At 41.6% G+C, this 250,807-nt stretch overlaps 18 protein-coding genes across 29 annotated transcripts; 10 read left to right on the forward strand and 8 right to left on the reverse strand.

Annotated features, from left to right (window-relative positions):
* Positions 1-6,384: 6,384 nt before the first annotated feature.
* LOC136695415 (myelin regulatory factor-like protein) lies at positions 6,385-31,944 on the reverse strand. The gene is made up of 26 exons (XM_066669479.1): positions 31,864-31,944; positions 30,610-30,695; positions 26,371-26,458; positions 25,932-25,993; positions 23,959-24,376; positions 23,764-23,873; positions 23,217-23,367; positions 22,518-22,713; positions 22,362-22,438; positions 19,227-19,337; positions 18,886-18,976; positions 17,738-17,938; positions 17,480-17,588; positions 15,608-15,717; positions 15,360-15,520; positions 14,548-14,614; positions 14,079-14,167; positions 13,022-13,084; positions 12,856-12,911; positions 12,386-12,547; positions 12,239-12,277; positions 11,932-12,016; positions 11,737-11,811; positions 9,918-10,026; positions 8,108-8,182; positions 6,385-7,173 (listed from the first exon to the last, which is right to left on the reverse strand). The coding sequence occupies exons 2-26, from the start codon at positions 30,653-30,655 to the stop codon at positions 7,087-7,089; spliced, it is 2,838 nt and encodes a 945-aa protein (XP_066525576.1). The 5' UTR covers positions 30,656-30,695; positions 31,864-31,944; the 3' UTR covers positions 6,385-7,086.
* A 3,011-nt stretch (positions 31,945-34,955) lies between these two features.
* On the reverse strand, positions 34,956-63,732 carry rab3ip (RAB3A interacting protein (rabin3)). 5 transcript variants are annotated; one of them, XM_066669558.1, is made up of 12 exons: positions 63,578-63,732; positions 56,757-56,860; positions 56,222-56,491; positions 55,233-55,419; positions 47,409-47,504; positions 46,516-46,593; positions 43,594-43,797; positions 41,318-41,446; positions 38,915-39,027; positions 37,105-37,204; positions 36,805-36,874; positions 34,956-35,636 (listed from the first exon to the last, which is right to left on the reverse strand). In XM_066669558.1, exons 3-12 carry the CDS (start codon positions 56,464-56,466, stop codon positions 35,554-35,556), a joined length of 1,305 nt encoding a protein of 434 aa, XP_066525655.1. In that variant the 5' UTR covers positions 56,467-56,491; positions 56,757-56,860; positions 63,578-63,732; the 3' UTR covers positions 34,956-35,553. The 5 variants fall into 5 exon arrangements, with proteins under 5 accessions (XP_066525655.1, XP_066525654.1, XP_066525656.1 ...); XM_066669557.1 differs by having other exon boundaries at positions 63,571-63,732; XM_066669559.1 differs by having other exon boundaries at positions 63,655-63,675.
* Positions 63,733-65,339: 1,607 nt separating this feature from the next.
* LOC136695077 (bestrophin-3-like) lies at positions 65,340-81,318 on the forward strand. The gene is made up of 9 exons (XM_066668887.1): positions 65,340-65,491; positions 66,259-66,353; positions 69,443-69,676; positions 73,141-73,295; positions 74,421-74,498; positions 76,028-76,180; positions 76,772-76,852; positions 79,088-79,239; positions 80,547-81,318. The coding sequence occupies exons 1-9, from the start codon at positions 65,340-65,342 to the stop codon at positions 81,316-81,318; spliced, it is 1,872 nt and encodes a 623-aa protein (XP_066524984.1).
* Positions 81,319-91,231: 9,913 nt separating this feature from the next.
* Positions 91,232-111,607, forward strand: mapk11 (mitogen-activated protein kinase 11). 2 transcript variants are annotated; one of them, XR_010802186.1, is made up of 12 exons: positions 91,232-91,463; positions 98,246-98,375; positions 99,427-99,485; positions 100,400-100,511; positions 100,665-100,694; positions 101,977-102,024; positions 102,159-102,273; positions 103,456-103,527; positions 105,830-105,909; positions 106,227-106,349; positions 106,519-106,597; positions 106,821-106,848. XR_010802186.1 is itself a non-coding variant. In XM_066667814.1 (12 exons), the coding sequence occupies exons 1-12, from the start codon at positions 91,351-91,353 to the stop codon at positions 108,727-108,729; spliced, it is 1,086 nt and encodes a 361-aa protein (XP_066523911.1). In that variant the 5' UTR covers positions 91,232-91,350; the 3' UTR covers positions 108,730-111,607. The 2 variants fall into 2 exon arrangements, 1 of the variants encoding a protein (XP_066523911.1); XM_066667814.1 differs by lacking the exon at positions 106,227-106,349 and adding an exon at positions 108,656-111,607 and having other exon boundaries at positions 106,821-106,994.
* Positions 111,608-113,576: 1,969 nt separating this feature from the next.
* On the forward strand, positions 113,577-119,970 carry mapk12b (mitogen-activated protein kinase 12b). Of its 2 annotated transcripts, none has more exons than XM_066667065.1 (12): positions 113,577-114,145; positions 115,532-115,661; positions 115,756-115,814; positions 115,912-116,023; positions 116,130-116,159; positions 116,437-116,484; positions 116,677-116,791; positions 117,047-117,118; positions 117,675-117,754; positions 118,659-118,737; positions 118,849-119,022; positions 119,216-119,968. In XM_066667065.1, the coding sequence occupies exons 1-12, from the start codon at positions 114,027-114,029 to the stop codon at positions 119,290-119,292; spliced, it is 1,095 nt and encodes a 364-aa protein (XP_066523162.1). In that variant the 5' UTR covers positions 113,577-114,026; the 3' UTR covers positions 119,293-119,968. The 2 variants fall into 2 exon arrangements, with proteins under 2 accessions (XP_066523162.1, XP_066523163.1); XM_066667066.1 differs by lacking the exon at positions 113,577-114,145 and adding an exon at positions 114,311-114,321 and having other exon boundaries at positions 119,216-119,970.
* A 733-nt stretch (positions 119,971-120,703) lies between these two features.
* Positions 120,704-135,579, forward strand: slc26a5 (solute carrier family 26 member 5). Of its 2 annotated transcripts, XM_066666956.1 has the most exons (20): positions 120,704-120,789; positions 122,086-122,311; positions 122,494-122,633; positions 122,766-122,876; positions 125,611-125,783; positions 126,032-126,196; positions 126,546-126,698; positions 126,921-127,003; positions 127,101-127,248; positions 127,445-127,558; positions 128,814-128,891; positions 129,629-129,724; positions 130,002-130,108; positions 130,493-130,562; positions 130,923-131,015; positions 131,176-131,301; positions 131,592-131,801; positions 133,328-133,382; positions 133,474-133,665; positions 134,501-135,579. In XM_066666956.1, the coding sequence occupies exons 2-19, from the start codon at positions 122,157-122,159 to the stop codon at positions 133,611-133,613; spliced, it is 2,217 nt and encodes a 738-aa protein (XP_066523053.1). In that variant the 5' UTR covers positions 120,704-120,789; positions 122,086-122,156; the 3' UTR covers positions 133,614-133,665; positions 134,501-135,579. The 2 variants fall into 2 exon arrangements, with proteins under 2 accessions (XP_066523053.1, XP_066523054.1); XM_066666957.1 differs by lacking the exon at positions 120,704-120,789 and having other exon boundaries at positions 122,282-122,349; positions 134,501-135,577.
* Positions 135,580-135,704: 125 nt separating this feature from the next.
* psmc2 (proteasome 26S subunit, ATPase 2) lies at positions 135,705-143,709 on the reverse strand. Its single transcript, XM_066666958.1, has 12 exons — positions 143,532-143,709; positions 142,639-142,676; positions 142,008-142,089; positions 141,810-141,909; positions 138,768-138,899; positions 138,598-138,670; positions 138,412-138,507; positions 138,158-138,322; positions 137,978-138,065; positions 137,600-137,802; positions 136,135-136,231; positions 135,705-135,988 (listed from the first exon to the last, which is right to left on the reverse strand). Exons 1-12 carry the CDS (start codon positions 143,599-143,601, stop codon positions 135,831-135,833), a joined length of 1,302 nt encoding a protein of 433 aa, XP_066523055.1. The 5' UTR covers positions 143,602-143,709; the 3' UTR covers positions 135,705-135,830.
* Positions 143,710-145,004: 1,295 nt separating this feature from the next.
* prdm4 (PR domain containing 4) lies at positions 145,005-152,558 on the forward strand. The gene is made up of 12 exons (XM_066668794.1): positions 145,005-145,120; positions 146,057-146,105; positions 146,795-146,910; positions 147,003-147,191; positions 147,468-148,232; positions 148,321-148,470; positions 148,695-148,813; positions 148,968-149,053; positions 149,150-149,277; positions 149,613-150,038; positions 150,143-150,311; positions 151,764-152,558. Exons 3-12 carry the CDS (start codon positions 146,796-146,798, stop codon positions 152,098-152,100), a joined length of 2,484 nt encoding a protein of 827 aa, XP_066524891.1. The 5' UTR covers positions 145,005-145,120; positions 146,057-146,105; position 146,795; the 3' UTR covers positions 152,101-152,558.
* A 125-nt stretch (positions 152,559-152,683) lies between these two features.
* akr1b1.2 (aldo-keto reductase family 1, member B1 (aldose reductase), tandem duplicate 2) lies at positions 152,684-163,777 on the forward strand. Of its 2 annotated transcripts, none has more exons than XM_066669892.1 (10): positions 152,684-152,798; positions 154,430-154,597; positions 154,747-154,863; positions 156,159-156,236; positions 156,377-156,499; positions 157,002-157,108; positions 159,648-159,729; positions 160,344-160,427; positions 160,530-160,612; positions 162,264-163,774. In XM_066669892.1, the coding sequence occupies exons 2-10, from the start codon at positions 154,547-154,549 to the stop codon at positions 162,304-162,306; spliced, it is 768 nt and encodes a 255-aa protein (XP_066525989.1). In that variant the 5' UTR covers positions 152,684-152,798; positions 154,430-154,546; the 3' UTR covers positions 162,307-163,774. The 2 variants fall into 2 exon arrangements, with proteins under 2 accessions (XP_066525989.1, XP_066525988.1); XM_066669891.1 differs by lacking the exon at positions 152,684-152,798 and adding an exon at positions 153,031-153,296 and having other exon boundaries at positions 162,264-163,777.
* A 191-nt stretch (positions 163,778-163,968) lies between these two features.
* Positions 163,969-169,652, reverse strand: LOC136695671 (aldo-keto reductase family 1 member B1-like). Its single transcript, XM_066669893.1, has 10 exons — positions 169,574-169,652; positions 168,355-168,522; positions 168,140-168,256; positions 167,984-168,061; positions 167,194-167,316; positions 167,010-167,116; positions 166,808-166,889; positions 166,252-166,335; positions 166,087-166,169; positions 163,969-166,002 (listed from the first exon to the last, which is right to left on the reverse strand). The coding sequence occupies exons 1-10, from the start codon at positions 169,637-169,639 to the stop codon at positions 165,960-165,962; spliced, it is 951 nt and encodes a 316-aa protein (XP_066525990.1). The 5' UTR covers positions 169,640-169,652; the 3' UTR covers positions 163,969-165,959.
* Positions 169,653-173,496: 3,844 nt separating this feature from the next.
* Positions 173,497-181,298, reverse strand: LOC136694067 (aldo-keto reductase family 1 member B1-like). 2 transcript variants are annotated; one of them, XM_066667421.1, is made up of 11 exons: positions 181,065-181,298; positions 179,044-179,205; positions 178,374-178,541; positions 176,798-176,914; positions 176,631-176,708; positions 176,362-176,484; positions 175,946-176,052; positions 175,755-175,836; positions 174,971-175,054; positions 174,786-174,868; positions 173,497-174,699 (listed from the first exon to the last, which is right to left on the reverse strand). In XM_066667421.1, the coding sequence occupies exons 2-11, from the start codon at positions 179,107-179,109 to the stop codon at positions 174,657-174,659; spliced, it is 951 nt and encodes a 316-aa protein (XP_066523518.1). In that variant the 5' UTR covers positions 179,110-179,205; positions 181,065-181,298; the 3' UTR covers positions 173,497-174,656. The 2 variants fall into 2 exon arrangements, with proteins under 2 accessions (XP_066523518.1, XP_066523519.1); XM_066667422.1 differs by lacking the exon at positions 181,065-181,298 and adding an exon at positions 179,389-180,083.
* A 6,358-nt stretch (positions 181,299-187,656) lies between these two features.
* On the forward strand, positions 187,657-189,768 carry stmp1 (short transmembrane mitochondrial protein 1). Its single transcript, XM_066669776.1, has 3 exons — positions 187,657-187,806; positions 188,160-188,213; positions 188,895-189,768. Exons 1-3 carry the CDS (start codon positions 187,792-187,794, stop codon positions 188,964-188,966), a joined length of 141 nt encoding a protein of 46 aa, XP_066525873.1. The 5' UTR covers positions 187,657-187,791; the 3' UTR covers positions 188,967-189,768.
* Positions 189,769-191,552: 1,784 nt separating this feature from the next.
* golt1ba (golgi transport 1Ba) lies at positions 191,553-196,683 on the forward strand. 2 transcript variants are annotated; one of them, XR_010802201.1, is made up of 6 exons: positions 191,553-191,680; positions 193,207-193,298; positions 193,827-194,005; positions 194,171-194,252; positions 195,503-195,565; positions 195,821-196,683. XR_010802201.1 is itself a non-coding variant. In XM_066667964.1 (5 exons), exons 1-5 carry the CDS (start codon positions 191,656-191,658, stop codon positions 195,857-195,859), a joined length of 417 nt encoding a protein of 138 aa, XP_066524061.1. In that variant the 5' UTR covers positions 191,553-191,655; the 3' UTR covers positions 195,860-196,677. The 2 variants fall into 2 exon arrangements, 1 of the variants encoding a protein (XP_066524061.1); XM_066667964.1 differs by lacking the exon at positions 195,503-195,565 and having other exon boundaries at positions 195,821-196,677.
* Positions 196,684-198,146: 1,463 nt separating this feature from the next.
* On the forward strand, positions 198,147-200,391 carry spx (spexin hormone). The gene is made up of 6 exons (XM_066668383.1): positions 198,147-198,330; positions 199,053-199,133; positions 199,230-199,287; positions 199,380-199,442; positions 199,702-199,788; positions 200,255-200,391. Exons 1-6 carry the CDS (start codon positions 198,325-198,327, stop codon positions 200,311-200,313), a joined length of 354 nt encoding a protein of 117 aa, XP_066524480.1. The 5' UTR covers positions 198,147-198,324; the 3' UTR covers positions 200,314-200,391.
* Positions 200,392-200,777: 386 nt separating this feature from the next.
* Positions 200,778-219,538, reverse strand: gys2 (glycogen synthase 2). The gene is made up of 16 exons (XM_066668382.1): positions 219,275-219,538; positions 217,244-217,425; positions 213,527-213,718; positions 213,256-213,441; positions 211,545-211,689; positions 209,772-209,889; positions 209,505-209,625; positions 208,598-208,704; positions 208,240-208,299; positions 207,819-207,897; positions 205,295-205,408; positions 204,936-205,062; positions 204,549-204,644; positions 202,751-202,914; positions 202,155-202,235; positions 200,778-201,020 (listed from the first exon to the last, which is right to left on the reverse strand). The coding sequence occupies exons 1-16, from the start codon at positions 219,393-219,395 to the stop codon at positions 200,793-200,795; spliced, it is 2,121 nt and encodes a 706-aa protein (XP_066524479.1). The 5' UTR covers positions 219,396-219,538; the 3' UTR covers positions 200,778-200,792.
* kiss2 (kisspeptin 2) lies at positions 212,990-228,074 on the forward strand. 2 transcript variants are annotated; one of them, XM_066668385.1, is made up of 2 exons: positions 212,990-213,063; positions 226,975-228,074. In XM_066668385.1, exons 1-2 carry the CDS (start codon positions 213,006-213,008, stop codon positions 227,259-227,261), a joined length of 345 nt encoding a protein of 114 aa, XP_066524482.1. In that variant the 5' UTR covers positions 212,990-213,005; the 3' UTR covers positions 227,262-228,074. The 2 variants fall into 2 exon arrangements, with proteins under 2 accessions (XP_066524482.1, XP_066524481.1); XM_066668384.1 differs by lacking the exon at positions 212,990-213,063 and adding an exon at positions 226,701-226,881.
* A 459-nt stretch (positions 228,075-228,533) lies between these two features.
* Positions 228,534-234,269, reverse strand: ldhba (lactate dehydrogenase Ba). Its single transcript, XM_066667848.1, has 8 exons — positions 234,112-234,269; positions 231,935-232,063; positions 231,702-231,819; positions 231,402-231,575; positions 231,087-231,260; positions 230,867-230,984; positions 229,319-229,442; positions 228,534-229,027 (listed from the first exon to the last, which is right to left on the reverse strand). Exons 2-8 carry the CDS (start codon positions 232,058-232,060, stop codon positions 228,860-228,862), a joined length of 1,002 nt encoding a protein of 333 aa, XP_066523945.1. The 5' UTR covers positions 232,061-232,063; positions 234,112-234,269; the 3' UTR covers positions 228,534-228,859.
* Positions 234,270-244,689: 10,420 nt separating this feature from the next.
* On the reverse strand, positions 244,690-249,468 carry slc25a3a (solute carrier family 25 member 3a). The gene is made up of 8 exons (XM_066666892.1): positions 249,328-249,468; positions 248,536-248,699; positions 246,959-247,086; positions 246,698-246,877; positions 246,427-246,608; positions 246,160-246,332; positions 245,893-246,003; positions 244,690-245,250 (listed from the first exon to the last, which is right to left on the reverse strand). Exons 2-8 carry the CDS (start codon positions 248,678-248,680, stop codon positions 245,087-245,089), a joined length of 1,083 nt encoding a protein of 360 aa, XP_066522989.1. The 5' UTR covers positions 248,681-248,699; positions 249,328-249,468; the 3' UTR covers positions 244,690-245,086.
* Positions 249,469-250,807: the final 1,339 nt, after the last annotated feature.

Below are 250,807 nucleotides of genomic sequence, written 5' to 3' on the forward strand. Positions count from 1 at the left end.
CGGTTCTCTTCCTGCCTTATTTGCTCCAGCTCATGCTGCCTCTCTTCCTCTCTGCATACACTCTCCCTCAGCTCCTGCTCAATACGTGCCAACTGCCCATCAGCAAAACACACAGACATGCACAAAATGAACATTCACAACACATATATACATGAGATTTCAGAGTTCATGGAGCTCCTCTCCAGAAGTGATAAATCTGGAGCTACTCTGGTGTATAGCGAAAAGTAGTAGCCAATTGAAACTTGCATTTTGTCTGTGCTTCAGGGTTTAGTATTACAACACACTGGCAAAAAAGTAATCAAATTTATTTGTTCATTTATAATCTATGGCTGCGTAATCCTATTCTTTGTTGTTGGGGACATAACACAATCAATCACTCACACCTATGGACACTTATGAATAGTCAGTTCAAGCAACATGTTTCGGGGTTGTATGAGGAAACTGGAGCACAGCGGAGGAAACCCACGGCGACACAGGGAGAACACATTACTACGTTGCTTTTTTCATAAGCCTTAGATGGACTATGCCCATTTTATACAAGGAACACTTTGGATTCATAGTTTCAGCAGTGGAAAGATCCTCCTCACTGGAAACATGTAAGAATGCATTATATCTATCTTTCCTTCCATACTGTCCTCTTTGCAGTTCATATGCAGAAGCTGTGTTGCTTTTTTTCCCTAAAATAACCAACTGAAACACAGCAGTGTGAGCTAATCCTTATAATAATACATTCTGTATCTGTGAATCTGCAAATCTTCAAGCATGAATGCTTCCTTTCTTTTATGTTTGAGGTTTTACAAAAAAAAAACTATACTTTAAAAGGCTCAGATCCCTTCAACTGAATCCTCATTTGGCTAAATACCTTCTATTTCCCTTTCATTTACTCACACACACACACACACACACACAAACATACTATCTGTGATCTGAGAGCTCCACGGCTTTGTGAGCACGGGGGAAAGGTCTGCGTATGTAATAACACTCTTCAGTCAAGCGTATGATGTTCTGTTCATTCCCTTTTCAAACACGCACACACTTTCTGGCTCAACTGGGAGATTTTTTTTTTCTTTTTAATTTTTGCACTACCTCTGCCAGTAGACTTTTGTTGTCCTCTAGCGTCCTGTGCTGTTGGTGTAATATAGTCATGGTTGGATCCTCTCTGACTGACATCTGGGTAGCAGCAGGACCAATTGGTGGAAATAAACATGAGCTGAAGGGAATAAAAATACACCATCTGTTGAATTCTTTGTCTGTGTTTACCAGACACTTCATCAAGTTGAAATCAAGAGTCTTTGACTACTTTCTACTTTTGATCCCCGCCGATGCCTCTGCCAGCTCTCAGTGAGCAAAACTGGCGTAGCTCCCTGGTACCACAACACTCTTTCAGAAAATAAAGTCAATGGATGTCTTAAAGCATGTCTTTAATGTGATTCTGTTAGTCGTCTTCTCATCTTTCATTTTCAACCTTAAAAAAATGGTTGATTAGACAGAAGTCAGTATGTTATTTCAATGTTGAATTAACCGCTAAAAAGATGGTGGCTAGCTTCATGGCTCTTAGTGTGCCTTTACACACCCAGGTTTGAGTTGTGTGTAAAAAGGTAGTACAGGGTGAGTGTGTGAAATTGTTCAATCTATGTTTGCTGTTTACTGACCACCACTTATCTCCTTGTAATCTAGGGTGCTGCCTCCAATATTTTGGCCTTGACCTTAGCTCACACAAAAGAAAATGTCACCCCAAATCACTCACCACTACTTTTAATAGAAGCCACTACATTAGTTCCATGTTTCTGATGAGATTTGTAAAAGATCTTCTGGCCGTAGGACCACTGATAACCAGATTTTTAGGTGGTGGATAACTCTAAACCTGATAGTTTTGTGCTTGACACATATTACATTTTTAGAAACTGGTAACTGGAGTTACCAGAGTCTTGCCATGGGACTCTTATTGACTTAGCATAGTGTTATTACCCAAACAAGGAATCTAGCCTTTGACTTTTATTTTGACAGCAGTAGTGCTGTCCCACTACGCACACCAACCACTGGTACCACTGCAGCTCAGTGTCAGTGTGACTGCTGTGCTGGTTTCCACAGCATAAAATATATAGTTGGTCTGTTGTTAAGACCTAATCAATGATGAATAGGGTAAAGGGCAGCTAATCAGCTGCCACAGATCGGCTACAGTCTGTTATTGGACACCAGTGTGGTGACCTGTATAGTCAATGACTGGCGATACAATTGTGATGTCTCTAGAAAAAGTGGATAGTGATTATTTCTTTCCACAAATCTAATGTGTTTCCTTGTTGTTCTGAGACTGAGGTTTAATAAAACTAGAACAAACCGCCTAACAGGTCTCAAGGTTTTGACTTATCGCATTCAGCTGAAGATTCAAACAAAAGAGGGGGTTCAGTCTACAATCTGAGACAGATGGTCCATCTGTGAGTGCAGTTGGATGAGTAATTGACAGACTGGGACTGAGACACAGTGGAACCTATCCAACCTCAAATCCTTCCGCTGGGCCTCATTCATCAGCTTGACTGTTTGAGCGAGGGTTGGTTCCACATGATCCTTCAGATGTACCTGTTAGAACAGAACAAAATAAGTAAATGTGTGTGTGTGTTACAGTGTGTTCCAGTTTCACTCAAGTTGTGGGGACCTAGGTCTGTTTACACACTCACATTGTGGGGATTTGCCTTCCTTGTGGGGACCATAAGCTGATCCCACAACTAAAGTAAGACATGGTAAGATTAGGATAGGTTTACGATTAGGGTAAATCTCAGCAAATGAATGGAATCCTTTGTCCCCACAATGCATGTAAACAAACTGTGTGTCTGCCGTGTTTTTATTTTTTTGTTTCTGTTTTGTCAGCTGTAATCAAGCCAGTTGTCCCTCTGATGAGCGCTGCCATGAGGGAATATGAGCTCCACTGCAGCTGACTGCAGCTTACTTACCTCAGCCTCCTGCTCAGTTACAGCCCTCACACACACACACACACCCTCAAAATCACATGGCCTCAAAGTTTCAGAGCAATTCTTCTTACTGCCTTTGATTAATAGATGCTGGGCAACATCAGCCTTTGGCCATGTTATAGATTTAAGTTACAAAAGTGCTATTGTTTCCAGAATGTTATCTTTCCCATTCTTAATGATAAACAATTTGACTTGTTTGTGAAAGAAAAGTCCTAGACAAACACCTAAGCAAAAACCTAGATAGTAGTAATACTTAGTCTTGGTTCCAGCCAGGGATACATGAGCATAATATTTGTAAAATGATACTTTAGAGCCTCTGATGAATCTAGAGTGACCTTCCTTGGCAATGCTGATTGGCTGCTGCTGGAGAGAATATGATATTGCCTTCACAGTAATGTCATCTTCATGGTACTGTAGGCTCAAAGATGAGATGTATATTGCTGAATCTGTCCTTTCTTCAAATTATTCATTCATTATCTGTAACCACTTTATCCAGTTCAGGGTCGCGGTGGGTCCAGAGCCTACCTGGAATCATTGGGTGCAAGGCAGGAATACATCCTGGAGGGGGCGCCAGTCCTTCACAGGGCAACACAGACACACACACATTCACAGACACTTTTGAGTCACCAATCCACCTACCAACGTGTGTTTCTGGTAGGAGCACCCGGACGAAACTCACACGGACACGGGGAGAACACACCAACTCCTCACAGACAGTCACCCGGAGCGGGAATCGAACCCACAACCTCCAGGTCCCTGGAGCTGTGTGACTGTGACACTACCTGCTGCGCCACCTTCAAATTATGAAATGGTTATTATACTGATTCCTACATAAGTGCTGGCCCTATCAGCCGGAGATTTCAGGGTCAAATCCAGTTGATGCCTAAGTGGTCCAAGGCTGGGAATCTTTGATGGTAGAATTGCCTGGACACTTCTCTACAAACACACCACTGTTAAATGGCATTTTGAAATATGTGGACTAGCCTCATGCCTTGGAGGATGCATGTATTCGATCCACCCTCCCGATGTTCATAGCTTGCCTTCTATGTTGCTTTTCTTGAGAGCAGCGAGGGCTTCTCCACACATGAAGCCAGTTAGCTTTTCTTTAACATCAGTGAAAAAGCAAGCCACTCTTCATCAAGACAGTCTTGCAAACTAGATCTTATTGACACCAGGGAGACAGCTAATGTATGAAGCTTTGATCACGGTTCTTGTGGTTAACTGGATCGAGTGAAAAGTGCTCATTGTGTTTATATAACAAGCAATGTACAAGCCAGAACATAGGCAATAAAAATGTAGGATACATCTGGCAGACCGGAGGTTCCCCCACCATGCTTTAAACAGATGAAGTACTTGTAACATTATGAAATTAACCTACATGGATATCCTACGGTTTGATATAAAAGGAGATCTCACACAACTTTGCCCTTATTGACCCTTAATAGCTATTTAGCCTAGCTCTGAAAGATACTTACCTGAATGTGTGTGTCCATCTTCCTTGGCCTGCTCATTTGCGTGAAGTGTAGAAAGTGCAGAGTGCTCCCAAGGTCATCTCACGCAAGCGGGAGCAGTGCTCCTCACTGGAGCATTGCCACTCTTCTCAGTCCTACTCCACTCACCATCATTCTTCAATAATGCAGCGCTTCTATGGTTTCTCCTTCCATGACTTCAAGTTTCCTGCTGTCTGTCCTCGCATGCAATTAGTATCTGTGAGTGATGCAGTCTTTTCACTTGAATAAGTCATAGTGTGCACATAAATGTGTTGTGATCCTCCATGTTTTGGGCTGTCAGGAGCCTTCATTTCAAGTGACCATCATTTTTTTTTCTTCCAAACAGTCAAGCATTAGCTAGAGCCATGGTTCCCAAATTTTTATGCAGTGCTTCTTTTGTAGTTAAGAACATTTTTGAACTGACACACACTGCTAGCAGTGTTCAATCATGCTTCATTCATTTGCCTCGCTGAGACCCCCTGCAATAGCTGCAATAGAACGGTGTCACAGTGGAACAGTGTTCGATGGAGTAACAGAGGCCTCTCCAGTACCTTTGGGATGTGTTGGAGAGTAATGAATATTGAGTTGAATGCAATAACACCGTTACAGTTTCATACACTCACTTTTTGAGTGGAATAGTTTCTGTCTGGCTGTGATACTGACTGGTTCAAAAACTCTAATAGCACCTGCTGTGTCTGATCCATTTGCACCAGCCCCACTCCCACTAACATGTCACCACCAGTGCTGAATTGCTTACAATGATCCACCATGCAAATAATACTTGCTCTTTTGGTGTCATGACCAATGAAGTATAGTGTGAAACGGGGGCAAACAAAATATGCAGATCAGCAGATGCACTACAGTCTGTAATTGTAGAACTACACAGTGCACCTGTCTGGTCAGCTGAGCTATAGAGTTATACAGCTACACAGTGCAACTCCCTGAAGTTGAAGAATCAAATTGCTGTAGTTCTTGTGTTCCCTGAATGAATCAGTTTATCCTCCATAGATAGGGTCCCCCCTATGAAGTCAGCCATGTTTAAAATAGGTTTTGTAAATAATCCCTGACACATCCTGAACACCACGTGTCACAGACAGTACATAACAGCCATTTACTAATATATCATTGATGTTAACATACTATATTTTAATTTATATTTAAATGACCAGTTTATTGACCACAAAAATGCAAGGTTTTTGACCCTGTAGATTCATAGGTATTTTTGGACTGTGGGAGGAAACCCACACAGACACAGGGAGAACACACCAACTCCTCACAGACAGTCACCCGGAGGAAACCCATGCAGACACAGGGAGAACACACCAACTCCTCACAGACAGTCACCCGGAGGAAACCCACGCAGACACAGGGAGAACACACCACACTCCTCACAGACAGTCACCCGGAGGAAACCCACGCAGACACAGGGAGAACACACCAACTCCTCACAGACAGTCACCCGGAGGAAACCCACGCAGACACAGGGAGAACACACCACACTCCTCACAGACAGTCACCTGGAGGAAACCCACGCAGACACAGGGAGAACACACCACACTCCTCACAGACAGTCACCCGGAGCGGGAATCGAACCCCTGGAGCTGTGTGACTGCGACAACTACCTGCTGCGCCACCGTGCCGCCCCCAATTCATAGGTTTATATGCAAAAATACACATATAATTACAAACCTGTCTTTGCCTTCTCAAACTGATGGTCACATAGCATTGTGTCTTTCGCCTCTGCTTTATTAGTAAGGAAATGAAACATCAAACTGTACATCATCTTTGGAATCACAATGGATATAAATGAGGTGCAAAAGCACAGACAGTATGAAATGTGTGCAGTTTAATACAGAAATATATCACTCAGATATAGATTCAAATGATATTTTTGACAGTTGTCAGTATTTTGTGTAAAACACAATGTTCTGCGTTCCACTTCTGGGAAAAATATGAAGAAAAATCAGTGTTTGTTTCTTTAATTTTAAGCTAATTTACAAAAAAAAACAAGTGGTTGTGGTCTGGGCTCCCAGAGATGGGACAGTGGGGACTCACTAAAGCCTCGCCTCTGGCCCTGCACTGGGAAAAAAGCCAGAGATCCCACCTGGGTGGCAGAGTTTGGAGCCATAGCCTGCACCACACAGACTGAGGTGGGATGACTCTCCTCGATTGTTTCTGGCCCCGAGTACCTACTGACATAAGCTAGGGCAAAGGCACGCTGGTGGGAATAAAGGGCTGGGGAGAGTTGTGGAAAGAGAGAGGGACGAGAGAATATTTTTGTTTGTTGTTTTAAGACCAAGTGCTTGTTTTAATAAAAAGCCTGAGAGCCAAAATGTTCCTGCCTCCAGTGTCCTCCTCCAGGCGTGGCCAATGGCTTGCCACAGGGGCTAATCATCACAATAAACAGTGGCATCAAAACTATTTCAGTATGTATTGTATAAGGAAGATATATAAGGAAGTGTATTGGCTGTGTTTTATTAAATGTGTGGTTACTTCTACACAGCAATTTTTGGCACAATTAGAACCCAATGAAGAAACAAAGTCTTTAAACCCACACAGCTGTCTTTCATACACACACACACACACTACATTGTGCAACATACTTAATTTAAGAAACTGATCTTTATGCATCACTGGCAGCGGCGGTAGAAATGGAAGTGATAATCAGTAAACAGCATTTCCACATAGTTGGGGTCTGTGTCACAGTCAGCTTGACCCTGAGGAAGACAAAAGGACAGCTAGTGTTACATTTATTTCCATACCGTACACAAGATAAGGGACTGGACTGCTTTGTAGCGCCACAGTAAACCAGTTTATGCTCTGGTAGTTTATTCTGGCACCGATGGCAACTTGTTTTGAGAGTGTGATTCTTTTTCAGGACTGGAGCAAAATTACTGTAATGAGCTAATAATTGTGGAACGAGTGTGGACTGAGAGCATTCTACATCACATGAGAACAGCCACTTTTTGGCAGTTGCTCCCACGTGGTGCAAGGCCATATAGGTTCTTGGCGGCTTCATGTTCGTAGCCAAGGAAGATCATGATGTAAACGGACACTAAACCTACTTTCTGACTTCTGCGTGCAGAAACGTGATGTTTGGAATTACGCAAAAGTTCCACAGTTAAGATCAAGTTTGTGAGCAAACGATTTCTGGTTCAGTCCCCTGGTTCCGCAGGAAAAAGGGGGCATATTGTGAGTGAAGGTTTCTCCTGCTTCGGCTTTCTTGGCTGAAGTGGATCTGAGCAAGGCTCCAAACCCCCAACTGCTGTCTTTTTCTTTTTCTGCTTTTTCTTAACTGACTTGAAGTTAACTGACTTGTTAATTTTGTTGTACTATGATGATAAAAGCATGTTTCACGTTTCTGTGTGAAAGCAAACCCCCAGTAATTAGCCCCACCACAAATAAGCCCATAATTGTTCTTGTGTCTGGACTAAATTATTCATGTGAATGTGTGTACGCTCTTAGTCTTTCTCTTAATCTCTGAGTGAAATATAAGCAGACAGTACATTCTCTTAGTAGACAATTATTAAGCACCATGAGTACTTACTAGAAAAATTATCATGCTCTTCTACTAATACGTAGTTAATCTCTTATTGTGTGGGAGCCAGGCCTAAACTGAAAGATAGGAAACTAAATGAAATGAATCCTTACTGCGACGGAGGCACGGAAGTGGTAAGATGATCGAAAATGTCGAGCAACTGGCAGCGGCCATTCGTGGACATATCCCTGCAAAACAGACCCAGATACAGAGCGAAATTAAACATTTATTCATGTGATGCACTTCAAAATATGTTTTCAAATGTACTGCATTAAATGTCAATGAGCATTAGGACCACCTGGCGCCAGTCCTTCACAGGGCAACACACACACACATTCACTCACACACTCACACCTACGGATACTTTTGAGTCGCCAATCCACCTACCAACGTGTGTTTTTGGACTGTGGGAGGAAACCGGAGCACCCGGAGGAAACCCACGCAGACACAGGGAGAACACACCACACTCCTCACAGACAGTCACCTGGAGGAAACCCACGCAGACACAGGGAGAACACACCACACTCCTCACAGACAGTCACCCGGAGGAAACCCACGCAGACACAAGGAGAACACACCAACTCCTCACAGTCACCCGGAGGAAACCCATGCAGACACAGGGAGAACACACCACACTCCTCACAGACAGTCACCCGGAGGAAACCCACACAGACACAAGGAGAACACACCAACTCCTCACAGACAGTCACCCAGAGGAAACCCACACAGACACAAGGAGAACACACCAACTCCTCACAGACAGTCACCAGGAGCGGGAATGGAACCCACAACCTCCAGGCCCCTGGAGCTGTGTGACTGCGACACTACCTGCTGCACCACCATGCCGCCATGATTAGTCTTTGCACACATAAAAATGACAACTCTTTCCAATGTGGGGAAGGGTGTAGAGCTGTCATTCCTGAGAACATGGTTCCCTTTTCCTCAGCCCAACATTGGTGGGCTTTATATCCTCATCTGTTTAGAGATTGTGGCGCAAGCTGTAAAATCTGTCAGTTTTAATTGACCTTAAAGCATTGGAATTCACTGATTAAAAGGGGTGTATTGTGTATGGATATCATCACCATCAGAAAAAAAACTTTTCATGAAAGCATTTTTTATTTATTTTACAGGAGTTGCATCCTCCAAATCTTAATCTAAACCATTTCTACTGCTCTCTTTGTTATCAAAAATTAGAACACACTCTAAACACTAACTGGTATCCTCGCATGCTCTCACAAAATGGTGAAACAAGATTTAGTTGCGAGAGCAGTGATATGCTCTGACGTACTAAAACAAACCTGGAGGTCAAGTTGGAAAGACAGTCTGACAGTTTCCCTGCTCTAATATGGTCAATTCAGATCAGATGGGGCTTGTTATTGCGCCGAGGAGCTGCATCATGTCTATCCATCCATCCATTATCTGTAACCGCTTATCCAATTCAGGGTCGCGGGGGGTCCAGAGCCTACCTGGAATCATCGGGCGCAAGGCGGGAATACACCCTGGAGGGGACGCCAGTCCTTCACAGGGCAACACAGACACACACACATTCACTCACACACTCACACCTACGGACACTTTCGAGTCGCCAATCCACCTGCAACGTGTGTTTTTGGACTGTGGGAGGAAACAGGAGCACCCGGAGGAAACCCACGCAGACACGGGGAGAACACACCACACTCCTCACAGACAGTCACCCGGAGGAAACCCACACAGACACAGGGAGAACACACCACACTCCTCACAGACAGTCACCCGGAGGAAACCCACACAGACACAAGGAGAACACACCAACTCCTCACAGACAGTCACCCGGAGCTGGAATCGAACCCACAACCTCCAGGCCCCTGGAGCTGTGTGACTGCGACACTAACCTGCTGCCATCATGTCTATCGTTTTAGAAAAAAAAAAATAAAAAAGTCTAACCTGTGTGTTGGGAATGGTGCAGAATTCCGAGCTGCTGTAGTCGAGCACTGCCGCACACTCTTCTCTCAGGTCGTAGCCGCACAAGTGCAGCACCAACAGCTCAGTAGTGCTGCTCACAAGAGACACCCAGTGGTCACACAGTGGAACAGCAGAGTTGTACATTTGTACTCAACGGACTGAGAATAAAGAGCACGATGCGTATACCAAGTCTCAAGACGTCAGTTTCCGAAGACTGAAATGTTAATTCATTTATGAACCATTTAGAAATCTACCACATGCCTTTATAATTCTACAGCCAATCCCCACGAATGACTGAATTATCTGAGGTTGCCATGACAGCAAGGAGACGGCGGACCACTGTTTATGGAGAGAGATTAGTCTCAAAATAGTTTACAAATGCGTAAATGTTAATCCACAAATTAAACACAAGTCACAAATATGTTTCACTGTTCACAAATGAATAAATCTGTCTCACGGTCTGCAGTTTGTACAAATACAGTTACATTCGTTAATATATGTTTTTGTTTTTCATTGATATATTATATTTTATGCGAAAATAAATACGTTTGTTTACATTTACACTACAAATATTTGTAAAGTCGAAGTCTCGAATTTATTTGTAGATTGTTGAATCTGCGTTTGTGAATCGAGTCACTCGCGAGTTTTCCGTGACGTACATTTGTTCATTTCCTCACATTTGTGGATCAGGCTGCATTTATATTTGGAGCGGGTGAAATGCTAGAGGAAAGTCTCAATATCCAAAAACCCGCGAGAGGAAATGAACCAATGCACGTCACGGAAAACTCGTGAGTGACTCGATTCACAAACGCAGATTCAACAATTTACAAATAAATTTTAAATTCGAGTCTTTGACTTTACAAATATTTGCAATGTAAATGTAAACAAATGTATTTATTTTTGCATAAAAGTATCCCAGTAAACAATTAGCCGTTGATTCAACGTTGAAATAACGTAATGACTGCCGTCTAATCAACGTTCTCTTAAGGTTGAAAATGAAAGTTGAAAAGACGTCCAAACACAGACATTGAAAAGACGACTATTAGACGAATTTTGCACGTCCATTGACGTTATTAATTGGTCCCGAAATAAATTACTTGTATAAAACGCATTTTGGACGTCCGCTGACGTTATCGATTGGTCACCACTTAACTAACTTATTAAGTTGGATTTTGGACGTCCATTGGACGTTTAAAATATGTCCTTGACGGACAGACTACTTGTAGACCTATTTTGAACGTCCAGAGACGTTCCTTGTTTACTGGGATGATATATCGATGAAAAACAAAAACATGTATTTATGAATGTAACTGTATTTGTACAAATTGCAGTCCGTGAGACAGAGTGTGATGTATTCATTTCAAGTCAATAGTGAAACATATTTGTGACTTGTGTTTAATTCTTTGGATTAACATTTAATCCAGACTAATCCCTCTCCATAACTGTTGTCCCACTGAGGTCAAGTTGGAGGTCCACTAGTGTTTTACACAGCGTTTTCTGGGTGGACCGCTGGTGATTAAACAGAATTTTAGACAACTCTGGGAACTCTGCTGCCAGTATTTTACTGTAAATCGCAGTATTTACAGTAAATATTGTATTACTCAATTACGGTAATATGCTGTAAATATGAAATACAGTAGTGTTCCTGTAAAAATACGGTAAATGACTGGGAACTCTGCTGCCAGTATTTTACTGTAAAATTCACAAGAAAGAACAGTGCACATCTTGATTTGTCGTGATCCAGTAAAATAGCAGGCACCTATTCATGTAAATGTCCATATTTTAGCCCAATTCTACTCACTTCATCTGCAGGGTAATTGGCATGTTGGTGGGAATATATTTATTGACAGGGATTAGATAGCTGTAGTTTCCATTTCTGCAAAACAGAGGCAATGATGATGATGATGATGATGATGATGATGATGAATACAGGTCACCACAGGGAATGAATTACATCATGAAAATTTCACTAAACATGATAATAAACCATGCCTACCCACTGTTATCCTTGTCTATGTAATACTGGTCTATAACCTGCTGGTTCTGTGTGATAAGGATCGACTGAATGGTCGTGTTTGTCCCTGCAGGGAAAGCACAAACAGTGGCCTGGTTATGAAATACACACTGTCAAATACATTTTACGTTCCTGCCATTTGGCACACACTCTTAATCCCATTACAGAAGAAGGCCATTACAAATCTACTGTTATAACAAGAGGTTCCTGCCTAAGCTGGCCAGTGCAGGGCAGTGTTTTTATCAGCTGCACTAAACTAAAATGTGTTTAGATGTGACTCTTAACTTACAGTCGCTGTAATGTCGGAGCTGATCTCGCTGTCTCTTATCTGAAAAGACAGGCCTAGTTAGTTAAAAGTTGACTTATTAATAATAAGTTAATAATAAGAACGCCATTACTACAATGTAAAGTAAGCAGTAGCTCAGACCTGCTGGACTTGGGCTGGTGTCTGAAGGTGGATTCAGGGGGCTTGCTTTAACTGTTGGGCTTGTTGTGACAGAAACATTGTTGCTGGGTGTAGGAAGGTGGCAGCAGTAAATTTCCTCAGAGTAAAACACGGTGGAGAAATCCACGTCTGGAGGCCAAGGGCCAGTTGGAGCTGTAGAAAACACTGTCAGTGCTATAACATTCAGGGTCTGTATTTCAGTATATTTTCGTGCAGTTAAGAGACCCCCCCCCCCTCACACACACACCCCACCCCACACACACACATGAACAGCACCTGAACTAAAGTCTGTAATTGTAGGACTACAAAGTGCACCTATATGGTCAGCAGATCTGAAAATAGACAGTGAGTGTAGATATAATGAGGTCATTTCAAGATTTATCTCTGTATGTTGTCAGTATTTAGATAACTGGACTAGCTTTCTTACTGCCATGAGATTACACAAAATAGTATTCCCATACCTGTGGTCAATGTCTCTGTGGTAGTGTGGGCTGGAAACACAGTGGAGTTACTTGTGCTACTGGACATTCACAAGAGAAAGTCAAATGGATGAATATTCATGGCCTTACAGTTCTGCAGTGTAATATACATTGTAGACCTCTGTTTTTATGATGACTGATTTTTTACCTGGAACCAATATCTGGGTCTTCTCTTAAAGTAAGCATGTAGAGTGCAGTAATGCAGATGGCACTGAAACACAGCCGTACAGAGAGTCAAACATTCAAAATCCCAGCACTATACAATATCAATGTACAGTTAACAGACATGCTGTGTTCCACCTACATTTATTCTCTTTTATTTTCTTTTACCATCGTTTACTTTCTTTAATTTCCTTTTCATTCATTCATTCATTCATTCATTCATTCATTCATTATCTGTAACCCTTATCCAGTTCAGGGTCGCGGTGGGTCCAGAGCCTACCTGGAATCATTGGGCGCAAGGCAGGAATACACCCTGGAGGGGGCGCCAGTCCTTCACAGGGCAACACACACACTCACACACACACACATTCACTCACACACTCACACCTACGGACACTTTTGAGTTGCCAATCCACCAAATGTGGGAGTAAACCAGAGTACCCGGAGGAAACCAGAGTACCCGGAGGAAACCCACGCGGACACGGGGAGAACACACCACACTCCTCACAGACAGTCACCCAGAGCAGGAATCGAACCCACAACCTCCAGGCCCCTGGAGCTGTGTGACTGCGACACTACCTGCTGCCCTAATTTCCTTTTCCTTTAATGAAATTTTCTTTAACAACTTATGAATATATTGAATCTAGATGGTGACCCAGACAAGGAATGCAACACTGCAGTTATCCCTATGCAGTTAAACATGAGAAAGATGCTGTCCTCAACCACTGTGACAGATACAGAATATGAAGGGAAGACCACTTAAAACCCAGGCTGTTAAATGCAGAGTCTGATCTTATGAAAACAGGTCATGACAGAAAAACAAGATGATGTGTTAAGTGTTTTAATAATCTGCTGCTTTATGTAAGATATTTTTCCATGTTTCCATCATTTAAGTTCGGTTTATGAATACACTGAACATCGAACACAGTATTATACCATTTTATTCATAGCAGACTAGTTCAATGTACAAATGAAGGTATACTGTATGTATAATATTTATAATATAATAATATTTTAAAAAAAAAGAAAAGAAAATGACTCACCAAAAAGCCATAGTTGCCACCAGCAGAAAGATACTCGCTTGGAATATTCTGTGCTGAAGGCAGTACTGGTATTTCTCACATATGTACGCCTGAGCCAGAGAACAGATTTTCAGAATTGGGTTTGGGTTTACAAGGACATGCTACAATGTGAAGTATTAAAAACTACTTCATTCTGAGAAGAGTGGTGGTGAGTCCGGAGCCTACCCGGTAATCATTGGGCACAAGGCAGGAACACACCCTGGATGGGGCAGCCAATCCATAGCAGGGAATCACACCCTTAAAACTATGGGCGATTACACACACTCAGCCACTCACTCAAACCCTCACAACTGTGGGTAATTTGTAATAACAGCCTATTTACAAACCAGTGTGTGTTTTTGGAACTGTGGGGGGAAACCACAGCTTCCGGAGGAAACTCGAGAGGACAGATTAGGAAAGATTATTTTTTAATTATTTATTTTTTACTTACTTTGCCAGCCTTCAGAGGAGACGGCTTGTTTGGGGGCGCTGTTGTCTGAGTTTTGCTGCTGTTTTTTCTGTAACACGTTTAATTACAGACAATCAGACGCTGAGCAAATGTATGGGAATAGAAAAAAAATATTTGATTGAAAACACATCAATGTGTCAACATACATCCTCTGGAACCAAAGGAACACTCAGGACTCACTCAGCACCTGAAACTATGGATACTGGAAGCCTGTGCTAGCATTTCTCCTGTGGTGTTGCTATCAGTGTGTGAAGAGTGGGAGAAGAGGGTTGCATTGACAATCCAACACAATGGGCATCACTTTGAACACATTTTATAAGTGGTCAGAAACTTGTAAATAACTAATGAAAGAATAAACTTATGTTATGGTTTTCTTGTGAAATTCCCAATAGATTTGATGTGTCACATGACCCTCTTCCCATTGAAAAAACGAAAGTTGGATCCAAAATGGCCGACTTAAAAATGGCCACCATGGTCACCACCCATCTTGAAAAGTTTCCCCCCTCCCATATACTAATGTGCCACAAACAGGAAGTTAATATCACCAACCAATCCCATTTTATTAAGGTGTATCCATATAAATGGTTCTCCAACTTTGCACACATTAAAATGTTCACAACCAACTTGTAAAATTTCAGTAGGAAAGAAGCTGCATGTGAGCTTTTGTTAAATATGCTCAGTGCCAAGAGCTGGCTGGAGGCTCCAAGCGCTGGACAGTGGTGCAGTGAAATTATATTTTCTGGAGTGATGGAGCCCTAAAAGCCCATGGATCAGCGAGTGTTTGTTTGTCTTACACTTTTTCAGCCGCAGCGTTTTTGGAGCGCATGCTCCCCAGGTTCTTCAGCTTGGCCAGGCGAGTGTTCCACACCTCCAGCTCCTGGATGCGTGTCTCCAGGTTGTCTGTGAGTTTGCAAAGCTGCTTCACAGCTCCTACATTTTCCATAAAGATCTGCTCCTGTTTTAGAAATGAGTTTGAGCTTGAGGGTCTGAACAGATACAGCTGTTCACTCTCTGTGTACTGATGGAAATATGTGTTACTCACTTTGTCCACCATCAGGAAGTTGTGGATTTTCTCTCCATCCGTGCATGTGATATCCCCTACTTCTCTAACAGCTGTGGGGAGTAGCTCCCTCACCTCCTGGGCAATGATGCCTGACCCCAGAAACAGAAAAGAATACAACACTCAGAACAATTTTGACAGAGAACTTATTGTGAAAAAATATTCAAACTGCAAAGCAGCCTTTGTAAAAAAAATCCCATATGCTAAACTTCATAATTACAATAAACAGAATGTGAATACAAAATGTACCCTGAGGCAAAATTTGTGGAAATTGTTAATTTATTTTGTAAATCGGTCACATTTACTCGCACTTTTGAATGTGATTATTGCAACAGCACGGTGCACCTACACTGACTTTCAGGACACTAAATAATAACATGCATTGCATAAGATTGCAGAGACTGCGGGGGCTAAGGCAGAACATAACATACAGTTTAGACAGCCAAAACACTCTGCACCCTGAAAGGTTGGTAATTAGTGTTTAATGGTAATTAATATTCATGTAGGGCGGCACGGTGGTGCAGCAGGTCGTGTCACAGTCACACAGCTCCAGAGACCCGCTCCGGGTGACTGCCTGTGAGGAGTGTGGTGTGTTCTCCCTGTGTCTGCGTGGGTTTCCTCCGGGTGACTGTCTGTGAAGTGTGTGGTGTGTTCTCCCTGTGTCTGCGTGGGTTTCCTCCGGTTGACTGTCTGTGAGGAGTGTGGTGTGTTCTCCCTGTGTCTGCGTGGGTTTCCTCCAGGTGACTGTCTGTGAGGAGTGTGGTGTGTTCTCCCTGTGTCTGCATGGGTTTCCTTCGGCTGCTCCGGTTTCCTCCCACGGTCCAAAAACACACATTGGTAGGTGGATTGGTAACTCAAAAGTGTCCGTAAGTGTGAGTGAATGTGTGTGTATTGCACTGTGAAGGACTGGCATCCCCTCCAGGGAGTGTACCCGCCTTGCGCCCAATGATTCCAGGTAGGCTCTGGACCCACCGTGACCCTGAACTGGATAAACGCTTACAGATAATGAATGAATAAATAATATTCATGTATGATTATCCTCTGAAACCTTGTATGTATTTTGCATTTGAACTTGCACAGAACATAACCAGCAAGAAGTGATTTCAAAAAATCAATTTTCTGTGTGTTTACAAACTACCAACCCCCAAATCGATAAAGAAGGCCACCCAGTTTGTTGTGGGCTGCCTGAATCAGAAAACAACACATAAAATGAGCCAAGATTTGATTTCACTACTGATGTCAGGAGGAGAGTCATTGGATTGCACTGCCCCCTAATCAGAATATCTCCAATCACAGGAGTGGGGTTCAACAATACGACAGATACAGCGAGAGATGAGAAATTAGAGAGCTGGGCAAGAACTAGAGCAGAGAAGAAAGAAAACAGAGCAAAATGAGAGTGGAGAGATTAAAAAAAAAAAAGGAAAAAAAGCATAGAAGCAAGAGAACAGACCAAAGAGAGACCAAGTGAGAAATTAAGTGAATCCAACAAAAAGACAGCTGAAAATGTAGAAATACGTGCAAAAATGAGACTGAAGAAATTTGAGAACTAGAAAATGAGAGCTGAGAATTTAAAGAGGTGAGAAAAAAGACAATCTGTGTGCTTTTTCTCATTTAAAGGAACTGAAACTGATCATTCTGAACAGGGCTGTTTAGACAGGGGAAGAAGAGTGCTGTCTTGTTTGGTCCTTGTGGTATTTTGATCAAAGCATGTCACAGACATTTCATTAAGACCCCAGAGCTTGAGTAATACTGAATTTATCACCTTTAAATATTCAGTATGACCCTAAACTATATCCTACTGAAGATATATATGTAAATAATGTCTGGCAATATTCAAAATGATAAATCACACACCTGTTTCATGCACCTGGTCAATTCCCATCTTTTTTGCAAACTCTGGCTTGTAGTTATACTCCACAATCCTCATCTGAGCTATTCTCTTCAGCTGCTCCGTTGAGTCCACCTGGGAATCAGAACCGATCAGAACCAACATCAGAAAACATTCATCCCATTCCCTGCAAACAAGCAGACTGATCCCCACCAGGTGCAGACTGGCCCAGCCAGGGCTGACCTTGTAAAGTCTGTTAATGAATGCTGAACCTGAGACCTCACCTCTTGGATGTTGTCCTTGACTCTCCAGTCTGACGGGTGCATGACCGTGCCCATTATTTTGGCGTTCCCGCACACCACCAGGGCCTCGTCTGGGGCGTCTGTGTTGACCCCAACCCTTCCTTGACACACCACATCACATGACGACTGCCCTCTCTGCCAGAGTACCTCACTGTCATTCTCAAACTGCCCCGGATTGGATGCCTTTCAAAGACAGAGGGTGTGGAAATCCCAGAATTCAGCACTTTATTTTGGAAAGGGTTTAATTTATTGATAAAGGAAAACGTTAATGCTCAAATGGTGTCATTTTATTATAGTCTACTATTCCACAGGAGAAGTAGACTAAAAAAAGACACAAGATGCTTCTGATAACTGTTATTTACAGCTTCAAAACTGAGATGGCTCTTAATCTAAAGTGTTTACATTAGATGTCTTCAGCCGCCAGTATATATGAGTGTTATTATCTCAGTAAATCTGAGCCCAGTGTGAGTATTTACTGAGAGATCTCCTATTCTAGAGGACACACGTGTGAAATTCCTGGCCTCTGTTTCTCAGGAGAAACATCTGCGCCGCAGGAGACCACAAATAAAATCTTGATTGATTCTCCTTTCATCTGGACTTGCTGTTGTCTGTAAGACCTACAGAGATATCTCTACAGTGGATATCCATCCATCCATCCATTATCTGTAACTGCTTATCCAATTTAGGGTCGCGGGGGGTCCAGAGCCTACCTGGAATCATTGGGCGCAGGGCGGGAATACACCCTGGAGGGGACGCCAGTCCTTCACAGGGCAACACAGACACACACTCACACATTCACACCTACGGACACTTTCGAGTCGCCAATCTACCTGCAACGTGTGTTTTTGGACTGTGGGAGGAAACCGTAGCACCCAGAGGAAACCCACGCGGACACACCAACTCCTCACAGACAGTCACCCGGAGCGGGAATCGAACCCACAACCTCTAGGCCCCTGGAGCTGTGTGACTGCGACACTCCCTGCTGCGCCACCGTGCCGCCCTACAGTGGATATCTATTTTGATTTTTCTTTTCTATGAAAAGATCAGCTGGATGTGTTACTGGAGCGGGAGCTTGTGATTCTCCTTCTAATTTGTGCATGGATCTATTCGAATGACACAGTGAGACTTACCCTGACAATGATTCTCTCTGATATGTTTGCAACCAGCAGGTAACTTTTTCCTCTGAGCAATGCATAGAGCCCCACAACCATGAGGAAGTACCTGAAAAATAGGAAACATCAGCTCAGTAACAGTCAGTTAGTTTTAACATTATACAGCCATTTCCTTAGGAGTGTAGGACCAGACGTCCAGAGTCTTCTAGTCGCTCTGTGTCTATTTCAAAAACAGGCTTTGAGTGAAGTTGGTGGAGGAATGTCAGTCTACTAATAGCTCCCATCTTAGGTTAAGGGCTGTATTTATGTGTCTGCTTCTTTAAAAAGTATGTGTCTCTGACAGTGAATTGGTCGCTCACCTCTGGTCAGGATTGGGCTTGCCCTTCTTCCTCATGTTATTAGCAGTGGTCTCACTGAAGTGTAATCGGCCAAGTGTAACCTTGGTAATTTTGTTTCCTGGCAAATTCACTCTGAAAAAGACGTCAGGCTCGTTTTACAGTCGCAGGCGAAAGACAGATTACATATTTATTGGTTTTCTTTGAAAATAAGAGCACATTCTTTACAGGGGACAAGATGAAATACATACCCTTAACGATTTCTTGGAAATAAATGTATTTGAACCATTTATGTCATTTCTGCTGTAGTTTATATAGTGGATCAAAGTATCTAGGAACCTTTAATTAGTAATTCATCACTTCCTGTTTCCCTGGGGTGTAAATATGGCATTACACAGAGGCCTATTTCTCTTATTCACTCTTAAACATGGGAAAGACAAGAGAACACACTATTCAAGTAAAGCAGATGTGTGTCGACCTTCATGAATCTAAATCTCTAAACATGTGGCCAAATCTACACAAAAATGGATCACCAGGGACAAAATCAAGCTCCTCCCATGGCCATCTCAGTCCCCAGACCCCATCCCAATTGAAAACCTGTGGGGTGAGCTGAAGAGGAGAGTGCATAGGAGAGGACCCAGGACTCTGGATGATTTAGAGAGGTTGTGCTAAGAGAAATGGTCGAAGATCCCTCTTTCTGTATTCTCCCATCTTGTGAAGAGTTATGTGAGAAGATTAAGTGCTGGCTTGTTGGCAAAAGGAGGTTGTACAATGTACTAACACCAGGGGTTTATTAGAAGCCCAAGAAGACTTCTTAACCAGGGGTGCCAATGATTATGGAGGGTGCTGTACATTCATATTCACTCACTCACTTGCTCATACACAAACATATTCACTCACTCGTCTGCTTATGTACTCACTCATATGTGTTCAGTCACTCACTCACACACCCACATATATAAATACTCTCATACCTGCTCACTTCATCTTTCTCCTATATGTACTCACTCACTTATCCACTCACATATTCACATACTCACTCACTCACAAACATACAAACTTATTTGTAAGTTACATGTATACTCACTCACATACACACTGACATGCTTATATATTCACTCGCACACATTCTCAATCACACACACACTCTCCATCTTATACATACTAATTGATTCACATACACACAAACTCATTCACTCACTCACATACAAACTCATTCACTCACTCACATACAAACTCATTCACTCACTCACACACAAACTCATTCACTCACACACAAACTCATTCACTCACTCACATACAAACTCATTCACTCACTCACATACACACAAACTCATTCACTCACTCACTCACATACACACAAACTCACTCACTCACTCACATACACACAAACTCATTCACTCACTCACATACACACAAACTCATTCACTCACTCACATACATACAAACTCATTCACTCACGCACTCACATACACACAAACTCATTCACTTACTCACATACACACAAACTCATTCACTCACTCACATACAAACTCATTCACTCACTCACATACAAACTCATTCACTCACTCATACACACAAACTCATTCACTCACTCACACACACAAACTCATTCACTCACTCACATACAAACTCATTCACTCACTCACTCACTCACACACAAACTCATTCACTCACATACATACAAACTCATTCACTCACTCACATACAAACTCATTCACTCACATACACACAAACTCATTCACTCACTCACACACAAACTCATTCACTCACTCACATACACACAAACTCATTCACTCACTCACATACAAACTCATTCACTCACATACACACAAACTCATTCACTCACTCACATACACACAAACTCATTCACTCACTCACATACACACAAACTCATTCACTCACTCACACACAAACTCATTCACTCACTCACATACAAACTCATTCACTCACATACACACAAACTCATTCACTCACTCACATACACACAAACTCATTCACTCACTCACATACAAACTCATTCACTCACTCACATACACACAAACTCATTCACTCACTCACACACACAAACTCATTCACTCACTCACATACACACAAACTCATTCACTCACTCACACACACAAACTCATTCACTCACTCACATACACACAAACTCATTCACTCACTCACATACACACAAACTCATTCACTCACTCACATACAGACAAACTCATTCACTCACTCACTCACATACACACAAACTCACTCACTCACATACACACAAACTCATTCACTCACTCATTCACTCACTCACATACACACAAACTCATTCACTCACTCACATACACACAAACTCATTCACTCTTTCACATACACACAAACTCATTCACTCACTCACATACAAACTCATTCACTCACTCACATACACACAAACTCATTCACTCTTTCACATACACACAAACTCATTCACTCACTCACACACACAAAATCATTCACTCACTCACACACACAAAATCATTCACTCACTCACATACACACAAAATCATTCACTCACTCACATACACACAAACTCATTCACTCACTCACATACAGACAAACTCATTCACTCACTCACTCACATACACACAAACTCATTCACTCACTCACATACACACAAACTCATTCACTCACTCACATACAAACTCATTCACTCACTCACTCACATACACACAAACTCACTCACTCACTCACTCACATACACACAAACTCATTCACTCACTCACATACAAACTCATTCACTCACTCACATACATACAAACTCATTCACTCACGCACTCACATACACACAAACTCATTCACTTACTCACATACACACAAACTCATTCACTCACTCACTCACATACACACAAACTCATTCACTCACTCACTCACTCACTCACACACAAACTCATTCACTCACTCACATACACACAAACTCATTCATAAGGGTTGCAGCTTATGGTGCATTGTATTTTATTCTATTCCTTCCTGTTCAGGCATGGCTCCACAGGGGGGTGCTATGGTGACTTGCCTCTATGACACTGCGTCCACACTGGTGTAGACACCAGGAAAGACATTTTAAGAAACATCAGTTTGAAACTATGAAACGTGTTTAGAGCATAGCAGAGTGTGTGTGTGGAGACTCATAATAAGCAGACTCACTGAACGGGCAGGAAGGGCTTTTTGCTGCGATCAGCCTGGGACTGCTCTATGGTGATATGATGATTCTGGGCTTCAAACTGAAGAACAAAACAAAGTGTCAGTTGCGCAAGCTGTGCAGACATACCCATGATTAGTGGCTTAATGTAGAACACACACCTTGAGTCCAAAGACGTTCACTTGGAAGCCTTCCACGGGCATAGGGCCTGCCGGGGTCTCCACATATTTAGGGTCTCCCACCATCCCGATGTGGACTGTGACTTGGAAGTGGTTCTTCTTCTGACACACGAAGGCTTCATCAGATGTTGAGTAGCTGAACCCTTTATCTGTGTCCACGTGGTATCCTGGGGGTGGGCTATGAAGGGCAGTACAGCGGTGGAAGAGAGCGGTAACATTTAAGGAACCGGTTTGAAAAATGGGGGATTTTTTGGTGCAGGCTGTGACTGATTTGAACAGTTGTTTCCCAGGTTTTCAGTAGTGTCTCATGGTGATGTGGTGGTGAGGCAATGTTTAAAGCAACACTAGGTAGAGTTATTTCTTTAAGTAATAGTTTAAAAATCATTGTAATACTCCAGGCTCTGTCTGTCATTTCTGGGGAGAGTAGGATTTTATTTAAGGACAGTGCTGTAAATGTGAATTACACTCTTCACCTGCAGGGGGAGCCCAGGAGCAAATATACCTTACCTAATGTTGCTTTAAACGCACAAGCTACCAAAAACGCAATCATGTGTGACTTACATTTGACTCATAACATTGTGTCTTACTTGTATTTGTACGTACAGATAACCCATAAAAACTGATGTCTGACATTGTGTAGTTGCTCACAACAATAACGGAGTTGACCCTGATGCTTCTTACAGAGTTTGATAGCTGCTGTTGTAGAGGGTGCTCCACTGGTTGGGCTGGTAGCTGTCCCATGTTAGTAGATGGTATGCCCCCATCGCTGGACTTGCCCCATGAGAATCGCCATCATAACAGGGCATCTCACAGCTCCCATCCTCAGGACTTACTACAAGAAGAGAAGGAGACAAGGGACGATATTAGAACAGTGAGGATCTGCCTCTTTCATGGGGGGTCTTTCATGTTCTGCCCTGTTTCTAACTGCTATAACCTGTTCAGGGCTGTGGCAGATCTGGAGCCTATCTCAAAACACTGGGCTCAAGGGAGTTAGTAAGTTACCAAGCAAAACAGGAGGAGACTGGAGCATCCAGAGGGAACTCACGCAGACACAGGGAGGACACACTGAACGCCTTACAGAGAATGACCTAAGGCTTGTATTGACCCCACTGTCCCAGGGGCCTGGAGCTGTGTGGCAATGACACTACCTGCAGCCCACTGTACACATTTCACACCTGATCCCTGCTTCCTGTAACAGCATCATTGGTGCTGCCTGTTTAACACTCACAGAATGATGGCTTAGCTTGACTGCAGACTGATTCCCCCCACTGGCATTGGTCTATGTTTCCTTCAAAAGAGTCTGAGCGCCTTCTTTTCTTCCGCTCGGGTACAACATGCCTGAGAAAACAAATGTCGACCAAGAGGATGTCAGAGAATCTGCACAAAGCCTTAAAAAACCAAATTGTATAGAATCATATCTTACCCTGTGCTGAGGCCTAGCTTTGGAGTGCTGTATGGATTCGGACATGAAGCATGGGGCAGGAGGCATGGGGAGGCAGTGGACGTGATGGCTTCTATGTAGCCCCCTACTGGAGGATGTTGGGAGTCCTGGGCAGCCTTTTGCCCTGGTGGTGTTGGTTGCTTACTGCCTTGTATGTAGTCCTCAGATGGGCTTCTGTATTGTATAGCAGTTTCACATACAACCTGAGTTAATGCAGGTGAGCAGGTCTTTACATGGTTCGTGGCACTGCCATGATAGTTTTGAAGGGGTGCCTGAGCTCCATAGTGCCCTTGTACACCTTCCTTAAGGCGGCAGGAAGAAGCAGTGATGGACCGTCCGGCTGGAGCATTACTTTCATGACTAATCTGTTCAGTGGACCAGTGAGAACACAATTGGACATCTGGAGAATGAAGGGAATGGTAGATTGGTTAATGGTTACTTCTTAAATAATCACATGAAAGAGGGGTTTGTTGTTATGCGTTCCATGTACTGTGAAAATGGAAAGGGTCGCGGTGGGTCCAGTGCCTACCTGGAATCATTGGGCACAAGGCGGGAATACACCCTGGAGGGGGCACCAGTCCTTCACAGAGCAACACACACTCACACTCACACCTATGGACACTTTTGAGTCGCCAATTCACCTACCAACGTGTGTTTTTGGACTGTGGGAGGAAACCGGAGCACCCGGAGGAAACCCACACAGACACAGGGAGAACACACCAACTCCTTACTGACCGGAGCGAGAACCCACAACCTCCAGGCCCCTGGAGCTGTGTGACTGCGACACTACCTGCTGCGCCACCGTGCCGCAGGTCATTTAATATTCAGGAAAATCAAAATATCTAAAGAGATCATTGCAGCATATTTCATCAGTTAAGAACAACACCGTAATGGCTTGAGGCTGCTTGTCTTGAGTTTGAGCAGTCTGCAAGATAGATATTCATTGTAATGATAAGTTCTCGATATGAAGATAATTGGCCACAACACCTGCCCACCTCTGTTAGAAAGTTCAAGATGAAAAGACATTTCCCTCCTCAGAGGATCATGATCTAAACCTCAAAGTCAACCAAGCAATAGTCTCCAAAGTAAGATCTACAGTGGTTTCAACAGTGAACTCAGGCCCGTAACATTCCTTTAAAGTGAATCCACTAGAATTAGAGGAGGAGCTCGTCTGGCAAATTTTACTGCTAAGGTTTTAAGATTTTTTCATTTAAATATATATAAGAAACCTTCATGAGAAGGAAAAAAGGTGCTTCAAGCAGGTAATGATGTTTTTTAAATTGTAGAAATAGTTACAAGCTTATTTGAGACATTTATAATTATCTGACCTTGAAATATAATGATATATATATAACATGCCATTTCTATAAGGGTATGTTTACTTTTTAAAATCTGATATAAATTAAATGAGAACTTTCATTCTTTCATTCATTGAATGAATGAATGAATTCCAAGTTGCGGTGGGTCCAGAGCCTACCCGGAATCACCAGGCACAAGGCAGGAACACATCCTGGAGGGGGCGCCAGTCCTTCACAGGGCGACACACATTCATACCTACGGACACTTTATTTTTGAGTCACCAATCCACCTACGAATGTGTGCTTTTGGATCGTGGGAGGAAACCGGAGCACCCGGAGGAAACCCACACAGACACAGGGAGAACACACCACACTCCTCACAGACAGTCACCCGGAGGAAACCCACGCAGACACAGGGAGAACACACCACACTCCTCACAGACAGTCACCCGGAGGAAACCCACACAGACACAGGGAGAACACACCACACTCCTCACAGACAGTCACCCGGAGTGGGAATCGAACCCACAACCTCCAGGTCCCTGGAACTGTGTGACTGCAACCCTAACTGCTGCACCACCATGCTACCCATATATATATATATTAGTAAACAAAATGGAAAATGCTTTATACAAAAAACAGATTGTTATACATTACCCTTTATTTGTGGAGGAGAACAGGGCTCTGAACCTGAATCTGGAGGTGATTCAGGTAACATGCTGAAAAGAGCAAGGAATCATTTCAGCAAAAGCCAAGAAACAAACAAACATCATACAAGGGGAAAGAAATCCTATATTATAATATTCCACTCAGCGTAAAGCCAACACTGGTGTGTGTTATTTTCATATGAATGTTTATAGACCAGTTCCAACTATGTCACAATTCCTCCATAAACTGCAGATTACACTCTAATATGTGCTGAGCTGGACTTGCATTACTGGAACAAATGCCCTTGACATAAAACCCTCTCAGAAATCCATTCTGTGTCACAGCACTTGCGTTTTAGAGCATTTAAGAATGAATTTTTGAGGTATTTTCTGGGTCATACAGGAGGTAGGGTTTTAATAGAAAGAGGAGGAAGAGAAGGAGGACTCACAAAGTGGGGTCAATGTCACTGCTCAGATACTGCTCAAGAATGCTGGTGTCCACTGCCGCACTCTCCAAAACACCACTGACGTCTTGCCCTAGAAGTCAAAACAAGGTAAGCATGGACTCTACTCTATACACTTTCTAATGAGTGATGTCCAGAGACTCATAGTGTAACCTTTCAGCTGTGTACACAGACAGTTTGTATAAACGTCATAGAAATGCACTTCCAAAACTGGGCGATGCTGTGGAGCATGAAGACACCATGCCTAATGCCAAGCATCCACTAGAGGGGTATAAAGACCACTAGCAGTGGAGGGATGAAGGTTCACACAACACCACTGAGATTAAAGGGACTGATTTCGGTATCCAGATCAAATTCACCCCTCAATAAACATAATCAATCCCCCCTGCAGTGTTCCATTATCTAAGTCTTTCTGGAGAAGTAGAGGCTGCTTCTGCAGCAAAAGGTGGGATCTGCTTCCAAATAAACTTTAGAATACACTTTTATATGAAAAGGCCTCTGTACACACCGTATGTTTCTGCAGCAGATGTAACTCTACCATTTTTGAGACTTGTCTGAGTTAAATGAACTGTTTATTAGCTCTGAATTTAATAGTTTTGGTTTCTCAGTCTCGGGTCAAAGTCTGAGCCTTGTGACTGTGCACAATTTAGTGTTCTGTCTCATCGAGCAAGAGTCAACTCCCTGAGTCAACTCCAGATTCAGCAACTTGGGATTTGAGTGGCTTGTATCTTCATTTTGGACATTTTTAATGCAAGTTATTGTTAGTTACGTTATAAAAATATAAAGGGCCCAAAAAGTCTGAAAGTTGAGGAAGTGTTTTCTTTTCCTACTGTTTTAAAGTCTCAGAAATAATAAGATTTCTCTTTATACTTTTTATTTTCAAAGTATTTGTTTCTTAAGTCTTTGGACAACATCGTTTTCCTGCATGTGAACTGTGGCAAAGGTTCATAGCAATATGTCCTTGATGTAGTAACGCTGTGATTTTCCCAAGACCTTGGGAAATGACCTTGACCTCATGGTGACATAGTGCACCTACTCAGAGATTACAGTATAAGCAGCTATCTGCCTCAGTTAGTCATCAGAACAGAAAACCTACTGCATGGAGTCTTCCTTCTGAGGTTTATGGAGCTCATAAAAATGACAGGGAATATATAATAAATGGATTCCAGCCTTTCCTGTTAAAAGGGGCCTATAGCAAAAAATGCTTTGTAGTCACCTTCACTTTGGTCTGTTTCTTCTCTCTTCTTGTTTTCACATTATTTAATCTGTACACATTTCTCTGTTTGGTTTGTGCCATGTAACCTTGGCTTTGCACTCTGACACATGCGAGTCCAGCACTGTGGTTGGAGAGGCTCAAGCGAGAAGACTGAAAAACTCTGAAGTCCCTGCAATCTGCATAAGAGGAAGGACAAAATGATTCGTTCAGAATGATTCATTCTGGTGTTGATTCATTCTGGTGTCCTCAGACTTCGGCAGATCACAGAAAATGACCGGGATGTTTTAATTCACAGTTTAAGGGTTGAACTCCAGATCTCCAATTTAGTGTTTGCAAAAACACTCAAAAAGTGATTTTTTTTCCCATTAAAATGTTCCCTGTAAATAGCCATCAGGTCACATTTGCATCTGGAGTCAGCTTCACAATGTGCACAAAGACTCTGAAAGGAAGCATCTCTTTTATGCACTGGTGCTATTTTCTGATTTGCTGCTGTGGCACAGGGGTGGCACGGTGGTGCAGCAGGTAGTGTCGCAGTCACACAGCTCCAGGGACCTGGAGGTTGGGGGTTCGATTCCCGCTCCGGGGGACTGTCTGTGAGGAGTGTGGTGTGTTCTCCCTGTGTCTGTGTGGGTTTCCTCCGGGTGACTGTCTGTGAGGAGTGTGGTGTGTTCTCCCTGTGTCTGCGTGGTCCACGGTCCAAAAATACACGGTGAATCAAAAGTGTCCATAGGTGTGAATGTGTGAGTGTGTGTTGCCCTGTAAAGAACTGGCGCCCCCTCCAGGATGTGCCCCAGTGATTCCGGGTAGGCTCCGCACCTACCACGACCCTGAACTGGATGAGCGGTTTCAGACAAGGCAAAACAGGCAACACAGAAATTTCTCCAATTAAACCAGTGTCTCACCCGTGGCTTTACTATCAATTACTCCCAAGAACATGAAGCTACTGACTCTACAGAACATGTCCAATACACTCTCTACACCCTCTTCTTTATTTACAATAATATTCAATAAATGTATATGTCTAGATTTGGTATATTCATTATTTTTATCTGATTTTAACTTTTGGATTTAACTCAGTGTATTATATGTTTCTGTTTTTTGAACAAATGAATTACCCTCCAGTGATTTGTAAAATCCCTCTTTATCTTTATCTCAATCTTTATCTTATCTTATAAACTTATAGGACAAATGTGACAGGGACAAGTTTTTCCAGTACCACGTATTTGTTGATAGAAACTTTTAGTGTTCTTGAGAATTTGTATGAGATTTTTGGGGTGTATTGTCACTTTTTTTTTTTCTTTTTTTTTTTCTTTTTTTTAGAAAATTATAATTGAATTGTGTACTTCATAATTAATTACCTTCAAATACATTTTTACAAATCTCTAAACCAAGTTACTGTCTTTCTGTTTTGATATTTTGCCTTTTGCTTGAGTTTCTGCTGCTTTTAAGTTATTTTTAATTTTAACATTTAACAGTCATGTTTATATCAGAAGAAAAAGCTGAGTAATGGCTCAAAACTCTATTCATTAATATATTTGCTAGATGATTAGTTAAGGGAAAAAAAACACAAGAAACTGACTTTAAATTAAGTTTATATAAATTGTGTAATTACAAATTAATAACATGTGTAACCACAATGTAACTACTAGTAATATAAGTTATCTTTAGCTATAGATTATAGTGACACAGCTTATGTAAATAAACATGTGCATTAACTTGGTTAATAACTGCAACTGAAATATTGTATTTTCATATTACTTTTTCATTTTATCCCATTTTTCTCTCTTGTCATTAGTAGCGACAAATCTTACTTTGACTCCCGCAGTCCCACACAATACCATTTACCTGGGAGGGTGAAGGCAAAAACAACGGAAGCCATTCATCTGGATGTTCAAATGGCAAACAACCTCAAAATCACTGGACAGCTCAGGGCACTGGAGGAGAATGCCTGCCCAAATCTGCATTAGCCAACAGGCGCCCCCACTGGCCAGCACAGTGCAGTGTGATGGGGAGAGTGGAGGACATTCCCACTATCCAAACACCAAGGACAATTCTGTTGTCAGTGTGTCCTAGCCTCGGAAGCTAGGTCCAGGGATCAAAACACTGATCTTCTGATAATAAAGTCAACGATTAGACCACTGCAACACTTCAGAGCCCAGTTGTATGTCTCCTAATGTTAAGTATTTTGGACGTTCTCTCAGGCTTATATTTTTCCCTCTAGAACTAGAAGTAAGACAACATTAGAGATCTAAAATTAATGCCATAACTTATAATGACTGATGCCAATATACACATGTGGAAAAACCACATAAATCCAAACTCTGCAAGGCTCCAGAGTGGTGCAGCAAGCGTTGGTTCTATCATCTGGAGATCATTGATTTGATCCATGGATGTGCCAAAGTTAACCGAGGCCAGGAGTCCAAGACAGAACGGTTAGCCTCTCTAAACTCTGGAAGCTAGTCCATGTCAGCTACTGATGTAGAGTCCAGTTCAGTGAGTCTGCTGCAAAAACACCCTTTACATTTCTACCAAGGATTTACAAAAAATGCCAGAACATATCTGTGAGGACTGGAACACTGTTCCACTGCTACACCGTGTTTTATATCCATAATGTGACTGTTGATTAATGTGTGGATCTGTTTAGGTCCTCAGTTCTGTTGACGATGCATTTGAACGTTGATACTGAGCATCAGTGTCAGCAGAGGAGGGTACAATGGATACCATGGAGATTGTCATTACAAGGAGAGTCCTACAAATGCAGTGTACAAATGTACTACCAATGCACTACCACAAACGACAGGGATACATTTTAGCACAGGAGTCCACTCTTTAAATACTGAGCACATCTGACCCTGACCATCTCATCATCCAATCATTTATTATCAGTGTAAGTCTGATACTACTGTGCGTCTCTAAACAATGAGCCTCAAACCAAGGCAGGAGGGTCTCTGGACATACCTGGAAGAAAATACAAGTTTTGAGCAGAGGTGTTTACAGACGTTTCTTACCATTAAAAAATTGTTGGAGGGCCTCATTTTCTCCGAGCACATCCATTGGACCGTCTCCAGAGCTTCTGTGCTCCACTATGCTCCACCTGTTTGAATGAGGATGCATATTCTCACTTAAATGAGATTAAAACGTGAGATTACTGTGGTTGGTGTGTAGTTTAGAGTGTGGTTGTTTAGTTTAGTTTGTAGTGTTGTCTGTGTGAGAGGCTTTTTCTCAGAATTGCTCAATACAAAGAACATCGCTACCTTTAGCGTTGTCTTCTGCTAACCCCCTGAAGCAGGAGGTGGATGCGGACACTAGAGTATGTATGAGTATCAGTCTTAGGTCATAACTAGACTAGGATGACAAACTACAAACTACAGGAAGTGGACTACACTCCTCCAGGCCCATTTTTAGTCCTCTATCCACAAAATCAAAACAGTGTGGCAGTAAAGCCACAGGACTGTATTCTGTATTCAGTTGTATTTCATTCAGGTTTCCTGTTACTTTATAAAAGACGCTAGACGCTTTCTTTATATTTGTGTAGGCCATGTTTCCTGTCACATTGTAAACGAAGCACAAGACTTTCCTTAAATTCAGAAATCCTCAGGGTTTTTTGAATAAAAGACTGACAGAGGTTTGGAGGATTTCTAAAATGTCTGATTATTTTTTTCTTTACTAAGGTTGTATGTTAATGCGTTTAGAAACTGCCTCCTGCCAGCAATTACCGTTTTAGCAGCAATCCCAGCTACTTATTTACAACTGCTGTTCTGGAAATGTTGGGACATTTTGTAAAACACAACAAGAACCTTTGATTTAATAATGATATTAATTACTTTATTTAAACTAAACAAAATCCCAAATACAAAAAGCTTCCCAATGTTTTCACGTTGTTTTTTTGTAAACATACGGAACTATGTTTGTAGGTTTAAAGATGACAACATATAAAATGACCATTTTTGGTCATAAAATGCTCTACTAGTGCATTTTATATTTTATACATCTATAGGCACAACACCCTTAAGGAAGTGTGCCTTTTTGAGTGCCATATTTGTTTGCCTCTTCTAGTGCCAACCAGTATATGGCACTGTTATAGGCCAGAGTTCCTCAGAAAAATCCATACAAACAGATGTCAATAAAGAAAATAAGAACCATTAATATGTAGTGTGTAACTGAAGAGTAAAGTTCATGTAAAAGAGAGAACAGTGGACAGTGGACAGTGAGGACCTACCACAGCTTAACAATTAATATCAAATGTCAAAGACGGGCTTTACCTTTTCCTCAAGATGTAGTCGCCAGGTTCGCTTTTAGTCTCGGTTCAGTAACAAAATCAATGTTTCACTCAAGTGCAGTCCATTAGTTGGTATTCCATGTAATTCCACAAGTGGTGGAATACCATGGGTGGTATTCCATTGATCTTCTTAAAAATTCCCAAATATATAGTTCCTTATTTAATGCAAATGGCGGCTGTTGTGCGTCCTGGATCAAACATGTACTTTGTTCACTGATCTCCGAGGCAAAATCCATCCACTTGTCCTGCGCAGGCGTACACCTGTTTGCATGGAGAGGAGGGGCTGGTGGCCTTGCTCAAGGCCATAAATGACACATTCTTTATGGCCTTGTGGAGATGCAGTTGCAGCTAAGGTCTTCACAAACACAGAGGAATGAGTGGCTTCCTTATCTACGCCTACTCAGTAAGAACAAATGGAGCAATGATGTGTCAGTGATGCAGTGTCTCATGCTGATGCAACAAAATGGCTGCTTTGGTCCACTTCTTTTCTTTCTGGCCAAATTGTGCATAATGTCCTTTAGACATTTTATAAAGAACTACAGGACCATGGTCTTCAGGTTACAACCCCATTTCACCTTGGGATGCCCACGCAGACACAGGGAGAACACACCACACTCCTCACGGACAGTCACCCGGAGGAAACCCACGCAAGCACAGGGAGAACACACCACACTCCTCACAGACAGTCACCCGGAGGACACCCACACAGACACAGGGAGAACACACCACACTCCTCACAGACAGTCACCCGGAGTGGGACTCAAACCCACAACCTCCAGGAGCTGTGTGACTGTGACGTTAACACAGTACAGTACAGTAACTGCTGCGCCACTTTGCCACCCCAGTTAGTGCATTATGAAATGAAAAACACTGTAATTCATTCATTCATTCATTATCTGTAACCGCTTATCCAATTGAGGGTCGCGGTGGCTCCAGAGCCTACCTGGAATCATTGGGCGCAAGGTGGGAATACACCCTGGAGGGGGCGCCAGTCCTTCATAGGGCAAAACACTGTAACGGAGACCTCGAATTGTTGAGCAGAAGAAACCCTATAACAAGCAAGAATCCGAAAAAAGTTTACTTCCAGAAATATAGTGACTGGTCTCTATAATTTAAAAAAATAGTTAAAAAATGTAACTCGAGTTAAAATACAATTTTTTTATCCCTGACAAAGATTTTATTATTTTTCATAAAATGACCTGTTCCACGATTATTGGCACCCCAACAATTTGGGGAAAAACATGTAACTCAAGGCTTTCTGTCATTTTGACTGTAGTTTATAATGTTGATCAGTATCTAAGAACCTTTCATTAGTAATTCTATCACTTCTTTTTTCCCTAAGGTATAAATATGATGGGACACATTTCTCTTATCCACCTCTCAATAGGGGAAAGATAAGAGAACACACCATTTAAGTAAGTCAGATGTGTGTCAACCTTCATAAGTCAGGGAATGGCTCATGAAAATAGCCAATCGGCTACACCTGTCAATAAGTTGTTAGGGAGGCATGTACGTAAAAAGCCTTTTTGTTACTTACCATCATAAATGTAAACATCTGGAGATTGCTAAGTGGCACTGGGACTTCAACTGGAACTCTGTGCTTTGATCAGATGATGACAAACACTCTAAGTGGGTCTGGTGTAACACAAAAGCACCTCATGCCCAATGTAAAGTATGGGGGAGGATCAGTGATGCTTTGGGCCTGTTTGTCTTCCAAAGTGCCTTGGGAACCTGCCCTGGAAGCATCATGAACTCTTTGAAATACCAGGCCAAAATCTGGTGGCCTCTGCCTGAAAGCTGAAGATGGGTCGTCACTGGGTCTTTCAGCAAGATAATGACCCTAAACATGTGGCCAAATCTACACAAAAATGGTTCAGCAGGCACAAAATCAAGCTCCTCCCATGGCCATCTCAGTCCCCAGACCTCATTCCAGTTGAAACCTGTGGGGTGAGCTGAAGAGGAGAGCGCAGAGGAGAGGACCCAGGACTCTAAACGATTTAGAGAGATTGTGCAAAGAATAATGGTCGAAGATCACACTCTCTGTATTCTCCCATTTTACAGGAGAAGATTAAGTGCTGTCTTGTTGACAAAAGGGGGTTGTACAAAGTAACACCAGGGGTGCCAATAATTGTGGAGGGTGCTGTACAGAGATTTTAAAAGAAGTGGTGATTTAACACAGTGGTAAACATACCCCTGTCCAACTATTTTGAAACGTGTTGCTGACGTCAAATACAAAATGGGCAAATACTCTCTACATTTTGCAAAATGTCTCATCTTATTTAGAAATGGGGCTGGTGGATTCTCAACCCTGCAGTGACAGTAAATGCTTATTGATTTGGTATAAAATATTCTTCAGGACAATACTGAGGCAAGCTTTAAAAAGCAACAGAAGCATATCTATTTTCTCAGGAAGCTGAAATGTTTTCATGTTAATGTTAATGCAACATAAGGTAAATGGTTGTGTATACAAGCCTAAGCACAGCCCAGCGATGGGGTTTATTTTACAAATTTAACCCACTCTGGGGGCCATACGTGCATGTGCAGCTGCTCCAGCTACTTTTCTATGAAGATCATACAAGCTTTGTACACAACTCACCACCTTTTACGTCAATACAATGCCATTTGCTAAAACATAGTTCTATTCATTCAGTCATTCATTATCTGTAACCCTTATCCAATTCAGTGTCACGGTGGGTCCAGAGCCTATGTGGAATCATTGGGCGCAAGGTGGGAATACACCCTGGAGGGGGTGCCAGTCCTTCACAGGGCAACACAGACACACACACACACTCACACCTACGGACACTTTTGAGTCGCCAATCCACCTACCAACGTGTGTTTTTTGGACTGTGGAAGGAAAACGGAGCACCCGGAGGAAACCCACGCAGACACAGGGAGAACACAACATAGTTCTGATATTGATCAAATTTGATTGGACCTTTACAAGTGCAGTACACAGAGCAATGCTTAGGCATATCTTACGAAGTCCCTCAACAGGTTGCATCTATAACGAAGACCGAGGAATGTGTAATGTTTTTATATCTGAATAAAGACCAGAAAATATATTCAGAGGTATACAATTTTATTCAGTGTTCCAGAAAGGCACTAAAATCAAAATGGGGGAAGCATGATGAGATTTGAGAAAGCAAACAAACAACCGATGAGACAGTTCGAGAAAACTATGTACGGCACATTCCACACAAACACACATAACATCACAGCAACACACTGCTAGCTAAATTCAGGATTAACTGAGAGAGCTCAAGAGAAACTTGTTGGTGTTGAATAAAATCTTCCTTTATAAAATGTACAGATTTCATCAATGTCCTCTTGAATGCAAATCCAAAACCAGACTAGACAACTTCACTTGTGTTTTTCACTTTCTCCTTCAACTGATACATGGAATGGAACCAGGTCTACTTCAGCAGCATGTTGTTTTTTTTTTTTTTTTGTACTTTAAATAGTTAGGGGACTCAATGTATCGTAGGCTGATCTCACATACTGAGCACAGGACACACACACACTGGGCATGTCCACTGGAATGAGATATGCTGGAGTGTTAACGGGTAAGGAAGAGGTGGTCCCTGTAAAGCCTCTTTTGAGTTGAATGCAAAACTCCCAATGCTTGTGTACTTCATTAGCGCGAGACCGCCTTCCTCTCCTCAAAGACTGGTCACAGTTCGTCTCTGTAGTAGCCGAGTTTGGCGTAAGACATCTCTTTCCGTAGCTGCATGACCTCCCAGAACATCTGTTCAGCTGAAAGAGACATACAACCAACATCACACTTTTGATTGGTGATTTATGCTCTATGTATTTTGAGATAATGATCCCTTTGAAAATAGTGTAGTTCATAGATGAATGGAAAAAAACAGACTCCATATCATTTAAGGTACAGTAACATTAGAAATATTATTTTTGCAGCTGTGCTGTGTGTGTGTGTGTGTGTGTGGCTTTCTTTCTCAACCTCAATTCCTTCTCCAAATACATGTGATACATTATAGGGTCACAGTTGCCAGAAGGTGACCAAAACCCCAGGTGTTTTCAGGCCAGCTGGGAGGTATAATCCCTTCAGCAAGCCCTGGGTCTACCCCGGGGCCTCCCCCCAGATGGTGATGCCTTGTAATCCTTCATTAACATAGAAACAGTGCGCTATAGTGTGAGGTGGACATTTTCTAGCGTTGTTCGTATACTCAAAGATAAATCTGACAAATACAGCACAATATATCCCATAGTTCAGTGCTCTTGGTTAACTGTTTGTGTGACAGAAAGAACATCCGACATTGTTTTGAAGTAAACGTGTTTAATATAACGTCTGAAACGTCCTTCAGTTGTTTTACGCTTGTTCCATACTGATACGTCTACGTAGCAAATGCAAAGTTGTGAATATTGAATAAAGAGAAGTGTTCAAATCTGGACGTTGGATCCAGGTTCCACGCCGGGGTTTTAAAATTACCAGCTGGTATGAGGCTAAACCTGGTCGGTCGGGTGCGTTAGCAGTTGCAGTTACAGGGTTATCCTTGCTGGACGTTTTACATTCCCGGACTGAATCTTGGATCCCTGTGCGGATTTGAAGACCTTTGAGATTAGTGTTTACTAAAGCAGGCTTCTCTCTGGCTCATTTGTTATTTTGCAAAAGGTGTCTCAGTAACAGCAGGTGTACGGAACGTACTGGAGATGCTACGAGTTGAATTCTGAAAGGCATGGCTTCAGTAAATTTTAATTGCCTACTTGCCTTTGAAGAGATCGTAAACAATGGTCTAGTAGCACACTGGTCAGGACTGCAGCAGTGCTGCTGTGTTAATGATTCAAATGTGCTGACTTTTCACTTATTACTTACTTCCACAGCCAGATTTATGAGGCTACTGCAGGTATGGGGAACTATGTGTGTGTGTGTGTCTGTTTGCAATCTTTGAAAGTGGCTCACCATCCTGCTGCTTCACCAGTCCTTGGTGGATATAGCGAATATAGGTGAAGAAGTTGCAGACAGAGGTGATCTAGGACAGGAAGGAAAGATTTAACACAAAGCACTAACTACAGGAAACAGATGCATACACACAGTTCATTCATACTTCAAAGCCTCGAAGGACATTGTGAGATTTTAAAACCCATTCTGAATAACTCTCAATTGGACAAGTCGCGTGAGAACTTAATAGTGGTTGTGTATGAAAGCACTCCAGGCTGAACAGAGTCTTATCAGGACAGTACGAGGTCTGGAAGTACTCACCCGGTATCGACAGAAAGGGGAGACGTAGTAGTAGTTGCTGGAGTCCCCAAACTTGATTCTGTGCTTGCATGTTTTAGTCTGGCCGCTGAGGGCACATTTTCTGTAGACAGAACAGCAAGGGTTTTTTTTTTTTCTTCAAATATACATTACTTCTGAATTTCTCAAAAGCAGCTACAACAGACACAGTGTGAAAATCAAGCAGGTTCATGGGCACTATCTTTACCTTATCCACATTCTACCAACACACGCGAACCAGTTAAGCAGCACTGCTGCTTAAATGTCTACTCCAGATACTGAGGGGAAAACGAGAAGCAGAAAAAGCTAACAGAGAAACGGGACTGCATGGGGAAAGATGAAAGGATAGAAGAAAACAGCAAGCAAAAGAGAAAGAGAGAGAGAGAGAGAGCGGGAGGGAGAACACTGGCCACTTACGTGACTATTTCAGACCTCCTGCCACTAGAGGGTGCCCATTCGAATGTACAGAACATAATAGAAGAAAGGAACAAAGAAAACAGAAATATGGAAATAAATGCTGACAGAGGCAGTGCAGCAGTCACTTCAAAGAAGGGGACGTCACGAGTTGTGATGCAATGAATGTGTGAGAGGGCAGGTAAAAGCCTGAGAGTGACTTGAGTGGTATGATTCAGTGGTCTACATTGACATACATCACAACGGTGTTCGTGGCTTTGTCTAAAGACAAATGGTTGCATTTTTTTTGAATATCCCACACATTTTGCTTCAAGCTGTCACCAACTTTTCAGCTCACCTCATTAAATGCGTAGAGTATACAGTGTACACAACACTACACTCCTATTAATAGACTGACTCAGGATTCAGAGCTGCACAGATGACAGCACTGTCTTGCTTTACTAATTTAAGTCTATTTAAAGACTTACAGGGCTCCAGGGCCCTTCTTTGCAATACTTTGTACGGAAAAGCAAGAACTGTACCCTTTTTTAAAAAAAATGTATAATAAGAAACAAGCAGATTTAGCTTTAGCTTGATTCTAGGTGCGCCAGTAAGGATCTAATATCCCTCAGAACAGTATTTTTTAACTAAACTGATATATTAGCAAGTGAAATCATCTTAAATCTAGTGAATATATCTAGTATTTCTCATTTAAATATCGTTGTTTGCTGTAACGAGGCTCTGGATCCTCTGGAGCGGCCGGGGGGCTAATCCAGCTAGCCCCCGGCCGCTCCAGAGGATCCAGAGCCTCGTTACATTAGCATATTAGTTATTTACCCTATTTCTTAGATGTTTTACATAGTGTATTCACAGAAAGTGTCTTGTTCCAGCCCCAGACTATACTTATTATGAGAAATAATTCTTAAAACAAACAAACTGATCTGCCAGTGGAATCCAGATAAAATCACTTCAATCACGTCAATAAAACGCTAGAAATAATTTCAATAATATTCTTTTCAATAATCCATAACGAGACTTTAGATATATACACAACATGTGTGATGTTTTAACTTAATATATTTTTGTAGTAAAATATAGGCATTGCCTTTGCATCAGAGTTCACAAATAATATAAGGTTATTACATTCAGAAATTCAGCCCAACTCCTATGTATTTGCTGGTGTTTGATAAATAACTACATGAATCTAGACTGTGGTGTGAAAATTGCTCAAAAGAGCTCACACCAATTACAAAGAAATACAGTTAAGCAGTGAAATTTCTTTCATAATTAAAAACACTCAACCTCTGCTGAGATGTGTTGTGAATTCAGGAGCAGAAACAGCTTTAAGTGTAGAGTTATTAATGTTTGTCTAAAACCTCCACGGGTGATTGGCAGTACTCACTTGGGCCCCCCACACTCCACAGCTGAAGCTTTAACTACAGGCAGTGGCTGAAATCCCACTGGCTCCACACTCAGCGTGTTCTGCTCTACTGCCTCTAGGATTGCTGACCCCAACTATGGACAGAGCAAATAACAAAAAGTGTAATTAATTACAGCAGGTTTCTCCAGTAAGTGCTTTGTGTCAGATTTGCTCACTGAAGCTCATTTCTATGTTTATCTTCTTATTGAATTAAGTCAAAAGTATAGTTTCAAGCTGTTTGCTTGTATTTAAAAATTATATTAATAATTCCCGAAGTTTCCCTTTCCCGAACTGTCTCTTTTAAGATATTATAAATGTTTGTTACAAATTAGGTTAGGTATAAATTAACACAAATACACTGTAAACGTAAACTACGCTATTGAACTATTCTGCAGCTGATTTTTAAAGGCTAAGCAGCAGCGATATGAAAGTGTCAAACAAATAAATACAGTGGAATTTGAGTTCCTAACTTGTGTTTATTGATAGTCAAAAAACATGTTATTTCTCACTAATTCAAGGAATAAGGTTTAAAAGACCGTCCCCCCCCCCAACGGTGTTGGGAAACTCTAATAGGCGTCTTGCCTGTGACGTAGATGGTGGACAACACTCTAGAAGCTGCACTTAATTTAATGCAAAATGAGGAAAAGGTGTGTTGTTTGTGGCTGCAATCATTCAATGTACAGTGGGACATCTGTGCACAAATGACCCAAAGATCCCAAAATATCCAGAAAATGGACTAAATTTGTCAACTTTAAACGGGCACTTTGGAAAGGACCATCCGCTCACTCCGTTATCTGTAGCTCACTTCACTGGCGCTTTTCCAACAATATGGGCATGTAAGGACACAAACGAAAGGTGTTCAAGAGCCTCTGTAACATGGAGGTAAACAGGGTAAGGACACTCACTTCGCCTGTTTTAGTTGGTGTTAGTTAACGTTAGCTTGACTCGCTAAACTCGGTGGCTCAGATTATACTCGGCTACGTAGCTGCATTACAGAGGTTTATAGTGTCGGATGAATTCGAGTTCGACTTCGATCACATTTACAAGAATAACGGTGCCTCTAAATTTGAGTTTAGCTTATTGCTAGGCTATTGTCATGAATAATGTTGGTTATTTAGCTAGATACTGTCATAACAGTCAGTCATAACGGTGTTTTACCGCGGCGTTGTTCAGCTGTTGTCCACCAGTGACGTCACGGTTGCGTTCAAGAATTTCCGTAGCGAGTTTCGGGTTTTTCCATCCATTTAATAAAATTGTCAGTTTTAAAGCAAGTTAAGCTGCTATTTTCATTTTAATTCAGACTTATATATGTTAGTAACTAAAATAATGTGAAATATTCATGGAAGTCCATTAAGTGTTGTTTAGCCTTTAATGCATTCGTACAATTTCATCACATTTAGTGCAGGTGTGAAAGAAAAGAAATATAAATTGTTATATAATTGTAATCGGATCCATCTAAATACTATTTAAGCACCTGCTGAGAAGCTGGTTAATCACTGAGTAAAATGAAAAGAAATTTAAAGCTGCATTAAATTCATAAGCTTGTCAACAAGAAAATAAAGATCAACATTTAACAGATGTGTTGTGATACACACAGAACAAATGACACACAAGGGCACATAGTTTAGTGTGCGATACACTAACAAATATCAAAACGGAGGGCGTGACGTTAAGTGAATACTCAAACTAAACTAACCAAGATGATTATTTCTGTAGGTTAATTTGTGTGAAACATCAGTAATTAATCCACCTCATTTTCCCCTTCCCCCTCACATTCTGAGCACAGTTTTCAATTATTTCTGCTTAATTATAATTGAATTCCATTACATTTCAGTGTAATAAAAGGAGTATTCAGAGTTATAAAATGATGAAGCAGCGTGTTTGTTTGCCATTCTTTCTGTATGACGCTATTCTGCTGATTCTAGGGCGGCTACCATCAATTAAAGATTTAGCTGAAGAATCAGTTCTGGGATCACAGTCATTTCTAGATATGAACAGTGAACTATAAGCTTATAAAATATAAACTAATATAGGACATCCAGTTGCATAAGCAACAACAAAATACAATAGCACATTCATGCCAAATTATACCAACATAAATTTATGGAAAGGTGGAGGACAACCAGGAACTGGACAAGTGGTTACAGACAATGAAGAAATGAATGAATGTATGAGTTCTGAATAAATGCAATGGTCAGATCTTGGTGTGGCTTCTGGTGTAAAAACCAACATGACATTTACCTACGAAATATGTGCAAACAGCCAACGTTCTCGACTGGACAGGTTCGATACGACAGCACGTTGCCAACCACAAGAGTGCAGTCTTTGTACATTACTCAATGGTCTTGCACATTACAGAGCACACACACACACACACAGACACACCTCGCTCTTGCAGAAGGTGAGGCATGGATAAATGTCCTCTCTATAAATCCGGTCAAGGAAAGAGCAGCTCCTCTCCAGAGTGGGCTCCTCCTTCCATGCCTTAAACTCGTTGAACAGAAGGGAGTCCACCTACACACACACACACACACACAACATAACAGATTAAGATGAACAGCACAAAATAAAGGGCAAAATGAGCATCCTATTAAATAGGAATAAAAAATGTAATTAAATATAATATTATATTTAATAAGCAGCCTATTAAAAGTATACAACAAAATGAACTACACATATGTTTCATTAACAATGTTAGAAACCACTATTTAAAAAAATTACTTAAAACGTGCTCCCATTCAAATACGGAACTATTTTAAATTGTTGAGTAGTTTTATACTGAACAGAAGAGCACTCGATTTTGTTTTATATTATAGCCCTGGAGTCCTAAACATGCTGTTCCTTTAGCAGTGTTATTAGGGTAGACAGCAGTGCTGGTTCCCTCTTAACAAGGGCTGTTCTGACACAGTGTTGGCAAGCCTAGTAATCACAATCCTGACAAGGAAGACCAGTGAATCTGACATAGATAAAAGGAGAGTGAGTTCTTCCTACTGCACACGTGTGGGATACACATACACATACTACAGCTTTATACCTGAACTGATATCATATCGTGCATCATGGCAAAGATGATTTTGCCTGCATATGCCATATGTATTATGTATATGCAATAACGTCCACCCTTATGCTTATATCTGGAATTCTTTAACACTTATTCTGTGGAAGTGCCTAAACGATACACTAACACTGCATTAAGAAATAACACTGTTATTGCTGATGAATTCCTTCTACAAAAATTGTTGGTGCACGTCTTCCTGGCGCATCTGTGACCAAGGCAGCAAGTCTTTGTGATGTATCAAGAGCCATGGTATCCAGGGAAATGTCAGCAGAAGGACGTAACACATCCAACAGGATTAACTGTGGACACAAGAGGAAGCTGTCTGAAAAGAATGTTCGGGTGCTAACAAGGATTGTATCCAAAAAACATCACGGCAGAATTAAATGTGCACCTCAACTCTCCTGTTTCCACCAGAACTGTCCGTCGGGAGCTCCACAGGGTCAATACACACGGCCGGGCTGCTATAGCCAAACCTTTGGTCACTCATGCCAATGACAAACGTCGGTTTCAATGGTGCAAGGAGCGCAAATCTTGGGCTGTGGACAATGTAAAACATGTATTGTTCTCTGATGAGTCCATCTTTACTGTTTTCCCCACATCCGGGAGAGTTACGGTGTGGAAAAGCCCCAAAGAAGCGTACCACACAGACTGTTGCATGCCCAGAGAGAAGCATGGGGGTGGATCAGTGATGGTTTGGGCTGCCGTATCATGGCATTCCCTTGGCCCAATACTTGTGCTAGATGGGCGCGTCACTGCCAAGGACTACTGAACCATTCTGGAGGATCCATGTGCATCCAATGGTTCAAACATTGTGTCCTGAAGGTGGTGCCGTGTATCAGGACGACAATGCACCAATACACACAGCAAGACTGGTGAAAGACTGGTTTGATGAACATGAAAGTGAAGTTGAACATCTCCCATGGCCTGCACAGTCACCAGATCTAAATATTATTGAGCCACTTTGGGGAGTTTTGGAGGAGCGAGTCAGGAAACGTTTTCCTCCACCAGCATCACGTAGTGACCTGGCCACTATCCTGCAAGAAGAATGGCTTAAAATCGCTCTGACCACTGTGCAGGACTTGTATATGTCATTCCCAAGATGAACTGACGCTGTACTGGCCGCAAAAGGAGGCCCTACACCATACTAATAAATCATTGTGGTCTAAAACCAGGTGTTTCAGTTTCATTGTCCAACTCCTCTACATGCCCCTTCCCATTTAATTATTTGGAAGTAATATTTTAAATATTTTAATAATTTCACTCACACAAACTCTACCAAAGTTGTGTACCGCTAATGTTCATGAACTAAAACACATTGCCACACCTCCCCAAGGAGTCAAAGTGGTAACTGTCCAGTTACAACCCCCTAAGACTTGAAATAAAAGGTAATGACATGCAGCTGTTGTACCCAACACAAAGCCCTCAAATTAAGGCAGAAATTATTCAACAAAACGTCATGAACTTTGTTTCTTTTTAAACAGAAACTGCTGAATACATTGCACTATAAAGGGAGCACATGCACCATGACTTATGGCCTGCACTATCCGTGTGATAAATGTTTCTGTCAAGCCTGGAGAGAGCAAAGTGAATAGATTTTTCCTGCCTCTTTGCAGTCGCGTACTATGGGCTGAGGCAGGCTGAGCTCCTGCTGGCTGCCGAGGATGGCGCTGCTGGTGCTCTTGTTGCGTGCATGCCCTTTCTTGAATGGGGCCTTAGAACCAGACGGGAGTTCCTTGCACGGTGAAGTGGGAGAGGTGGACAGAACCAGGGTCTTCAAAGCGGCCACTTCGGCCTGAAGAACATCAATCTGCATGCAGGGAGGCAAATAGTGGAAAAAAGAAAGATAGAGATGGTTACAATTTTTTATTGCTGCGTTCATAGGTTGCTTATTCATAGCTGTTATTTAGGTTATTCAAAGTGATGCGCATTTGTTGATGTTCAAAATGTAAAAATATACACCCACAATTTATATAATAAGCTAATATTATAGGCATTGGAGCTGTGGATATGCATTCTCTGGATGGACAGGGCATCACTGAATATGTTTGGGATGACATGGAGTGCCATTTGTGATCCAGAACATCAGTATCTGAGGTTTCCACTAACAGTGGGAAATACTGCACATATGGTGAAAGTTCAATCTGAGTAGATGTGATCTGCAGCATTAATTATTAATCAGCGAGAGAGTTTTAGCAACAGCAGAGTGTTAACATGTAGGATACCATAGCCCCGGCAGTGCTTAAGAACCACAAAAGAAATCAACAAACATTATACAACAAAATTAATCATATTCCGGTTGAATAATCACACAAATGTGAAAGAACATACATTTGAATACTGTGCCTTTAATGTGAACATCAGGACACACGTGCTTATGTTTAATTAAATATAATCAATTTATTCCTGCCATATTAAACTTACAGAGCCCACTGCCAAAACTATGTGGGAACTCAGCTGCAGCAGTTGTTTGAAATATCTGAACATCCACATTACCCATACCCAAAGGCACAACAGCTGTTCTCAAAATATGACAAACACAAAACAAACACACCATTACTCATGCCATTTTTACACTGAAAAAACAATCCGCCAGTCCTTCCAAATGTGTTAACTTCAGAACTTGGCCTTTCAGTGTGTGCCCAGGCATCCAGCAAAATAAATAAATAAATATAAAATTGGCAGAAAACTGCAAGATGGAGGTCTGTCACTTCAAATAAATGGTGGATATTAGCAGCATATTCTGTGGTCTGAGGAAAGTAAGACAATCTTTCATTGGCTGAATAAATAAATGAGGTTCAGCAATTTTGGAGTGGCCCTGACCAAAAGTGTCATAGTTATTGCACAGTGACAACCCTGAGAAATGGGTCAGTACTGAGCTGTACAAATTCAGCAGGAGCGATGACTTTTCCTGGCATCGTTACTACAAGGGTGTGCATCAACATCCTGAATGAGAAGATGATTCTCACAAGTTACATGTCAAAAAAAGGAACAGCATGGATTCTGAACATAGAAACAACAAAACATTATCAATGAATGTGGAAACCATAACATGTTCAGGTCTGCCGCCACCTTTACTGAATTGTATAGAACACCTTTAGAGAACCTTAAGGCAGTCACTGAGTAAAACCAATCCAGCACAAACATACATTATTCATTCATTATCTGTAACGCTTATCCAGTTCAGGGTCGCGGTGGGTCCAGAGCCTACCTGGAATCATTGGGCGCAAGGCGGGAACACACCCTGGAGGGGGCGCCAGTCCTTCACAGGGCCACACACACACATTCACACATTCACTCACACACTGACATCTATGGACACTTTTGAGTCATCAATCCACCTACCAATGTGTGTTTTTGGACTGTGGGAGGAAACCGGAGCACCCGGAGGAAACCCACGCAGACACAGGGAGAACACACCAACTCCTCACAGACAGTCACCCGGAGGAAACCCACGCAGACACAGGGAGAATACACCACACTCCTCACAGACAGTCACCCGGAGGAAACCCATGCAGACACAGGGAGAACACACCAACTCCTCACAGACAGTCACCCGGAGGAAACCCACGCAGACACAGGGAGAACACACCAACTCCTCACAGATAGTCACTCGGAGGAAACCCACGCAGACACAGGGAAAACACAGCACGCTCTTCACAGACAGTCACCCGGAGCGGGAATCGAACCCAGGTAGGCTCCTCCAGGCCCCTGGAGTTGTGTGACTGCGACACTACCTGCTGCGCCACCGTGCCGCCCCCCAGCACAAACAATAGGAATAAAATCATTTGTAGAGAATAGCTCTACTTGAATATAGATATGGAAAAGGGAGGGGTAGAATAGGACACAGAATTAAATTCAGAAAAGAAAGGACAACAAAATTAACCAGAGGATTTAATATGAAAAACGTCATAAAACAGAACAATCCCTCATGGACATTTAAATGCCATCGAAGGCTAGAGAATACAAGCAGGTTTTAAGCTGGGGTTTAAAAGCTGATATGGATGATGCAGACCATAAACCTTTAACATTGGGATAAACATTTAATGGGTGAAATTTCACTTCTGATTAACTCTAAACATGAAAAATCCAGACTAACTCCTAACTAGGGGCAGCCTTGGCCTAATGGTTAGAGTACCGTGCTTGGTACCAGAGGGTTGCCAGCTCCAGGATCAGCAGGAACATCCATGGCTGAAGTGCCCTTGAGCAAGGCACTGAACTCCCAAATGCTCCCCGGGCGCCAGGGATGGCTGCCCGCTGCTCTGGGTATATGTTCACAACCCCTAGTGCACTAGTGTGTGTGTGTTCACTGCCACAGATGGGTTAAATGGGTTAAATTTCATTGCACATTGGAATATGATGAATAATTGCACATAATCATTATTATGTTTATAATCTAATAACACAGACTATGGCATCCTTCATGGTAACATTAAGAAAATTCAGTTACTACACACATTAACTGTACATCAATACAAAGAACAGTCTAGGATCACCCAAGTTAACAGTTTGCCGCCATTTTTCTCACCTTCCCATGGGCTTCCTTCAGTTGCTTCTCTGCAGTGGCCTGTTTGACATTCGCTTCTCGCACCATCTTATGAGCCTCCTGTCAAGACAACATTTCCATTAGACTTGGACCAGTCCTACAATGCTTTTCAGTATGTTCTCATCACTTCGCACAATTCCCTACACCAAAAGCCACCTTAAATCACAGCAAGTCTGCAGCAGAGCACACTGTAAAAGAAGCATGTTTGTTGAAGTGTCTACAAACAAAAGCTTAAATGCAGGAAAATTAGGGAGCAATGGAGAATGCAGAGAGAGAAGTACAATAGGGGGAAATGTACATGAAGCCACCCACCATGAAAAATTCAAGAAAGAAACACTCAAGAAAGAAAAGAGAGAATTACTTGAGCAGCTGCTCAGCACATCGACGCTAAGGACCGCTGTATTATCTTGTAACTAGGCATCTAAGGTCTCTGCATGCAGACTTTGGAATTACATGCTGTCACCACCTTCTGTTATCAAAACACGCCTTTGATCAAACTAACTTGACTGTAATTGCCTGCGCGCTAGCCGTTCTTTACCGCCACCCATTAGTCAGACAAGTGTTTTCTGCATCACATCTCAAGACAGCATTTGTGCCATATCCATTTAGATCTCACATCTCAAAATACAATGTGGAGAGGAAAATGGGCATCAGTTAACTGAAATACTTAGCAACTTGTGATCAGAAAAGGAACTACAAAGAAAGCAAGCTGTAGATGTGCCGTGCAGCTGACAAGAAGCTCTAGATTGAGTATGACAGAACCAAGATGCCCAAATGCCCACTGAAGCATTCAAAATATGCCAGGGGCTGTAAGATTTTTTTTGAAGTTGGGTTGGGAGGTGGGAGGAGAAGAAACTAAACAAACAAAAACAAACCTCAAACAGGCTAGCAGTGAGTTCCTCCAGCTCCTGCCCCAGCTGATCCCTGACTTTAGAAAGTCTCTCACACTCCTCGTCTTTTAATTTAAGTTCCTTCAGGCAACATACCATGAAATGAACAAAAAGAAAATGGAAAAAAAATGAATGAATGAATGAACAGAAAAGGGGGCAGGAACACATGTTTGCTTTTTTCCTGTTCAGTGGCTTAAATAATAAAATGACAAAAAAAAGGTTGGACTATGTGACCAAGCTTTTTAAGGAGCATTGGATATTGCAAGGAAATATAAGGTAAATATGCTAAAGAATTCCTAAGTCTAGGATTCCCTAAAGAGTCCCTAAAGTCGCAAATCACGTCATATAACTGGTAAACTACAGTGTGCTTTACTATGTCCAGACAGAACAACTGACTGAATACAAATGGCAAGGAATGAGGAAAGACTAGAGACATGTTTCATAAAGAAATAGTTCATGTTTATCCAGCTATCTTTAAGCTGATATTATGTAACCTTAGATTTTCTGTCTCGAGGCAGATCACTTTTTTCAGGCTACATTTTTATTCTGCAAATCTAACTTGCCTCAGGACAGGTTTAGTTTCAGTTTTTAGATCACGAACAGCTCTTTCATCATGAGGAACAGTTGTCACCAAATGCCAAAAAACCAGTTGTAGGTACATCATTGTATATACTTCATAAATATACATAGTATGAGTTCTACACCTGTGTTTGAAAAATAAGCCTCTTGACTCATGGGTATTCATCAAACATGTCACGCTCTCATGTGCACAGATGTATTTGTTAGGTTTTGTGAAGCTGAAACTTTGTGATTCAGTAAACAACAACAACAATAAACTACACACTGAAAGTCTGACATTCATTCTGTGCCTGTCTTCGCACGCCAAGACAGTCTGGAAATCACTGGCTGCACAGATAGGATAATTAAGTTAGGATAATATAGGGTGACCAGACGTCCTCTTTTACCCGGTCATGTTCTCTTTTTTAGACTTAAAAAATGTCCGGGCGGAATTTCACAAACGTCCGGGATTTTGTTTTTCTAGAGCTTACATAGAACTTCGAGAAGCGTTTCGTTCACAAACAAGTCCCGCCCTCCCCTACTCCGATTGGTTCGCTTGAGTGAGAAGAGGGAGTGGTGAAGTAGCCTAAAATCTTCAGATTGGACGGTCTGACTGTAGAGCTACCGTTATTGGTCGATAACCTTCTCTGTAAACATTAAATTGGTCAGTGAGTCGTGTCCTCTTTTTCACCATCTCAGATCTGGTCACCCTAGATAATATATTCAGACACTCACACACACTCATCTTGTCCTGCTCTCAGTTTTACAAACTTACAATGACCACAACATAAGCTGTGTCCGAAACTGTTCCCAATGCACTACATAGTGCACTATTTTGGTGTTCCACCATTTTCTAGTAGTGTCCGAAAAATGGACAGTTTACAGTGCACTCAACAACCCCACAATTCACCACAAATGGTAGGGTTCAACCCAAGTACACTAGCTCACCCTAGTGAACAGCAGATACCCACAAGGCACTGCGCTTTTTGGTAAAAACCCACAAGAGTTAGTGTCCAAAACTGTTTAGTACCCTCCTGAATTCAGTTCCGTATAATAGTGTACTGTATAGTGAGTAGTATAGGGAATAGTCAATAGGGAGACATTTCGTACACAGCGCTACTCAGAGCAAAATGTCCCATTACATAGAATGCAATTTCTTTATATCCTACAATTTTAGGCAATTTATAAGTTTATTTACAGTCCAAATTAAAGATAAGAATAAATGCATCCTTTTTATGTATTTCATATATTTACACAGTATTAATTCTCTACCTGTTTTTGAAAAATAAGCCACTGGACTCATTTTTAAAACTATGGATATTCACAAACATCACTCATAAACATCATGTGGCATATACATATACAGTACTGTGCAAATGTTTAGGCACATGCAAAAAATGTTGGAAAGTAAAGATGACTTCAAAAATAATGGAATTAATTCTTTATTACTTGAAAGAAAAAGACAACAACGGGCAGTAAACATTAATAAACGAAAGAATGTCAGCATTATATGTGAGGACCATGGATGTCATTAGACCAGTTTCTATAGCAACCCAAAAATCTTTCATTTCAACTACAGTTCTCTCGGTCTCCATATTAATAATGAAATGAAACTTGGGCACACTAGGACCTGGGGTATGGAGAGAGATTAGTCTCAAAATACTTTGCAAATGCGCAAATGTTAATCCACAAATTAAACACAAGTCACAAATATGTTTCACTGTTTCACAAATGAATAAATCTGTCTCACGGTCTGCAGTTTGTACAAATACAGTTACATTCATAAATACGTGTTTTTGTTTTTCATCGATATATTATACGTTTATGCAAAAATAAATACATTTGTTTACATTTACATTGCAAATACTTTTAAAATCAAAGTCTCGAATTTAAAATGTATTTGTAAATGATTGAATCTGCGTTTGTCGATCAAGTCGCTCACATGTTTTTGATGACGTGCATTTGTTCATTTCCTCTCGTGGGTTTTTGAGACTTTCCTTTCGCATTTCACCCGATCCACATACAAATGCATCCTGATCCACAAATGTGGCCAGCAGGCGAACAAGCCACTGCTATAAACTTAGACAAATAAGATTTACTTTCACTTCAAATCTTATTGTAATTAATTAACTATTTAAAATAAAAGTTATTTTAAACTCGTAATAGAGTAGTTGCAAAATCCATGGACAGGTTATGCTTTGAAATTGTTCGAAAAGGCTCCTGAAAATGTTCATGCATTAAACACTGCAGTATTTAGGGCAGACTGAAATGATGTTTATGTTCTTTCCTGGTGTTATGACTTGTGTATTTTACAGATACCTGTTTTTTATATTATTTATTTTTACCTATAGAAGGATATTCGAGTTTTTAGTTTTTGTACGCAGCACCTTGAGGCTTTGTTAAAATATGTACTTCATCAAACTAATTTGCTGCTATGAGGCAATTACCCCAGACCCCCCTGGATAAAGCTTAGCTCCTCTAATCATTAATCTCTAGTGATGGGTCTGGTGTCGACCATTTGGGTTTTTTGTCTTTCTTAAATATTACTCCTAGGTACAGTTTAAACAGATTTTTAAAGAAATACGATGGTAGTTTTACTCAGTGTCTTTGAGAATCTGCCACTTCTTTTAAGAAGCTGGATTGTCACACTTCTTTTTTCATGCAAAAACTCAGGAGCCTTTATTATGACTTTTTTATTGAATGTAAACTCTTTTTAAATAAGTTGCTTTCTTTACAGACTCACGATTAATATATTTTTGTAACATTATTATTATCAAAGTAAATCCAAAAATGTTTTTGTACTGATTCAATAATGCAGAATTCTTAAAAATAAATATCTATAACTGAATTTGTACTAAAAAAATAGGTTCCCAAAAACCTTTGCACAGTATTGTATATAATTATGTTTGCATTGTTAAACCATTGTTTCTGGGAGACCTTGTCTTGATTGTCTGCGCTGTAAAGAAGATTACAGACCTCTCCTCCATATCCTTATGGCTCCCATATTCAACCCTCTCCATTTTTTCCTTTCAATCCCTCTTTATTTTATGTCTACAAGCAACTATTTGTAATTAAACTATTTGTTAGGCAACAATGTCATTATTCTAGCAAAATTCTGTTGAAAACACCTGAACGATTTAAGTAGGTGCAGTAGCTCAGCTGTTTGTCTAAATTAGCAGAGGGGGTTGGGGATATGGCAGAGAAGGCCGGCATTCTGTCTTTACTGAATAGATCTTTCTTTTGCTGCTGGTCAGGGACAACAGCTTGAGTCTTTATCATGTGCAGTTCCCATCTGCTCATTACTGTAATGGACACTTGAAACTGGACACTAGTGCTTATATAGCCAACTGGGAGAAGCTGTTTTCCTCTGCAGACACTGACTGGGCAGAAATGCATGTCGAAGTAAATCTACATAGAATGCAAAAATGCCCCTTGTGTACAAAATAGTATGAAATGTAAAGAAATATGTGAGCAGTACTGTATTTTCTCGCATCTTTCCAAATTTTATAAATAGGTTGCAGGGTATTTTAAACCCTTTTACAAAACACAACATTTCTAGGCTCTTGGTGCAACTAAATACAAATTTACATTATCACCATATGCTCACGTTATGATGGCTCACTGTGAACCATGGTTGTTGGAATTTGTAAAATTGGTTATATAGATGTAGACATTCAACCAGAGGGGCTTGAACGTTATCATGTAACAACAGCAGGCAAATGTAGAGCTAGTTTTTAATCGCTAAGGAGGACAGTAATATACTAAAAAGAATTCCTGCAGCTATAGTGGGGTGTATAAAACCTCAGTCTACTCTGTGCACTATAGTGGTGTTACCTACACACTGATCACAACTACTACAGCAAAGAAGAACAATAAGGGGCTGGTTATGAACTAGTAGTGAACCAAGTAGTGTCATATCAATATCATCCACAATAATATTTAATGTTATTATGTGCTAGTGTCAGTATCAGAGAATAAAGAATATTAATGCCATAAAGAGAATATAATAATATTAATTATTTCAAGTGACATTTATCTGTGTATGATCATTTTATTACTTGTAGGAAAAATGAGGGTGGACAAGACCAGCAATGATGTCTATAAATAAGCTTTAATTAAGCAAAGCGACTACTTTTAGCACTAAATCAATTCAATGTGAACATATCCGAGTCTTTCTGGCACACTACTTTTACCAAAGTGAAAAATAGATGCCGGTGTATTGCTTTTAGAAAATGAACATATGAGATTTGCAGAGAAACTGAAACTGCAATTTCAGCTTAAGTACAGCGTAACTTGTTAAGTTCATTTGGGCCAGTGGACCCACTGACATGCTGGGTAGGAATAAATTAGAAGTCTCTGGACCATTCAATGACTATATTTATTCTTGCATTGTTTTTAAAGTAATGTAAAACATTCCAAAAGCCAATTCCATTCCAAAAATTACAGCTTTTGTAGTCATGCTGTTGGTTCTCCACATTATTGTTCATGGTGTGCACTCTCACATTCATTACTGCTTTGCGAAAGGCCTAAACCATTTCTACCGCTGGGTGTGAAATTGTTAGCAGGGTTTGCCCACTGACTACTGGCTCAACAAGTTCAGTTCTGTTTACATTTACCACAGCTGTAACACGTGCTGGAGGCTAGGCTGTTTGGGTACACTGGTTTATTACTCAGCAATTGCAGTCAGCATTAAAGGCGACGTTCACGATTTTAATGAAAAACTAAAATTAACATTTTTTTCAAAATTCTGAGAATAATCCCTAACCATTTGCTAGCTCTCCAGTCGAGCTTGAACTTGATCTGACATATTTATGAAGCCAAAGTGTCTGTAAATGGTTAAAAAAAATCCAAAGTATCTCAGTCCGGTATTATCTTTCTTTGCCCTCTGCAGTAAAGCAACATTTCACAGATTTAAGTGCTAAAAAACTAAAGAACTCGAGGACCAAATGAGTTTCTGTGGTAATTTAAAGAGTGAATAAAAACTTATTTTTCAGCCACGTACAAACAACAGTCGTCTTTTCCCCGTAATCATACTGTTCCACCTTAAAAAGCAGCTTCTGAACGTAAACAAACCTGAGAAGAGCATTTCCCCACAACTGTAGAGTTCCCCTTTAATCATGCAGTCAAATATATCTGAAAACAAACAATGATTTTTACCCCCAAGTAGCAGGCCAACATAATTTATATCTCCTGCAAGTTAAGGCAGGCAGTTTCAGTTACATGTTTTATTTACTGAAAGACTGTATCTTAAGGAATGTGTATTTTCAAATGGACAGATTTGCAAAAAAATGAAAATAGCTAAAAATCTGAAAAAATGTGTATATTTGGCTAAAACAGGATCATTTTACATTGACTGCTTGCTCCAAAAATGTGACAAATGTGACAGTCTGAGCAACATGGAAACAGTCAGCCATTTAGCCACATAATTTAAGCTTAAATAGTAATAATAAAGTGAATCTTCTTATTTATTGTTTGCCAATAGGACATCAGTGAGGATTTGACAAGTTCCAGCATAGATGATTTTAGATGGAAATTATAGATGGAAAAGTTTTATACTTATAAAACAATTAACAAAAGTAAATGACCCTTCAACATAAAATGTGTTTGTCACTAAACGTCTTTTTGATTGAAACAAGCTGCTGGGCAAAATTTTATCATCTAAAATTTATGAAGAAAGTAGATGTAAATAAAAATAGTAACTGTTTTGGGCAGAAAAGTTGATCTTCCTGTGGCTTGTCCGTTTAATCACATATTGGGTATGTCTTGAAGTTTGCAACTTAATTAATTATTTCTGAAAGACATACAGGTGCATCTCAGTGAATCAGAATATAATCAAATGGTTAATTTATTTCAGTAATTCAGTTCAAAAAGTGAAACTCCTATATTATACAGATTCATTACAAACAGAGTGATATATATCAAGTGTTAATTTCTTTCTTTTAATGTTGAAAAATATGGCTTACAGCCAATGAAAACCCAAATGTCATTATCCGAAAAGATCAATTAAAAAAGAATTTTTAATACAGAAATGTTGGCCTACTTAAAATTATGTACAGTGTATGCATTCAATACCTGGTTGGGGCATGAATTACTGCATCATGGAGGCGATCAGCCTGTGGCACTGCTGAGGTGTTATGGAAGCCAAGGTTACTTTGATAGCGGCCTTCAGCTCGTCAGCATTTTTGGGTCTGGTGTCTCTCATCTTTCTCTTGACAATACCCCATAGATTCTCTGTGGGGTTTAGGTCAGGTGAGTTTGCTGACCCATCAAGCACAGTGATACTGTGGTTATTAAACCAGGTATTAGTATTTTTGTCAGTGAGGACAGGTGCCAAGTCCTGCTGGTAAATGAAACCCTCATCTTCATAAAGCAGCAGAGGGAAGCATGAAGTGCTCTAAAATTTCATGGTAGACGGCTGCGCTAACTTTGGACTTGATGTTACACAGAGGACCAACACCAGCAGATGACAAGGCTCCCCAAACCATCACTGATTTTGGAAACTTCACACTAGACCACAAGCAGCTTGGATTGTGTACCTCTCCACTTTTCCTCCAGACTCTGGGACCTTGATTTCCAAACAAAATACACATTTTACTTTCATCTGAAAACAAGACTTTGGACACTGAGCAACATTCCAGCCCTTTTTCTCCTTGGCCCAGGTGAGACACTTCTGGCATCGTCTCTGGGTCATGAGTGGCTTGCCACAAGGAATGCGACAGTTGTAGAGCGTGTCCTGGATACGTCCGTGTGTGGTGGCTCTTGAAGAACTGACACCAGCAGCAGTCCACTCCTTGTGAATCTCCTCCAAATTTTTGACAGTCCTTTCAAGACTAAGGTTTTCCTTGTTGCTTTCTCAACCACACATTTTCCTTCCACTCAACTTTCCATTAATATGCTTGGATACAGCAGGAGGGTGTCAATGACTGCCTTCTGGACATCTGTCAAGTCAGCAGTCTTCCCCATGACTGTGTAGCCTACTGAACCAGACTAATGGACTATTTTAAAGGCTTAAGAAATAAACACTTGAAAAACTGTTTATAAATCACTCCATTTATAATGAATCTATATAATATATGAGTTTCACTTTTTGAATTGAATCACGGAAATAAATTAACTTTTTGATGATATTCTGATTTATTGAGATGCACCGGCATATGGAACGAAATGTGAGACTGTGACTTCAGAAGAAAAGCTATAAAACTGCAGGCCACTACTAGAAAGATAACAGAAAAGGATCTCCTAAGCTCATACCCGCTGTGCTTTGGCAAGCTCCTCCTTCAGCCTCTCATAACCTTTTTCTCTTACTTCCATCACAGAAGGGCTTCTGAGCCGTGATAAGCTGTCTGTGCTCAGGCTCAAAGGATCCTCCCCCTCTTCACCCAATAAGGCACCTCCCTCAACTGACCCCACTTCTTGGGAGGCCTCCAGTCCAGGCACACTGTGAAATGAAGCGCAAGTACACAGTCAATATCCGTCAACCTTACAGTAGAAATCGTTCAAATATATTTTGCCTGTTCGTTCACACTACAATTCACATTTCTGATCTTGGGGCCTCCTGCACAAAGCAGGATTTATGGATTAGTGTGCTTAGCTCAATCCAAACCTGGCCAGTTTAGTTCAGTCTAAAGCTAGAATTTCTCAAGGTGGTGGTTCAGTTTTTACCGTGTTAAAACATGGGATCTATTGCTACAAACATTACCTACTCTTGGATCATAAACAGTTCTGCAGGGCAAATATGATTCCTATCAGGGACAACTTCTGGTCCTGTTTTGCTCACTGTTTTTACCTGTGCCTCTTATGGCAGCAAGCACATAAACATAGTCTCTAGTAGCAGCGAATCGTAAATATGAGGAATTTAAAGCAGCAACTTTTTCTTTCCACTGACAATTAAGATGTTTGAATTATCATGTGTCATGTGATTGTTCACCATAATGTCACATTTTCTGTCACACTTTTTGGTGTGAAGCCTAAACCTCATCAGAAACCATGTCTAAGTTGAAAGTGCTTTGTGAGACAGGCCCTTGCATATATTGGTAATGTCCCTGACATGTCTTATCTAAATAATTAATAATTTGGTAATGAGCTAAATAGGGTGTACTCAAGTTAAGGTATTAGAGGACAGAACTGAGAAACATTTGCCTAAATACATGAGAAAGGACACTATTTCTTCCATCAACATTAATACAAAATAAAAACTTTTCTGTGAGCCTCAAAAAATGCTCAAGTTTTTGTGATTTTACCTGCCATTGTGAGGCTCGTCGTTGCCCAGGTTTCGGGGGGCCGGATAAACTGGCTGTGTAGGTAACTGATCAACATAGAGAGCATTGGGGGGACAGGGAGCAGAGGTCAAGGAATGGGTACGGTACAAGGTGCTTGGTGGCACGCTTGGCTTTGGAGGGCGGGGGTCAGCGATGCCATGTAGGTCCGGGGTGGTGGGCGATGCCAGGTTCACTTCATGGAAACCTTCAAGGGGTTCGTTGGCCATAGCCTCAGAGTCATAATACACTTATCTGATCAGAGAAAAGGAGATGTTATTTAGAAGACTATTAAAGAAACTCATTTTTTGCTGAAAAACCAACTCCTAAAAAAACACTTGTTTGCCACAATGCTCACGAGGAATGCTGAAGTAGGTCAATATCTTAAACTTAAAGCTTAGAGCACAATCCGTGGCATCTTATACTTTATTAAACTAGAGGAAAGTAGGATTTTTCTGGAGCCCCCTCACCCTTCCCCCCACAAACACAAGATGTAATAGAGAAACAAGAGATGGCATACCATTCTGATGAATGTGTGTGTAGTTTCGAAGACATGGTTCTTTGGTACAGCAGGAGGAACTATGGTGATGCCTCGGTAATGTCTGCTCCTGGCTTTGATACAATCTACACACAATAGAACAACAAAAGATAAGAAATAACTTAACACAGAGACTCAATTTATAACTACAATAACTATGGAACAAATTTTACGATGTGTTCCAGGTCTAAAGATTACACAAATCATGAACTGAACAACAACAACATTCAGTATAGGTTAATAGACAAACAAAAGATTCTTAATAATGTATACCTCTGTCAGTTTAACAGTGAATGAAACCTCACCACTGACCCAAAGACCACAGAAAAGACATGACTTAAACACTCCAACTAGTGTTCAGCAATACAGCAGCGAGTGGGAGTACTGTAGAAGTTGTCTGTAGACACACATTCCTCACAGTCACACCCAATCTCTTTTTCTAAAGGTTAAACTGTTAAACGCCAGCTAAGAGCTTTTATTGTTGCATAAACGAAGATCCAGCTGGTAAGCCTGCTTTTGAGAATGGCTCAAAAGGCCCAGCTCCTTGTCTGTCAAAATGGCTGCTATAGAAACAGGCCGGGCATTGGATAGGGGCCAGTTTCACCCTCTGACAGTGCAGCCTTATCTGTCAACAAATAGGATGGTTTACTGCCATATCAGCTCTAAAGGCATTTGTGTTTTGAAATTGCATTAAAAATGATATTAGAGCCCATACTCTGAATTCACCAACTGGGTGCATTGGTTAAGCTCACCCATATGAAAAGGTGTAATAAATAGCAGAGATGCTGAACCATCTCCCAAATCTGAAGTCAGTTTTAAGAGCTCTAAGAATATAAACCAAATCTCACTATCTGCAGCAGGGTTTAAAACAGTGAGGGTGCAATCGAACCAAACTGAAGGAGACACTGAAATGCAGAGATGGCTGGAGAGATAGCAGGTGAATGAGGGTTACCGAGCTCTGTCAGAGTGGGCCAGGATATTGCTCGCTATGGCAAGGCAAGCCATAGCCACCTGTCATGTGAAAATGTCAGAGCTCTGCCAATGCAGCGCAGCATGAGGCAAAAGAGGGCAGTGTGTGGAATACTAAATCACCAGCAGTATACACCAGTTTAACTGTGAACACAGCCCAGGTATATCAGGTTACCAACAGCACAGAGATTAAATCAAAACAGGCCCTACAAGCTGCTTCCAGATATGGAATCACATGATGGGCAGGAGTCTTATATAAATATATAAAGACATTTTAGAAAATAAATCAGATCTCACTGTGAAAGACGGGCCAAAAACAACAGCAAAATTGTATTTTGTGAGCGTACAATACCCCTGTCAACATTGTCACACCAGCGTTTCCGCTAGTACCATTTCCCTGTGGCATGCTGCCATGCCTAAAATATAAATCCAAACAATTATTTATTTATTCCAAAGCCCTTGGTGATGTGCCTGGGAAACCCAATTCCCAGATCCCTGTGCACATATTATGGAATTCTGTTGATAAATATGGCTTTATTACATTGTCATTGAGTATCACGCATATAAAGTGGTAATAAAATTTGCTTGCTTAATAATTTTCCAAGAAGTAAAATAGAACCCACACGAGTTAGGTAAACAGAGCAGGCCTTTATTCAAGTGGGGCTGGCTATGCATTTCCCCTCACTAGCTGTTTAGCTTAGCTTATATACTGGCTCGCTACTCTTTCTGTAACAGCCTTTCAGGGACATAGGCTGTATATTTACAGAGTGTCTGTAAACTTTATGGCTGGCCACAGAAACATGACTAGTGATTAGTATTTTCCTCTTATTGTTTGGAATCAGTAGGCGGCACGGTGGTGCGGCAGGTAGTGTCGCAGTCACACAGCTCCAGGGGTTGGGTGACTGTCTGTGAGGAGTGTGGTGTGTTCTCTCTGTGTCTGCGTGGGTTTCCTCTGGATGACTGTCTGTGAGGAGTGTGGTGTGATCTCCCTGTGTCTGCGTGGGTTTCCTCTGGGTGACTGTCTGTGAGGAGTGTGGTGTGTTCTCCCTGTGTCTGCGTGGGTTTCCTCCGGGTGACTGTCTGTGAGGAGTGTGGTGTGTTTCCCCTGTGCCTGCGTGGGTTTCCTCCGGGTGACTGTCTGTGAGGAGTGTGGTGTGTTTCCCCTGTGCCTGCGTGGGTTTCCTCTGGGTGACTGTCTGTGAGGAGTTGGTGTGTTCTACCTGTGTCCGCGTGGATTTCCTCCGGGTGACTGTCTGTGAGGAGTGTGGTGTGTTCTCTCTGTGTCTGCGTGGGTTTCCTCCGGGTGCTCCGGTTTCCTCCCACAGTCCAAAAATGCACTTTGGTAGGTGGATTGGCGACTCAAAAGTGACTTGTAGGTGTGAGTGTGTGAGTGAATGTGTGGGTGTGTGTGTTGCCCTGTGAAGGACTGGTGCCCCCTCCAGGGTGTATTCCCGCCTTGCGCCCAATGATTCCACATAGGCTCTGGACCCCCCGCGACCCTGAACTGGATAAGCGGTTACAAATAATGAATGAATGAATGACTGTTTGGAATCAAATTTTGGACATTTTTATTTTCTTTAACAAGAATGCTGTTCATATTTCCTATAGAAAGATCGCTGTCCCATTCTGAGCTGGCAGAATGTAAGTAAACAGCCCAGATCAGACAGCAGAGAAAAATGCTAAACCAACCACCTGTCAGCTTACCTGAGACACCATATAGGGACCACTAGAAGACAGTTCTATTTAGAAGCCACACTCTATCACTTCTTGTTGTGTCCCATCACCGAGAAACAAATATCAAAACCAGCTATTTGTACCTGCCTTTGCCGAGCTGAATAACCTACCTTAATCTGACCTGATGCTAGTGAAAGATTTTTCATGTCTCACCCACCCTCCAGATGATGAGAGCCATGCTGATGTAAACCTCATAGTTTGGTGGTCCATTCACACCTGCCATGGAGCCATCTGCATGTGCCGGGCTCTTTCACATTCACCGCAAACTGACTGACTTGTGAAATCAGACTTTTACTAGTACTCTAACTAGAACTTCTCATGCACCTGCCTCACACAATACTTTCACAGCTCTTAACATTCTCACATTGCATGTTGTGAGAAGATTTCAAATCTCACATGGACATACTTTCACTTCTCATGCTACCAGTGTTCTAACAATTCCCAACGGTTTTCAATTGGCTAATTAATTTACTTCTGTGCAAGCTCATACCATTTCTAGTGGTGTCACTTCATTCGTATTGGTGTTGTTCTGCTCTGGTGTCGACCAGGGGAGGATGGGTTCCCCATTTGATTCTTTCTTAAGGTCTTAAAGGTTCTTTCCTCATTTCCTGAAGGACTTTTTTCTTTCCCACAGTTGACTCGGCTCCCTCACTTGGAGCTATGACCTGGATTTCAGTAAAGCTGCTTTATGAAAACTCCAGTTGAGCAAAGCATTCTATAAATAAATCTGAGTTGAACTGAATAGTTATTCTAACACAAAATAGCCTCACAATGCACTAAACAGTGAAAAGTTAATTTGGGCTATAACAATATTTACCTTCCGAGTCAATGCCGATGTACATTATTTTTCATTTATCTGTATACCGATGTCACTACATAAAGATTTATGAGATGTAGAAACTGGGTCCAATTGGATTAGTGTTACACAGAGACAATCCCAAAGCTCCAACCACAGTTGAGTGAGAGCGCGGCACCAGATTCACTGAAGCACAGACAAAGGAAGGCTTGTGCTCCCTGTTGGGGCACCACCAAAACTCCTCATTTCCTTCTGACAATGAATAATTTGCTTATCAGCAGCACTCGTGGGCAGCAGTAACATTAAGCCCCTCCACATCCAAAGACATTCTGCTGTGCAGCACACAGCTGCTCACTGCTGTACTTCAACATTGCAGACTAACCTCCTAACAGCACTGCACCAAAACAGGGCACGCTTTTATCTTGCCACACTGTCTTTATTATAGCATTGCTATAATCCATATATATATCTTTAATGGGTCTATTCCTGCATGCTATAAAACCAATTCCATATTGCCTCCCAACTCCTGCATGAACCTTACTGAAAGTGGGCACCCATGTCAGCGGGTACTGATCAAAATTACTAAGCCAGTATGTTCTGGCATGTCCTGTTACAAAGAAAATGGATGATATTTAAATTAAATGTAATTAAACACAGAGGAAAGATTCCTTAACTGATGCTAAACTAGTTACAAAACCAACAAAAAGATACCTTCATACCAAAAAGAGACATGTTTACCAGTGTGGCAACGGAAACAACGCCTCCTGGAACAAATCACTACTGCTAATACCTATAACACCTATACGTATATTGTGTTGTGACATCCTGAACAAGTTGCCAAATCCAAAAAGGCACATATCCAGGAACAAACATTAAAAATGGCACAAGTTCATTTGCAAGTACAAAGCTGCAGTTATCTGTGTTGGCATGGGCTGTGGTAGCTACAATTGTAGAAGCAGTTAAATGCAGTGAGTCCTGGAAGCTGAGATGAAACAGCATGTGTGGTGATGCCTGGGACGTGTCCACCCCCGACACATTAAAAGTAACATTAGAAAGAACACTCCAAGGTAGCTGTACACTTGTAGATCAGGTGTCCGCCTGCTCCAGGGCCCTGCTGACACCACAAACCCAGAAAGGGCCTTTCAACAACGTTAGGCCAAGGCATGAAGATCTGACTTCTTCCTACCTTGGTACTTGGTTTATTTTTCAATCTACTTGCAAAGTAAATAGAATTGTATGATTATTATTTATTAAGAAGTTACATTCCTATTAGCAAATTAAATATGGGTATTAGAAACCATAAGAGGGTAATGCTGTATATCTGTGCTTGTTTTAAACCGTTTATGTTTCCAGTCATATTTAAACAACTTAATTCATTCATTCATTCATTATCTATAAGCGCTTATCCAGTTCAGGGTCAGGCAGACACAGGGAGAACACACCACACACCTCACAGACAGTCACCCGGAGGAAACCCACGCGGACACAGGGAGAACACACCACACACCTCACAGACCGTCACCCGGAGGAAATCCACGCAGACACAGGGAGAACACACCACTCCTCACAGACAGTCACCCGGAGGAAACCCACGCAGACACAGGGAGAACACACCACTCCTCACAGACAGTCACCCGGAGGAAACCCACGCGGACACAGGGAGAACACACCACACACCTCACAGACAGTCACACGGAGGAAACCCACGCAGACACAGGGAGAACACACCACACACCTCACAGACAGTCACCCGGAGGAAACCCACGCGGACACAGGGAGAACACACCACACACCTCACAGACCGTCACCCGGAGGAAATCCACGCAGACACAGGGAGAACACACCACTCCTCACAGACAGTCACCCGGAGGAAACCCACGCGGACACAGGGAGAACACACCACACACCTCACAGACAGTCACACGGAGGAAATCCACGTAGACACAGGGAGAACACACCACTCCTCACAGACAGTCACCCGGAGGAAACCCACCCAGACACAGGGAGAACACACCAACTCCTCACAGACAGTCACCCGGAGGAAACCCACCCAGACACAGGGAGAACACACCAACTCCTCACAGACAGTCACCCAGAGGAAACCCACGCAGACACAGAGAGAACACACCACACTCCTCACAGACAGTCACCCGGAGGAAACCCACGCAGACACAGGGAGAACACACCACACTCCTCACAGACAGTCACCCGGACCAGGAATCGAACCCTCAACCTCCAGGTCCCTGGAGCTGTGTGACTGCGACACTAACCTGCTGCACCACCGTGCTGCCCTTAAACAACATAATATATAACTTAAATTTCTAATTAGGTGTTAGATTAATTTCAACGTCATCTAATCTGTATATTATATTACATATCCTCACTGTCCAAAGAAAAATAGCAACTTTACTGAGGAAGGAAAAGCCTTCATTGGTCTGAACATACATAAATAATACATAGTAAGTCTAACGTCTGACTGCAGAAAGCCATGTACAGAGCAGTCACCATGACTGCATCTCCTGAAGGAGGGGGTGGGAAACACCAGGCTATGTTAATCATACAGGGAGGTTCCCAATCAATAGTCCACCTCAGAAATTCATGGAGGTAAAACACACAGGGAGGTACAGGGGCCTGTGGAGATCCTCAGTGGTGGAGGAGTGCTGATCTAGTATTAGATTACTGCAACTCGGTTATTTATTAAAGAGGATACATACACTTGAGAGAGCCGGGACAGTCACAACGTCTCTCGGACGTAAAGGCTATGTGTTATGTACTGGACCGGGGCTCTTTGAAGCAGGAGTTGTTTTGCTCCGGGGCACACAGCAGGGAGAGAGCCATGACTGAGGAGAAGCGGGTAAAGCAGCTCTTGGCTGAACCGTTGGCAGCTAAGAAATGTCCCTCCTAGTGTTTTAGCCTGCTGTTATTCAAACAGCTGAGTTGTGTGTTTATTCGTACAACGAGATGAAGGGAAACCCACCCACACACATCTCAATTCGTCTGAAACCGTCACTCGAACGAAGCTGGATACAAGGAAAAGCTGACAACACAATAACACACAAATAGCAACAATATTCAAAGCAGTCGGTCACTGAGAGAGAGAGAGAGAGAGAGAGAGAGAGAGAGAGAGAGAGAGAGAGAGTCTATAAGGCTAGAGTCGCTTCTCATTCCAATTGGCCGTTCCACCTTAAATGGTGCAGCGCCAGAATGGATAAGCTGCACCTATTAAGGTGGAACGGACAATTCAAAGAGAGACTCAGCGTCAGCTTCATGTGACCGTTAACACATCAACACACACACCTCCTACCGGACTTAAGGCGCCAGTGAGAATCCAGATATAAAAATAATTCCCAAACTCGAGCTGTACACGAACACCACAGTTACCCTCAGAGCTCTCGGTCGTGCTCGGCTCTGCGCGTCCCCGTGCTGTCGGCGAAGCGCATCCTCGCTCTCGCGCACGCGCACAGAGCCTCACGCGCCCACACACGCGCGTTTGTTTCCATGCGTTGTGGGGCCAACTATGTGAGTCATGGTCCAGGTCTTGGTCCCCACAAGGTGATAGAGGTGATATGTCATACACACACACACACGGAGGGAGGGATGCGAGAGAGAATGAATGAAGGAGAGAGTGAGAGTGTGAGAGAAAGAGAGAAACAGAGAGTGTGTAAGAGTGAGTGTGTGTGTGTGTGTGTGTGTGTGTGTGAGAGAGAGAGAGAGAGAGACCGGCTGCTTGCGTCGCGCGCACCTGTGCTTTTCTTCTGTCTCCGTGCACGCGCGCTCTCTCTTTCACCTCCCTCCTTCACTTCATCTCTCCCCACCCCACCATTTTTTTTAAATATAATAAAACAACATTGAAATGACATAAAATAAAGTCAAATATCCGAAAACACCTTTATTAAGGTCTTAGTAAATGTTTAATTAGGCCAACTTTATATTAATATGCAAATATAAGCAGAAATAAAACAGGGCAACACTCCCAGTAAACAAGGAACGTCCCTGGACGTTCAAAGTAGGTCTAAAAGTAGTCTGTCCGTCAAGGACATATTTTAAACGTCAATGGACGTCCAAAATCCATCTTAATAAGTTAGTTAAGTGGTGACCAATCGATAACGTCAGTGGACGTCCAAAACGCGTTTTATACAAGTAATTTATTTCGGGACCAATTAATAACGTCAATGGACGTCCAAAATACGTCTAATAGTCGTCTTTTCAATGTCTGTGTTTGGACGTGTTTTCAACTTTCATTTTCAACCTTAAGAGAACGTTGATTCGACGGCAGTCATTACGTTATTTCAACGTTGAATCAACGGCTAAATGTTTACTGGGCTGACTACTCGAATTACAAATACAGTTAAGGCATTTGATACACTTTAACTCGTTTTAAACTGTCCTTAGCCCTTTGCCTTATTTATTGCCAAATAAAGTCAAACTGAACATTAGAAGTAGTAGTAGTAGTAGGAGAAGTCTTATAGTAGTAGTACAGTATTTGGACAATCTGGTGGATCCGCCTCCTGGTGGACGAGTTCTGCACTGCAGTTTAAAGCATGATACAGAGTGGAAAAATCAAGTAGCTCCATCACAGCTTTCCACTGTTCAGCATTCCAGAGCGTCACTGCTGCTCCTACTGCTCCAAACAGGAGCGAAATGAACAAACAAATTAAGTTATTAAAGAATGCGTTTGATGCACACACACACACACACGCGCGCGCAGACACAGACAGAGACAGACAGGTCAGGAATTCCTGAAGCTGCAAGCCAATGAGCTTCTAGAAATGCATCTGGCATCGAATGAGCTTATGAATACGAGTGAGCACAGAGATAAATTTAGTCGTGCCAACACGAGCAACACACAGTGGCCACGCAGCTTTCCTGTAAAGGGCTCTAAATTTGGTGACAGACTCAGTCCTCGCTTCCCAGTGAGAAGGAACATGGCAGCAGACCGGCGCGTGGAAGCGGCTGTGTTTTTACTAACTTAAAGGACGTCCAGCCTGAAGATAATGTCGGCTCCCAGCAGCGCACAGTAAACAGCTGAGAGGAAGAAGGCTCCCTCAAGACCTCCTCGGGAGACAATGACCGTCACTTACACCAGTAAAGTGGCCAACGCCACCTTCTTTGGGTTCCACAGGCTTCTGCTGCGCTGGAGGGGTAGCATCTACAAACTGCTTTACCGAGAGTTCCTCGTCTTTGCTCTTCTCTACACCATCCTCAGTGTGGTGTACAGGTAATCCACTTTCCTTACTTTCAGTGGCAATAGTTCACTCTGCTAATATCAACTTATTATGTGGTTATGTGGTGAACATAATGGACAAATTCAGAGGTTCCAGAGCTTGCATGATGGGGCTTTAGAGCTTCAGGAGTTTGGCTGGAGATGGATTCATAGATCTGTGCATACTAAAGAAGTGTAGAGTTACACCTAGGACACGTCTAAAGTGATCTACTTCTTGGATTAACTTCTTGGAGACAACTTCTCAAGAAGTTTAATCAGTGCCCGAGGGAATTTTAAATGTCTATATACATTTATTTCTGTGTTGATGTTTTCTGCATGCTCCCTCACATCTTATTCTCAATATAAATATGCTGGAATGCTATTTGCATTAGATTTCTGCATTGTACTGTATTTTAATGCCCACTTTTTAGAAATCACACAATACTACAAGCTTTCTAAGCGATTAAGGAATCTTCTACAGATCTGTTCATCATTCTGGGGACGTCTTACATCTTTTTTCACGCCCCAAGTGTCCATCATAACCGAATCATTTAACAACTTCTATATCTTTGTGCAAAGATGAAATCTTCAGCATTTTAATCCTGCGTACTGCATTAAAGACTGACTAATTGTAGTATCTGAGCTTTGCACATTGGCCCTGACTGCACTAACTGTAATATAGCTTTAAAAATCCTGTGCTTAAATGGAATTAAATATGAAAGAATGCCTTCTCCCTGCATGAACACACATTCGAACTCACATTAGATTTCCTCTGCCTTTAGATGGATTCTTACTGATCCTCAGAAGCGTCTCTTCGAAAAAATATCCATATACTGTGACCGTTATGCAGAACAGATCCCCGTCACCTTTGTACTTGGTAAGTGTTGTTTGGTTAAAACCTTTACTATGGAACCACCTCTGATCTCTGCTCTTGTTTGAGTTGGATGGAGGAGCAGAGATGGTCGGTGCTGTTGAGAAGATTTCTTAAACCACTTAGAAAAAGACTACGTTGTGTTTACACCAATCAGCCATAATAATATTATTCCATTAAATTGACTACCCTATTTCTAAGTGGACTTAGTGGTTCTACAATAACAGACTTTCACTTTGTTATTCAATGGTCAAGGACCCCATGAGTCCAGGAGCAGGTGTCATTTGAGTGGTGGATCATTCTCAGTTCTGCAGTGACACTGACGTTGTGGTATACCAGTGTGTGTTGTGCTATTATGGGTGGATCAGACACAGCAGTGCTGTTAGGAGTTATAAACACTGTGCCAATTACTGGCCGCTGATTTAGCCGTCAGAGACTGTTCCTGCACACTTTGTGTGGACACAGGAGGCTGCCTATAGGGCGCTGTTGGCTGAATATAAGTGACTGAAGCAGAGGCGATTGCTCTAAAAGTGGAAGGGAAGCTTAGCTTCCCCTAAAATGTCAAAAAATAAGTGATCAAATATATACTGTTGTGTGTACATGTCATTGAATAAATATGCTCTACATCGCGCTCAACTTTTGTTCAGAATCAGCTTCTTATCACTGGTAAAGACGCAGCTTTCCTCTCAATCATTCCCGCAGCTTCACGGTGCTTTAAGCGTCCACAGAGTTCAATAGCGAAGCAGCGAAGTGCAGCGAAACGAGACGAGTCATTGGATCAATGCTGGGCTTTGTCCCGCCCATCGGACGCTCAGCGTCTCTGGGGGTCTATGGGGCAGTGGGCTGGCCTCGGCTGGCCCGGACACTCAGCTTCTGCATGATGATTGGATGATCTGTCTGAGGCTGAATCCCTTTTTGATTGACAGCGAAATGAGCAAATCAGCGATCCTTTGGTGTAAAAATCCATGGGAGCATTACATTTTCATTCTGTTCTGAGTTGAACCAGAGACTTTCTTAAACCTCTTAGCGGCATTTTCTTTGTTAAAAACGACTAGCCACAAATCGAGTTTCTATTTCTGGTGGAGTTTTTTTTGTAGCTGCTTGTGTTTGGAGACTGACTTCTATCACTCTTTCTGACTTCTATCGCAGTTTCTGTCCAGCGGGTGCTGCTGAGCCCCTCCACCGTCACAAAGCACTCACAGGCGGACACACTTCACATGGGCCAAGGCCGTTTAAGCAGCCTAGCTCTGCTGGCCATTGAGAGGACACTAGTCAAGTCCCTGGAAAAGACGCCTTGTTGGTACGACAGGGTCATAGATCATTTTCTTGAAAAGAAACGGAGGGTAGAATTTACGTATAAATAAACCGACACATTTTATGATGTAGGCCGAAATTGAGCTTCCCCTCCTTGAAAGACCAGCATCCGCCACTGGACTGAAGTGAGTGACATGTTAAGTTATATTTCATTTTGAGTGTATCATGGTTAGCACTGGTACCTCTAAACTTCTGGACATCCACAGGCATCGGATTTAGCTCAGTTATGAGGAGTCATGCTGGAGAAATTGCATAGTAGCATGTAGCTAGTTAGATAGTAAGATAATTCTGTTTAAATTTAGCACTACAGTTATTCTGGTACTTCACTGTCCGTTCCAATTAACCTCAAATATATCGTCACATGCAACGTAATGGGTTATCTTTTGCCATCTTACATAGCCTTCCATTCTAGAGTTAAACTCATAAGAGTGGATAGGCAAAGCCAGTAAGAGCGTCATACGTAGACACTAATAATGTAAACGCTGTTGGACTGGTCACTGTGTCTCCTATGTGTAAATAGGCCTTTATATACTAATTGTAACAGATTACTATTTTCTTTCATCAGAACTTCATTGTCAGCTGTTAAGCAAACAAAGGTGAATGTGTTGTCTGTGGACTAATTGATCTAGTGGTTGTAGTATGCACAGAGGACAGACTGTCCATTATATGGTACCTTCAGTGCAAATGTGTAAGCAGATTTAAATGCCAACTACTGGGGAAAAACAAACACATCATACATAATCACTTAAACCCATGAAACTGAAACACCTGGTTTTAGACCACGGTAATTTATTAGTATGGTGTAGGGCCTCCTTTTGCGGCCGATACAGCGTCGATTCGTCTTGGGAATGACATATACAAGTCCTGCACAGTGGTCAGAGGGATTTGAAGCCATTCTTCTTGCAGGATAGTGGCCCGGTCTCTACGTGATGCTGGTGGAGGAAAACATTTCCTGACTCGCTCCTCCAAAACACCCCAAAGTGGCTCAATAATATTTAGATCTGGTGACTGTGCAGGCCATGGGAGATGTTCAACTTCACTTTCATGTTCATCAAACCAATCTTTCACCAGTCTTGCTGTGTGTATTGGTGCATTGTCGTCCTGATACACCGCACCGCCTTCAGGACACAATGTTTGAACCATTGGATGCACATGGTCCTCCAGAAAGGTTCGGTAGTCCTTGGCAGTGACGCACCCGCACAAGTATTGGGCCAAGGGAATGTCATGATATGTCAGCCCAAACCATCACTGATCCACCCCCATGCTTCACTCTTGGCATGCAACTTCGTCCTTCTTTGTGGTATGCTGACATTACCCTGGATACCGTGGCTCTTGATACATCACAAAGACTTGCTGTCTTGGTCACAGATGCGCCAGCAAGACGTCCTCTTTTGAACTCTGGTATGTCGCCCATAATGTTGTGTGCATTGCAATATTTTGAACAAAACTGTGCTCTTACCCTCTGCTAATTAACCCTTCACACTCTGCTCTTACTGGTGCAATGTGCAATTAATGAAGATTGGCCACCAGGCTGCTCCAATTTAGCCATGAAACCTCCCACACTAAAATGACAGGTGTTTCAGTTTCATTGTCTAACCCCTGTATATAAACTCCAGTGACTCCTTTACCAGCATCACAAACATTGCCATGTCAGTGTCTTTGCTTTGCTAAGGATGGCCATCACACTTAGTGAGAAACTGTCCTATAGTGATCCACTTTCCATGATATTTGAAATAGGCTGGACTGATTAAATAGATGTGTGAACTTGTCTCCCACTATAGGCTTCTATGTGACACTGGTGGTGAATCGCTGGTGGCACCAGTTCCAGAACCTGCCATGGCCGGACAGAGTCATGATCCTCATCTCTAGCTGTGTCCAGGGCCGGGATGAACAGGGCCGGCTGCTGCGGCGCACACTCATACGCTACGTCAACCTCACATCAGTGCTTATCTTCCGCTCAGTTAGTACTGCCGTCTGCAAACGCTTTCCTACAATTGACCATGTAGTGGAAGCAGGTAAGCATAAAAAAGACATGCACTAATAACATAAGTGTTACTATTGATATCAGAGTGTTTAAACGTTAATGGCATATTTAATTACACCCTGAATAAATGGTGAACTAGACTGTAATCTGTTGAGCTACATACTTTGTTAGCCCCCTTTTACCCTGTTTACCAGCACAGACAATAGATATTATTTGGGTAATAGATCGTTCTCGGTGCTGCAGTGACACTGACAGGGTGGTGGTGGTGATACAGTGTGTGTTGCACTGGTATAAGTGGATCAGACACAGCAGTGCGGCTGGAATTTTTAAACACAGTTCCAACCTACTGGCACAGTATTAGACACTCATACCTTTTTTGTAAACCCGAAAATTCAGAGGCAGTAGTTCATCTGCTGCTGCACATGTTCACCACCCTCTGGGGTTTCATTAGTGGTCACAGGATGCTGCCACCTGGATGTTGTTGGCTGTATATTTTGGGTTGGTTGGCTATTCTCTGTCCAGCAGTGACACTGAGGGTTTTAAAAACTCCAGCAGCACTGCTGTGTCATACCAACAAAATAACAACACGCCACCAACAAGCCAGTGTCACTGAAGCACTGAAAAAGATCCACCACTCAAATCATACCTGTTTTATTGTGGTGGTCCTTTGGGGGTCCTAACCATTGAGGAACAGAATGGGAAAACAATATATGAAGAGCAACAGATGGACTACAGTCTGTGGTTATAGAGCTTCAGAGTTCTCCTGTATGGTCAGTGGAGCTGATAACATGGATAATGCGTGTAGACACAATGAGGTTGCTTTTTTGTTGTTGTTGTTGTGGGCGATCAGTGTATTTTCTTGATTAAATGACCTCTGCTCTGTGCTCACTTATATTCATTACAGTTTAACACACAAGTCCTCAGTATAACCTCTATTCTTCGGAAGAGCATTGATTGCTAATTCTCTGATTCCACAAACAGACCACACCAATTATCTGATTTAACATCAATTAGTCCAGAGGTCATCCGCAGTGAAAAGCCAACTTGTGTGGGGTAAAAAACCCTAGAGCAGGAGCAGCCTTTACGTAACAAATGACCAAAGACTATTTAAGGCTATAGCTAATAAAATAGGTGTATTTGCATTAGCATAGCATTTCTGGAAAAGGGAATTCCTAAAGATGGCATCAAAAGAATGGGTGAATCCAGTCTAATGTAAGCAATGGAAAGTCTCAGCTCCAGTTCAGCCAAGCCAATAAAATATTTCCCTGTGAGTTTAGAGTGTATCACTAGATTCCTTCCACATAAACAACATGGAGTCCTCTTCATACAGAACAGAGGATAAGACAGAATAAGCACCCGGAAGAAAATACAATGAGGAAAAAAGAAAACAGATATTTTTTACTCTGGTTTGATTTCATTGCACTTGCCCTAATTGTCAGTGTGATGGTATTTTCTGGAGACCTGTGTTTATGAGATTTCCCTTTATAAACAGTTTAGCCATAATTTGTACACATGCAATAAAAGGAGAAAACAAACTCATAAAAAGTGAAGAAGTCATTCACCTGGTTTCTATCCATCTCTCGATTTGACTCCAGACTTGAATGTTCAACAAAAATAATCACCAGACATGCTGAAATGTCATTTAAATACACTGTAATACAACTATAATCATTGATATATTCAGCCACCCACTACTTTCTTTCACTGCTACGATATCATATACTAACCTATTAATATGGCTTTATTCTAGTGCTGTCGATTGATTAAAAAATAACTAATTAGTGTTTAATCGCATAGTCCCTTAAGACTGAAGCTGTTAATAATGGACTCTTAAATGTAACATAAACTAATCAATGTAAGATCAACACAATGGTATTATATTTATTAGTAGTGTCTATAGGTTTAAAAAAGAATAATTACAACAATAAATTTAAAAGGCTAGTACTTCCTTGTATGTGTGAGATAAATGTGTCGTGTCATGCATGACAACGTGGCATGAGAAAACTATTCTTTTTGACATTATTATCATATCTCAATGTAGTTTTGATGAATTTTTAATTAGAATCAATTTACTGAGTAATGAGAGAGAGAGAGAGATGATTTTTAATACAAATTTCAACCTAAATAAATCATAATCTACCTTCTGAACTCAATAGTAGCTACGCTGTGTTTACATCGCTACACAAAAATGCTAATATATTCTGTAAAAAGCATGAATTTTGGGAGGAAGTTGTCTTTTGGTAAAATGGTTCATTTCTGTAAAAAAACTCAGAACTACTTTATTCACATGTTCACTTTACTGTTTATATGTCAGATGGATGTGTCATAATTTACCACATTTCTTTTTAGTGAGCACAAAAATGAATATGACTTTGTTTCCACTGAATTAAAATACAGAAATAATACCTACACTGTAAAAAATCTCTTGTAAATTTTACAGTAAAATACTGGCAGCACAGTTCCCAGCCGTTTACCGTATTTTTACAGGAACACTACTGTATTTCAAATTTACAGCATATTACTGTAATTGAATAATACAATAATTGACTGTAAATACATTTATATTATATATAATTTGTATAATTTATGTTTATTTTTAAATTTTATATTTACTATAAATAAACCTATTTACTGTAAGTAAATTTATTTGTTAAATAAATGATTTACAGTAAAACACTGTAGCAGACTCGCTGTAAATTTACAGCAATTTTTTACAGTGTAAATATATCATCAGTATCAACATTTGCTGACATTAACATTTGAAATAATGTAATCATAATTTGTAGCAATGGTCCTCTCTAATTTTCAATATTACATCAAATTTATACAGTGTTACTTTTACCTGATAAAAGCACTGTACCGACGGAACTGAGCCTCACATGTGGATGGAGAACTTTGAAGTTTGAAGTTTGAGTTGAGTTCTCACAGCCAGTTAATTCATTTGAAATTAAACCCCTGGGTGGCAAGGTAGCGTTGCACATGCTGTTAATGTCTTTGCTTCAGGACACACTCTGTGAGGTTTGGTGTGTTCTTCCTGTGTCTGCTTGGGTTTCCTCTGGGTGCTCTGATTTCTTCCCCAATACCTAAAAGATATATTGGTGGGTTTACTGGCTGTGCAAAACCTGTGTGAGTGTATGGGCAATGGGTGTATCTTAAAAGGTGAAATCCCATGCTAGGAAAAGTCTATAGCTTTTCTGACATCATATCTATGTGAAAAATGGAGGCAGGGATGGGCAACTGGGATAAAAATGAGGGTTAATTATCTTTTATAAAAATAGGAAGTATTATAAGTGGGAATACTATAAACCTTTTATAGAGGTGACATTAAAACTGTATAAAAATATTAGTGAGGAGTAAAGAAGATAATAATTAAGATGGATAAATGAAAATCATCCATTTGACACAGTCAGTGTCTCAAATTTCAGCCAAGCTAAGTGGAGGAAGAAGAAATAATACGGCTCATTTATTTCTGTCACAATGTCCCTGTTTTTTTAGGTTTCATGACTCCAGAGGAACGGAAGATCTTTGACAATCTCAAGTCTCCACATCTCAAATACTGGATCCCAGTTGTGTGGTTCACAAATTTGGCATGCAAAGCAAGGAAAGAAGGCCGGATCCAAGACAGCGTGGATCTTCAGACGATCCTCTATGTAAGATCATTTATATATTCTTCTGATCACAGGCTGATCGTGATATTCTGGTCATCTTGCAGAATATTCAAGTCATCCTTCACCATTCAAGTCATTCATTCATCCATTATCTGTAAGTGCTTATCCAGTTCAGGATCGCGGTGGGTCCAGAGCCTACCTGGAATCATTGGGCGCAAGGCAGGAATACACCCTGGAGTGGGCGCCAGTCCTTCACCGGGCAACACACACATTCACTCCCACACACACACAGACACTTCTGAGTCGCCAATCCACCTATCGAGGAAACCGAAGCACCCGGAGGAAACCCAGACGGACACAGGGAGAACACACCACACTCCTCACAGACAGTCACCCGGAGCGGGACTTGAACCCACAACCTCCAGGTCCCTGGAGCTGTGTGACTGCAACACTACCTGCTGCGCCACCGTGCCGCCCCCATTCAAGTCACGTGTCTCCCAAAATGGCCAGGGAACATCCTTCTTAACTTTCAATGGAAGTCAATGTAAAAAGATTTTATTCCAAACAATTTTAGAGCATTTCTATTAGTTCATTCATCATGAAATTTTCACATGATGTGAAGGACATCTGCTGTGCTCAAATGTGCTAAACTAAAGAGCGACAAAAATGTAGATACATGTTTTTAATCAGAGATTGCATAGCATAATATAATTTTATAATTAATCGAGCTGGCAAATGTTCTGTTTGAAAGTGCCACCATGCCACTTTTATTTGGTGATAGCCATACTCAATGAGACAAATATAGACTTTGATGTTGCTAAGCACGTACTACTGGACACTTTCCCAGAGTATGGAAGTCATATTCAGGCTGTGACCTTGTGCAAAGTTCAAATGCTGGCTCATACATGTATGGAAGGGATTAAATAGTCCTACATGTGAGACACTTCTAAGAATGTCTCTGCAAGTCATCCCGTGGAACAAGTAGGTATAATCAGGTTACTGAGACATCATGTTTGGAGGTTGGAGTCTGAGGGAGTTTGTTGACCTTTAACAAGGAGCTAAAGTCAGAAGATGACAATTAAACTGCTTTATTATGGATATGTAAGAGCTTTGAGATTAGAGTAGCACACAAATATCTGCAAGGGCTTGATTGTGTTGGTTTTTCAGGAGGTGAACAGATTCAGGACCTGGTGCTCTACTTTGTTTGGATACGACTGGGTTGGGGTTCCCTTAGTCTACACACAGGTAAGGATTTTTCCTTACAATTCCCCATGCACACTAACCACAAAACCAAAAACCAGTCGCCTCCAAGCCCAGAAGTTTCCACCTGTTTCAAATGTCCCTGATGCATGTGCTCTGAATATGAGCTATCCAGAGACAACTTATCCCTCTGTCTCTGCAAAGACATAAACTTTCCCTCTGGGACCTCTCAGCCAGATCAAAACAAGTCACAAATATGTTGCCTTTAAAACACTAACTCACTGTTCTTCATTTTCGGTTTGTTGTTTTGTTGTTGTTCTTATTCTCAATATTCTACAAGAGAACTTTAGATGCTAACTCCTACAGCTTTTAACATGCCACAGCAACTATATTTTATGTATTTTATTTCCTATACCAAATATTGTTATTATATTGTTATAGTGTACATTTTTTGTAAAAACTTTGTTCAATATTTTTTTCTTTTTTTCCCCACATAAGATCACATTTTAATTGCTATGTTACACATTAAAATATTTTAAAGGGTGAGTCAAAAGTCTCAGGACACACTTTTATTTCTTTAATAAGCTACATGATCAACTTCCTATTGGAAAAACTTGCCCTTGATCCAATATGGCTTTCAAGATGGCGGCCATGTTCCGGACATAATCTCCTCACCCATTAATTACTGGGGTATTTAGATAAAAGGGTGTCCTGCCGTTTGACTCACACTGTAGTATGCGATTAATATGAATAATTTTACAAAATTTGACTACAACTTCCTAATATAATAAGGTGTCTCATTTTACAGAACCTTGTTACGCATTAGTGGTGTTATTTAGCTATGTAAACACAGTATCACCACTCAACATAGGGTGACCAGATCTGAGATGGTGAAAAAGAGGACACGTCTCTGGTGGGGGGTGTGTGTGATGAGGCCACGCCCCTCGCTCCCGTTGTATGATTAGCTGAACCTATGTGTGCTTTTAGGCCCTTTACACCTTTATTTGCTACACAAAACATGGGAATTTCTTTTTTAATTCATCCGAGAACTTACATTTACGTTTCGGCATAGCTGCTCGAGATGAGGGTAGGTACATGAGCTTTGCCTGACGTAAACGAGGACTACTGACGTGCAGACTGACCAATTAAATGTTTACAGAGAAGGTTATCGACCAATAACGGTAGCTCTACAGTCAGACCGTCCAATCAGAAAATTTTAGGCTACTTCACCAAGCCCCCTTCTCACTCAAGCGAACCAATCGGAGTAGGGGAGGGCGGGACTAGTTTCTATGTAAGTTCTATGTAAACTCTAGAAAAACAAAATCCCGGACGTTTGTGAAATTCCCCCCCGGACATTTTTTTAAGTCTAAAAAAGAAGATATGTCCGGGTAAACGAGGACGTCTGGTCACCGTAACTCAACAAACTCCCACTCAGTTCAAACCTGTGCAGATGACGTTTGCTGTAAATGTTGACCATTTCAGTTAAAGAGCTAAACTTGCTATTTAAATTTCTAATAATTTGAAAGCCTTAACGTGATAATAAAGTAATGAAGAACTCTCCTTCCTACCAATAGGTTGTAACCTTGGCTGTGTACACATTCTTCTCAACCTGCATCATAGGCCGGCAATTTCTTGACCCCAAACAGGGCTATCAGGGTCATGATGTTGACCTCTATGTGCCAGTCTTCACCCTGCTCCAGTTCTTCTTCTATTCTGGGTGGCTTAAGGTAAAAGATATTGCGCCTACATTTTCTGTTCATTTTATTTGTGGCTTTCCTGGCACAACAGGTTTTTTTTCTTTTTTGTTGTTTGTTTGTTTGAATAGAAATTAAAGTACCAATATGATAAGTGTTGTTGTGAGGAAAAATGGCAACATTTTTGCTGCTTGCACTAAGATAATGTAACCTAATGTAAATAAAAGCATTACAAGATTAGTCAAGTTGGCCACAGCGGTACATATAAGCAGCTGCTTTTATGCATTTACTTTCTTTGCCTCAGTCGAGCATATTTTGCTTGTAATTAGATTTGCTCATAAGAGGATGGCAACAAATAAATTAGACTAAACATTTCCTCCACATCCTGGAAAGGCCCTGTTCAGTTATTACAGATGAGGAGTCTGCAACCAGAAATTATCATCAAGGAGGGAGAGACAGAAGCACAAATTTACAGATTCAATTGCCACATGGGATGTACATCTAGCAAGTACTGAACCGGAACAATACACATTTAGAAACCATAAATATAATGTGCAGCTGCGCCACATCAATTCAAAGTGTTATACAAAAATGTTCAGTTGATGTTTATATCCATTCCTGCAGGTGGCTGAGCAGCTCATAAACCCGTTTGGAGAAGATGATGATGACTTTGAGCCCAATTGGTGCATTGACAGAAACCTGCAGGTTTGTTTTAATGAACAAACACGTTGGATGGATGGCAGTGCACTACATCTCCTAAGGTGTTTCAGTTTTGAAGAGCTGATATTTGTGGCATCAAGGGTTTATAGAGTCATTTTGTGTTTCCTGAGTAGTTTAACTCTCTCAGTTACTTTGACACATGTTTGGTGTTAAGGGGAATACAATATAGCGATTTTTTTTTTTCATAAGTCAGCGAACTGGTGCGTTAATGAGTATTTTTTATATCTTTTTATAAGTGCAAAATAATTATTAATCAGAAAACAGGTTCTTTGTGTACTCTCTAGTTATTTAAAGTGCTTATATTAATAATTCATTCATTCATTCATTCATTCATTATCTGTAAGCGCTTATCCAGTTCAGGGTTGTGGTGGGTCCAGAGCCTACCTGGAATCATTGGGCGCAAGGCAGTAATACACCCTGGAGGGGGCGCCAGTCCTTCACAGGGCAATTCACACATTCACTCATACACTCACACCTACTGACACTTTTGAGTCACCAGTTACCCGGAGGAAACCCACGCAGACACAGGGAGAACACACTAAACTCCTCCCAGACAGTCACCCAGAGGAAACCCACACAGACACAGGGAGAATACACCACACTCGTCACAGACAGTCACCCAGAGGAACCTACGCGGACACAGGGAGAACACACCACACTCCTCACAGACAGTCACCCGGAGGAACCTACGCGGACACAGGGAGAACACACCACACTCCTCACAGACAGTCACCTGGAGGAACCTACGCGGACACAGGGAGAACACACCACACTCCTCACAGACAGTCACCCGGAGGAAACCCACACAGACACAGAGAGAACACACCACACTCCTCACAGACAGTCACCTGGAGGAACCTACGCGGACACAGGGAGAACACACCACACTCCTCACAGACAGTCACCCGGAGGAAACCCACACAGACACAGAGAGAACACACCACACTCCTCACAGACAGTCACCCGGAGGAAACCCACACAGACACAGGAAAAACACACCACACTCTTCACAGACATTCACCCGGAGAAAACCTACACAGACACAGGAAAAACACACCACACTCCTCACAGACAGTCACCCAGAGGAAACCCACACAGACACAGGAAAAACACACCACACTCCTCACAGACAGTCACCCGGAGGAAACCCACGCAGACACAGGGAGAACACACCACACTCCTCACAGACAGTCACCCGGAGGAAACCCACGCAGACACAGGGAGAACACACCACACTCCTCACAGACAGTCACCCGGAGGAAACCCACGCAGACACAGGAAAAACACACCACACTCCTCACAGACAGTCACCCGGAGCGGGACTTGAACCCACAACCTCCAGGTCCCTGGAGATGTGTGACTGTGACACCTACCTGCTGCACCTCCATGCCAACCTATAATAATAATAAAAATAATACATTACATTTATACAGTGCTTTTCAAGAACACAAAGATGCATACAAGTTACAGGTAATGTAGCAACAGACAGACAACATAACAAGGAAAAAAAAACAAACATTTATGGCCCTAGGAGGTTGAATGCACAAAAGAATAGGTGAGTTTTAAGCTGGGACCTAAAAGAAGACAGAGAGTTTGACTGCTGGATTTGTGATGGAAGAGAGTTTCAGAGACGGGGAGTGACTCTGGAGAAAGCCCGGTCTCTAAGGCTGCGAAGATTAGAAGAGGGAATTGATAATCGGCCAGTGGTTGAAGATCTAAGGGTGTGGGAGGGTCTATAGGGCGGAAGAAGGTCTGAGAGGTAGGAAGGGGCAAGTTTTTTTAAGGCTTTTTACGTGAGCAACAGGAATTTAAACTGAATACAGTATTTAATAGGGAGCCAGAGGCAGACTGAGAGATGGATGACCTGATTTTTCTGTTTCGTAAGTGTATCTCAAAAGTGTCATAAAACAATACATCAGACATCGCACAGCACATCAATAACAATGCATTTATTCATCATTCATCCACCGCTTCATCCTGATCAGGGTTGCTGTGGGTCTGGAAAACTGGTAGAGTCACTGGGTGCAAGGCAGGAACACACACTAGACAGGGCATCACACACCTACTCACATCTGTGAACAATTGTGCACAGCCAGTCCACTTATTGAACAGTGGGAGGAAACCAGTGCACACAGGAAGAACCCCATGATTGAATATTAATGAATGAATTATTGAATCTTGTTTATAAAGGAGTGCCTGATTTTGGTGGCATCATTACAGGTCTCACTAATGGCTGTGGATGAGATGCACATGAATATTCCTCACATGACTAAAGATATCTACTGGAATGAACCTGATGTACGGCCTCCGTACACACTTGCTGCTGCCGATTACTGCATCCCATCTTTCCTGGGCTCTACTACTGACATGGGGTGAGCAGGAGACCTCTCACACACTCACAGAAATAAGTCCTAAAGCAATGCTTCTAAACCTTGTCCTCAAAGACCACCACCACTGAGTTGTCACCAGTGTTCTCAGTGGCTTGGTTTCGATGGTTTGGAGCTTGGATGAAGCAAAAATATTAAAAATGTCATAGGCACTGCTGTTTTAAAGCAACACTAGGTGGTATTTTTACCTTAAATTACAACTTAAAAATTGTTGTGATGTTTCACAGATCTGTAATTTGGAGAACAGAGTCTATTTCATTGCAACTACTGGCACAGCAATGCAGAAACTGCACTATGTAAATTTTGGAGGAGGGTAGGATATATAGAGTACTGGGAAAGAGTTTTAGACACCAGAGGTTATGAGATTTAAAAAGCTATTTATCTGAGCAGTAAGTATTTATTTGCTAAAAACAAACAAACAAACAACAAACAATGCCCAACATTAGAATAAAACCCAATAGCATTATTCCAGTGAGTGTGATATTCTGTGGGTGAATGTTAACTTTTTACAAATCTCTCCTTGTGGAGTCCGTATTATTTGAGGTTATCATCCAATACCTGAAATGAAACTGAAACACCTGTCATTGTAGTGTGGGAGGTGTCAGGGCTAAATTGGAGCAGCCTGGTCACCAATCTTCATTAACTGCACATTGCACCAGTAAGACCATGTGCATCCAATGGTTCAAACATTGTGTCCTGAAGGCGGTGCCGTGTATCAGGACGACAACGCACCAATACACACAGCAAGACTGGTGAAAGATTGGTTTGATGAACATGAAAGTGAAGTTGAACATCTCCCATGGCCTGCACAGTCACCACATCTAAATATTATTGAGACACTTTGGGGTGTTTTGGAGGAGCGAGTCAGGAAACGTTTTCCTCCACCAGCATCACGTAGAGACCTGGCCACTATCCTGCAAGAAGAATGGCTTCAAATCCCTCTGACCACTGTGCAGGACTTGTGTATGTCATTCCCAAGACGAATTGACGCTGTATCGGCCGCAAAAGGAGGCCCTACACCACACTAATAAATTATTGCGGTCTAAAACCAGGTGTTTCAGTTTCATTGTCCAACCCCTGTAGTTTTAGAGGTTAACTAATAATGATTTTAAATAATGTGTGCTGTTAATTTAACAAATTAATACAAATCAAGGAGAATCTGAACAAAACATTGTTCTTCAAACTCAGTCACCTACCACTTACTAGAGAAAAAAAATCTTATATTTCTTATTTTCTGCTATATTTCATATAGTTTGTATGCTTTAACTATTTTTCTGCTGTTTTTCTTCTAGGCTGTCTGACATACTGCAGGGTGAGGACATCGATATCCAACTGCCTCGGCGGCAGAGCTCTGTTCTAGGCCGAATGCGTCGCTTGCTGAGTGTCCAGGAGCCACCCGAACTGAACATCCGTCCGTCTTTCAAGCGCCACAGTAGTGACATTGCCAGCTTCTTCCCTTTTGTCCCTGAACACAGCATCCACCCTGGACCAGAGGAGAGTATGGCAGGCCAGCACAGGCCGAACTTTCACCTACATCCCCACCCCATGGTGGACACCCTCAGCACCCTCAGGGAGGTGAACAGCACACCTTCTTCACCTGACATGCCAATGCGCTCACCTTCTCACAGCAGTATACCTCCAGAAGTGGTCAGCGAAAGCCATGACAGCAATGATGCTCAGGTACCATCAGTGGAAACCACATGTTCTCTAGGATCCCAGGAGTTTCCATTTGAAACAGATAAGACCCAGAAGACAGAGGCTGGACTAGAGAAGCTTTCTGGTGAAGAACTGGACCAAGCAGAATGCCCTAAAGATCCAGAGCCCAGGAAATTTTCCAGCAGGTTGTTGGGTGACAGGGCAAAAAAGAGGCAGCTGTCATTTCAGTTCTCACGACAGGACACTAGAGGCTCCATGAAGAGCCTGCCCAAACCCAAAGGTATATTGAGAAGGAAAAGTTCCACCATGGCTCCGCCCAGAAGTACCCAGCTAGAGAGGCCACAAGCCACAGATTCTGTTGAAGCAAGCAGCCAGGAGAAAGAGCAGAAGAGTGATCCTGAAAGCTGAAAAAAGCTCCTAAAATCAGAGCACACAGATACAGTCCCGTTCAATTCAAATGTATTCATGGAGTCGTTTATACAAATGAACTTAAACAGCTTTGCAGAATTTCAGGTCTTAATGAGCATCACGGACGCTCCCTGAGGAGGAGACTTTAAAGGAACCAAAAATGCTATTCTCTGCACAAATACAGAATGGAGTAGTATTTTTATTTACATTGGGATTTTGACTGTGGATGTACAGAATAGAAATGACCCTGTGATTGGATGAAAGTGTATAGATTAGCCAATGAAAAGGAAAACACCCAAGAAATAATCATACAGCAATGAAAACTTGTGGACACCTGTCAAATATGGAATGAGAAGTAAGTCAATGCAACTATTGTCAGAAGTCTTACCACAATGTGTGATGTGTGTGTGTGTGTGTGTGTGTGTGTGTGTGATAAAGTGCAATGCCATGGAAATCTTTTTTAATGTAATTTTTTATGACTGTTGATGTGAGAAATGTGTTTATGTGTTTAGACTTTGTTAGAGTCATGTGACTTGGCATCAATGGGTCCTGGTTGCATGGAAAACATGGAGCTCTGCATTTTACCTATTTGTAGCAGTGAACACACACACACACACACATACACCAGGGAGAGCAAAATGCCTTTTTATATGAAGCTTCTGATTCATATTTCACACACAAACATGCAAAAGGTCAAGACGCTACCTGAGAGTGTTATATTGGGTGCCAGGGACAAAATATGTGCCTTTTTTCTTTCCCCAAATACATTACCTCCATCACCATTGTCTGATTTTACATCAGAATGACAAGCAGAACTGAATTGAGACTCTTAAAAATGTGCAGGGGGAGAGCACTCCATCACACACTCACACCTATGGACAATATTGAGCAGCCAATCCACCAACATGTGTTTTTGGACTGTGTGAGGAAACAAGAGATGTGCTTGAACTCCCCGCCCCCTCTTCACACAGCTTAAGACCTTTCTCCCTCTCTCTCAGTGTGCTGTGAATCTAATGGGGTTTAAATGCAGAGCTGGTTCATTGCTATGATCCTTGAAATTTCAGATCATCAATGTAAACAGACTCTTCTAGAAAACTGCCATTAAGGTTAATGAGTATTTGCTTTACTGCCTTGAACCCTGTTTTGTGCACAGGTTGCAGGTTGTGTTCTTTAAGTGATGTGTGTTTATCAGCTTTGCAAATTTGAAAATCTGAATCTGTTTCCAAATCTTTCATTGCACTTGAAGACATCTGTTTTTGCAAAGTATTTAGCTGAAAGCTTTTTCATTCATCCATTCACTGTCTTTAACTGCTTATCCAGTTTCCTACCCTCCACCAAAAGATACATAGTACTGTTTCTGTAGTGCTGAGCCCAGAGTAGCAATAAAACAGAGGCTCTATTACAGGTCAGTGGAGCATCAAAAATCATTTTGAAGCTGCAGTTTCAAGGTGAAATATTTTATTTAATTTATTTCCCATTGAGTACTTAAGTAAATATTAATATTATTGACTTAAAGGAGCAGGCCTAGGGTTTATTTACTCATTCATTCATTCATTATCTGTAACCCTTATCCAGTTTAGGGTCACGGTGGGTCCAGAGCCTACCTGGAATCACTGGGCGCAAACCTACCTGGAATACACCCAGTCCTTCACAGGGCAACACACACTCACACACTCACAACTACTGACACTTTTGGAGTCGCCAATCCACCTACCAATGTGTGTTTTTGGACTGTGGGAGGAAACCGGAGCACCCGGAGGAAACCCACGCAGACACAGGGAGAACACAACACACTCCTCACAGACAGTCACCCGGAGGAAACCCACGCAGACACAGGGAGAACATACCACACTCCTCACAGACAGTCACCCGGAGGAAACCCACGCAGACACAGGGAGAACACACCACACTCCTCACAGACAGTCACCCGGAGGAAACCCACACAGACACAGGGAGAACACACCAAACTCCTCACAGACAGTCACCCGGAGCGGGAATGGAACCCACAACCTCCAGGTCCCTGGAGCTGAGTGACTGCGACACCTACCTGCTGCGCCACCGTGTATCACAGTAAATGTCAAATGTGTAAAATTATCATTATTTATGAACATTCGTTTGCATTGAAGTGAGAATGAACTTTGTTTCCTATTTTCTTGAAAAAAACTAAGCCATGAGCTATGTTTTGTTTAAATGTCTCTGAATGTTATAGTAAATGTGTAGAGTGAAAGACTGCTTATAAACACACTGCTGAAGGAAAGAGTGTTGGCCTATGTCATGTCTGCATGTGTGTCATGAGTTCTGGAGAATTTCATGTTTATAGTGGTGAGGGTATGCACTCCATGTTAAGTGTGCATAAAGCTGTATTATCAAAACAGTCGTATGCATGGTGGGACTGCCTTCCCGTCATGCTCATTCTACAAAGAGCTCAGGAGGCTGCTTAAGGATTCTCCATGAAAAAAATAAATTAAGTTTTTTTTCTGCACAATCGGCACAACAGTGGAATGGGAACATACTGCAAGACACTTAAAACTTTTTCAAACAAATGCTTCCTGTCCAGTTCTTGAGAACGGAGCTTTTTCATAGTGGAAGCGGCCTGGCCAGCTGTGATAATGTTACTTTGAAGGTTATCATGATTTTGGTTCAAAAATATCTCATGCCAGTACCATTCATTATTTTGTTCCCAATTCATCCATTCATTCATTATCTGTAAGTGCTTATCCAGTTCAGGGTCACGGTGGGTCCAGAGCCTACCTGGAATCATTGGGTGCAAGGCGGGAATACACCCTGGAGGGGGCGCCAGTCCTTCATAGGACAACACAGACACACACACACACACATTCACTCACACACTCACACCTACGGACACTTTTGAGTCACCAATCCACCTACGAACGTGTGTTTTTGGACTGTGGGAGGAAACCGGAGCACCCGGAGGAAACCCACGCAGACACAGGGAGAACACAACACACTCCTCACAGACAGTCACCCGGAGGAAACCCACGCAGACACAGGGAGAACACAACACACTCCTCACAGACAGTCACCCGGAGGAAACCCACGCAGACACAGGGAGAACACAACACACTCCTCACAGACAGTCACCCGGAGGAAACCCACGCAGACACAGGGAGAACACAACACACTCCTCACAGACAGTAACCTGGAGGAAACCCACGCAGACACAGAGAGAACACACCACACTCCTCACAGACAGTCACACGGAGCAGGAATCAAACCCACAACCTACAGCTGTAGTGACCTGGAGCTGTGTGACTACGACACTACCTGCTGCGCCACTGTGCCGCCCTTGTTCCCAATTATTATTTTTCAATATCATAAATTATGCTCTTTAATAGAACTTAAATTAATTGTACATTAATTCACATATATATTCATATATTCATTCATTCATTATCTTTAAGCACTTATCCAGTTCAGGGTCGCGGTGGGTCCAGAGCCTACCTGGAATCACTGAGCACAAGGCAGGAACACACCCTGGAGGGGGCGCCAGTCCTTCACAGAGCGACATTCACTCACACCTACGGACACTTTTGAGTCGCCAATCCACTTACCAACGTGTGTTTTTTGAGACAGTATAAAATATATATTAAAAATGAACAACAAAAACAGAAAGCAGTGATTTGTAAATCCACACTAATATGTATTTAATCAAACGTATTACCAACACCAGGTATTTAGTGCTTTACTGCATCTTCTTCAGTGTTTTGTAAATGTATGCACATACTGGAAGTGATGCTTGCAGCCTTTTTGAAAAAAGTTTGGACAGGAGCAATTTATGACTGGCAATGTTGTGAAATGTTCAAAACAACGGATGACACAGTCATGCCTGTGAAAAAAGAGCATCCAGGTTTGCCACCAGGCCAAGGATGCATAAATAAATAAATGAAGCCTTTAGAAACAATGTGCGTCAATGAGTGATTCTGTTTATTTGCACAGAATTCACTGTGTGTTAAGGGGCAAAGCCGAAAAATATATATCAACACCAGTGACCTTTAGTCCCTAAGACAGCACTGCATTAAAACCTTAAATCTGTTGAATCCTAGCCCTGGGAATAGTTTGATGAACAGTTGTCTATTAACACCATCTGTCACTGCATTCCCAAGGGTTAGTTAAACACAAGAACAAGGTAAAAGGCAGATCCTGTTTTTGTACTCGCTATCTTTTTAATATATTTTTTTTCATATAGGCATGCCCCCCTTGGTATTAGGCAATGCACACACGTTTCCTTTGTGCCTGCATTGAAATGGCTCCTGACATTTGAAGAAGACAAAAATAGCACAGCTGAAAATGCTAATTCAGATCTTAATCTGTGAAACTAACATTTTTATTGATCGCAGTTTGATGAGTTTAAATATAGTCTGTTTTTCAAAAGTTATATAAAGCCCTGACCAAATTAAAACCTCAACTCTGAGCTGTTAGTATGTGAACTCTCAAGTCACTGGTCCTTAGATGAGCTCAGACATTATTATTATAAGACGTTTTGAACAGATCTCATGGCAAACACCAAGTCTCTGGGAAAAGAGAAAATAAACATGACTGAGATGGTAGACATGAACCACAAGGATTAACAATAAATAAATAAACCAGATTTTTTTAACATACTCCAGTTGTCTGTAAAACTTTCCTTGTACAATTAATAATAATAATAATAATAATAATAATAATAATAATAATAATAATAATAATAATTCATTCATTCATTATCTGTAAGCGCTTATCCAGTTCAGGGTTACGGTGGGTCCAGAGCCTACCTGAAATCATTGGGCGCAAGGTGGGAATACACCCTGGAGGGGGCGCCAGTCCTTCACAGGGCAACACACACACACACATTCACTCACACCTACAGACACTTTTGAGTCGCCAATCAACCTACTAACGTGTTTTTGGACTGTGGGAAGAAACCGGAGCACCCAGAGGAAACCCATACAGACACAGGGAGAACACACCACACTCTTTACAGACAGTCACCCGGAGGAAACCCACATGGACACAGGGAGTACACACCACACTCTTCACAGACAGTCACCCGGAGGAAACCCATACAGACACAGGGAGAACACACCACACTCTTCACAGACAGTCACCTGGAGGAAACCTACGCAGACACAGGGAGAACACACCACACTCTTCACAGACAGTCACCCGGAGAAAACCCATGCGGACACAGGGAGAACACACAACACTCCTCACAGACAGTCACCCGGAGCAGGAATCGAACCCACAACCTCCAGGTCCCTGGAGCTGTGTGACTGGGACACTACCTGCTGCACCACCGTTCTGCTTAATAATAACAAATATTATTATTATTATTATTATTATTGTTGTTGTTGTTGTTGTTGTTGCACTATTAATAATGATTCAGACTCATGAATGTTTTTACATAATTTGAAGAAAAACATAAACAAAATAAATATAGCCCCCCCCCAAAGAGACAATCTCTCTCTCTCTCTCTCTCCCTCTCTCACCCGCTTGCCCTTTGCGTTTGTATATGCTCTTGCCAGTTGTGTCCTTGCTGCCTTTAAACTTCCAAAAAGATAAACATTTATGCTCTAGTATAAACAGTATCTGTCCCAGATTAAGACAGGAACTACACCCTAGAGAGACCAAACAACAGGAAAAGTTCAAGAGCAGTGTAGAGCCCACAACTGGATACAAGATCATCAGGTTGCATTTGTACTAGAGAGACTTCATTCATTCGTTTTCTGAAACCGCTTCATCCTAATCAGGGTCACAGTGGGTAAAGAAACCAAGGCTGGTACACCCCGGACAGGGCCCCAGTCCATCACAGAGCATCACACACTCACACCTGTGGGCAATTTCACACACTCACCCAGTCGCTGTCACACACTAACACACACCTGTGGACAGTTTCACACAGCCAGTCCACCTACCAACATGTTTTTTTTTTTTTTTTGACTGTGGGAGGAACCCAGGGCACCCGGAAGAAGCTCATGCAGACAAACGTAGAACACTCCAAACTCCTCAAAGGCAGCCCCCGAGATGGGAACTGAACCCTGAGATTCTGGACTCCTGGAGCTCTGTGGCAGTGACAAAAATGAAAAAAATTCTATATATATTTGTAGTGAAAAAATTGTATTTATATATTGAGAAGAAGAAACAGAAGAGACACTTTATTAATCCCCTCAGGGAAGTTGCTTCTCTTCCTTTAACTCATCCGTGGAAGTGAACACACAAAGACACACTGTTGAGTAATTCTTCAAACACACTAGGTGTAGTGAACACACACAACCAGAGCAGCAGGCTGCCAACCACCTTGACTTCTAAGAGCTGTTTGGGGGTTAGGCGCCTTGCTCCAGGGCACTTCAGTCATGGATGATATTTTCTTGAACGGTTCTGGGAATATAACTGGCAACCCAATGCTGTTCATTGGAACTCACCTCAGTTACAGAAAGGGTTTTTCTGTCCAAGAAGTAACCTCTGGTTCTTTAAATGACCATCACAGGGAACCAAGGAGGACATTTAGGTGCATTGTCACTTTTTCATAAAATATTAGCAATGTTACTGATCTCTTGCTAACACCTTGTGGCAAACTTTGGTAACTACATAAATGACTGCACTGTTTCAGTTTTGTTGTAGAGTGGAGAAGTAAAAACATCCTGCCAGAATTAAAATTGAAAATCGAAACAGTATAATGAAAATGCAAATAGAGTTTTACCATTTTTTTTCCAAACATGTGCATAAATTGAACAAAATTGAAAATGAAATGAAATAACCCCATTTGCAATTTCACTTTTCACTCGAGCATGTGTCAGCACTGAGAAAATTAAAAGCTTTTTGTCATTTCATTTTCAAAACAATGCTGGTATTTCATGGTCAAATTTAAAATGAAAAGTTTAACGAGAAAAAGAGCGAGAAATATTCTTCATGGACTGGATAAAAAGAGTCAAAATGAAAATGAAAATGAAATAAGTATTTAACTTTTCATTTTCAATTGCAGTCTTCAACAAATAGGACAAAATTAAAATTAAAATGAGAAGCTAAATACTTATTTTATTTTCATTTTGACTCTTTTTATCCAGTCCACGAAGAATTTTTGAATTTTCTTTTCCTCGTTAAATTTTTCATTCTAAATTTGACCATGAAATACCAGCATAGTTTTGAAAATGAAATGATAAAAAGCTTTTTATTTTTTATTTTTAATTTTGTCAGTGCTGACACATGCTCAAGTGAAAAATTAAATTGCAAATGAAGTTATTTCATTTCATTTTCAATTTTGTTATGACATTTGCACACATTTATTCATTGTCTGTAACCTCTTATCCAGTTCCCACGCAGACAGAGGGAGAACACACCACACTCCTCACAGACAGTCACCCGGAGGAAACCCACGCAGACACGGGGAGAACACACCACACTCCTCACAGACAGTCACCCGGAGGAAACCCACGCAGACACGGGGAGAACACACCACACTCCTCACAGACAGTCACCCGGAGGAAACCCACGCAGACACGGGGAGAACACACCACACTCCTCACAGACAGTCACCCGGAGGAAACCCACACAGACACAGGGAGAACACACCACACTCCTCACAGACAGTCACCCGGAGGAAACCCATACAAACACAGAGAGAACACATCACACTCCTCAAAGACAGTCACCAGGAGGAAACCCACAGGGAGAACACACCACACTCCTCACAGACAGTCACCCGGAGGAAACCCATGCAGACACAGAGAGAACACACCACACTCCTCAAAGACAGTCACCCGTAGGAAACCCACGCGGACACAAGGAGAACACACCACACTTCTCAAAGACAGTCACCCGGAGGATTCTGGGCCTTATGCACAAGCAGTGCCCAAGGGTGTGGGTGCCTGTCCTCAGACACTATTTGTAGGCTCGGACACACCCAAAACATTACATTTACATTAGTTAGGAACATTTATTGTGATATTTAAATTATATTAATATTTAAAGGAAAATAAAATTCCTCAAGGGTCCCCCTCCCACTTGGAGCCCTGGTAACTCAGTCCCACTTTTCACCCCACTATAACGCCCCCACATATATGACTTCTGCTCATCCCAGAGGTATTAGATGCAGCTCTTATTTAGTGAGTGTTAAGGCAAGGAGGAAACCCACGCAGACACAGGGAGAACACACCACACTCCTCACAGACAGTCACCCGGAGGAAACCCATGCAGACACAGGGAGAACACACCACGCTCCTCACAGACAGTCACCCGGAGGAAACCCACGCAGACACAGAGAGAACACACCACACTCCTCACAGACAGTCACCCGGAGGAAACCCATGCAGACACAGGGAGAACACACCACACTCCTCACAGACAGTCACCCGGAGGAAACCCATGCAGACACAGGGAGAACACACCACGCTCCTCACAGACAGTCACCCGGAGGAAACCCATGCAGACACAGGGAGAACACACCACGCTCCTCACAGACAGTCACCTGGAGGAAACCCATGCAGACACAGGGAGAACACACCACACTCCTCACAGACAGTCAGCCGGAGCAGGACTTTCAGGTCCCTCGAGCTGTGTGACTGCGACACCTGCTGCGGCACTGTGCCACCCCTAAGCAATTAATAAATTAATTAATTATTTCATTCATTCATTCAGCTTCTGAAATTCTTTCATCTTGATTAGGGTGACAGTAGGTCGAGAACCTACCCAAGATCATTTGCTGCAAGGCCAGGACAGCCCCTGGACAGGGCCCCAGTCACCTGTTATTGGACTGTGCAAGGATCCCAGAGAACCCAGTTCGGGATTCTTAAAACCATGGTGTCGCTGGGATTGCACTTGTTATGTTGGGAACCAGTGCCTGTCTCACTTAACATCGTTGCCATCTGTTTTAACCAAAACAGTGCTAGAGCTGGAGATAAAAGATTAGAGCCAGAACAGCTTCATGGTTTATCCACATTTTGAGCACAGCCCCAGAAAACATTTTCCCGTTTTTATTTCCTTTATTTCTGTTTTCAAATCATACCGCACATAACAGACCAGCTACACCATAACTCTTTAGAAGAAATACATAAATAAACGTTTCATGTTTTGGGCTTTGGAACCTATTTCTGTTGGTGGAAATGTGCAGAACATTTCAAAATAAGGTGTAAGAACTTCAACTGAACCCATTTCACGTTGGTGGAAAAGGGATAACAGACAGTGCCCCAATGCAAGGAGTGAACCCAGGACCCCAAGACCCTCCCAGTAAAGATTTAGCCGTTGATTCAACGTTGAAATAACGTAATGACTGCCGTCTAATCAACGTTCTCTTAAGGTTGAAAATGAAAGTTGAAAAGACTTCCAAACAGACATTGAAAAGACGACTATTAGACTATTATTAACGTCCATTGACGTTATTTATTGGTCCCGAAATTAATCACTTGTATAAAACGCATTTTGGACGTCCACTGACGTTATCGATTGGTCACCACTTAACTAACTTATTAAGATGGATTTTGGACGTCCATTAACGTTTAAAATATGTCATTGACGGACAGACTACTTTTAGACGTATTTTGAACGTCCAGGGACGTTCCTTGTTTACTGGAATTGAGCTGTTTGGTGGCAACACTGTGTATAATGTCAATGTGCAAATTTATTAATCATTTAATAAATTTCATTGTCTTGACAATAAAGTTGACACTTTTTATTACATTTTAATTGTTTATGATGTAGCATACTTGGAAAGACAACACAGAGGTGGCACTAGGTGTCTCTGTCTCACTGCCACTCACTCTCTCTCTCTCTCTCTCTCTCTCTCTCTCTCTCTCTCTCTCTCTCTCTCTCTCTCTCTCTCTCTCTCTCTCTCTCTCTCTCTCTCTCCTCCCCCCACAGACGGTCAGGCGACGCCTCCCATTCTTGTAAATTGTGAAGAGCAGAGGAGAGTGCTGAGGGGAGACCGGGGTTTGCGGAGATAAACCGGGGGGCTAGTCGGAGAGCTGACGGGCGGTTCTCTGAGGTGCTGCTGTGGTGTGACGACAAATAGCGGTTCCGGTTTCGGTGCTGTTGGAGATAATAATGTCAGCCAGACCCGGCTTTTATCGTCAGGAGCTGAATAAGACCGTATGGGAGGTGCCGGAGAGATATCAGAACCTCACGCCGGTGGGCTCGGGGGCATACGGCTCCGTGTGGTAAGTTCAGGTTTAGGACTGAGGGTGAGGCACGTAACACAACACGGTTCACTTCCAAACACTCTGTGCACCTCTGTCAGGCGCTGTGTGTGTGTGTTTTTTTCTCAGGAATGAGCTACAGGCTCCTGGCTCTCTCTGGGAGAGGCACTGCGTTGTAGCGCTAACCGTGTAGCATTTAGAAATACGAAGAACAGTGATTTTTGGCTTATTTTAAACGATATAACCGTCTTCTAGTTAACCCAAGTAATTGACCTCAACGCCACTTCCCTGGACGCTGTTTGTTGACGATTGCTACAAACTGGACATCGCCTCAGACGCTCTGCCTGGTCATCATCCTCATCACCGACGACGTGCCAGGCTTCCCTTCATTGCCCTTCAGTCTAGCCTTCAGTTTCTATTCCCTGGCAAAGAAATTAAAATTTTAGCTTTTAAACTTGCCATAACTTTTGCATATTTCCCCTCAATAGATTCAATTCAGAAAATGATACATATTTGTGTTAAAAATATGCACCCAGTAAACAAGGAACGTCCCTGGACGTTCAAAACAGGTCTAAAAGTAGTCTGTCCGTCAAGGACATATTTTAAACGTCAATGGACGTCCAAAATCCATCTTAATAAGTTAGTTAAGTGGTGACCAATCGATAACGTCAGTGGACGTCCAAAACGCGTTTTATACAAGTAATTTATTTCGGGACCAATTAATAACGTCAATGGACGTCTAATAGTCGTCTTTTCAATGTCTGTGTTTGGACGTCTTTTCAACTTTCATTTTCAACCTTAAGAGATTACGTTATTTCAACGTTGAATCAACGGCTAATTGTTTACTGGGACATACTGTAAAATGTGTTGGTCGACCAAGGGAAGTCATGTTTATGTATACAACTGGAACCTAACTTTATTATTTTTATGAGCATATCCCACTGTTTGGGTTTACAGGATTGTAATTCCAATAATGTACATCTAAACAACGACAACTATAAATGCTAATCATCAGGCTTTAATATCTAACACTGAATAGACTGTCCAGCTGTGATTGGTTGTTGATGTTTTCATGGACACAGCACGTGGCTTGGCTACCTCTGTTTGGTCTGTAATTCATCATCATCATCACCTTCGTTTCCGCTTGTCCATTTCAGGGTCGCGGTGAATTATAATTCAGCTCTCGTTATTTTAAAACTACTCTTTCAAACTGTGATTTTGATATAAAATGATAAACTGTTGAGCCCCAAATGCACAGCGATACTGTAATCACATTGGTATTGGCCAGTATTTGCTCAGAAACTACATTTTTGGCATCAAAGAGAGAGAGAGAGTTTTAAATTTCACATTTTTATATTTTCATTTCAATATTTATTGAGGGATTTATTGAATCCTGAAAGAATGAAGGGCAGCACGGTAGTGTCGCAGTCACACAGCTCCAGGGACCTGGAGGTTGTGGGTTCGCTTCCCGCTCTGGGTGACTGTCTGTGAGGAGTGCGGTGTGTTCTCCCTGTGTCTGCGTGGGTTTCCTCCGGGTGACTGTCTGTGAGGAGTTTGGTGTGTTCTCCTTGTGTCCGCATGGGTTTCCTCCGGGTGACTGTCTGTGAGAAGTGTGGTGTGTTCTCCCTGTGTCTGCATGGGTTTCCTCCGGGTGACTGTCTGTGAGAAGTGTGGTGTGTTCTCCCTGTGTCTGCGTGGGTTTCCTCCGGGTGACTGTCTGTGAGGAGTGTGATGTGTTCTCCCTGTGTCTGCGTGGGTTTCCTCCGGATGACTGTCTGTGAGGAGTGCGGTGTGTTCTCCCTGTGTCTGCGTGGGTTTCCTCCGGGTGACTGTCTGTGAGGAGTTTGGTGTGTTCTCCTTGTGTCCGCATGGTTTTCCTCCATGGTGCTCCGTGGGGTGCTCCGGTTTCATCCCACGGTCCAAAAACACATGTTGGTAGGTGGATTGTGTGACTGTGTGTGTGTCTGTGTTGCCCTGTGAAGGACTGGCGCCCCCCCCCAGGGTGTATTCCCGCCTTGTGCCCAATGATTCCAGGTAGGCTCTGGACCCACTGTGACCCTGAATTGGATAAACTTACAGATAATGAATGAATGAATGAATGAAATGTTTAGCCAACACTGTGCTACACAAATTACATTGCATTGCATTCTATTAATTTCACTGCATTCAGAACTTACTACCACTACCAAATGTTACATTTCTCTGTTACACATTTCTGTGTAAGATGAATCTAATCCCACTAAGTACATTTTAAGTATTTCTATACATTTTCAGATTATGGCAGATGCTTCAGCCCACAAACCCCATATAGGTGCATTCCTACAAAGGAAAATACTTCATGATAACAATGGTCCATTATATGTTGAATAATACTTACAGTGAAACTTGTTCAATTCAAATATGTATGACTTGTTTAACTAAATAGAGCTGAAATTTCTTGTTGCAACATTGCTTGTTAGCATCTCACCCTTCAATACCTGAGTGTTTCAGCTGTAAAAACTATGCAAGCCAATTTGGAATGTGTGATGAACAGGGGATTAGATGGTGCTAGGGATTCACTGATATACACACATCCTTTTGTACACTTTAAATCATCTTCAGAATACTCGAATGATCTCTAATAATGACTATAAATAAATGTAGTCAAATAAATAAAAGGCAGATAATTTAACATAGCCTAGTTGACCAGCAACTATCTTTCAGAGTACCATAAATACACCAAACATTGATTTGAAATATTGGCCAAATCTGTTTATCTGGGCTTTCTAGACAAAATAACAGCATCCATAGGATATGTGATGCATAATAGTTAAGCTAATTGTGCTCCAGAATCTGCAGGAAAAAAGTGTAGCCTTGCTACTGCTTTTCAGTGGACATTGTGTGCCAGGTTAGGTGCTCAAACAACAGAACAAAAGAGCTTTCACTCAATGCAAATGCTAAAATGCACAATGAACTTGCCCCATATTGCCTGCTGGCTTTGACTCTTGTAGCACTGACTCCTGACTGGGAATTTCAAAATTCAGCTTGCCATCATTACCATTCAACTGACATATGCACCAAGAACACACACTTCTGCAGAACTCAATTATTGTCTTCCTTTAAGAAAAGTTTCCTAGCTTCCTGCAGAAGTCTCCTAGCTTTACCATCAGACGCCCCCCTGTTGTGAGTCATATGGTTGCCATGGTAAATTGTATCCTGCATCACATTACAGTGTCCAACCTGGCACAGTCTGAGGATCTGATAGTGATTCAGACAGTGCTAAATATTTTACAGACTCTTAAAAATACATATGTATTTATATTTCATCACTGTCATGGGAAAACCTAGGGTAGCATTTTTGATTAAAAAAAAAGATTTTGCTATGAAAGTGCCAGTGTTGAAGTGTGCGTGTGTGTTGTGTAATGGTTAGATGTTGGCACATGCCAGAGATGCACCGATATGGGGTTTTGGAGCTGATGCTTATGTTCAATCATTTTTATTTGTGTTTCTGTTGATACAGATACAGGAGAATGTATAAAATGTAGAAGCATACCTGGATTATTATTATTTTTTATTACTGGAGCATACTATTACAGCTAAATGAAGGAAATTCAGATGTTTGATGCTAAGGCACTGATTCATGAGACAGCTTGGGTATCAAGGGTTCCACCATCTGTTTCAGGCACAACAAGAGTGTTATAGAGTCCTTCAGTCACTGCAGGTGTGAGTAGTTGCCAGGATGGACCCCAAGTGGAAAAGACCAATGGGGGAATCTGTGACACTGCACCACCTTTGTACATTTTTTATAGAAAGATGATACAGATAGCCCTGTGTGAAACAGATTTTAATATAATTTGTAAGGGAAATATGAAACATTTATTGATTACTCTTTTATAATTTTTCCTGTTTCAAAGCATATAGACTGATTTATTTAAAATAAAATAACAATATTGGGCGGCACGGTGGCGCAGCAGGTAGGTGTTGCAGTCACACAGCTCCAGGGACCTGTAGGTTGTGGTTCGATTCCCGCTCTGGGTGACTGTCTGTGAGGAGTGTGGTGTGTTCTCCCTGTGTCTGCGTGGGTTTCCTCCGGGTGACTGTCTGTGAGGCGTTTGGTGTGTTCTCCCTGTGTCTGCGTGGGTTTCCTCGGGTGACTGTCTGTGAGGAGTGTGGTGTGTTCTCCCTCTGTCTGCGTGGGTTTCCTCCGGGTGACTGTCTGTGAGGCGTTTGGTGTGTTCTCCCTGTGTCTGCGTGGGTTTTCTCTGGGTGACTGTCTGTGAGGCGTTTGGTGTGTTCTCCCTGTGTCTGCATGGGTTTCCTCCAGGTGACTGTCTGTGAGGCATTTGGTGTGTTCTCCCTGTGTCTGCGTGGGTTTCCTCCGGGTGACTGTCTGTGAGGCGTTTGGTGTGTTCTCCCTGTGTCTGCATGGGTTTCCTCCAGGTGACTGTCTGTGAGGAGTGTGGTGTGTTCTCCCTGTGTCTGCGTGGGTTTCCTCCGGGTGACTGTCTGTGAGGCGTTTGGTGTGTTCTCCCTGTGTCTGCGTGGGTTTCCTCCGGGTGATCCGGTCTCCTCCCACGCTCCAAAAACACACGTTGGTAGGTGGATTGGTGACTCAAAAGTGTCCGTAGGTGTGAGTGAATGTGTGTGTTGCCCTGTGAAGGACTGGCGCCCCCTCCAGGGTGTATTCCTGCCTTGCCCCCAATGATTCCAGGTAGGCTCTGGACCCACCGCGACCCTGAACTGGATAAGGGTTACAGATAATGAATGAATGAATTAATGGAAATAACAATATACAAATATGTCAAGCTTTTAAAGGGCTTTTAATAAAAAGTGAAAACTAAAACACAGCAATTAATATGCCTTTGCTGCTCTGGAGTTTACTGCTGTGTCTCTGAACTGTAGCCATGTTAGTGGACAAGGAAATACATTTATTGCAGTGCTGCTAAATACTTTTATTAGTGATTTGGCTGTTACTTGAACCTACTGGTTACAACATCTACTCCAGCTGTTTATTTAGTTGGAGATTAGATTAGTTTGATTGATTCGTTTGTATAGCTGATTGGTTAATTTTATTGCTCTATAATGTTATATATTTTGAAATTATCAAAAACTGTTGGATAGTTGTTGAAATAGAAAGCATGATTTGTGTGTTTTGGGGATATATATTTAGGATGTGTGCTCAGATACAAACTGATACTGTAGCGGTCTGATGCTGTCATTCGTTCCTGGTTTTGCTTCTTATATTCTGATGAGAGCAGGTTCTATTAGTGCAATACAAAGTAATGGCATCCAAATGAATAATTAATAATGAGCAGCATTTACGAACCAGCTGGCCTTGCTGAATCATAAAACCTTTAAAGTGGAAAGATAATTTAAATCCCTAGATATTACAGCGTAATCTGAGGGTTTGTTTTTACATATTTTAAACAAGTTGCATGACCTAACTTACAAATGTGTTACAGCAAATGTATCATTTAAAGTCTAAAGGAATGGCCAAAAACGGTTAGGCAGCTAAACAGAAGACACAGTGTAAAACCACTGTCAAACTAACTGGCCCTATCATCAGCTAACACTACTGTCATGTGTGGGCAGAAAGGCCCTGCCATCATTCTGTTAGCAAACATAATACAATCCGTCACTTTGAATGCTGTTGATCCGACAAATGACTTGTTCGCAGCTGTTCAAAAAGAAGCAGAGGCTGGCTTTACATATCCCAAAGGAAACATTTGTTGGGGTTCATGCTTCCAGACTAGCAGCATTGTGTGATTGCTGTGAAATTGGCAAAAAAAGACGAGTTAAAAATTGGGAAAACCCCAAAAGCTACTTATACATGGGCATGTGTGAAATCCTCTATATGTGGTTGACTTCTCAGATTTTCTGTTTCTGCCTTCCTGGAATTTACCAACACTGTTGCAGGAAATCAATGCGTGGGAGTGGAAATCTCTTTGGTTTCTCCTCTGTAAGTGATGTGCAAACCGATCTAGGCTTCTGATAAAGCACAAAATTGAGCCATTCACTTTCTGTCAGGAGTAGCCAGACGGTTTCCATTTGAGCTGGAGCATTATCGCAGTTCAGATTCTTTATATAGGATCCAAGCCTGAATATAACTGTACACTATCTGTCCATAAAAACTCAAATGTGTGTAACTTTTGACCACAAAGGCCACGTTTTATGTGTCTGTGTAATTGTCATTGCACGTGAATGCTCCATGGTCCTGGGGACCTTTTGGTTTCTGGGTTCTCAGGACCGCTGCTCAGTTCAGGGTGTTTTTCTGTCTTTCACCCAACGGTTCTGGGTTGGCTTCAGACCCACCTGGAACCAGAGGAAGAGGAGGTTACAGAAGATGAATCAATATATAAATACATGCATGATGCTTGTATTTGATTGGCTTCTGTTATTCAAAGATCAATGCAACTTGAAATGTATACATCACACTTAATTTATGGCCTCAGTAGAAATTAGAGCCGGGCACAGTGCACCTCTTAGCAGTGTTGAGGAGAGCCATGTAAGGAAGACCAAAGTGTTGGGGAATGTGCACATGACCAGGGGCTGCTTTTTGTCAAGAGAGTGACAAAAGCAGGCAGGAGTGAGTCGGGCTTGGCCAGTCTCAGAGTTTACACGTTCCTCAAGGTTGCATCAAAGCAGTATTGTGCTACGTGTATATTTGACAGAAAGTCCCCATACTTTTAGACTTAATAAGCTTTAAAATACCCTTCAGTATTTTTTATAGATTAGTATATTGTTGTTTCTTATATGTTCTTCTCTTCCCTACTCTCCTCACTTCTCCTCTCCTCTCATTTCCTTTCTTCTCTACTTTTCCCCAGTTCGGCGTATGATGTGCGGTTGAGGCAGAAGGTCGCCGTTAAGAAGCTCTCTCGGCCGTTCCAGTCTCTCATCCACAGCAGGCGCTCTTATAGAGAACTGCGACTCCTCAAGCACATGAAGCATGAGAATGTGAGTTAGCCACACTCACAATCACTCAAAGATATGGTCAATCAAATTTCATCTCTTGCCCTGTGGGGGTGTCGGGATGCTCGTGCTGAATCAGAATCAGATCTGCTCAGCTGCAGTTATAACATTGGAAATGACTCAACAACTAACAACTGCAGGTTACTGAAGCAAACCTGCTTCTTGAGATGTACCTCCCTGATGTGTTGATTTCTGACCCTGATTAAACATCTGTACTATAGATTATCAGATGGACCAGAGGCGTTAGGTCTGGATTAGTGCTGAAATGTTTAGGAAGGTACATCTCTAGGAGAAGCTCGCTATGGGATGTGTAATGTGACGTATTTTAATAATATGGTTTGAGTTTAGTCTTTAATAGTGTCGCAGTCACACAGCTCCAGGGACCTGGAGGTTGTGGGTTCGATTCCCGCTCCGGGTGACTGTCTGTGAGGAGTGTGGTGTGTTCTCTCTGTGTCTGCGTGGGTTTCCTCCGGGTGACTGTCCGTGAGGAGTGTGGTGTGTTCTCCTTGTGTCTGCATGGGTTTCCTCCGGGGGAGTGTCTGTGAGGAGTGTGGTGTGTTCTCTCTGTGTCTGCGTGGGTTTCCTCCGGGTGACTGTCTGTGAGGAGTGTGGTGTGTTCTCTCTGTGTCTGCGTGGGTTTCCTCCGGGTGCTCCGGTTTCCTCCCACAGTCCAAAAACACACGTTGGTAGGTGGATTGGCGACTCAAAAGTGTCTGTATGTGTGAGTGTGTGTGTTGCCCTGTGAAGGACTGGCGCCCCCTCCAGGGTATATTCCTGCTTTGCGCCCAATGATTCCAGGTAGGCTCTGGACCCACCACGACCCTGAACTGGATAAGCGCTTACAGATAATGAATGAATGGCTATGTTGAATCCCTTTGATAGCATTCCCATGTTTAAATACTGCTACCTTAATACCCTTTAAATCTTTTAATCCAGGTTAATCATTCTTGAACTATTACACATCCTTTAATTTTTATGTAATTTCTTAATTTGAGTGCTATATATTTAATTGTGTATGTGTTTATTGTTTTCATAGGTTATTGGGCTGCTAGATGTTTTCTCACCTGCTGCATCTCTTGAAGAATTCAATGAGGTGTAAGTATCTACTTAAATCTCTGGGCCTTGTATTTTGAAACTATTTTCATTGGCCTCCACCAGTAATTATGGCAGCTTTAAGCTTTTAAACAAGTGTGTTTACTTGTTGGGCAGCAGGTGGTGTCACAGTCACACAGGTCCAGAGACCTTTTGGTTGTGGGTTCAATTCCCGCTCCGGGTGACTGTCTGTGAGGAGTGTGGTGTGTTCTCCCTGTGTCTGCGTGGGTTTCCTCCGGGTGACTGTGAGGAGTGTGGTGTGTTCTCCCTGTGTCTGTGTGGGTTTCCTCCGGGTGACTGTCTGTGAGGAGTGTGGGGTGTTCTCCCTGTGTCTGCGTGGGTTTCCTCCGGGTGACTGTCTGTGAGGAGTGTGGTGTGTTCTCCCTGTGTCTGCGTGGGTTTCCTCCGGGTGACTGTCTGTGAGGAGTGTGGGGTTGTTCTCCCTGTGTCTGCGTGGGTTTCCTCCGGGTGACTGTCTGTGAGGAGTGTGGTGTGTTCTCCCTGTGTCTGCGTGGGTTTCCTCCGGGTGACTGTCTGTGAGTAGTGTGGTGTATTCTCCCTGTGTGGGTTTCCTCCAGGTGCTCTGGTTTCCTCCCACGGTCCAAAAACAGACGTTGGTAGGTGGATTGGCGACTCAAAAAAAAAGTGTCTGTAGGTGTGAGTGTGTGTGTGTGTGTGTTGCCCTGTGAAGGATTGGCGCTACCTCCAGAGTGCATTCCTGCCTTGCCCCAATGATTCCAGGTAGGCTCTGGCCCCTCTGGGAGCTAGATAAGGGGTTACAGACAATGATAGAATGAATGTTTACTCGTTTACAGTGGGGTTAATAAGGAATCCCGAGTGCCTCTAAAAAAGTTATTTCACTAAACAGTTTTATGATAATTGTGAAATAAAACGTACTACCTCTCTGTTCATTCCAGTTACCTTGTCACTAATCTGATGGGAGCGGACCTAAATAACATCGTCAAGTTTCAGCGCCTTTCAGACGAGCATGTGCAGTTCCTCATTTATCAGCTGCTCCGGGGCCTTAAGGTTATTCACAAGACACGATTCCACTGAATCTTAAGGACAGACAAAAGCTTGACTCTGGACAGATCCTTATTTTTTCTGTTGTTTGTTCTCTGTATTTTGATTTTGTCTATATTTTCTAACCACAATCTTACATTCCTCTTTTTCCTGAAACAGTATATTCATTCAGCTGGACTGATACACAGAGTGAGTGTCAGTTTTCTCTCTTACTCTTCTCATTTAAAGAGGTCTGTAATTAGTCGTAGCTGTAGCATTGTGGATAACTCCCTCTAGGATTCAGTTTCTTTTATTGAACAACAGTCAAGGCTCCTGATGTGGCCTGAAGGACCTGATTAACTAAACTTATTGCCATGTAATTTTTCCAGGACAAGTAAAATATTCAGCAACTGGGCAATCTGTAATTTATAAATAATAATTTATTGGTAATGCTGGTAATGCTATTTATTATTACAAGTAATACTTTAACTATTAGGCCACAGTAAAGCAATATAAATAGTTAGTAAAGTAAGATTATAATTGTTATACACAACAGCATGTTGTTAACATTAGGATATTCATTTGATCCAGTTTCCACCGACTGTGAATGAGCTCTTACATTGTGATGAATGAGGAGGTACAACAAGATCAATAATCGTCAAAGGGAGTTGATGCAGTCTGGAGAATGGAAAACCAATCTGGTTACAGCCATGTTCTAATAAGCTTGTCCATTACAACTTTACAGATTTAAAATTAAAAGTAGGACACTAAAAAGCTGTGACATTAAATGAAATGTCGTGGGCCAGAACAATCAACACAGCTGTAGATTATTCTGAAATGGCCCAGATAGCTGTAAAACCTAAAAATTAAGTTATAATAAATTAATATCCCAAACTAATCATATTTTAATGTCAAAATCTAATCACAAGGCACATTGCTTGAAAAGCAAAATGAAATGTATACAGGGGGTCCTCGACTTACACCAAATATCGGTTTACGACACGAAGTAGGAACGGATCAACGTCGTAAGTCGGAACCTACGTACATATTGTACGTAAATAACATACTGTAAGCACTTATCCTATCACCTATCCTCCTCGGCCCTGAGCCGCGTAACCGTGTATTCTTCCGCCGCACACACCACACACGAAGTTCACGTTACGACGTTTACGACGCAAAACCACTTAAGTCGAAACAAGGCTTTATGCAGTAAATGGGAGATGTGACGTAACCCGAGGACCTCCTGTATAGATAATTGCAGTATATTTATTATATTTCAGTTAATTATTGTTCACAAACCTCATGAAATATTGAATAAGGCAGTAAACCTAAAAAGTAGCTTTAGGTGAATAATTTATTGAATAAAATTGATCACTTTATGAAATATGCCACAGAGGCATGTCATTGCAAGCTTTGGACAGTAGAGTATCTTTTTTTCTTTCTATGTATGGATGTGCTATAATGTTGTTTTTTATTCTTATCTGCTTTTCAGGACCTTAAGCCAAGCAATGTAGCTGTGAATGAAGACTGTGAGCTGAGAGTAAGAAATTACACAGTCATAAAAAAGTTATTGTTATTGTTCAGTGATTTTGTTTAAATATTTGAGGATAATTTTGCGTTAAGCCCCTGAGCCACTGTCTAATCTAATCAGTCAGTTGTTTATATGATGATTAGATCCTGGACTTTGGCCTGGCCAGACAGACAGATGATGAGATGACAGGGTATGTGGCGACTCGCTGGTACAGAGCGCCTGAAATCATGCTGAACTGGATGCACTACAATCAAACAGGTGAGAAAGCACTTATCCCAGCACAGTCAGTAATGCTCAGTGGTCTTTTGACATCAGAGATGTGTTTCTACACTTATCTGCAAAAGGTCAGTGTAGCTACATATTTTTTTTCTGCATGAAAGATCCATTTATAAAAGACTCAAAACTCAAAAAAATATATTAATATATTTATTAATTGATTGCCGACTAATTGATTAAACTAAGGGTGTGCTTCCGCATCGTTGGAATGAATACCTGCAGTCACACAGGTCCTTTATGGACATCGGACATCCTGGTCTTTCACTTGCTAATATTTCAGGTTACAGACTCGTACATATGATTGTTGCCCTGTCCCTTTAAACCACGTCTGGTTCCACTCATTACAATGAATATAGCTAGAAGCTTAAGTAGTAAATAAAAGCTTCAATTATGAATTCCTTAAAATGCAAGCCATATAAATTATGATTAAAATGCATTCATATATTATTTCCTTTTTTCCCTGTTTTTTTTCTTTATCACTTATGACAGTGCAATTTTCTTATAAAAATAGTAAAAAGAGTAGAGTATCATCATTTTGTTCCCACTTTTCCCAAGCCGTAAATCAGCCTTGTTCTTGTTTGTATTCTAATAATAGCTATATAGTCATAAAACTGATTTTAAAGGAACATTAGGTAAGATTTGTTATTTTTGCTCCTGGGATTCCCCTTCTGTTGCAGAGTGTAATTCACTTTTACAGCACTGTCCTGAAATCAATAGGCTGCATAGTGCAGTTTCTTCAGTGTTGAGCCCCAAGTAGCAATGGCCGAGCTCAGAGGCTCTGTGAAGCGTCACAATGATTCTGAAGCTGTAATTTTATTTAAAACATTCTACCTAGTGATGCTTTAATTAATTTTTAATGGACATTTTAAAATAAAATAAAATTGATCTAATTTTATCTGAGGAAATTAATAGTTGAATGTAAAAATAATTCATTTTATTTATTATTGATTATACTTATTAGGAGTTTTAAGTTAAAATACTCTTTTAATTCAGTGTGGTGAGTTTGGCAACAAAATTATGTATTATCAGTACTGACATATAAAAATAATTATCACCAGAATACTAATGATTTAAAAAGGTATAATGTGAATTCATTTGTGAGTGTTTGAGAAATATGTTCCCAAGATGGGTGATGATGATTGATTGTTTTTGTCTATATTTCAGTGGATATCTGGTCTGTTGGGTGCATTATGGGTGAACTTCTCAAAGGGAAGGTCTTGTTTCCAGGCAACGATTGTATCCTTTGTCTTTGTAAAACTAGACACACATCATAGTGTTGTCTGTGAAAGAGCCAGAAGAAGAGTGCTCTGTAAGTGGTTTAATTAGATTACAGATCCTAATGGCAGGAAGCAACATGTATAATCATATCTCACAGTAAGTTCACATAGGGCACAGTCAATTCACTTTTTGTAGTAATGCAGCACTATAATCAATATCAAATGAAGATTCACCCAAACCGGTTCTTTTAGGAAGTAATGGTTTCGTGGTGGGTTCTGCAGTTATGAAACGATGATTGGTTCATTTCCTATTCACAACTGGTTGCTGCAAAATCAGCAGTTCACATTTTAGAAATCCCTGAAAGCCCTGTAATACAAATGGCTGTAATACGGTTGGCTAAAAACTTATTTTAATTTCAGCCATGATGAGACTGGAAATCATAGTTGCATTTAAAAGTTCTTCAAAATGGAAAAAGATTAGAGTTATAGTGAGCTGGTGTTCTATAAATATGTAAATGGGTTTTGTCTAACACTGCTCATATCATGTCTGAAAATAGATGTTTTGCTGTTTAAGCGATGTTTTTACTCCACCAAAACTGACACCCCACCACAGTGTGTGATGAAATAAATGAAGTATTTGGTGTTCTCTTATGTGTAGGTGGGTAGCACTCTTCCAAATGGTCATGCCCCCAACTGTGGTAGCAGGTGCTTTGCTCTAAGCACAGTATAAACACAGACAGTCCTCTATTTTGCCAGCTCTTTGTTTTCTTCTCAATCCTGGCTTCTTTACAAAACTGTTATAGAGAAATAAGAGCATTCTCATTTCTTACCTGCGTTTTCTTGCCCATAGTAATGCACATTTGCCCATTTGTATTTATCTTGTTCTAGATATACTATTTAGATTATATGTTTGCTTGTTAGTTTTAAAACTGTTCAACATTTGTACTTTTTACATTACTACATTAGTAATTTTTCTTTTCATGTGACACAATATGATGTGATTGTCATCATATTCCATTGTTTTGTGATTAGCATTATTTGAACTATTATAATTTATGGATGCTTTGCTAAATATTTATTCATTCATTTTAATTATTATCTGCAACCACTTATCCAGTTCAGGGTCGTGGTGGGTCCTGAGCCTTCCAGGTATCACTGAGCACAAGGCCACCCTAGGAGCTAACACACCCTGAAGGGGACGCCACTACTTAACAAGGCAACACACTCACATATTCACTTACACTTATGAAACCCTTTGAGCTGCCAATCCACTACCAACGTGTGCTTTTGGACCGTGGGAAGAAACCGGAGCACCCGGAGGAAACCCACGCAGTCACAGGGAGAACACCCCACACTCCTCACAGACAGTCACCCGGAGGAAACCCACGCAGACACAGGGAGAACACACCACACTCCTCACAGACACTCACCCGGAGGAAACCCACGCTGACACAGGGAGAACACACCACACTCCTCACAGACAGTCACTCGCAGGAAACCCACGCAGACACAGGGAGAACACACCACACTCCTCACAGACAGTCACCCGGAGGAAACCCACGCAGACACAGGGAGAACACACCACACTCCTCACAGACAGTCACCCGGAGGAAACCCACGCAGACACAGGGAGAACACACCACACTCCTCACAGACACTCACCCGGAGGAAACCCACACAGACACAGGGAGAACACACCACACTCCTCACAGACACTCACCCGGAGGAAACCCACGCAGACACAGGGAGAACACACCACACTCCTCACAGACAGTCACTCGGAGGAAACCCACACAGACACAGGGAGAACACACCACACTCCTCACAGACAGTCACCCGGAGGAAACCCACGCAGACACAGGGAGAACACACCACATTCCTCACAGACACTCACCCGGAGGAAACCCACGCAGACACAGGGAGAACACACCACACTCCTCACAGACACTCACCCGGAGGAAACCCACGCAGACACAGGGAGAACACACCACACTCCTCACAGACAGTCACTCGGAGGAAACCCACACAGACACAGGGAGAACACACCACACTCCTCACAGACAGTCACCCGGAGGAAACCCACGCAGACACAGGGAGAACACACCACATTCCTCACAGACAGTCACCCGGAAGGACCCTGGAGCTTTGTGACAGCGACACTACCTGTTTCACTTTACTAATTATCTAGGGCTACATTGTAGACACTGCTGAACATCCATCAATCTTCCCACTGTTCTACCATTGTCACAACCTACACCTGGTCATTACACAGACTTGAAAGCAGCAGAACTTAGGTGTTCTCTTTAACACCTGTTCCGCAGACATAGATCAGCTAAAGAGGATCATGGAAGTGGTCGGCACGCCAACTCCTGATCTGCTGAAAAAGATCTCCTCAGAGCATGTGAGTATCTGAGGATTTCTGTCAGGTTTCCAACACCTCTTTGCTTTGTTTTCATTTCCATGTTTAATTCTGTCTCTGTTTTTGGTTTTCTTTTTTTATTTAGATTTCCATATGTTTGTGTTCTGTTTTCTTACCCCTATGTGTTCTTGTTGTTATTCTCGTGTTTATAGTCATTATTATGAGTTCCTTTTTAGTGTTTGTACTACTTTCCTATAAGTTCCTGCTTTTCATTGTTAGTTTCTGTCTCGTTCCTGTTTGTGTTGAAATAAAGCATCTCTGTGTATTCCTCCACTCCTTGTGTCTTCCATGCCTTCAAGACATTCTGCATGGTTGGTTAGTTCTGGATCGCTTCAAATCATCCCAAACCTATTGAATGGTTCTTCATCACTCCAGGGAGCACAGTTGTACTGCTCCAGTGCTCTGAGGCTTTCTATCAAAATGTAAATTTTAATATTAGCCAAAATTATTATTTGTATATAAAGTGTCTTTGAATTAATTAAACTTTTGTCTCTACTGGATTTCTGTGAAGCTGTAAATTATCAGCAACCTATCATTCTTGATAATTTTTTTCACATTTTACTTTATGATTTGTTAATTTCTCTTGCCCAGGCACAGAAATACATACAGTCCCTTCCCTACATGCCCCAGCAGGATCTGGGGAAGATATTTAGAGGAGCCAATCCCCTAGGTGAGAGTTTAGCCTTTATCTTATCCTTTGGTTCTAATGAAAGTGCATGTGGAGTTCACTCAAAAACCTTTTCAAAGCTAAAAATCATAATGACTCAATTTACAATAAATGCATTGGCATTTTAATGTGCTGATCTTACACCTAATTTTACTTCTGAACGTTATAATCCTCTGTCTCTCTCTTTCCTTCTCACCTTCTCTCTCTAACCCTCTTTCTCGCTCAGCGGTGGATCTGTTAAAGAAGATGCTGGTGTTGGACTGTGACAAAAGGATTTCTGCCAGTGAGGCTCTGTGTCACAGCTATTTCTCTCAGTATCATGATCCTGATGACGAACCTGAGGCACCACTGTACGACCAAACCCCAGAGAGCAAGGACCGCACCTTGGAAGAGTGGAAAGGTAAGACAGACAAAGACATATACCTCTTTCACACGTGAACTCGGGAGAAATAATAGAGAAACCCTGGAGTATCGGTCCGGAGATGTCCTGGAGTGGCCCTTTCACACAATTGATGATATATAATATTGGGGTAAAAGAGAAATTTGATTATTTTTGCCTAAATTTAATTTGCTCAGTACATCCTGAATAAATATTTGTCTGATTTTATTTAGATGGCTCTGTTTCCTTATCATGTCCTCATTAAGCGCATGACTCTGTTTGTTGTTGTTCTTGACTCCGCCCTAGTCCCTGCCTTTGTTTCATTGTCTCCAGGTATTCCTCGTTTGTCTTGTCTATTTATACCCCTTTATCTGCAGTGGTCTCTTGTGTGTCAATGTGTGTGTTTCCATGTCTGTGTGTACCCGTGTCTACACCGGTTCACGGCTGTCCCCTGTTGGCTCCTGTCTGTCCTTGTCTAGTCCTGTTTAGTTTTATCTAGTTTGCTTGTGTTTGTTTTGTTATAGTTTTGTTTTAGTCTTTGTAAAAAAAGTTCCTTGCATGTGAGTCTGCCTCCACGTCTTCCCTGCTCAGCTGTGATAGTCTTGATACAGAAAGCACCACAGGCCAAATTGCACCTTACTCATGCACCATCATATCATTTAACTGATATAAGTAATAATAAATATATAAATAAGTAAATATTATGTTTTGTAGTAAGCCATTTCTGTTAATGGGTAAAATGTTATAAATTGTAAACATCTGTATATTAATGTAGGGTTCATGTATTTCTTGTACCACACATATCTTCAGTGATCAAATTACTTTGCACCATGGAAATATGACAGTGAAATTATTGCCAAAATAGGATTTTTGCATTCTGCTTTGCACATGTAAACAGTGTACATGTACACAGTGTATCTATACAATATATCTTATTCATGTATCTTAATCTTTCATTCATTCATTGTCTGTAAGTGCTTATCCAGTTCAGGGTCGCGGTGGGTCCAGAGCCTACCTGGAATCATTGGGCGCAAGGCGGGAATACACCCTGGAGGGGGCGCCAGTCCTTCACAGGGCAACACAGACACACACACACTCACACCTACGGACACTTCTGAGTCGCCAATTTACCTACCAACGTGTGTTTTTGGACTGTGGGAGGAAAACAGTGCACCCGGAGGAAACCCACGCAGACACAGGGAGAACACACCACACTCCTCACAGACAGTCACCCGGAGGAAACCCACACAGACACAGGGAGAACACACCACACTTCTCACAGACAGTCACCCGGAGGAAACCCACGCAGACACAGGGAGAACACACCACACTCTTCACAGACAGTCACCCGGAGGAAACCCACGCGGACACAGGGAGAACACACCAAACTCCTCACAGACAGTCACCCGGAGCGGGAATCGAACCCACAACCTCCAGGCTCCTGGAGCTGTGTGACTGCGACACTAACCTGCTGCACCACCGTGCCGCCCTATCTTAATCTTGTACTATGGATTTACATTTCTAATATTACATTAACGTACCATAAAGCTTTTCAGTAGCTTTCCTCTTGGGCCTGTCACTAATCTGAATTGAATAATCTCAAATTAACTCAGCTGTTTTTTTTCTCGGTGCTTAAATGAATGTCCTTTTCTCCCCTCCCTTCTCCCATACTGTTTCCACAGAGCTGGTGTTTGAAGAAGTGAACAGTTTCAAAGCACCTGTCAGCAAAACAGACAGCCTCCAGGCCGAGCAGTAAAAGACACAATATTCTGTCCATGGCATCCACTGAGGAAGGTGTCTGTCACAGCAGACTCAACACTGAGGATCTAAAGACTTGTTGGATGACTGTGAACTAATCAGAGGTTATAACGATGCATTCCCAAGGCATGATGCCTTTCTTGAGAGTGTGTGTGTGTGTGTGTGTGTGTGTGTGTGTGTGTGTGTGTGCGCATACATGTGGGTTTGTATCTGCTTGCTTTCCTGGATGCTGGAAGGTAGCATGTGTCTTATTGGGAGAACACATTATGGACACATTACATGCACAACCAGTATACAACTTTTACAGGGAGCATGCCGTTGTGTATATATTCTGGGGTTTTTTTTTTCTTTAATGGGATAAAATGAAGGTGTAACAGGATACGGGTGTTAATCAGTGCAAACCAAACTAAATACAACACGGCAGAAGAGGAGAGTGTCAGTCTAGTGGGGGTCAGTAAAATAGTTCGCACTAAAAGATGTGTTGAAAATAATGGAAACAAGTTAACACCAGATCATTATAAACAATATGCAAAACATTTTACTGAATATAACACTAATGCCAATATGTAATAAAAGACATTCTAGACTAAGAGTCTTACAAATTCCTAAAACAGAATGTCTGAAGGGCAACCACTTTAAAACGTCAATTTTTAAAGGGGAATTCCAGTAGTGTTTCAAATTTCACATGCTTTGAGAGGTTTTTTTTTAATGGTTAGTAGAGAACATTTACACATGGATATTCTTTGCTGTGTTGGTGTTGGGGAAAAAGGGTTGCAATGTCTGTAATTAAAATGTTTACAGTGTTTTTATATGCAGTCCATAATGGCAAGTAAACCTGTACCTGATTTTACATGTAATGTTCTTATTCATAAAAATATGGTGGTAAATCTGAAAAAAAAAAAAAAACTCTAGTTTTCGAGTGAGAACACTGTGGAAAATGAAGATTTAAGACTTGAGTTTCTGAAAATGGCATATACAGTGGAACCTCTACTAACGAACGCCTATACTAACGAACTTTCCAAGATATGAACCGGGCATTTGAATATTTTTTGCCTCCACCAACGAACCACGACTCTAAAAACGAACCCGAGCCTCCGCTGAGCCGGCGACTGGAAATGTCCACTGACCCCAATAGGCGAGTCTCCCAGCGCCCAGACTTGAGTGAGCTTTTAAGATTAGCACATTGTAGTTTTAGCAATTTAGCATTAGTGTAAATAGCAGACATCGAAATTCGTGCTAAGTTAAGCCGTATCTACGCTTCGTCTCCCCATATTCACCACCTACTCTCCGTTATTCCCCCCACCCCCCACCTCCGTCATACAGCCAGTGCCTGTGTTACTCCTCCAGCCAGTCGTCACGTCTTCAAGGTAGCGATGTGTAACCACTTACAACTTTATTATTTCTTTTTTATTACTGTTTCCACTGTATTTCTTTTTTATTTTTAGTAACGTATTTTTTTACTAATTTGAGAGTGTTGTAAACATATATCAGTTCAAAAAGTGAGTTTCGGGGTGGGGGCTGGAACACATTAATTGCTTTTCCATTATTTTAAATGGGGAAAATTGACTCGAGAAACTAACTTTTCCACTTACGAACCGGGTCACGGAACAGATCAAGTTCGTAAGTAGAGGTTCCACTGTATATCATATTACTGAATAAATGTTTACATCTTAGAGATGTACTTTACATTGAGGAGAAATTTTGAAACATTGTTATTCCCCTTTAAAAATGTCCAAAAAAATATATTTGACAGATGTGGCGTCTGTAAAAAGACACTAGGAAATGATTACTTGCCTGACATACGTTTAGTCAAAACTGGATCATTGGCTAAACATTGCTGATTTTATTGATAGGGAAGTCAGTAATAACAGCTGTAACATGGTGTAATGGTACTGTCTTCCAGGAGTGGACACAAGTGAATGGGTCAGTATGTATAACAGTATTCCTAAAGGTCTGAAGCGCTATAAATTAATTACTAATATGTTCATGTTCATTTTTGTTTTTCCTATTTTGTTGACATCTGTCATCACTATTTTTGTAGAGTTCATATATACAGTACCTACAGCATGTCTAAATATTGAAGTATGATATCTCGGTATTCTAAAACAATACATCGTTTACTCATCCCAATGTCTCTTAGTTGCATTATAGAGAGCTCACTTACCTCAGACACTTTCTGTTCATGTGAACACAGACGATCTGATTACGAAACTGTTTTGTGTCCATGTTTTACGTTACTTAAACAGACTGTTCTTCCATTGACTAAATGAACAGGAGTACATAGGCATGCTACGAGTGCTCTTGTTCAAAATGAAATGACTGCTTCAAAAAACACTGGATGAAACCAAATGACTTGTTAGTACTAATGAGTGGTTTACATTGCACTAATCAAGCACCTATCAAACGACATCTTTATTAATACAATTGACAGCTACAAATATCCAGTTTAACCCTTGCTTGATTCAATTAGCATAAATGAAAGGTTTGCTACCTGAAGTCTGTTTTGATGTTCCTTTTTTAAATGAGAAGATACTGAAAGATTTTCCAATCCAAATTCTTTTTAAATATTGTAATTGTTTGTTCCGTGTTTATATTCTCTGCTGCATCTGAAGAATGTTTTACCTCGAAAGGTAACTGATTTACACTGAATGTTTTTGATGTTTGTGAAGTATGTTTTATATTTCCAAATCCATGAGTGGATTTATTATTTTTCACTGGATTTAGGATCTGTTGGTTTTTGTAGTGCTGTTTGTATTTTTGTTGTTCATTATGTTCTTCAAATTTAGACTTTAGAGATGTGCCCTTTGGCTGTGGATTAACTGAGGTCTTTAGCTATATCTGGTACAAAGAAACACATTTCAACATGAAGATTGCCTTTAACCATGTTAAATAAAGAAATAAATAGGTAAAGTTGTGCAAGGTTTTTTAAATGAATGTAATACACTAATGAGACACAAAAATAAACCACTGACAGATGATGTTAATAACACTGATTTTTCATTACAGTGGATCCTATCGAGGGGTGGGGTATATTAGGAAGCAAGTAAAAGGCCAGTTCTTGGATGCTGATTTTGGAAAAAGGGGAAATTATTTTGCATTAACATCTGACAGATGTTACATAGGCCATATTTAAGTTTCAAGGCCTGATCTGAGGAATCATATTTTCGTTCATGTTGTGGATTTGTGGGTGAGTGTAGATCGCTTACCTGGGAAAGAGATGGCATCAGGATTAACCTTGAACATAAGGGAAGTCAGCAGAAGCAGTGAGATGCTCTGGCCAATTTTCTGGTGGGAAGCCTTGGGTTCGGACATTCACATGTATTTTACTTTGTCCAACTCCATAACACTGTTGCAGGCCAAGTCCACCCCTTTGTGGCCACAATAGTGCTGGGAAAAAAAAGGTGTTGACTTGGCCTCCAGATTCCCCAGATCTCAGTCCAGTCCAGTATCTGTGGCATGTCCTTGGAAAATCTGATCCATGATGGGCCCACCTCACACCTTACGAGACTTACAAGGCTGACTTCGTGGTGACAGATACCTCAGGGCATATCCAGAGGACGAGCAAGATCTAAGCCTCAATGGATCAGAGCTTTTTTCAGCACAGCAGGGACCTATACAATATCTGAGATGGTAGCTGGTTTTGTAGCAGTGTATATACAAGAACGGCAGAATGTGATTAATTCTATGTTACCTCCGACTCTTCTCATTTTTGTTAATTTTTCATTTACCTTTTATTCATTTTACTTTGATGTTTTACATGCATTTCAAAGTGCAACAACAAATAAAGTATTGATTAAACACATTGGAGATGCAGTGGGGAAAAATATGCACCTCTAAAAAACTAAATCAGTAGTAGGATATATGTTGGCCCTTAATTTTTATTTATTTATTTTTCTTAGCTGCACCCATGGTAAATATACTGTGATTTTGACTTTAAAGTTTTAGGTTGCTGTGTCATTTATCTCTGCTTGCACTCTCAGCATGCCTTTACAACAATTGCCCCTCAGGCACTCCTTTAGGACAACAGGAATTACTTGCCTTTGTTACTGCTCTAGCCAGCCCCCATTCACTTGTGTCCTATGTCACCCTCCCCCTCAAAAAAAAAGTTGAGTTTTTAAGTGACAGGGGAAAAGCCTTAAAGTTGAGTTAAACATCTTCTACTAAATAAATTAAGATTTAAAAAACAACAACAACAACAACAACATCTTGGCCTTGAAGTTATGACTTGAGTTGTTTCTAGAGTTAGTAGCAAACTTTTTAAACCTGAAGGTTTATAGAGCTCTTGGCTCATATTGTTCTGGCGCAGGTCTAAGCTGGTCTGACTTGGTTTGGCTGGTATCCAAAACAAACAAAATGTCGTTTTTCAGAACAGTACCTTGTGTCTGCAAAATGGAAGCTTTACAATATTTAGAATTAAATAGGGTGACCAGATCTGACATGGTGAAAAAGAGGACACGTCCCGCGGGGGGGGGTGAACCTGTGTGTGCTTTTAGGTCCTTTACACCTTTATTTGCTACACAAAACATGGACATTTCTTTTTTAATTCATCCAAGAACTTACATTCACGTTTCGGCATAGCTGCTCGAGATGAGGGTGGGTACATGACCTTTGCCTGACGTAAACAAGGACTACTGACGTGCAGACTGACCAATTAAATGTTTACAGAGAAGGTTATCGACCAATAACGGTAGCTCTACAGTCAGACCGTCCAATCAGAAGAGTTTAGGCTACTTCACCACGCCCCCTTCTCACTCAAGCGAACCAATCGGAGTAGGGGAGGGCGGGACTAGTTTGTGAACGAAACTTCTCGAAATTCTATGTAAGCTCTAGAAAAACAAAACCCCGGACGTTTGTGAAATTCCGCCCGGACATTTTTTTAAGTCAAAAAAGTGGACATGTCCGGGTAAAAGAGGACGTCTGGTCACCCTAGAATTAAAGCTACTCAAGCTGTTAAAGTTGAGTGTAACAATAGTTTCCATGTAGATACCAGTTTCTCATAATTTGTTCACTATTACATTTGAACACAACCAAAAATGGTAAAAGAGTGCACTTTGGTTCTATTTGTTTTATTTTAATTTCTTATGTATAAGAGTTTGAAAGGCATGTGTAGTTAGTTATACCATACAGGGAGGTTACTGTGGAAACTGAGGAAGTGGACGCCCCCGAGTGCCATTCCACAGTGTCGACTCCAGCAGTGTTTGGGTGTCTGGAGAGTAGTGGAGACGAGAGAGTGGACAATAACGGACTCATGATAGAGCGCCAACGTGGAAACCCAAGACTTTATCACCAGTCACAATGACACTCCGCATCAGAGCCGGTTTCTACCGTCAAGAGGTTAATAAAACCGTGTGGGATGTTCCGGAGAGATACAGAGATTTGATTCAAATCGGAACCGGAGCTTACGGAACCGTCTGGTGAGTGAATAACCAATAAACTAGGTGCACGTTCAAGAGGTTTTTAGAGCAACAGACGGCTGCTCTTTTTTTCCTCAAAATGGGTTCATACTGAAGCTGAAATACCAATTCGAAAATACAATTTCAGACTTTTTTGTACGTTTGAACACTCTTGGACAACTGTTTCTCTTTATATTGTGAGTTTAAGGTGTTCAGAAGAAAATGAAACATGCGGTATTTTACAGGACATATTTTATATTTTTTATTTTCTCCAATACGTCTTAAGCACAGGACTCCAGTCTTGTATTCACAGTGTAATTAAGTAGAAACTCGCACTGCGGGAAAGCTGCCTGTTTGGATGGTGTTTAAATATGTTTTCAAGTCTCTTTTGGGATTTAAACTGGTTTCATTTCAGTTCCAATTCAGTTTAAATTTCACTACATAGCCCAGTAAACATTTAGCCGTTGATTCAACGTTGAAATAACGTAATGACTGCCGTCTAATTAACGTTCCTTTAAGGTTGAAAAAGAAAGTTGAAAAGACGTCCAAACACAGACATTGAAAAGACGACTGTTAGTTTATTTTGGACGTCCATTGACGTTATTAATTGGTCCCGAAATAAATTACTTGTATAAAACGCATTTTGGACGTCCACTGACGTTATCGATTGGTCACCACTTAACTAACTTATTAAGATGGACTTCGGACGTCCATTGACGTTTAAAATATGTCCTTGACGGACAGACTACTTTTAGACGTATTTTGAACGTTCCTTGTTTACTGGGAGATACCACCGTGGCGAGTAACAAAGAGCCCCTTCGATGCCATTGTTTGTGTTTAAAAGGCAGAAACCTTGGAATTAAATAAACACCAGCTCAGTTCATAATCTGAGCTATAGTTTCTGTGTACAGCAATTCTGGGTTTAGATTTGTAATTGTTTTTTTGCTGGGGTTGATGTCTGCTTTTGTAAGTGGTCACTCTGACTTTGTGAATAAAGTCGTTAATCTCCGTTTATAGGGTCTTACAGGCCACTGAGCATCTGAATGGATGTTTGGGGAGGGGATCCACTCTCGAGGGGCCTTTTTTTTCCAAGATGGAGAGACTGTTGGTAGTCAAGAGTATGGGACATTAATGAGCGTGACACACACACACACAACTCTGAAATATAATTTAAATGTTAGGTTCAGGTTCCAGCTCAGGGCCTTCAAAATCTTCCCATGTAACTCTCAAGACTTAACTAACAACTTCACTAGGTTCCATCAACGTCATGTTGTTGAGTAGAAGATTCATAAAAGAACCATGTAAATTATTTTATAGAAATATCCCTTTCAATGGAGTCTCTAGTGTCTGAGGACACTATCTTTTAATTTACATCATACCATTGATTTTTGGTTCTCCTTATAACAGTTCTGCCATTGACCGGAAGACAGGTGTGCGTGTGGCCATCAAGAAACTCCATCGTCCGTTCCAGTCCCGACTCTTTGCCAAGCGAGCGTACAGAGAGCTGAGACTGCTCAAACACATGAGGCATGAGAATGTAAGCTTATAGCTTTCAGTGTTTACTCAGCTCTATGAGAAATGAATGACATCCATCAATGGCCCTTTTTCTAAACTCTTATCGGCTGAAACAGGTGATTGGGCTGCTCGACGTCTTTACCTCTGAAATATCCCTGGATAGGTTCCTGGATTTGTGAGTTGTGTTTATACATTTTCTTTAACCACTAATGTAGCTACATTACGGCTGAACATTAACTACTTGCTAATCTAGTAACAATTTTGTCTGGCAGTTACTTGGTGATGCCATTCATGGGTACGGACCTTGGAAAGTTGATGAAGATGGAAAGATTGTCTGAAGACAGGGTGCAATTTCTGGTGTATCAAATGCTAAGGGGGCTTAAGGTGGGAGACACGTAACAAACATACACAGTTCAGATTTAGGAATTTGGCATTTCCCTCTTTCATATTTTCCCTGTGATTTCTGACTTGTTGATTCTTTTCTCCACAGTATATTCATTCTGCTGGGATCATTCACAGAGTAGGTGACCTCTGACATGTTAATTATATGCGATGGGGGCTGGGCAGTTGGATGGCCACTCTATTCAACACCCACACCCATTCATCCTCTCTCCACAGCTCTTCTTTAGTTAAAAAAAATACTTTATATTTCTTTGAACAAAAATAGCAATTTATTGCATCAAAAATCCCTTTTACACTATATTATTTGTCTGGATGCATTTTTTACTGTGTGGAAATGAGCATGAGTAAATGTGTATGTGTTAATGCATGACATTCCTTTGGTTATCGTTTATCAGGATCTAAAACCAGGAAACTTGGCTGTCAATCAGAACTGTGAGCTTAAGGTATTAATTTCTTATACAGTAAGGTACCCCAGTATAACCATATTCTTAAAGATGTGTTTATGAAGATATTTACATTTGCTTAATGATCCTATCCCTAAACCCCTTTATGTTGTAGACCGTATGTATTTATTCTCTCTGGTGCGCCATGTTATTAGATATTAGAAATTGAAGCTGCTGTTGTACTGTGTACAGATTCTGGACTTTGGGCTGGCCAGGCAGGCGGACTCAGAGATGACGGGTTATGTGGTGACTCGATGGTACAGAGCACCTGAGGTCATTCTGAATTGGATGCGCTATTCACAAACAGGTCACACGCACACACACACACACACAAAGATCTTATAGCTCTGACGACTGGTAAAAAACACTCCAGCATTTATATCTGTGTCATCTCTATCTACAGTATTTGTAGCACGATTCATTAATGAATTACCACAAACCAGCTTTTTCTACCAAGCAAAACCTTTGTTTGTTAAACATTAGTCTTACTTTATTTCAGCATTTAACTACTCTTTTCTACACTTTTTCTTAGAAAATATCTAACTTTTCTTTATTTTTACAGTTGACATCTGGTCTGTTGGTTGCATCATGGCAGAAATGCTTCTTGGGAGGCCACTTTTTAAAGGAAATGATCGTATCCTTAGCACACATTGATACACCAACCCAGTTTTCTGCAACAATATAAAGTATGCATGACATGATTTCTGGCGGCACGGTGGTGCAGTAGGTAGTGTCGCAGTCACACAGCTCCAGGGACCTGGAGGTTGTGGGTTCGATTTCCACTCCGGGTGACTGTCTGTGAGGAGTTGGTGTGTTCTCCCAGTGTCCGCATAGGTTTCCTCCCACAGTCCAAAATCACACGTTGGTAGGTGGACTGGAGACTCCAAAGTGTCCGTAGGTGTGAGTGAATGTATGTGCCTGCGTTGCCCTTTGAAGGACTGGCGCCCCCTCCAGGGTGTATTCCCGCCTTGCGCCCAATGATTCCAGGTAGGCTCTGGACCCCCGCGACCCTGAATAGGATAAGCGGTTACAGATAATGAATGAATGACATGATTTACTACTGCAGTGCATGAATGAAGTGAAATGTTAACTTCATGCTCCAAGATTATTGCTTATATGTTTAGTGCATTCTGTGGTGTGCATGTTATTATGTTTTTTGGTTTAATTCAGTCTTTGACTCAGAGCTCTAGATCTGGACCAGCTGAGAGAAATCATGAAAATCACAGGGACACCATCGCAAGATTTCATCATAAAGCTACAGAGTCAGGATGTGAGTCGGGTGAAAACACATGCAGCATAAATACACAGAGTTTTACTCTATCAGGTATACGTAGCATGTAGGAGTAGAGGTGTATAGATGTAGGTTAATATCAGTAAATGTAGCCCATCTACTGATGTGCACAATGATTCAGAAAGTGACCACAAAAGGACTAGTGCAGAGGTTTAGTTGTTTTCACACAGCTTGTAAAATTCCCATAGGAAATTATGAAAGGCTGTGCTCTGTAGCCGCTCCACATGAGCCAAAGTTCACCAAGGATATAATCTCATAGGCTTTGGCATGGTGAGCAGCGGAACCTTTAAATTCTGTTAGAGTGGCAGAACTCGTCATCCAACATCAGTACCTGACTAATCATCACTAATGCTTAGAGCTATAATATTGTCACAAAATCTACCAACATCTTGTCTAAAGCCTTGCCATAAGAGCAGAAGGGAAACATTGGATGAGCATGTGTCTGACAACTTTTGGCCAGGAAGTGTATAGGAAGTTTGACAGGAGAGGGGCACTTAGGTGACAATCAGGTCTTTAAGTCAGTGTGGATATCCTCTGCACAGCACTGACAGGGCAGTGTTATACGTGTGCTTTGTGGGCATATTGAAGTCTTTTTTTTCTTAAAATAAATGGGGTGTTCTCCCCGTGTCGGCGTGGGTTTCCTCCGGGTGCTCCCGATTCCTCCCACAGTCCAACAACACACATTGGTAGGTGGATTGGCGACTCAAAAGTGTCTGTAGGTGAGAGTGTGTGAGTGAATGTGTGTGTTGCCCTGTGAAGGACTGGCGCCCCCTCCAGGGTGTATTCCCGCAACAACAGAATACCTACTTTTAGTAATTAAATGGCCATAAAGTGAAAGAACAAGATAGTACATACTAAAATTGTTCCCTTGTCACTATCTCAGGCCAAGAATTACATCCGGAGTTTGCCTAAAGTCCAAAAGAAAGACTTGCACACTATTTTCTTTAAATCCAGCTCAGAAGGTAAGCAGAACCTATGGACCAATCAATAATGAATTTGATCTATTACTATAAAACTGGTGTTCATCAATTAATATCTGCCTATATTTATTTGTTTACCTCTCTGTCTATCAGTGGTGAGGGCGATGGAGCGGATGCTGGTGTTGGATCCTGATAAACGTGTTAGTGCGGCTGTGGCTCTGGAGCTCCCGATGTTCTCTGAGTTCAGAGAGCCTGAAGAAGAGACAGAGGCACTCCCATATGACCATTCAGTAGACAACACTGACCTGCCCCTGGAGCAGTGGAAACGTGAGTGTGGGGAAAGGGAAGTTAACAATAAAAGGAATCAGAACAAGGGGATGGAATAATGAATGGAAAAAGTGGTGGAGGTGGAAAAATATGTGAAAATGTAGATTGGGGCGAGGATAAAGAATAAAAGTCCAGATTGTAGCAGAATTGACCTGTTAACATTTTCTCCTCTTTTCTGTGTCTCCCTCTACAGGTCACACTTTTACAGAGATTCTCTCCTTTCAGCCGCCACTGCTAGAGTTCAGAGACTCCAAAGAGACTTCACTCTGAGCCAATACAGAGAAGGAGGTGTCTGTATTACTACAAATCACATTCACAGAAATCCAAATAGGGGAAAAGTAAAGGTTCATGTGTCACTAAACCATACCAGAATCACTCAGAAAATATTTGGTTTTCTGTATGTTGTTGTACTCCTTGAAGCTTGTACACATTTATTAAACCATTTGGAAGCACACAAAGCAGTTTCTGAATGAAATGTACAGAATCATTATGTAGGCTCATATTTAATATTAATAAATATTTTTTAAACACTGCTGCTGTTTATTAATTAGCTGCTGTTTGCTCAGGTCGGGATAATGCTAAGGGGATCTATGGGTTACTCAGGGAACCTGTAAATAATTTCATATTACTTTACTCTGCTGTTAATATAATCTGATCCCAAAGTTTTGTATTCTGTTTTTAACCTAATATAAAAGGAATTAGTGAAGCTAATATTAACCTAAAAAATCTATGACTATAGCAAAATTTTTGTGAATGTCTCAAAAACATTTGCATTAATTTAGAAATAATAAAAATAAACGTATCTTTAATTGAATTATCAGATGCTCAGGAATTTAAATGTTAATTTATTCCTTAACGTCTTTATATACATGCGTTACTGTGCCTATGGAATTTCACCACGGTATATTTAGATGATATAAAGTTTTAAACACGACACTGTTATTGAAAAAGTAGTATGTATACGTTTGTTCTCTTTTTGGTTATATGTTGTACAAATAAACTCTTTAATTTATTTGTGATTGTCTTTTATATTCTTAAACACATGCCTGTTTTTTTTTCAATCTTAGATTAATAGACACCACTAGGGGGTGCTATGGCCTGCAAGTAATTTAAACGGACATGGAAAGGAAAGTTAAAACTTGGATTAAACTGAAAGAACGCTTTGCCCAGTTTATGTTTAATACTTTATACGGATAGTAATTTATAAATAACTTATAATAAGGATCAGAGATAAACTGGAGTGTAAACTCGTATAATTTTAAAACGAATATTTTCGTTTGCGTCTCTGTTTATAGTGTTTTTCACTGTTTTTCAAAGACTTTAATAACAAAATACAAAAATAAAGGCAGGTCTAAAATGGCGGATGTATACGGCTCTCGTTCTTTACCGTAATCCTCGATTAAAATTTGCCTCATTCCTCTCCGGTTTCACCCGGAGGAAACCCACGCAGACACGGGGAGAACACACCAACTCCTCACAGACGTTCACCGAGAGCGGGAATCAAACCCACAACCTCCAGGCCCCTGGAGCTGTGCGACTTCGACGCTACCTGCTGCACTATCAAGAAACTACATTTCCCAGAGTCCCCAAGTTGGATGACGTACGCGCTTTACGTCGACCTGCGCGTGGAGGGACTGCGCAGTTGTGGTGCCCTTAAAGGACACATTCCGCTGTTAAACAGTAACTGGACACTTGATGCGCGGACTATCCCCTGAATTGAGCTCGCGTCCGCGTTTTACATCCTTCACAGTGACCAGAGCAGCTCAGGTAGGAGGCTTTTATCTCTCAGTCGTGTCTTAGGTAAACACGAAAACAAATACTCGACAACAGAATAGTTTTAACGGGCACACTGCAGTTATGGTAGCCTACATATACCTCACGTTGGGCTGAATAATGTAGTTTACCGTTGGGTTTATCAGCCATTTGCTGCTGTATTAGTTGACAGATTGTTTATTTTCCAGTTCCACAGACTGGAGAGTGTAGTTTATATCCACAGAGAAGTTGGGCATGTGGTGACTAGCTTCATATCACGTAGGGTTGATGTACAATGAGCTGTCATTTCCTCCGTATGTGTGTGTGCGTGTTCAGAGAAGGAACAGGGGGAGAGATTTAAAATGAAATAACTGTAACTCCCCGTTCCAAAGGTGGAGATTCGTCACTGAACACCCTCATTATTCTCTTTATTGTCTTTGCCAGACTGCCTGTATACACACTGTTCATTCTGAAAGGTCATTACCCCAAGTCTCCAAGACAGCAGTAAAGGCTAAAGCAGTTTGTCTTCATATATTTGGAGGACTTATTACTTCACTCACAATTGGGTTTCAGTGCCTTAGTCTCCATGAAACCACCAGGGATCATAAAACATCTTAAAACACTGGGATTAAACAGTGATGTAACTTAGTGATTGGCAGCGGGAGACTGATAAGAACCTCATTATTATTTTAGTTTGTCATTCAAAAAGTCACTGTCCATGGAAATGACTCATGGCACATGTTCCTTCAGCAGCAATCTTGTTTTTTAAATGAGTTTGGAAGAGGCACCGCATTTTTTAATTACATTTCCCCTCTGGTCATCTACTAAATTCCTAATATTAAATTTATAGATGTTCTTTAGGAAAACAATACGCTAACGGCTTAAAACCTGTGCCTTAAAGACCGTCTCCACCCCTCTCTATTATGATGTCAGAAATCCTGTCTGTCTGAATTCACACATTTGAGACTTTTCAGTTCAAAGCAGAAAATCATTTATTATTATTTTATTTTATTGTATTATATTATATTATTGTAATGCCATATAGATCAATAATATTCTCAACCGTATAATTTTGTTACTACTACATTGTAACCACCCCCCCCCCCCCTTTTTTTTCTTGTGTGTGTTAATAATAATTTTTAATTATCATTAACATGGTAATTATTAACATGCCTTTTTAAAGTTTCTGTATATAGTCTGTGCGTTTGTACTCTTTAAAGTTCGGAGTAAGTCATCAGAGCTTGTAGAGTTTAATGCCGTGCAGAGTTGTGGACAACATCCTTTGCTCATCACCCTTTTCTCTTTGAACAGGAAGACAGATAACCGGGCACGTGCTTTGCATCCTTGTGGTCACTGGTCATGCAAAGCTCTTGTCTGTTGTTATGGAACATGCAAGCGTAAAGGATGAGCCCTCTGCTACCTTAGTGTACCGGGTCGAGAGACATGTGTTTGATGAGGAATACATCACCTCCCAGGTTTTGCATCAGAAGGAAAGGGCACCCAAGACTGTTGGGCAGAGGGTAGCTGAGAAGTGCCGGTGAGGTCTTATGTTGAATTCTGATCATTAACACTAATGTAAGCAAAGCCATTTGAAACTAGGTTTTATACAGTTTTCATTATGTACTTACTTTGACTTACTTTAGTTATCTACATAGTTGTCATTCTTTAGTACATTTATCAGAGTGAGACACAATAGCCTTACACTCACTTTCTCCTCAGCTGTTCATCTGAAAAAGCCAAGTCAGTTGTCTTTAGCCTCCTGCCCATTCTATCATGGCTACCATCTTATCCAGTCAAGGAATACCTGTTTGGGGACATAGTCTCTGGTCTCAGCACAGGAGTCATGCAGCTGCCGCAAGGTCAGTTCGGATTTGACTGAATCTAATATTGTTCAAAACAAGATATCGATCTGTGAGATGCACATTGAAGTTATACACTTTACATTTACTGAGTGCTTCGCACTGTCTTTCCCTCTCACCCATTCTCACCAGGTCTTGCTTATGCAATGCTAGCAGCAGTCCCTCCAGTCTATGGCTTGTATTCATCATTCTATCCTGTTCTACTCTACACTGTGTTTGGTACCTCCAGACATATATCGATAGGTGAGCCTCAGACTATGACATTTTCTAAACGTTAGGTGCTGTCCTTAAAACCAGGCTTCTGAAATGCCACTACTTGTAAGTGTGGTGGAAATACATGTGTCTATAGACTGTCTACGTACATGTAAATCTGACAAGCTATCATTGCCCTTCTATAAAAATCAGTCAGAACTTTGATGTGACTTGAAGTCTGTGAGTGTAGAGTGATTTATGAATTTTTCTATGCAGCATTAAATTAGCATTGATTTGTTAATTAGATTAATTTGTCTCTTAATTTTGGCTGTTTAATAAAATATGTTTAAAGATGCTGCAGCATGTAGTGGGTCTTACTGTATGTGCCTTACAGTCCTTGAGTCAAAATTAGTGGACCAGCAAATAATCAAAAATAAATAAATAAATATAATCAAATAACGGTGGTGCAGTAGGTTTGTTGCGGGTTCGATTCCTGCTCCGGGTGACTGTCTGTGAGGAGTGTGGTCTGTTCTCCCCGTGTCAGTGTGGGTTTCCTCCAGGTGACTGTCTATGGGGAGTGTGGTGTGTTCTCCCTGTGTCTGTGTGAGTTTCCTCCGGGTGACTGTCTGTGAGGAGCATGGTGTGTTCTCTCTGTGTCTGCGTGGGTTTCCTCCCACAGTCCAAAAACACTCGTTGGTAGGTGGATTGGCGACTCAAAAAAAGTATCCGTAGGTGTGAGTGAATGTGTATGTGTTGCCCTGAGAAGGACTGGCGCCCCCTCCAGGGTGTGTTCATGCCTTGCGCTCAATGATTCCAGGTAGGCTCTGGCCCCACTGCGACCCTGAACTGGATAAGGGTTACAGATAATGAATGAATGAATGAATGCATGAATGTTCAAATCATTGCTATTGTTAGACCAAAATGTGAATATAGTACATATGTTATTCACTGTTCTAGTAAAGATTAATACTTGATGAAAGTAAACTAATAGTAAGCATCGCACGGATATTTAATTAGTTTTTAGTTTTGCCTCTAAATGTATAATTAATATGTAAAATAGAGAAAACAAAAACGGTGGTCTGTCTGAGAGGCCTACTTTGGAATATAGTGGTTGGCATTTAATTGTTATTTTATTAAACGTGTTGTCACACTAACATTAAAAAGTCGGCATAATGTCACAAATTTGTCGTATTAAAACAGAGAAGAATGTTATATGTTTGCTGTTTTTCGTTTTGAATTCAATAGGAATATCTCATGTTCCAAGCAAATCAGGAGCAGAACTTGACAAAGAGTTGTTCATCATATTTATCTACAAGGAACTCACATGCAGTGAATTGTGCTGTGCTAAAGATGACCATGGAGCAGAGGTTAAAGGGCTTTCTCTCTCAGCCACTACAATGAAAACTAATCAGCAGGAAAACAAACACAGACTCCCCTAGTTTGGATTCCTGTGGATTCCGGCTAGGCTAGAATGTCAGTTTTCCACAGTCTTTGCCAAAGGCAGTAGTAACAAAAGTGTGTGATAACTCAGAGGTGAAACACCTCCGTCCTTAAGATGTTCTTGCAGCTGTCAATGCCGTGTATGCGTAGCTCAATGTTAGTTCAGTGTTATATCATATTCAGTTGAAGAACTGGTTCATGAACCTTTCCATTCTTTTTTTTTTTTTTGTGAGTTTCTGTAGTCATTTTTGGATGTTTGGACACATAGGCTGTATAAATGAAGAGAAACAATTGATGTCTGCTTTGAAAAAACTGAAGAAAACCAATGGCGCTGCTTCGTAATGAGAAAATAAAAAAAACAGATTTGTTTTATTGAGTCAGTATCTTGATTACTGGCTCTGTGGCTGGTAGGGTGACTGTGTGCTTGTTCAAACGTTGAGCAAGAGTATTGCACCAAGGTCTGCTGTGCTCTGTTTAATGAACACTCGGTCTCTATACACACCATGCTGACATCAGAAAGGATCTTCCCCACAGGGAGGGCCCTTATCTTGATGGAGAGCAAAAAAATGTTGTTTATGAAAAGTCATCATTATACAAGTGTGGCACGTACTAAACAAAACCGGAAGGACACCAAACTGCTGCCTTTAAGCTTAAGCTTTGTACGTAGTCATTATTGGTTTAGCCATCTGTCACAATGACTCATCAAATTTTGTATACCATAGACACACCTTTGGTGCAGCGAATGTGTGCCTGGGTCTTGGGGCCAACACTCCATGTGGATTGAGTGATGAATCATTTGGATAATAGTTTCTAAGTTGAAGCCATAATTAGTATAATATGATAATGTAATCTTTTGTGTGTGTACTTTTGTTGCTAAGTCTCTCAGAACATACGCACACACACACACACACACACACACACACACACACACACACACACACACGGTTCAACTGCAGGTTTGTGAGTGCTGAACAAAACAGGAAACAGATGAAAATATATGGGAAGTCAAATAGTTTCAGCCATGACCTGTCTCTCACTACTCCCCTGAACTCCTACGTCCTGCTGAATGGCATAGTATGCAGATATTATGTAGATTGGATGTACAAATCTTTCTTACATTGAGGGAGTTAATATGCAAAACTGGTCCCAGTTAATGCCACAGAGGACTTTCTGTGTGCATTTGGTGATATCATCATTTAACATTTGTTTAACTGTACTGTGAGGTAAAATCATCGTCATCCTCTCAAGCTAATCAGTTTTACAAACTTTGCCCTTGCAAAACACCTTGCGACTACAACATGCTTATTATAATCTTATACAGTATAATGCTACTACTGTTATACAGGTACCTTTGCAGTGATCAGTCTGATGATTGGAGGGGTCGCTGTGAGAGAAGTCCCTGACTCTATGTTTCTTCTAAACGGAACCAATGTGACTGCTGGAGTGGATATTGATGCCAGGGATGCCAGAAGAGTGCAGGTTGCTGTAGCCCTTACCACTCTAGTGGGGCTTATTCAGGTACAGCAGCACCGAGAGCAATTGGAAGCTTTAAAATCATGGACTGATCAGTCATTACAGCAATATCTATCAACAAACAACAGACCAGTCCATTGATTTAATTAAATAGTATCAAAAATTCAATAATTAAGGTTGCTTACTTATACTCAACTGTATGGATATGTTCTTCCATTTGTGAACTTCAATAAACTGGATGTGATGTTCCATCATCTCTAAACACATGTGGATTTTGTCATACCTCTCTGCAGCTGCTCCTTGGTGTCCTGCGGTTTGGCTTTGTGGCCATTTACCTGACAGAACCGCTAGTCAGAGGCTTCACCACAGCGGCCTCAGTGCACGTGTTTGTCTCGCAGCTCAAATATCTTTTTGGGGTTAAAACCAAGCGCTTCAGTGGGCCCCTGTCTGTGCTGTATGTGAGTGACCTCCTCAAGTGACATATGCTCTTTCATTGTGCTTTGAAATATAATCATTCTGTATTCTATAAGAAAAACAAACTACCTCCTGATGCGTCATGTGACCGTTTTACTGTGAATACAACATTCTTTCCATTTTTTAGAACTATTAAAATTTTGTCAACACATAGTCACAAGGGAAAGTGAATACCAATGTAACAGCAGTCTTTCACACAGATCTTCTGTATTTGTTTTTCTTACAGTATACATAGATATTTCTGGTTCATTTTTACATTCTCAATACGTTTCAATAACGTTTTCTCACTGTCAATTGTCTCATTGACTGTTCTGCGTCTTCTTTTTTGTGCAGAGTCTCATTGCAGTATTTAAGGATATCACCAGCACTAACATCAGCACTCTCATTGTGGGGCTATTGTGCATTGTGTTCCTCTACGGTGTGAAAGATATCAATGAGCGTTTCAAAAAGAAACTGCCCATTCCCATTCCTGGAGAAATCATAGTGGTAATACCATGCTTCATTTTTCAGTCAGACATTGGTCAAATGATGTTACATTGTTTTTTTTTTACTCATAAACAGAAACATTCCTAAATGTTTCTTGCCATTGACAGTTCTAGGTAAAAAGAAAAAAGTACAGAATCATCAGTGACATTGAGTGACCTTGTAAAATGTATATGACACACTGTAGACCCTTGTATTCTTCATAAAATATCCCTGATGTTTTAGGTGATTGTTTCAACTGGTGTCTCATATGGGATGTCGCTGTTTGAGAACTACCAAGTTGACGTTGTGGGGCATATTCCTACTGGGTAAAGCCAAGGAATCCATCAATTTACTCTTTACCTTTTAAATAAATGAATTAATCTTTTAATAAGTAACTGTATGTTTATTTTCTCTTTCCTCAAGACTGCTACCACCCACTGTTCCCGATTTAAGCATCTTTCCTAACCTCATCGCAGACGCCGTTGCTATTGCTGTTGTAGGCTTCTCAATGGGAATCTCCTTAGCCAAAATATTTGCCCTCAAGTATGGTTACAGTGTGGATGGAAATCAGGTAATACGTCATTGAAAATCTGTAATGCATGTACAGGAAATATCATCTGGTTTGGGGAAGTGATGGGTAATGTTTATAGCCTGGGTGTGATATTTCTTATTCCTGGAATCCTAGGCATTATGCAATGGCATACATGTTTTTACGGTCTTGATTTTAGGCCAGGGTAATCTGATAATGTTCTGATTTGCATTGGCAGGAGCTGATAGCGATGGGCTTGTGTAACTTCGTCAGTTCCTTTTTCCAAACCTTTGTCATCACCTGCTCAATGTCTCGTAGCTTGGTGCAAGAAAGTACAGGGGGAAAGACTCAGGTAAACAAATATTTTTTTGTATATATGTATTTTGAATGCAGTGATATAAATGTATGGGCGGCACGGTGGTGCAGCAGGTAGTGTCACAGTCACACAGCTCCAGGGACCTGGAGGTTGTGGGTTCGATTCCTGCTCCGGGTGACTGTCTGTGAGGAGTGTGGTGTGTTCTCCCTGTGTCTGCGTGGGTTTCCTCCGGGTGACTGTCTGTGAGGAGTGTGGTGTGTTCTCCCTGTGTCTGCGTGGGTTTCCTCCGGGTGACTTTCTGTGAGGAGTGTGGTGTGTTCTCCCTGTGTCTGCGTGGGTTTCCTCCGGGTGACTGTCTGTGAGGAGTGTGGTGTGTTCTCTCTGTGTCTGCGTGGGTTTCCTCCGGGTGACTCTCTGTGAGGAGTCTGGTGTGTTCTCCCTGTGTCTGTGTGGGTTTCCTCTGGGTGCTCCGGTTTCCTCCCACAGTTCAAAAGCACACGTTGGTAGGTGGATTTCCGACTCAAAAGTGTCCGTAGGTGTGAGTGAATGTGTGAGTGTGTGTGTGTTGCCTGTGAAGGACTGGCGCCCCCTCCAGGGTGTATTCCCGCCTTGCGCCCAATGATTCCAAGTAGGCTCTGGACCCACCGCGACCCTGAACTGGATAAGGGGTTATAGATAATGAATGAATGTTTGTCTTTGGACAGAGACAATATTTATCTTTTATTATCATTTCTCATATTATTCAAAATGGCCATTAGGTAAAAGTTGTACATTTTCAGATATTCCTCATTCAAATAAACATAATCCACTATCTTCAAGAATTGGAAAATAAAGTGATGTCCAGGAACAGAAATGACAGTAAATACAAGAACTCTCAGCTAGATCTAACCACCAAAACTGTCACCACTAGAAAACCACATGGTAATATAGAGAGTATGGTCAAAAAAGGACATTGGTTTGGTGAGAAGTATAAAATGCTGACAGTTTCTGAAGGAATTATGCTGGACATATTTTGCCTCTCAGAGAGAGGCCTGCCTTATTCACTGATGTGTCAGTTTGCATCGATTATTTTAAGGGCATTTACAGACAGACAGAGAGATAATGTATCATTTAGATACCTTTGTATCCCATATACAACATTGTTTAAGGTGGTGTGCACTGGAGTCTTGATCTTGTGACAGTGGCCTAATTGCTATAGCAAAGCCATAAAGTTGAGATAAGGAATCTTGGCTCCTGTTGTATACAGTGATAAACTCAGTCTGTGTATACATGTCTGTCTGTGTGATTGTAGATCGCTGGTTTGCTGGCCTCCTTACTCGTTCTGCTGGTGATAGTGGCCATTGGGTTTGTATTTCAGCCCCTGCCACAGGTAGGTAAATATTTCCTACTCATACAGTTCACAGAATAAATTATTCATATGTAGATCAGTATGATTTCTGATCCTGGATTAGCCCTTCCCTACTTTTAGACTCTTTATAACCATGCTGTGGATACAGTTGTATCAGGAGCTCTCTAGGCAACACTTGGCATTTCACACTGTGACCTTACACTCTTAAAAATAAAGGTGCTACAAAGGTTCTTTAAGCGATGCTGTAGAAGAACCACGTTTGGTTCCACAAAGAACCATTTTTGTTTAAGAAATACATGTGTGAAGAACCCTTTAAAGGTTTAAACATTCATCATTCTGTCTGCAGGTTCTTTACCAATTTAAACATATTAGCAAAAATGGTTATAGAAAACAGTGGTATAAGTGGTTTTTCTATGGCATCTCTTGAAGAACCTTTTGTAGCACCTTTATTTTTAAGAGTGTAGACTCATAGGAAGCTGCCAGAGTTTCCCAATCAGTTGACAATGCTTTTCTAACCTCATGAGCTCCTATGAAAGAACGTCTTTGTGGGTTAGGCATAAGCATATTTCAGTTAGGATATAAAGTGCGTCAAGAGAATGTAAACAATTGAATGAGCATTAAAATAAACATTGACGCATTTACACAAATGGGAGAGGCATAAAGCTTCTTATGGTTCTTGAGAATTCTTAACAATGTAAGAGACTGAATGATAAGTCTTTGGATAACCATGGAGTATTTCTCAACGTCTCTTTTGCCAGACTGTGTTGGCTGCTGTCATTATGGTCAACCTACTCGGCATGTTCAAACAAGTGAGAGATATCCCTGCTTTGTGGAGAACCAGCAAAATTGAATTGGTGAGTTTTTGAGGTGCTGATGAAAAGACTTTGCTTAATCATCAAAGTCACTGCATCTGTAGTTATTCATAGATGATTCTAAATTATTTTTCAATTTTCACCTTTTAAGGTAGCACACGTTTTTTTTGTACATTGTACAAAATATGGCAAGTTACTGATTATATCTAACACTGTTGGGTAATGTCATTGTTTTAATGCTGAGTAGTGTTTTTTTTTTTTTTGGACAGAACATTAATTGGGACACTAATTGGGTAATTCTTGTGTTTTATCTCCAAAGGCAATTTGGGTTGTGTCCTTTGTGGCATCGGTTCTGCTGGGGCTGGATTATGGCCTGCTAGTGGCGATTGGATTTGCAATACTTACTGTCATCTACAGAACACAAAGGTAAGAAGAATAGCTCTGAGGGGAGGTTATTATTGGAGTAAACAGTGGTAAGAGCATTTAGTAATAGTGCCCGAGGGATCACCTTCTATTCTGTCTGTTATCCCTTTAACAACAATGTATTTACATGCTTTTTAACCACCATGCTTAAAGATAATAAGTAATAAGACGCCTACAGCAGGTAAAGCTGACTTTACATAATCTGTTTTCATACTAAAATGCTTAATTACATTTGTCTCTTAATAATTCATGGAAAAATAACTGTCCTGTTTGTGAAATGTGTAACATTTAACTTTGGGCTCTTTCATTTTATGTTATGGTTGTTACCTTATATTGGTTTGCATGCATCAGACTAATATTTTCCTAAAAGACGATCCTGTTTTCTAGCCCCAGAAGTATTATTCTTGGACAGATCCCAGATACTGGACTCTACTGTGACATTGATGAATATGAAGAGGTAATAAACAAGCCCTGGTTTGTGACTAAAACTTTTTATTTTAGCTTAAAGCTATAACCTGCAATGCAGCACTCATTCAATTTTTAGACAGATTCTGGCTTGATTTGCTTTTAGAAAATTGTTATTGTTATTTCAATCTTTAATCAATCGTCCAGTTGCTTTTCAAATAACATAAAATTAACTAAAGTGCAACAATAAAAGTAATTGAATAGTTGATATTTAGGGCAATGGCTACAACACCGTGGTACAAGTGTAGTACTAACTCTCAAATATTTTACTTTATTTATTCTAAATACTTTGTTGTAGTTTACTTTCACCATTTTGTCTGTCTGTTTTTTTCTTGTTGCTCATCTGTTTCAGGCCACTGAATGTTCAGGGATTAAGATATTTCACTGCAATTCTTCAATCTACTTTGCTAACTGTGATTTGTATGTGACCAATTTAAAAGAGAGGGTAAGTTGAAAGTAATCATCCGTATATAAAAATTTGGGCTACAACAAAGGCACCAAAAACTGCCAAAATTATTGTAGCTATTTGTCACAAACTGTTTGACCTCTTTAGAGGTCAAATTTGTTTGTCCTTACACTCACTGCTCCGACTTCTTTATTTACAGACAGGCATTGATCCAACACAGCTGCTGGCTGTGAGAAAATCACAGCAGAAACAGGCAAAAAAGAATGGAGAGAGGAAAGACTCAAATCACAGCACAGTGCAGAAGAGGAATGCGGTTGCCAAACTGGTATGAATTTAGTTTTCTTGTATATAATGTCACTCCTGAACACAAGGAGGCTGAGTTTTGGGGGTCTCACATGTAACAGATTCATGGGTGTACAAGTGTCAACACTAAACTGTACTGGATAGTTTCCAAGTACGTGAAAAATATCTGTCTTATAAGTCACATGCTTTCAAGTGTCCTTGTATGGCACAGGCTGCGATGTAGAGCTCAGAGCTGACTGATGATTCAGTGACTTCAAATGAAACCAATGAGTTTAGTTGCTTACATATTTTCTTTCTTTTTTTTTTTTTTAGGATATAGAGCTTGGTGTGGCTCATGAAGTGTTGGACGAGGCTCAGAAGCAGGTGGAAGTGGTCTCTAATGGCCAAGTCTCCAAGGCTCAGGCTGAGTCTGACTCTGAAGAGGCTCACTTTCTTCAGCCACTCTGCCAAGTCCATTCCATCATATTGGATTTCACACCAGTGAACTTCATGGACTCTGTAGGAGCCAAGGCTATTAAAGCAGTAAGGGAAAATCACATCCAGTTTAAACACAGATACATGTAGAAGCCTTTAAGCAATACTTGGCCAAAAAATGGCAGTTACCTGCATGTATCACGTCATAATTCTAACGTTCTGAGAACCAAAAAACACAATCCATAACCAATTAATTATATTTTTTAATTGAGAAAACTCTCATTAATGTTGAAAGTTATAAAAACAGGTTTATACGGAGAATATTTCTGTATATAATCCTCTATTTTGAGGTTAATATTCTTGAAGAGTCTATTTTTGCTTTCATTCCCTCCTTTTCTCACTTGCTCTTCTCTAGAAGTTTCTCGCTTTTCACTATGGATGGGGTGGGGATCTAGACAGTCATTGGCTGCTGACGTTAAGCCCCGCCCACCCAGCCCTGATTGGAAAATTACTCTAAGCTGCTATGAGGAACTGTGCATTACTAAAAGACGTAGTCGTTAAAAATAGTTAATATGGCTTACTTGTGTTTGCCGGTCGGTCATTTTCCAATCAGGGTAAGACTGGCGCGCTCTCGCTGACTTAGAGGGCAGTGCAGAATCGGCTGGGTGGGCGGGGCTTAACTTCAGCAGCCAATGACTGTCTAGATCCCGACCCTGTCAAAAGCGAGAATCTTCTGGAATCTAAAAAAGGCGGAATGTAAGCGAAAACGCATTCTTCAAGAATATTAAACTCCAAATAACTATTATATACAGAAACATTTGGTTTACCAACCTGTTTTTATAACTCTCAATATTAATGAGTGTTCGGTTTTTTGGTTCTCAGAATTTTAAAATCTATTTTGACACCATATGGGTGCTTCTTCCATTGGTTGTTGTTGTTATTAGTAGTAGGATGACCAGTGTTAGCAGATCAACAAAAACACACCCTCTTCGTCAGCAAGACTAGGTGCTAGGGCAGTCAAAACTAGCTGAAGCTCAGTGAATCATTTTAAGAGTTTGATTTTAGGATTGTGATATCATATGAAATATTCCATCATCAGATCTACATGACATGATGAAATTGCTACAGATGTACCTTACCACTTAATTTAGCCTATTGGCTGTTGGTTACTAATGCAATAAACAGTTGTCTGTAATGTATTATAATATGTATAATAAATTATTAGTCAGATCTAGGCACGGTGGTGCAGCAGGTAGTGTCGCAGTCACACAGCTCCAGGGACCTGGAGGTTGTGGGTTCGATTCCCGCTCCTGGTGACTGTCTGTAAGGAGTGGGTGTGTTCTCCCAGTGTCTTCGTGGGTTTCCTCCAGGTGCTCCGGTTTCCTCCTACAGTCCAAAAACACACGTTGGTAGGTGGATTGGCGACTCAAAAGTGTCCGTAGGTGTGAGTGAATGTGTGAGTGTGTGTGTTGCCCTGTGAAGAACTGGGGCCCCCTCCAGGGTGTATTCCCACCTTGCGCCCAATGATTCCAGGTAGGCTCTAGACTCACCGTGACCCTGAACTGGATAAGCGCTTACAGATAATGGATGGATGGATAGTCAGATCTATATTTAATATTCTTGTTTTATTACAGGTTATGAAGGAGTATGCTACCATAGATGTGAGTGTTGTCCTTGCTGGTTGCAACAGTGAGTGTTAATCTTTTTTTGGAATTATAAATATATATACACAAAGAGCACTGGAACTCCTCAGTGACAGAGTATATTTTGTCTTGGACAGGAACCCTGCTGTCTGACCTCAGGAGAATGCAATTCTTCAGTGGGCCTGTGACACCTGACATCATCTTTCCCACCATTCATGATGCTGTACTGCACTGCCAGCACAGGAGGCCCAACCTCCCTAGTCCTGCCGTCCAATGAGCACACAGCAAACCACAAGACTGACAGTGAGGCTTTGTGCCTGAAATAAGTGGTGGGAACAATATCTGGTCTTAACTTTATTTGCAAATACTGCTCTTTCAATATATTTCAAAGACATAAAAAAGAAACTTGATATTTACATGAAGACAAAGTAAATGTATTTTATTTAAAAAATAAGTGTCAGTTTTAAAAATGAATCAGGGTTATGTGGATTATCTCATGTGTTTTCTAAAAAAATATTAAACTGACAGCTGCAGTTCCATAATTAGGTGTGTCGTATATTGTCAGCATAATTTAATCATTCAGCAAATTACAGACTGATACAGACAAGAACTCTGTCAGCTTCTTGAGCTACGCTTTATGGCCACAATATGTGTGTGCCTGACCACATCACCTGTGGGATCATTTTCAACATCTAATTAGTGGCTGAGTGGTTGTTGCTCTTAGATACTTCTGTTTCACTGAGCTCCTCAGTGTGGCAACTTCTGCTGCTTGTGTGTGTCTCTGGAATTTGCATAGCTATGCATTTTATTTTTTTGTCTGTTGCCTTAAAGGTACACTAGGTAATACTTTACCCTAAAATTACAGGTTCATAAATCTTCATTGACCTGTAATATGGAGAACAGAGCCTCTTTCATTTCTACTCCAGAAACTACACTATGTAACAAATGGAGGAGAGGAGGAAACCAAATTTGCCCTTCCCCCTTGATTTCAGGACAGTGCTGTAAAAATGAATTAAACTCTGCAACTGTAGGGGAGGGGTGGCCCAGGAGCAAAAACACACAATCGTACCTAGTGTTACTTTGAAATGTTTTGGATACCAAGCCACCTGTTTGAAAGACATCACAGGAGACATAATAAAACAAGTTCTGGTTTGTATGTTTCAGGTACGCTGCCATGGCCAGTGACCGGACAGACGTCTGCGCAAGCAGGGACATTAAATCATATTTATTGGTTTCTGTAGCTTCCTCAAGTTTTTTGTACTGAGCACAATTCTGCCAAATGCTGTATTTTGGCGTGACATACCATAGATATGCTTGACTTTTCTTAAGTGCATTTAATTGGATTAGTGTTTCTGTGAGGACCATGAATCAGACGATACTGGATAGAATTCTGATAAAACTGTTTTTAAATTTTAAAACTGAATTTTTTATTGTTTGTTAAACTAATGTTATCTGATTTTTTTTTTTTTGCTTTTTTAAATTATCAGTCCCTTGATTCTTCTCCAGTGCATTTTTTCCATTCAGGTCAAGCTTTTATGACATTGAAGACTGTTACTCTAGTGATCATGAGTTCTTTCTCATTACCTATGATCATTTAACTTCATGTACATTGCATTCAGATGTATCAGCTTCTACTAAAGCATCCTACAGCTAACAGTTTGAACTGTTGTAGTTGACCAAAATCAGGTTTTTCAACATGTTCTGATCATTAGGTCTCACTATTCAAAAGGCACTTCTCCTGTACCGACAGCTTCTGTGGATAATGCAGATTTTATTTTTTAACTACTTCTAAAATGCTGGAACAAAGTTGCTGTAAGTGTGTGGAAGTCAATGCAATTTTGTATGGTGCTCATAGAAGTGTTACTTTAGCAAATTATATAATGTTTTAAGACTGTCTTGAACTAATGCAGTTCACAAAGATGTCAGACTACCAAAATTTTTAATGAGAACTCAGTATTACCAGGAGGATGCCCAGTTTGGCCTATTCCACGTGATGACAAACAGGCAAGGCTACCATGCTTTTATCCAGAGGAACATGAGGATACTCAGTTATTGTTCCTACGTGATTATTGTTTGGCTTTCACTGACTACTAGAGAATTTTATCCAGAAAGATTCATGCAAATATCTATTTAATAAAGACCAAAGCCCTTAAATTGGTGGCAGTTATTTTGTGAATTTTAGAGGTATTTTGTATAATAAAACTAAACATATTAAAGCTTTGTCATCGGTTTGCTTTGTTTTTAAAGTATGCTTTTCATGTGCACAGCACAACTGACCTTACATTTTTTAAAATCTTTTCATCCATACAATTTAATGTCCATTGTTCAGTTTTCACAACTGTTACAGTCAAAGAAGAGCCTTACTAATAAGACTGATATTTTTATTTATTATTGATAACACAAGAAAACATTCAACCGCCACAAATGTGCTGGGATCTCTTGCAAAGAAGATGGGGGGGGGAGTAGTAGGGTTCAACACGTCAGGGAAACAGGTTTAGTTGTAGGTCATGTATCGTGGGGTGGCGCTGAACTTTGCGTAGGACTTGATGACCTTGTTCACAGCTTCTAGAAAGTCTTTCTCTGTGGCAATTTTTCTTCGAGCTCTGATGGCAAACATGCCGGCTTCTGTGCAAACACTCCGGATCTCTGCGCCTGAAACACAAGGTTTTCCAAAAACGATTAATTTCTTAATGTTAAATGAACCCTACTTCACAAACGCTATTAAACCTTCAGTCTAAAATTATGATGAAGAATGAACTCTGCAAGAAAGTTGTAAAATGTTACTTAAGTGAAAGTACCTGTGCTGTTGGGGCAGAGCCGTGCCAGCAGCTCAAAACGAATATCCCTCTCCACGCTCATAGAGCGAGCATGGATTTTAAAGATGTGAGTACGTCCCTGAAAGCAAAAGAGAAAAAAAACCCCTGTATATAAACAATGTCTATATTTTATAAAGATATATTTAACAAGGTTCATCTTGATATCACATGACAGTAATCAGGCTTTACCTCTAGATGGCAGTAGAAAAATCACAAACAACATTGACAAGCTCCGGATACTTCCAAAAAAGTCTTTTTTGGCCATAACATCAAAAGCAAAGCAAATTCTCTAATAATAGTTAAACACAGTTCTTATCTGTTTTTTTATATAATAATGATACCCACCAAGAATAATTCAACAATTTTAAAGAAAGCTCATGCATTTATACATATTATAATCATACACAGGATAAGTTGTAAAATATCCTATGCCAATCCATTAGAGCTTCACATAGGGCCCACCCCACTCTCTTTCTGCAGCCACAAAATGTCTGTTGAATTCTACACCTCAACACTAAGGTGGCTGTGGCTGTTTATGACCCAATCAGAAACCGGCTATTCTTAACAACTCTGGTTACTCAGTGAGCCCAGCCCATGAGTACCCAAACAACAGTGAAGTTTGGCATCCCAGACCCATCCCATTCCAAGCCAACTTTACAGTCCCACTTTACCCTTTACCATCAACAGCCGTAAATCCACACTGGCTTCCTTGGTAACTAAGGCTGTGCCTAGCCCCACTGGCACCGTTAATGCATGCTCAGTGCCAAAAATTCCATTTGAACTTTATGTGCTACATCACCAACAATCACAGTAGCATCTCTACAGTGCATTTCCCCAAATAATCCAACCACTGACTAGATCTTTCAGCTGTTTCTGATAACTCCTTCACAGCTGCCCTCAGATTCCGGCCCCTGAGGCTGAACTCCACAAGCAGGGATGTGGCAGGCTTGACTACAAATCTCCTAACACCTATCTCCACCGGTCTTTACATGTGCCTGCCACCGCGTTCCCTCACCTCAGCCACCAAGTCTGCGTACTTCAGCTTCTTCCTTTCAAATTCGTCATCAACTGCATCCTCAGATTACACCGTTAAGTCTGAAATAAACTATCTTAGGCCTAACTATGTTTGGCCTCAGTGTACTTAACACAATGCTGGTGGATGTAGAAAGAAAAAGCAGCAGATCCCAGAGTGTAATTTCCAGTTTCCTGCTTCACCTCATCTACCAATTTTTGTAGCCTGTGCATATTCTCAAAAACATTCCCCCTCACACACAAACGAAACTATTTTATTACTACAACCACTCATCAACGCATAATTTAAAAATCAAAGAAATGTTTGAGACTGTAGGAAAGTTAAAAAGTGGGTGGTTTTTTAGTGGTAAACCATTAAAAAATTCCTCAAATGGTTCCTACGGCTAAAGCCCAAACCAACACATTTCATATTCACCTCTAAGTCAGGCAGGCTGAACTCAATCTTTCTGTCCAGTCGACCAGGTCTCATCAGAGCTGGGTCCAGAGTGTCAGGTCGGTTTGTGGCCATGAGGACCTTAATATTTCCTCTGGGGTCAAAACCATCCAGCTGGTTAATCAACTCCAGCATAGTTCTCTGCACCTCATTGTCTCCTCCAGCTCCATCATCAAATCGAGCACCTGAAAAAGAAGAACCAGAACGAGGTCATTATAATTGTGCATACACCGAGATCCGATTGCCTTGTTAACATCACGTTACATTGTCCAAAATGTTGTGTACTATATTTAATAGCCCAAGAAATGTCAATGAATAATTCAGTACTGATTGTGAAAGTATGTGAGCAGGAAAGAGTACCTCCAATGGCATCAATTTCATCAAAAAAAATGAGGCACGCTTTCTTAGTCCTAGCCATCTCAAACAGTTCTCGGACCATTCTGGCACCCTAAGAACAAATTAAACCAATGAAATTTAGAAATCCTTGGCACTTGTAATAAACTTTTAATTAGAAATGTAGTAATAAAACTGGAAACTCACCTCTCCTACGTATTTCTGCACCAGCTCAGAACCAATGACTCTAATGAAGCAAGCATCAGTCCGGTTGGCCACAGCACGTGCACACAGGGTCTTTCCTGTTCCTGGGGGTCCAAACAGCAGCACTCCCTTGGGAGGCTCTATGCCCAGGTTCACAAAGCGCTCAGGCTAAAGGCATAAACCAAGGAGCAATTAGGGAGAAGCTTAAGAAGAGAGTAATTTAGTCACAAACACTTTACAGTAGAATTAAGTCTTACATGAAGCAGAGGAGTTTCAACCACTTCTCTGAGCTTCTCAATCTGCTCTTTGCAGCCTCCCACATCACTGTAGGTCACATCTGGTTTCTCCTCAACCTGTGTCATTTTATAGAACACGTTTTACTTCACATTATCCAAAAATACTACCAACACACACATACGCTTCCGACTGGTTTCATGTCTCACCTGCATCATAGTCACAGTGGGATCAATTTTGGGTGGAAGTGGAATGTGGATTTGATATTTGTTTCTGTCAACACTTTAAAGAGGAGGGAAAACAAAGCAAGAATATTAGCTGTGCGCTAAATCTCAAAGAACCACACTATCCACTCCAGCCTTGTGTCTTTCAAACTTACCCAACTCTCATTCCTTCCTCTATGTCAGTGGGGGCAACCTGGTCACTAAGGTCCACCACAAACTTGGCGAACTGCTTCACATTTATAATGTATTTGGGATCATCAGAGTCAGCATTGATGATTTTAGTACACCTAGAATCAATATCACAGCATTAAAAAATAATAATAAATAACAAAAACACAAAAACAAACTTTGTTTATAATGGAATTTTTGGTCAATCTGTATCCCAATTATATGTCATGAAGAATGTGAGCCAAATTATTGTCCTCACAGTGAATTAAAATGCTTCTGCTACACCTGTTCTCATAATTATGCATGTCTCGTTGTTCTTAACAGCCAATTGCTTCTTACTTTGGATATAGCACTTGGTTGGAGTCATTTTATTGAAATAGGGAGTTTTTCCCGGAAAAAACCCGGAACCAAGCGGGTTTTTTGTTTGTTTAAAAAGCGTTTTTTTTTTCATTTTATTTATAATATATGGACGCAGGAACACCTGCAGTACGTATATATCACCGCCAGACACTGCTTCAATATCGCAAACAGGAAATTTACAGTATCAGCGATGACCTCCAGGAGACGCTGCGGAACCTCCGCTTGCTTCGGAGGCCTAGCCCTGAAGCCTCGACGTTTCCTGATGCCGGCGGCCGGGGAAGGAGACGACGCAAGCGGTGTGAGAGGAGACAGAAGCGCGGCAAGCGAGGGGGGATCCGTGCTAGGCTAAGAGCTAACCCGAGCCGGCAAGCTATCCCTTCTCTCTTTCTCTCCAATGTCTGCTCGCTGGATAATAAACTGGACTATATCAAACTTCAGCGAACTACACGGCGAGAATACAGAGACTGCTGTGTTTTTGTTTTTACGGAGACATGGCTCAGCGACAGTATTCCCGACGCCGCCATTCAGCTAGATGGGCTAGCCGCATTTCGAGCCGACAGAGACCCAGCGCTATGCGGTAAGACTCGCGGTGGTGGTTTATGTGTCTATATTAACACTGAATGGTGTAAGAATTCTGTGCTAGTCTCTGCTTATTGTTCACCGTTAGTGGAGTTTGTGGCTGTGAGATGTAGACCTTTTTATTTACCTCGAGAATTCTCCGTTGTTTACTTAATCGCAATCTATATTCCTCCCGATTCAAATACAAAACAAGCGCTGTGGGAATTATACGAAGCCATAAGCGACTTCCAAAACACACACCCGGATGGTCTGTTTATTGTTGCTGGAGATTTTAATCATGCAAATCTCAAGAAAGTGTTCCCTAAATTCCACCAGTATGTGAACTTTGCTACGAGAGGAGCGAACACGCTGGATCTTGTTTACAACCGTTCGACGGACGATGCCATATCCACCACGCTGCACCTGGCACTCACCCACTTGGACAAGAAAGACACATATGCCCGAATGCTGTTCATAGACTTCAGCTCAGCATTCAACACCATCATTCCTCAGCATCTGATCGGGAAGCTGAATATACTGGGCCTCAACACTTCTCTCTGCAACTGGATCCTGGACTTCCTGACTGGGAGACCTCAGTCAGTCCGGATCGGTAGGAACACCTCCAGCACCATCACACTGAACACTGGAGCCCCCCAGGGCTGCGTGCTCAGTCCACTGCTGTTCACATTGCTGACCCATGACTGTGCAGCGATGCACAGCTCAAATCATATCATCAAGTTCGCTGATGACACGACTGTGGTGGGTCTCATCAGTAAGAACGACGAGTCAGCATACAGAGAGGAGGTGCAGCGGCTAACTGACTGGTGTGAAGTGAACAACCTGTCTCTGAACGTGGACAAAACCAAAGAGATGGTTGTAGACTTCAGAAAAACAAGGGGTGAGCACTCGCTGCTGAACATCGACAACTCTGCTGTGGAGATTGTCAGGAATACCAAATTCCTTGGTGTTCACCTAGCGGATGATCTCACTTGGTCCACTAACACCAGTAACATCAAAAAGAAAGCCCAGCAACGCCTCTACTTCCTGCGAAGGCTGAAGAAGGTTCATCTCCCCCCTCCAATTCTCACCACTTTCTACAGAGGAGTCATCGAGAGCATCATGACCAGCTGCATCTCTGTCTGGTTTGGGAACTGCACTGTGGCAGATCGCAAGTCCCTCCAGCGGATCGTGAGGACAGCTGAGAAGATTATCGGTGTGTCTCTTCCCTCCATTACAGACATCTACACCAGTCGCTGCACTCGCAAAGCACTCAGCATTGTGGGAGATCACACACACCCTTCACACACACTCTTCAACCTACTGCCGTCTGGAAAAAGGTATCGAAGCATTCGAGCCCTCACATCCAGACTCCGTAACAGCTTCTTCCCACATGCTATCAGACTCCTGAACACCTAGAGACTAAGACTGGACTGAAAGAAGCACACACACACACACACTTCACACAAACACTGGTCTGTTGGACTGTAAATGTTTTCACATATCCGGTTTACATCATGTTTACATCCAGTTACCGTTTACAGCACAAATACACTTTAAATTGCAGTGTCTCTCTCCCTCATCCCCTCCGTACTTATGGTTTTTGCCTTGTCTTGTATTACATTGTATTGTATTGTACTGTAGGGACATTGTTTTGTATTTTTCTTAGCCATATCTTCTGCACTTTAATGTGTATGCACTGGTTTATGTTGCACTAGATTGTACTAGTTGCACTTTAATGTTGTGTATTGTTTTGTGTTCTATGTCCTTTGCACTTTAATGCGTGTGCACTGTTTCATGTTACACTAGCTTTACACTAGTCGCACTTTAATGTTGTGTATTGTCTTATGTAGCACCTTGGTCCTGGAGGAACGCTATTTCGTTTCACTGTGTACTGTAAACACTATATACTGCTGAAATGACAATAAACTTTTTGAACTTGAACTTGAACTTGATTTTCCCAGAATATTAACGTCACGTTGGTCCAATGTGCATCTATTGTGCATCCTCTGTTAATTTAGCTCTGTAACTGAGAGGGAGTCCAATAAAAAGGTTCTATAAAATGTCTGGAAATATATCAGAAACAAAATGTAATCTCGAACTGTTCATTCTACCTGGCAACCTGCAGAGGTTGCTCACTCTGCAGGGTCTGTTTGTCCGCTGCCAGATCCCATAACGCTGGGGGAGCCAGCCCTGTGTCAGACTCTTTAATGCCTACAATGTCACAAAAAAATCATTTTAATACTCAAAACATTTGCTGTCACGTCTTCAACAACACACTAAACCTCTTCCGTCAGCAGTCTCAAACATACCTGTGAGCTCATTTATCTTCTTGAGAAGCTGCTGGATGTCATCCTCCACTTGCTTAATCTGACGGGAATATGTGCTTTGACCCTGTGTATTAATAAACGTGATTAATATTGTGTCTTTGTCCATTTTAACTATTTCAGACAAACATGGCCATGTAGTTTAAGTCTGCTTACACAGCCCAAAAGCTACAGTTAAAGGCTCTTTAAAGCTGTAAAGCTACAGTTAAAAGCACCAGCTCTATGAAAGTGTCAAACAAATAAATACAGTGAAGTTTGAGTTCCTAACTTGTGTTTATTGATAGTCAGAAAACATGTTATTTCTTACTAATTCAAGGAATAAGGTTTAAAAGACCGTTGGTTATTTAGCTAGATACTGTCATAACAGTCCGTCATAACGGTGTTTTACCCCGGCGTTGTTCAGCTGTTGTCCACCAGTGACGTCACGGTTGCGTTCAAGAATTTCCGTAGAGAGCTCGGGTTTTTCCGTCAATTTAATAAAATTGTCGGTTTTAAAGCAAATTAAGCTGCTATTTTCATTTTAATTCATACTTATATATGTCAGTAACTAAAATAATGTGAAATATTCACAGAGGTCCATTAAGTGATGCTTAGCCTTTAACAACATGTTACTTACATAAGTTTTCAGAAGGGCAATATCTCCTTCATCCAACGCTGTAACAAAAAGAAAAATATATGTTTCATTAACATGGCAGAGAATAACATTTCTATCAGAAAGAAAAAGTACCCTTGTTATTGGTAAAAGAGGAAATCTAGATACAATAAAAGTCAAACAACTGCACACAAGTATATCTCTCTGATATATATTTACTATCTGTTCACTTTAAGGAGTGGAAACACACACAAAAAAGAAATACTAGATAAATGTTATTGAGTGAAATTCAGACATTATTTAAATCTTATCAAGTTTGTGTGAGGCTAAGCTCTAGTGCATCTACCCTGTTGCCTTAAATGTTCTGCAATTTTTAATTCATTCATTTATCTGTTGTAACTGCTTCATCTTTAGCAGGGTCCCCGTGGGTCTGGAGCCTACTTGGTGTCCAACCTTGGTCCATTTGGGGTCAGTGATGAAAGAATCATGCCTGCCATATATTCATTAAACCTATACGCTTAATATATATGTGTTTGCTAATGTTTTCATGGTTTAAGTGAACAGACATGGGATAAACACTACAAAAAATTTGCCAAACATCAGAAAATGCATGCAAATTAAGCAAATATCTACGTAATCAATATAACGTTTAAAAGATGAACCAATGCGTCACAAGTAGAAAATAAATAAATCTCCTCCTGATAAAGACTGTGGCTGTTTAAACAAAATATGTCGGATCTTCTCATCTCTCTGATATTTTAAAGGATAAATCCAGCCTGGAAGGCTCTGAGTTTTTCAGCTAGGGCATTAGCGATAGCATCTCAGCTACACGAAGGGAAAGCAGCCAAAAACTCATAAATACATACCCCTTTAAGTTTAACTTAATAACCAGTGGTGTTTAAAAAAAAACACAATACCTCTAATAGGGCCGTCATCCTTCTCCTCCTCTTTAACTTTACGCTGTTCAGTCCCCAGATAATCCGGCATTGTTGTTTTTCTCGTTTCACTGTGAGGACCGTCAAGACGAGATTACACAGCAGGTTTTAGCGAACAGGCTAACGGCCCGCGTCACTTCTGCTTCAGAGACCGTAAACCGAGTTAAATCCCAAACGGCTCCCTATTCCCTACATAGGGCACTGGACACGTATGGGTTTTACCATTAAACAGCGCGTTAAATGTAAATCTATGGAAATGACTATTATAGGGAAGTCCAAAATATTTATTTTCCTCATCTAAATAACATTTTCTAGGCTGAACCCATCATTTTGTAACCTATGTAGTGCGTAAGATAGGGAGTAAAGTCGTTTGAGACGCGCCCAATATTAACGTGCTGAGTTTCAAAATAACAGTCATTGAAGCCGGTAGATACCACGGTGAAGATCCCAACCGAGCCCTATTTGTGACATCCTTTCAGAATAAAGTACGGTTTATGGGAACGCATTAATAATAATTAACCCTTGTCTTAATAAGTTATTTTCACACTTTTTTTATATTAATTCCCACACAAATGTTTAATTCGCACACTTTATCAAGTCGTTTCCATGGCTTATTAATCTGCCATCGTGTCCTGTTGTAAATATCATGTTTACAGAATGAGTGCACATACACGAAACCATCATGTCATATTTACTAGTGATGAGAGACATGTCAATAATTAACGTCATTGTGCTAATCCACAGAGAAGAAGACAGCAGTGGGTGGGGTTTAAATGAGTTAGATACCTGCCAATCATTTTCAACTCCAGCCTATCACGTAACAGATTCATTACAACCTCTTAATTCATAATTAAGAATTTTTCGTAAGGAACCAAAGGCAGTAAATTAATTCCTAATTGTTAAAGTCACCCTGTGTCATCAATTATCCATAAACTTTATTTCTCTTCATCGGAGTTAAATATTCAGAAGTCTTTCCATTAAGAAAACCCCCTAATGCCTTAAACATGTTTTAGGTGTAATTCTACCTTCACTTGGAACATCTGTGAATATGCAATTAATTCCCACCTTTATCTCAACACAATTCTCTGCTGCTCATCTGCACCTTGAAAGCCCAGGCTTGAAATTTGACAGGATTGGTTCCTTAGGTTTGTGACGTCAGCAACACTGGCTGCCTGACCCATGGTTTTCACTGCCTATATTGCTCATGAAATATTTTGTAGTGTATAAGCACAGACACAGATGTTTTAGTCATTAATTAATTTCTATTTTTATAACCTGTTCTGGATTGGGATTAGTCCAGAGCCTACCCAGAATCATTGGGTGCAAGGCAGAAACACACCTATGAACACTGGAGCTGTTTCACTACCTGTTAAAAAGTTCTAACACCGGATTTTCACTGGAGGGGATCTTTAAATCGTTCTGAATGGATGTCAACAGCAGGGCTGGTATAGGCCTTTTATTTTGAAAAGCCGCCCCTCTTGGAGCCTCAGTAGTCAGTGTTTAGCCTTGGTGTTGTTTTGCTCTTGTGTTTTAGTGAGGGGCTTCTGCACCAAATAAAAAATTAAAAAAATGTGAGTAAATTAACTTACTGTATTCCTTACTGAAATATATTCCTCTGGAAAATGGAGGGTGAACTATTTTGCTGTAACTCAGTTCTGTTTCTGTATTACATCCTAGTTAACATAGTCTCATTAGCATGAGAGAAAGAAACACTTCAGATTATATTTTTGACAGAAGATTAAAATTTTTGTGGGTGATACTACGAGACTGTATGGAATTGTATCGTCTGTAGTTTAGATTGATGGATTAATGGTGGTCTGATGAGTAGTTCTGGTGTCATATTTGTGTCAAATTGAGATATAGGCTGTGCTTAGAAGGTTACACAGATAATGGCAATTGTTTAAACACAATTTAGCTTAATATTAAAGCCACCTCCTTATTTGTGCACGTATTGTCAACTGACCACTGAGGAGCACTTAGTAGTGCTACAAATACAGACTCTAGTCCATGTGTTGCTCTGCATACTTTCCTAGCCTACTTCTACACTGTTCTTCAGTGGTCAGGACCCCCAAAAAGGTACGTGAGTCTAATAGAGTGGACATAGTGTTTAAAAACTCCAGCAGCACTGATTTGTCTGATCCACTCGTACCTTGTTAACACACTAAAATATCACCAACAAGTCAGTGATGCTGCACTGAGAATAATCCACCACACAAATAATACCTGCTTTGTGATGGTCCTTAACATTGAAAAACAGGGTGAAATGGGGTGGATAACGTATGTAGAGCAGTCTGTAACTTTAGAACAAGAAAGTGCACCTATTAACTGTAAATGATCAAATGGAAACTAAGTGTAGAAACGGGGTGGGCATTTTAATGTTTTGGCTGACCAGTGTATATACTGCAGTGTTATATTTTTTCTCCCAAATTTAAATAATAAAACTCCTAATATATGTTTTAATTATGTCTTATTAGTTAAATCTAATGTTCTTTTTCCATGTTCTGCAGTGACAAAAATGTATACCACAGAGTGCCATAACTGACAGGAAACTTTCAGGTAACTAATGAATTGCTTTCATTGCCTTAATTTAAATTACACTGTCGTAATGTAAACTTTGCTTATACTTGGATACTAATTCTTAAAAAGGAACTAGAATTGGAGTTCCTTCTATGGTAGAAATACCATGCTATACAGATATAGCCTTATATAATCTTTGGGCAAGACCCCTAATAATATAATATTTACCCACATCAGTAACGTTATTAAAGCTGAAAGTCCCGCTGGAGGGCGGCACGGTGGCGCAGCAGGTAGTGTCGCAGTCACACAGCTCCAGGGGCCTGGAGGTTGTGGGTTCGATTGGGTTCGATCGCTCTGGGTGACTGTATGTGAGGAGTGTGGTGTGTTCTCCCCGTGTCCACGTGGGTTTCCTCCGGGTGCTCCGGTTTTCTCCCACAGTCCAAAAACACATGCTGGTAGGTGGATTGGCGACTCAAAATTGTCCGTAGGTGTGAGTGAATGAGTGTGTGTGTGTCTGTGTTGCCCTGTGAAGGACTGGGTGTATTCCCGCCTTGCGCCCAGTGATTTCAGGTAGGCTCTGGACCCACCACGACCCTGAACTGGATAAACGGTTACAGATAATGAATGAATGAATGAATGAAAGTCCCTCTGGAAAATAGCATCTCAGATGCTTTAAATGTATACTTTAAACAAGTCCCAGCTTTAAATGTATCCACTTTTCTGCTCAGAATGAATGACATGAACCTCAGCCCTGTGGGCATGGACCAACTCAGTGTGCCATCTGTCAGTGCCAGTCATCTGGGGCTTCCTACCTCACCTACACACAATCCCATTGCCACCCCAGGTAAGTGAATGATTTCTAATTCTAAGTATCTGTCATAAATAATTGATGCTACAAGTTACTCTCTAAATTTGCTTATTCCAATTATTTCGAAGGCATGCCAGTTGCCATACCAAGCTTGGGTCCATCACTCGGACCACTTCCCTCAGCCTTGTCACTCATGTTACCAATGGGGCCATTAGGAGACAGAGGAGTCATGTGTGGCCTTCCAGAGAGGAATTATACACTACCCCCTCCTCCGTACCCTCATCTGGAGAGTAGTTATTTTCGACACATCCTTCCAGGTAAATCCATTTCATCAGGGCTGGTCCTGCTCATATTTCGATTTTAATGTTGTATTTCTACTTTTAGTAGGCTTTTCACAATTGTTACATTACCAACTGATTGTAATTACTTGGGCATTTCCATAGATATAATTTCTCAGGTTACTTGGGATACACGCCCGTCATTATTCACAAGTTAGGATACTTAAGCAAGACTCAAGACACTACATGAGTAAAGTTGCTGTATCCTTCTACCAACTGCATAAATATAAATATCTGACATTTTTGTTTTTCCAGGTATTTTGTCATATCTGGCAGATCGTCCCCCTCCACAGTACATTCACCCCAGCAGCCTTAACATGGATGGAACTTTGTCTGTACCCAACAATAACCCCTCTGGCCTAGATCCATACAGTGGCCCAGGAGGACCTTTGGAGCAAGGAATGGTGTCTATAGACTCGCGGCAGGTTGGTGGCCAGGCAGACCTGCATCAAAGTGGTGCTCATGAAGTCCAAATAGACACCACTGGACTTGCCATGGAGTCCAGGGTCAACAGCCCCATGTCACCTGATGGAATGGGAGAAGAGCTGGCCACAATGGAAGGTGTGGTAGTGGCAGAGACTCAGCAGCAGTTGGGTGCCAGGACTCAGACCCACGAAGGCCTGGCTGGAGTGGATTCTTCAGGGAGTGTCATGCCACTGCATGGTTCTGGGCTGGAGCTGCCGGTTGTGATGGATCAGGAGCATATGAGCGGAAGAGTTGGGAACAGCTCAGCAGGGGCTGGAGGTCCAGGGACTCTTAGTGAAGCTTTGCACTCTAGTGGTGAGCTGAATTCTGGAGTGGTCAGTGTGGTGCTCACTGGAGCTATGGCTCCACAGACTCAGCTAGAGCCTGTATCTTTACATGGACCTTCAGGCATGGGGCTGGAGCCGGTAAACGTGTCCCCTATCACTGCAGAGGTGTCCCTGGGGCCAGACAATAGCTTGGTGCTGGTAAATTCAACCCTACAACTAGAAGATTCCACCTCAAATAAAGAGAACATAGCCAATACCTTCACTACTTGTAAGTCACTTAGCAAACCCTTAGTTTCCCTGTTTATAGATGTATAGATTTTCCAGTTATGCTTCTTCTTTGTGTTTACCGTGAACAGGGTGCACTTTATGTGAGCGCTCTTACAGCTCAGACTGTCCTGAACATGGACCCGTAACCTTCATCCCAGACACACCCATTCAGAGCAGGGCCCGCCTTTCTTTGCCCCGCCCACTGTGCCTCCGTGTATCTGTGGCTGATGAACCCAGTGGTGAGTGAAGTCTATTTGGAAGGATTGAAGATGCGTTGCCATTTTTATGTTTGCTCTTAAGTGAAATTGTGAGGATAATATTTATTACATAAGAATAAGGTCTCTGTTTCTAAGAAAAATACATTTAATTTTTGAGCACATTTTAGCTTGTGGAATAATGGTGCCTTTTTTAACGTGAACATATAATTAGTGCACGAGTTTAAATAATCACATTTGGTTCTCAGGTGTATTTGCACGAGAGACCATCCCCACCAGGACTTGCTTTGGACCAATGGTTGGGCAGCACTGTAGCAGTGTGGAGCTTGCAGACTGGTCTGATAAGGACACCCCTCAGCTGTGGAAGGTTACTGTGGAAACCATTCATGTTTCCTACTGAATAAATGTTGTTTTTTGTCCACTCAAATAATTAGTAAATTATTTGATATTAACATTTGTCACAAAATGTGTGTAGATCCTCTCACCAAGCTGTTCAAAGTAACACATGTTTTGCTTTTCAGATGTTCCACAATGATATCTTCGAGTTCTGTATAGTGACAACAGATGAACATGAATGCAACTGGATGATGTTTGTGAGAAAAGCAAGGTATAATGTTGCCGACAGATTATATAAGACGTATGTTTAATGATGGCTCTCAATGATTGTCACCAGAATCCCGTCTGATTAATAATGTTTTTGTAGAACCACAGAGGAGCAGAATTTGGTGGTGTATATAGATAACGGAAAGCTTTACTTCTGCACGTCCAGGGAGATCCTTCCTGAGCAAGAGCTGTTGTTCTATTACAGCAGAGGATACAGCAGACTACTTGGTAAGAAACTAGCAGGTTATGACGGTCTTATGAATGAGGAAATGAATCAGGTGTAAGGGAAGAGGAAGAAAAGGGGATTTACAGAGGGATGCCGCTTACAGGGCCACGGGAACCATTCACTATTTAGATTTTTCAGGATGAAAGGAGACAAGAAGAAGTGTTTAAAATAATGCTGAATTGCTTCTTTAAAAGGGAGCATCACATAACTGAAAATGAAAAAGAATGGTACATTTTTGCACTTTTGCATTGTATTCCATCAGTGTGAATACAAATTCAATTGTAGCAGAAGACACTCTGACTAATTTTAAGATGGTATATGCTGTTGTATATTTCAGGTGTACCCCAAGTACCAGAGGGACAGATTTGCCACTGTGGAAAAGAATGCATCTCCTTCTCCGAGCTGAAATCACATCTCAACAGCCATGCCCACAGTCAAAGTCCAACTCATGAAGACCCCATCCACACTGTTCATGGTCAGACACACCCCCAGGAGAAGCTGGCCAGTGAAGCACCCAGTCCCACATCCTCCCCTTCATGGCAGTGCCACTCCCAAAGTGATGGACAGGTTAACAGTAATGGCCACAGTCACGGCAGGGAAAGGAAGTTCAAGTGTAACATGTGTTCACGAGCGTTCACCACATCCACCAAGCTTAATGTGCACTTTATGGGTCACATGGGTGTGAGGCCACACAAATGCAGCTACTGCAGCAAGGCTTTCAGTGACCCCAGCAACCTGAGAATGCATCTGAGAATCCACACAGGTAACGGATAAGTTCTTCAATATTAATTTACATCCCAAATAAACTGTGGTTTTGGATGTTACATGTATGAAATGGAATAAATGATTTTGGGTTCTTGCTTACAGGTCAGAAGAACTTCAGGTGCAATGTGTGTGGGAAATCCTTTACACAGAAAGCCCATGTAGAATCTCATATGGTCATACACACCGGAGCCAAGAATATCAAGTGTGACCACTGTGAAAAGACATTCAATAGGAAACAAGACCTTAAACAACACATGTATTCTCATTCTCTGTAAGGACATGTTTTATTCTCTTATTCATAATACAAGTTCTGATATTATTGACTATTGATTATTGTTGTGACCTAAAAAGTTAGCATGTTATTTTATTTCGTGTAAAATTAGGGTGACCAGTTTCCGAATATCAGAATTTTCTTTAGAATTGTCTTTATAGTGTGGCATGGTGGCGCAGCAGGTAGTGTCGCAGTCACACAGCTCCAGGGACCTGGAGGTTGTGGGTTCGATTCCCGCTCCGGGTGACTGGCTGTGAGGAGTGTGGTGTGTTCTCCCTGTGTCTGCGTGGGTTTCCTCCGGGTGACTGTCTGTGAGGAGTTGGTGTGTTCTCCCTGTGTCTGCGTGGGTTTCCTCCGGGTGCTCCGGTTTCCTCCCACAGTCCAAAAACGCACGTTGCAGGTGGATTGGCGACTCAAAAAGTGTCCGTAGGCGTGAGTGTGTGAGTGAATGTGTGAGTGTGTCTGTGTTGCCCTGTGAAGGACTGACGCCCCCTCCAGGGGTGTATTCCCGCCTTGCGCCCAATGATTCCAGGTAGGCTCTGGACCCACCGCGACCCTGAATTGGATAAGAGGTTACAGATAATGAATGAATGAATGAATGAAAATTAGGATTACCAGTTTCCGAATATCAGAATTTTCTTTAGAATTGTCTTTATAGTGCGGCACGGTGGCGCAGCAGGTAGTGTCGCAGTCACACAGCTCCAGGGACCTGGAGGTTGTGGGTTCGAGGAGTGTGGTGTGTTCTCCCTGTGTCTGCGTGTGGTGTGTTCTCCCTGTGTCCGCGTGGGTTTCCTCCGGATGCTCCAGTTTCCTCCCACAGTCCAAAAACACACATTGGTAGGTGGATTGGCAACTCAAAAAGTGTCTGTAGGAGTGAGTGAGTGAATGTGTGTGTGTTGCCCTGTGAAGGACTGGCGCCCCCTCCAGGGTGTATTCCTGCCTTGCACCCAATGATTCCAGGTAGGCTCTGGACCCGACGCGACCCTGAACTGGATAAGGGTTACAGATAATGAATGAATGTCTTTATAGTGGAGATAAGTATTGCTATGGATGTATAAGAAGTTTAAGAAGTATTAAGTTTTCATAATGAAGAATTACAGGTTTGTTTACATTTTTATCATTTTGCAATTTGGCACCCATAAGCTATAAGGAAGATGCTGATCATTTTCTTTAGACATTAAAGCCACAATCTCAAAAACCTGCAGGAGTGATACAGAAAATAAACTCCTCTGTACCTTAAATGCATTAATAAAGCCCTGAGATTAATGCCGTTTTAACAATAAAAATACACTAGCTGTTTTTGGTGCCTTCTCCCTGTAACGAATTGAGTTTCCTTTATGTTAAATGATTTTAGTGATGTACATATGGCCATTTCTTTAACATGCCGTCTGTTTTGCTCCATCCGCTCATGATCTCAGTTTGCTCTCTGTTTTATGCTTTTCATCCAACCAGAGACCGTCAGATTACATGCCCAAAGTGCAACAAGCAGTTCCTCAAGACCGATCACTTAAAGAAGCACCTGAACTCCCACGATGGGAAAAGGGACTTCATCTGTGAGAAATGCAATAAGGGCTTCCTCACGAAATATCACCTTACACGCCACCTGAAAATCTGCAAGGGTCCAAAGATTGGCAGGGGGGTCGCACACGAAGAAGAGGAGGAGGAGGAGGAGGATGAGGAAGGGGAGGAAGAAGAGGAAGAGGAAGAGAGGGGAAGCGCTAGAGGACCAGATGATAGAGATGACTGTAGAGTCGATATAGCAGGATATTCCCCTGATAAAACATTGTAAACTCTAACTGTGACTTGCCTTGTTTATCTTTTTTTATTATTACACCCTTTTTCTAATTCACCCTTTGTGTCCTATTCCCATTGCCAACATTATTTTCACAAGTTTTTTAACTTTCTATTATATTAAGCTATTCATATGTGAACAATGATTGACTTGGACAAAAACGAATCAGATGAAACTGTGAGGAAAAGTGTAATTAAGGAAAAGTAATGAATACTAAAATGCTCATATTTTGCTAATTAAGTGATTTTTTATATGCTTTGGACTTCACAAAGTACCTTCCTACTTCTTTGCCTTCGTTGTTATTTATTGGTTCCATTTCTGTATGTAACACAGACCCAAGCTGTTACTGAATAATGTAATTTATTTCATAAATAAACCCAGTTCTGTAAGCTTGTCCCCAAAACCCAATATGTTTATTTCCATTGCAATTTTGTGTATTTCATGTGAATTAAACTGAACAAAGTGCCATTTCACAATACTCCTCCTAGTTGTCATTACTTTATTTTATTTGACTACAAACGTATAGCTAATTTATTTAATTGTCACGTGCTCATCACGTGATAAGATTCAGACAGAAGCAATCGATAAGAAGTGAAGCCGTCGAGGGAACCGATTTTGGCGATTGTCCGATTCAAAGATTCATGTGTTCAAATATCTTATAAACTGTGTTCCCGTTTTGCAGCGTTCAGTCTCAGGTAATGACTCGGCGTCAATTCAGTGATGAGAATGATCCCCCATCTATGTAAAATCTGTTCTTTGAAGGTCCATTTTAGGAGAGAGTGAATGGGGTTAACAACGCTTGCAGAGCGGACTGAACTACTGTCTGTAACTGTAGAACCACAACGTGCAAGTATATGACCAGTTGAACTGATAAAATGAAAAATTAGATGTGCTGATCGCCGTAGTTCATGACTCATCTAGCTAACCGACGCTCGATTCAGTTGGAATTGTGAATCCGTTCTCTGAAAACGAGTCTGTGAAAAGAGTCGAATCGTTAATGATTCGAATCTTTGTTCCAATCGGTTACAGTGAGCGTCCTCTGCGCGAGCTGCGGTTTCTGTAACCGACCGTTGGCGTTAAGTAGCCTTATTCTTTACATATTCAGCGGGTTAGAGATTTATCCAGCTATGGCGACTTCTGTGAAACTGAATACGGGCGCGGAGATGCCAATAGTGGGTCTGGGAACGTGGAAGGTGAGCCTGAGTAACTTTAACGAGCTGCACGAAAGCATATCAGACGTTAGATAAATTAAGACAAGTTTAGTTAGATTAGAGAAGGAGAAAGTAAGCACTAAATTTAGGGTTTACTATAAAGACCTTTTAAAAACGTAAGGCTGCGGAAGATCGTATTACAGAAATTCTCTCTCATTCTCACTCTCAAACACACACTATTTTTCGATCTGTTTTTACATAAGTGTGGTTAACATGTTTTAGCTGTCTAAGTTGAATTTAAATTACATCTTTGTAGTTATTTAAATTTACTGTGAGATTTTGAGTTTGAGCGGACCATGTTACACACATTGGCTTTGCAAAAAGTAGTCTCATTTTGATATTCATTTCTCGTTGTCCATTATATCAACGGTACATACCATACAAGTGTCATTTGTTCTTCTAAAATTAGCTCTGCTACTTCATCACACCCCTTTTTACTCTGCTTTTCAATGGGCAGTGATTTTATTCACTGATTGTATTCACATTGACGACGTGGTGGTGTGATTGTGTTGCACTTGTTCCAGTGGATCTGACACAGCAGGTGCTGCTGGAGTTTTTAAGCACTGTGCCCCCTCACTACAAACCCAATGAGACACACACCTTGTTGGTGCACCTTATAGGTGTAAAGTCAGGTACAAATATTGCTCGTTAGTTGCTGCACAGTTTGGGTTAGTCATCCTCAAGCCCTAAATCTGTTCACAGGATGGTGCACTATTCTCAGTCCAGCAGTGACAGTGATGTGTTTAAAATCTTCAGCGGCAGTACTGGGTCTGATCCACTCATCATTTAAAACTCACAAAATTGGGAATATATCTTTACTGGAGCACATCATGACTGTAACAGCTTAAGAGTGATATTAAAGACTTCATATCGCTGTAAACATGGTTCAGATAAAATCTTCTGGAAAGACAAATTCACTATAAGCTTACTATATTGTTCACAAATGATTACATAATGTTAATACATTGTATGGTATTAACCCTCCCTTGGGAGTGGGTGACCTGTTCTTTGACTGATAAAGAATACGCTGAAATAATGTAAAGGCTTTCATTTGTGATAAGCCTTGAGGGCACAGTTGTTAAGGTAAACAACTGCTTTGCTTTTTTTCCCCTCAGTCACCTCCAGGTAAAGTTGCTGAAGCAGTTAAAGCCGCCTTAGCTGCTGGCTACAGGCACATTGACGGAGCATATGTCTACCAGAACGAGAAGGAGGTGGGAGAGGGCATTCACGCCATGATCAAAGAAGGTGTGGTGAAAAGAGAAGAGCTATTCGTGGTAAGCAAGGTAAGTTGTGGGACGAAATACATTACAACACTTAACCTACACTACGTGCATTTTTATATGCTTCTTATTGATGAGGATTGACTGCAAACTGGGCAATAAAACTGAGTAGTAAACGAGTAAAACTGTAAAAATGTTTAATCTCCCCGCAGCTTTGGTGCACCTTCCATGCCAAGTCTGCAGTAAAGGGTGCCTGTCAGAAGACCTTAAGTGACCTGCAGCTGGATTACCTAGACCTCTATCTGATTCACTGGCCAATGGGATTTCAGGTGATTTTTGACCAAATAAACTGATGGTAGGGGGTGGGGGACAGTGAGGCTGATGGATAATAAGGATCTGAGAGTCCAGCTGGGTCTGTTTGTGATGGAGCTTGGTGAGGTATGGAGGGGTAAGGTGATTGATGGCCTTGAAGGTGAGCAGTGTAAGTTTAAAGTCAGTGCTAAATGTAACAGGGAGCCAGTGGAGCTGTTGAAGGACAGGAGTGATGTGATGAATGGATAGGGTTCTAGTGATGATCCTACTGACTTTAAACAACAAAAACAACCTAACAAAACGTTCTCTCTGTACTGTTTTGTGATAGCAGAGCCATATATGATATTTTACCTGATCACCTGATATTTTAATAAGAATGATTTTTAAGTATAGGATAAATGTACCTTCTCTTGTCTCCAGCATAAAATAACTAATAAGCCTGGAGGTTGTGGGTTCAATTCCCGCTCCGGGTGACTGTCTGTGAGGAGTTGGTGTGTTCTCCCTGTGTCTGCGTGGGTTTCCTCCGAGTGACTGTCTATGAGGAGTGTGGTGTGTTCTCCCTGTGTCTGCGTGGGTTTCCTCCGAGTGACTGTCTGTGAGGAGTGTGGTGTGTTCTCCTTGTGTCTGCGTGGGTTTCCTCCGAGTGACTGTCTGTGAGGAGTGTGGTGTGTTCTCCCTGTGTCCGCGTGGGTTTCCTCCGGGTGCTCCGGTTTCCTCCCACAGTTCAAAAACACACGTTGGTAGGTGGATTGGTGACTCAAGTGTCCATAGGTGTGAGTGAATGTGAGTGTGTGTTGTCCTGTGAAGGACTGGCGCCCCCTCCAGGGTATATTCCCACCTTGCGCCCAATGATTCCAGGTAGGCTCTGGACCCACTGCGACCCTGAACTGGATAAGGGTTACAGATAATGAATGAATGTTTTATTACTACAAAAGTCAGTTTTTTGTATTTACTGGCCGGATGTAACCAAATAAGCCATAGTTGGATACGTTTCCATTTTCTTGAAGGTGACACCATCATTTTTTTAAACATATTTCAGTGCAAAATGTTTAAAACAGAACCATGATAATTGTTTATTTAAAAAAAAATCATGTTCTCAATAGTTTCTTTGTGTGTTAAATGATTATTTGGTATGACTGTTTACATGTGTAAAATGTCTTGAAATAAATAACCAAATTTTCTTTCTTTAGATGAAGATGATATATTTGGGGGGGTATATAGCACTTTGTGTTTTAAGAGGGTAGTAACAATAAATGTATTAGCTGATTTATGGTAATATACTTGTGTGAAGCAGTTATTTGCTATTTCTCAGGCTGGAACAGAAAACTTCCCACTGGATAGTGAAGGCTTGACTATCAGTGATGATACCAACTTTCTGGAAACCTGGGAGGTGAGGAAAACAAAACAAAATCAATGCTGAATATTTAACTTCACTGTCTGGGATGCTAGTATGTGTGATTTTATATATATTCTTTTTTTAATTGTACTGAACCAGCTGCGACTCCTGGTCTATTGATAATGATGTTACAGGGTATGGAGGAGTTGGTGGATGCTGGGATGGTCAAGGCCATTGGAATCTCCAACTTCAACCGAGAGCAGGTTGAAGCCATTTTAAACAAGCCAGGCCTCAAATACAAACCTGCCAATAACCAGGTAAGGTCCTGACACTAATCAAGGGTACCTGAGAATGTTTTAAGATAAGATCATTTAATCTGAAATGTACTTTGATCCATATTTAATGTACAGGGTTTTAAAAGTAAAGAGAAAACAGTAGATGTGCAGGTACACTAGTATACCTACCTTTCCAGCTCATGCCTTGGCTTGATAACACAAGGCTGTAGAGAGTAGAAAGGTCAATGTCATTAGAATAGCCACCGAAAATCTTATTAAATTGCACTCAGAGTCTTATTTGCTGCGATAGATTCACAGACAAAGACCATCTTGTACCCAATAGCCAGTCCTTTGCTCCCGGCAAGGCTTATTATCCTGTTGCTTTCTTAATGTTATATTTTTTTTGAACAAGTGTGGAACTTCAAGTGTTGTAGATGTCAATTCAGTTTAAATCCACACTTTGACTGATTGCAGAGAATCAGCAAATGCAAAGAAAAATACTCTATTAAAGCTTATTCTAAGCTTTGTTGTTTATTTTCTTCAGATTGAGTGCCATCCGTATCTGACTCAGGAGAAACTCATTGACTTCTGTCATTCTAAGGGCATCTCAGTAACGGCATACAGTCCTCTGGGATCTCCTGACAGGCCATGGTTGGTAATCTTTCACACTAGACAAAGTCTTTTGAGACTGAAACAGCTGCTAAACTGTATAATTTGTGTAAACTGTATAAACTTCATTTGTCACTACTATATTCCTGCTGTCTGTCTTAGTTTAGTATTCTTCAGTTTTCAGATTTACAAGATACAGAAAACACTGAAATCAATTTTTGAGTGCATTATCATGCAGTGTAGTCCGTTCATTCATTATCCATCCATCCATCTATTATCTGTAACCGCTTATCCAATTTAGGGTCGCGGGGGGTCCAGAGCCTACCTGGAATAATTGGGCGCAAGGCGGGAATACACCCTGGAGGGGGCGTCAGTCCTCCACCAGACAACACAGACACTCACATTCACTCACACCTCCGGACACTTTTGAGTCGCCAGTCCACCTACGAACGTGTGTTTTTGGACTGTGGGAGGAAACCGGAGCACCCGGAGGAAACCCACGCGGACACAGAGAGAACACACCACACTCCTCACAGACAGTCACCCGGAGGAAACCCACGCGGACACAGGGAGAACACACCACACTCCTCACAGACAGGCACCCGGAGGAAACCCACGCGGACACAGGGAGAACACACCACACTCCTCACAGACAGTCACTCGGAGCGGGAATCGAACCCACAACCTCCAGGCCCCTGGAGCTGTGTGACTGTGACACTACCTGCTGCACCTCCGTGCCACCCCAGTATAGTACAGTAAAAACTTATCCATAACTGAAAAACAGAATTGTCTGAGTTTGTTTGAACTTCATGTGAGACAGGGAAGTGAAAGTGCTTAGAACGGTCCTAATGTGGACATTTTAAGTATCATTTGCTCCAATGACATCTGTAGTGACAAGGGGAAAAAACATTTTACCAGAGCATGTGACTTGCCTTTTCTTGCAAAAGCAAGGTTTAAAAAACAATGCAGTTTTAACAGCATATTATAGCAACATCTAGTCAATGGAGTGGAAAAATCTAAATAAGTCTTCAATGTCAGATGGTTTTAAGGTGACGTCAATAATTTTAATTTAAAAGTATGAGGATGTTTCCTCACCAGTTGCTAGCTCTCCACTCTGTTTTTATGTGAAAAATAAAGCCCCAGTGTTTGTTAATGGGTTTGTCCTGTATGCTAGGCTTTCTCTCTCTGCTAATGGCAGAAAAACAGCATTTTGGAGGTTTTTAAGCATGAACAGAGATGAGAATGTTGCTCTATTTCTGCTCCATAGGTGGGAGTGACTTATTTTGATGTAGATGGAACTGACTCTAAATTTGGGAGCGCACTAATTGCATGAAAGTAAACACAGATGACAAACTACACAACTAGAGTAGCTAATGTTTCTATGGTAAATCAAACGGTGAATAAAAACTTGCAGACAAGTTCAACTTCAGCCACATACAAACAGGCTGTTTTGTTTTTTTTGGCTTACTATTCCACCTTAAAAGACACAGAGCTGCTGAACAAAACCAGAGAACTGCATTTTGCCAAAAACAGTAGATGTTGCTTTTAAGTGAACTTTTAATACTTGCATTAATTGTGGTTGGTGCAGGCTGTCATGGGATTGTCTATAATGCAGAACAGACAAAGATAAATTCAGAAACTACTAAAACATCATAATGAGGTAGAAAATGGGAATAATATTTATTTTTAATTTAAATAACGATTGCTACCTTTGGTTCTTATGTGTTTATTTTTCTTTTCACAATGTAATTGTGAAACATGAAGCAAATTTTTTTTTAATTCACATTTTCTGATACAGTGAATTAAATTTGACCAAGTAAAATGTCATCAATTTAAGAAAAAATAATAATTTACTACAAATGTATTTTATATATTGTAATGTTATTTAAATATGTAAAATTGCTGTTATTTCTAGTATAACATCATGACCTTTCTCTCCACTCATTGTAATAAATGTGGGGGAAAAAAGACAAGTATACACTAGTATTAGACACTACAATACATTGCTATACAAATATATATATAAGTTTTAAAAGGTGCTAATTCAGTTTTAAGGCCGGCACGGTAGCGCAGCAGGTAGTGTCGCAGTCACACAGCTTCAGGAACCTCCAGGTTCCTGGAGGTTGTTGGTTTGATTCCCGCTCCAGGTTACTGTCTGTGAGGAGTTTGGTGTGTTCTCCCTGTGTCTGCGTGGGTTTCCTCCAGGTGCCCCGATTTCCTCCCACAGTCCAAAAAACACATGTTGGTAGGTGGATTGGCGACTGCAAAGTGTGCGTGTGTGTGTGTTGCCCTATGAAGGACTGGCTCCCCCTCCAGGGTGTATTCCCGCCTTGCTGCCAATGATTCCAGGTAGGCTCTGGACCCACCGCTACCCTGAACTGGATAAGCGCTTACAGATAATGAATAAATAATTCAGTTTTGCAGAACTGGAGTGCACATTGCTGACACAGATGTTTAACAGAAGTGTCTGCAGGTTACCATACTCAGTACCTTGTGTCAGAAGGGGGAGTGCAAAGCCCACCAGCATTGGACTGTGAAGCAAATGACAGTAGAGTAATGTAAATCATATTTATGTTTCCAGGGCTAAACCAGAGGACCCTTCATTGCTAGAGGACCCAAACATCAAAGCCATTGCCCAGAAGTATAATAAGACCACTGCTCAGGTAGGGAGACTTTTTTTTCCTCTCTCCTCCTACTGAAACATCCCTGCACTCAACTATTAATTACCACACACTGTTGGATATGCCCCTGTGTTAGAATAATCACCGTACACAAACAAAGAATGCTAGAATTGTGTAGTTTCTTTCTACAATAAAACACATCACTTAAGTCCTAATGATACAATTACACATAACTGTGATGTTAAAATATTTTAGCTTGGTCATTCATTTTCTTGTGTGATTTTAAAAAGTGTCCAAATTTGTACATATTTCTTCTTTATCTACAATGTACTTAATTTATGAATATTCCTGGAGATGATGTACTTAGATTTGGATCAATTAAAATTGTTCAAAGTTTGGTGTTTCATTATGTAACACCACAGTACCGTATTCAGTCTACACAGGACAGTTTTCATTTGCACCAGATGGGGGCAACCAAGCACAAGGCTATCACATATTAATGTCCAGCTCCAAAACTGGCACACTGATGCAGACTCAGACTTGGCCTCTTACTAGAGGAACAGTAAGAAAGGATTTTTTCCACAGCTGTCAATGCAATATAGCAAACAATGTGTGATTTTTAATATGTACCTTTTTTGTAATATATCATCTCGCAGGTCCTCTTGCGCTTCCAAATCCAGAGGAATGTCATTGTGATCCCTAAGTCTATCACTCCTTCTCGCATTCAGGAGAACCTTCAAGTAAGTTCAGCTCACAGAATTATAAAGTCCAGAGTTAAGGCTGCTAAGGCTTGATGCAGAACTGTCCAAATGTGTTACGTTTTTCTTTGTTTATGTTAAAAGGTCTTTGATTTCCAACTGAGTGATGAGGAGATGAAAACTGTTTTAGGCTTCAACAGGAACTTCAGGGTTTGCCCCATGCCTTGGTGAGAGTTTTTTTCTTTTTCTTTTTTTAGCTGAATATCTACTTTGTTGTTTTTTACTTTGTGTCACAATTTGAAAATATAAATTGCTTATATCATGTGAGTTTGGAAAACCATAAGTTGTCCCAAGGCATTTATCTGACTGCAGAAGTGTGATACACTGCATGGCCACAACTATAATGGACACTTAAACATCTTAACTAATGTGTGCTTGTTGAACTTCTGATTCTAAATTCATGTTCCCATTGTATGGTGTCTCCCCTCTTCTGGTGAGGCCTTGCATGAAATGGCTCATTCAACTTCAAGTGGTGGGCTGCCATTCATGAATCCATAAAAACATGTGTTAGTCTGGTGAATAATGAAGGTCTAGCTTTTCTCTCAAAGGATTTGCTGGAGATGAAGTCAGAGCTTGACAGCTGGCCTTCCAGAGCTATAACATCCTGTTCCCTGAAAATATGTGAAATGATTACTCTGCTGTGTATCAGTGTATATATGAGAGGGGTTGAAGCCTAATTCAGAGCCATTATTTATGCAATGATCTGGAAAGTTCTGTGACCAAACAGTGATAATAGACCAGAACAGATTTAAACGCCATTTTGAAATCAGTAGTGGTGTAGCAGTGCAATTTACACCATAACTTACAGTGAGTGGAACAAAACTACTTGTGCCATTCTTGAAGCCAGTGTTATAGCTCACTAAATAAATTGTGTCCACATATTTTTGTTCATGTAGTGTTTCTTTAAAGGCTAAGCACCACTTAATGGACCTCCATGAATATTTCACATTATTGTAGTTACTGACAGATATAAGTAGGAATTAAAATGAAAATAGCAGCTTAATTTACTTTAAAACTGACAATTTTATTAAATTGACGGAAAAACCCGAGCTCGCTACGGAAATTCTTGAACACAACCGTGACGTCACTGGTGGACAACAGCTGAACAACGCCGCGGTAAAACACCGTTATGACTGACTGTTATGACAGTATCTAGCTAAATAACCAACATTATTCATGACAATAGCCTAGCAATAAGCTAAACTCAAATGTAGAGGTACCGTTATTCTTGTAAATGTGATCGAAGTCGAACTCGAATTCATCCGACACTATAAACCTCCGTAATGCAGCTACGTAGCCGAGTATAATCTGAGCCACCGAGTTTAGCGAGTCAAGCTAACGTTAACTAACACCAACTAAAACAGGCGAAGTGAGTGTCCTTACCCTGTTTACCTCCATGTTACAGAGGCTCTTGAACACCTTTCGTTGGTGTCCTTACATGCCCATATTGTTGGAAAAGCGCCAGTGAAATGAGCTACAGATAACGGAGTGAGCGGATGGTCCTTTCCAAAGTGCCCGTTTAAAGTGGACAAATTTAGTCCATTTTCTGGATATTTTGGGATCTTTGGGCCATTTGTTCACAGATGTCCCACTGTACATTGAATGATTGCAGCCAAAAACAACACACCTTTTCCACATTTTGCATTAAATTAAGTGCAGCTTCTAGAGTTGTTGTCCACCATCTACGTCACAGGCAAGACGCCTATTAGAGTTTCCCTGCTTAGCCTTTAACATTTATCACTTAGTGTTTGTAGGATTTAGACAATTAATTATTCATTGATAAATCAGTAATTGGTTCTCATTATGTTTCTCACACAGGGGGGTGAAGCATAAGGACTACCCATTTAATGCTGAATATTAAAATGGAAGAAGGCTTCTCCAGGTGCTGCTTTAAAAAAAAAAAAAGCTTTCGATCTGGTTCTTTGTTCCCTTTACATTGAAAGATTGCATTTCCTGCCCTCTGGTTTCATTAAAGCTTGTAAAACATAAAGAGAAAGCAAAACATACAGGTGCCTATTGGTTTCTTAGGAGATTGTTTACTGAGGTGAAAATAGGATGTGATTAATATGTTAACATGATGATATTGTTGAGTTTGGAATGAACAAGGCCTTGTGTTTTTGAACGTTTACTTAAATAAATTAAGTTGGTTGGTGTTCTTTTTGGAAAAGCTTCATTGGAATATGGGAGAAAAAAGATCTGTAGTTCCACATTGTGTTTTACACTCCAGAGTTTCAGTATTTCAGTTGTTTTTTGGTAGTTTCAAATATGTACAGTTTTAGGTTCATCCCTTTTAATGTGTTTTATGAAAGCAGGCTTGGAACTCCAGTTTTCTAGGTTTTATTATTTGCATTCTCTGTCTTTATTTTATTCCCAAGAACTACTTCCAAGAAGTAGGCTTGGCACTGATTTGTCCCCTGGACTAGCAGAAAGAAATGTTGGGAAATCTCTCCTAAAAGTATTCATGATTGAGGTGCCCTTGAGCCTAACACTCAGCTGCTCCCTGGGTTCTGTGGCTGGATGCTTGGCTTTCCGGGTTAGGTTTTGAATGCAAATTGATCTCTAGTGTATGGTTTGTTTTGGTTTGATTGTTACTGCCAGGGATGTGTTAAATGTGGAGTTTCAATTTCTCCAAGAGGCTTAAGTGCATCTTCTGCTTTTGTGCCTCCTCCCTATTGATTAAAAAGTATTTGTCCACTTCCTAATATTCCTCAGTAAACAATTTCTAAATGAATGGGCATCAAAATCATATGACGGTTATCATTTACACCTAAATGTTTATTATCCAATATTGTATTCCTTGAGTTATTGTATTCCTTGGGGTACTTAAATGCATTAATTACTTCCTGGACAAATGATCTTATATAGTGTATATTTGGTAACTTTTGAGGCTCCTCAGTTCCCAGCTTGGTGATGTCAAGTGATTGTGGGAGAAATATCTAACCGACAACTGGCAAAGACTAAACTGGAGAGACAATTGTATGGAATTCAAGTATGAGACTGTTAGGCATGAGAATAACCTCATTATCTGATTTTGTTTTTGCATGCTCCCTCGCTGAGAACACAAAAACGAATGAAGAAGTTTCATTATAAAGGGGCTTTATAACACAACAGATCAAAACCAATTTTATGACCTCTGAAGTATGAATGCAAGTGACTTCCATGGTATTGTTTTGTGCTCTGTACATTTTTAAACAAGCCTAGCACTTAGGGGTTAACAAATATACCTCAAATAAACACATGAAATAATAGCTGTAACATCTGTTTTTTGTTTTGTTAAATCACTCATCGTGATGAGACAACAGTTTCTGGCTTCTAAATCCTACTTGGTTTATATGATACACATAATAAAGCAAATGCTTCAACCAGCTTTTCTTTATTTATTTATTTAATATAAGAAAATGAGCTAAAATCATGTCACCCCAGGGAACAAATTTGACAAAACCTTTTTTATTTTCTTTTTAAAAATCTATATTTTTAAACTCATTTTGTGTTAATAACATATATAATGGGGGAACATTATCTGTTTAATGTAGTATACAAAAACTATAAAAGATTCAAAAATACCCAGTCCTTAAAATTTATATATTGAACCTAAAACATTAAAAATAAAGTGTATATGAAAATATTGAAATATGAATATTTGAAATTTCTATTTTTGTTTTACACTCTAAGAATGGTAATGTTAATCTTATATGAAATTGTCTGTGATTTTTATTTATAAAGAATTAGATTGGGTCTAAAAGCTAATCAGCTTTATTGTCATTACAGATGTGCTAAGGGTCAATGTAATGATTCTCCAAGACATGGTGCTAATATTAGTTCTATCTAAAAGCAGCTGTAAGGTCCCTAGTGTTTCAGCACTGACCTGCTGCTCTTAGCAACACTGCAAATCAAACCATTGTAGAAGGGACTGTGACTCCATTGGCTACAGCACTTAATGATGGAGAGATAAATCTGGCTGCTGATTGGCTTAAAAGAATGACCAGTGAGCATCAGCATTCTCGGTTTAGCAGTTATTGAATATCTGCCCCTCTTTCCGACTGATGGAAAGCTGCGGAGCTTCGTCTATCTCAAACAAATCATCCGTCTTAATAATCTCACTCCAAAAATGCAGGGTGTCACAGCTTTTAGAGCCAAAATGTGGGGAAATTGGCATCTCCTGTCACGTCCCCTTGCTCCAGTTCTGAATCCTACGTGCCAGAATGTGCTTTGTGTGGGAGGAATGTGCTCTGTGTGAGTTGGTTGGGCCTTGATCCAATTTGGGTCGGCCTCCCCACCGGGCAGTTAACTGTCATGGCGGGGTCACTCAGATTATATATACACATTATACAGAGATGTTGTAAATGTTCTATGTCCAGAACATGTATGCAATCTTAAAAGCCGCCATATTGGATCAAGGGCAGGTCTTTCCAATGTGAAAATTAATGGTGTCCTTTGACTTTTGACTCACCCTGTATATTCCACCAAGAGCGTTTCAGAAGCCTCACATCCCACCTTCTACTGAGTACATTTTCACCCATGTAACAGGTAACGCAGCACTAACTCATCTTCTGAAACTTTTAAAGGTGCCTGCACACCAGAGGCTGACAGAGCGTCAGAAACATATTCCTTAAATGTATTTCAGTTAGGACTCTGAGTGGGTTCTGACAGACTACAAACTGAATGCAGTTAACTTCGCTCCATGAAGTGTCAAATAAGTTCAAACCATTTCGACATTTGCTGCAAGGGACTCTGACGTGGCACGTCAACCAATAGAAACGAGGATGGGTGGGCACAGACCAATGACAGAAAATGGAGGAAAGACTAATCGGTGCAGTGTACACTTTCCCAGTTCTGTATGATGCCAGATTAACAGAATATAAAGATTCACTTGATCGTGCGGCAGCCTGGCACAGTGTGTTTGTGTGTTCTGGTTTATCAGGTTTTGGACAGTGTGTATATCCTTCCAATTTTGAGCTATACAAACACTGCCCCTGCTCCAATCATGTACATGCCTTCTAAACAGACACCCCCTGCATGCGTATGAGTCTACCATTCCGTCCTTGCGTTGTTGATGTATAGGCACCTTAACTCGACCCTGTTTCCAGGTGCTGATTTGTCTTATATCACCCCGGTACATTCTAGATGTTTTAACCTTCACAGTAAGCGCAGGTTGAGTTTGTAAATCTTATACTTGCTCTATGGTGGTCTGTTTGGGGGTCCTGACCCCTGAAGAGCCAGGTGAAAGGCGGATAAGGAAGTATGCAAAGAAACAGGTGGACTACAGTCTGTAATTGTAGAACTATAAAGTGCTGTGTGATCAGTGTCGCTGATAAAATGAACGGAGTGTAGATACAAGGTAGGTGTTTCTAATTCCAGTGATCTTACAAAGTATAGCAGCTAGACTGACAGCTCGGGACTTGGGTGTATCAAAGAGAAAATGTTTCATTCAATTATTTAAAGTTGACTTGGGACCCACAGCTTTGCACTGAATGTGGCACAGAAAAATGTTCTGACCGTGCACAGGACTGGAGCTCAGTATTCTGCATGCAGTGGGAAGTCCTTGTGATTAACAGCCCTAAATGACAAAGTGAGAATATTAATGAGTTTTGGATTACAAAGAAAGACCCTACACTAATCTCCTTAATATTCCTCCACTCACCACTTCATTGGAAATCCTCTCCAGTTCCTGTTGAGGTTCAGAAGGGTGTTCATATCTTCCTTACTAAGCTTGAAGTCAAAGACCTGTTTCAAACACACATTCACAGCACGTTTGTCAGATGTGGAGTGCTTGCTACATACAAAGTTCAAAGTCCAATACGATTACCTTGAAGTTTTCTTCAATTCTCTTGGGATTGGCAGATTTGGGAACAACAGCAACATTCCTCTCGATGTGGAACCGGATTAGGACCTGGCCGAGAAAGTTAGTCATGTTATCTGAGACACTATGGGGATATGACTCATATATATAATGCAATGCACATTGCGTCTTAGAGCCCTCAAAAATCCTCATAAAAACACTGCTTACTGTTATTTTTAATTAAAAATCAAGTGTTAGAGGTAATTGTTTTGACTCACAGTGATCTACAGAACAAAATCCCTGTATGAGGTCTATGTTGCTGCGTGTGTTTGGGGTTTCCTAACCTCCTCCAAAATTAAATGCAATTTTTCCAGGGCCGAGCAATAACAGGCTTCCTTTAAGGAAACCAGAGCACTCTGAGTAAACTCACAGATGTGGCAGGAACAAATCAAAACTGCTCATAGTTAGTGACCCAAGGTGAGGACCCAGGAGCTGTGCTGCATTCACACTATCTGTTCTGTTCCGCCACAGTGTCACCCAAGAAAAAAAATGATTGTAAAATAGGTGTAAAACATATATGTACCTGTGCATTTGTTTTCATATGCTTTTCGGCTATGGCCCTGATTTGTGGGTCCTGAAGTGGGCATGGTTCTTGTGCGTTTGCCCTATTAAAAAACAGATCACTTAGTAAATACACACTCAAAGTAGTTCCTTTTCCAATACAGATATTGAAACCTAATGATCTGTCTTCTTTAAAATCAACAAAGCTTTTTATTTTCACCAACCATTGTCTTTCAGGGGATCCCAGGGGGCTGTATGCAGTCACTGAGATGCCCTTAGATTGACAGAAGTTTATCAGCTTCTCCTGAGTCAAAAAGGGATGGCACTCAATCTGTAGTAGAGCATAAAAATAGATCATCTATTGGGGGAAAAAAAACACAAAGCTTTTTAAAAGTTCTAAAAGACCACCTGATTGTTGACAGGTTTGTGCTTGAGGCCTGGCTTGTTCAGAATGGCTTCAATCTGCTCTCGGTTGAAATTGGAGATTCCAATGGCCTTGACCAATCCGTCATCCACCAGCTTCTCCATTTCCTTTATGATTAAATAACAAATATTCATTCATTCATTATCTGTAAGCGCTTATCAAATTCAGAGTCGTGGTGGGTCCAGAGCCTACCTGGAATCATTGGGCGCAAGGCGGGAATACGCCCTGGAAGAGGCGCCAGTCCTTCACAGGGCAACACACACATTCACTCACACACTCACACCTACGGACACTTTTGAGTCACCAATCCACCTACCAACGTGTGTTTTTGGACTGTGGGGGGAAACCGGAGCACCTGGAGGAAACCCACGCAGACACAGGGAGAACACACCACACTCCTCACAGACAGTCACCTGGAGGAAACCCACGCAGACACAGGGAGAACACACCACACTCCTCACAGACAGTCACCCGGAGCGGGACTCGAACCCACAACCTCCAGGTCCCTCAAGGGACCTGAGGTTGTAGGGTCGAGCCCTGCTCTGAGTGATTGAAAGTGTCTGAAGGTGTGAGTGAATGTGTCACCCAGTGAAGGGCTGGCTCCCCCTCCAGGGTGTGTTCCTGGTGTGTTCTTTGCGCCCAGTGATTCCGGGTAGTCTCCGGACCCACCGCGACCCTCAACTGGACATGTGCTTACAGACAACGAATCAATGAATGAATTTTACAAAAATATTTCTTATTAATTTAATTTAAAAAAGACAATTCTTTTATTACCTCCCATGTGTCCAGAAAGTTGCTGTCATCTGGAATCACTTGGCCTTCTGCATCAAAAGGAAAAAGGTTTTCTCCAGGCTGCAAATACACATCCAACAATCAGGACTTAAATGCTAATCTCATCGTGTGTGTTTATACACATAAAATAAGTACTACCTTAAAGCCCATGGGGAAATGCATGAGGTAGAGATCCAGATAGTCCAGCCTTAGGTCACTCAGGGTCCTTTCACAGGCTCCTCTAACCAGATGTCTCTCATGGTATGTGCACCAAAGCTGAAGGAATTAAATGTCTATTTAGACTGTGTAGTGTGATTACTTGTGAATTTTATTAAAGGCATAGGAACGCAACAAGATTATGCTTAATGTCTTACCTTGCTGACCACAAAAAGATCTTCTCTTTTTACCACTCCTTGGTCAATCATGACACGGATGCCATCCCCAACTTCTTTCTCATTCTCGTAAACATGGGCCCCATCAATGTGACGATAACCAGCCAGAATTGCTGCTTTTACAGCTTCTGTCACCTCCCCTGGAGAGGCCTGCATTGAAACATCACTGTCACTTGTTGCTCTCTAAATGTTGCAACATTTTAAAGCATTGAACTGAACAGTCTCTTTAGAAGTGGACATGTCCATAAGTTGGGGCGGCACGGTGGTGCAGCAGGTAGTGTCGCAGTCACACAGGGACCTGGAGGTTGTGGGTTCGATTCCCGCTCCGGGTGACTGTCTGTGAGGAGTTGGTGTGTTCTCCCTGTGCTTGCGTGGGTTTCCTCCGGGTGCTTCGGTTTCCTCCCACAGTCCAAAAACACATGTTGGTAGGTGGATTGGCGACTCAAAAGTGTGTGTGTGTGTCGCCCTGTGAAGGACTGGCGCCCCCTCCAGGGTGTATTCCCGCCTTGCGCCCAATGATTCCAGGTAGGCTCTGGACCCACCGCAACCCTGAACTGGATAAGGGTTACAGATAATGAATGAATGAATGAATGTCCATAAGTTATAATATTGTATTGGAATGGTGTGTGCATTTCATGACGTAATGTAACACGCTTACACACCGATACCCTATTCATAAATAAATATGCTTATTATTATGAGATGTCTATGGGTTATATGACTTGTTAGTGTATTTTTAACAACCCATTTGCCAATAGGGCGGCATGGTGGCACAGCAGGTAGCGTCACAGTCACAGCTCCAGAGACCTGGAATGCATTACTGAATGGAACAGAATGCTTTCTGTTCCAACTAAAAACTCTTATTCAAAACGGCTTACTAAGATTTTTTTTTTACATCTCTACTGTTCCTATGACATTATTTTTTTTGTTTCTTAATGTTTTTTTATGTTTGCTTCTGATTATTATGTAGCACTGAGATTTCTTTGAAATGTAAAAATGCATTACAAATAAAATGTATTATTATTGTTATTATTATTAAAGAAACATTTCAGCCATTTCTAATTTTATAAAGTATTCTGCCACTATGTTTGGTGCTTAATTTAACACACACAAACACACACACACACACACATCCCCCTATATATATATATATATATATCAGTATTTTTCAGGACAAGAGTAAACAATATTGTACTCTTACCTTCCATGTCCCAAGCCCTACAATGGGCATTTTTCCTCCAGTACCAAGAGTAAAATCAGATTCCATGATGCCAAGCAGTTCAAACCCACTGTCAGGAAAGTAGTGATCCCTGCAGAAGTTTCTTTGCTTCACAAACAACTCCCGCCCCTAAACACTCCCATCAAGATCTGATTGGCCATGTCTGGACTCCACCCATTAGCCTCTTAAACTTCAACTTAAAGGGACAATATATTGTATTCAACATGACATATCAGTCATTTACATGTTCCCTTCAGCTGCTTGGACACTGAGCCTTAGTCAGTGAAGATGCAGAGACATTTTATGTACAAAGGTGATACACAAGGTTGTTGTTCAACCTTAATTTATGGAAAGGTTAAAATAACTAAATTTATATTATTAATATTATTAATATTTTAAAATTTGACTTTAACTTATGGACACTGTTTAAGCATTTCTTTCACCACAGAATGGTAAACACAACACTTCACTTAACATCACTCAGCATAGTCCCAAATTAAAAATGAAGATTACCTACTGATACTGTAGCTTTGCAGCTGACAATGTGTTATGTCATTCATTCATTCATTCATTATCTGTAACCCTTATCCAGTTCAGGGTCACGGTGGGTCCAGAGCCTACCTGGAATCATTGGGCGCAAGGCGGGAATACACCCTGGAGGGGGCGCCAGTCCTTCACAGGGCAACACAGACACACACACATTCACTCACACACACACCTATGGACACTTTTGAGTCGCCAGTCCACCTACCAACATGTGTTTTTGGACTGTGGGAGGAAACCAGAGCACCCGGAGGAAACCCACGCAGACACAGGGAGAACACACCAACTCCTCAGACAGTCACCCGGAGGAAACCCACACGGACACAGGGAGAACACACCAACTCCTCACAGACAGTCACCCGGAGGAAACCCACACGGACACAGGGAGAACACACCACACTCCTCACAGACAGTCACCCAGAGGAAACCCACGCAGACACGAGGAGAACACACCACACTCCTCACAGACAGTCACCCGGAGGAAACCCACGCAGACACGGGGAGAACACACCACACTCCTCACAGACAGTCACCCGGAGGAAACCCACGCAGACACAGGGAGAACACACCACACTCCTCACAGACAGTCACCTGGAGTAAACCCACGCAGACACAGGGAGAAAACACCACACTCCTCACAGACAGTCACCCGGAGGAAACCCACGCAGACACAGGGAGAACACACCACACTCCTCACAGACAGTCACCTGGAGTAAACCCACGCAGACACAGGGAGAACACACCACACTCCTCACAGACAGTCACATGGAGTAAACCCACGCAGACACAGGGAGAACACACCACACTCCTCACAGACAGTCACCTGGAGTAAACCCACGCAGACACAGGGAGAACACACCACACTCCTCACAGACAGTCACACGGAGTAAACCCATGCAGACACAGGGAGAACACACCACACTCCTCACAGACAGTCACACGGAGTAAACCCACGCAGACACAGGGAGAACACACCACACTCCTCACAGACAGTCACACGGAGTAAACCCATGCAGACACAGGGAGAACACACCAACTCATCATGTGATTGTTAAAGAAAAATAAACTTTTCTTCTGTTCATTTCCAAGCTGTGGAACCTGGTAGACCAGATTAGGGAATGTTTGATGGTCTATTGGGTCTTGTAGAGACTAACAAGTCAGGGCTAGTTTCCCAATAACATCTTAACAGGGAGAGAGGGGGTTCAGTATGATGCTCATTTTACTGCTTAAGAGTCTTCTTTGTTCTAAGATCCTTTTAGGAAATCCAGCCCTGACCTGAATATATCTAAGCTGGCTCCGATGTGGCGTTATTGTCTAAGCACTAGGCCTGGCATCCAAGACAGAGAGCTTAAGAGATCCTCACTTTCCTAATTTTGGTAGAATGGCTCTCAGAGTAGTGTGTGTATGTGTGAGAGAGAGAGAGAGAGAGAGAGAGAGAGTCAATGTATGTGTATGTTAGCTAACAGAGTCAGGTGTTTAATAGTTTCCTAAGTGTAACCAGTCCAATAACACTGCATAAGTAGCAGTCCAAAGAGCTTAGGATGGTCCAGGTACTCAATATCAATGAATGTCACAAGGCGCTCAGTAAAAACTGAGTTGTTGTGTCCTAACGGAAGGCAATGTAATGATAACGGATATTAGGAGTGGCATCAGAAATGACCTTGTACACTGTAGAGGCCAGCTTCCAGTGAACTCCTTACTTCCCGTACAGGCTTTGGTGTGTTTCAGAGGTGAAAGGTGAACACACCTCGTCTGCATTCCTTTATTTAATACAGTATTAGATCTATAGGGCACAGATTTTTCTGGAAAATAATGTTTGCATATTTTGGTTTTGTGCCTAGGACATTAATGCCACAAAAGCAAAACTTAACCTTAGGCTTGTTCTGATGGATACCGTAGCAGTGTGACTCTGCTCTAACCCCTATAACCCCTGTGTCTCTAACCAACACATGCTGTGCATTAACAATCTGAGAAAAAGTGCAAATTAAACTCACAAAACAAAGGTTTGTTGTAGGGTAAACTATTGGATGAGACATTAGAGTGAAAGTATAATTATTAGTGCATCTTCAAGTCTTAAAGAACATGAACTTTCAGCATTTCTGTAGGGTGAGTTTACAAAAGATTCATTGTGTGATCAAGAGTTATTGCAAGCTATGCAGAAAATAAACCATACATTCCCACGGATTAAGGTACAGAACAAAATCTCGCATCCTACTGGCTTTGTGAAAGATACACTTCAGCTGCTTTAAGCTAAACCTGCTTTTTGACCAACTGGTCCAGCTGGATGTCCAGTTTGTCAACCATCCTGACCATCAAAGGCCATCTAATTTTGACTACCAGCAGAGGTTTTACTGTGCTCCAGTGCTGAGAGTAATAGTGTCATAATTAAAGATTTCTTGTGCAAATAGGGGGGCACGGTGGTGCATCAGGTAGTGTCGCAGTCACAAAGCTCCAGGGACCTGGAGGTTGTGGGTTTGATTCCCACTCCGGGTGACTGTCTGTGAGGAGTTGGTGTGTTCTCCCTTGTGTCCACGTGGGTTTCCTCCAGGTGCTCCGGTTTCCTCCCACGTTGGTAGGTGGATTGGCGACTCAAAAGTGTCCGTAGGTGTGAATGTGTCTGTGTGTGTTGCCCGGTGAAGGACTGGCGCCCCCTCCAGGGTGTATTCCTGCCTTGTGCCCAATGATTCCAGGTAGGCTCTGCACTCACCGTGACCCTGAACTGGATATGTGCTTACAAACAATGGATGGATCTTGTGCAAAAAGTGGAGTCACAGTGAGCAGTTCTTTTTCTGCTCCTGAGCACAGGCAGTTCTAATTAAAATTGATTGGTCATGTCTGGAGTCTAGCCTTTCCTCCTCCAAGTGCAACATCAGGTCTTTTTTTTTTTTTTTTTTTTGTCGATGAACTCAGTCACCCTCAGTGCAGATGCTTTTGGTCTATTTAAGAGATTAAAAAAAAGCAGGGAGGTTATTTTCTTTTGAAAAACCAATCATTCTCAATCTTAATTATGAAACAAAAACTGTACTTACAGTAAATGTGCATCAATTCATGTTATACATTAACCTTAGTTTGTAAAAGCCCAACTGTAACATTTGTAGTTGGATCTTATGACATTCAGGGATAACAGCATTAGGCTGAAAACTTTGGATGTTTACATGCACCAAACTCATCTCAAAAAGTTTGGAATGACACACCATTTTTCCAGTGAATGCAGTTCCTTTGCTCCACAGCCCTCTGTGAGTCACTTCTGGCAAAGCTGTAGCACTGGTGGCCCACTGTCTGTGCTGGTAAACAGCATGTTTTCCCGCCTATTAAAAATGCCAATTTGGCACACATCACAAAACAATTTATTAGAAATACATGGCTGTGTGCCCGTAATTTGGTGTTTGTGTGTTCCTCATTGGTAAGTGTGAGAGCACAGCTCAAGATTTGTTTTTTCAAGTGACAAGTCCACCTTGAAAGTGAGGGATGTGTACCAAAACTAGGCATGCTTGGCATTGAGCGTGCTGACCTTCGTCTGATGTGTAAACATACATTACCGGGCATTGGAACACTTTGTTCACTGATTTGTCATTCATTCATATTCTGTAACTGCTTCATCGTCTTCAAGGTTGAGGTGGGTCCAGAGACGATCAAAATCATTGGGGGCAAGGCAGGAACACACCCTGGACATGGTCTAGCACAGATCATTACACACTCACACCTATAGACACTTTTGAATAACCGATCCACACTGATATTAAACATGGGAGTGGATTTTTATTGTTTGGTGCTACTACAGGGTCTTGTCTTGCTCATGTGAAACTCATGCCACGATTAGAACAGAATTTTAAACAGACATCAGAGGGATTATGTTGTCACATTTGATGTTGCATCTCCAGTAGCAGCAATTGTGAGTTACACACACACACACATTCTCAGTTTAAACAGAAGGGTGTCCATGGCCCTGGATTACTTACTAATCATCAGTAAATACAGTACGTAGTAAAACATTAGACAAAAATGGCCCTGGACCCTTAAATCCTGTATGAACTGTTAGACATCTTAGTTTTGAAAGAAAATAATTGCTCATGCAAAAATCTTGAAGTCAAAACTATGAATCACTGCCAAAACCAAACAGCAGAAGTCCCATGTATTCTAACACTTCTACTTAAAATAAGAATAAAACTTTTAACTAATGTTGCTACCTAATTTGGAATCAATCTTCTGATCACCACTCAAAGAATAACGGAAATACAAATAATAAATGAAGTAAAAGGTCACGCATTCTTACAAAAAGTAATTCTGACACATGTAGAGTTCTTCTCTCCGGAATAAAAACAATGGCTGAGAAAATAAGTGTTAAGGGTAGGCACCCCTGCTTTAAAGATTTATTTAAGTGCTTCTGCAGTCTGGTCTTACTTGCACAACTAAAATTGGGAATTTTAGAAATGATTATTTAACAAAACCACCATGTCAAATTGTTCCCTGGTTTACAGAAGGGAAGAAGGTAGGCTCTGGCTGTGTGCGAACGAACTGGAGCTCAGTATTCTGCATTTAATGGGTAGTCCTTGTGCTTATTTGCCCTAAAATAAAAAGGGAGAGAAGAATCAGTGAGTTTCAAATTAATGACAACATCTTAAAATGATACACATTCCCAGTATTGACTCACCACTCAAATGGAAGTACCCTCCAGTTCCTATTGAAGCTCAGAAGGGTGTCCATATCTTCCTTACTCAGATTAAAATCAAAAACCTGAATTAAAATGGAGAATATTAACAGACTGATGTCAAACACATTCCTCTGATGCTAAGATTTATCTGCACTAATACACATTACACTGTTTGATGTGATTACCTGAATGTTTTCCTTAATTCTCCCTGGATTGATAGATTTGGGAAGAACCGCAACATTCCTTTCAACGTGCATCCGGATTAAAACCTGGTGACAAAGTTTTCTAATTAGCAAATTGTGAATGGTTTTATTTCTTACTGTCTTTAACTCTCACTTTTCTGCATGTTCTACCCTTGTGTATCAGAGGCGAAAAACCTACACCAATAGGTCAACCATACGTGATGACCCTGGAGGGGGCATCGGTCCTTCGCAATGTGACACACTCACACCTATGGACACGAGTCGCCAATACACCTACCAACATGTTTGGACTGTGGGAGGAAACCCACACGGACACAGGGAGAACACACCACACTCCTCACAGACAGTCACCCTGAGGAAACCCACACAGACAGGGAGAACACACCACACTCGTCACAGACAGTCACCCGGAGGTAACCCACGCAGACACAGGGAGAACACACCGCACTCGTCACAGACAGTTACCCGGAGGTAACCCACGCAGACACAGGGAGAACACACCACACTCGTCACAGACAGTCAACCAGAGGAAACCCACACAGACACAGGGAGAACACACCACACTCGTCACAGACAGTCACCCAGAGGAAACCCACGCAGACACAGGGAGAACACACCGCACTCGTCACAGACAGTCACCCGGAGCAGGACTTGAACCCACAACCTCCAGATCCCTGGAGCTGTGTGACTGCGACACTTTCCATGATGACAATTCGATCAAATTGGGTACGTGCCGTAATCGGTTGTACTAATGAGATGTTGGTACCTGTGCTGGTGTTTTCTTATACTTATCAGCGATAGCCTTCACCTTTGGGTCATCCAAAAGAGTGGGGTCACCTGGCTTTGCCCTGTTAAAAAGGACCATAGTTAAGATTCATTTTAAGAAGTGTTCGTATTGGATAAATGGTTACTGTATGGATTAAATGGTTCAGGACATTATTCCTTAGTTCTACAAACCATGGTCTGTCAGGGGATCCCAGAGGGCTGTATGCAGTCACTGTGATACCCTTAGACTGGCAGAAGCCAATCAGTTTCTCCTGTGTCAGATAGGGATGGCACTCAATCTGGAGAACATACAGTATATACAGAATTAGTAGGCTTGGACACTTCAGTCACATTTAGTTATTTACTTTTCAATGCGTTATCAATTTAAAAATCACTAGTTAACCTGGCTCTACAATTCATTGGGTCTAATGCACTGACTCAATCAGCTAATTAGATCCAATTAGCTCTGGGTTAAAGTGAGAACTGCTGAGCACAGAGTGAAGCAGAGCTGTGCACGGCCTGTTCTTCACTTAATAGACTGGGAGGTAAAGATTTAGGTTTTGTAAAGTATGGAATTCAGGAGGAGCAGTAAAAAGTACTGAAGGTACCTGGTTGTTGACAGGTTTGTATTTGAGCCCTGGTTTGTTCAGGATGGCTTCAATCTGTTCTCGGTTGAAGTTGGAGATCCCGATTGCTTTGACCAGTCCATCTTCCACCAGCTTCTCCATTTCCTTCATGTTAAACATCACGGAAATTTTATGACTTCATCAACAAAATTCACAAAGTTGTCTGCACGTGGATTTTATAAAATTTATCTATTTTAAGATTAGCATTGTACAATGTAAAGTTACTTTAAAATATAATTTCTCTTAAATACCTCCCATGTGTCCAGAAAGTTGCTGTTATCTGGAATTGCTTGACCATCAGCATCAAATGGGAAGAGAGTATCTCCAGGCTGCAGATTCAAATATAGCAATCAGGACTTGTGCACATTTAATGGTAAGCAAATATTTCCCATTATATATATTTAGTTATTAATACAACCTTAAAGCCCATAGGGGAATGCATCAGGTAGAGATCCAGATAGTCCAACCTTAGGTCACTCAGGGTCTTCTCACAGGCTCCTCTAACCAGATGTCTCTCATGAAAGGTGTTCCATAGCTGAAGGAATTTAATGTATAAAATTTGATTATCAGTATTTGTCAGTTAAATAAAAATTGAGAATTAACAAGTGACATATTGTAAAATTAAAAACCCAAAGCTTGAATTTTAGTTACTGAAAATACACATTTTACACAGATTTAGGGAAAAGTGAGGAGACGGAACAAGAATAATTAACTACAACCAAGTGATAAATTGACACAAAGCTACAGGCAGAATACCAAGACTTAATACAACAGTTTAACACAACAATGGGAACTATGACATAATCTACCAATAACAAGAAAAAGACAGATATAAAACAAAAGCAGAGAAGAAAATAAAACCTAAAACTCAAAAAAAAAAAAGACCCAAAACCAGAAAAACCTAAAGAGGCTACGTATGCTAACAATGAAAAGAATGCCAAAAATAACAAGCTAACAACATAAACACAAAGGATGACAAAGCCAATACACAAGGAGACCAGTAACCAAGTAACAGAACAAAGGAGCAGATCATTGACCAAAGAGAACAAAGAACAAACAAACCTGAAAGACCGACCAACAATGTAACATAACATATAATAAGACACATGGCTAACTGGCTAAGAGAAGGCTAAAGGACACTAATGGAACGTAATACGACCGCTCAACACACTACAAATGGCAGCCACCAAATAAGCCTAGGACAGAGCTTATAAAACTCAACAGAATGAGGAACACCTTTGGAAATAATAAATAATAATAATACATTTTATTTTGGCGCCTTTCAAGACTCTCAAGGTCACCGTACATAAGAAAATCAAAGCAAAACAACAGGTATAAACAAAGCTAATTAAAGCAGGCTAATTAAAGAGATACATAAAATCAAAGGACTAGGCTAAAGGCTGTATGCTGTCCTGAACAGGTGGGTCTTGAGGCGTGATTTAAAAATGTCCAGGGAGTCAATATTACGAATGTCCGGTGGGAGGGAATTCCAAAGACGGGGGCGGTGCGGCTAAAAGCTCTAGACCCCATGGTGGTCAGACGGGCTGGAGGGACAGTGAGACTGATGGATGAGGAGGATCTAAGAGTCCGGCAGGGTCTGTTTATGTGGAGGAGCTCTGTGAGGTATGGTGGGGCAAGGTGATGGATGGCCTTAAAAGTAAGCAATATAAGTTTAAAGTCAATGCGAAATTTAACAGGGAGCCAGTGGAGCTGTTGAAGAACAGGGGTGATGTGATCAATGGATGGAGTTCTAGAGATAATACGGGCTGCAGCATTCTGAACCAGTTGCAACTTATGAAGGGACTATAACCCAAGGAAAGGGGTGTAGCTAAGACAAGGACAAGAGAATCATCTGAGTGGAAGGAGCGTGGCTAAGGACAAAGACTTGAGACAGAGGTACAAAGAGATATAAGCTAACCAAGAAACAGGACAGGAGGAGCAGAGCAGAATCCTGACACATAACAGGTACCTTCTGCTAATGTTGCTGTGCCTACCTTGCTGACAATAAAAAGATCTTCTCTTTTTACCACTCCTTGGTCCATCATGGCGTGGACACCGTCCCCAACTTCTGTCTCATTCTCATAAAGTGAGGCCCCATCAACGTGGCGATAACCAGCCAGAATAGCGGCCTTTACAGCTTCTGTCACCTGCCCTGGAGAGGACTGCAGCCAACACATCATTGTCACTTTAAAATTAGCAGGGGTTCAGTGATGTCCTCAGACATACCACTATTCAGCTCTTAAATTACACATACATTTTGCAGTATCGGATTACATTTTAAAGAGTTTAATCAGTGTTTTCACGGAAAGGACTAAACTCGAATAGGCAGGACAGTTAAGACCTTCGATTTTCAACAAAAGGACAATGAGCTCTACTGCAGTCATTTTTTCTCTGCGAAGTCAGGAGACACTTTGTTGTCGGTAGATGTCTAATAGAAAAAGTGTGCACACTCAGCTTTATTAAAAAGAAAAACCTGTGTGCAGAGATTTAAAAATGTCTGAGGATATAATATAGAAAGAATTGACAAAGAACTGCAGTTCAAAATCAGAATGGAAACAGATCTAAGTGTGAAGGGCTTTGTGCTCTTCGTATCATCCTGTTGAATTTATAATTATAAACTACTGCTACACTGCACAACTGAATAAACAACGAATAAACTCTTACCTTCCATGTGCCCAATCCCACAAGGGGCATCTGTGCTCCAGTGCCGAGAGTAAGAGAGTTTGCCATGATAAAGCAAGGCTTTGTTCTCAACTTTAACTTTTAAAACTGTACAGAAAGTGGACTGACAGTGTGCAGCCGTTTCTCAGCACCTGAACACAGCCTCTGATTAAAAAAAACAAAAACGGTGTCAGGATTTGATTGGTCACATCTGGAGTCCAGCCCTACTTTCGTTTGCAAATCAGGAAAGACATGTTCCTGTGGTTTATATAATGTATACACAGAAAGCATTCATGGGGCTTATGTAAGAGCAATTAGTTTATACACCAAAACATTAAAACCACATGCCTAAGATTGTGCAGGTCCTCTTTGTGCAGCCTGAACAGCTCTGGCCCATCAAAGCATTGGTGGCGAGGTGGGGTTTACTTTGATTGAACTATCTACTATCTATTATCTACTTTACAACTCTACTCTACTCTACATTTACAGCAGAAATGTCCCAAGTAAAAACACAGCTCAGTATCAAAGTAAGAGGTCGAAGTAAACAGGGTCAGATATCCATAGTCTTGAAGCTTTCATCCGGAAATTGGGAGTCTAACTAAAGGGAAAATGCCATGAACTGAAGATGAACTGACAATTACAGATTACTGAGCAAAGGAAGAAGCTTTTAAGTCAAGGAGATGAGGAACAGGTGAGTTCAGTGAGTCTGTATTCATGGAAATCCATCAGTACTCTGGAGATGACAACCTGTGGTGTCCAGGGCGATCAGGGCTTGTGAAAGGTATTAAGTAGCTTGTATATTTCTTCAGGAAAGGGTTTAGACTAGGTTTTGGAACATTCCAGAAAGGATTGTATTGCATTAAGACACAAAATCCTCAATGAGGTCATTACCAACAACAATCCATCTCATCCCAGAAGTATCGAATGAAACTCCATTACTCTGGAGAATGCAAGCAATCAGGTTTTATGTTCTATGGAGAAATGATTAACCAGTTAAATGCCAAAATTAGACAATTGTCATATTTTTCATAGGGATAGTAAACACAACGGGACTTTGCGCTGGAACTATTTGTTCATCTACCATCACTTTATGCATGCCCTAATGTCATGCAGCAGATATTCACCACTATAAACTCCCTAAACAATGAATATTGGAAACATTAATTTTTTTTTCCATATAAAAATCCACAAAAGATTTATTTAGCATTAAAACATTGTGTAAATATATAGACTCAACAAAACTATTTTTGTGGATGGATATAAATTAGGGCGGCGCAGCAGGTAGTGTCGCTGTCACACAGCTCCAGGGACCTGGAGGTTGTGGGTTCGATTCCTGCTCTGGGTGACTGTCTGTGAGGAGTGTGGTGTGTTCTCCCTGTGTCTGTGTGGGTTTCCTCCGGGTGACTGTCTGTGAAGAGTGTGGTGTGTTCTCCCTGTGTCTGCGTGGGTTTCCTCCGGGTGACTGTCTGTGAAGAGTGTGGTGTGTTCTCCCTGTGTCTGCGTGGGTTTCCTCCGGGTGACTGTCTGTGAAGAGTGTGGTGTGTTCTCCCTGTGTCTGCGTGGGTTTCCTCCGGGTGACTGTCTGTGAGGAGTGTGGTGTGTTCTCCCTGTGTCTGTGTGGGTTTCCTCCAGGTGCTCCGGTTTCCTCCCCCAGTCCAAAAACACATGTTGGTAGGTGGATTGGCGACTCAAGAGTGTCTGTATGTGTGAGTGAATGTGTGTGTGTCTGTGTTGCCCTGTGAAGGACTGGCGCCCCCTCCAGTTGACATGAACCTCCAGAATGCTTTCGTTTTAGTTAAAATGAAATTGCCGGTTCACTGTCACTCTTTGCTGTGCTGCTGAGGATTTTTCTCTTATGGAAACATTCTGCTATTATTTTATGGTCCAAATAACACGATAAAATGTTCTGCATCATTTTGCCTCTTTTTCATCAGAAACAAAAGCGCCAGCCAGAGCAGGCACCATCACAATGGTAACGTTTATAGAGCTCCATGCTGAACTTGTAACATTACATGCGGCCTTACTTTGCTCCACTGTTCTTCTGAGTGTAGAAACATGGCTGACCTGAGCTAGATCCTAGCATTGGCTTCTAGCTAGTGAAGTGTTCAATGTTCAGTACTGTAAAAACAAAAAGTAGTTTCAACCATTTGTTCTTGCCACCCTTTCCTAGTCTTGTGTACGTTTGTATCAGTAACTCTCTAGGTCAGGGGTGTTGTCTCTTGTTCTGCCTGGCTGCAGTCCAGCGTCTTAGTGCTTTCTCTGATCAAACACCCATACTACACCTGGCAATTAGCAGATAAGCCGAGACAGGTGTGAGTGACTGTGCTGGTTTGTAGCCCTCCAGGACCGGCAGTGAAAAGCCCTAATCTAAGTGTCCATCAGTAAAACCAATAAAGCAAAATCAGAAGCCTTTTCGTTCTCATATGTTTATCCCTCCAAAAACAAGTGTCAAGGTTTACACAGATGCATGAGGCGCTGATGAGTCACAGGACTCCAGTGTGCAAAGACAGGGTTACTCAGCTTTCCCTTTCCCCCTGCGTTAAGGAGCATGTTGAGCTGTGCTTAGATTAGTGGTACAGGTGAATAGTATTTTAAAAAATATAATGTTAAAAATGTACTTTTGTTTCCCTCTGTTCATGGTAGTTATAATGAAGTAGGCTAATAGGCCAAAGGAAGGTGTCAATCTCACTCACTGTACACTAGCAATGGGTATCTGGGACTAGAGGATACATAACATACATAAACAAACATAAATGATCAACAAGCAGGCAAAACCAAAGCGTAGTTTAATCATAGACAAAGAAGAGTTTAGTAAACTATAGAAGCCCAAAACAAATAACATAAGGCCTAGAATTGTGTGAGTGAAACAGAGGACTTCACATGGTTGATGAGCTCATGTAGCAGGCAGCAACAGATGCACTACTGTTACTGACTTTACATCTACAAGGTGGACCACTGAAATAGGTGTGTCTAATAGAGTGGGCAGGGGCTGGACAGAATGTATAAAAACTTTAGGAGCACTGCTGTGTCTGATTCGCACAGACCTATGCAATACATGTTAACACGCTACAGCAGTGCGGAGAATTATCCACCGCCCAAAAAATACCTGCTCTGTGGTGGTCCTTGAAGAACAGGGTGAAAGTGGTCTAACAATGTGTCAGAAGCAACAGTTGGACTACAGTCTGTAGGAAGTGTCGCAGTACACAGCTTCAGTGACTTGGAGGTTGTGGGTTCGATTCCTGGGTTCGACAGGGTGTGTTCTCCCTGTGTCTGCGTGGGTTTCCTCCGGGTGCTCCGGTGTCCTCCCACAGTCCAAAAACACACGTTGGTAGGTGGACTGGTGACTCAAAAGTGTCCATAGGTGTGAGTGTGTGAGTGAATGTGTGTGTTGCCCTGTGAAGGACTGGCGCCCCCTCCAGGATGTATTACTGCCTTGTGCCCAATGATTCCAGGTAGGCTCTGGACCCACTGTGACCCTGAACTGGATAAGCGCTTACAGATAATGAATAAATGAATGAATTTTTAAACTGTAAGGAAACCTTGGCATTTCTGTCTCTATAGTGCCCCCTTAGGAAAAGCTCTGCTATAGTCACAGGTGACATAGCTCTGTACGGAATTGTTGGCTCATTTAACATTATGCACTTCCCTAATGCTAAGCTCTTACTGGAGGATAGCCGCCATTAGAACATTTTCTTGCCACAACACACCACACTGATTTCCGAAAAAATAAAGGAAACTAAATAAAGCATGCAGCAGGGCACCTCCCACCTTTACAGAGTTCCTCCCAACGGCCCATCCACCTCTGCATTTTTTCAGCCAGAGGGACAGTTAACTTTTAAGGAATTGTTGAATTTTTGGAGGGCAGCATGGCGGCACCGCAGGAAGTGTCACAGTCACACAGCTCCAGGGACCTGGAGTTTGTGAGTTCTCCCCCGTGTCCGCGTGGGTTTCCTACAGTTTCCTCCCTCTGTCCAAAAAACACATGTTGCTAGGTGGATTGGTGACTTGAACGTGTCCATAGGTGTGAGTGTTTGAGTGAATGTGAGTGTGTGTCGCCCTGTGAAGGACTGGCGCGCCCTCCAGGGTGTGTTCCCACCTTGTCCAGTGATTCCAGGTAGGCTCCAGACGCACCACGACCCTGAACCGGATAAGCGGTTACAGACCATGAATGAATGATTGAATGAATGAATGAATTTCTGGAATGATTAATTTAAAAAAGCTGCTTGCTCTTGATTGTAAGACAACAAAAATAGTTCAGACAGTGTAGGCAAGCACTGGAGCTCAGTATTCTGCATTCAGTGGATAGTCTTTGTGCTTAGTTGCCCTACAAGAAATGATAAGAGTGTCAGAAACATTTTAACAAAAACCAAAGCTACACAAAGTATCTGTATATTCACCACTGCATTACACCCACTCTCCAGTTCCCTTTAAAGCTCAGAAGTGTGTCCATATCTTTCTTGCTCAGCTTGAAATCAAAGACCTGTGTTAAAAGAAACCAATCAGTATTCACAACCTGAACCATGCATGATTCTTTAATGTGAAGATTTACCTGCACTAACACATATTACACAGTCCTGAAAATGTTCTTTGATCCTCTTTGGATTGACAGATTTGGGAATAATTGCAACATTCCTCTCAATATGCATCCGGATTAGGACCTGGCGACAAATTGTCAGATTATTCCTGTAGTTCTTTGTAAATGTAAATTTGTGAGGCTGACCCTTTTATCCTTTCTTTCTGTTTCTTCATCTTTCTGTTCATTCATTCATTCATTGTCTGTAACCCTTATCCAGTTCAGGGTCGCGGTGGGTCCAGAGCCTACCTGGAATCATTGGGCAGAAGGGGGGAATACACCCTGGAGGGGGCGCCAGTCCTTCACAGGGCTCTTACTGTTCATGATCTCTATATTTATGTACCTCCTCTCCTCCACTCCTGCTGCTCTGTTTTTCTCCTACTCTCTCTCTCTCTCTTTTTACACAAGTACATACATAAGTACCTGTCCTGTTGTTTTCTTTTGTTTTTCAGCGATGGCCTTGACCCTTGGGTCATCCAACAGAGATGGATCACCTGACTTTGCTCTGTAACAAAATACTTTCTACAGTTAAAAGTTCACATCCATGAGGTCGGGATTGAAGGGTAATTTAATTAAAACAGTGGTTCCCAATCTTTTTCTCAAGTGCTACCCTTGTACCCCCCACTTTGGGAGCCACAAGATTAAAGACTCCTTTTACTAAAATGTGTTTTGGTAATTGTTTACATCCTCCTGTGTGGCTTACTATAATTGCATGATATAAGTATTGATCTTTTTAAACAAGTATATTTTTAACAGAGCACAGTTAACATATTTTCATTGAAAATACAAGATGGATTCCAACTGCCTTGATAGTCGGCTTGACATTCGGACAAATATCTCCCAACACATTAGTCATGGCCAATTCCACTCTACATCAATCTAGCAATCTAAAGTGGACTCCCCCTGTCAAACACAATGCCAGAAATATGGGAGGGTGATGACATTCATTCATTCATTGTCTGTAGATGCATATCTGATTCTGGATCGCAGTGAGCCTTCCTGGAATCTCTGGGCCCAAGGTCGGAACACACCTGGACACTTTTGAGTCGCCAAGTCACCTACCAATATGTGTTTTTAGACCTTGAGAGGAAACCGGAGCACCCAGAGGAAACCCATGCGAACACAGGGAGAACACACCAAACTCCTCACAGGCAGTCGCCCAGGGTGGGACTCAACTGATGGCAGGCCAGTGTTCCTGTACAATGACCAACACTGAGTGTATAAGTGATTTTCTGAACCTGGTCTGAGAGACATTTTCACATCAGCAGTCATAAACCACCAAATAATTTAAGTTTAACTTCTAGATTATGTTTTTATTATTTTTCATTTTTATTTCACTGCTCTTTACGAGATGCTCTTATGTCTTCTTAGTAATTTCTTGACCATACAGCTTTATTTTGTAAGGTACAGGCTTTAGCGTTTATGTTTTTCACCTACCGTGGTCTATCAGGGGCTCCAAGAGGGCTGTACCCAGTCACAGAGATGCCCTTAGAGTGGCAGAATTTGATCAGCTTCAAATTGAAGTACAATCTCTTACCTTCCATGTCCCCAGTCCTATAATGGGCATTTCTGCTCCAGTATTGAGAGTAATAGTTAATGCCATGATGAAGTGATTGAGGCACACTGTAGGGATATGGTGTCGTAGGGATTATCTTCTTCTTAACTCAGGCAACTCCCCACCCAAAAATCTAGTGTCTGGTTTTGATTGGTCATGTCTTGAGTGCACCCCTCATTTCCTGAAACCTGGAACCAGTGTTGCTTCCAAGTTCAGATCATGTCTTAGAAATTGTTTTTGTAAACCAGGATTACATAAGCAAGGTTTCCAGGCCCAGTATAAATCTCCTGCCCAGTGTGTGCTTAAACCAGGGCCAACAGAAACAGAAGCTTAGCCAAAAGTTAAAGGATTCCACTACAAAAGTAGCCGACTGCTGAGAAATGCTTTTTGTCTTTTATTTTACGAACACCTTTAGTTAGTGAAACACAATACAACATTAAAATGAACTTTCATGCAGCAACAAAAAGGTCTTACAATCCACATACAGAGCTCTACATACACTGTGTCTAAAGGTTTGTAGACACTACATTTTACAAAATTTCTGTTGAATTCTACACCTCAACACTAAGGTTGCTGTAGCCATTTATGATCCAATCAGCAACCAGTAACAACTCTGGTTACTTACTGAGCCCAGCCCATTAGTACCCAAACCACCTGTATCACTAGCTCTTCACAGGGGTCATCAGGTCGGCACCTCCTCTTGGTGGTGTTTTACTGAATTAAGCCCACAACACCTCTTGAAGGCTCAACAGTGAAGTTTGGCGTTCCAGTCCCACCCTACTCCAAGCCAGCTTTACAGTCCTACCTTGACCTTTACCATCAACAACAGTTAATCCACACTGGCGTCCCTGGTGACTAAGACTGTACCTAGCCCCACTGGCACCGTTAATGCCACAAGTTACATGTGAAATATACGTAATACATCACCAACAATCACAATAACATCTCTACAGTGCATTTCCCCAAGTAATCTCCTTATCCACAACCACTGACTAGACCTTTCAATTGTTTCTGATAACTCCTTCACAGCTGCCCTTAGATTCCAGCCCCTGATGCTGAACTGCACAAGTAGGGATGGCCGACTTAGCTACAAATTCTGCCACCACGTTCCCTCACCTCAGCCACCAAGTCTGCGTACTTCAGCTTATTCCTTTCGAATACTTCATCTACTGCATAATCAGATTAAACCGCTAACTCTGAAATAAACTATCAGTTTACAGTCAGAGCAGAGCACCATGTCTGGCCTCAGTGTAGTTAACACAATGCACTCTGGGGCCTGCAGGTTTTTTCCTACATCCAGTAGCAATTTCAAGTCTTGTGCTTCACCCCATCTACCAATATTTGTAGCCTGCGCATGTTCTTGAAAACATTCCCCCTCGCGCACACACCTAACAATTTTATCGATACAGCCACTCGTCAATGCATTAACCTCTAGCCGTTTGCTGTCCAACAAATATTGATTAGTCATAGAATCTACTACAATGACATAATAGCATCCTTAAACCTTATATTCTCTGATTATTGATTAAACACTAAAAACCCATCTCTGTTCATCAACCTGCTGGATGAGATGAAATGGAGAGTCCATATGCATAGACATTGGAATCTGATGGATCATTGAAAGTACTAAAAACCTGTCATTTTCTCTGTTAAATGCATGTTTAAGTGAAATACCAAATTAAAGATTTCAGTTTTATTGCATTTTAAGAAGTGCCACACATTTTCTGGAAGTGGGGTTTGTACATATGCTGTCAAAAGTATCATGGGAAAGGAGCACATTAATAGACTCTACTGCCCTGACTCTAGCCAGCCTGAGATTATTATTATTTTTTCATTTCTTTTTTACATCTCATTGGGAAATGGAGGAATTACTGATGAGACAAACATCGGTGGTGTAAATTATGAAGTGATAGATAATCAAGCTAAAGTGCATCTCGAAAGGTTGGGAAACTGTGTCGTTTAATGTTATTATGTGATTTGAAAAGAATAGTATTTAAATTAAAGGCTATGAAGGCAGGGAAGAGCCAGCTGTGGACCACTCCATGCTTAAAGAAATTGTATGAGTATTGAGATTTTCTGTGATTCTGTTGCTGCTCGAGTCTGCCTCTCCTGGTGTATTTATTTATTTATTTATTTTTTTTTTTTCTTGTACGCACTATTTTGGACAGCCTGTATTTTTGAAGAGATTTCGAAACACTTCTTTGAAACGTACAGCAGTTGAGATATAGAGTTGCCATAGCTGATGGCGAAGAGTCGATTCTTAAGATAATCGACACTTTGATTCAATGTTGAAATAGTCGGTGTAGACTCGTGGCCACGTATTCTGACGGTGGAAGAGGTGTATTTTATGTACACTGTAATATGACACAAATTATGGCATTAGATTTTTTTATCTATGGGCTTTGGCTGGCGTTATATTATGAAATGAAGTCAGAGTCGACTCCAGGGAATCCCCAATGATGAATCACCAACAAAAATTCTAAAGAAGGGGACTTTTATTCTGGAAAATAAGTGACGCAAGCAGCTGATAACGGCTAGCGTTCATGACCACAACACAGTGAACGGGCTGTTTTCCTTCCCTCTTCTCTTCTAGGGCCTGTTTTGCTGTGCTAAGGCTAAAATCATGCTCCAGTTTGTAGTGAGTATTTTACTTATAATAAATGTGTGTGTAAAAATGCGTGTGTTTTATGTGAGTCTTTATAGAACATTAGTGTACACTACCTCTCGACCACTTGCTAACCTAGTGGAAAGTTAATTAATATATTTGACACCTTCCAGTGTGGTTTAAGCTTATATGTATTAGCCTGTAGTGTAGGCTGATAGACTACAAATTCTAGTTTTATAAAACACCTTAAAAACATGAGTAAACTTCAGAAATGAAGCTATGTTACTTAGATAAGTGGCTTTACAAGGTGACACTGCCTGGGTTCCTGTTTTTCCTCCCTGTCCTATTAGATATGTTTATTGACCAGAATACTCTTTGTTTTTCAGGTTGGATTCGCCTTGGGGAATGTGCTTGGAATGTATCTCGCCCAGAATTATGAGGTTTACATTTTAAATCATTTTTTAAATTTTAATTATTTTTATGCACCCCCTCCCAATTCATTTTATAATCCCTAAAATCTCAGTTTTCTTTATCCCAATTAATTATTATTAGGTACAACCCTACACTTTTGCCTTCAAGCAGTGAGTGCAGATATATGAATATGCGATCCTGTCACTTGCAGCTTAAAATTACCCAAAAAAGTGGAAATGCTCAGCTGTGGCTTTGACTGTTAGTTCGATCAATGTTTCTCTTTATATTGTATAAACAACACCACAATGACATTTTAACAAGGTTAAACACTTGATTTTCACTGGAGTGGTTTTTAAAGCTACGTTTAATTTTAGATTATTTCCTGAGTTCTTTGATATAAAAAGTTTCATTTGAGAGAAATGTGTAAATTCAGAATAATTCCCTGAAATGAACTTTCAGTGTGTTGTGAAATTAGTATTTTACAGACAACCATTCGATCAGATCAGTAGAGTGTAGTGCACTGTATTTTAATGACTGTGTTCACTTTTGTGTGTGTGTGTGTGTGTGTGTGTGTTGTATTGTACAGGACTTAGCTAAATGTAACAGCAGCACTTCCGTATTAATCACTACCTTTAAACATTTCAGAGTTCATATATTGTCTAATCGAGTTCTGCTTTCTTTTTTTCTTTTTTTTTTCACAATTACTGAAGGTTCCTAACATCGGCAAGAAAATAGAGGCCTTCAAAAAGGATGTAGAAGCTAAGAAAAAACCTCCAGAGTGACCATGGCAAAGGACCTTATCTGCTAATTGAAACAACAGTTCTGGAATGAAAACAGCACACACAACTAGATCCCAGCTGTTGCTTAAATGGTGTGCTTATGAACCTCACATTTCTAATGAGAGTGTAGTCAGGTTGTTATACAGTGCCTAAAAACAAATCTGGTTTATATAATCTGCAGTACTCTTAAGCACTTTTATTGGTTTGTTTTGGAATTGTTTGGATATTTGTTACATTCTCAAAACACTGATTTGTTCATTTTTAATCAATGGATAAATCTTTTTGAAACTTATTTTATTAAAAGCATTTTAAGGGCTGGTTTTAAAGATGCAAGATAAACATAGTCTTGGAATTCACTTTTACTGAATATTGTTTTCGACCAGGACTGTGTGATATCTGTGTCCAAATTATCACTCCTTAAGAGCTTTATTTAAAGATGATATTTTGCTGCACAATACTGGAATACCTTATGGAGTAGTCTTGGGCCTGTTATAAAGTTTCTACGCCTGCAGAAACTTTTCTTTCTCATGTTTGCTGCCTAGATTATATTAATTATTGTCATTGACAGAGGACATGTTTATAGCTGAAATATTTGATAGAGTTAAAACAGTCATTAAATGATAACACTCCTTAATGGATTCGTATATATAAAGAATTCAGGCTCAAGATGCAACTTTAAACTACTCCTGATAAACATTCATTATTATTGTCATAGTATTAGAAACTGGAAAGATTGAAAAACGTAAACAAAGTATTGTAGTGAATATGCAGTAACGTTTGAATAAATATATCAGTTTGTAACATAACTTTATGCTGTCTTTTTGTTTTCTGGTGGAAATATTGTCTGAATTATACCCTACAAGCCCTCAATCCATGTTCTTGAGGGTATATGTTTTATATATATATATATACACACACACACTGCAGTAGCCTGTAGTAGCCTAATTCATGTAAGAAAGAGGATTCAGTCCATTATTATTTAAAGGTTTTAAGCAGCTCTTTGTGTCAGAATATTTATACTTTTGTTTTGTGTAAATTTATGAATTAATTATCAATGCCTGGATTTCTGGGATTTCATGATGTAAAGAATCAGTGATTGTAAACAGGCAAAATCTGACGTTTTATTACCAAAATCTTTACACTGCCAGTCAATATTCAAATTAAGAGCTTGGGATAGTTTAATGAAAGTTTAGGCTGTAGTTATGAATATGACCAGGAGGTGTCAGCATTCCAACATATAAAATTTCCGTATAAAATGTGTGATTAGTTTGAAAATTTAAAAACTTATTTTTTTTTTATCACAGTGGTTAGCTTGGGGAATCCCAAACAGAGCAAGGATTAACATAAAAATTTACTTGAGCTTGAAAGTCCTGAAGAATCTTTACTTTTATTACAGAGGGACTAAAAGTTGTTTAACTGTATTTATTCCATTTGGTCACTACTGTATTAGCCTGGTGTTCTCCCTGTGTCCGCGTGGGTTTCCTCCCACAGTCCAAAAATACACGTTGGTAGGTGGATTGGCGACTCAAAAAGTGTCTGTAGGTGTGAGTGAATGTGTGTGTGTGTGTTTCCCTGTGAAGGACTGACGCCCCCTTCAGGGTGTATTCCCGCCTTTCGCCCAATGATTCCAGGTAGGCTCTGGACCCACCGCGACTCTGAACTGGATAAGGGTTACAGATAATGAATGAATGAATGTATGAGTGCCACATGAAAAAAAATTTGTAGCAACTTTGCAGAGCAGAACAACCAAATTTAGACTCTACGTTTAATCCATTCGTGGCAGTGATCACACACACACACGTACACATAGTGGAAAGTGACAGCCTCTGCTCGCAGGGAGCAGTTGGGTGTTAGGTGCTTTGATTAAGGGTAGGTCAGCCGTGCATGTTGAGGGAGGACATGGTGCTGTTCCGTCACTCCCCCCGCCCATAATGATCAGTCACAATCCTGCTTCCCTTAAAGGTATGTCAGCCGTACGTGTTGAGGGAGAATACAGTGCTGTTTCCTTCCCCCCGCCCATAATGATCAGTCACAATCCTGCTTCCGTTAAAGGTATGTCAGCCGTACGTGTTGAGGGAGGATACAGTGCTGTTCCGTCACTCCCCCCGCCCATAATGATCAGTCACAATCCTGCTTCCCTAACTTTCAGGCCCTGGCTGCCCGGAGCTAGTGGCCCCACTATCAAACATTATGCCATTGATATATGCAGCAAATACATACTGCGATGGTCTTATAGAACCACCTTTGTGCCAACACATACCAAGGAATCTAGTTTTTATGAAATAGCACATCATAATGACTTGTATTTGTATCATTATGAATAAATGCTTACGTTTTACACAAAAATAATTCATACTCCATATTCGCTCATGAGCTGCCTTGCTCCCTGTCTGTAAATGAGTGCAGTGTTTATGTGTGGAATCCACAGAATATACCCTGCATAGTGCACAGTGTGGAGAGTGTATGGAGATATTTGATATTCAGCTGGGCAGAGGGGACTATATTGTGGATCCACGTGGCTGCACAGCCGAAAAAAAACAGGGTTCGGCGGGGACTTTTACCGGTGAAAAGTTCTGCGCTGCGCATGCGCAGAGAGCGGGGACGTGGCCGCTCCTGGAACAGCTGCTGCTGTAGTGGAACAGAAAGGTGTTCCAGTGTCTCAGGGAGTGGAGTATATCGACACTTTACCAAGATGATCTCTCTCACTGACTCGCAGAGTAAGATTCAGACATTGTCTGGTATTTTTTCCACATGTTCTCTTAAGGCCTGGGTTGTTGTGTTTCTCCTTGGTGCCATAACTGAAGCAGAAGCTAGTGACTAATCTTAGCATCCGTGTTTACAACTACTGCAGCTAACTCAGTGCAGTCACCAAGTTTTATCTGGTGTGGTTTAATGACAGGATCCATTTAATGACGTCATGCAGGTAGCAACAAAAATGTTATACCTTATTTTTGTCGTCATAACTTTGGATGTCAAGGTGTCTACAAATTTCTAGGCATAAGTCTAGTGGTTTAGAGATAGAATCTGCACGGAGCAAACCAAAACACATGAACCCCTTAAAAAAAATAGTATTTTAAACTCACTAATTAAAACCCTAAAAATTAATCTGAATCCATCAGCATTACATATCGAGAAAAAAAGGAAGAAATAAATGTTCTGATGCCTCAAATTTGGTTTAGATGTAACTCTACACATTCATTCATTATCTGTAACCCTTATCCAGTTCAGGGTCGCGGTGGGTTCAGAGCCTACCTGGAATCATTGGGCGCAAGGCAGGAACACACCCTTGAAGGGGCGCCAGTCCTTCACAGGGCAACACACACACGGACACTTTTGCCAATCCACCTACCAACGTGTGTTTTTGGACTGTGGGAGGAAACTGGAGCACCCGTAGGAAACCCACGCAGACACAGGGAGAACACACCACACTCCTCACAGACAGTCACCCAGAGGAAACCCACGCAGACACAGGGAGAACACACCACACTCCTCACAGACAGTCACCCAGAGGAAACCCACGCAGACACAGGGAGAACACACCAACTCCTCAGGTCCCTGGAGCTGGGTGACTGCGACACTACCTGCTGCACCCTAACTCTACACATTCTAATTAATGAAAACAGTTCCTTCCCTCCTCTATCTCCACCCACCCCTCTGTCATTCACCTGCAGCCCCAAAGCCCTGCCTTACAAGTTGATTGGAATGGTTTCTTAGGTTTCTGATGTAAGAAACCTTTTCTGTTTAAATCTGACCTTTTGTGACTGTCTTTGGAACACCAGTTACTAAAGGGGAATTGCTCAGTCATGGCATCGAGAGCATGTTTTCATTTGGTGTCTTAAATTTAGCAAATGAACAGTAATTCATTCATGTCAGTGATAAGGAACAGAGGTGCGTTGAATGTTCCTTTTGTTCTGACCAGGAAATAACAGCATACGACCATAAGTTTGTAGGCCCTTCTTGATTCATTGAAGGGTATAAAGGAGTGTCCACGCCTTCACTCAGAATGAATGACTGATTCCATTTAGACACGTGGATTATATTAAGCTGTATATAAGAGCCTCTTGCACACTCTGTACAAGAGCCATAATTTGGAGTTGGTGTGTAGTTATTGTTATTTGAACAGGAAACACAGATGTGTTTTGTGGGTCTCAGGACTAAGAATAGCTGTGCATTTAAACTAAGGGTGGATTGCTATGCCAGGCATTTGCTGAGCTATAATGATTCATGTCTCTTCACTCCACAGAAATCGGGATGGGGTTAACGGGATTTGGAGTGTTTTTCCTGTTTTTTGGAATGATCCTGTTTTTTGACAAAGCACTCCTTGCCATTGGAAATGTAAGTCTGTTCGTTTCGATGCTCGAAGGTGTGGCTCCATGATAAGATCTGTGTGAAAATGTGTGACTAAAGGTAAAAGCTACAGTGAAGTTTTCACCATTGGCCTCCCTGAGAAGTGTGTAGCTGTTTAGGGTGTTGAGTGGTACATACCTCAAAATGGCTGTCACACTCTCAAATACATTGATCTCATCTAATTACGTGGAAACATTTTTAGTCTAAAACCCTGAAGTTTAAAAGCAAAAAGGGAAGACGTTACAGGTGTACACATTTTGTGATTCAAATATATATAAAAAACAAAATGGCTGCCACTCTATATTATGTAAACTGAGTAATCAGAGTCTTTAAATTGGGCAAACAATCAAGGGACTAAACAATAAAAAAACCACAATATGTCAATGAATCACCAAAAAAGCTGTGGTAGAAACATTCTTATACTACTGATCTTCGAACCCTGATCTTCTGAGATACCCTGTGCAGATCCTAAGATTCCTTAGACTTACTGTCTTCATACACGTTGTTTTTCGGCAGATCCTGTTTGTGGTGGGCTTAGCGTTTGTCATCGGCCTGGAGAGGACTTTCAGATTCTTCTTTCAGAAGCACAAGATGAAAGCCACCAGTTTCTTCCTCGGCGGGGTCTTCGTGGTGTTAATTGGGTGGCCCATCGTCGGAGTGGTTCTAGAGTTTTATGGCTTTTTCCTTTTATTCAGGTGAACATCTTAATCTTTGAACTGTGCTTAGTGTTTTCGATCTATGACCTACGACCTAAGAGGAAAAAACGTCTTTCTTAATAAGCTGTTAGCGCTCTGGTTCTCAGTGACCCCCTGTAGGACTGAAAACGAAACATCTGACATGGTTTCTTTCTGTGTGTGAAGGGGTTTCTTTCCAGTGGTTATTGGCTTCATCAGACGGATACCCATCCTGGGCTCCTTGCTGAATCTGCCGTTCATTAGTGGGGTAAGTGTATTGATTGATTGCATGTTGCACTGGAGTGTGGTGGTCCTTGCTTCAGTTCTGCTTTGCTTTTTAACTCTGTGGTACAGCATTGAATGTGGGGCTTTGTTTTTGGATAATTCCATCAAAATGCTTCTAATATCACTTGCCTTTCCTGCCATACCATGATTTTGCATAAGCTAGCATTTCTGTGTAAACAGCATCTTTTTATTAAGTTAAAAACAATTATTTTATACCTTATAATTAGGTATTTACATGTTCTCTTTATTCTCAAATAGATAAAACGAAACATTTTTTTATATAAGCAGTGGTTTTTTTAAACAATAAACTTGTGGTGCATTAGTTGGATTGCAACTGTAATTTGTCTTAGTGAGATATTATTTAAACATAAAGGGACTTTAACTCTACGGTGGTGCAATGTCTTGGGGGTCATTTAAACTCTTAGCTAGGATGACCAGATCTGAGATGGTGAAAAAGAGGACACGTTTCGGGGGGGATTTGATGAGCTCTCGCCCCTCGCTGCCGTTGTAATCTTAGCTGAACCTATGCTTGCTTTTAGGTCGTTTACACCTTTATTCGCTACACATGAGAAAACATGGGAATTTCTTTTTTAATTCATCTGAGAACTTACATTTATGTTCCGGCAGAGCTGCTCGAGATGAGCGTAGGTGCATGAGCTTTGCCTGACGTAAAGACGGACTACTGACGTGCAGACTGACCAATTAAATGTTTACAGAGAAGTTTATCAACCAATAACGGTAGCTCTACAGTCAGACCGTGCAATCAGAAGATTCTAGGCTACTTCACCACGCCCCCTTCTCACTCAAACGAACCAATCGGAGTAGGGGAGGGGGGGACTAGTTTGTGAACGAAACGCTTCTCGAAATTCTATGTAAACTTTTGTGAAATTCCACCTGGACATTTTTTTAAGTCTAAAAAAGAGGACACGTCCGGGTAAAAGAGGACACGTCCGGGTAAAAGAGGACGTCTGGTCACCCTATATTAGCAGAAAGGTTACCAAAAAGAGTAGAGTAGAGTAGAACCCATTTTGTGCTATATATAACTAATAGCACACCATTACCTTTTGAGGCTGTAACTAAACAGTTATTTAAGCACAGAAACAGTTCTGTCAGGTTGCAATGATTCTATATGCACTTTAACCCTTTTTAAAACAGTGTGTTTATTTGCCTAATTTCACCTGACACATTGTCACCTGACTGTCCGACCTTGAATGTTTCTTTGTTTTCTTAAAGCCTTCGTAAGGCTGAGAGGACAATCAACAATGTTGGTCAGTCACTGCTGCATTCCCTTTGCATGTGAGCATGAACTTAATCTGAGAGCTATACATGATGATAATGACTGTGTTCATTTTCACATTTGCATCTGGCAACCCATTCAGTCCGAGGTACAATTAGAGCAGGTGCAGTAAATCTGTATTGTTTTCTATTATGTAAGAAATATCCTTTATTTCCTTCTCTCTCAAGCGATACTACAGTTTTGATCATAGTGGTGAGCAAAGTGTAAACTGAGGGTGATCAGATTCTAAAACATGTTTCCTTTTTGTTTTTCAGTATGTGGACAAAGTGGGCGAGAGCAACAACATGGTATAATGGAAACAGCATTTCTCTTTTGTTTTATTTATGATGGATCTCCTAAAATGGCTTTAAATCCTTTTTTTTATATATATGTTATGGAATGGTTCCATACTGACATCTTTCCAGTTTAAGGGAAATATCAATTTGTATTAATATTATTTCCCCAACACAAGGCCAAATGAACTGTGTGGGGAACTATAGGACGAGACAACATGTGGATCAGCATCATAAGGAATGACATTTCTGTATTCCTTAACTATTCGAGTGGAGGGAATGCTATACGGGACAATCTTTTAATTGTATGTGACATGGTTAATGATGATGCCCTTGACTGATTTCCGAAGCAGAGCCTGATTTCTGTTACACCGTCGGCCCTGTTGCATCCTTGTGCCTTTGGTTCTGCTTGTGGAGGGAAGAGAATTGCATCCTTTTGTCATGGATGGCTCGTTTTTCTGTGCTCAAGCAGTGAGCGCGAGACATGACATGTCCAGCCCTACTCTCTCTGAGTGAGATGTTGAGTCTTACTATATCTTGAGCTGCTATCGAGTAATGGTTCAACTGCAGAAACTTTGTAAATACACATTAAAAAAAAAATACAAAGCGGATCTTCGTGTGCTGACTCCTGCATTTATATCTAGATGCTACAATTCATTAATATAAAAGCAATATTTATAAACATTGATGGTATGTGAACATCTGGGACATGATAATCGTGTTACACAGGTAAGTTGCCATTTTTAAACTGCAACAACAACAGTTTTGTGGGTTGTGTAATTTGTATTCTGTTAAAACTCAATAAGGATTATTATTTATAGCATATGCTTTTAAAATGCTCACATTGTTTACTTATATGCTCTCAGCCCATAATTCTATCGTAGAGCAATATTTAGTTCACTGTGATTATTTATATCAATTGTAGTGATTTAAAAGTTAGAAGAGGACATCATATGGCTCCATTAATAAACATGGCTCAAGAAGCTCATCGATACATGGTCAAGGAGAGGGTCATTCATTCGCTTTCAGTGGAGACCATCAGCAGCTGTTCATTCATAAAAACGATGATCTGAGATGCTTCGCTGCCCACTGCGTAAACACATTCATATTGTACAGCACCTCCTTAGTATTAGCCATTAGTACTGTGCACCAAAAAGCTTTGAGTAGGAAATATTATGGAATCAGAATTCTGTGTGTACATACATATGTATGTAGGTAGGTATATGTTCACTTATTGGCACACTCACATACTTGAGCACAGTAACATTGCCACTAGGGGGCACAGCAGGTTAGTGTTGCAGTCACACAGCTGCAGGGGCCTGGAGGTTGTGGGTTCGAGTCCCGCTCCGGGTGACTGTCTGTGAGGAGTGTGGTGTGTTCTCCCTGTGTCTGCGTGGGTTTCCTCCGGGTGACTGTGTGGAGTGTGGTGTGTTCTCCCTGTGTCTGCGTGGGTTTCCTCCGGGTGACTGTCTGTGAGGAGTTGGTGTGTTCTCCCTGTGTCTGCGTGGGTTTCTTCCGGGTGCTCCGGTTTCCTCCCACAGTCCAAAAACACGTTGGTAGGTGGATTGGCGACTCAAAAGTGTCCATAGGTGTGAGTGTGTGAGTGAATGTGTGTGTGTGTGTCTGTGTTGCCCTGTGAAGGACAGGCGCCCCCTCCAGGGTGTATTCCCGCTTTGCGCCCAATGATTCCAGGTAGGCTCTGGACCCACCTCGACCCTAAACTGGATAAGCAGTTACACATAATGAATGAATGGATGAATTCTGTGTGTGTACATACATATATGTATGTAGGTATGTATATATTCACATACTCAAGCACACTCACATACTTGAGCACAGTAACATCTCCACTAGGGGCACTATTCAGTGTTTTGCATAAACAACACTTTATTTTATATTTTAGTGTCCTGTTTTTTTTTTTTGTTTTTTTTTTTTACTGTTCCTGGTGAGAGTCAACAACTAAGTTTTCCTCATCTTATTGCCCCACAATATAAAAACTACATATTGGTAGGTTGATAAGCAGTGTAAAAATGTGACAGTGTGAGTCTGTGATGTGGGGGGACATATTTCTCTCACCAGGGGGTTGTCCCTTTGCTCCCAATGACCCACCGGAACCCTGAGTAGGATGAAGTGGTTTAGTTTTAAGTATCCATCAGTTTTTACTTACTTACATGTATTAAATAAATGTATTAAAGGTAAATGTAACGACTGCCCACTTCTGCAAATGAGACGAAGTGTTGAAACGGTATCTGTAACTCGCCAGTGGAGGGTTTATTACTCTAGTTTGGAGCCCATCCCCCGAGTACTAATCAATCCTGTGACCTATTGCCGAAGACGGCGTTCATTAACTCCTCTCGTCGACGGAACCCGGACTCCTCCACCCTGCTGCGCTTTATAAAGAGTCGACATGATCTCTCTCCCCCCAAACATTTCCCTGTCTCTCCCTCTCTGCCTTAACGAGCTCAACTCAACAGCACGACGGAGCAATGACAGTAAGACACCTGCTTTTTCCCTTTATATTTCATTCAAATTTACTGTAACTAATGCAACTGTGAATGAGGAATTAAGACCGGGGGAGGGGTGGGGGTTAACATTCCGAGAGCCACGAGTTCATAAGTCTCATGTCCCTAAGTTTGTAATGACTTTGGGTTTTCTGCTGTTTGAATTGTAATATTTCACCTACTGGGCATGCGCACACCGTTAACAGAGTATGGTAACATTTCTAACGTATTAGTGTATTCTTAACATTCTGTCCTTAAGGGTATAATGTTATCATTATCTTTATAATGTTTAGGTTATCTACAGTTATAAGATTGATAACACCTGTTACATTTATTTAAACTACGTATAGTTTTACTACAAGTAGCATTTTCTGGCAAAGTTATTAAAATATCCTACGCATTTTTAGGTTGGGAGTAATTTCTACTAAAGTCATTTAGGTTTTTAAACTATTCCAACAGGTAGTATATTTTAGCTTGTAGCATTTTTGATTAAATAATTTGTACAATCAATACGTGTTCATTATACATTTTTGTTGTGGAATATACCTATAAGTGCTACAGCAGGGCATCTTGACCACTATATCTTGACAGATTTTCTACACTTCATCTACATTTTTATGTACAGGAATGTCTCTCACTTTTGAGATAAATATGGGCACTTTACCACCCATAGGCAAAACTAACATTGATCCATTCCCTCTTCCTTGTCTTAGAGTTTGAAGGCTCTCACTGCTTATGTGCTCGCATTCCTTCTGCTGGCTACCTTTGTCTCCTACGCATGCAGTGCCCCAAAGGTAACTAATAACATCAGCGGTAATCACAATGAAAATGACCCTAACTTTTACTCAAAGAGGATCACTACTGCTGAAAGTTTGCTTTCTCATTTTCAGGGCAATTTCCAGCGTAGAAACTGGACCCCGCAGGCAATGCTGTACCTTAAAGGCACACGTATGTAATTATTATAATTGCTTGTACCTTCTGGGTCTTTTTTTACAGAGTGCTGCCACAAAAAAACTAACAAACAAATGTTGTGTTCACAGAGGGCCGCCGGTTTGTGTCAGAAGATAGGAACGAGGGTGACGTGTATGACTCTCTACATTTAGGTAGAATTCAATCTTTTATTGTTAATTTTTGTTTCATAGTTTGATCAATTATTTCCAAATTGTATATATTACATACTTTTTATTAATAACAAATGTATTAATAGAAACAGTCCCAAAGTGTACTGTACTGTCTTTGTACATTAACTTGCATTAAAGTTATGTTTCTTCCTTTTTTTATTCCTGTACTGTTAACATTTTCGTCAACCAAGGTTTTTGTATCTGTCTTTGATCTAGGATCTAACACTCTGTTCCTTTACAGAAACACGGAGTGAAAACACAGAGAATCTGAGTGTGTCTAAGGCTGCCACAGTGCTCCTTAACTTCCTACAACAAGTCAAAGAAGAAGGTAAATATCGTTTTATGCTTGAAAATAGCAGCAGTAATTATATATATATATATATATTTAAATAATTGCTTTAGGTTCAGGGCCTGATTTGATGGGGAGTGCAAGGGGATGCTATTTCCATCCATCATTTTTACTTCCGTTTCTTCCATCCTCCTTTCTACTTCCTTTGGATTGATGTTATATTACCTAACTGTTCAATAATTTAGTAAGATTGTTATGTGTAAGATTTGTTCAAGTTGCAGGGGATTTTTTATGAATTGTACATAAATCAACAAAGTTACAACCAGGGAAATGTTTGCATTCATAGCTTTTACCCTGAATTGTGCGTACAACAGGACCACGGATTTCACAACAAATTAAATGTCTGCCTCACCATAGCAAATTACACCTTGATGTTTATTCAGTATGATGCGGTGCACATTGATTTGCAAATTTAATCTGTCTCTCTCTCATAATTCGATTTTAGGAGAGGATAATGGATTCTTTTTTCAAGACATACCAGCCTGGAAACGAGACTACTTCTGAGAAGTCGTCGGTGTAATATAGCTGAACTGTACATATATTTATTTTTCTTTTCATTTTATCTTGTTTAATGAACCCTCTGTATCTAATGCAATGTAAAATACTGCTGTACTTCGAGAGAAGCGTGTGTTTGTGTTGTTGATTAAAATGAATTTGCATTCATAGCTGCTGTAGTTTGTCATATATTTGAATCAAAAATACTTGATGAAACTATGTGGGGCATTTTTATTTGACAATTTATACTACATTGCTTCACCATCCCTGCACCAGTAATCTGATTATAGGCTAGAACAATTAATTTTAAGAGCCCATTACACACTTTCCCAACGAGAACTAGTGATTAATCTACAAAAGCAGTTGGATTACCATCCCCATGTCTTATAATGAGCTAAGAAATGTCCCGCACATGAGCTATAGTGTTTACAATAGTTGAATGACCCTCTTTGGAGTTGGGTTTACAGGTGGAAAGTGAACACTGGCCCCTAATTCCCATACTCCCCCGGTTGTTTCTTCTTGCTCTTTGGCACAGACCCTATGGTGAAGGGCATTTTAAAGTTCAGCCTGTCCCTCTCTGCCTCCTCGTCTTCGTCATAGGGCTCGATATCTTCTTCCTCTTCATCCTCTGCGTCACTGTGGTGAGGGGTGGAGTGGAGAGAGGCTGAGGGAGAGGGTGGAACAGAGGGGGGACGGGGGTATCGGAATCCTTGGGCCTGGAAAGACATACACGACTTTTAAGTCATTCTGACAGACAAGGTTTATCATAAAGTAATTTTACACACACACACACACACGGTAATTACAATTACCATCTAATAGCTAATTTATCTAATCAACTCTTTATTAATTAAATGAGGTGCTGAGGATGGAATTGAACAAATCCATGTAATAGACTTCTGATATCATGAGTCATTCTGAAATTGGTGTCATGCCCATATAATGAACCCTGGGTCTAAATAGATTTGTTCTCATCCTGTAGCCTGTTGTAAACCAAAGAATTTGCTTTTTGATAAGCACAGACCCTTCTCCCTTTCATGTCACTGGGTCCTCTTATATGACACATTTTTCAGAAGTAAAAATACGAATAATGCTGCATACATGCTACAAGCAAGTGTAAACACATGTACACAAATGACATCACATGAATATAGATCGACTATTATATTTTAGCACTATTATATATATATATATATATCACTGCCTGCTCAAGCTGCTTATTTGTATTTGGTGTAATGCTACATAGTACACTGCGAAAGTTATTGCATACCTAGTTAATCATTTTTAGTGTTATATATTATTGTAACTTTGTTTATTTTGCACTGGTCAGACTGCCTGTGGGGACCTAATTGTGGAAAGGAACTAGACTTGAGTTTCTTTCGTAGCCAAATGTTACACTGTCAATTACAGTTCAGATCTGAGAGTCAATCATTTTATGATGATGTTCATGGCTTCTTGACGGAATAAGACAAGATTTTAATAACAACAATGCACATGATCCAATAAAGCTATTAAAACAAATCCTTTAATTAATGAACTTCAAGTATACTGACATTATGAGCTCATAACATCAAACAGTATGTTGTAAGATAAATATTCACAATATTCAATTTTCCGTTCGGTTCAGTTCAGTTCATTATCAGAAATATAAGTTTGCCAAATCAACATAACAGTCAGGAATTAATAGTAAATATTATAAGCAGTATAGTAAGTCTATGTCAGATCATACTACTTGTGAGAAGGACTGAGGCAACAGACTACTTCTAAGATGTGTGACAGAATGATGTGGTACTATAATATAACAGCACAAATGACTGGAGTAATGGAATGATGAATTTAGTGGGGCTCACCGGTGGAGGAGCCAATCTGTCCATTTTGAATCGTTCTGGAAAGGCTCTGTTGAGGGCCAGGTGTCTAGCGTGAATGTAGAACTGGTTAAGAATGATAGAACAAAATTTTTTTATTCATCAAGGAAACACAACAGAACAGACACTGCTAAGCTTTAAAATAAGCACATTTTACACCAAATAATTTGTTTTCATTAAACATTATTGAATTATTACAAATATTGTGACTTTTATGCAGGATTTTCCCTAAAATGTCCATTCATTCATTATCTGTAAGCACTTATACAGTTCAGGGACAGGAATACACCCTGGAGGGGGCGCCTTTCCTTCACAGGGCAACACACACACTTACACATTCACTCACACACTCTCACCTACGGACACTTTTGATTCACCAATCCACCTACCAACGTGTGTTTTTTTGGACTGTGGGAGGAAACTAGAACACACCACACTTCTCACAGACAGTCAACTGGAGCGGGAGTCGAACCCACAACCTCTAGGTCCCTGGAGCTGGAGCTGTGTGACTGCGACACTACCTGCTGCGCCACCGTGCTATCTAATTTGAGTTTTTCTGGTTGAGGACGTATTCTCCTCACCCGGCCGAGGTATCTCCAGTCCAGCAGGTCAGAAAGTCTTTCAGTGCGATTCCGCTGGATAATACGCTGGCGCCGGGACTGCTGACAAAAGGAGAACATGAACTGGGTCAGCTGGTTACATGACTCGTCTGCCGAGCGGAACCGACGATCCACAATATAGATCCCTGTGGAAACAGGAGACATCACATTAACTTCACTGTTTCTGCATCTAAAGTCAAACTTACAAAGATACAATGTACACTTATGTATGATAGCCCAATTAACCATCAAATGCTGAGGCGTTAAATTCTATTTTTCATCATTTAATTGCATGCTTCCTGCTCCGGGTGACTGTCTGTGAGAAGTATGGTGTGTTCTCCCTGTGTCTGTGTGGGTTTCCTCTGGGTGACTGTCTGTGAAGAGTGTGGTGTGTTCTCCCTGTGTCTGTGTGGGTTTCCTCCAGGTGACTGTCTGTGAGGAGTATGGTGTGTTCTCCCTGTGTCTGCGTGGGTTTCCTCTGGGTGACTGTCTGTGAAGAGTGTGGTGTGTTCTCCCTGTGTCTGTGTGGGTTTCCTCCAGGTGACTGTCTGTGAGGAGTATGGTGTGTTCTCCCTGTGTCTGCGTGGGTTTCCTCCGGGTGACTGTCTGTGAGGAGTGTGGTGTGTTCTCCCTGTGTCTGCGTGGGTTTCCTCTGGGTGACTGTCTGTGAGGGGTGTGGTGTGTTCTCCCTGTGTCTGCGTGGGTTTCCTCCGGGTGGCTGTCTGTGAGGAGTGTGGTGTGTTCTCCCTGTGTCTGTGCGTGGGTTTCCTCCGGGTGACTGTCTGTGAGGAGTGTGGTGTGTTCTCCCTGTGTCTGGATGGGTTTCCTCCGGGTGACTGTCTGTGAGGAGTGTGGTGTGTTCTCCCCGTGTCCGTGTGGGTTTCCTCTGGGTGATCCGGTTTCCTCCCACAGTCCAAAAAAATTGGCGACTCAAAAGTGTTCGTAGGTGTGTGTGTGTGAGTGAAGGTGTTAGTGTGTGTGTTGCCCTGTGAAGGACTGGTGCCCCCTCCTGGGTGTATTCCCGCCTTGCGCCCAATGATTCCAGGTAGGCTCTGGACCCACCGCGACTCTGAACTGGATAAGCGCTTACAGATAATGAATGGATGGATGTGTAATTGCATGTTGATGTGTGAAGAACATTGATTTATCAAACCTAATATTATAGAGTTGTAACGGTTATTGCCATAAAGGTCCACTTTGAGCAAGAAAACAAATGAAGGCATATATACAGTAATTCATGCTTCAGTCTTGTGTATTACTCTGATGAGATGTAGTGCATCTGAAAAAAGGCAATGTACTGTTTTGTATAAAAACTCCAGCTACACTGCTGTGTCTGATCAACTTGTACCAGCGCAACACACACTAACATGCCACTTCCCAATTAATACTGACTCTGTGGTGGTCCTGTTCAGATCCTGATCATTGAGAAAAAAGGATAAAAGTGCGCTAAGAAAGTATGCAAAACAACAGATGGGCATATGCCTGTAACTGTAGCACTGCAAAGTGCATTTATACGGTCAGTGAAGCTAATAAAATGGATGATGCAGAAACAAAGAGGCTGGACAGTTAAGATTGATCTGTGTATATAATGATAGAACAAATATGTTTATGTTGTATATGACACTCTCAAATCTAACTTTTTACCTGAAAATTATTACCTCATGCATGTAACATATATCACATTTTTAAACAAAATATTGATTCTTTCTTAACAACTATAAAGACCTCAGGAATTACCGGGACCATACCATCACCAGATAGGTCTGTCTTAGCCACTCACCATAGGCAGAGGGGTCGGATATGTGCTCCTCCATAAAACAGCCAAACCCAGAGAGGTTAGTTGTTACACTCGGAATGCCCATCACTGTGCACTCAGCTGCACACAGAGGATTACATTCACAGATTACGTAATGCACATGTAAGCCAGATGTTTTAATGCTTATTCTGTATGTGTTTACTGGGACTGTGAACATGTGGTGATGGAATATGAGCATGTACATTTGTCATTATGATCACTTTGCCTCAAAATCAGCAAAGCTTTTTATGTCACACATAAGATATAAAAAAAAACTTGTGAAAGCATATGTATGGTACATTTTTGCTCAGAATTGCTCATAGGTGTGACATGTCTACAGCATGTGGGATAAGAGATACGAGGGTGTGTAACCTGGTGTGTAGCCCCAGGGTTCATAATAGGAGGGAAACACCCCTAAATGGCAGCCGCGGACAAACTCCTCATAGTCCATGGGCAGCAGGGGGCTGGTGGAAGAGAGGAATTCCGGATGGAATACAATCTGCTCAGCAGGAGAATGAGAGAAAGTAAGTCATTATCATAAACATTTTTAAGTTACTTACACTGGCACACACTCAATGTTAAATTACTCCTGAGTCGATGCAAAATTAATTTGATGCATTTTCCATTCTGAGACATTTTCATGTAAATCAACCCTAAATAGTTACAGCTGTAAGAGTAATGTTTGCTTAAAGTACACTTTGTTAAGACACACATTAGAACTTCAGATGTACCTTGACTCTGTCGTTGCGGCTGTTAAAGAGGCCAATACGACGGACGTTGCTCAGGATTGGGTCAGCAGAGTCATCCAGCATGTTGTGAGTGGTCACTGGAGGGAGAGTGTGTCTCTGCATTGATGTGTGTGTGTGTGTGTGTGTTATGTGAAAGAGGAACATGTTTAGATAAAAACTGGCAAACAACAGAATATAAAACAAATGTTGCATACATGTAGGGTATTTTATGACAAAATAGTCACCATTCACTCATTATCTGTAACCGCTTATACAATTCGGGGTCACGGTGGGTCCAGAGCCTACCTGGAGTCATTGGGTGCAAGGCGGGAATACACCCTGGAGGGGGCGCCAGTCCTTCACAGGGCAACACACACACACACACACACTTTTGAGTCACCAATCCACCTGCAACATGTATTTTTGGACTATGGGAGGAAACCGGAGCACCTGGAGGAAACCCACGCGGACAACACACCACCCTCCTCACAGACAGTCACCCGGAGAAAACCCACGGAGACACAGGGAGAACACACCACACTCCTCACAGACAGTCACCCGGAGCGGGAATCGAACCACTACCTGCTGCGCCACCGTGCCACCCAAAATAGTCACCATATAAAACATATTTTATTGTGTTGCAGCCTCATTTAAAATAACTGCTATAGATTGAAATGCATCATTAAAAAATGCTAATGTTGATAGCATTAAATTATAATAAGCTACTGCTAACCTGTCACCATTGTTTAATTCGCATTTTTCTGTTTGCACTTGGATCCTCCAGGCTTTCATTCATGATTAGCAATGCTAGCATTTTTTGGGAACTGTATTAGAATAAGCTATGACAGGGCAGACTTTAGCTAGTAGAGAAGAGACTGCTAGCCTGATTAAGCTCATTTATTAGGCTCCTCTTTACAAGCGCACCACTACTTACGCAAGCACGAGCAATAAACCTCAGTCTTTAACACCCAAAAATATTGATGTACACATAAATCTAAATGGAGCAGTGGTATATTGGCCCCTTGCTTGTAGCATTGCTATTAAATAGAGGTGATATACATCAAAGTAACACATTCAATCTATCGACTCGTATTAAGAGCAAACTGAGTTAAATTAGTCACGTCCAGGGGGAGGAAAGCTGCGTGGGGATGGCTCAGGGGATTCCGTCACTGATTCTGAAAGGTGGTACAAAACATCCCTCACTGTGCCCTGAAGCTGACCCCAAGCAGGAGCTCATTCAAAAATAATAATTAAAAAAAACATTTACAAACCCCACACACTCCACGTCTGGAAACTGTGAAATTTTTTTATGAAGATGTATTCCCTTTGCAAAAGCTGTACTAAATTATAATAAATATAACTATATATAAACGTATCTTGCTGAACATCTAATTCCAAATTGATGGGTGTACAGTGCTCCAATGCAGCTGTAACAGCCTCCATACGTCTCAGAATGTAGGTTTGGGCACTGACATTGAGCAGTAAGGCGTAGCTTTCTGGCACATTCCATTTTATCTCAATGGTGGTGCCCAGGGTTGTGGTGTTCTGTGAATGTTAGTTAAGTTCTCACACACCATCAACAACCACAATGGAAGAAACAGTTCTATGGAGCCTGGTTTCTGCATGAAGGGACTTTAATGCTTTCTTTAAATTGTCGACACAAAATCAGTGGGCACACTTCTGTAGATTTCCCAGCTAAAAGCATAAAAATCAGCCTTAGATCATTATTCCTCATCCACTGAACTTCCCTGCGGGCACTACACATTTGGAGAGACATTCATTCATTCATTCATTCATTCATTATCTGTAACCCTTATCCAATTCGCGGTGTGTCCAAAGCCTACCTGGAATCATTGGGCGCAAGGCTGGAATACACCCTGGAGGGGGCGCCAGTCCTTCACAGGGCAACACAGACACACACACACACACACATTCACTCGGACACATTTGAGTCGCCACTCCACCTACCAGCGTGTGTTTTTGGACTGTGGGAGGAAACCGGAGCACACGGAGGAAACCCACGCAGACACAGGGAGAACACACCACACTCCTCACAGACAGTCACCCGGAGGAAACCCATGCAGACACAGGGAGAACACACCACACTCCTCACAGACAGTCACCCGGAGGAAACCCATGCAGACACAGGGAGAACACACCACACTCCTCACAGACAGTCACCCGGAGGAAACCCACGCAGACACAGGGAGAACACACCACACTCCTCACAGACAGTCACCCGGAGGAAACGCACGCAGACACAGGGAGAACACACCACACTCCTCACAGACAGTCACTCAGAGCGGGAATCGAACCCACAACCTCCAGGCCCCTGGAGCTGTGTGACTGCGACACCGTGCCGCCCCTTTGGAGAGAAACTGCTCATACCTAGTGGCCAAAAATGACTATGACTTTAAACAATAGCTGAATCTTGTTTGGGTTCAGCATGATTTAGGGCAGCTATGCTGGGTTAATTGTTTCACTAAAGTGAAGTTACTGCCGGAGCATGTAAGAATGTCAATCACACCTGGGTCGCGTAAATTGCCCTCTTCATTATTGTGAAGTCGTCTCGGTCTAGGATCTTGTTCATATCTGGGATCTCACCCCTGTAAACATAGTAGTTGCATGAGAAACACACACACATACAACCTTTCAGTGACCTTACTGTGCCTCGGGATCTAACAGTCACTGACCCACTCACATCACACTTTGCCAGCATAAATATTTTAACTAGCAATCCTGTGCATAAGTGCATCTCCCTTCCATCATCACTTACATTAACACATGTCTGAAACCTCAACACTAATGACCAAACAGGGTTCATTAAGCCACACCAGCAGACACCGACACTTGTTTTATCTCATCATTCACTGATGGTGCTGTCACATCAGTTTTGTCTTCAGTTCTGGAAATGTGGCTTGTGAGAAAGAGTTGAAGCTACCTCTTACCGTAGCAATACCTCATAGAGTCGTTTGCCAAACTTCTCCTTCACAGACTGGGCAGTATCCCTGCACGAAAACAAATAAAGACACCTAAGACACGTCGCAATTCAGTGTCATCGCAATCAGTTTTCTGTTATTGCTTCAGGATCAGCAAAGGCAATAATGGTCCTACACAAATGATCAGTTTTGTTCACACAGACTCTCTGTGGATCATAAAGTAATATCTAAATATGATCAAATAAAGAAACAATTTTAAACCCAAGATTATTCTTAGTCCGTGCCCTGAAAAGCAGCCGTAAAAGTATGTGGCAGGCTCTGGGCTGAAGAACATGGGATGATACTGCTGTAGAATTTGATGACGCACCACAGCTGCTTGCGCACTGCCTGCCCCTTGAGCGATTCCACGTTGAAATTGTTAGTCTTCGTTGGCATGATGAAGAACACCACCACAGTCACGTCACTCTTGTGCACCTGACAGACATACAGGAATCAGATTACACAATTATGCACTATACAACAAGGCATACATAAATCAGGGACACATTAATATTGTAAATAAAACATAGAAATGCTTCTCTAGCATAACTAAAGAAATGAGTTAACAAGGTGCAGTATTCTATCAAAGTCAGACCTTACTTAAGTTCCAGTGAAAACTACTATTCATTCATTCCTTCATTATCTGTAACCCTTATCCAGTTATCCAGGAAACCCACGCAGACACAGGGAGAACACACCACACTCCTCACAGACAGCCACCCGGAGGAAACCCACGCAGACACAGGGAGAACACACCACACTCCTCACAGACAGTCACCCGGAGGAAACCCACACGGACACAGGGAGAACACACCACACTCCTCCCAGACAGTCACCCAGAGGAAACCCACGCAGACACAGGGAGAACACACCACACTCCTCCCAGACAGTCACCCAGAGGAAACCCACGCAGACACAGGGAGAACACACCACACTCCTCACAGACAGTCACCTGGAGGAAACCCACGTAGACACAGGGAGAACACACCAACTCCTCACAGATAGTCACCCGGAGGAAACCCACGTAGACACAGGGAGAACACACCACACTCCCCACAGACAGTCACCCGGAGCGGGAATCGAACCAACATCCTCCAGGTCCCTGGAGCTCTGTGACTATGACACTACCTGCTGCGCCACTGTGCTGCTCCAAAACTACTATTGAACTGGTAATATTATCAATGCTTGTACATTATATATGTAGAATGTAATGGTCTGGGAGAGAAACAAAGTACCCTAAGCAGGTAATTCAGCCTTGACAAAGACTCCAGGAAGATGTCCGCTCCCTTGTTGGAGAACTCATAGCGTCCTGCGATAAAGAAGAAGAGCGCTTTCTCCAGATTAAAGTCCAGATGCCTATGAATGAAGAAATTGTATTATTATATTATTATAAAATAAAGGGTTGTGGCAGCACAATATGATGTTGAGGTTATAACACTACTCTTGAATTGTCTAGATGTGGCTTGGCATAATATTACAGTGTCTAAAAGAAGAGACCATACCCGTAAAAGTGCCCCCTAACGAACTCCTGGATCTTGAGTTTGTTCATGGAGTGCAGGTTTTGGAACTCATGCATAGCAGAAAACTTTTTGACATTCAGGCCATTTGGTGTAACAACATCTGCAAATAAAAAAGCAGCAAAGACCATTCAAGATAAAATGTGACACATTGTCAGGAGGTTTTATAGTCCACAACTTAAACAATTCTGAAACCATAATTATCACCTGATACCCATCTGATATTTTGGTTGTTTAAAAACAAAGTACAGCAATTTCCTTCAGGACCAATAAAGGGTTTTACCTTACTTACATAAACAGAAATTTCATATTAAATCCATTATGTGCCAAAGATTTATAAATTATACAACAGCAATTTAATTCATGAACACACCATGAGCGAACTCTTTGTACTGTAGCATATTTGTAAGTGAATCACTGTAACAGGAAGTGCTGATCGTTTTCCTCCAATGGTAATTGGGGCTGGAGGCAATAGGAGATGAAACCTAATGTCAGTTATTAATGTTTTACTTTCCCACTGGTACTTGGTGACATGACAGAAATTCAGAAGACATCATAGAAGTGGAAAATAATCAAGTAATCAAAAAAAGCGAAATTTTGTGTTATGAATGATATGATTGTTCCTGGGAAACAACTGGTCTGACTGCGCTACAACAGATCCAGTCCCCAGAAACTCTAAACTCCACCTTTAAATTATGTATATATACGTTATTTTTAAAAATAGGAAGTATAATTTTCTTTTTCTTTTTTTTCCTTAAATTTACTCAGTGGGTGGCACAGTGGTGCAGCAGGTAGTGTCGCAGTCACACAGCTCCAGGGACCTGGAAGTTGTGGGTTTGAGTCCCGCTCCGGGTGACTGTCTGTGAGGAGTGTGGTGTGTTCTCCTTGTGTCTGTATGGGTTTCCTCCGGGTGACTGTCTGTGAGGAGTGTGGTGTGTTCTCCCTGTGTCCGCGTGGGTTTCCTCCGGGTGACTGTCTGTGAGGAGTGTGGTGTGTTCTCCCTGTGTCTGCGTGGGTTTCATCCGGGTGACTGTCTGTGAGGAGTGTGGTGTGTTCTCCCTGTGTCTACGTGGGTTTCCTCCGGGTGACTGTCTGTGAGGAGTGTGGTGTGTTCTCCTTGTGTCTGTATGGGTTTCCTCCAGGTGACTGTCTGTGAGGAGTGTGGTGTGTTCACCCTGTGTCTGCGTGGGTTTCCTCCGGGTGGCTGTCTGTGAGTAGTGTGGTGTGTTCACCCTGTGTCTGCGTGGGTTTCCTCCGGGTGGCTGTCTGTGAGGAGTGTGGTGTGTTCTCCCTGTGTCTGTGTGGGTTTCCTTCAGGTGACTGTCTGTGAGGAGTGTGGTGTGTTCTCCCTGTGTCTGTGTGGGTTTCCTCCGGGTGACTGTCTGTGAGGAGTGTGGTGTGTTCTCCCCGTGTCTGCGTGGGTTTCCTCCGGGTGACTGTCTGTGAGGAGTGTGGTGTGTTCTCCCTGTGTCTGCGTGGGTTTCCTCCGGGTGTTCTGGTTTCCTCCCACAGTCCAAAAAACACATGTTGGTAGGTGGATTGGCGACTCAAAAGTGTCCATAGGTGTGTGTGAGTGTGTTGCCCTGTGAAGGACTGGCGCCCCCTCCAGGGTGTATCCCCGCCTTGCGCCCAATGATTCCAGATAGGCTCTGGACCCACCGCGACCCTGAACTGGATAAGCGCTTACAGATAAAGAATGAATGAATTAATTAAATTTACTCAGTGAGGTAGCAGAGCAAACATAGCATGTAGGCCCACCTGGATCCCTGTGCAGCATGTGGCCTGCCTCCACTGCAGTGATCTGGGAGACGGTAGTGAAAACATGGGAGCAGTGCACTGCAGCTCTTTCCAGACAGTAGCGGTGGTAGATCTGCCTTTCTCCCGCTTCCTGGTCGATGTTAAACTGGGACACATTTATTCTACTGATTACTGGAATTCTTATATTTTTCTGACCATGAATGCACATGTTTCATCATATTAAACAGGTACCCCTAATCACTTTAAAGGGCCAATCCATCTACGTATAGAGAGCAAGGTCAGCTGTATCCCTGATCTTGCATGGCTTCAGGATCACTGATCAAATTAGTGATCTGACATTAGGACGGGAGCCAATATACATTTTTGTGGTGCAACCATCACACAGGCATTCAGTGGCTTGTATTCATTGGCACACACAACTTGTACGCTTCCATTAGGAAAAAAAAATATATATATATATATATCCACTGAGAATTAATGTCACTGTACAGACCTGCCATTTCACCTGGCTCTTATAAATATTCATATTCACAAAAAAAAGAAGGCTTATGAAGCCATGTTATCCTAACACTTAACTTGCTGTAACCTTGTTAGCTTAAGTTCTTCTACGCCTACTGCTGATAGTCTGAGATGAGGCGTCAAATCAGCTCATAGTGAAGAGTGAAGGAGAACTAATCTTATGACTGTGAAACACCTGTCAATTACTCTTGACCTTTAGGAACAGATGACCTTATGCAGTGTACACCAGACCCAATTATCACTGCATAGACAAGTATTGTACTCTATTTTTTTCACCAATGGACAAATAAGTATCTAATTTAAAGGTAATGTATAAGGAGGGTTACATGGGGTTATGAATTTTTGGGTTATTGATTTTAACCACCTTGTCTAGTATTAATTTATTTGAGTGTGGTTTTAATTAAGGAGTATAACCATGTATTTACAGTGTTCTTATTAATTTAATTTACTGTTTTATTATGTTTTTATAATGTTCTAGAAAACGGTTTAAAAATATATAAAATTATTAGCATCCTATTTTGATAAACCACTGCCTGAGCATAAAGCAAACTTGCCGCATATTGTAAAAATATTATGCTACTTTGAGCGTCAAAATGGATTTTCAGTGGTGTGATATTGGTGATACAGTTGCATGAAAATTATTTTGATTTTCTAAGTGAAAATAAGTACACATTATTTACAGGGATAACGTACATATACAGGAGGTCCTCGGGTTACGTCAGTCGCGAGTTACGATGTTTTGTGGTTACGACACATCTCCCATTTACCGTATAAAGCCTTGTTTCGACTTAAGTGGTTTTGCGGTGTAAACGTCATAACGCGAACTTCGTGTGTGCGTGGCGCGGCGGAAGAATACACGGTTACGCGGCTCGGGACCGAGGAGGATAGGTGTTAGGATAGGATAAGTGCTTACAGTATGTTATTTACGTACAGTATGTACGTATGTTCCGACTTACACCGAAAATCGGTTTCCGACGCGACGTAGGAACGGATCAACGTCGTAAGTCGAGGACCCCCTGTATACATTTTATCGCACGATTATGTTTTACATAGTGAATTTAATATATTAGTACAGATGTGCTAATTTCAGCAAATAAAAAAGCAGGTGTGCATTGAAATTTACAGGAAATGTTTATATTAAATGTGTTCCCTACAGAGGATGTGCCAAAGCACGTAACTTAGGCAGTCTCACCTTATCCAGGTTATTGTAGAAATCTGCATTTCCGGCACACAAGTAACGGCCCAGAAGAGTAGCGTGAGTAGTAAAGACGGTTGCCATGGGCAGTTTTCGGGAGCGTATCAGTACAAGTCCCACTCCTGCCTGCCACTCATGGAAATGAGCAACTACGTTGGGTTTGTCTTGAATCCGGTCTGTTAACTATAGACAGAGAGTTATTTTATTTTGGCTTTGCTGGTAGTAATGGAGTCACCATAGTAATGTGTTTACATCTGTAATCTCTCACCTCTTTGAAAAACCAGGCCACAAGTGAGCCAAAAATCAGCGAGTCGTTGGCCTCTCTGTCATGGTACGGCAGTCCAATGTTACTGCTGTTCCACAAGTCACCTTTCCATCGATCCAGGTTCCAGGCAGCAGCTCCAATGTCAAAGAGAATCACATAGGGACTCCCTTCAATGAGCCAACGGCCAAAGTGTACCTGACATATTTAAGAGCACAAGTAACGTGAAGACTCTCATAATAAGAATAAACTTACCTGCAATAATCTACCCTCTTCTGTATTAATCTATACTCATTAGCCACTTGACTCTACACTCATTATCCATTTTGTCTGCTTCGATTAACATATTACCAATCAAAATTAGAGGACAATTTACATTTAAAAGTTCAAAGTCATACCAATTTTAAAATATCGTTTTATGAATAAAAGTTATGTTGGTTAATTGTATTCTGTCATTTAAAAAATATTCTATATCACAATATTCATTCATGCATTCAATATATGTAAGCGCTTATCCAGTTCAGGGTCGCGGTGGGTCCAGAGCCTACCTGGAATCATTGAGCACAAGGTGGGAATACATCCTGGAGTGGGCGCCAGTCCTTCACAGGGCAACACAGACACACACTCACACCTACGGACACTTCTGAGTCGCCAATCCACCTACCAACGTGTGTTTTTGGACTGTGGGAGGAAACTGGAGCACCCAGAGGAAACCCACGCAGACACAGGGAGAACACACCACACTCCTCACAGACAGTCACCTGGAGGAACCCCGCACAGACACAGGGAGAACACACCACACTCCTCACAGACAGTCACCCGGAGGAAACCCACGCAGACACATGGAGAACACACCACACTCCTCACAGACAGTCACCCGGAGGAAACCCATGCAGACACAGGGAGAACACACCACACTCCTCACAGACAATCACCCGGAGGAATCCCATGCAGACACAGGGAGAACACACCACTCTCCTAACAGACAGTCACCCAGAGGAACCCCGCACAGACACAGGGAGAACACACCACACTCCTCACAGACAGTCACCCGGAGGAAACCCACGCAGACACATGGAGAACACACCACACTCCTCACAGACAGTCACCCGGAGGAAACCCATGCAGACACAGGGAGAACACACCACACTCCTCACAGACAATCACCCGGAGGAATCCCATGCAGACACAGGGAGAACACACCACTCTCCTCACAGACAGTCACCCAGAGGAAACCCACACAGACACAGGGAGAACACACCACACTCCTCACAGACAGTCACCTGGAGGAACCCCGCACAGACACAGGGAGAACACACCACACTCCTCACAGACAGTCACCCGGAGGAAACCCACGCAGACACATGGAGAACACACCACACTCCTCACAGACAGTCACCCGGAGGAAACCCATGCAGACACAGGGAGAACACACCACACTCCTCACAGACAATCACCCGGAGGAATCCCATGCAGACACAGGGAGAACACACCACTCTCCTCACAGACAGTCACCCAGAGGAAACCCACACAGACACAGGGAGAACACACCACACTCCTCACAGACAGTCACCTGGAGGAAACCCACGCAGACACAGGGAGAACACACCACACTCCTCATAGACAGTCACCCAGAGGAAACCCACACAGACACAGGGTGAACACACCACACTCCTCACAGACAGTCACCCGGAGTGGGAATCGAACCCTGGAGCTGTGTGACTGTGACTATAAATGAAATGATAGCATGAAAAAAATATATTAAGTGTAGGGGCCTTGGCTCTGAACTATTGTCCTGCTACTCAAAAACACAACAGCAGAATCAGACCCCTGCTCCATCTTGGTCGAGGTTTGATTAAACTGTAGGTCTCTCACTCCCTCTAGTGTTGTTAGACCGAGCTGAAAACTTTCATCACATCTTTAAATTATATGCTGCCACCTGCTGGCCGACATAAATATGAATTCAGTGAATCTAAGTAGGGACTGAAAACGGAACAGCAAACTAGAAAAAGACTTAAGCTCAGGCACTGCTGACGTCTAAAGGATTTCACTTGCACCTAAATCTACACTGTAAAAATTAATTGCCAGTGGATTCTAAAATAATCTTGATGTAGTAGAAAATGTATTGGCTTAAATGTATCTGGTCTTGTATTCAAAGAAATAGTTAACAGTTCAGATGAAGCAGTCAATATTTTGGAGAAAAAAAAAACCCCGCACTCTTCCACATTTACACAGGATGTACATGGTGCAGCAGGTAGTGTCGCAGTCACACAACTCCAGGGACCTGGAGGTTATGGGTTCAAGTCCCGCTCCGGGTGACTGTCTGTGAGGAGTTTGGTGTGTTCACGCTGTGTCCGTGTGGGTTTCCTCCCACAGTCCAAAAACGTTGATTGGTGACTCAAATGTGAGTGTGTGTCACCCTGTAAAGGACTGGCACCCCTCTATGGTGTGTTCCCACCTTGCGCCCAGTGATTCAGGGTGGGCTTTACAGACTGTCTGTAACCTGATAAGCGTCAGATTTGAAAGCTAAACTTAACTGAAAAATACAGACATATTTCTCAAGGAATTGAAATCCTTTAAAATCATTTTGTGTGTCCGGGTGGCACTGTGGCGCCGCAGGTAGTGTCACAGTTACAGGGACCTGGAGGTTGTGGGTTCGATTCCTGCTCCAGGTGACTGTCTGTGAGGAGTTGGTGTGTTCTCCCTGTGTCTGCGTGGGTTTCCTCCGGGTGACTGTCTGTGAGGAGTGTGGTGTGTTCTCCCTGTGTCTGCGTGGGTTTCCTCCGGGTGACTGTCTGTGAGGAGTTGGTGTGTTCTCCCTGTGTCTGCGTGGGTTTCCTCCGGGTGACTGTCTGTGAGGAGTGTGGTGTGTTCTCCCTGTGTCTGCGTGGGTTTCCTCCGGGTGACTGTCTGTGAGGAGTGTGGTGTGTTCTCCCTGTGTCGGTGTGGGTTTCCTCCGGGTGACTGTCTGTGAGGAGTGTGGTGTGTTCTCCCTGTGTCTGCGTGGGTTTCCTCTGGGTGCTCCGGTTTTCTCCCACATTCCAAAAACACACGTTGGTAGGTGGATTGGCGACTCAAAAGTGTCTGTAGGTGTGAATGTGTAAGTGTGTGTCGCCCTGTGAAGGACTGGCGCCCCCTCCAGGGTGTATTCCTGCCTTGCGCCCAATGATTCCAGGTAGGCTCTGGACCCACCGCGACCCTGAACTGGATAAGGGTTACAGATAATGAATGAATGAATGAATATTGTCCAGTAAAAACTCCACACATACACTTGCTCGAGTGTTTCTCCTGAATTGAAGGATATTGATGGGGGATTTTGTCTTCCTTTGCTGCAGGAACCACCTCTCCTTTTCTAAGAAGCCTTTATATTTGACATCAGAACAATTCTGTGAAATTTCACCCACATAAACATGAAGTCCTGCACTGATGTCATTTCTGGAATACATTAAATGGAGAACCATCCCTCCAGAGAACACTGTTCCACTGCTCCACAGCCCAATGCTGGAAGTATTATAGCCCTCTTGCTCATGCTTAAGGGGTATAAAGTACAGCCATTCCAGAGAAATGCTTTATAAAGAAATGCTCATCTATGTATTGAACAGATGTCATTTATCTCCCATCTGACTGACAGAACAACACCTAGAAGTTGGTCCAAAATATTTATAGATATGCAAGTGGACTGGGAGTGAGAAATGTTTTCTCTTGTTACCTGAGCTGTATTACCTGGCAGCCGTTGTTTTTTATGGAGTCCATGGCTGCTTTTATTTCTGCGTTGGGAGGATCACACTTCTCCACCTGGGTCTTGAAGTTGTGTTCGTAGTATGGGCCTATCATAAAGAAGTTCTCCCCCCATTCATCCCCTGTGATCTTGGCCTTTGTCTGGATGACAGTGTATATTCCACCCACTTCAGAGAGAAAAGAAGGAGGAAGGGTGCATCAGAGTATTTTAATATAACTTTTTACAAACTAAAGTTTAAAAAAATGCTAATATCGGTAGACCAAACAAAACTACAGTTGTTATGAGTGGAGAACCATTGTCGGTGAGGCAGTGACACTGATGTGATGGTGGAGGGGTAACGTCTAGTGTTCAAACACTGTCCTCTCTATTAAATACACTTGGTTCACTGGTACACTTTGAGATGAAAAGTCAGAAACACTTTGTATTGATCGTCCTTTAGTCCTTCAACAGTGGTCAATGAACACTGCCCAAGATGCTGGATATTTTTAGTGGGTGGACTATTTGTAGTCTAACAATGATAATGAAGTGTTTCAAACTCCAGGATCACTGCTGTGTCTGATCCACTCCCATCAACACAACACACACTAACACCACCACCACCACCACCACGCCCATGTCATTTCAGTGCTGAGGATGATCCATGACCCAAATAATACTTTTCTGAATAGAGGTGAATAAGTATGCAAGGCAACAGATGGACTACACTCTGTAACCGGTAAAAAACACATTTATATTTACTGCATCTGTATGGTCAGTGGGCGCCACGGTTGCACAGCAGGTAGTGTCGCAGTCACACAGCTCCAGGGACCTGGAGGTTGTGGGTTTGATTCCCACTCCAGGTGACTGTCTGTGAGGAGTTGGTGTGTTCTCCCTGTGTCCGCGTGGGTTTCCTCCGGGTGCTCCGGTTTCCTCCCACAGTCCAAAAACACACGTTGCAGGTGGATTGGTGACTCAAAAGTGTCCGTGTATGTGAGTGAATGTGAGTGTGTGAGTGAATGTGTGTGTGTGTGTGTGTTGCCCTGTGAAGGACTGGTGCCCCCTCCAGGGTGTATTCCCGCCTTGCGCCTAATGATTCCAGGTAGGCTCTGGACCCACCGTGACCCTGAACTGGATAAGGGTTACAGATAATGAATGAATGAATGAATGTATGGTCAGTGATAGGAAAGACAATGAGTGTAGAAACAAGGTGGCTTTAATGTTATGGCTGATTGATCAGTTCATGTGAAAGGTGTTTGCTTATTCATTCGATCTTTCTTTCACACACATGAGCATTTTTAAATGGAACTGTTTTGGCTCCATATTTCTAATTTAACTGAGTAGGATTTTGACAAAGTTCCCAAATGCTGGCCAATTATTGTTGGTACTATTCCTATGTGTGTGGATTTCTATAAGAATACACAACTATAATTTACCAAATAAGTCCATACAGAGACTGCTCTAACACACAACCCCTAATGTTGCGTAAACGAAAGCATTTTGCAAATCGCTCCGTTCATCTCTTGCTTAATATTTAACTCCGGTCACTCCACATTTCAATATTTGTTCACAGCAGGCAAAGATATCTTCTTTCATGTCACAACTGTCTAGTTTTTTCATGGGGTGAATACTCTTTCAGTCAGAAATGAACCCTGCACTCTTTCATTGCTCTTCCTGCCCTCACTCATTCCACTCTTCATTTTCCCATTCTCCCTCCCTCCTTTTTGTCTCTCACCCATTCCTCTTTTCTCTGTTACCTCCCCTTCTCAGGCCTCTTTTTTCTTACATCCCTCTTTATCTCTTTACCCACTCTTGCATCCATTTCTCTTTTCCCCACATACTTCTTTCCTCTTTTCTACTTTCTTCTAATTTCCCTCTCTCTGTCTTGCCACATTACACGAGGCCTAATATTACGCTTTCTAGATCTTCTACCAATAATAAAAATGTACACTTATATAGTGCCTTTCTCACTGGGGGGGAGTAAACACATGGTCAGTTCAAATGTCCTCTACACAACAGACTATAAGTAACACACTCACCTTTGTTAGTGACTTCCCAGGCCACCTCAAAAAGCAGCAGTTCATCTACAGGCAGCTCCTCCTGGTCCCAGAGTGGCAGGCTGCTCAGAGAGCTGATGGACAGCGATCTGCTCAGTGGCATGGCAGCTCTCTGATTCCCTTTCTACAATATATTTCCCTTTCTCTCTCCCTAGCACAATTTTATACACGCACACTCACTATAATTTTAAACCCTCGCCTAGTTCCCTTTCAACACTCACACACTCTTTCTCTCACTCGCTGTTATAGTCCCTCTCTCAATCAGAGCTGAAGGTAAACAAGGAGTAGAGCTGCTCCAGCTCCTCTTAAAAGCCTCTGTGGTGCCCCATGCCCCTTTGGCTCCAGCACAAGCTGCACACGCCCCCTACAGACTACGGTGCATGCACAGGTGCATGACTGCCTTCAAAAATCCAGACCTACACAGTCAAAACAGCATATTTTTTAAAGGTATTCAGATTCCTGATTGTGTCCCACAATGAACACTAATGCCTTCAAGTAGAAAGAATAATGCTAAACCTTTAGAACTGGGAACAACAGTGAACTCAGTAGCATTCATATCTAATGGAACAGATCGTATTTATTTTCCCAAAGAGATTTGAAAGTTCAAGGCACTATTCAGCAGAGATTATACCAAATTTGAGATAGATCTTTACATTTTCTTCTCTTTTTGGAGTGAAGGAAGTCAATAAATTGCCTGGCCACGTTCATCTCTGTCATTTCTATTGATTCCACTACCTAAATTTAGTTAGGAATTTCAACCCATCCAAAGCAGGGTTTTCACACTAAAAACAAACCACACCCTGGTTCAGTTTGGTCCATTCCTAGACCACCTCTGATTCTTCTCAACGATTCTGGGTAGCCATCGGACCCAGCGAGAACCTGAACAGAACGAAGCAGATACAGATAATGGATAAATGAATGGTTACAGACATTACATAATTCTAAATCATTCAGGTCCACACAACTGCACACGTTCCTGCACGAAAATAAACAGTGTTGTGACGCAGCATTTGTGCGTCTATATACTACTGTCAGCGTCACCTGTTTATTTTTAAAGAGCAAAAAAGTATTGCATCATCACAGTTCACGGTAGTCTGAGGGAACGCATACATCAGCAGTGTTTATTAAAACCAGAAAGTTCATAGTAAGATAAAGAAAAAGGTAATGAACCATGTACTAGGAATGTCATATTTCTAAAGGTGTAATACCAAGGAACATAAAATATTTAAGGGTTTATAACTGAAAAAATATATACTGGCAACATACTTAAAATAATGTTGAATTACTTTATTCATTCATTCATTCATTATCTGTAAGCGGTTATCCAGTTCAGGGTCGTGGTGGGTCCAGAGCCTACCTGGAATCATTGGGCGCAAGGCGGGAATACACCCTGGAGGGGGCGCCAGTCCTTCACAGGGCAACGCAGACACACACACACACATTCACGTACACACTCACACCTACGGACACTTTTAAGTCGCACCCGGAGCAAATCCACGCAGACACAGGGAGAACACACCACACTCCTCACAGACAGTCACCCAGAGGAAACCCACGCAGACACAGGGAGAACACACCACACTCCTCACAGACAGTCACCCGGAGGAAACCCACGCAGACACAGGGAGAACACAACACACTCCTCACAGACAGTCACCCGGAGCGGGAATCAAACCCACAACCTCCAGGCCCCAGGAGCTCTGTGACTAAATTACTTTAGTTACATCTTATGTGTTTATGCGTAATTTGGTTATGCTTCAAAACTGGAAGGAACTCCCAAATCCTCCATGTTCTCCTATTTATGTTGTGATTGCACAGGAGTATTCATTACCATTGAGGCTTGCCTTCTAAGTCTGGTTTTGAAGTAAAAGTTTTACTTTTATTGCTTGCAATGGAAACAACTGAATGGAGAAAGAAGCCATTTTGTGGAGACGTCAGCGTGTACCATATAAACCACTGCAGAGATCGCAAGTTCAGCAGTATAAAATATATTTTTAAAATAACTTTTAAGAAAAGTGAGCGAGTAGCACTGACCTGGTTGCTCTGGTCAAGCCACTGATGACAGAAAAATCCTTTGAGCCGCTCAGAAAACAACCCTAATAACGGTTGGTGATGGGGTGACAGTATGATTCACCACTCAGAGAAGACTTGGGGAGAAGAAATACAGAACCAGAAGAATCACAAACCACTTTTCAGCAGTAAGACCTGAAAGGCCAGACTGGACAAGGCTGATGACACTTTGTAGACACATCCTGACCTGTGTCCCACAGCACCGCCTTTAGAGTGTGATTTTTCTGGAGTTGGAATACTTCACAACAGATGTTCAGTTGCGTTGGCGAAACTTGTATAATCTTCATAGAAAACCATGAAATACAGCAGCTGTATGTGGTCAGATAGAGGGATAAAAAGCAGCAGCATCAGTGGAAGCACCATCCAAGACCTCAGTAATCTGTGGCTGATTGCTGTCACATTCTCACAGAAATGTTTCAAAACCTAGGGTAAACCTACCTCAGAAGAGAATATTCACTAGAGGAAATGTGCTGAATTTATCTGTGTGATTTACTCCTGTGATAAGAGTTACTCTAAAATGATAGTATGGTTCTTCTTTTGTTTCTTATTAATTTTTAATTGAATCTATTCTGGTAATCATCATAGGTTTATCAGTATATGCCTTAATCAGTGTAATTCTTCATTAGATTTTGTAGCTGCACGTTTATGCAGCTCTAGGGTATAAGGATCAAGGCTTTTCACTTCTGGAAGACCTCTAAAAGATGAGAGGACATATCTACTTCTTGGTTAACCTTATAGTGAACAAAGCATCGTTTTAGTGAAAAATCCTTCCTGTTAATTATGTAAAATGTTAAAGGCTAAGCACCACTTAATGGACCTCCATGAATATTTCACATTATTGTAGTTACTGACAGATATCAGTATGAATTAAAATAAAAATAGCAGCTTAATTTGCTTTAAAACTGACAATTTTATTAAATTGACTGAAAAACCCGAGCTCGCTACGGAAATTCTTAAACGCGACCGTGACGTCACTGGTGGACAACAGCTGAACAACGCCGCGGTAAAACACCGTTATGACTGACTGTTATGACAGTATCTAGCTAAATAACCAACATTATTCATGACAATAGCCTAGCAATAAGCTAAACTCAAATTTAGAGGTACCGTTATTCTTGTAAATGTGATCGAAGTCGAACTCGAATTCATCCGACACTAGAAACCTCCGTAATGCAGCTACGTAGCCGAGTATAATCTGAGCCACCGAGTTTAGCGAGTCAAGCTAACGTTAACTAACACCAACTAAAACAGGAGAAGTGAGTGTCCTTACCCTGTTTACCTCCATGTTACAGAGGCTCTTCAACACCTTTCGTTGGTGTCCTTACATGCCCATATTGTTGGAAAAGCGCCAGTGAAATGAGCTACAGATAACGGAGTGAGCGGATGGTCCTTTCCAAAGTGCCCGTTTAAAGTGGACAAATTTAGTCCATTTTCTGGATATTTTGGGATCTTTGGGCCATTTGTTCACAGATGTCCCACTGTACATTGAATGATTGCAGCCAAAAACAACACACCTTTTTGTCATTTTGCATTAAATTAAGTGCAGCTTCTAGAGTTGTTGTCCACCATCTACGTCACAGGCAAGACGCCTATTAGAGTTTCCCAACACCGTTGGGGGGGGGGACCAACGGTCTTTTGAACCTTATTCCTTCAATTAGTAAGAAATAACATATTTTCTGATTATCAATAAACACAAGTTAGGAATTCAAATTCCACTGTATTTATTTGTTTGACACTTTCATATCGCTGCTGCTTAGCCTTTAACCTTATAGTGAACAAAGCATCTTTTTTGGTGAAAATTCCTTCCTGTTAATTTTGTAAAATGTTAAATTACTGTGTAAACATGCATCAATCCGACGAATAAACGTCAGGTTTTTTGTTGAACGGTACCCAACCTGCGATAGTAACTGACTGCATGAACCATTTTGGATGTTGTGTTTGCTCTGTGGGGGTTTAATAAATAAACATGATTTACAGTATCTCTTTGAGTTTTTAACGTGCATTTTAATGTGGTGTTTTCACCGAGTTAAATCACTACCATATTAAGTATTGAAGTCATTAAACACAGATAATCAAACATGAAAATCATTTTAAAAATCATATACTCCATCAATCTGATGAAGGTGAGAGAGATATCTGTGCAACCTTCTGGTTGCTGCCACACTGCTGAACTTTCATTCATTCATTCATTATCTGTAACCCTTATCCAGTTCAGGGTCACGGTGGATCCAGAGCCTACCTGGAATCATTGGGTGCAAGGCAAGAATACACCCTGGAGGGGGCGCCAGTCCTTCACAGGGCAACACACACACACTCACATCTATGGACATTTTTGAGTCGCCAATCCACCTACCAACATGTGTTTTTGTACTGTGGGAAGAAACCAGAGCACCCGGAGGAAACCCACGGAGACACATGGAGAACACACCAAACTCCTCACAGACAGTCACCCGGAGGAAACCCACACAGACACGGAGAACACACCATGCTCCTTGCAGACACAGGGAGAACACACCAACTTCTCACAGTCACCCGGAGCGGGAATAGAACCCACAACCTCCAGGCCCCTGGAGCTGTGTGACTGCTGAACTTGGTTGCCTCTATTTTCTGTATCAGTGATGAGATGACTCCATCCCATGAGTGAAATTCTGTTGCGCAGGAAGCCTTGTTGATTCTGTTCACTGCAGGGTTTACTCGAGGTGGTACACGTGATTATGGTGTGATGTTGTGCAGATTTCAGTCACAGCATCATCATCCTGTGAAGTTCTGGATGTTCTTCAAAAAGTAAGCTCTTTTGTTTTCTGACCTATGTTCAATATAATCATCAATAACAGTTAAATTCAGTAAAAAAACAGTAAATTCTTAATGCATTTATGACTTGTCAGAATGCCATCTTAAGTGAAAAATACTTCAAGCTGCTCAGCCCCAACTGTTGAATGGTGCTTTGCACAAGGAATCCAGCACCTGGTGCTTCATAGATCGGGAGATCAGGCGAATTACACACTGGCATTAGCCTTGTCCATGCAAGAGAACCACAGGGGGCAGTGTGTTGTCTTCTTACTTAGGAAGAGATCCACTGATGCTACCCCAAAGTAACTTCAAAGCTAGCTTACATGAGCTGTGCAATCCAAATCTGTAGCAGCTGAAGCTCCTGTTGACCCAACAGAACAATTTGTGCAGCTGTTGATAGCATGCCCTGTAGGAGCAGACGCTGAAACACAGACATTAACCCTGTTGGAAGCGTTCGGGAATGGCCAACACACCACACATTGTGGTGACAGGATCGTGGTCATGGTCTGGGACGCCAGCACCAACTGAAAACCAATCTTGGTGCCAAGGACAGACTATAAATTGAAGAAATTTGTTCTGGAAAACTTGGTTGTGAAAAGTGAATTGCGGCTTTGAAGAGAGTGCAAGCAGTAACGAGTGTTAGCCATGGAGAGCGTGGTGTAGTATGAAAATGTAGAGACCGTTCCCTTCGGTGTAAGGAACTGTTCGCTCCACAGGGATTAGTGCTACATGGGAGAAAATGCTCAGGAAGCCAGAGGGTAGCAACACCAGTGAAACAGTTTTCTACCAAAGACCAAGGAAAGTATCTGTTCTTTATATTTGCCAAGGCACTCATACCTAACTGGCATTACTGAGGCCTTTGAATGGGCAAAGGTCTGTAAACTACTGAACTGGTTGTCCTGTCATTCCAGTGGGAAATAAACTCCACTGTATTATGGTCAATACCAGCTTTTAAATTCTGTATAGGTCTATTTACTATAAAGAACACTAACTAACTGTGAATGATAAGCTACATTAACTTTGTTCGCACACTTGTGATCTGTTCCAGAAGTCTGCTGAAAGAAAATGAACAGTAAAATTGTTCCCACGTGGTGTAATCTCGCAGAAAAACGGACCTTCTCTTACTCAGAAATAATATTTCAGCCATCATTAGATCTGAAATACAAAGGTATGTTCTTTTTAATGTATCACATTTTCCAAATTTTACCTGACGCTTTTCTCACTGAAAACTCAAGGCACCAGCGCGCAAAATACATCCAATGATTCATCATTTGTTGTTCATCGAGTTTGCCCTCTATTTTCTGACCGAACTGGTGAGGAACTGGATGTGCAATTTAAATAATCACAGTGCTTTCTGGCAATAAAGCATTTACCACTGACATGCAGCTTTTCCAAGAACATAGTAAATAGAGTGTCAATTACTCACATGCACAGAGAGAGAGAGAGAGAGAGAGAGAGAGAGAGAGAGAGAGACAAAATGAGAGACAGACAGAGAGTGTAGAAGGCTATATATATAGAGAGAGAGAGTGTAGCCGGTCTGAGTTTTGAGGTGCACAGAATCTCTTCAACAGCACAATGAGGATCCAGGCGCTCATCTTCTTCATCTCAGCAGTCACTGCTCAACAAGGAGCTGGCTCAGAAGCAGTGCTGTCTGGACACAGTTCTCCAGGTCAGTGGTACTCAGTTTGGTTTCTGGAACTCTATATAACCACGATGCCTTTTTAAAATGATGTAATACACAGGGGTTAAATGATTGGAAATTAAGTAGTAAATGCTAAGTGTAAATTGTAAGTGTAAGGAGTAAATTAAGTGTAAATACAGATACAAAAATTGACTCTGTGGGTTGTTTTAATCTATTTTTGACTAAATTATGTCTGCTTGTGCATATTGCAGTAGCCTATGCTTTGTTACTCTGCCATTTCTTAAGAGGAGTCTATAGTAATATTTTCACACTGCAAATGGCAGCTGGTTACTGCTTTCCTCTGGGCACTGGGTGTAAAAACCCAAATATTAAAGCCTGATATAAAGGCATAAAGGCTGACTATAACCCTCTTAGTTAAACTCCCCCCTCTTCTTTATTTCCTGCTTGGAAGGGTACATGCTTTTAATGTTGTATTTGTGCTGAAATATGGGCTTTGTTGACTTTTTATGTGATCTATATTTTCCTTTATTTTTTCTAAATTCATGTTTTGCACTATATTATTTTTTTTTGTAATAAAAGAGGGATTTTTTTAAATAGAAGTAACAATAATATTCTGCCTCAATTTTTATGCTAAGAATTTCCTCAAATTTATAAAATAAAAGTAAGCAGACGGAAATATATTAATAATCCATTATTAAAATATATCGTTTTAATGTATTTATCAACAATTATAAAATTATTGCTATTCAAAAGAACAAACTAGTTCAAGTTCACACACAAAAATCAATCTTTAATTTGTTTTTCTATTTATTTTGAAACTACAGGAGGTCCTCGGGTTACGCCATTTACTGTATAAAGCCTTGTTTCGACTTAAGTGGTTTTGCGTGGTAAACGTCGTAACGTGAACTTCGTGTGTGGTGTGTGCGGCGCGGCGGAAGAATACACGGTTACGCGGCTCGGGACCGAGGAGGATAGGTGTTAGGATAGGATAAGTGCTTACAGTATGTTATTTACGTACAGTATGTACGCATGTTCCGACTTACACCGAAAATCGGTTTCCGACGCGACGTAGGAACGGATCAACGTCGTAAGTCGAGGACTCCCTGTATTGTTAAATAAAATTGAGAGAATTTTAAATGACTTCAGGTGAAAAGTTTGTTTTCCTGTGTGTTTATTTTAGATGTGTCTTCGTCCAGACTCAGAAGAATTCCCACGGTGGGGCTGGAGCAGAGAGACGCTGACGAGGCGGAGGACGCCACTTTGTGCTTTTTTCTGAAGGAGAAGGACACGGAGAGCCAGGTCTCCTGCAAACACCGACTGAACCTGCGCAGTAAATTCAACTATAACCCGTTCGGCCTGCGCTTCGGGAAGCGTGGCGGCCGCGGGAGGAGTGCAGGCGAGAGACGGAGGAGAGGAGAGCTGCTGCCCGCACTACTTTTACTCACACAGCTGGAGCAAGCTTCATAACACAGCGCTCTCCCTCACACTCGCTCCCGAGAATCCCGAGACTGACGTGCGCGCTCCCGAATCGGGCTGCGTCCAAATCCCACACACTTCCACACTAAACATAGCCTACCGCTCTAAGGAGTGCACTTTTAATGGTGTACAGGGATGGGGTGGAGGGTACCTATATTTAACATTAGTTTTAGAGATCACTTTGCTTTTTTTAACTCCATTTTTCGAGTCAAAGAAAAATAACACTATATATATATAATAAAAAGTAGCTGCACTTCCTGGGTTAGCCTAAGCTGGGTAGCCTGGGGATCGTTTCCCCAAACAATTATCAAAAGAAACAAATAAACCAACATAGTACGACGGATGGATGTGCTACAGAACACTTTACTAATGACTGTTCACCAAAACATTTCAGTTCATGTCCATTTTGACTAAGATATTTGTGGGGGTAAATATCTGTAACTCCTGCTGGCCTGTAAATGCTAACAAGTTTTCCTCAGAGGTTTTTTGTTAGCTTGAAAGCTACCAATTGGTAGCTCAAGTTACATACGAACTGATATGGAAGGTTTTATGGCTCACCCAATTTATTAATTTATTTTTTAAACATCTACACTAATTTTGGCTAACTATTTAGTGTGGTAATAAGCGGTTCTGGACACAGCCTCATTCAACCAGCAGCAAGCTACTAATGGTGTGGACAAGTTGAGTGTAAACCTTGAACACCTCTGGTCAAATGTGTTTTTGTTAATTTTCTTAGTGAAAATAAATGATGTCCTTCTTCCACAGGTGGCATTTATTTTCTGCAGGTATCGGTGCAGTTTCTATATATTTGCCAAGTTTAACACAGGGGGCACTTTAGTTGCAAACTCGCATTATGTAGGAAAATGTTAAATTTCTTTAAGAATACTCAAAGAAATTTAAAACGGTAGCATCAAAACAGATTTTACCATGGTTGGTTGTAATTTGGGCTCACTATGGACTTTGTGAAAAAGGGTTTTGTATTGTTGGAAGGTACAGGAGTGAGTGTTTAAGGCAAATGCTGTGTGCTTGTCCAGTTCTACTCATGCACGAGACGCCAAGATATAATGCAAAACCCCATCAGAAAGATAACATCCTAAAGCCCTAGGTTGAGCTTTGGAACTGTGTTGCCTGGAGAATCAAGCAGCCACTTTTGGTCTGATGACCCCTGCAGTTAAGTATTAACAGGCTGAAGTGTAACAAGCCACAAGAGGGCGACAAAACGCATATAAAACCCAACCTGCAGGTAAAAACGAAACCATCAAGAACTGTTAAATGTTTATTAAATTTCTTCTTGTCATTAAATTCACATTCCATATCAAAACATGATACTTAACAGTATGTTCTCAATTCCTTCACACTGCATTTATTACAAAAATAGTTGGAGTTTAGTACAAATGTGAAGACAAACCCACACTGGTCTGATCATAGGTTCCACAGAAACATACCTTCAGTTTGGACCGTACTATACCAACATGGACCACCAGGACAAGAAAAAAAGTAACTGCAACATCTAAAGTAAATGTGAAAAAGCAGGAAAGATGGAGCGTGAGGAGTGTGTGTGTGTGAGAGAGAGGCCCCTACAGTCTCATTTACAGGTCTTTCAGGTCCTTCTGAATTCCCCAGAGGGTGTCCGCACTCTTCTTGAGCTGGGCAACTTCGGCGTCGGTGAGGGTCGTGTTGACCACACTGGACACTCCACTGCCACTCAGTACACAAGGCAGACTCAGGTAAACCTCCTCGTTGATGCCGAACATACCCTGCAAATGAAGCCAGACATGCATTAGTGCAAATTCTGCACCAGGCTGCGAGTGGTCAGTAATATGAGATTTGATCTCATAACATGCAGCCCATATAACCACATTTATTTGCTTTCGTTCATTTAAATAAAAAGGAAAATGATTGGTTTGTTTTTGGCATGTTCCTTTGATTTAAACAGTATTTAATATAGATCTGCTTTTATACCACATTTTACCAAAATAAAAGGTTTAAGAGCTGCAGGAGGACTGAAATAAAGCATGATTTTAATTGTATGTGCTTGTTGCTCTCACCTTAACCATGGTAGAGACTGGGTGAACCCTGCTCAGGTTTCTCACAAGGCTTTCAGTCAGGTCGGCCACACTCAGTCCAATGGCCCAGTTGGTGTAGCCCTTCAGTTTGATCACCTCATAAGCACTGCAACATAAAGACAATCCATATCAATTTACTCCGTCAGTGTCGTCACAAAACCAAAATTGATACCTGCCTAAACATCCCAATACCGGTAAAAACCCAAAACATCAGGAGAAATACGTTCTCTAAAGCCAAGGGCGGTCGACAAAGATGCTGGTTTCTCCTTGTTAAGAGTGACACCACACTTGACATTTCACCATTTCTGGGTCCAATCCTACGAATCTATCATACATTACGACTTGTTTACTGTTTGAATAAAGGTGAATGTATCAATTATTCAGAAAAAAAAATAAATGTCTCTTTAGCAGCACTTTTGGCATCATCTGCCGTGCGGACCGACTGTGCTGCTCCATCTCTGGAACAGATGAGCCGCTTCAAGGCAGCTGTCTCTCCCAGAGCAGAGATAACACAGAGAGTCGTCTCTCCCGGTGTTCTAACATGTGGTGCTACTGGCGATTCTCTTCTGTAGAAAACAGCTAAGGGTTACAGGAAGTCGCTGGGGCTAGTCAGGGTTTTTAATAAATATAACTCACTAGAAGGTCTGAAAAGTCTCTAAAGCTAGCGTCAAAATCATTACAGGAGGGGAGGTGGTGCTGCGGGAGAACACTGCCCCCCTGTGGCACTCGTTGGAAATACCTCTCTTAAAGTACCGGTACTTAAGAGTATTGTACCGTTTTTTAAATGACAAAGTATTGAGATGCTTTTCTAGCATTGTATACCGTGCAACAATACTGTCCGTCACAAGTTCCATGGGTTAAATCAAACGTAAATAGATTACTGCTACAGACAAAAGCTTCGATAGTAATTCTTCATGAGACTAGGACAATAATTATTATTTTTTAAAATTCCATTCATTTAAGGGGTGTCCAAAAGGTAAAGAGAAACTACTGGTTTCCAAAGAGATGTGTTTAAAATACGTATTATAGACTGAAGTATTTAAAAACTTGCACTGAGACTTTAGATCAAATTCCTTTCTTAAATTTATTACTAAATAATTTTGCTCACTCAATCCAAGTGTAATTTTATGATGTAAACTTTTAACTCTCAGCATGATGTCCTCCGAGTCATGTTTATTTAAGATAAATTAATATACACAAGCATTCTTGCTTCAGTTATCCATTGCAAGTGTGTCAAAATATTACTGTTTTGGAATGCATCCAGGCCAGTTCCCTCAGTTTCTTCACCTGCTCCACCCCCTTACTGCCTAGTCCCTCTTCTAACACCTGATTCAGCTCAATGAGGGGTTGATTATTAGCTAATGATATTGCTACAGTGAACACAAAGATACGACTGTTGTGTTTAACAATGTATTGAGGAGACCATTGAGAAATAGGTGGATTATCATTTTTAGCGTAAATACAAAGTTATATTAATCTAAAAATGGAACCATATTAACACTTCTATTCTAACCATATTCTGAATATTACCTGTCCACCACCATCTTGTGAGCGTCTTTCCAGTTCTCGCTGTCCTGATCAGTGCCAATGGCAGGGTTAAGCTTCTGAAGGCTCACTCCAGCAACATTAGCACCGCTCCATACAGGGACTGTGCAAAAAAAAAGGAGGAAAACAGTTAAAATGCAAGGTTCTCCCTTCTGTTCATCCCTTGGAATTAAATTACAAGCTATCCTTCCCCAAGATGGCTCACCGCTAGAGTCTCCGTGTTCTCCCAGGATGTAGCCATTGAAGCTGCTGGCGTGTATGCCCAGCTTCTCGGCCATGATGTAGCGGAAGCGAGCAGAATCCAGGTTGGTGCCACTGCCAATGACACGGTGCTTGGGCAGGCCACTCAGTTTCCAAGTCACGTAGGTCAGGACGTCCACTATGGGGGGGGTTGAAAGGTTATTCAGGAGTTACATCACAAACAGTAGAAAGTGTCTGTTTCAGCATACAGACATTACTTGATCATGTGCATCAGTCATACATTGAAAACCACGGGACGTGTGAATGAGTTCTTTCTCACCTGGGTTGGACACCACAACGAGAATGCAGTTGGGGCTGTATTTGACGATCTGAGGAATAATGTGCTTGAAGATGTTGACGTTTCTCTGAACCAGGTTGAGTCGGCTCTCGCCCTCCTGCTGACGCACGCCAGCGGTCACCACCACGATGCGCGAGTTAGCCGTAACAGAGTAGTCTGTTAACCACACAGAACAGCCCTTTATAAATTAATATTTAGTCATGAGATACTATTGCAATCCATTCACAACACACAAATCAACTCAACTTAATTTCAATACAGATACGGCACACAATGTCTCACCTTTGTCTGCCACAATCTTGTGTGTCTTGAGGAAGAGACTACCATGCTGCAGGTCCATCATCTCTCCCTTCAGCTTGTCCTCGATCACATCAACAAGGGCAAGTTCATCACACAGGTCCTACAGAGGGAAAAAGTAAACCAAAACATTTCTATTGGGAGTCAGTTCCAGTTCAAATGAGAACGGAACAAATGAGGAGCTGTGTACACAAGTTTTTTTTTAAAAAACAACTTACCCTGAGCAGAATGCTGACAGCACAGGCCATGCCCACCTGCCCAACTCCCACCACAGTCACCTTGTTGGTGGGCAGCTCAGCAGCAGCGGCCATGGGGGTGATGAGTTTATCCTTGACTGAAGCCATGATCTGTGAGAGAGAGAGAGAGGGGGGGGGGGCAGTTGTATAATGTTTGTTTTAATTTGAGCCAAATTCACCCATGGCTGTTTTCTCCCCATCACAGCACCAGTAACGTGACAAGACACGCCCCCACAAACTTGCAGCAATGATTTTCTAACTGTGTAAATATACTTCAAATACCATTCCAAATAAAGATGTATTTATTTCTCTTTTTTGTTTGGTTCACAGTAGCAAGCAAAAATTCCAAATATAGCTTAACCTGCGCCAGGCAAACAGAACACAAGTCTACATTCACACGCTCCTGGTGGACGACAAGCACACACAAGTCATGGGAGTATCCATGACCTAAAAAGTAAGGCATTAACCAAACCTTCACTGCAGCGAAAAAAAAAGAAAACACTCTACATTAAAGCCATTTTTAAGGCAGTCTCACAAGCAGGTGAATAGGCTCAATGTGTAGTGGCCTGATACTAATCCATTTATTCCATTACAAGGCACTGTTGTGGATACCATAATCCTAATATGACACTGAGCTCAGAGGCCATTTAAAGCCACATGTAGCATGAAGTTAAACACCTAAATCGAAGACTGATATTAGATTAGCAGGCAATATATAACACCTACAAGCTACATATTTATACAACAGCTTCTATTTATTTTAAGATGTAATGGAACATCCAACTGTTTTAAGTCTATAGCTTTAAGAAGTAGGGAACCAAGCCACTTCCAGCAGAGAGAGAGAGAGAGGAGGGGCTTCAGAGGTAGACGTCAGGTGTTAAAACAAACTTGGCTGGGCCTCAGGGTGCAAGGCCATGTGTGAGCCAAAATATGCATCACTGGCTGTCATTAGAATTGCAGCACCACTGATTACTGTTTTAAATAAATAAATAAATATGCTTCAGGTAAAATTTAGATTTATAAAATGCTCTTCTGTAGCGCAGAATAGCAATATTTAGGTAAATCTGTTACTATTCTAAGACACTGCTATTTTATTGAGTACCTCTACATAAGGAAACTGCATTAGTGGTGCTTTAAAATCTTTTTACAGCAGTGTGAGATCCAGAATGACTTACAATAGTTTTGACTATATATTATGATTTAAAATAGTTTTGTTCTGAAACTGATTAGGCTAATAAAATAATTAAAAATACATTACTTAAATGTTAATAAAAAAGTAGTGCTATTTCCCCCATGTTTTATGAACGTTGTATCTCCTGAGGGGGTGGGTTCGTTTTCTTATTTTTTTGAGAGAGTTTCGGGGCCTGAAACATGTTTCAAGGAGAAACCTAACACCGTTGAGACACAGAACAGGCTCAACTTAATTCAACGGTGTGTTTAAAGCTTATATTTTAGCTCCGTGGATTGGAAATGACGGTTTTTTTATGCGCTGTTACTCTGAGGCCTACAGTGGTCGCCCTCATCTTGTCCTTGACGCTGCCGGATGCTACGCGCTGCTGAGGCGCGAAAAAAAAAAAAGGAGGTCCAACATTACGATGTTAAAACCAATAAAACCACTTAATATCAGACTTCCATCCCTTTTCACAGAGAGTTGTGAAATTAATGCTAATCTCAGGTTTTAGGCGGCTGTAATTTTAAACTCGTTTGGCGTCGTGTAAACTCAGGGAACACCGAGGATGTACCGACCCACTGTTCGCAAACGACCCAACAAAGTGAATAAAATGGCCGCTTCCCTTCATCTATGGATAAAGCAGCAAGTTTTACATCTCTGAGCACAGCAACATAAGACTACACTTTGTTCTGCTTTATTTAATGACGGCTTAGAGACAGGCCACACCGGAAAAAGATTTACCACGATGCAATGGCGTATCACCGCTCGGTCAAGTTCAAAGCCAAGCTTCGTTTCGACGAATATTGGTTCCGTTAAAGTTATATAGAGCTACTTTTGTGTTGCATTAAATCTCTACAGGCTATTATTCCCCTGCACACACTAACTTAGCTAGCTACAAAACTTTAAAATATCAAAGCTTTTAAATACCCCATTACCATGAAAACGCAAACCCTTTTATTGCATTAAAGTAAACATATAAAGTACTTACTGCTGCTTCTGGTGAGTTTTAAGGTGCTGGTATCCTTGGCGGAGTTTAGGCAGACCTCTGCTCTGAGGGGATGGATGGCAGTGTGAGCGAATTTCAGGAGAGGGCGAGAGGAGGAGGAGGAAGATGGCTACGCCACTGACGTACGCCCTTAACGTAATACTCATTAGCAGCAGAAGCTGTAAGCTCCTAAATGCGGTCTGGAATATAGTGACGGAGGATACTCGCCTCAAGGTGAGCGTAACGTTAAGGCTCGATCTCATTTAGCGCCTTGATGTTTGCATAGTGAACTACGCCGGTTGTAAAAAAAGCCGCTCCTGCGTGAAAATAGCACATACTATTTCCAACACATAGCCATTTAATTATATACAAACAGTTCACAACTGTAAAATGGACAAACCGCGCAGAGTCTGGGCGTACAAGACAAATAGTTCACTATCAAGGGAGCAGGAAGCAATTTGGGATACTGACGAAGTGTGGAAGTCGTTAAGGTGAAAAAAACAAACAAATATGTGCAGTGTTGTGGAAAGTCTGCTTGTTGTAAATTAAAGGAGGAAGTCTGAGTGAGTTTTAAAGGACTGTGTTAATAACAGTTTGAGCAAATCTTAATTAGCATACATTATTGTTAAAAAAATAATGTAAATATATAGTTTCAAGCACTGAAGGAATTTCACAGACGCATATATGGGTTTATGGGTCAGACCATTGTTTTATAATCTGTTTTATGATGGATTTATGATGCCATGGAGCTGCAAAAATGTCATTAGATTGTCAGTGCGATATTTTACGCCTAACCACATCCCTGAAGTAAGACTGTCTCTCAGGATTACTTTATTGTGGAGGTGGTCCTCTTGGGTAAATGGCACTGAACTTGAGAGTACTGGCTAAATTTAGGACAAACAGCGAAGGTGAACACTGACAGACAAAGTGGGTGTAAATGACTGGTAGCAGTAGTGCTACAATCTAATAATCGCAAGTGATAGTGTAACTTCCTTTAAAAGATAAGGCTCAACCAAAGAAAGAGAACAGCTTAATCAAGTAAATTCTAATCTGAATGCTGTTAGGACCCCTTCTATGTTCATTCATTTATTCATCATTTGTAGCTGCTCCATCCTGATCAGGGTCAGTGGTAGGTCCAGTGTCACAGAATCATTGGGATCAAGGTAGGAAGATAACCTGGACTGGGTGCAAGTCCATCAACAATATTTCACACATTCACACCTGTGGACATATTCACATAGAAAGTAGCTTGTTTTTTGAGCTGTGTTTGAGACCCTAGAGCTTTGCCTTGTCGCTCCCATTGAATTATCTGTTTTTTGTGAATCCTTTGTTTCCCCTGGGAATGCCATTCTTATCCTTTCCTTGAGGAACATGCACAGATGATATATCTAAACAAAGGGTAGATGCATTAAACCATGTTTACAGACCTCCTTTTTTGCTGTGCAAGCATCACCCTCAGTGTCCCTGTGAACTTTGGTTTTAAGATTATGCTGAACTGGTGTCTAAAGTTCATAAAGTTTAAGGAAAACTAATATCAAACAGAGCCCACCTCCTGAAATTGTTACCTAGTGATGCGTTGAAATAGTCTCTCTAAAATGTAGACATTATTGTCAGATAAAAAATCTAGGTGCCAAATGATCTTTCAAAAATCTTCCAAGAAGAGTTTCTTGAGATAAAAGGACATAACACAAATAGAAGCATTAGGACAAATGCATATGTATATATGATACAATCATTCATTTCCTGTAACCACTTATCAAATTCAGGGTTGCGGTGGGTCTGAAGCCTATAGGAGGGGGCACTGTGGGGAGTGTGGGAGGACTGTGGGAGGAAACCGGAGCACTCAGATGAAACCCACGCAGACACAGGGAGAACACACCAAACTCTACACAGACAGTCACCCGGAGGAAACCCACGCAGACACGGGGAGAACACACCACACTCCTCACAGACAGTCACCCGGAGGAAACCCACGCAGACACAGGGAGAACACACCACACTCCTCACAGACAGTCACCCGGAGGAAACCCACGCAGACACAGGGAGAACACACCACACTCCTCACAGACAGTCACCCGGAGGAAACCCACGCAGACACAGGGAGAACACACCACACTCCTCACAGACAGTCACCCGGAGGAAACCCACGCAGACACAGGGAGAACACACCACACTCCTCACAAACAGTGACCAGGAGCAGGGCTCAAACCCACAACCTCCAGGTTTTTGGAGCTGTGTGACTGTGACACTACCTGCTGCACCACTGTGCCGCCCTGATACAATCATGCACTCCTCAATACATTAAAAATTCAAACGATCCAAAATGATTGGGGTTTGCAAGAAAGCTTTGAGGGAGAAATTGGATTCAGTGGTCCAAGTAATCTGGGACAAACATTGGAAGAGGAATAAGGCCAGTTGGTTACAGTGAAACTGCATTTTTTTAGGTCTCTACGCAACCACTCAAGCCTTGAGACTGGGTCATTCAAAGCATAAGACAAGTGTGAAAAGTAAAGCCAATTGTGTTTAAGGTGGAAAAACTATTTGCAGACCGAGCACGCGTCTGTTTGTTGAATGCAAGGTTAAATATGGGCTTTGTGACCTATTGTGTTTGGATAACATGACCAGGCCATCAACAACTTAAGCAAACATGGGAGGGTCAGAGGCTAATCTAATGCTTCTAGCTTCCAGGACATTTAATAATCCCCATCTCTGACCTATGTTGATAGGTCATAATGGAGTCGTTCTGTGCTGTCCTCTGGTGCCTCTCAAGACTGGAAACTCTTGTAGCTATAGAAACAAGCCTTCAGTGCTGAGTCACAGGAGCAACATGCCACGTTACCCTGCCCGCCTCTTAAACACAATATTTCCACAAATTACACATGTGGAGGAAGGGGCCAATGGAGCCTTGGATCCACCTACTAGTTTGTCCAATGAAATGCCAGGAGTCTCATTTGTGCAAGACATGCGAGCTATGACAAAGGCATTGTTTAAAGCAGATTTTGAGCAAAGAGAGAGACAGAGCGAGGGGTGGTTAAGGAAGTGCACAAATTTAAGACACCCTCCAGTCCTGTATGCTGAGGCTTGCAGGGGATTGTGTAATAAGGTGTGCATATTGCATAAGAGCCAATAACCCTGTCTCACCTTGTTGGCAGTAGTAGCCAAGCACACCTACAGAGAGTTGCTCAGCCAGCTTTCTACCTGTATGTGAATATGTGAATACATGATCGAAGCTATCAGCGTCTCGGCTTCTCTCAGTGGTTCCTCCTCATACTCTTGTGATTTATTTATTTATTAATTTTTTTTTTCTTGCTTTTAAGTTCTAGGTCTTTTGAGTCCATACTTTTGTTTCATTTTTATGCACACAATAATAAAATTGACTTTGTCTCCTGCTTCTTACTGAAGGCTGAAAAACATAGTAAAAACCAATAAGAGCATGAAGAAAAACTCAGTAGAGAAAAACCTAAGAAGATTATTATAACAAAAATAAAACGTACAGAGAATGAGTAAGAAATATTGAGACTCAAAAGGAAGACTCACTTAGAACACGATGCATAACCACTGAGAGTTAATAAAACTTTGCCTTACTTCACAAGAAAGGCACTATCAGAGGAAACAAATCTCACTAGAAATAGCTAAGTGCATACTTCCAGAAGAACCAAGACTCAAAACATTTTTATTTGGAAACCAGAAAAAACACAAATCAAACTTTAGAAGCATGCAGAAAAATGGGATGAAACAAGATTCAAAAGCGGGCGGCACGGTGGTGCAGCAGTCAGGTGTCGCAGTCACACAGCTCCAGGGGCCTGGAGGTTGTGGATTTGATTCCTGCTTCGGGTGACTGTCTGTGACGAGTGTGGTGTGTTCTCCCTGTGTCTGCGTGGGTTTCCTCCGGGTGACTGTCTGTGAGGAGTGTGGTGTGTTCTCCCTGTGTCCTCGTGGGTTTCCTCCGGGTGACTGTCTGTGAGGAGTGTGGTGTGTTCTCCCTGTGTCTGCGTGGGTTTCCTCCGGGTGACTGTCTGTGAGGAGTGTGCTGTGTTCTCCCTGTGTCCTCGTGGGTTTCCTCTGGGTGACTGTCTGTGAGGAGTGTGGTGTGTTCTCCCTGTATCTGCGTGGGTTTCCTCCGGGTGACTGTCTGTGAGGAGTGTGGTGTGTTCTCCCTGTGTCTGCGTGGGTTTCCTCCAGGTGTCTGTCTGTGAGGAGTGTGGTGTGTTCTCTCTGTGTCTGCGTGGGTGTCCTCCGGGTGACTGTCTGTGAGGAGTGTGGTGTGTTCTCCCTGTGTCCTCGTGGGTTTCCTCTGGGTGACTGTTTGTGAGGAGTGTGGTGTGTTCTCCCTGTATCTGCGTGGGTTTCCTCCGGGTGACTGTCTGTGAGGAGTGTGGTGTGTTCTCCCTGTGTCTGCGTGGGTTTCCTCCAGGTGTCTGTCTGTGAGGAGTGTGGTATGTTCTCCCTGTGTCCTCGTGGGTTTCCTCCGGGTGCTCTGGTTTCCTCCCACAGTCCAAAAACACACGTTGGTAGGTGTCTGTGTTGCCCGGTGAAGGACTGGCACCCCCTCCAGGGTGTATTCCCGCCTTGTGCCCAATGATTCCAGATAGACCAACTGCGACCCTGAATTGGATAAGCGGTTACAGATAATGGATGGATGGATGGGTTACAGATAATGAACGAATGAAGAGAAAAACTCCACAATAGAATAAAGAAGGACCTGTGGATCTGAGACTCAGATTAATAAAAAATACCTTAAGATCATAAGGAAAGAACCTTCAGGAGAATTGTAGGAGCATGAGGTAGAAACACTGAGAGGATCTAAATCTCAAAAGGCCAAAAATCCTCTTTTAGGATGCAATGAATGCAGCATGTATTTATTTATCGGCTGAACCAGAGATCAGGGAAAATCCACACAAGGTCATCAGCTGATAAGTGCACTGAGCCAGAATTACTGCACAGTGAAACAGGATAAACCGTGTCATGTTAATACTGCTTCTATACTCAGTTTACAGCTGCAAGCCCTACATTATCAAAGCCATACAATAGATGCATTAATGATCCGTTAATATATAAGAGGAGGAATATGAATAACGTCAAGCTTGATTCCCTCATAAACCATTTGACCTTGTAAAACCCGACCAATAAATGACCTCAATCCTACTACCCAGCTGACCAGTGGCCAATCAGGTGGCTACTTAAAAAAGGGAGCAGACAGCTTTTGTTTTCCCCGAGGGTGGGGGCCTGAATCAAGCAGATATCACGAGTATCCAGGACAAAAGGACACAACAGAGATTGACAGCCATATTGCTAATATCCTAATGCTAGTTAACAATGACGTATCATAATACTGGCAATGTCTATAACAAGCATATTAGTTACTTTGTTAAGGTACTGATAAATCTCAGAAATCTCAGTTTGCTGACTCCCTAATAACAAGTAAATTCAGTTTTAGGGTGCCCCCATTGTGGATTGTCCAGAGCCTACCCAGATTCATTGGGTACAAGGCAAGGGACATCATGCACAGGCGGCCAGTCCATCCTCACATCCTCAACCCACGTGTGTTTTGATTGGCGGAGCTCCCAGAGGACACACACACAAGGAGAACCAACCAAACCCCACACAGAGGTCACCTGAGCTCCTTAGAAGATTCAGTGCACTTACGAAGGCATGAAATTTCATTTAGTCAAAGCCATTTGGTGTAGACTTAACCCCTGCTGTGTCTTATTACGTTAATATAGAGCACAGCGTCTTCATGCAGTTCCCAGAATGTAAATTCTATAGATTCTCTCCATCATTTGACTCAGTTAGAGCGAAAGCACTTACAGCATTTATTAGAAAAACATATCCAGAGCCAGGGGCCTTTAGCAGATGATAAAGAGGGGAATGTTTCTCCTTACTGCTAAATATTTGTGGAATATTTCACTACGGTCCCTGATGTACCTTAAGCCTGGAGTTTAAAAGAAAAGCTTTCAAACACCAAGCAGCCACCGGGAGTCTGTGACAGTGGTTTATCTGATGAAGAATAAAGCAGCTCTTACACTGGGGCCCATGGTTTATTCTTTTTGGGCTCACGTTATAGATACTAACAGAGTAATTCCAGAAACAGATGCATAGAAAGAATAAGTCTCTTAACAGCATACCTCACTGAAATCTTTGTTCAACACTTCACGGTCAGCCTTGATGTCTGTTTACCTTATACATGTTATTTATAAGGAGTCTCATACATGGTAGCAGTTATCCATGTCCTTAAAAATAAGCAGTATATGTAGTACCCTGCAAAATATAGTGCTCATGTAAAGAAGTGTGCAGCCGTACTTCTTTACATTTATTCATTTTTCCGAATGGGCAGCACGGATGCACTGAAGATAGTGTTGCTGCCTCACAGATCCAAGGTCTTGGTCACCATCTGTGTTGAGTTGGGTGTGTTCTCCCTGTGTCTGCATGGGTTTCCTCCTATAGGTCAAAACACATGGTGGTAGGCAGATTGGCTGTGTTAAGTCTATAGGTTTAACTGGGTTTCTGTGTCTCCCTGCTTTGTACCCAGTGTTTCTGCATAAGCTTCAGACCCACATCGATCCTGATCATGATGAGGCACTTACAGCAGAAAAATTAAAAATGAATATTAGAAAGGGCGGCAGGTAGTGTTACAATCACACAGCTCAAGGTTGTGGGTTCGATTCCCGCTCCAGGTGACAGTCTGTGAGGAGTGTGGTGTGTTCTCCCTGTGTCTGCGTGGATTTCCTCCAGGTGACTGTCTGTGAGGAGTGTGGTGTGTTCTCCCTGTGTCCGCGTGGGTTTCCTCCAGGTGACTGTCGGTGTGGAGTGTGGTGTGTTCTCCCTGTGTCTGCGTGGGTTTCCTCTGGGTAACTGTCTGTGAGGAGTGTGGTGTGTTCTCCCTGTGTCTGCGTGGGTTTCCTCCGGGTGACTGTCTGTGAGGAGTGTGGTGTGTTCTCCCTGTGTCTGCGTGGGTTTCCTCCGGGTGACTGTCTGTGAGGAGTGTGGTGTGTTCTCTCTGTGTCTGCGTGGGTTTCCTCCGGGTGACTGTATGTGAGGAGTGTGGTGTGTTCTCCCTGTGTCTGTGTGGGTTTCCTCCGGGTGAATGAATGAATGAATATTAGAAAGAAAACCTCAAACATAGCTGTAAATGACACAGAAACCTCAACAACTAAAAATAAGAATGCAAACCATGTTTGTTGTGTATCAAACATTTGCTTTTATATCAACTTTAAATGTTTTAATACTTCAATAAAATGCACAAGTATATTTTTCCTCATCTACAAAGTTCAGTCGGAGAAGGCTGTTTGCATTTCCTGTTTCTCAAAATTCAAGCAAATGAAAATATTCAGTAATGTTGATGATGAATGATCTGAAGCAAGAGGGGAGTGATTTTCCCTCCTCTATCAGAGATGTACTATTTATCTGATGGGGACAGTTGCATGGTTGTTAGGAGTCTAATTTTCTGTTTAAATTGAACTAGTATTTTCAAACCCAAATTATTCATTCATTCATTCATTATCTGTAACCCTTATCCAGTTCAGGGTCGCGGTGGGTCCAGAGCCTACCTGGAATCATTGGACGCAAGGTGGGAATACACCCTGGAGGGGGCGCCAGTCCTTCACAGGGCAACACACACACACACACCTACGGACACTTTTTGAGTCGCCAATCCACCTACCAACGTGTGTTTTTGGACTGTGGGAGGAAACCCACGCAGACACAGAGAGAACACACAACACTCCTCACAGACAGTCACCCGGAGCGGGAATCGAACCCACAACATCCAGGCCCCTGGAGCTGTGTGACTGCGACACTAACCTGCTGCACCACTGTGCCGCCCAAACCCAAATTATCTCATAATTAAATGTGATGTATAATTATTGTTATCACACAGGTAGTCTAATTTAAACCTTGAGGTTAATGTTAAGTGCTGGTGGGTGGAGTGGCGTGTTTCTTGGCTTGTTTGAAACAACAGAACAATAGAAGGTAAGATCCAGGTTACTACACTGCCACCGTCAATGTGGAGGCCGTAATGAACTCAGGGAGTAAGTGTAACATTGTTTCACTTGGTATCATTCTCAGCAAGGTTGCAATTTCAACTATTCTTTCCAGACGTGCAAAACACGTAAGAGCTGCCTGGTTTGTGGGACAGAATATGAGGCACGATGATGTATAAATCTCAATAAATCAGGTGTAAAAGCAAGTATTTTCCAGGCAGTTTGCATCTGCATTATTCAACAGGAGGCCTTTTTCCCCCCTGCAATATCTGATTAGGAAACAACATGCAAAAGGGACAGTCTGCCATCTTCTGCTCTCCCATTCTCTGACCCTCAGCACCAGAGGTCCAGGAACAGAGAAAAGAGAAACAAATTAGGGAGCTTTAACAGAATCCATTTCTCAGAACCAGGCTTGAATGTCTCGCTCTACACTCAGGCCTGAAACCCACATTAACCAGAGGGACCAAATGGATTATAATGACAACAGTCACTCACAATTACGTATGATGCACAGCACACACTTCCTCACCGAACAGTGTGACGCATGGATGTCTCCATTAGAGCCTAGAGATCCTGTGAACTCAGAGACACATGAACACAGACACAGACAAACATACACACAACCGTAACCACACTCAAAGTGCAGCACAGGCACACGCTCTTTCATGCATCGGACGACCTCGCTGCTCGCATGCTCTGATAAGCTCCATTTGTGGATGCCGGGCTGCCGGTATTAGGGTCAGCAGACCTGGTACTCGTAACCTGATGAGGAGACAACAAGACAGAGAGGAAGGAGGACACTCGGACACACACAGACTAGCCTCTGAATTCCAATCCTGTGAAAATGTTTCATTGTGTCTAAATGTGCCTATTCAATAAATAAATTCTGGTGCATTCATTAGTTTGGATTCATATCTTTTTGTGTTGTATATGTCCACAGTGCCATTGTTTGTGCAAGTTCTTGTGAAAACGAATGTAGGCTGGGTACCACTCTCATTGGTGTTATTAATTTGTCTACATCTGTGTCTAGATGTATTCTGACATCACATGTCCCTGTGTGTTCAGGGTCGCGGTGGGTCCGGAGCCTACCCGGAATCAGTGGGTACAAGGTGGGAACACACCCTGGAGGGGGTGCCAGTCCTTCACAGGGCAACACACACACACACACACTCATACCTACAGACACACGAGTCACCAATCCACCTACCAACGTGTGTTTTTGACTTGCACCCACAACCTCCAGGTCCCTGGAGCTGTGACTATGACACTACCTGCCAAACAGATGGGTTCAAACAGCCATGGTTTCTTACATAATAAACTTAAGGAGTTCTTATGAACTTTTGAGCTGCTGGAGGTGTACGTGGAGAAAGAGTTGGGGAATAATGGTGTAATTCCATATGTCAACACATGAAATGAAGGTGAAGTTATATTTAAGCCACTCTTCAGGCACGGGAGGATTTTCTTCTTGGAAACAACTTCTGAATATGTAATTTTAATAAACAGATGAGTTTTTCGGGGGTTAATTGATGACCAAAAGGGAATCTTAAATAACTAAATAATGAAAGCATTAAGGCGGCACGGCAGTGCAGGAGGTAGTGTTGTGCAGGAGGTAGTGCAGGAGGTTTGTTGTCCTCCCACAGTCCAAAAATCCACGTTGGTAGGTGGATTGGCGACTCAAAAGTGTCCATAGGTGTGAATGAATGTGTGTGTCTGTGTTGCCCTATGAAGGACTGGCGCCCCCTCCAGGGTGTATTCCCACCTTGCGCCCAATGATTCCAGGTAGGCTCTGGACCCACCGTGACCCTGAACTGGATAAGTGCTTACAGATAATGAATGAAAGCATAAGAGCGGCACGGTGGCGCAGCACGTAGATGTCGCAGTCACACAGCTCCAGGGGCCTGGAGGTTGTGGGTTCGATTCCTGCTCCAGGTGACTGTCTGTGAGGAGTTTGTTGTGTTCTCCCTGTGTCTGCGTGGGTTTCCTCCGGGTGACTGTCTGTGAGGAGTGTGGTGTGTTCTCCCTGTGTCTGCGTGGGTTTCCTCCGGGTGACTGTGAGGAGTGTGGTGTGTTCTCCCTGTGTCTGCGTGGGTTTCCTCCGGGTGGCTGTCTGTGAGGAGTGTGGTGTGTTCTCCCTGTGTCTGCGTGGGTTTCCTCCGGGTGACTGTCTGTGAGGAGTGTGGTGTGTTCTCCCTGTGTCTGCGTGGGTTTCCTCCCACAGTCCAAAAACACACATTGGTAGGATGATTGGCGACTCAAAAGTGACCGTAGGTATGTGTGTGAATGTATGAGTGTGTGTTGCCCTGTAAAGGACTGGCGCCCCCTCCAGTATTTGGGTGTATTCCTGCCTTGCGCCCAATGATTCCAGGTAGGCTTTGGACCCACCGTGACCCTGAACTGGATAAGCAGTTACAGATAATGGATGGATGGATGAAAGCATTACTGATAAGGGTTTGAGTCAGTTCACTCAGTGCTAACTCCCACTACCCTGCTAATACCACAACTGGACAGGTTATTAGCCTTAATTCAAACTACTTCTTTAATGCTGGGATGACTGCAGAGACATTTTTTTTGGAAAAAAAAGAATAAAACAACAGGCAAACAGTAAAGTTTGTAGATTCAGAGTTTACTACTACATTCAAGCTGATTTTAAACAGTGCTCATTGTTGAAACCAAAACACTGATGCATTCGATCAGCGCACAGCTCCACTCCCTTCTTTTACACCCACAGACAGAATCTCCACTCACTGGAACAAACGTAAGAAAAGATGACAACTTTTTCGCATTTTAAAAACATAGTCTAACTGCTGCTGACTTTTATTGTTGTTGAGAATATCATTAACAAATCAAAACCCCCAATTAAATTTATCTTTGGTGGTTCCTTCTTTACTGTAAAACCCATGCAAAGAAACAAAAGTATATGGTCCTTTTAAGTGCATCATTGTTGTGTGAAAAGCAGATCTGTCTGTGGCTGCTAATGGAAGGGCTGGCGGTCAGAAGGTCTAGTGGCTTGCCAGAGCCATTTTCTTCTTTAGAGACTCTGGCATTTCGGGGGGTGGAGGGCGAGGCAGGCGAAAGTACACCTTCACTGAGTCATAGATGAACCACTGCAGGGCGGTCAGCGTACCGATCATAATGATACGGGCAAAGAGCCCCTTCCACACACCTGCAGCAAAGACATAAACGAGTGAGCTTCTGTATGTCCAAAAGTATCCAGACACACATCATTCAAAAAAGGCACAGAGATAGAACCAAGTGAATATGATGCTCTGGTGTGGCCCACTATTTATTTACTGTGAAGTTAGCTATTAGGGTTCAACCGAGTGACACAAAGGAAGCAGTTGCTTAACAAAAGGAGTGTCTCTGTGCAAACATGCTAATTGTCCTCTTAAGCACATGAATAAAGTTCACTTTTTCAATGAGGGGCCTGCCGTTATTTCACAACATCTGGGTAATTGTTGTGCAACAGCTTGAGAAATGGAGAATTGGGAAAACTGCAGCAAAGAGGTTATCAGACAGAGCAGGGAAGACTATATCTTGAGTGACTGATTACACCACTTTGAACTCTCAGTTTATCAACCAATCACTGTGGAATAGCTTCAGAGTTTTACACTCAACAGTAACTAATCTACTAAAAGCTTTGGTACCAATAGTAGTGATACATGGGCGCCACCAGGTGGTGATTAAGAGAACTTCACACTTAGTGTTTTAAATCTAACACATACATTGAGTGGCTGTGCATGCGAGTAGCTGAAGGTGGGCTGCAGGGTGTGTCTATCCATGTGTGTGTGTGTGCTGAAACGCTCACCTCGAGGCCCCAGCCTCTTCAGCACCTGTGAGGCCGTGCTGCCTTTCTCTTTGTTCAGAACGGACACCACAGAGTCAGCTGGGTGAGACACCACAGCACAGAACACACCAGCTACAGAGACAAAACAGCCAAGAGTGTTAATAAATGTTGATTAAATATTACATATAAATCACAGATATGTTCATAATATGTTGTACTAGAGATTGCCTTAAAAACCAGGATAGATCCAGTGATGGTCCAATGCACTCTCACTGTGGTCTCACTCACCGATGTAGCCAGCTACAAAGGTGACGACAAGCTGCTCAGGTTTGGAACATTCGCTGCGAGGCTTCGGCACCACGTACTTATAGAGTATCTCCAATGTCCGCTCAAAACATGCGAACTTCATCATGGTGTAGGGGATCTGCCGCAGCCACAGGGGGTACACGCCTTTGTAGAATCTGTGGGAACAAGATGGTGTACTTTGTAGAGTATATTTTCTACATGATTTCCCATATCCATTAGATGACTGAGCAGAAATGGAGGCATACTCACGCCCACAGTCCCTCTTCAGCATGCATCTTTGGTGCACACTCTCTGAGGGTGTTGGCATAGCCTGGCTGTGTCTGAATACGCACTTTGCATGCCTCCATAGGGGCGAGCGCAATGTCAGCAAAGAACTCAGCACTGGCAGAGGCAGCCAAGTAAACAGATGTTCTCCACAGGTAAGCATTCTCCTGTTTTTATAAAAAGGACAGTAGTCAGTTAACATTTGGAATTCAACTGCAAAATCTTTAAAACATCTTTGCTACGTAAAAAAACCTACCTCTCCCAACATGTCATTGTATAGGACCTTGAAGATCTCATAGAAGCCAAACTTGCAGAGGCCTTGCATGGAGTAGCCAATGAAGGTCGGGGCCCAACCTCGGCCCAAGCCCCTGAAGCCATCCTCCCTAAGGGTCACTGAAAAGCCATTGAAAATGGACTTGTATTTGTCTGGATTCACCTGAAAGACAACATGCGGTCTTCAGTTCCTGAATAGTGATGAGTGACGAGTATTCACTGGGAGCAAGTAAATGATTCAAACCTGGATGCGGCATTTGACCAGGTCAAGAGGCACGACTGCTGTATGGGTGAGTCCACAGCTCAGGACGCCTCCGAACCCACAGAGGGCGTAGTATTTGTTAGACCCATACTCACAGCTAACATCTGCCTCTATGGGGATGAAAAAAGTGCAAGGAAAGCTTTACTCCATTTGCTAAATTTTAACATTACTCTACATGCATATCCCTGTGTAAAAAAATAAATAAATGCTAAAGCCCACTTGGGCCTTCTCAAGTAATATCAGGAATATCTGACATATATCATGTTATATGACGACAAAAAAAAAAAAAAAAAAATCTAGACAAAAAAAGCCCTAGAGCACAAAACATTTTCTAAGTGGTGTCCGATAGATTTTAAATGGTTATTAAATTCTAGCTGGAGGAGCATTGTAGCATTGCTGTTTTGACTGTGCTCAGTCTGCTCTCAAACATGATAGGGTTTAGAACTTGGGAGATAGGGGGTCATTTACTAATTTTATTATAGTCATTCAGGGCGGCACGGTCATTCAGGTTAGTGTCGCAGTCACACAGCTCCAGGGGCCTGGAGGTTGTGGGTTCGAGTCCCGCTCCGGGTGACTGTCTGAGGAGTGTGGTGTGTTCTCCCTGTGTCTGTGTGGGTTTCCTCCGGGTGACTGTCTGTGAGGAGTGTGGTGTGTTCTCCATGTGTCTGCGTGGGTTTCCTCCCACAGTCCAAAAACACACGTTGGTAGGTGGATTGGCGACTCAAAAATGTCCGTAGTTGTGAGTGTGTGAGTGAATGTGTGAGTGTCTGTGTTGCCCTGTGAAGGACTGACGCCCCCTCCAGGGTGTGTTCCCACCTTGCGCCCAATGATTCCAGGTAGGCTCTGAACCCACCGCGACCCTGAACTGGATAAGCGCTTACAGATAATGAATGAACGAATGAATTATTGTCATTCAACCTCATAATTCTTAATGAAAATGCATAGCCGCAAAGAGTTAAAGTTCAGGTTTAGTAGTTACTTGGGCATAGCAATAATACTTGCTTAGCTCACCACATGGTTGTTTTATGGAAACAGTAAAGAATCAATTGTGCTCCAATTAGAACCAGAAGAAGTCTAGTCTACTTGCGTGTGATTGGCTAAATGCAATGCAGCCTCCACATTCATTTGCATAAAGTTCAATGTTCAGTATGCACACTTAATCCAATTCATTTCTATGTGGAGTTTCGCTTCAACACGTGTTTCATGATGGTCTGAAAGCGGCAATGTGTCCACTTGCTACCCTGTGCTGTTTCCGTATAAAAATAAATGAACATTTCTTCGTGGGAGGCATGCATGACGTACCAACCTACTCTAGCCACACTGAAGTTAAGCACAAGACCATTGGAGTCCAAATCTGCTGCACCGTAGATCATCATTCTTGGCACACTGCAGGGAAACTCCCCATTGAGATGAATTGAACACAGTTAAAGTGAACATGTACCGTAATGATACTGCGTTCTCTGCAGCGCCATCTAAAGGCAACTTGAATTAGAAAACCTGAGCAGCAAACGACTAACTCTGGAAGGATAAAGTCAGTAGTAAAGAGTTAAAACTGTTACCGTTGAAAGATGCTGCAGCTAGTGTGCGGGGTGTGTGCTCCTTTAAGCTGGGAGTGTGTTTCCATTCTTCTCTCTGCTGCAAGGAGATTATCGGAGAGTGGAAAGGATTGAGCCGAGCTAACTGCGTTAACGTGGAGGGGTACATGTCCAGGTCAGAGGCTTAGCTGCAAAATAAAATAACACAGAATGAAGCCTACAGTTATTCTCAGGTAAAAAAAAAAGTGTTGTTACTGGGATTAAAACAGTAACTCTACCAAAAAGAAATATAAAACAGCAAAAAGTAACTGCTGACAATATCCCCTTCATAAAAATCAAGCCATGTAGGAAAAATCTATTTAATGCAATAACAAAATATTGAATTTAAATATCAGTGGGAACATATTATTAAGTCTTTCCAATGCATTATTCACCTGCCTTCAGTCATTAGCAGGACTTCCTCATGTACAGAGTTACTACAGTTAATGCAGTATTTGTCAGCAAAGAGACAGAGTCCAAATGTTCTTTAATAAATTAAAAAGTGACTAAACAGCAATAATCATTAAAAAATAAGAAACATTTCAATGTATATTTTTACTGTATCACTTGGCAAGGTATAAAATCATTCTTTAAAAATAGCTTCTAATTAATAATAATTACCTTAATTTAATCCACACCTACAGATCAGGCCTTGACCACATTTTTGTAAAACTGCTCATTTTAATAAATAAAAAAATGGCTTTATTCCAGGCAAATGTTTGTTATTTGTTGGTTTATTTTAAAAGTAGCAAAAAAAATAAAGTTAAGAGTACTCACCTGTTCTGTGTTGTGACTGACCAGCTCCAGCAATGTCGGGCCAGTCTCTCTGTGGTCAGATGACCTCGCGCTCTAAATCACTTTGCCCTCCTTTGACGTCAGAGCAGACTGAAGGTGTAAGAGTGTGGCATTACACCTGAGCTGAAGATGAATGAGGGGGATGACTTCAAACAGTTCCTCCAACACAAAAACACCAAACATTAAAAAGCTCTGGACTCAGAGAAAGACCTGTTTACAGGGAACAGTTCGCAATTCGCGTGCACATTTGCTTAATTAGTTCCCACGTTTTACACATTGTTCTCTCATTTCCTTTTAATCACAATTGTCAAATTGGTATCACACATTCGTTTCTGTTTGTATTTGAAAACAAGTCAATTTGACAAACTCTGCTGTGACTGTGTTAACTGAATTTTGAGAACGGACACATATCGCAGTGAGAGAGTGTGAGAGCTCAGACTGTGGCAGCAGGAGCCATAAGGAGATTAGGTCACCCTTTATAGAGGTGTACTATTCCTGGCATAGTGACCGGCTAACTGTCCCTGCAGGAGATCGCTGTCTGGTGTTCCACACGGCTCCATCTTTAGTCTGGACTCAACATTGAGATATTTGAAATGACAAAACTCATAGGACAGAAGTTTGATATAAAGTTAATTGTTGCTTTCGACAAATATTGTGTAATTTATACACAAACAATAAACACACAATACATCAAAAATTGTTAGACAACACAGATATAATGAAGAGAGGACATAAAAAAAACATATATCAGCTTCATACCATGATCTACTTCAGTCATATGTGGATTATATGCTGTTGACTCCCAAAAAAACAACAAATTAATGTAGTTGGGATCACCTTTAGGACAAAGGAAGTGTTTTGTCTTTCAACAGTTTAAAAACAATCATTTGCAACACTTCTAAGGCTTTCAGATTTTTAGATATAAGGCTGTGTTAACTACTGGTACAAACGTTTTGCATCATACCTCAAAAGGATCCTTGAATATTATACTGCAAATGTAATCTACACACACAAATACTGAAATAAAGTATTCGTTACCAACAGAAATGTGACTGGAACTAGCTAATATTTATACAGAAATATGTGAAAATACATGAGGAAACATCACACCAAGGCGAGACTGGCACAGTGAAGCAGGATTCATGGCCTAGTGACAAACATTTAGATTGGTTTAAGGCACACGCCGGTGAAAGTGCAGTCACCTAAGTTAGTAGATAGCTGACACTTTAAACAGTTAAACATCCAATGAATCCTGTCAGTGTGCCCTTAAATACGTTAGATATTCATATATAATATTCACATACATAGGGCTTAAATCCACCTTAAATGTATAAGCTTCTTTTTGATCCAACAAGCATAACTGGAACCAAAGAGACCTCAAAACATGTATCATATATCCTATCAGAGAAACTGTACTCACGCTTGTATATGGATAAAAGAGCTTCACATGAACCTTTGTTTC

This window comes from Hoplias malabaricus, chromosome 4 (assembly GCF_029633855.1).
Source record: "Hoplias malabaricus isolate fHopMal1 chromosome 4, fHopMal1.hap1, whole genome shotgun sequence".
NCBI classification, from domain to species: domain Eukaryota; kingdom Metazoa; phylum Chordata; class Actinopteri; order Characiformes; family Erythrinidae; genus Hoplias; species Hoplias malabaricus.

Coding starts and splice junctions, on each gene's coding strand:
- LOC136695415 (XM_066669479.1), bottom strand. CDS start 30,655: ATGGATGTGCTCGGAGAAAATGAGGCCCTCCAACAATTTTTTAATG. Junction 17,589..17,737: donor TCAAGGACAACATCCAAGAG/GTGAGGTCTCAG, acceptor TCTGATTCCCAG/GTGGACTCAACGGAGCAGCT. Junction 7,174..8,107: donor ACTTCCGTGCCTCCGTCGCA/GTAAGGATTCAT, acceptor TGTCTTCCTCAG/GGTCAAGCTGACTGTGACAC.
- rab3ip (XM_066669558.1), bottom strand. CDS start 56,466: ATGGCCAACGAACCCCTTGAAGGTTTCCATGAAGTGAACCTGGCATCG. Junction 39,028..41,317: donor TCACCTTCTGCAAGAGCGAG/GTGTGTCTGTGT, acceptor CTCTGTCCATAG/TTGGGGTCAGCAATCCTAGA. Junction 35,637..36,804: donor ACTGGTGAAGCAGCAGGATG/GTGAGCCACTTT, acceptor TGTCTCTTTCAG/CTGAACAGATGTTCTGGGAG.
- LOC136695077 (XM_066668887.1), top strand. CDS start 65,340: ATGACCGTCACTTACACCAGTAAAGTGGCCAACGCCACCTTCTTTGGG. Junction 76,181..76,771: donor TCTATTCTGGGTGGCTTAAG/GTAAAAGATATT, acceptor CCATTCCTGCAG/GTGGCTGAGCAGCTCATAAA. Junction 76,853..79,087: donor GCATTGACAGAAACCTGCAG/GTTTGTTTTAAT, acceptor GCATCATTACAG/GTCTCACTAATGGCTGTGGA.
- mapk11 (XM_066667814.1), top strand. CDS start 91,351: ATGTCAGCCAGACCCGGCTTTTATCGTCAGGAGCTGAATAAGACCGTA. Junction 99,486..100,399: donor CTTGAAGAATTCAATGAGGT/GTAAGTATCTAC, acceptor TGTTCATTCCAG/TTACCTTGTCACTAATCTGA. Junction 100,695..101,976: donor CAGCTGGACTGATACACAGA/GTGAGTGTCAGT, acceptor TCTGCTTTTCAG/GACCTTAAGCCAAGCAATGT.
- mapk12b (XM_066667065.1), top strand. CDS start 114,027: ATGACACTCCGCATCAGAGCCGGTTTCTACCGTCAAGAGGTTAATAAA. Junction 115,815..115,911: donor CTGGATAGGTTCCTGGATTT/GTGAGTTGTGTT, acceptor TTTGTCTGGCAG/TTACTTGGTGATGCCATTCA. Junction 117,119..117,674: donor ACTTTTTAAAGGAAATGATC/GTATCCTTAGCA, acceptor TCAGAGCTCTAG/ATCTGGACCAGCTGAGAGAA.
- slc26a5 (XM_066666956.1), top strand. CDS start 122,157: ATGGAACATGCAAGCGTAAAGGATGAGCCCTCTGCTACCTTAGTGTAC. Junction 129,725..130,001: donor GAACCAGCAAAATTGAATTG/GTGAGTTTTTGA, acceptor TTATCTCCAAAG/GCAATTTGGGTTGTGTCCTT. Junction 131,302..131,591: donor GGAATGCGGTTGCCAAACTG/GTATGAATTTAG, acceptor TTTTTTTTTTAG/GATATAGAGCTTGGTGTGGC.
- psmc2 (XM_066666958.1), bottom strand. CDS start 143,601: ATGCCGGATTATCTGGGGACTGAACAGCGTAAAGTTAAAGAGGAGGAG. Junction 142,677..143,531: donor GGATGACGGCCCTATTAGAG/GTATTGTGTTTT, acceptor TTTTTGTTACAG/CGTTGGATGAAGGAGATATT. Junction 137,803..137,977: donor TGAAATTGATGCCATTGGAG/GTACTCTTTCCT, acceptor CTTCTTTTTCAG/GTGCTCGATTTGATGATGGA.
- prdm4 (XM_066668794.1), top strand. CDS start 146,796: ATGAATGACATGAACCTCAGCCCTGTGGGCATGGACCAACTCAGTGTG. Junction 148,814..148,967: donor ACACCCCTCAGCTGTGGAAG/GTTACTGTGGAA, acceptor TTTGCTTTTCAG/ATGTTCCACAATGATATCTT. Junction 150,039..150,142: donor GCATCTGAGAATCCACACAG/GTAACGGATAAG, acceptor TCTTGCTTACAG/GTCAGAAGAACTTCAGGTGC.
- akr1b1.2 (XM_066669891.1), top strand. CDS start 153,231: ATGGCGACTTCTGTGAAACTGAATACGGGCGCGGAGATGCCAATAGTG. Junction 153,297..154,429: donor TGGGTCTGGGAACGTGGAAG/GTGAGCCTGAGT, acceptor TTTTCCCCTCAG/TCACCTCCAGGTAAAGTTGC. Junction 160,428..160,529: donor GCATTCAGGAGAACCTTCAA/GTAAGTTCAGCT, acceptor TTATGTTAAAAG/GTCTTTGATTTCCAACTGAG.
- LOC136695671 (XM_066669893.1), bottom strand. CDS start 169,639: ATGGAATCTGATTTTACTCTTGGTACTGGAGGAAAAATGCCCATTGTA. Junction 168,523..169,573: donor TAGGGCTTGGGACATGGAAG/GTAAGAGTACAA, acceptor GTTTCAATGCAG/GCCTCTCCAGGGGAGGTGAC. Junction 166,336..166,807: donor ATATGAAAACAAATGCACAG/GTACATATATGT, acceptor TTTCTCGGCCAG/GTCCTAATCCGGTTCCACAT.
- LOC136694067 (XM_066667421.1), bottom strand. CDS start 179,109: ATGGCAAACTCTCTTACTCTCGGCACTGGAGCACAGATGCCCCTTGTG. Junction 178,542..179,043: donor TGGGATTGGGCACATGGAAG/GTAAGAGTTTAT, acceptor TGTTGGCTGCAG/TCCTCTCCAGGGCAGGTGAC. Junction 176,485..176,630: donor ACTTTCTGGACACATGGGAG/GTATTTAAGAGA, acceptor TTTAACATGAAG/GAAATGGAGAAGCTGGTGGA.
- stmp1 (XM_066669776.1), top strand. Junction 188,214..188,894: donor ATCTCGCCCAGAATTATGAG/GTTTACATTTTA, acceptor CAATTACTGAAG/GTTCCTAACATCGGCAAGAA.
- golt1ba (XM_066667964.1), top strand. CDS start 191,656: ATGATCTCTCTCACTGACTCGCAGA. Junction 191,681..193,206: donor CTCTCTCACTGACTCGCAGA/GTAAGATTCAGA, acceptor TTCACTCCACAG/AAATCGGGATGGGGTTAACG. Junction 194,253..195,820: donor ATCTGCCGTTCATTAGTGGG/GTAAGTGTATTG, acceptor TTTGTTTTTCAG/TATGTGGACAAAGTGGGCGA.
- spx (XM_066668383.1), top strand. Junction 199,288..199,379: donor GCTGTACCTTAAAGGCACAC/GTATGTAATTAT, acceptor TTGTGTTCACAG/AGGGCCGCCGGTTTGTGTCA. Junction 199,789..200,254: donor ACAACAAGTCAAAGAAGAAG/GTAAATATCGTT, acceptor ATTCGATTTTAG/GAGAGGATAATGGATTCTTT.
- kiss2 (XM_066668385.1), top strand. CDS start 213,006: ATGTTCCGACTTACACCGAAAATCGGTTTCCGACGCGACGTAGGAACG. Junction 213,064..226,974: donor CGTAGGAACGGATCAACGTC/GTAAGTCGAGGA, acceptor TGTTTATTTTAG/ATGTGTCTTCGTCCAGACTC.
- gys2 (XM_066668382.1), bottom strand. CDS start 219,395: ATGCCACTGAGCAGATCGCTGTCCATCAGCTCTCTGAGCAGCCTGCCA. Junction 213,442..213,526: donor TGGCCTGGTTTTTCAAAGAG/GTGAGAGATTAC, acceptor CTCTGTCTATAG/TTAACAGACCGGATTCAAGA. Junction 202,915..204,548: donor ATCCGACCCCTCTGCCTATG/GTGAGTGGCTAA, acceptor CTGTTTCCACAG/GGATCTATATTGTGGATCGT.
- ldhba (XM_066667848.1), bottom strand. CDS start 232,060: ATGGCTTCAGTCAAGGATAAACTCATCACCCCCATGGCCGCTGCTGCT. Junction 231,820..231,934: donor CTGTCAGCATTCTGCTCAGG/GTAAGTTGTTTT, acceptor TTCCCTCTGTAG/GACCTGTGTGATGAACTTGC. Junction 230,985..231,086: donor AGAACACGGAGACTCTAGCG/GTGAGCCATCTT, acceptor TTTTTTGCACAG/TCCCTGTATGGAGCGGTGCT.
- slc25a3a (XM_066666892.1), bottom strand. CDS start 248,680: ATGTACCCCTCCACGTTAACGCAGTTAGCTCGGCTCAATCCTTTCCAC. Junction 246,878..246,958: donor TGGTCAAATGCCGCATCCAG/GTTTGAATCATT, acceptor GTTGTCTTTCAG/GTGAATCCAGACAAATACAA. Junction 246,609..246,697: donor ACAATGACATGTTGGGAGAG/GTAGGTTTTTTT, acceptor TTATAAAAACAG/GAGAATGCTTACCTGTGGAG.